General features: G+C 41.4%; 20 protein-coding genes across 28 annotated transcripts; 9 read left to right on the top strand and 11 right to left on the bottom strand.

Moving 5' to 3' along the window:
* Positions 1-7948: 7948 nt before the first annotated feature.
* On the bottom strand, positions 7949-25217 carry dok2 (docking protein 2). Its single transcript, XM_074670550.1, has 8 exons — positions 24477-25217; positions 24028-24165; positions 23731-23898; positions 20239-20350; positions 9881-10050; positions 9440-9727; positions 9252-9362; positions 7949-9049 (listed from the first exon to the last, which is right to left on the bottom strand). The coding sequence occupies exons 1-8, from the start codon at positions 24534-24536 to the stop codon at positions 8291-8293; spliced, it is 1806 nt and encodes a 601-aa protein (XP_074526651.1). The 5' UTR covers positions 24537-25217; the 3' UTR covers positions 7949-8290.
* A 2188-nt stretch (positions 25218-27405) lies between these two features.
* Positions 27406-34024, bottom strand: LOC141790679 (bile salt-activated lipase-like). Its single transcript, XM_074670705.1, has 12 exons — positions 33959-34024; positions 32328-32475; positions 31839-31958; positions 31549-31746; positions 31050-31180; positions 30854-30961; positions 30422-30545; positions 30124-30307; positions 29775-29978; positions 27794-27991; positions 27593-27700; positions 27406-27507 (listed from the first exon to the last, which is right to left on the bottom strand). The coding sequence occupies exons 1-12, from the start codon at positions 34016-34018 to the stop codon at positions 27426-27428; spliced, it is 1665 nt and encodes a 554-aa protein (XP_074526806.1). The 5' UTR covers positions 34019-34024; the 3' UTR covers positions 27406-27425.
* Positions 34025-36181: 2157 nt separating this feature from the next.
* Positions 36182-50155, top strand: tsc1a (TSC complex subunit 1a). Its single transcript, XM_074670704.1, has 22 exons — positions 36182-36267; positions 38197-38314; positions 38560-38663; positions 38778-38930; positions 40438-40582; positions 40699-40853; positions 42319-42392; positions 42468-42658; positions 42760-42815; positions 42892-43003; positions 43087-43151; positions 43266-43362; positions 43446-43735; positions 43811-43962; positions 45530-45600; positions 46074-46240; positions 46323-46505; positions 47035-47145; positions 47276-47398; positions 48128-48315; positions 48446-48580; positions 48673-50155. The coding sequence occupies exons 2-22, from the start codon at positions 38203-38205 to the stop codon at positions 49172-49174; spliced, it is 3186 nt and encodes a 1061-aa protein (XP_074526805.1). The 5' UTR covers positions 36182-36267; positions 38197-38202; the 3' UTR covers positions 49175-50155.
* A 2182-nt stretch (positions 50156-52337) lies between these two features.
* ak8 (adenylate kinase 8) lies at positions 52338-66783 on the top strand. Its single transcript, XM_074670812.1, has 14 exons — positions 52338-52561; positions 52875-53004; positions 53080-53164; positions 54770-54819; positions 54957-55055; positions 55741-55809; positions 61907-61988; positions 62082-62354; positions 62830-62952; positions 63047-63136; positions 64060-64201; positions 64705-64785; positions 65830-65959; positions 66063-66783. Exons 2-14 carry the CDS (start codon positions 52921-52923, stop codon positions 66150-66152), a joined length of 1398 nt encoding a protein of 465 aa, XP_074526913.1. The 5' UTR covers positions 52338-52561; positions 52875-52920; the 3' UTR covers positions 66153-66783.
* A 2947-nt stretch (positions 66784-69730) lies between these two features.
* On the top strand, positions 69731-80617 carry ddx31 (DEAD (Asp-Glu-Ala-Asp) box polypeptide 31). Its single transcript, XM_074671365.1, has 21 exons — positions 69731-69880; positions 70478-70593; positions 70689-70829; positions 70917-71062; positions 71191-71266; positions 71371-71414; positions 71559-71629; positions 71713-71822; positions 71899-71940; positions 72029-72093; positions 73408-73527; positions 73723-73829; positions 73910-74127; positions 74216-74368; positions 76191-76250; positions 76350-76400; positions 76767-76906; positions 77030-77114; positions 79010-79121; positions 79207-79459; positions 79961-80617. The coding sequence occupies exons 2-21, from the start codon at positions 70486-70488 to the stop codon at positions 80085-80087; spliced, it is 2229 nt and encodes a 742-aa protein (XP_074527466.1). The 5' UTR covers positions 69731-69880; positions 70478-70485; the 3' UTR covers positions 80088-80617.
* Positions 80618-83095: 2478 nt separating this feature from the next.
* Positions 83096-85738, bottom strand: barhl1a (BarH-like homeobox 1a). The gene is made up of 3 exons (XM_074670927.1): positions 85284-85738; positions 83840-84041; positions 83096-83415 (listed from the first exon to the last, which is right to left on the bottom strand). Exons 1-3 carry the CDS (start codon positions 85702-85704, stop codon positions 83208-83210), a joined length of 831 nt encoding a protein of 276 aa, XP_074527028.1. The 5' UTR covers positions 85705-85738; the 3' UTR covers positions 83096-83207.
* A 520-nt stretch (positions 85739-86258) lies between these two features.
* On the bottom strand, positions 86259-91773 carry cfap77 (cilia and flagella associated protein 77). Of its 2 annotated transcripts, none has more exons than XM_074670846.1 (8): positions 91413-91773; positions 90988-91058; positions 90135-90248; positions 89705-89807; positions 88055-88298; positions 87637-87742; positions 87460-87561; positions 86259-86665 (listed from the first exon to the last, which is right to left on the bottom strand). In XM_074670846.1, exons 3-8 carry the CDS (start codon positions 90216-90218, stop codon positions 86543-86545), a joined length of 762 nt encoding a protein of 253 aa, XP_074526947.1. In that variant the 5' UTR covers positions 90219-90248; positions 90988-91058; positions 91413-91773; the 3' UTR covers positions 86259-86542. The 2 variants fall into 2 exon arrangements, with proteins under 2 accessions (XP_074526947.1, XP_074526948.1); XM_074670847.1 differs by having other exon boundaries at positions 90988-91024.
* Positions 91772-107365, top strand: qsox2 (quiescin Q6 sulfhydryl oxidase 2). Its single transcript, XM_074670845.1, has 12 exons — positions 91772-92143; positions 96192-96292; positions 96410-96458; positions 99144-99249; positions 99609-99699; positions 99773-99918; positions 100613-100768; positions 100844-100973; positions 101749-101871; positions 102002-102152; positions 102233-102421; positions 104226-107365. The coding sequence occupies exons 1-12, from the start codon at positions 91909-91911 to the stop codon at positions 104771-104773; spliced, it is 2025 nt and encodes a 674-aa protein (XP_074526946.1). The 5' UTR covers positions 91772-91908; the 3' UTR covers positions 104774-107365.
* A 3813-nt stretch (positions 107366-111178) lies between these two features.
* On the top strand, positions 111179-129979 carry LOC141790903 (nucleus accumbens-associated protein 2-like). Of its 2 annotated transcripts, none has more exons than XM_074671056.1 (8): positions 111179-111341; positions 119579-120351; positions 120602-120813; positions 121356-121615; positions 124009-124185; positions 124475-124580; positions 127502-127599; positions 128391-129979. In XM_074671056.1, the coding sequence occupies exons 2-8, from the start codon at positions 119896-119898 to the stop codon at positions 129035-129037; spliced, it is 1956 nt and encodes a 651-aa protein (XP_074527157.1). In that variant the 5' UTR covers positions 111179-111341; positions 119579-119895; the 3' UTR covers positions 129038-129979. The 2 variants fall into 2 exon arrangements, with proteins under 2 accessions (XP_074527157.1, XP_074527159.1); XM_074671058.1 differs by having other exon boundaries at positions 111184-111341; positions 119594-120351.
* A 2155-nt stretch (positions 129980-132134) lies between these two features.
* On the top strand, positions 132135-150149 carry brd3b (bromodomain containing 3b). Of its 2 annotated transcripts, none has more exons than XM_074669922.1 (12): positions 132135-132264; positions 140781-141082; positions 141174-141285; positions 141371-141508; positions 143740-143887; positions 144053-144222; positions 144319-144714; positions 146913-147041; positions 147119-147301; positions 147540-147772; positions 149558-149856; positions 149955-150149. In XM_074669922.1, exons 2-12 carry the CDS (start codon positions 140994-140996, stop codon positions 150071-150073), a joined length of 2016 nt encoding a protein of 671 aa, XP_074526023.1. In that variant the 5' UTR covers positions 132135-132264; positions 140781-140993; the 3' UTR covers positions 150074-150149. The 2 variants fall into 2 exon arrangements, with proteins under 2 accessions (XP_074526023.1, XP_074526022.1); XM_074669921.1 differs by having other exon boundaries at positions 147119-147325.
* A 4701-nt stretch (positions 150150-154850) lies between these two features.
* brd3os (BRD3 opposite strand) lies at positions 154851-156732 on the bottom strand. Its single transcript, XM_074670799.1, has 2 exons — positions 156586-156732; positions 154851-156006 (listed from the first exon to the last, which is right to left on the bottom strand). Exon 2 carries the CDS (start codon positions 155878-155880, stop codon positions 155575-155577), a length of 306 nt encoding a protein of 101 aa, XP_074526900.1. The 5' UTR covers positions 155881-156006; positions 156586-156732; the 3' UTR covers positions 154851-155574.
* Positions 156733-158248: 1516 nt separating this feature from the next.
* LOC141790852 (inactive phospholipid phosphatase 7-like) lies at positions 158249-166098 on the top strand. Its single transcript, XM_074670963.1, has 5 exons — positions 158249-158555; positions 161119-161490; positions 162406-162707; positions 162843-163024; positions 163113-166098. Exons 2-5 carry the CDS (start codon positions 161309-161311, stop codon positions 163317-163319), a joined length of 873 nt encoding a protein of 290 aa, XP_074527064.1. The 5' UTR covers positions 158249-158555; positions 161119-161308; the 3' UTR covers positions 163320-166098.
* Positions 166099-166360: 262 nt separating this feature from the next.
* On the bottom strand, positions 166361-171753 carry LOC141790851 (WD repeat-containing protein 5-like). Its single transcript, XM_074670961.1, has 13 exons — positions 171411-171753; positions 170534-170642; positions 170092-170165; positions 169910-169999; positions 169699-169788; positions 169519-169602; positions 169364-169419; positions 169232-169278; positions 169017-169092; positions 167506-167539; positions 167334-167408; positions 167168-167255; positions 166361-167042 (listed from the first exon to the last, which is right to left on the bottom strand). Exons 1-13 carry the CDS (start codon positions 171483-171485, stop codon positions 166942-166944), a joined length of 999 nt encoding a protein of 332 aa, XP_074527062.1. The 5' UTR covers positions 171486-171753; the 3' UTR covers positions 166361-166941.
* A 6354-nt stretch (positions 171754-178107) lies between these two features.
* On the bottom strand, positions 178108-182339 carry LOC141789910 (uncharacterized). Its single transcript, XM_074669446.1, has 4 exons — positions 182182-182339; positions 181007-181119; positions 179454-179512; positions 178108-179215 (listed from the first exon to the last, which is right to left on the bottom strand). Exons 3-4 carry the CDS (start codon positions 179509-179511, stop codon positions 178371-178373), a joined length of 903 nt encoding a protein of 300 aa, XP_074525547.1. The 5' UTR covers position 179512; positions 181007-181119; positions 182182-182339; the 3' UTR covers positions 178108-178370.
* A 3053-nt stretch (positions 182340-185392) lies between these two features.
* gstt2 (glutathione S-transferase theta 2) lies at positions 185393-186952 on the top strand. The gene is made up of 5 exons (XM_074670727.1): positions 185393-185525; positions 185992-186079; positions 186157-186307; positions 186430-186606; positions 186806-186952. The coding sequence occupies exons 1-5, from the start codon at positions 185402-185404 to the stop codon at positions 186950-186952; spliced, it is 687 nt and encodes a 228-aa protein (XP_074526828.1). The 5' UTR covers positions 185393-185401.
* Positions 186953-189513: 2561 nt separating this feature from the next.
* chek2 (checkpoint kinase 2) lies at positions 189514-198772 on the bottom strand. Of its 5 annotated transcripts, XM_074670726.1 has the most exons (16): positions 198642-198772; positions 197708-197946; positions 197177-197510; positions 196977-197101; positions 195792-195924; positions 195624-195714; positions 195448-195544; positions 195285-195338; positions 195135-195199; positions 194912-195011; positions 192669-192755; positions 192420-192583; positions 190290-190405; positions 190025-190110; positions 189865-189954; positions 189517-189759 (listed from the first exon to the last, which is right to left on the bottom strand). In XM_074670726.1, exons 3-16 carry the CDS (start codon positions 197499-197501, stop codon positions 189643-189645), a joined length of 1650 nt encoding a protein of 549 aa, XP_074526827.1. In that variant the 5' UTR covers positions 197502-197510; positions 197708-197946; positions 198642-198772; the 3' UTR covers positions 189517-189642. The 5 variants fall into 5 exon arrangements, with proteins under 5 accessions (XP_074526824.1, XP_074526823.1, XP_074526825.1 ...); XM_074670723.1 differs by having other exon boundaries at positions 189514-189954; positions 197708-198014; XM_074670722.1 differs by having other exon boundaries at positions 189514-189954.
* A 57-nt stretch (positions 198773-198829) lies between these two features.
* Positions 198830-204131, top strand: entr1 (endosome associated trafficking regulator 1). The gene is made up of 10 exons (XM_074671062.1): positions 198830-198996; positions 201124-201245; positions 201321-201416; positions 201575-201672; positions 202191-202329; positions 202591-202664; positions 202754-202865; positions 202947-203009; positions 203085-203224; positions 203325-204131. Exons 1-10 carry the CDS (start codon positions 198951-198953, stop codon positions 203413-203415), a joined length of 981 nt encoding a protein of 326 aa, XP_074527163.1. The 5' UTR covers positions 198830-198950; the 3' UTR covers positions 203416-204131.
* A 30623-nt stretch (positions 204132-234754) lies between these two features.
* Positions 234755-246873, bottom strand: olfm1a (olfactomedin 1a). Its single transcript, XM_074670242.1, has 6 exons — positions 246570-246873; positions 241575-241724; positions 239943-240098; positions 239641-239860; positions 239290-239396; positions 234755-236207 (listed from the first exon to the last, which is right to left on the bottom strand). Exons 1-6 carry the CDS (start codon positions 246633-246635, stop codon positions 235545-235547), a joined length of 1362 nt encoding a protein of 453 aa, XP_074526343.1. The 5' UTR covers positions 246636-246873; the 3' UTR covers positions 234755-235544.
* Positions 246874-254936: 8063 nt separating this feature from the next.
* On the bottom strand, positions 254937-257711 carry pierce1 (piercer of microtubule wall 1). The gene is made up of 3 exons (XM_074671090.1): positions 257583-257711; positions 255313-255391; positions 254937-255206 (listed from the first exon to the last, which is right to left on the bottom strand). The coding sequence occupies exons 1-3, from the start codon at positions 257675-257677 to the stop codon at positions 255024-255026; spliced, it is 357 nt and encodes a 118-aa protein (XP_074527191.1). The 5' UTR covers positions 257678-257711; the 3' UTR covers positions 254937-255023.
* A 2679-nt stretch (positions 257712-260390) lies between these two features.
* LOC141790606 (formin-binding protein 1-like) lies at positions 260391-277978 on the bottom strand. 2 transcript variants are annotated; one of them, XM_074670602.1, is made up of 18 exons: positions 277642-277978; positions 275869-275984; positions 274152-274202; positions 273639-273786; positions 271889-271951; positions 271673-271768; positions 271518-271532; positions 271292-271420; positions 271066-271212; positions 270729-270905; positions 270451-270642; positions 270313-270327; positions 268399-268508; positions 267784-267916; positions 266288-266433; positions 264895-265031; positions 264659-264817; positions 260391-261210 (listed from the first exon to the last, which is right to left on the bottom strand). In XM_074670602.1, the coding sequence occupies exons 1-18, from the start codon at positions 277669-277671 to the stop codon at positions 261182-261184; spliced, it is 1893 nt and encodes a 630-aa protein (XP_074526703.1). In that variant the 5' UTR covers positions 277672-277978; the 3' UTR covers positions 260391-261181. The 2 variants fall into 2 exon arrangements, with proteins under 2 accessions (XP_074526703.1, XP_074526704.1); XM_074670603.1 differs by having other exon boundaries at positions 270451-270612.
* Positions 277979-278210: the final 232 nt, after the last annotated feature.

Raw genomic sequence — 278210 nt, 5'->3', positions numbered from 1 at the left:
TATAGAGTGGACAATAATTATTTTTTTGTATTTTGAGAGTCTAATCACTTCCTGACTCTACCTCCCGACATATTTTACAATCCCCGAAAAAAATACAGGCGAACAGCAGCTGTCAATCATTGTTAAACGTTACATAAAACCTCACTTTTAACCTCTTATAACTAATGAAAACGAAACTTTTTTGAAAAAAGAGGACTTGAATATAAGACAGCCAAATGATATCTTCAAATCACCGCAACAATCGAACATGAGAAACATTTCTGGGAGTATTCATTTTTTAAAGTTTGACCACAGCCCATCTGGAATGACTGGAAAGCCAGATTTTTAAACCTATACTGCAGCGAGCCACCAGGGGGAGCAGTTTTTGTGGAGACCTCACTTTGAGCCGAGCAAGCGGACGTCAATTTTTTTTTACAGTCTATGACGGTACCTTGCACAAGGGCACCCTGACAGTTAGGGATGGGTACCCAATTAGGTTATTTTATAGGTACTGACTAAATTCTGTCTGTAGTACCGAGAACAGATTCAGGTAAAATCAAACAGTGCCATGTTTAGGTACCTCAATGCATCCTTGTGGCTGTGAGGAAGTGGAAGAGTAGGCGATTTTCCATACTGGACATGAACACATCATTGCGGGTTTATACACTGAGAAATAAATATGTTAAATTGAAAAACTTTGAGATTTTATTATTAGACAAATTAATGTTTATCACCACATAAACACATAAAAGTACCCAAAATTGGTTTTGTGAGTATCAATACCGATTTCCAGGTACTGGACATTGGTACCATGTTGTTTTAAATGTAAACCCATCCCTACTGACAGTGCTCAGGAAATTATGCTAACACCTCTCCAGCTCTCAGCCAAAATCCCAATCTTGGTCCAAGAGACTCAAAGCTGTGACCCTCTGGTTACAAAGCCAAGTCCCTATGGACCGAGATCCTTGTTAGTTTCACCTGTGTATGGTTGTCAGTGCCCTTTTAGGCCATGTCTTGTAGCCGGGTATTTGGGAAACCGCACATATTTTTATACGTTTATGCCAGTTTTACGTCACCGAAAACGATGTTTTCTAAAAACTCCGGCCAAAGTGAAGATTTTGGAAAACTCTGGTCTCATGGTTTCGTGTTGACGCTGGTAAACGGGGTTTTTCATTTCTTAAACGTCACAGTTGAATGACGGGGGCTCTTTCTGATTGGCTGGCATGGGTTTTACGTCAGGAAAACACTGCCCATTATGGGTTTGGCGTGCTTGGAGTCGGATTTACCCGCTGAGTGCTGACAAAAGTATTTTCTAAAGCGAACGAGGGGGGATACTCGTTTTTGAAAATACCTGGCAATGTGTGGACATGGCCGTAGTCATTTGAAAATGTTTTTCTTACCCATGTTTTGAATTTGTTTTTGGTTTAGATGTATCTCAAGCTGGCTCCTTTCTTACTGGATCATATCTTGACCCATTTTTATAGGATTTTCTTCTTGAAGCCATTTTTATTTTTGTAGTTTATATCAGTCTTACTTAATCCAACCCAAAGTCTCAACCTATGGTTTCAGTAATGATCCTAAGATCATACAAACATGCCTGCTTACATATTTACATGTACAACCACACGTGTCCCATCTGTTGAAAAAGTAGGTTAAAACAACAACAACAACAACAACGACGCTCAGGTCAAAGGCTTAATGGTTTAGGTAGATGTCTGTAATTTCTGTGATTTTTATCATTTGTGATGACTAATTTTTAGTGTTGCACACCTTTTCTGGGATTATGGCGCCCCCTGGGAAATCAGGAAGTGGTGCAGCAGTCATGTTTGAATGTACTGAAACAGTGTTTAAACTATGAAACAATACATTCAGGTCAATGTACCCATTAGGTTTTGCATGTTGAGCTGGAGTTTTTTTTTTTTTTTAATTTATTTTTTTTAGTTTTTTAGCAAAAACTACCCCTGGGATTATTCTGGAAATCTTTCTTTAGAAAGCAGGCACATTTTCCACTTTGATGGAGACAAGAGAAAAAAAACTTTGTTTAAAATATCAATTTAAAGTCAATTTAGAGGAGAATGCATCAATTAATTTATTAATTTCCAATTACTGGATAAAGATAGGGCTCCATATACCCCCCTCCCTCTGATTGGCTAGGCCTCTGGATGCTCTTCAGGGGGCGGGGTTATGAGTAGACGCTGCTGTTGGAGGCCCACCCCTTTTGACGTGACATGAACCAGTTAGGAGATCCTCATGTGATGACATCATCACTTCAGTGCTATTTTTAGAGCCGAGTGTTTGATCGGTTTAGGGATTCAGACAGATTCAGGGATTTCTCCAACATATGGAAACATAGAGGTTTGAAAATCTGCACATGCTCAATCTGAACATCCAAGATTGTTGCTTTATATCCATGTTTACAGCATGGGGAAGCAGAATACCCCCTCTTTAAGTATGCACTCAAATAAAACACTAATTTTTTTTTGCATTATTTTCTTCTCACTTTCCACATTCTCAGTCAATAATAAGCCCTCCCTTCTAATTACTACTGAATACTTTCCATCTGGAGCATCCCTACTGTGACGCTCTGATCAATAATCAATACGTCAAAGTCCTGCTGAGATGTGACTCAGCCTACTTAGAGCAGCAGCAGCAGAAGAAGAAGAAATCCATCATTCAGACTCCTCTGTGTTTTTTTTCCTCTGTTTAAATCACATTCATCATACCATCCACTGCCAGCATGCATGGTTGCCGCAGCAACAGGGCTCCAGCTCAAGACCCTCACGGTGGTTGCCAGGGAAACAAGCATCCCCACCCCCCAAGCCCCCTCTGCCTCCGACATATAACTCACAATTAACACACGCATTGTAAAACGGCTCTTAAGGTCTGAGCCCAAACATATGCTAATAACCTCAACAAGTGCGGGGTCAGGATCTGAGGGACGTTCAGGTTTTAATCAGCGCAGATAAACTCAGGAAACCTGTTTCTGGGTCTGAGCTGGAGCATTTCTCTCTGTTTAAGTTCATATTTAATTTCTTTCTTTAGATTCATAAGATTACCAACACACCTCTGTCTATAAGCAGCTTCTGTTACCTGTCAGTCAGATAAAGTCTGTATTTTCTCTTTCTCTTCTTATTTACTTATCTAATTTACTTATTTTTTATTTATCTATTTATCTATTTTTTTCAAATAAGTATACTATTACTTTTATTATTTTGAACTGTTAATATTTCCTCTAGATACTTTTTGCTATTATTTATTTATGTAATACTGTCTATATTATTGTTACATTTTTTGTTTTTTTCTTCCATCATGTTCATGTTGTTTAAAAGAAAATGTTTGTTCCTTTTTCTCGTGTATTATTATTGTTTGTCTGTTAAAAACTAATAAAACATTGTTTAAAAAAAACAGTATTTTCTTTTTTGGTTTTAAAGAGGGGGTATTAGGTTTTTTTCATTAGTTGTCATTCTGCTTCTCCTGTGTCCCTGTAGTATCTTTAAATGAAATGAAAAAAAAAAAAAATCTACTTGTCTTTCTTTGCTTATTTAGAAAACTCTCTTTCCAGCCATCATTTTAGGTACTGTCTCTTTAAGGCTCCGTCTACTGGAAACCCCCTTCTCTCTGATTGGCCAGCCTTCTGGAGGCCTGCTGGGGACAGATAAAGACATATATGCGGCACAAAGACACAAGGGATAGACAGAGATATCCCAAGATGATGGAAAATTGATAACAGGTGAGCATGGATTTAAATAAAGTTTGTATTGTGATACACTTTTTTAACTGTAGAGGGCGCTATCTTATCACCAATGTGGGGATGTGCTGGAACGGCGGTTTGGAGATTGAACACTAGCTTGAACAGTTGTGTTCGACATAATGCCTTTGAAATTGAAACCCAGAAAAATGTTGATTTCTTTTCCGATTCAATTTCTATTCTGAGATATTATTCTTACTTCAAGAAACTTAAGAGATTTTTTTATTTTGTTTTTTTTTCTTTGAAATCTTGAAATAACACATTATTCTGGACAAATAGTGGACATTTTTCTCACTTCATCGCAGAGCACGGAGAGTTTAATGAGTCTTGTAAAAGTTTTTATTTTCTCTTTCCAGTCTGGTGAACACTGAATCTGTCAATCATCTTTTTTTTTCCCATCAAAAAACAAAAACAAACTTGTCAAAAAATAAACATTACTTTTTTAGATTTGACTAGTCTTGTGTCTGTTTAATTAAAAGGGAAGGTGTTTACTGCTGCTTTACTGCAGCCAGCCACCAGGGGGAGCTCGAAGCACCCTGGTTCCGCTCAACATTGCGGTTGTCTGGTTTTATGCTTTTTTTATAAAGCATAAAATATAATTACTTTTATTTCTACACACATAGATTTTGCTTAAAAATACTTAATTTTTCGTTCAATAATGAATAAAGTCGTGTTTACGAATCTGCCTGAAGTTTCACCCAGCTGCCACCAGGGGGAGTCTCTAGTCTTCAATGTTGGAGTCAGTTTCTCTTTCTTATCAGGTTTCATCCTTTCACTTTCATCTCTGCCCTCAGGAATCAGTTTGTTAGCTTTAAGTTAGCATGGTAGCTTCCTCTCTTTTTTTTTAGCATGTTAGCGCTATTTAGCCTGCTAGCTTGTCTCCCATTAGCGCTCACCTGATGTCATCATCACGGTCTCATCATCTCCTGAGCTCAGCTGTGAGCGTGAAGTAGGACACAGTATGACATCAGTGTTTTATTTCTCTGGTGTCATGAGTAGAAGGTTTCCTTCAGCTTCCAGGCCAGTGAGTCTGCACACACACACACACACACACACACACACACACACTCACACACACACATCCGTGCGTTCTCTCACACACGCGAAATGATGCTCTTTTTGTTTCCAGCTGAGTGTGTTGTGGAGCGAACAGAGAAATGCATGCTGGGACGCCTTTGTACCCTGCTGAGTACCTTGGGGGGCAGTGTCAGTGTGTGTGCGTGCGTGTGTGTGTGTGCCTGTGTGTGTGAGTGTGTGTGTGTGTAGCTGGTTGCTCTGTCAGAAGTGTCGGACGGTATCACAGTCATACAGCAGCCCGGAGCCATCGGAGAACCACGCAGTTCACATGTAGAGAGATATCTGCACCAGTTTGGTGAGGAACAGCAGCTGAGGCCGCCGCTCTTCTTCTTCTCTGGTTTGTTTACAGGTAGAGCCCGCTCAGCCGACAGGTAGGGACATCACTGGTGCTAACAGCTGCGTGTGTGAAGCATGTCTGAGAATCCTGCAGTAGATGCTCAAACATTCAGACCTCTCACATTCAGATCAGTTCGTCCAACTTAAACGTTTTTTAATCTCTGTTTTTGAACCTTTTCTTGTTTCTAACTGTAAGCTTGGGGGTTTGAAATCTTTAGGGGGTTATTAGGTCTCCTTACTTTTTTGGAACAAGTCCATTTAAAGCTATAAAACTGATATAAAAAAAACTTAAAGAGGGAGTATTCTGTTTTCTCTATAGTGTACATGGATGTTCAGACTGAGCACGTGCAGATTTTCAAACCTCTACATACTCATATGCTGTAGAACCTGACCTCCAAAGGGCTGGCCAATCAGAGGGAAGGGGGAGCCTTAAAGAGACAGCAGCTAAAATGAAGACTGAAATGAGAGTTTTATAAATCAGCAGTGAAAGAGATATAAGGATTTTTTAAACTGTAAATTATGTAGAGATACATTGGGGATAATAGGAGGACAGAATAGAGACTTTAAAAAAAACACACTACCCCCTCTTTAAAAACAGACTTTAGGACAGGAGCAAAAGCTGCTGAAAAAGCTGAAAAATAGGAATATCATTATAGCTGTAAATCATATTAAGATACTACACACAGAGTATGAGGTCTAAAAGAGGATGACACCCCCTCTTTAAGTTCTCTAGCACCCTCACGCTGCAGCTTGTTGTTGTTGTTTTGTGATGCTGACGAAGCATCTCGTGCTCAAAGAGTTAAATACTGGCTCCTGATTGGTCGGCTCTGAAAGTTTCCCTGTGGGTTTACTGAACGCACACGTCTGTTTAATTATGATTGTCCCAGTAATTGAGTAAATGTGAGTAAGTAAGTGTGTGTGTGTGTGTGTGTGTGTGTGTGTGTGTGTGTGTGTGTGTGTGTGTGTGTGTTAATGGACGACCGGAGGCTTACTGTTTAACCCAGAAACTTAGCATAATTAAACAGACACACAGACACACACACACACACACACACACACACACACACACACACACACACACACACACACACAGAGTTGGATGGTCATAAAATAAACATGTAGTCACATGTCGTCGTGTATCTGTTGAGTTAAACTCTTTAATATCTGATCCTGGATCTGCTCCTTTGTGACACCTGCCGAACCAGCAACACTAACGACCTCTAATAACCTCTGACTCCTCTGCTGTTCGTGGGTCGACCCAGATTTCGTGTTTACACCCTGAATTTAAGCAGTTTCTTTGTTTGCACGCTACAGTGTTTGTCTCTGGGTGAAACTTTTCACTAAGGAAGCAGCTCTGGAGCCGAGGTTCAGTCCTGGGTTAAAGGAGGACGGTGGTCACATTAAATAAACAGTAGTTGTTTGTATTTCTTGCTTATTCTTATGGTGGCCCTAAAATGCAAAACACATCCTAAAAAGAAAATAAAAGAAAGACAGAAAACAATAACAAGTTTCTCTGCCTTTTTGCATTTTTTTTTTTAATTTTGCACTGTCTTTTTACTTTCTTGTTGTTGGGTCATTTCATTTGTTCTATATTATCATTGCAATCTCTTATTTTGCTTTTCAATTTTCTGTTTTGTGCATTTTCATTTTGTCGCCTGTTTTCTACTCGTTTTTTTTTTTTTTGCTTCTTTCTTTCAAATATTTTTCTCCTTTTGTTTTTGCAGTTCTTTGTTTTATTTATTCTTTATGCATATTTTTCAGCCTTTTTTTTGCTTTGTTCTTTTTAATTGTTGATTTTTTGTAGTGTTATTATTTTTTAATTTTTTGTTGATTTGTTCTTGTTTAATCATTGAGTTCTCTTATTTATTTTACATTTCTTTTTTTATTCCTTTTCACTTCTTTTATGCAATTCCTTTTTGTTTCTCTCTCTTTTTTGTTGTCTTGTTTTCTTCTTTGCATTGTTTAGTTTAGTTTTTTTTTCTTCTTTTCAGTGGTCTTTTTTATTTTGGGTGTTTTTGTTGCTATGTCATTTTTCTTTGTGACATTTTTTTTGTCTTTTTCTTTTTTTTCTTTTTTTTTAAATGTACTGTTTGGTATCGTTTGGCCATCGTAAAATATGCTAAATTTTTGGTCAACTTTTCTGGAGTGGTTTTTGTCCTTTCTATTTTGTTTTATTTTGTTTCTTTCTTTCTTTTTAGCTTGCAATTTGTTTTGATGTTTTATGTTGGTTCATCTCTCTTTTTTGTTTACTGGATTTTTTTTTTTTTTTGACATCCATCTTACATATTTGAAGTTGCCTTATTAGCTGCTTTGTGTTTTCTGCATTCACTCCTATTGTAGATTTTTTTCCACCTTTTTGATTACTCCTTGTGTGTGTTTTTGTTTTGCTTTGTTTTGTTTTTCTCTTGTTTCCTGTTTTATTCTGTAGTTCTTACTTCCTGTTTGTGTTGTGTTTATCAAACCTTCCTGTATCTGCCTTTGGGTCCTCCATCTTTGATTTGAATCCTCTCTGTTGAGAAAATTTGGTGAAGTTTTTGTTCCTGATTTGATGTTTTTTCCAACACAGAAAGTCCAGGAGATTCATATCAGTGTTTGAACAGGTTAGTGTTTCAGTTTCCAACTAAATTCATGTGTTACATGAACACTACTGAACGTTCTCTGTCCTTCAGCTCATGTTAGGTTAACTTTCTACTGATATGGACAAAAATCTTGCTTGTGAAAGGAAAGTTAGGATTAAACAATGCTGTGCACATTTTACACAGAAGTTTATTCATAAAATATCTGCACACACACTCTGGACGTCACACACAGAAAATAACTCTGAAAATTTACATTTATCAAATATTTCATTAAAGTTTGAGCCTAAAACTGCACAAATACACAAAGAGAGAAAGTTTAGTTTGAACAGTCTGATGTTGTTCACAGGATTCTGACGCCTCTGCTGCCCCCTGCAGGATGTTTCCTCTCACTGCAGCAGACCTGAGATCAGATCCATGAAGATCAGTTGTGATGTCAGACGCTGAAGATGGAGTCTTGACCCCCAGCTGTTGTTTTGTCTTTATAAATTATGAGGAGCTTTGACTCTGGGATTTCCGGGTGCATTTGAACGCATCATCAGGAGCTGAGCTGAGACAAACACCTGACCCTCCCCTACGCCATCTTTAAGTTCACGTTGTTATACGGTGAATCCCCCCGAGCCTCACTCTTCTCCCCCTCCTCCTCAGGCTCCTCCTCCCCCTCCTCTTCTTCTTCTGTGGTGCTTTGAGAAACAGGACACACCCTCTGTGGGCGTTTGGGCACAGCGTAGTCATCCACCCGGGGGTTGTACGGGTACTCGTGACCTTTGGGGTCAGCAGGTGTGCCCATAACCCTCCAGGCGTCTCCTCTCATCTCCTCGGGGTCGTCGTAGACGGAGGTTGGAGGTTTCTGCACGGCAGGGACGGTGGGGATGGCGCAGCCTTCGGGCTCGTCGTAGATGTGCTCCACTTTGCTGTACGTCGGCCCGGGAGGGTCGCTCACGAAGATGTTTCTGATCTTCATCTCGTCGATGCTGTCGTAGAGGGGGTCGGCGCCGGGCTGAGCCTGGGAGGTCAGGAGGTTGCTCATGACGTTGACGGCGATGGTGTCGAAGGGGAGAGAGTACTCGGGCTCCGGGGTGATGAGCGTCTCTCTGCTGCCGCCTCTCTTCTCCCTCTTCGCGCCTCGCTCTGCGGCGGGCACCGTGATCTTAGAGTACATCTGCTCCTGGGTGGAGCTCAGGGGGGCGGGCAGGCTGGGGTCTGACTCAGGAAGGGGGCAGCTGGAGATCATCTTGACCTGGTTCTTCCGGGGCATGGGGAGACCTCGAGAGTCCAGATTCAAACTCTTCACTCCAGTCAGAGTTTTGTCGACCGGAGGCTCCAGACGAGTCTGAGGAGAGAACAGTGAAAAAACGACCAATGAGAGAGCAGCGATCAAACCTTAGCCCCTCCCCCAACTGCTGATCCAAACAGCTGACAAGGTCGTCATCAAAATCTGTGCAACAATTCACTTTTACTGCAGCTCAGCCTTTCTCAAAGATCTGACCGTAATCTGTTAAAGCACTAATATGATTGCAGTGTGGCTGTCCTACCAGCGGGGGGCGGTGTTGAGACTGAGGAGACCCGGAGCTCTCTTTGTCTTTATGATGACTCATCTGAAGAGTCGAAGGGTCGGCCACCATGCTGTACACGCCGTCAGGTGCCTGCACACAGGAAACACACGGATTAATAACATGAGCCGTGCTTTTATTTTGAAAAGCCACGTAGAAGAACAGCTGACCTGAGCAGCACCAGAGGATTGTGGGATATGGCTGCGAGGCTGAGGCAGCGGTGGCGTCCTGCTTTGAAAATGAGGAGGGTTTTGAGGTAAAGGGGGCGGGTTCAGGTCTTGGGGCGTCTCTGGAGCCGCCTGCCCCCCTCCTGAGGCCTGTCTGTGGGGGAGCGAGATCCGCTGCAGGTTGATGGCGGCCTCCACGGCCAGGAACAGGAGGTTCCCCTGTTTGGTGTCGAACTCAAAGTTCCCCTCGCCGGAGTCACATCTGCGTCCGGCCTCGAAGGAGAAGGTGGCCTGAGGGGGAAAACACGGTCAGGGTCGACCCCTGCGCCCTCTACTGGCTGACTGCAGTAGTGCATTAACGTTTTATTTGTCAGGTGAACAGTTTAGCTTCAGTTTTATAAAACAGGAGAAGATAGAGTGTGTGTGTTGGTGTGTGTGTGTCACCTTGTCTCGTCCAAAGCGGCGCAGGAACCTGTACGGCCAGGAGTACACCACATCTCCAGATTTATCCAGCAGAAGAAGAGCGTCGACGTCCGCTCTGAGGGTGACGTCTCCTTTCAGTCTGCAGCGATCAGACGCTTCTGTTCTCCGGACACACACTCTGAAGTCACGCACTGAAACACACACACATACAAAATTCACTTCTTCATTTTTTTCCATTAACAGCCTGTGAGGTCAAACTATTGAAGTTAGTTTGAGGTATGGAGGAAGGTCTTTAGCCTCTTTGCAGAAAGCCACAGGGTGACCACCTGTCAGTCAAAGTTGTCATGCCCTTATATGGGCAAAAAAACAGAACTGGAATAACATAATTAATAATCATTTTTGGAAAAAAAAAAAAAAAAGGCACTGAAAAAAAAATCATCCCTGAAACATGTTCAATCTTGCCATAAAAATAATCTTTTGTGGTTTGGTTTATATGTGATCTCCAGTATTTCTGCAGCCAGCCTCTAGTGGACACTTGAGGAACAGCAGTTTTAGCCCTCAGTATCCAAAACACGCCGGCGGGCCAGACTGCACTTGTTTACAAACTGTTTTTCTTATTCAAAAGCTGAAAGAAGTGGCGTTATCGTCAGATTCTCAAGTTTCCGACGGTCCCTGAATGTATCACACGTGACGTCAGCAACATACTGAGAACCGGCGGGAAAGAACGATGATTTATTCACACGTCCTCTTTGAAAATCTGCAGAAAATCAACCGTTTGCGCTAGCTTAATTCTGTAAAAAACAAATAATTTTCCACTCTTTACTGCTTTAAACAAGTTCTGAATGTTCGATATATGTTCTGTATTTAAATCTGAAGAATCCTTTGAAATTTGCCTTTTATCTTCCTGGTGTCATGTTTCAGCTTGGAGCTGCTCTGCACGAATGAGCAACAGTTTGTGTGTTCAGAGCATGTAAAAATGAAAATACTTCACTTTTCTTTCATTGTTTTAGAGCAAATACTCAGAAAATGTCATTGCCTGCCTGTCTTTTTTGAATAGTTTCTTGCATTCTGGTTCTGTTTCGTTGCTGAGACGTTGTTGTGTCACATCGTCCTTTAGCCCTGGTTCTCCTGACCTTGTAGAAGGGCAGAGCTTCATGTTGCAGTGAAAAATGAGACCACAGTGAGTAAAAATATTGCAGAAGCAAAAAACGCTAAAAAAAAAGTGCTTGGGATTATGAGGGTTAAGCACTTCGGCACAGGCTTCAAAGTTTTAGACGTATGGTTATGGCTGAAGGTTGACCCAAAGTTTGCAGGACGGATGTAAGAATATAAGAGTCTGTTTCTTGACTTGGGCAGTATTGGGAATAGCAGCCTTAAAATTAATAAAGTTGTTACTTTTGCCAGTAATGGGCAATCTAATTAATTACTTTTAAATGTTATAACGATGCTACTGTTACCAACAGTGAAATTAGGCGCAAGGAGCTACAAATAAAATGTGGGTAAAAGCTTCAGACACACAAGTAATGATGAGAACAATCATGTTGACACGTCTTTAACAAAGAGCTGATGCTAAAATCAACTTTTCATCAACAAATCTCACACAGCTACCTGTGTGTGTCTGTGTAACCTCAGTCAGAGAGGATCTCATGCAGCGTCTTTGGATCAAACCAACTCCAGGGATAGGGAGGGAAGCTTTTTGAGGTTTGAATGTGAGGCACAAGTAGCCGACTTGTTTTGACTTGAAAATCTACCAGAGACGATAGGACCAGACTAAAAAATAAAGGGTAAATCGGGAGAAATTACAAGTCGGGAGTGGAGCTGCAGACGGTGTTGGCGGGTCCATCTGACATGGATTGCTCAGTTAGACATGTGACAGAAGCTAAAGATTTAATATGTGTGAGTCCGGAGGGGTCTCTGGGGTTAAAACTGGCCTTTTCAGGATGGAAGTAAACAGACACCACTTCAACGTCATAGATGGAAAAGGCAAAAACAGGCATGAACATGATGTCCCAGAGCAAAACCTGCTCAAAAACTTAAATTTTAGCAAAATTAAAGTTTTTTTCAAAAAATCATCATTTTCCCTGGTAACTAATTACATTTATGAAGGAGTAATTCAGTAACTTTTTTTTTTTTAGAAAGTAACGGGTAACTATAACTTATTACTTCTTTAAAGTAATTTGGCCAAAACTGTTGGGCACACACATCCAGATATTTGTCATACTCTTCCCTTGTCCTGTTGATTCAAACATCTACCCATGATGTCTCTATAAAAAACAATCAGTTAATTATGTTTGTATAATGAATTTCTTTCAAAATTAAAGGTGCATTTTTTGCATTTTGTTAAAGTTGTGTAGAATCGATACAGTAATACAGGAGAGTATCGTCAGCATAGAGCCACAGTGGGAAAACAGTAAAAAACAAAAAATGTATAAATATAAAAGTTTGTATTAAGATAATGTTTTAAAATATTCACTCTTATTTGGCAGACTTTTTTTTCCCTCAAAGTTTCTGCAGTGAAACCAAACAACGCTTCATCTTTGTGGTCACTTCAGACCTGTTTGAACAGGAACCTCAAAGAGCCCTCAGATGTCATGAGAACGTGCGTTACGTAAAGCCGTTTGCTGCTCTTGTGTCGCGCTGAGGAAACCACACACGAGCACACACACACACAAAGAAAGGAGCAGGTGTGTGTGCTGCAGGTGTTGGAGGATGTGGGAAAACAGTAGCAGCTTCAGGAGCTTCACTTTATGGCCTCGATCAAACGTTTAACGTCACTGCTTTAGAGCTGCAGCACAGACAGAGGGACTTATACACATGTGCTTATCAAAACCCTTACAGTCTAAAAACCTGGAGTCCAGGACGGTTCGTCCAGATCTTCTTTGAACAACACTCCGTAAATGCAAACTCAGGAGATTAGAGTCTCACTCTTTCCTAAAAGAGCATTTCAGCTGCTCAACAGTTCAGGGTCTGCTTTGTCAGGTCAGGACAGGATGTGGACCCTTCTACTACAGAGCCATGCTGTTGTGATCCTGCAGAATGTGGTTTGTGGTTGTCTCTCTGAAACCTGTGAGCTCTTTGTTTGGATGGCAGCGCGTGTTGGCCAACCTGCGGCTTGCGAGCCACATGCAGCTCTTTCCCTTTCGGTGTGTGGCTCTTTGATCCATTTATTATTGTTATGAGCAGTGGTGTACCAATCAATCTAAAGTTTTGATACATTGATGTTGTGATCAGTATCGATCAATACTTGGGTGATGAGATTGATACTTAAGTTTCAGTTTCTTTTCTCAACTTGCACATGTGCTCATAGCTATCTAGGTAGATAGATAGATAGATAGATAGATAGATAGATAGATAGATAGATAGATAGATAGATAGATAGATAGATAGATAGATAGATAGATAGATGGAACTTTGTATCTACTGCAATAAAAACAGAAACTTGTCTTTGACATGGCTCTAAGTGCGAATTGCACGCTTACAAACGCAATAAATGTCACTTTAAAATTTGGAAGTGTATTGTTTTTCATCTTATGTCCTTTCGTTAAAATGCGAGAGGAAGTGTGTTTTTGATGTGGCTCTCTGTAGTACAACAGTAACTTTTGTTGCTCTTGGTCTCTGACTGGTTGGCCACCCCTGATGTAGTTTGACAGTTCTGTTGGGTCTGTTTTGTAGTATACTACTCTGGTTTTAAGTTTCGGAAGGCTACAGCTGATGGTCTATTTTTTTTTTTTTTTTTTAATTATTTTCACCTGAATTAAAAATGTACAAAACAAACAGATAGATTGTGAAATCTTAAACCGCGTTTCCACCAAGCAGACCGGTTTGGTTCGTCTTGGTATGGTGCACATTTTGCAGCGTTTCCACTGACTTATCCCTGGACAGATCCCTAAAAAGACTGACTGAACCGATCCACTCTAGGAAGGTGGAGCAACACACTGCAGACGGTTGATTGGTCGAAAGAATCGTCACTTACCCCAACAGCGGCTGCATTTCTCCTGGCAGCACACAGACTTCTCTGAAACGAAGCTTGATTGTTCTTTGTATCAAAGAGCTACATGCTAATCACAGAGAGGACGAAATGCTGCATGTCTTCCATCTGTGCTCTTTGTTTACTGTGTTGCGTTTTTCTTCTTCGTTGGATTTATTAGCGGGGGTAAACTGTGTCATGTTGCTACGGCGTCACGCTACTGTTTAACAGCTGAAGCTTTCGGCATCCGGCTTACACGCCTCCTACCACGAGAGGGCACAGTTTGCTGTGGAAACGCAAACAGGATCAGACTTCACTGTACCAGACCGTGCCAAACCGTGCTGAACCGAACCAGACTGCTTGGTGGAAACGCGGCTTTAGTTATTTTGTTGATCATACCACTGCAGAAACATCATATTACACCAAGAGTTATATTGTTTATTTTAAAAATTCTGGACTGAATTTTTATTTTTAAAGCAGATGGAAAAACCACTTCTATATAATCTGTGTATGGTCAAAAAAAAGTATTTAATGGTTTATATGGGCTTTTAATTAAGTAAAAAACTCTCTTACAACTAAAACTGACAATATTTAACAGTGTTTCTTTCTGATCACTTTACTTATATCTCACAGAAACAACAACACTAATGTTAGACAATCTGTCTAATGTTAGTGTTGTTGTATTGTAGTTGTAATGCCAACTCATTCCAGTAGATGGCAGTAATTTACTGAAACCTGCCACCTGCATTGGCAAACAGTGTATGCACTGTGCATTGTGGGAAACAGTATGCCAGGTAGACTGGTCCGTTGCATACTGAGGAATTTTCCTGGATCAGTAGGACATCCAGGGATTTTTGGCATACTGCAGATTTTGCAAGTTTTCACTTACTGACTACTACAGACTGAATTTCAGCCAAAATAATAGGCACTGCTCGTGTAGGAGGCGGTTTGGAAAACAGCCAAAGTTTCTTTCAAAAAGTGCCACCGTTGTTTTTTCTTCTTCGTGTCTAAATAGAGCTACATAACAGGTGGTAAGAGCAACACTGCCCCCATGGTTTACGGTGGTACTGCTCCGTTTCTTGCAAAGCATGGACAGAAAGCTCCATCTGTATCTAAATTCATAAATGGGCCTTGAGCCCCCCATGCTGTGGGCTGTTCTGATCCCCCAGACCATCAGGGATTCTGGTTTTGAGCTCTGAGAGCTGAGAGCACAGTGTCCAGGATTTCCAAAAAGAATGTCAGATCTAGATTCATTGGACCACAAGACAGTTTTTCACTTCAAATGGGCTCAGGTACAGAGATGTCTCTGTATTTCTGTCTCAGGTTTATATCTGGTTTGCAGGTATCAGTTTAAACCTGACTTTGTGGATTTGGTGATAAACAATGGATCTGAGTCCATGCAGCGACTTCCACTCCAGAGTCATGTCTGTTCTTGAGATGGGAGATATTCCTCAGGATGTTTTTTTTCTCTCAACTTTTCCAGTTTTGATGTCTCTGAACCAACTTTTCTTAAACTTGATTGACATCAAATTTATTTTTTTTGCACTATTTGTGTTAAAAATTGGTTTTGATGGATTTAAGAATTCAGCTAAAGCAACGTCCGCCATCTTTAACAACAAAAAACAGCATTTCTCATTCTCATTTATCAGTTTATAGACTCAGTAAGTCATAGTTGTGGTTGTTTTGAACTCAGAATGTGTTGTATGTGTTTCTGTCGGCGCCCTCTAGTGGACAGACTATGTAATGGACATCAGAAAGCTCAGGCCGTTGAACTGTGAACCTGCAGTCAGAGTTTCACTGAGTCACTGAGCGCGTCTATTTCAGTTTTCAGCTCTAAAAAGAACAGAAGAGCTCTGGTTCACCTCATTACTTCACAGTCACCACTGGCTGAGTATAAAAAGACAAATCAGAGCAACAAACCAGCATGAAGACTCCACTGGAACCACAGCAGGTTTTCAAACTGTCTGAACACGAGACTGAAGTCTGACTGAGGCTCACACATCAGCTCTGAAATCTCATTTTGGTGATGATCTATAATTACTTCATGCTTTTTGTTGTCTTCATGCTTTCAGTGAAAGGAAAGTCTCAGCCGACGCGTGTTATCTCATTTCAAACCGAAGCTGCAAACATCTCCTGCTCTGAACTCAAGTTTAAAATGTGACTATTTTTGTTTAAGAGCAGCTTCCTGTAAAGAAAGAGGAAGTTTTGTCCTGCGAAGATAAAAATTTGAGGTCGTCCTGCAGCTGCCGGTCACTGCGGTGCTGCAACACCCTGCGACAGGCTGCGACACACACTCACCACAGCAGGAACTTACTAAGACACACAAGTTTCCACTCCACGTTGTTCTCACTGAGAGCTGGCGCTGAGAGTGTGTAGAAAGGATGACGTCGGTGTCAGGACGATGGTGGGACGGAAACACTCTGGGTTAGATGTTAAACTGACGAAGGTGCTAAAACCGTCAGGAAAGAGGATCCAGCTGTCTGCACGAAGACAGACACCCTCTGAAACACAGCGGCTTTGTTCTTTTGAGCTCCTGAAAAGGTTGCTGTCCTTTTTAACTACTGCTACTAACTGCTGTCCTTTATGAAGTCCCGTTTGTTCAGATAATTTTGGTTTGTATTATAAAAAAAAGATAAAAGAAGCAATAAACCAAGAGCTGGAATCAACATTAGCACAAACAGTTTAGCCCTTCTAGCTTTTAGCTTGTGTTTTAGCCTTTAGCCCATGTTAAACCTGTAGCTTGTGTTTTCTGTCTTCAGGAGTAATTTTACCTTTTAGCCCCTGTTTTAGCTTTTAGCCTATGTTTACACCTGTAGCTTGTGTTTAAGCCTTTAGCCCTTGTTTAAGCCTTTAGCTCATGTTTTAGCCTTTAGCCAATGTGTTAGCCTTTAGCTTGTGTTCTTGCCTTCAGCACATGTTTTATCCTATAGCCAGTGTGTAAGCCAATGTGTTAGCTTTTAGCTTGTGTTTTTGCCTTTAGCAGACGTTTTACCTTTTAGCCCCTGTTTTAGCTTTCATCCCATGTTTTTGCCTTTAGCTTGTGTTTAAGACTTTTACTTCAGTTTGAGCCTTTGGTTCATGTTTTAGCTTTTAGCCGATGTGTGAGCCTTTAGCTTGTGGTCTTGCCTTCAACACATGTATTACCTTTTAGCCAGTGTTTTAGCTTTTATCCCATTTTTTAGCCTTTAGCTTGTGTTTATGCCTTTGGCACTTTTTTTAAACGTTTGCTTCTGTTTCAGCCTTTGGCTCATGTTTTAGCCTTTAGCTTGTGTTTTAGCATTTAGCTCTTGTTCAAGTATTTAGCACACGTTTGGCCTTAAGCCCATTTGTTAGCCTTTATCTTGTAATCTTGATTTAAGCACCTGTGTTACCCATCAGCGTGTGTTTCAGCTTTTGGCCAATTTTTAAGCTTTGAGCCTATGTTTTAGCCTGTAGCTTGTGTTTTTAGCATTTAGCTTTTGGTCTAATGTGTTCTTGCCTCATGCGCATGTTTCAGCCTTTAACCCATTTGTTAGCCTTTAGCTTGTGTTCTTGCTTCCAGCACGTGTTACCTTTAAGCCAGTGTTTTACCTTTTAGCACGTGGTTAGCCTTCAGTTCATGTTTTAGCCTGTAGCTTGTGTTTTAGCATTTAGCTCTTGTTCAAACCTTTCGCACATGTTTTAGCCTTTAGCCCATTTGTTAGCCTTCAGCTTGTGTTCTTGCCTTTAGCATATTTTACCCTTTAGCTTGTGTTCTTGCCTTTAGCACATGTTTCACCTTTGAGCCAGTGTTTTAGCTTTTAGCTCATGTTTTAGTCTGTAGCTTGAGTTTTAGCCATCGGCCCTTGTTTAACCCTTAAGCACATGTTTCAGCCTTTAGTCAGTGTGTTAGCCTTTTGTTTGTGTTTTTGCCTTCAGCACATGTATTAACTTTTAGCCATTGTTTTACCTTTTAGCCCATGTTTAGCTTCTAGCTTATGTTCTAGGACTTGGCTTGTGTTTCAGCCTTTAACCGTTCTTTAAACCTTCGACCCATGTTTTAGCCATGAGCTTGTGCTCTATCTCTCTCCTGTTTTGCTTCCTTCTGCTCTTCTGTCCTTTCTCTGTCTGACTGTTAGGCTCCAGTGTCCACCATCACTACAAAATTAATCACAGAAATCATTTTCAGCAGAGAAAAACACAGATCTATGGTCATAAACCGGACTTCTGGTCTAAGTGGATTTATGTTCTCATGAGAAAGTTCAACCTGACCTCAGAGAAATATTGTTTAGAAATAACCCTTTTCGGAAATTTCACAAACACTTATCACGTCCTCATTGGACCTTGATGTCCTGTAAAGATCTTTCTGGAAGTTCCTGAACGCTCTCGTCTGGTCGGTTCCTCTGAATCTTTGTTGTGGACCTGCCAGACTCCAGCTGCTGCGTCTGTTACGTCTCAACGGACGTCTGGTTTCTACCTGTTGAAGGACGTTTGTTTTCTTTTCTATCACTGCTTCTCTTCCTCTCTTTATGTGTCTTTCTTATTTTTCTTTCCTAACCCGTCTGCTGCTTTAAACCAAACAGTTCCCTCTTTGCGTGCACGCGTGTCTTTGTGTACATGTGTGTGAAGCAATGTGATGCATCATCGCAGCCACAAGCTGCCAAATTTAGCAGCGCTGGGAAAAAAGCAAGAGAGGAAGTGAGGTTTGGTTGGAGGTGCGACAGGAAATTGTGACTGAAAAGGTTGAGTTAAAAAACTGCTGCTAAAACACAACAACACCAGGAGGTTAGGAGGAAATCTTTAAGACTGAGTCTGATAGAGATGAAGAGTTTCGTGTCTGACTCCTGAAGAGAAACAGAAACATAAAGGACAGAATCATCTGCAAAGAGTTTGAGCTGTTTCTGCTCAGAAAGGGAAGATCTGCGCCTGACAGACACGAGAACTAGACAAAAATATCCTTTACGCCACAAATACACTATCTGAGTCTTCAACCAGCTGATGCTTGTTTTTATCTGGGTGTAAAATCATCGTGATGACCGCAGTGGAAAGTTCTAAATATATATACTCAAGATCTGTGTTAAGATCAAATATGAGGAAGTAAAACATGATGTTTTTAGCTAAGTTTGCTGACGGAGCGTTAGATACCGAGTCTGGTGCTGAGTGGACTTGTTAGACTGAGGCCTGGGTGTGATATCACATTTAACCCAGAGTTTAGCAAACAGACGCTCTGTTTGTAACTTTTCATTACGCCTTTGAAGATAAAAACACAGTGGACTTATAGCGCCAAACTCTTTCGCTCAATTTTAATGTTTTAAGGTAACGTGAACAAGCTCTTAAAGGTCCCATATTATGCAAAAATCACTTTATTAAGTCTTTTAGTGAAATTTGTGGGTCTTTGGATTTCCTCCCAGCCCACAAAATGTAATATTAAATGACAAAACCTGTACTTAGCAGAGCTTGTGAATGTAAAATCCTGACCTAAAACGAGCTGTTTGGATTTTGGGGATTTGCTGACGTCAGCGATTCCCTGTTTTGACCAATCAGGAGCAAGTCTGACCTGATTTCCCTTCAGCAGCAGGGAGGAGAATGCCTAAGTTGAAGAGCCATCACTGCTCTGTTTTTGGCTGTAAACAGCCACATAGTTCCATGCACAAGCTTCCCATCTCAGAAGAAGACAAGACTAAGTGTCTAGAGTTCATTTATCAAGGAAATGTTCCAGCTACACTCAGTTAAACTGTGCATGTGTGTGCTCGTCACTTCACGGCCGACTGCTTTTCCAACTTTGGACAGTCCAACAGAGGGCTAGCCAATAGACTGGTCCTGAATCCAGGCGCATTACCAACCATCCTCCAACAAACCTGGGACCCTGGAAATGTGAGTATTTTAAATGCTGTGTGCTGTGGAGCAGATGGAAGAGCTTTTCCTCAGTGTCCCCCCTGTCTCTGTGTTAGCTTCAGGATGCTAACTTTAGCTGCGGTTAGCCTGTTGTTTTAGCCTGTAATGTTACGGTAAACGAGCTTCTCTGTTTTCTAAACATTGTGCACTCAGAGCTCGTGACGCCGCTCTCAGTGACGCTGAAGAGCGGGGCGGTATCAGCGGTGGCTCATTTACATATGAAGGCCACGCCCACTAAATCAGAGCGTTCTGAACAGAGGGGCTATGAGAGCCTGGAAACCATGCTGCTGTGCTTGATTTATTGGCTTTTTGGACCAAAACATGTTACTACCATTTCATGAAGACATCAATGATCCAGATTAAACTGCAGAGAAGGAGCAGAATATGGAACCTTTAACTGAGACTGGTCTGAATTTGTCAAAACACACATCACACCTGGCTGCTAAAAAGCATCCTGTGTGTGGACAGACCTTTGTTGTGCGGTACTTTTAGAAATCTAAATGGAAAAACTGCAGTGGCTCTTCAACAAACCCTGCTGAGGTACGACAGGTAGACTCACCTGTCTCTCTGCCGCTGTACAGCGAGTTGTCCTCCATCCCTTCGTCTTCATCCACCACTCTGTTTCCTCTGTGAAGGCTTCCTCTCTTCATGTTGGGCTCTGTCCAGCTCATCTGCACACACACACAAACACACAAATACACATTTTCAGCCCTTCAGGGGACGTATTTTAATCCACGAACATCACCGGGACACTTTAAATATTTATGAAATACTTTGTTTTTTGGCAGTTTTGTATCTTTAATATAAAGAAAGAACCTGAACTTACAGGCTTTAGTGGAGTTAACTTTTAAGCATACCACAAACTGAGTCTTTACCGTTAAATTTAACGGTTTTATTAAATTACGGTCAGAAATACGGGCAACAAAGTAAAGATATGAATGCAGGCTTTACATCAGGCTCATGTTAGTTGTTTTAAGCAGGTGAGCAGGGGGAGAAAAGGTAAATACAGGTCTGAGAACAGAATTAGGGATGTAAAATGGGGTAAAAAAATACAAATGCCCCTAGAGGAGAGCAGGAGAACTGCAGGCAAAACCTTAAATTAGATTTTAAAACTTTTATTTTCCCATCAAGGTTGTTCTTTAAAAATCTGACCCCTGCAAAAACTGAAATCTAATCAAGTGTTTGTTTTATTTTCAGCAACATTTGTCTTATTAGACTTAAAATGAGTCACAGCCACCCAAAAAGTCAGGTGAAATGTCTCATTTTAAGATACTCAAAGACTAAAATGACACCATTAAATTGTCCACACACATATCTGATTAGCTTTTATGTGTGTAAGGTTGGCCCGTCACCCTAACTGAAACAGGAAGTGGAGTTGTGACTAAGGACTGTCAGCTGTTCGTCATTTTGCTGCTATTTTTAACCACACACAGAATCTGACGGTTTCCTCCTCAACCGCTCAGCCTCCAGTTTCATCTTTGTCTCTTTTCCTTTTATCCAACGTCATTAATCAAAGTTTTTATTGTCTCTTAAAAACTCTGGTATCATTTCTACAAAAAAAAAGACAGAAAAGTTAGTTTCATTTTCAGACTGTTTCCAGGCTGTTCTGTCATTTCAGAAGGGTTGAAAATTAGGTTTAAGCTGAACAAGATGAGACACTGCACTGATCTGTGAAACAGTTGAGTCTGTTGACGTGTCTACCTCAGTGTTGCACTTTAACCAGACACATGACAAATGCTGGCACAGTGTTGATTATTTTTCCCACACTTAACTTTAGCTATTCGAGTCGGGGCATGACACAAGAAAACCACACAGAAAAATAACGACAGCGGATCATGTCAAAGCCACCAGAAAAAACATCAACTTTTTGAGAATTAAGTCGTAATGTACAGATTCAAAGTCAGAATAAAGTCGAAAAACTGCAGATTTAAGTTGAGTTCGAGTCAAAATGTGTCATTAAAGAGATTAGAAATCTTAACTAATAAGATTATAGTTGAAATAAAGTCTTAATGTACAGAATTTATTTAAAGTGACGCTAAATTGTTAAATTAAAGATAAATTAAAGTCAGGATAAAGCCATAAAGTATAAGATTTAAGTTAGAATAAAGTTTTAGTGTCTGAGGTTATCACTGGCGATTGCTCTAAGACTGCAAAGGAAGCTCAGCTTCCCCTAAAATGTCCCTAAAAAGTGTTGATATGTTCTGCTGTGTGAACATTTCATTGATAAAATCTGAGCTAGAATTCCTTCATCTTTAGTTCAGAATCAGCTCCTATCACAGGTAACTGGCTCCACCTCCTTCTCATTCATCCCCACAGCGTCTCAGCGCTTTAACACAGTCGGACGCTGAGCGTCCTCTGACTTCAGCGGGGAAGTGTAGAGTGGATTGTTCCACTGTGGAAACTGGACGGTCATTGGATAAACACTGGGCTTTGTCCCGCCCATCGGACGCTCAGCGTCTCTGGGGGTCTATGAGGCAGTGGGCTGGCCTGGACGCTGGGCTTCTGCATGATGATTGGATGATCTGTCTGAGGCCGAATCCCTTTTTGATTGACAGTGAAATGAGCCAGTCAGAGATCTTGAAGTATAACCCTCCACTGGAGCATCTTCTCAGTTGTTCTGGACTGATCTGGAGGTTTTATCAATCCGCAGTGAGTTTACCTTTCTTAAAAACAACGAGCGTTGTGTTTAAAGATTCTCTCTCTTTTCACCAATAAGCAGCTACAGCTACAGCTGTGGAGCTTCTCCCCCTGTCACTCACACTTACAGCCTGTCGTAGTCTCACGTAGCAGCTCCAGCTTCTAACAAGCTGACACAGAGGGTAGAATTTACGTTTGAAGAAATAAACAAATTTATGATGTAGGCCGGAAAAAAATGAGCTTCCCCTCCTTGACTGACCAGCAGCCGCCACTGGTGGGCGGGAGTGTGAATTTGCATGTTAGCTAAATATTTAGAAATTGTACCTCAATATTTAGAAATCTTGGCTTAAGATTTGTAAATCTTTGCTAATATTCATAAATCTATTTATTTTAAATCTCATTTAGACCAAAAATTCAATATATTTCACAAATATTTCTCTAAATCTGCAGAAAAAGTGATGTTTTAGAGCTAAATGTGGACAAATGTTGTTATTTGCAGTGTGTGCAACTTTACAATCAGCCCCCCATATAGTTTGGTGGTCGATGGGAAATTCAAAAATAATTGTAAAAGCATGCATGATATGACTGTGTGTCCTTTACTTCATGGTGCACAACAATAGAAATGAAGTGCACAGAACAAAAACACCTTGGAGTCAACATTTTCTAAAAGTTTACAAAACAAATTACTTGAAAAGTGTGAATTTAGCCTAATTCTTTCATTGCAAAGTGCAACGTAGTTCATTATCACACAGTATTGATATTATGCGAATGAGGGGGTCCTTAGAAAAATGTCCCGCCTGAAATGGGTCTGTGGTCTAAAAAAGTTAAAGAACCCCTGATGTATGAGATCAAAGACGAAGTTAAGTCCTTACGTGTGATATTAAAGTCAGAATAACGTCTGTATTTACCAGATTTAGGTGGGAATAATGTTGCAATTCAGTGGCGTGCACAGACTTTTTGAAGGATGGGGCAAAAAGGAAAAACAAAGGCAACTACAGCGCATGTTTTTGCCACCAAAGACAGCAATGAGCTGTTGAATAAAGACTTATTACGCTTGATGCTTTTATATGAGGAAGGACTGTCACAGTGAACATCACGCAGCGGCCGTCACAATGAATACAGGAAGTAATTGCATGAAGGAGCGAAATGGATTTGATCAAGTTATTCAAGACCTGGAGACTTTTTAAAACCTAAAACTTTGAAATTAGCTCAGGTACATTCACAAAACATAATGTCCAAAGAGCAACCTGCACACAGACCAACAAACTGTTCAACCACCAACACTTTGACAACCTGACATCACACCTTCATTCAGAGAAACATCACGAGACGTTTTTCACTTATGACCATTTCAAAACTGAAAGCTATCAGTGTGTGTGTGTGTGTGTGTGTGTGTGTGTGTGTGTGTACCCACAGGGAAGGCGATCTCACACAGCTTGTGCGTCCAGTCGTCCAGGTGGTGCCTCTCTGAAGCGAACACGTAGATCTTCTCGGTGGTCTCGATCAGGAAAGGTCCCGTGTCTCGGGGGCAGCCGTCCATCTCCACCTCAGACACCCGGATACAGTCGGCCATACGGATCACCTGAGAGACACACACACACACACACACACACCGGCTCTCAGCAACAGGAACACAGTGTGTGGCTCTGTAGTAGGAGACTCCAGTCAAGCTGAGTGTTTGACAAACGGAGTCCAGCAGAGGTCAGTCTACCTTTTTGTGCTCCTGCTGTTTGCGTAGAGTCCTGTCGTTCTTCTCGGCGCTTCCTCCATCTTTACACTCGAAGAACTCCAGCCGGGAAATGGAGCAGGAGCTTTCTCTGTACAGGACGCACCACACACGCTTCCACTTCTGCAAACACACACATATGGATTGATTTGTGTCAGTAGGAGTAAAAGGAAAACCACTAACGGTTCCTGAGCTGCATCTTTGATAGTTGAGGAACTGACAGATTAGCATTGAGGAAGTAGCTAGCATGCATATTTTGAGTCTGTAGCTTCATTTTCTAGCTCTGCCAGTCTCAGTGTTGATACACAGACCTGTGTTTCTGACTCCTGAACCGTCTGATCGTGACCCCTGCCCTCCCTGTGCACCCCACTCTACAAAGACATGCCCACATGTTGAGTTAGCGTTAGCTTTAGATCTGCTGGTGGGTGTTGTACCTTTCCAAACCGCTGCTGCTGCAGGTAGAGCATCCCCTGTTTCCTGATGTCCTCCTCCATCGTGACACGCAGGGCCTCCTCTCCTCTCCTCACCTCGTCTCCTCCTGTGACTCTTCGAGCTCCGCTTTAAGTTTTCTCTGATGCTGTTTCCTCTTCTGCTCACAGTCTTAAACTTCTTCTCCACTTCTCTTCTGACTCCTTCTCTGCTCCTTTTCTCCTCTTCTTCCTGGCTTTGTCTTTCTTTTTGACTATTTCAGTTTCTCTCCTCCTCAGGAGCTGCTCTCCTTTCACCACATTTCTGCCTCTCGCTCTTTCTCAGTTTCCTTTCCTCCTCCTCTTCTTCTTCTTCCCCTCCTTCTCTCTGTCTCTGTCTGTGGGGTGTGAGTGTGTCATCTCTGTTTCCTGCCTCACGCTCTTTTGCAACATGCATGTGATGCAGAACATGGACCTCCTCTTTCACTGTGACTCCTTCCTCTTCGTCTAATCATGTTTTTATTCATCCTCTCTCGTGTCTTCCTCTCTTCTTCTCTTTGCTCTGTGGAAACTTTTCCTCCTTTTTACCTTCATCAGTATTTCCTCTCACCACCTGTTCTTCCATAAAGGGACTGAATACCTCTCAGAGACATTATTTGGAGTCCTGTCGCCATCTAGTGGCCAAGATGTAGCGCTGCAGCTGATTCTGTCTTCCTGACTGAACCTCCAGAGTACCACTGTTTTCAGATCATTTAACTGCAGGGACTTTATGAGGAACTATGAGTGGATTTCAGCCTCATGGTTGAGCGTTCCTGTGGCCCATCGTCTGTCTGAGTTTCAACCGTTGGGCTGAAGACCTGGGTAAGTTAGGGAGGAAAACATGGAGGTGTTTCAGCAAAAAAGACATCATAGAAGAAGACAGATGAGCCGTGTAGCACTACAGTTAGCATGTTAGCATGGAGGATTTTCAGCCTGTGCTGGTTTTAAAGGAGCTTTATTTCACTGCAGATGGATTTGTTGCCTCTTAAAGGAGACAAGCTCCAGAGCAGGGGTTCTTAACCTTTATGACCCAGGGGCCCAACCTTTCCAGCATGGAGGGGCCCGGGGCCCATTTAGATATGTACACTGAACTGGTAACTTACTCTTGATTTGATTTGTATTTAATAACTATATTTAGTGTTTTTCAAACTTTGTTTAATGATATGAAGCACATAAAACAATGTGCTGAAAAGGCTATCAATTTATGGATCTGGTCTAGCTGCCAGAAATACCTCTCAAATTTACAAAAACAAAATAGAGGAGAATCATAAAAAAAAATAATTAAAAAAAAAAAAAAAAAAAAAAAAAAAAAGTGGTTATGTGAAAAAAGAAATTTTGAGGTGATAAAAAAAATATATTAAAATATTCTTTTCCTAAATTAATAAACTGTCAATAAAGTCAAAGTAACGTGCAAATGAAATTACAGCTTTATAACCTGTAAATTAATTTAAAAAATGCTTCAGCAGTTCGTTTTTGTGTGACAAGAAAAACAAGTTGATCTTCAACTTTGTGACAAATGAACAGTAACAAATGAACAAACAGAGTCACAACAGGTCTGACTACAAGGTAGCTAGCTTTCAAATCACCTTTCAAGTTGCCAGTTGGTGAGACAACTGACCTTTTTTGTATCTGTAGCCCATTTTCCTTTGTCCTGAAAAATTCCACCCGCTTTCCCACAAGCGTTGGATGTTTGGTTTCTAGATGGCGCCTCAGTTTTGATGGCTTCAGTCCTTCATTTGATAGCGTTAGCCCACACTCAACACACTGAGTCCCCGGCTCTGCTTTGTTGCCTCAGTTCACAAAGCCGTACTTTAAAGTCAGGATTGTACTTCTGGCGGGGGTTTGCATCCGTTTCGTCATTATTTTTTGCTTCAAAAACTTGTCTTTAACTCCTTCTCCAAACTATTGGCTTTCTTTTTCTTCTTTTAACTTTTGGTCAACTGACTAACTGACGCATTCCCGCCCCCAAGTGGCGGGAAAATGTACTACAACTCAGAGTCTTGTGGCCCTTACATCCCAACAGTGCAAAGAAGATCTTTTTGGGCAGCCCACTAGAGGGCGCATGCGGCCCAACCATGAGCTACGGTCCCATGGTTAAGAATCAATGCTCTAGAGACAAAGCTGTTTAAAGCTGCTTTTTTAATTCAAAACACCGACCAATCTCTGCCGTCTTCATGCCCGGGTTTGTCACAAGCTCTTGTCTCCTCTCAACTGTCAACAAATCCATCTGCAGTGAAATAAAGCTCCATTAAAACCAGCAGAGGCTGAAGATCCTCCATGCTAACAGGCTAACTGCAGTGTTGAACACAACAATGGTCTCCATAACTGTCTTACTGCCCTCCACTGACCTAAAGTTGTTTTGCAACACTTCACACCAGCATGTCATCATTCAAAAAAGACACTCACCTAAAAAAAACTATAGGCCCATGTGGCACAGCCTAAGCTTGAGACCTTAATGGTACTTTTCCCTCTTAAGTTACTTTTACTTATAACCTTAAAATAGTTTTGAAACCAGCACTTTTACACTTTTATTTCAGTAAAAAGCTTGAGTTGATACTTCAACTTTAGGTCGGCTCAACTCTACTTCAGTGGAGATCTACCTAAAGCTGCTTCTGGACATGACAGTTTTATCGCCACCCGCAGGCCTGGCACGCTTACTACAGTGTTTTTAGTCTCAGCTTTTTTGTATAAATGCAGATTTTCTTCACAGTGTTTTTTTGTCAAAGACATTTGTTGTATCCATTTTTCATTTTCTATCTTTTTTTAACTTTGTTATGATTGTGAAACATCCATAAACAGAACTCGTGCAGTTCGTAACAAACCACGTAGATGGATGGTAGAAAAACAGGAGCATCTTCCACTTTAGTCAACCATATTTTATTTCACAGACAGTGAAACCACTTCTTCTTCTCTCCTGTCTTCATCCCTCCATACTTGTCATTGTTCCTCCCTCCTGATGGTCGGGAAGGTGGTGTAGGTTTGGGTCCAGTACTTGACGTACTCTGATCTCAGGTTGTATCTGCAGAGACGACACAGAAACATTAGGATCAAACTGTCAGTGGAAAAACTGGACGCAGAGATTTAACGGAGCAGAGGCGTGTTACCCGACTGAGGACTTGCTCATCTTGTGGTTGATGGTCAGGTAGGGTTGGTGGTGCTTGGTGAAGGGGGGCCAGGCTACAGGGACTCTGTTCTCACCCGTGTTAGGGTTACTGTCAGGAAGAAAGGTGAGAGATCACACCATTCAGATCTTTTGTACTTCACTGCGTCAACCTGTATGCCCGCAGTGCATGTTGGGAGCTTACCCAGTTTTGGCGAAGTTGGTCCAGTAAGCGATCATGTACTTGGCCAGGTCTCTGTGCCGAGGGAAGTAGAGCAGGGAGTAGGTGAAGGGTTTACCGAACAGGTACTGAAGGTCCTCAGCGTGCTCTGCTTCTACCCACTTAGGGAATCCTGGGATACGAGTCTTCATGTTGAACAGGTAGGAGTAAGTACTGGCTCCACTGAGGGACGAACAACAGACAAGTTACTATTTTTAGCCTCGTTTCCACTAAGTGGTTCAGTTCAGTTCAGTTCAGTTCAGTTGGTCTTGGCACAACACGCATTTTACAGCGTTTCCACAGACTAATCCCAGGACAGATCCCCAAATAACCGAGACGGGCCATCCCGCTTTTTGGGACCCTTCCGTAGGACTGCCGGACTAACCGATCCAATCTCAGAAGGTGGAGCTACAACACAGCAGACCGTTGATTTGTCAAAAGAATCATCACTAGATTTGTTGGCGGGGTCCACTGTGTCGTCCTGCTATAGCGTCACACTATTCTGTTACTGATGCGGTTGTAGGCACCCAGCTTACACGGCGCCTACCACAAAGGGGCACAGTTGGCTGTGGAAACGGAAACAGGACCAAGCTCAACCGAGCCAACCTGTACCAAACTGTACTGATCTGAACTGGACTACTTTGTGGGAACAGGGCTTTAGAATTACGCGTCAAGCTCCCTATACCCAGGTGTTTGAAATGTTTGTTTAAATGCTGAGGAATGATATATAAAAGACTCTGAATGAACATATTCAGGACTAGATAAAGGTTTAATATCAAGACTTACATTCACTCAAGTTAGGAAAGGGACTTGGAGGTTTTCAGCAATGAGGGCCCTTAAGAAGCTAATGCTACGTGGGGATTAGTTTGTGGTGTTTTTAAACTGTTAGAGCTCTGAGAAGACATCTTTGTCAGAGGTCTTAGTTGTATACTTTTGTAAAATGGCATTTGCAACCTCACTGTACACCTGTATTTTTTCAGGAGGCCCAGAAGAATCAGAATATTTGAACTGAAGACAAGTTTTAACACCATGAATACAAAACAAATTCCCGACAAAATTAAAATTTTACAAATATATATTGAAATAAATGTAAAACTGAAAAATATTTGAAGGATCCGACATCCTGGATTGGTTCATCTTCGACTTGGAGAAATGGGGAGAAGTGAAATGAAGCCTGAAGGTATCACCAGGGGGCGCCCTTTGATCATGGTGGGGGTTTCTGAGCAGAAATTCATTCAGCAGCTGTCTTTTGGAGTCAGCTGGTCCAACTACAGCCACTGAATGGTTGACTGACCAAAACAAAGATGGCAGCCTGATATTATGATGAGTTCCATTTCTGCTCGGAAATCGGAATTTCGGAGTTCCGAGTGGAAACGCCTAGCTAGAACACCCCCATGAGGTTGGAATTTCCAAATTGTAAGTTTTAGAATTTCTGACTAGTGTTTGTCACAATGAATCAACCATATTTATAATATTATTCGATGCTTAAATACAGAAATACTGCTGTTATGGCTAGCTTTTCTGACTTGGCAACTGGGACACTGATCTTGGAAATGATGCCACTCCCGCTCCTAACTTCCCAGTTCCGAGTACAAATGCAACATTAGCACTCTCAGCTAACAGGAATAATTTCACCCAATTTTATCAATAAATCACCACTGATTGCAAATTATCACCAGAGCGACTGGTTTTAAAGGCAAGACCCTAAAACTTTCAATATTCCAGAGGGAAACCCTGTGACCCCCTGACTTTAGCTTGCTTTGGGCTCCCCTGCAACCCAGTTAGCACCAAAGTCTTTCTGCTTTTTTCCTTCTGTGCATTGAGAAGCCTTTTCTTCTGTAAACTTCATCTCATAAAAGTGTCTCTGAGCCGTTACTCGTGACATGTAACTCACACAATCCCACTACTAAAAGACTGAAATGTCCCTTTATTAAGAAAACCTTTCTGCACTGGTGTGAGAGCTGACCTGGTGTTGTTGGCGTGGAGCTGGAGAGCAATCTGAGTGGGAACCAGAAACAGGAAGTCGGTCTCAATGTCGGCCACTGTCTTCTTCACCATACCTGGCTCAGGAGTCGAACCCCAGTGAGCCGTGTACGTGCTGTAGGCCGAGGTGACGGCAGCGTTGCCTTTCTCTTTGGTCAGACCAACCAGGACGCTCTTCACCTGCTCGCTGAGGGAACACAGGAGGATAAAAATGATTTCTCATAAAGAGAAATGGGCTGAGATATGAGCCTTGAGGAACCTCAAAAGTGACGTAAATCTCAGTGGTGAAAGTTCAGCCTTGCAGGACTCTCTGCATTCGATGCAGTACTCACACAGTGGTGGCGTTTCTTCCGTTGATCGAAGGCACATCCACTCCAGCAAAGATGTGCCCATCCATGCTGTTGACCCCAGCCAGGTAATCAAACTGACCGGCGTTGTGGAACAGCTCACTGGGCTCATCTGGGATGAAATCACCATCAATCACCGGAGCCAGTTCAAGGAGATCCATGACCACACCTGCGGGAAGGAGAGAGATACTCAGGTTGATCGTTTCAGGAGGTACTGGGGACTTACGATGTGGTGTCAATGACTGTGGAAAGGTGCAAGAGATGTGTCCATTGATGCTCAGACCTTTTCCCAGGATGAGCAGGACATCAATTTTTCCAGCCATGGTGAGACCGACTGGGTCCGTCATCTTCAGACAGGCAATCATCTCGTCTTCGTTGCTCCTCCAGCAGCCGACCTTTCGAGCAATCTGCAGAAACAAAGACACGAGATCTTCACGTGATCTTCTCAAGACTTGCTATAACAATGAGGTCATCACTTGAGGATCCCCTAATTGGTTCATGCAACTTTGGAGGGGTGTGACTCCAAAACCAAGGTCTACCCATGGCTCCATCCATGACAGGCCTCAAGAGGCCTCGCCAATCAAAGAGAAGGGGGTTTGGGAAGTTGGGGGTCTTAAAGAGACAGTAGCTAAAACAAAGTGGGCTACCAGAGGGACAGAAAAGACTGAAGCACAAAGCAGCCTCTTTGAAGTGAGATAACAGAGTGAGTGTTGACCTTCTTGGTGAGACCCATGGGGTTCCTCTGGATGGCCCAGGGACTGAGGGCCACACCACCCTGAGTGATTGCTCTACGGAACATCCCTTTATTGTAGGGAGACAGCATCTGAAGGGGAAAAGGACACATGTAGATCAACATGGTGACACTCCTGGCAGGGATGGGATCTGGACTCCTTTCAGCTCCATCACCTGACCTGGTAGCTGACGCTGGCGGCTCCAGCTGATTGGCCAAAGATGGTGATGTTGTCGGGGTTTCCTCCAAATGCCTCGATGTTCCTGCGGACCCAGGCAATGGCGGCGTGCTGATCCCACAGACCGTAGTTACCTGAGAGGTGAGGAGATAGCGTTTGAAAGTTTCCTGTTGATGACCTGGGAAATTTTGGCACTTAGGCCCAGAAGTGACCAGACCCAAGGAACTGGATTGAGTTCAGGGGAAGTAAACTTGTACAGAGCCTCTGACACAGCCCAAACACTAAAACACAGGATAAGAACTTCACTTTTTTAACATTTGAACAGCTGAGCTAACCATTTCCCTTCACATGCATGCTGGGAATCCACCAGCAGGTACTGGTGACTGAACCAGATTAGCATTGGCAAGCTCCCAAAGACTGGGAATGAAGGTTAACTTGGATCCACACAGCCTAACACCATCAGCCCACTGAGAAACAGCGAAAGAGGAGTGTTCAGTCAGACCTGGCAGTCTAGAGTCTCCGCTGCTGAGGAATCCCATCGTTCCAACTCTGTAGTTCACCGTGACGATGATGACCTTCCCCCTGTCGGCCATCTGCTTCCCGTCGTACAGGGAGTTACCGAGGATCTCCACATCGTTGGATGCCCCCAACAGGAAGGCGCCTCCGAACATGTACACCATCACAGGGAGGCTGACAGACACTGGTGGAGCAGTACGTATGCAGACGATTCACTTCTTTATCCTCCGACAATCAATCTAACGCCACTTGTTGTGATGAGTGTGTGTCACCTACGTCTGGTTCCCTGTGGGACGAAGATGTTGAGGAAAAGACAGTCCTCGCTGCCCTGGGTGTCTCTCTGCAGCAGCGTAACTTGCAAGCAGCGGTCCCGATATTTGGTCGCCTTCATGACTCCTGAAAACAGAAACTCACAAAGTCAAACAAAGCAGATTTTCAAACCTAATTCATTTGTTGTATGGGTGCACCAGAGGGACAGAATAAAGACGAAAAGGCACAACAGCCCTTCTTTAAACAAACCCTGGTTAAATATATCTTTATCTTAGGCCTTGCATTTGGTGTTTTGTTTCTGTTTGTAAAGTAATTTCAGGGAACAGTCTGCATGGAAAGATAAACACCTTACAGCCCCAAAAAGCTGATTGTTTATCTCTTAATGCCCTTGAGTATAAAACTAATGTCTGGTTTAGAGAGTGTTTAACCACCTGCCCTACGTCTCATCTCGTCACAGAGTTTTGAGGAACAACTGAAAGTAGTGAGTTTGATTACCATCCCATCCTGGATGAGGTTTTGGTTTCTCCCACTTTCCCGGGGTGTCAGCGAAGGGGATTCCTTTGAAGACATCGACGGAGCTGAAGAGTCCCATCTTGTGGTTCTTCCCCTGCACCAGACCTCCCTCTGTCTTCACCACACCCAGCTACACACACACGTCACACACACACATATTCTGTTTAGAGATCCTCAGTCTGATTCTTTGACATAAAAATATCGTTCTTGATTAGCACACTTAGCTTACTGTTTTTTTTTTGTTTTTTTTTTACTCTTTTCAAGCAATTTAGGCATTAAATTTGTCATAATTTTTTTAAAATTTAACATCAGACATTTTTTCTGGGCTTGCTTTGTCTTCAAATTTTCCAGTGCTGCAAGTACATTTTTAGCTCAAATGTTTGCATCCAACAAATCAAGCCATAGAGCCTCTTTTTAAATTTGATTGCAACAATTCTGTCTTTCTTTTTTATGTATTTATTGTAGAGTTTTCCTTTAAATTGTCTTCAAGCTCAAGACAAAAATGGTTTCAAACTTCTTTCAATTTTACTATTTTTTTCTTAATTTACATGGAATGAAAATTTAACTGAAATAAATGGAATTTAACAAAGTTTTACTCAGGTGTACGGCACCAAATTAACCGAACCAAACTAAATACATCCCATTTTAACCAAATCAAAGCAAAGTAATTCAAACAAAAATAGAAGAAACAAAACCAAAATCATTCAAACTGCAAAAACTGGAACTTCAACAAATGTTAAAACTTCCTTATTTGACAAAATATGAGCAACATTCACCTGACAAGTCCAGAAAAATGTCTTATTTTATAATATTGAAAGACAAGCAATAATGAAAGAAGTGGTAATAAAAAACTAAAAGAAACTGTTGGGTAAGCAAAAGTGTCTTGATATAATTTGATTAACTGTTTTTCAAACTTTTGTTTATTTTTGTGCAATTAGAGCAAGACTGAAATGTTCTTTATCCAACCAATACCCATTGAACCAAACTAAACCTGGGTAATGAAAACAACCAAAGACAGATTTTCCAAACTAATCATTAAAATAAAGAAATACAAAAATTTTAAAAAAAGTTGTTTTATTAAACAAATTCAACTCAACTGGAACAAAAAACAGTTAAACCAAAGCTGATGTGAACTTAACCAAACTAAAACAGGGCTGAACGGTTTTGGAAAATAATAAAATTGTGATTTTTTTGAGCAATATTGTGATCACGATTTAGCATGCAATTGTATTTATTTATTTTTATTTTTATTTATTTATTTATTTTCATTTTTATTTATTTATTTATTTATTTATTTTTTTGGGGGGGGTATCTTTTGCATTATTTACTAAAACAATACATAAAATCATTCTATATTATTCTATAGTATAAAGGCTAGGCCTACATGTTGTGATGAAATGAAATAGACTTAAGGTTTGTAAACTTTTTAAAAATTTTATTTTTATAAATTGCAGACTCTGTGATTTGAAAATTGCACTCTGTTACATTGTGATGTCGGTTTAAATGCGATTAACTGTTTAGCCCTTCTTACCAAGATGTCTATTTGAATGACTTTTTTCCTGACTTTGTCAAAATTTTATCAAAAGTGATCAATAACAGAAGTCTGAACTCACCTTAGCAGCCGAGCTGGAGTTCAGCCAGACGCCGAACAAAAGCACCAAAAACATCATCATCCTCCTCACCTGTCCCTCTGTAGTCACTCTGCTGACACACTCACCTGATATTTATACTCTGCTCAGGGCAACACATCTTATCTCTGACCTGGCTTTAAAGGAACAGTCCAACGTTTCTGGCCACTGTTTCTGTCATATGTGTGGGTGAAAGGTGGGAAGTGGTTAGCTTAGCTTAGCTCCCACATGCTGAGATACAGAGAGCAGCTGCAGGTCAGTAAACTTCAGATCAAGGTTTGGATTTGAGAGAAGAATGAAAAGCAAAAGGGCTGGACTTTTTGTTTCAGTTTGTGTCTCCTGAGCTCATTAAAAGTTCTGCTTCCTCTATTTTTATGATTTTGGGTTGAACTCTGACTTTAAGGTAAAAGTTTTCAACCCACTGCAGCGTGAGAACACACACACCTGCTGCTCACTCAGCAAACAGACTATAATTCATGCTTAAAGAGCGTCTCATTACAAACCTGCTATTTTTTGACTCATAATAAAACTCTTTAGACAGACTGTAACAGATGAATTCAGATTTGACGTGATTGATTTCTTATGTGTAAAAGTCACATACTACTGACATGCTTGCTCGACTTTTTTTGCATGTTATTAAAATGATCCACCCTGATACTCAAGGTCTTTTTATACCTTTACAGGTTTTTTTTGTCATATACCAGGAAGCACCTGTAGCTCTGTTTTTCGATAGTCAGCATTTTTTTTTCTGCAGCTGATATCAATATGAGGAGTTTCCCGTACTTATCTTCTCTTTGAAGTTTCTCTGTGATGTGTGCTGTGAAAACTGGAGGCACCTCAGGTGGATGATCACAGTTTAAGGTATAATTAGTCGTTATTTGACTGTTATACACTTTATCTATTAAAAAAGAGAAAAAAAACATACAGTAAAACAGATTACTATCACAGTAACCAGCTTAATGCTTGTTTTCTACATATGTTATTATAAAAATAAGAGGGTTGACACGCACATCCTATGTAGGGTGCTGGATCCAAAAGATTCTGTTGGTATGTTGGTATTCCCAAACAACATTTGTATCCATACATGTAATGTTTCGTATGTTATTTATATTTTTGTATTGGTATATAGGTTTGCAAGTGGATTTAAATTCATTTTATGTTATATATGGGCTTGTATGTATGTTTATGGATATGTGTTTATGCACATTTGCTTATGTATGAGTAGGTGTATGTGTAACTATATTTATTTAGGCACAACATTTATATATATTTGATGTATTGAATGTAGGTTAATTTATGGGGATACATGTATATATGGGTGTATATTTTCATGGTGTGTGGAGATATAAATATATGAGATAATGTGACAACTTAAAACAGTTTTCCTTCCTTCTGGGGGGTATCTTGTTTTATTGTTAATTACCGATGAGTTTCAGCTGATTTGTGTCACGTGTACTTGCTTCTGTTCAAATGGCTTCTCACTGATCATTCTGTAAAGTCTGAGGAAGAGCGACTCTGCTGTAAACGTCACTTAGTTACCTCTATTAAACTATTGTCTTGGGAGCAACTTTTTGGTGTGTGGATCTCTTTACTCATTTTTCATGTCTTGATATATTGTTATGAAATCATGATACATGTAGTTCCTTATAATGTGAAAAGACAGTCAATTATTCCAAGATAAGAGAAAAATAATTACACCCATATTAAATAATTAAATTCATATTAAACATATTACATTGAGATGTCTAGAAAATTATATTACACAAGAAAATTTTATGTACCTTGAGATGTATGTCTGCTTAGGGCTTCCATACAAAACAGATTAAATACACATTTAAATAAAAAAAATAATGTGAAAAGGGCAAGAAAACAAATAGGAAGTACATATAAAGTAACTGTCTTGTGATACAACAGTCGAATAATAAAAAAAAACTTTTATCGAAGTATTTATGTAGGAGCTGTTTTATTGTTTATTATTTTTCTAAGATAGCATTACTAGTGACCTTTCACTTGGTAACTTTATCGACAACTTTGGACTTTCACAGACCTAAAATTGTAAAACCTGCTGATATTTATCTTCTTTTTTTCCACTGCCTTATAAAAATGAATAAGTATACGGTAATTCATGTCAAAATGGTCAAAAAAGCTCTAAAACTCGTTGTTTTCACTTTTCTTCCCGCCTCGAACGTCTCGTGAGGATGATTGACAGCTGCGGGGTGTCGGGTAACGGCGGTGGGCGGGGCTTCCTATTTATTCAATATGGCTGCGCCCTGCACGGATCAACAGGTCTGAAGGTAACCGAGTTCTCTCGAGTTAAACTCACTTTTTAATCTTTGTTTATATGTCGAATAAACTCCTAATGTTTATAACTGAGCACCGAAAGTTACGTAAATGCTGCTCACAGTGTGCTAACGCAGGCAGCGTCGCCGTTAGCCCGCATGCTAAACTCCAAAACACACATCAGAGTGACAGATCAGCTGTTAGCAGGTTAGCACAACAGGTTGCCAACTGGGAGGAAAGTTAGTCCGAGAGCAGAGCAGAAGCAGGAATGAAGTATCAGAACAGCTGTTAGCTTTCACTGTTTGGGTAAAATACGCCTGATTGTGATGTCATGATAGCGGGTTTGAGAAAACTGGTGAGATCAGTGAGAGGGGAAGGGAGGGAGAGGTATTACGCAACATGAAATCAGCAAAGCAAACTTGCAGAGTACACGGCTGCAGCAGCCAGGTGTCAAGGTACATGTAGTTTTACCTCAGTGCAACCAAAAAAAGAAAGAAAAGAAAAGAAAAAACTCCTCAGCAGATGCAGTGTTTTACCCAGAGTGTGTTTTTTACGGTAAAGTGTATCATACGTAAGTGGGCTGAGAGTATAACAACACCAATGTAAGCAACCTGACAGGTTAAGAGAGATAATTAAGTCAGTGTGTTACCTGCACAGGTGTCAGTGAGCAAAAATATCAACATGAAATGAATTCATTCAATTAAAGTGTCAAAAAGTTGTTTAAAAAAGGATGTTTTGTTATTTTTTAAAACTTTATTCAGTCCTTCTGGTGCACTCATAGTAGCTTTACATGATTTTCAGCAAGTTCGTTTAGCTGCCGTCTCTTTAAGGCTTCCTGCTCCCTAAACCCATCTTCCCTCTGATTGGACAGTACTTTGGAGGCAGACCTTGGTGTTTGAGGCCAGCTTCCCATGAACTAGTTTGGAGACCCTTTGTGATGACCTCATGATTACAGCCAATCATGAAGATCTCAGGGAGATCTCTTGCTGTTTCTTTCTAACAGAGTGTTTTGATCAGTTTACAGACAGATTCATTGATTTCAACAACATATGATTATTAACCTGTTTGAAAATTTTCATGTTTAGTCTGAACATCCAGAATTGTTGCTGTTTAAATTTATAATGCATGGATTCAGACTGAAAAGTCAAAATTATGAGAGTTAATTTTAATCTTAATTACGAGAGTCAAACTTTAGAAAAATATCCGATATTATATTTTTTCTTTATAGGCCTAAATTCTGAAAATTATTTTGAATTGGCCTTTTTTTTGTTGTTGTTGTTGTTTTGTTTCCGCTGCTACTGGAGCAGCTGAAAATCTCTACTGCTGCCTTAATATGACCTAAAAAGACTATTGGTGATGAGACCGGTTCTTTGTCTTATGTTGTCTTAAACTGTCAATCAGGGCTGCATGGTTATGAGACATTTCATTCTAGCTGATGTGTTGTCAACTCCATTGCTTTAATTAACAACCCTTAATATTTCATCTGTGCATGTTTATTTCAACAAATTGTCCCAAAATTACAGAACAAACTGAGTTGAGAGCAAGATAGTTGTGGATTGACTGCATTTAAAAAAAAAAAAAAACATTAATCATGATTTTGATTTTTGCCATAATTGCCCAGTCCTACTGTCAACCCTGTCAGAAGGTTGGTGTAACAAACCAGCTTCCCCCAACTTAAAGCATACTTCCATAAACAGTTGTTTATAGTTTTGATAGGTACATTCAGGAAGAAGAGGATCAGATTATTTTGTTAGGAAAAACTGAAACAGGACGAGGGTACAGAGATGGATTTGTCCATAAATTGACACACTCTACTGTCGGTGCAAAAGTTGACACTACTCAAAAGTTGATCACAGAAATTTAAACATTAAAAAACTGCTGTCAAATCATATTTTTCTGACTTTTTGGGGTCTCATCTTCGACAAACCCATGTGTGTGTGCAGGTGTTCATGATGTCCAGGGAGCAGGTGAGTATCAGTGAGCTCCTGCTCTCATTGGACAGTTCAGAGCTGCAGGAGGCGGAGCAAGTCAGAGCAGCAGTCAACCAGCAGCTGAGCACAGGTGAGTCCACCAGTCTTCACCTGTCACGCGGAGATTTATAGGTGTAAAAATCAGTCCCTACGATTCCTAACAGGTCTTTTCTTAACCGCCTGTCTCTACCTGCCTCCACACGTACCCAGATGTGGTTTTTGTTGAGCTGGGTCTTCATGTGCTCACTGGTCTCCACACGTCTCTCTGTGTCTCTAGTTGTCCTCATCTGTCTCTTTGGTCCAGACCCTGTATGTGACTTGTGTTTCTCCTGTCAGACAAAGGAGGTGCTGTCCTCTCCTCCCTGGTGGAGCACTACCTGGACTCATCCTCCTCTCAGGCGGTTCTCCTGCTGTCCTCCATCAGAGAGCCTCATCATAAGGTCAGCAGACTCTCTCTCACACACACACACACACACACACACACTCTGTGCTGTGTTTTATTCACCAGTTCATGGTGTGTTTGTTGTTGTAAACACTGTGAACTCACCCAACAGCACCTGCTGGAGAAGCTCAATGAGTCTCTGAGTAGACCAGGGACCAGACTGGCAGGTCTGACCCTGCTGGGTCACCTGGTCAGGAAACAGCCTCCGTGGGTTCATCACATCAGCCGCTCGACGCTGCTGCCCTCCCTGCTGCGCTGCCTCAAGGTGAATCTCAGAGTCATGTTCACACTTAATACAGCTGGTCCTCTTTCCTCTTTTATCATAAAATATTAAACTCCAATCCTGGATGTTAAAACTGAGCATGTGCAGATTTTCAGACCTCTACATATTCATATGTTGGAGAAATCCCTGAATCTTTCTATGAGCTGGTCAAAACACGCTTCACGGTGTCTTCAGGAAGTTCTAATGAGACCTTAACGAGAGTTGCTGAAGTTATGAAGTCATCACATAAGGATCTCCTAACTGATTAATCTGAGAAGTGTTGGAAAGGTGTGCCTCAAACACCAAGATCCACCTTTGACAGGTTTTCATAAAGCTGGCCAATCAGAGAGACAGAGGCTTCTTAAAGCGGGGAGGCTTAAAGTGACAGCAGCTCAGATGAAGTGTCTCAGACAGAGGCTGAAATAAGAGTTTTTTTAAAACACCAGTAAGATCATTTTTATTAACTGTAAATCATGTGAAGATACTACAGGGTGCCAGACGGACAAAATAAAGACTTTTAAAAAAGCACAATACCCCCTCTTTAAACAAATGAACCGTGGTTTGTTTCCTCAGATACTCCAGTATCAATAGAATTGAAGTCACAGCAGCAATCAAGAAAACAAAAGTAAGAAAGTGTGTAGAAAGTGCAAAAAGCTCCATAAGAAAATAGATGCTGACAGCTTGTCCATCATTGTCCAGTCAGCCAGCCTCCACCTCCACAGGGTCCAGGACTGAGCTTCTTCAGCAGTCTGTTCAGTCTCTGTCTCCTGGATCCTGTCTGCTCACAGCAGGTGAAGCTCTTCACATGTGGCGTTGGTGTCTGCTGTTAGCTCTGTTAGCCATGTCTGTGAACAGCATGATGCTACTCTGCCCTCTGGTATTTCCTCTGTTGCTGGGTTAGCATCAGCACGTCCTCCTCACCTTCGTTTCCTCACCTTGTGGGAAACATCAGGCCTAGCACCAGTTAGCATTGACGTGCTACAGGCTGCTAACAGCTGAGTCCACATGTAAACAATGCAGCCATGGTTACATGTAGGATCTCCAGAAAAACACAGGAGCAAAAATAGTAAAAATATCACTGAAGACACAAAAAGTTTGCTGTCCATGACCAACAAATGAGCTGCACAAAGTAATGACCCACTCCAAATACAAATATTATGAAAAAGAAACGAAAAAAATTACAAGAAACGGACAAAAAAGAGAGAGCTGCTGCAAAAGGCAGCCATACCCAACAGGGCGGTGCCTAGCAACAAGTAGCAAAGAAGCTAACTCTGGTCAGCTTCAAAAACAAGGTTCCCAGTTGGCCTCTGAACACACTCTAAAATGGTTTGGGATGGAAAGCAAACCAGACTAACTAATAAAAATGATTTATTAACATATTGTGATTTAAAATGTTCAAATCCACACACACGACTTCTTCCTTCTAAGCATGTTTATAAAATCCAGCCTAGTTCCTACTTCTAACCTGTCGTCTTGTAAAGATACTCACTCCTCTGTCTTCCTCCCTCAGACTGACACTGATGTCGTAGTCCTGATCACTGGAGTCCTGGTCCTCATCACTCTGCTGCCCATGATCCCTCAGGCAGGGAAACAGCACATCTACGACTTCTTTGACGTGTTCGGACGCCTCGCCTCCTGGAGCTTCAAAAACCCTGGTAACACACACACATACCTGTAAACACACAGCTGTAAACACCTTTAATGTGTTTTTAAAAACTGTATGTACTCAAAGTCTGAGCAGGATTAAAAAGGTTTTGGTTTCCTCCTGCAGGTCATGTCCCTGTGGTCCACCTGGTCCACCTGCATGCAGGTGTGTACTCTCTGTTCCACCGGCTGTACGGGATGTTCCCATGTAACTTCATCTCCTACCTGAGGCTGCACTACAGCATGAAGGAGAATCTGGACACCTTCCAGGAGGTTGTCAAGGTGGGTACAGTCTGACAGAGACAGCAGAGACCAGCAGGAACCACTTCAGACAAACAAAGACCACTTTAAAAAGGGCAAATCCACTTGAGGCTGGGTGGCTCCTTTATACATCTCTACACGCTGCAGTTCAAGAGCCTCCTCAAGTCCATTTCTTTGCCTTTTTCTCAGTAAGAGGGTCATCTCAGGATTTCCAATACATGGCGCCATCCTTGACTTCAGAGATGCGTTTTAGTCACCACCAGGTGGCGACACTGAGTCTCTGAGCATGTTTTTTTTTTAACTCTATTAAGTTGCATTTGAGGCTTTGTGCCTTCATTCAGAGAGGATATGACAGAGACCAGACAAAGCCGGCAAGACCACAATTTAAAAGATATTAAAGCTCCTTTAAAGAGGGAGTATTGTGCTTTTTTCCGTCTTTATTTTGACCCTCTGGTGCCCCCGTTGTAGCTTTACATGATTTTTATTCTTCACACGCTGGTGTTTAAAAAAAAAATCAGCTTCTATTTGGAACGCTTTGTTTGGGCGCTGTCTTTTTAAGGCTCCCTGTTCCATAAACCCCCTTCCTTCTGATTGGCCAGCCCAATGTGTCAGGAATACAAAGATACAAATGTGATGACATCATCAATTCAGGAAGATCTAGTGAATATCTGATGCTGGTGTTTTGTTCAACAAATAGATTTGTAGACTTCTGAAAATGTGCATCTACAAAATCTAGTGCACTGGAAGCAAAATACCCCCTCTTTAAAGTGAAGCCATTCACTGACTGTAGTGGAGCTTTAAACCCCATCAGTTCCCCAGCTCCACCAGCTGTTCATTTCAGTGCATGGTTGGATACAAAAGCTATTCCCCAGGAAAAATATCAGCCTCAATCATGGTGACATTTTGGCTTCACTTTTGAGGAGCTGAAGGCATGTCATCCATCTTTACATACAGTCCAGGTATGATGAGGACTGGTAGGATGTTACAGACCAGCACAGGCAGTATGAGCCAAAACAAACACTGGTTAAAATTGTTGCTCACAGCTATCTCACTTCCTGTTTACATCCTGCAAAGCAGTGTTCAGATGTCAGTCCAGTAACTGATCCTGAACTGGTTTTCAGTGCCGCTGCCAGACTGTCAGTCTGACACAGAAATAGCTGCTGTCAATACCAGCTGCTGGGTTTCTCAGATAACTCGAGCTGGAGCTGAAAATACATACCAGGAGCAGATCCAGGAGCTGTACGGTGGTGGAAACCACATTTCCCATGAGCCTCAGCTACAGCAAGTACAAAGAAGGAGAGAATGTGCAGAAGTAGAAAGCTGGTTTTTTTAATGTTATCGGTGCAACCTTAGTGTTTTGATGATTGGTGAAATGCACCCTGGGAGTTGGAGTTCATATCCTGCCTCGTGTTTGTTGGTGTCAGGCTTCTTGTGGTTTTGACTTTTTGTCACAGATGTCGTGAGGAAACTTTTCTGTCTCTTTCAGCCGATGTTGGAACATGTCAGGGTTCACCCAGAGCTGGTCACAGGGACTCAGGACTACGAGCTGGACCCCTCAAGGTGAGTGCTCAGGCTAAGCTGCTTAAATTCTCCTGTAACATTAACATGCTGTAACTCACTTCCTGTCCGACTCAGGTGGAGGTGTTATGAAGTCCACGACATCGTGATCGAGTGCTCCAGAGTGTCTCTGGATCCTCTGGAGTCTTCCTGTGAGGAGGACATTTACACCACCCTCAGGGACCCTCCCCCCTCCTCACCCAGGCCTCCTCCGCTCTCCTCCCCCCTGCCTCACCTGAACCTCAGCCCAGAGACCGTCAGCAGCTCAGGTGAGTGTTTCCTGTCTGGTGTCGTTAGTAGATCTGTTGTGATCTTTTGTTTTGTGCATTAGAGTTTCCTCATGTCTAACGGATCGTGTTTGGTTTGACAGGAGGATCTGGCGCCCAGGCTTTGGCTCCACTAGCGCTCAACATCTCATACAACCAGGTACTTTCATTCTTCCTCCTTTTCCTTCTTCCTTACCTCCTTTATCCCTCTGCTTACATTTCTATCCCTCTTCTAGGCTGATGATGTCACATGGAGCCCCTCCTCTCAGTGCGGTTTGTCGACGCCCCCTCCTGAACCTGCTGCTGCAGGCTCCGCCTCCTTATTGAGCAGGACTACATCCCTGTCAGGTGATACGTCAGACTGAGGCAGTCAATGTCATAAACATCTATTTGTATCCTGTAACAGCTTCTCTTTATCTGTGTGTCCTCAGGTGTGAAATGTGCCTTATCAGCCACCGTCCCAGTTACACCGCTGACTGAAGAGACGTCAGACTGTGTAAGGGACAAAAGTTGCTATTGCAACTTTCTGATCTTCATTTTTCACCATTTAAATTCTAACAAGACCCACCACGTTCATGTGCTTTAGTTTCCTTTCCTCTTGTGCTCACAGGTGAAGCAGATCACAGAGGTGAAGAGGTCATCCACTCAGCCAATCACAGAAAAGGAGAGGCAGGGACAGAGTGATGTCATCAACAACAACACTGAAGGTGAACTTAAAAAATCAAAGCTGATAAAAAGAATGAACTTTTTTTTAAAACACAGTTTTTTAAGTCTCTGTTTCTGTCTCCAGACGTCAGATCAAAGACACCGCAGCCTCCATCCTCCTCCTCCTCTTCGTCTCAGCCGGGCCGCCTCACCTCCACCCCCAGCCTGGATGAGTCCTCCTCAGGTTCAGCCCTCCTCTCTCCTCCCTGCTCTGTCTCCTTGTGCCTCACTCCCACTCCTGCCTCCACAGAGGGGAGAGGCTCTGCTTTCTTTGACTCCGCCCACAGGGAGCAGAGCCCCGCCCCTCCGTATGAAGCCCTGTTCGAGCTGGCTATCCCACGAGCTGCCACGCTGTTCATCGGGAAGAAGACTCAGGTAAAGGAGGAAGGACAGTTTAAAACCACTTCTAATCGAAGGGAGTACAGCGGTTAATGATGATTTTTTTTGTAGGAGGTGCTTGAGAAAGCAGCGGGGGAGGCTGAGAAAAAAGAGGGAAGGGAGGGGGAGGACAAGGAGGAGGATCAGACCTCCATCTCTCCTCTGGAAGTTTTAGACCAGCTGATCATCCACGGACATGACGCCCACGAACACCTCAGCAGGAGGTAAGAAACCAGCATGAGGAGAATGAGCGTTGAAAATAAACAGCAGGGGACCAAAAAGAGAGCCCTGAGGTACTCCAGCTGTTCTATCTTTGTATACGTTAGTTAACTTGTGAACAGTTTTTTCCCGTTTTCATTCTTCAAATGAATAAGTGAGGTTTAGGGAGTGTGTATGTGACAGCCAGCTGAATCAAAAGTATGTCTTTGCTGCATATTACCCCAAACTGGTAACGTGAACACAAAAGTGTAGAATCTCTGCATTTAACAAACATAGACTGTATATAGAGTGGACAGCGTGGCTTCGCCATTTACCATTGTACAGTTTTGAAGCCAAAATACCCCCGTCACAGGCACCGCCATTGGCAACTGTTTTGCAGCCAGAGTCTGTGCAGTAGAGGAAAATCTAAGTGGAGCCAGGTGACAAGAATAATGTATTTTTTTCGTTGAAGAGTCTAATCACTCCTTGGCTCTTCCTCCCAACATATTTTACAGCCCCCTGAAAAAAAATACTCAAGAACGTTGGCTGTCAACCATCTTTAAATGTGACATAAAGCCAGGTTTTAACCTCAAATAACTAATTTAAACAAAACTTCAATACTTGAATACAAGGCAGCCAAAAAATATCTTTAAATCGCCCCAACAATTGGATGTGAGAAACATTTCTAGCAGGTGTGTTAATTTTTCAAAGTTTGACAACAGCTCACAGCTCAGGGGTGCTTACCTATACTGCAGCCAGCCACTAGGGGGAGCAGTTTTTGTGGTGGCCTCACTTCAAGCTGAACAAGATGACGTCCATTTTTTTACAGTCTACTTAAACTGTTGAAGTAGAATCATAAAGGTATTTTTCCTCTCCTCCCAGTATGAGTAATATCGACCAATCAGGAGTCAGCAATAGTGACATAGGCGAGTGACATCAGGTAGAGACATAGCAGGAGTTCTAGAACTCTGAGATCAAAGATGGAATTCAGCCCGTGATATCTCAGAATTCTAAAACACCGCTTTTGTAGGCTCAGCTCATATATATATATATATATATATATATATATATATATATATATATATATATATATATATATATATATATATATATATATATATATATATATATATATATATATACACATATATATATATATATATATATATATATATATATATATCCCCCACACCATTACACCAGCAGCAGCAGCCTGAACCGTTGATACAAGGCAGGATGGATCCATGCTTTCATGTTGTTGAGGCCAAATTCTGACCCTACCATCTGAATGTGGAGCAGAAATCCAGACTCATCAGACCAGGCAACGTTTTTCCAAACTTCTATTGTCCAGTTTTGGTGTTGCTGTGTGAATTGTAGCCTCAGTTTCCTGTTCTTAGCTGACAGGAGGGTCACCTGGTGTGGTCTTCTGCTGCTGTAGCCCATCTGCCTCAAGGTTGGACGTGTTGTGTGTTCAGAGACCTCGGTTGTAACCAGTGGTTATTTGAGTTACTGTTGCCTTTCTATCAGCTCCAACCAGTCTGTCCATTCTCCTCTGACCTCTGGCATCAGTAATCAATTTTGTGTCATTTTCAGGTTGTCAGGAGTAAATAAGTCGCTGGATCGGAGTCATTTTGGAGGTAAACAGCAGAGCATGAAAACCAAAGGTACCAGAAACTAACACTCATTAACATAATTAACATCACTCATTGAAATAAATTGACTGATTTATTGACATCTTTGATTTTTGAAAGTGTGGTGTCGAGGGTCAAAGAGCAAAATATCAAAAGTTTCTGACCCCTTAAAGACAGAAAACAGTTCTGGTTTGGTTCAAAAGTTTTATATTGGGTGCACAGGCTTGTGGTTTGCATCAGCATGATCATGAATGAGACTGGGATTGTCTTAACTGTCAGACTTGAAGTAACCAGACTAATCTGAGCCCTCACACATCCCGTTTGTCTTGGGTGTGGTCCAGACTGAAATAAGCTAAACAAATCTACAGTAAAGTGACAAAACTGATACTCACAGTTTTGATGTGAATGTCTGCATTTCTCAAACGCATTGTCATTAAAAATCACTGAAATAATAATCACCTGAAAGTTTTTAAAGAGTGTGATGTGTGTGTTTGTTTGTGTGTCAGGTCCCACCCAGGGGGAGGAGCTTCAGTCCCTGAGGAGTCAGCTGTTGCTGGTTCATGGTCAGCTGCAGTACGAACGTTTCAAACGTCAGCAGCACGCCATGAGAAACCGCCGTCTGCTGCGGAGAGTCATCAACGCCACCACGCTGGAGGAGCAGAGCGTTGCTATGGTAACACATGTGAAGAACACACATGACTTCACGTGTCCTAACCCCGCTGACTTTGTCATTTCTGACGCTGTGTGCGTTACAGAAGGGTCAGCTGAGCGTGCAGGACGAGGAGATCCGCTCGCTGAAATCCAGTCTGGAGCAGGAACAGCGGCGGTACACGCAGCTGCAGCAGGACACGTGCACACAGACCAACCAGCTGCACGCACACATCCAACAGCTGCTGCTGCAGCACCAGGACGAGCAGAGGGACAACCAGAGGCTGAAGGTAATGATTAACACTCACACACTGCACATACACACACTGATACCAGAGAGTTAGCAGAACACACTTCATACACACAGGACACACACTTTTATATTCTCCTACATTTAGCTCAATGTTACACTTCAAAGTCTGCAGAAGCAAAAACTGAATCTCTGTGTTTATACTGAGAAAAGTCCAGACAAAAGGTACTTTTTAACTTTATGAAGGACTTTCTCCAGGAACCAGGAACTTCATGAGGAACTAGGGCCTGCAAACAGGCTTGCCAAGAAGTTGAACTTTCCACGGACTTTGGGAGTGGTGTTGTTTCTGCTAAATTGCCTTTCTTACTGCCCTCTACTGGTCTGGTGGTGTAATGCAGTTTTTTTTATTTTTTCCTCAAATGCTGCCGCCCTGATTTACATGATCTTTAGGCCTCGGTGGAAACACAGAGAACAGTGAAACCAACTCTAGATAACGAGTAGTGTTCACTCTTTCTTAAACCATGCCATGTTTGTGTGTTTGTAAGCTGTGCTGTGATTGGCTGTTTCAGAGCGAGCTTCAGGAGTGTCAAAGCCGGCTGAGGGACGTGGAGGCGGAGCTTCAAAAGGCCAATAACAAAGCTAATAATGCAGAACACCAGCTGACCCAGCTGTCACTCAAGGTGAGAAGAAGTTAAAAGACTGTTTTTACGTCTGAATGAGAAACATGAGCAGATTTATTCCATCGTTAGAGCCCGTGTTGATGATATTTCAGTTGTTACACATTCATGGTGTCACCGTCTGTGTCCCCAGCTGTGCAGCAGTGAGCAGCTGCAGCAGCAGATCTTCCTGTTGAACCAGCAGCTCGTCCTGCTGAGGGAAACAAACAGAGGTCTGAGCGAGCAGCTGGAGGGAGGAGAGACACACCACTGGACCGTGAGCACACACACACCCACGCACACAGAAAACAAACACACACAACACATGCTGGAGTGATACTGGGAAGGATGCTTAACCTCTAAACTGCCTGTAGTGTGTGAATCTGTTGAGTCAGCAGCCTTACCCATCTGTGTCCAATCCCAATCCTGTCCTGTTCCTTACTTGTTACCTGCAAAATGGATATTAATGATGTTCAAGATTGGTTTAAAGCGGGGTATTGTGCTTTTTTTAGGATTTATTCTGTCCCTCTGGGGCCCCCTGATGATTTAAAGCTCACTATTTTTCTCTCTCCGGTAATGTAGAGAACTCTTGTTGCAGCTGTCTCTTTAAAGCTCTCTGCTCCACGAACCCCCTTCATTCTGATTGGCTAGCTGCAGATGGTTTCAGACACTTTCAGATTCAAGGATTTCTACAACATATGAATAAGCAGAGGTTTTAAAAAAATCTGCACACGTTGCCCGAGCATCCAGCATTGTTACTTTGTATTTATGTTTACAGTACGGGAGAGCAAAATACCCCCTCTTTAATGTTTTTTTTTTGTGCTTTACAGTAGGTGATGCATGATGCATTCAAGTACGAAAAAAAATTCACAATCTTGTCTCATTATGCTGAATACAGCCATGTTAACCAAAAAAATCCATAACTTATCTTATATCAGGAAACTTTTCAAGAAAACCAAAGCTCTCAGTTTGAGTTTGAGTGTTTTCTCTGATGTGTGCTGAACAGGAGATGTCCATGCTGCAGTGCAGTGTGGGTAAGGAGTACCAGCGTCTGAAGGACAGCGACGTCCAGCACAGACAGAAGCTGGAAGCAGCCAATCACAGGATTTCAGAGCTTGAGAACCAGCTGGCTAAGAGAGACCAGCTGATCCTGGATCAGAAGAAACTCCTGGACGAGACTAAAGCTCAGAGCAGGTCAGAGGCCTCAGAGGCTGAAGTGTAAATGTCGCTTGTTTAATCAAAAATAAGGAGGTTTGGAAACTTGTGTCTTGAATGTTTTTTTTTTAATGTTCTGGGTGTTTCTGAAATCTTGTGTGTGTGTCAGAGCCGAGCTGTCAGCCTGCCAGAGTCGCTGCCTCGCTCTGAGGAGAGTCACCCAGACTCTGCAGACTGAGATGCTTCACCTGTACAGCCAGCTCCACCTGGACGCTCACAACCAAGCTCAGGACGCCTCCAGCAGGTAAACCGCTCTGGATGATGTCACAAAGATCCAACCAATCAGGATAAAGACACAGCTGATGATGTCATGTGATGTTACCCTCTTACTTTCAGGCCAAACGGCGGCAGTGTTGCTTTACCAGCTCCTCTGGGCGGCCACAAGCTCCGCCCCTCCTCTTCTTCTGTTGGTATATTAAACGGAGGCATTGAGACCCTCTCCACCTCCCCGCTCCACCTCCCGTCCTGCTCCTCCTCCCCCCTCTCACTCTCCCCCATCGAGTCCCCGCTTGCCGTCGGCTCCTTCCTGGAGCAGCGTGCGCGGGAGCTGTTCAGACCGACCAATCACAGCCAGGAGGAGGAGGAACAACAGGAGGAGGAAGAGGAGGAAGCAGAAGAGGAGGTTGAGGATGCTCAACGAGGGAGTCCTCCTCTGGGACATGAGGTGGAGGAGGCCAACCTCCTGGCAGGAAGTCCCCAGACGCAGCCACCACCAGACCCAGCTCAAGCCCAGACCTCTGGACCTCCAGCGCCCCCTGCAGACCTGACACTCGCTGTCCGACAGCGCAGACATGAACTGAGTATCATGGACTACGACGAGACACTGCCGGAATACTGACGGAGCGATGATGAGGATAGAGTCAGAGAAATGAGCTGCTTTATGAGCTAGCAGGCTAAAGCTAACTGGCTAGTTAGCTGTCAGTCTAGAATCACTGTTCTCCAGCACCACCCACTGCAAAACTGAAATCTGGGCAAGTGTTTATGTCTTATTTTTAGTCCAACTTGTCTAACTTGACCTTATAAGAGCCACATTCAGGTAACAAATCCAGTAAAATGTCTTGTTGTAAGATATGAAAAAGACAAAAACATCATTTTTCCCTTTTTGAATTTTAAACTAAGGCAATTTCTTGTGACGCGTGGCTCATAATAAGTCTAGTAAAAGTAAGATGTAAACATTTTTTTGAATTTCAATTTTTGCAGGATTTTCAGTCGCACTTATAAAGAAACTAATCAAACATTTTGAATGTAAAGCAGTGGCTAACAACATGCTATCTTAAAACATGCTATGCTAAATGCTTTATTTAAAGGATCAAATTTTTGTCCCGTGGATGTAAAAACTAAAAAGTTGTTCTCCAAAGTCAAGAATCCCCAACCAGTCATTCTGTAATTCAAGTTTTTGTAGTTGTTTTGCTAATTTCTCACATTTAGAATACTTTGGCTCAAGAGCTAATGTTTGTTAGCAGGCTAACTCAACACTCAAAACACAACAGAATAAATGAAAATTAAACATAAAGCAGCTAGGGCTCCAGATTCAAGTTAGCCTGTCAGAGCCAGTTGTGCCTTATAAAGGGAAGTTACACTGTTTCATTACCTGAATTCAGAGTTGCTGCTAACATGCTAATACTAAGGTGATAAGCTAGCATTTTAGTTAAACAAAAAGGAAAATATGCATTGAAATATAATTACTGATTTTGCAAAACTACCAGAGGAGAAATTAGATAATCAGACCAAGATCAGCTGTTTTGAATGGGTGTGGATGTGGTTTCTGGTGCTCCTGGAGCAAGCCTCTAGTGGTTACTTAAGGAACTGCAGGCTGTAGCTTGGTTAAGACAACTTAGTAGTTTAAATACCAGTCTATAATTTAAAGGCTGTGTTAAAACAACAAAAGCTTCGCTAAAAAGTCAAAGTGAGATGAGTTAATTGCATAAAAAGAAATATCTGAATACATAAAAGTTCCAGCCCTGCGACAGAAGCTCCTTGGCATAGGATGTCTCTGATTTATTTCAACATGGACTACTTAAAAAGTCTCAAACTGAAAAAAAAACAGCGTCTCCACTTCTTTCTCCTCTTCAGCTAGCTTTATGTCAAAACCCATCTGCATCATCACAACACTACATGAGATTTGAATGTGCAATAACTCAATCTGTTCATCAGTGACTACTGCTTTGATTATCCAGCAGCAGCTTTCCTGTTCTAGTTTTACAGAGTCCAGGAGACGGAGATCAAAACGATCATCCTGGAGCGATGGTAGCAGCTGGTTGTGGGGTTCCTCAGGGTTCCATTCTTGGTCCTCAATATTTTTGATTAACAGCCAAATATTTTGTTATTGAGCCATTAGACCTCTTCCTTTGCATTAACCTGCAGACAGCTGAATATAATCTCTGACATGGATTTTTAAAAGACAAGTTTTTTTGTGTAATTTCAACAGATCAGAGCTTGATGATGTTTGTAACTGAGGGCTGTAAACCAGAATGAATGTATGACTGTATGAAATGATGCATGACATTTTTTCACCTCCTCCTGTTGTACAAAATTGATGCCAAAATATCCTGATGAGTTATAATGAATGTACAGCCAGAGTCTGTCCAGAGACTTTCCACTAACCAAAACTAGACGGATGTAACGTCAGAGCGTGAGGGCTTTGGACACAGCATGCACTCTGCACTGACAGCTCAGGTCCATGGATTCAAACATCTAATCTTTGCATTTCCTGTGTTTGTAAATCACCTCTGATAAAAACCAACCAGCCTTTGGTCTCACTCGTCTTGGTCTCAAAGTTTCCCAGCTCTACTTTTCAGCCAAAACCCACAGACACAGAGTTTGAGTCCAGAATGTAAACTTGAGTTTACAGTGACAACACACAGACCAAAGACGTCTTCTTGAATCTGTCGGACTGAATCCAGCTGAATGAATTAATCTATCTCTGAACAGACGACCCTCTCCTGATTTTTCTCCTTCCAGTGCTTCAGCAGCAGCTCAATACAGCGACTTCTCTGCAGCAGGGTTGCTGTTATTCAGATCGCTGTGTGTGACAAGCCTGAGGAGACCATGACTGATAAACTGTGAACACTAGAAATAAAGACTTCTTAAATCTCTGCCTCTCTGTCTGATGCTTGTGTCTGGTTTATTTCCAGATGGAAGATGACACTAAAAGCTGTCTTCTCAGAGAGTTTCTCCTGTTTTATTCAGACACTGTTCTCACATGCCTGTCTCCCATACACCTTTATTGAAAGAATAAATTCACTTCTATCAGAATATTCAGAATGAAAAAAAAAAATCATTTTCATTTTTTAAAATCTATTTATTCATTTTATTTGTTTATTTATTTATTTATTTTTGGAGTATGAAACTGATATTATGGACTGAATTTCTCTGAATAAACAGTCTGGACAGGATTTTGTCTATATTCTCAGAAGTATGGGGGGGGGCTGTCATAATTGTAGAAATAGTCAGAAATTGTGCATTAAAATCTGAATTCTGATGGAAAACATGAGAATTTTTAATTTGTTTACAGAAATATGGAGGTGAAAGAAAATATTTTGACACTATAGTCAACTATAGTCAAAACTCTTTAAGAAAAAAAGAAATTAAAAATCAGATTTAGAATTCTGAAAGATAAAAAAAAAGAATTTTGACTATTTTTCATTTAGGATAATTAGAGAAAAGTCCGTTTTTTGACGATATCTTGAGGGAAAAGTCACAACTCTACAACTCAAGACAGGATTTTGTTGAAAAAAGGGCAGAGCTCGACTTTAATTTCAGAATTTTGGGGGAGAATGAATAAAGAATTTTTTAAATGGAGCCAGAATTTTTGGTTTTAAGTTTGTCATGGCTTAAAGTTTTACTCTTTTCATCGAAAAAATTCTCAACGCATTTTTAATCCCTGAAATCTGCTGTTATTTTTTCCTAGAAGCTTCATTTTCTCTCTTTCTTTCCCGCTCAACGCAGGTACTACTACTGCGCACGCGCGTCGATGACGTTCACCCCTGACAACAAACAAACGCTCCTTGACAACCGCTCCGGTAAAGCTGTTCAGGAGGTTTTTGTAACTGTATCTATCAAAATTCGTTGATAACAGACGGCTTGGATAAATTGTTTGTCCATTCGGTATCTGCTGAGACATTTAACGGTTATTAAATGTGAAAAGTCTGAGCGGAAAAGCAGCGCAGGCGCAGTTTGACAGACTGAAAAAGCTAACGTTGATGCTAAAGTTGATAACAGGAAGGTAAGTTACTAGATAAAGCATTAGTAATCTTAGTCCAATATCCTCTTCTTCTCCAAGTACATTTTGATGCTAATACAATGATTATCATATAATGATAAAGAACAATTAAACAGCTCAGAACAACAATATTCTGAGAAAAAAAAGCACAACTTACTAATTTAACAAAATATCTCTTTGGAGTGGGTCTAAATCAGAGGGTTTATTTACATTAAATGGTCTAGATTCATGCAAAAAGAGAAAAAAACAACAACTCACAACTGAGGCGTTTTTGTTGAAATAAATTCATCTAATATGATGCGTTCATGGTCCTCAGGTAAAAAAACTGTCAGGACTGTGTCCCTCACCCCATCCTGTTGGTGATGGATGAGACGGTGAAACCTCTGAGGATTCCTCCACAGATGTCCGTCTACGCAGACAAGCACAACATCTACCACCTGATGCAGGTATTTATCAGTCAGTCTCAGAGCTGTGGCTGTGACCCAGGACAACAACACTAAGTCTGTGTGTGTGTGTTTCAGAGCATGCTGTCCAGTCTGGTGATCGATCAGCCTGTAGATCCAATCAGTTACCTGATCAATCTGCTGCAGAGGAACAGTGTGGACAGTAAGTCACACACACACACACGTACACGTACTGACAAACACCGACTATTTCAAACTACAAAGTAACATTTTTAGCCCCAAATTTTAGTTTCTCGCCATGCATTCCGAACTATTCTGCTGCACCATTTCATAACTTTTCTTGTGTCCTCTGATTTTTGAACACTCAAAGTTTCACATCCTGATAAATCCCATTGTTTATAGACATTAGCTTGAAGAGTTGTTGAGTTTCTGCAGAATGTTCAGAGCTTTTAGCTTTATAAAAGTTGCACAGTCCAAATGTAGTTTCATGAGACCTCACATATAGACTTTGGTTTGGGTTGTACATAATTTAGAAAAAAATGAAAATAGATTAATGTATTTAAGGTAACCAAGCTCTCACCCTAATCCAAAGTGTTGCAACATGATAAGACTTCCATAGATGTGTTCCTGGAGATACACAATATTTTATATAGCCACTAGATGGAGCTCTCACTCTGTAGCCGCTCAGTCCTCAACTCAGGTACACCAACAGGAAATTAGTCTGAAACGTCTCGGACATATCCACTGAAATTTGTGTCTTTCATTCAGTCAATGTAATGTTTTATGTAGTTAAAGTTGTTCAAAAATAAATCATACAAAGAAATCAGGATAGAAACATTTACACAAAAGTTGAGAGGAGACACAAATAATGAAATTAAGGAATTACATAAAGAACACAGTTTAACCAAATTAAAGATACAAGAATTAACCGTTATCGAATGTTGATGTATCTCAGCTCTGAGTTTGGGTTCACTAAAACAACTTCAGCAGCATCCAAATTTCCTGTTAAAGCTGAAATTGTTTGAGCTACAGCCTAAAGTTTCTGTTCATCCTCATGTTTAGCAGTGAAATCATCTCTTGTAACATGGTGCCTAAGATCTTTAAGAGGTGAAAAAATTATTTAAAAATCATGTTTTTGTCCGTTCACTCAGGTGATGATGTGAGGCTGCAGAAATGTTAGGGATGGGTACTTTTCACATTTGCCTGGTACCTGGTAATCCGTACCGGTACTCACTGGTACCAATTTTCAGTACTTTTTTGTGTTTATCTTATTTTTTTGTTCAGATTAACATATCTATACTTTAATAAATAATTTGAAATGCTGTGTTCATGTCCAGTTTGGAAAATTGCCTACTCTTCCACTCCCTCACAGTCACAAGAATGAATTTAAGTACCTAAACATGCTACCTTTAGGTTTTGTGTGAATTGGTTCTTGACAGAATTCAGTCTGAACCTTTAAAAGTGCCTAATTTGGTACCCATCCCCTAGAAATGTTAGATATTTCAATACAAGCCCACTAATATGTTTTTACCTCCTCAAAGAACAAATAGTTATTTTAAAAGTTAAACACAAGCTTCTGTTTGACTCTGTGTGATAAATTCAGGAGACTCAAAATTCAAGATTTCCTGTTCCTCATATGTCAGAAACAGCTCTGGTTTATCAGCTTGTTAGTTATATTTTATATTTCATCAATATGTTTTGCTTTCTGAGTATTTTTTCAGCCCTTAAGTGAGTCATTGAAAATCAGTATTTATACTTGTTGTCAGTCTTCTCCAAACCAAACTATCTGTCTGTCTCTCTGTGTCAGTTCCCAGGATCATGGTGCTCGGCCCTCCAGCTGTCGGGAAGCAAACAGTGGTGTGTTTTTTCTCTGCTCAGATGATCTCTGTGTTAAAGTTTCTCCAGTAGATCAACGTTCTCACTGCAGGGAGTCTGTTCCTCTCATCACTTCTTCTTCTTCTTCTTCTTCTATGGTGGTTGTTGTCGTTCTTCAGGCCAGAAAGCTGAGTGCAGAGCTGGGAGCTGTTCATGTGACCATAGACCGTCTCCTGCAGGACCCTGTACTGGCAGACCAATGCACAGGCAGAGAGCAGGTGAGTGACTCTATAATTAGGGGTACATTTCAAGTCCATGGGATATACTTATCATTTTTACTAAGTATTATTTTCAAGCACTGACCAAGTTTACAGTGGGTGATATTTCACTTTCATTTAATACAGAAAGTTACAGGTTCATCATTTATTTAGCTAAAAAATGCAAATCATGTGTTGGAATTTTCAGTTTTTGTGCTGTCCAAGATCTCAGTTGTCAAGTTGTCAACTGTCAAATGTCGACTGTGTTACTGAGATTTTTGTGCCATAATTCTTTAAATTTAGTCTAAACTGTGATATAAATGATGAGGGATATTTCTAGGGAGCGTAGTCTGACAGAGAAAAGTTGAATAACTCTAAATTCAGTATAATATGGATTTTATGTTGAAAAATTAGTCACAGCTTTTGTCCATAACACAAGTGACAAAATTATGCTCCAAAATTTTCTGTTACTTAAATATTTAAAAATTCATTAGAGCTTTAGCTTGCTAACTAATGAATAAAGTACATCTCAGGTGTTTAATTTGCAATCAAATAGAACATGAAATAAAAAAAGAAAATATTTTTTCACTTTTAACCAACTTTTCACTAACACACACACAGCTAAAAAAACACATCACATGCATGATGAAATGTAATGGAGGATGATGAACAGTGTTTGACCTGTTGTGTGTGTGTGTGTTTGAAGGAACTTTCTACTGAGCAGCTGGTCCATCTGATTCAGCAGAGACTGGATAAAGTGGACTGCTTCAACAAGGTAAGATCCCCACCAGCAGGAACACTGTGTCGTCAACCCTCCCCCCAGCTCACCTTGACCTCTGGTATAGCTCTGACCAGCGTCAGGGGGAGGAACCCAGCCCAGGAACTTTCTGGTGCGTGGTGTGAGTGAGTCCACCAAACCATGTGGAATGATCTGTTTCCAGCTCAGATCTGACCGAGACGAGCTGCCTCCCTCTCTGTCTCTGCCTCTCTTTGTCTCCCGCTCTGATGTGCCTCTGTGATGATAATAATTAGCGCTCTGGTCGCCGCTGTGTCGTACTACGAATCCCAGCAGGCCGAGCAGCGTGTTGGCGTGTTTCCCTGGGGATCAGCTGATCAAACAGACGTGCTGCTGTCACATCACGGCTGTTATTTTCACTCGGGCTCGTCCTCTCTGCTGCTCCTCATTAGCATCACGTCCTGTTTCCTGTCAGCGTTCATCAGGACACCGGGCGCCGCTTTCTGATCAGTTTAAGGGAATTAAAGAAAGCGAAGCTGCTGTCAGCAGCACTCACACAAAAACAACAACAACAACACAAACCGAAGCTCACAACTGCACTTATCTGTGTGATTGAACGTCTGGCCTTTGTTCAGAAGCTGTACACTGAGAGAGAGGCGTTAAAACACACACACACACACACACACACACACACACACACACACACACACACACACACACACACACACACACACACAGACACACACACACACACACACACACACACACACACACACACACACACACACACACACACACACACACACACACACACACACACGATGAGATGCAGCGAGAGCCAACCAGAGTCTGAGCCTGGGTTTATGATGGTTCCTCTAAAAGTTCAGTTAAAGAGCTCATAGACCTACAGTGAGCTTTTTGCTGCTTTCAGAGAGGAAATGAGTTTCTTAAAGTCTTTTAAATAGTTGTGGATTCTGCTGAGGAGAGCCTGGTGGTTTTTGAGATCTGGTTCTTTGCTTCTTTGAGAGGTTCTACAAGATCAGTCAGCTAGGAGGTGGTTTAACTGTTTCTTCTCACACTTTGAAGCAGTGAAGCATTTTCAAGAGATTCATGTAGAATCTATGTTTCTCTACTACTTAAGCTCTGTTTTTTCTACTTTTGTAATTCTATTCACAACATTTGTACTGTACTGAGAGAGTGCAGTTTAAACCGGAGTCAAGTTCCTTGTATTCTTGAAAATACTTATCGAATAAAGGCGATTCTGATTCTGATTCTGATTCTGAAGTTTTGTGACCTATCAGGTTCTTGAAAGAAGATCAAAAACACTCTTTAAGGTTTGTGGGCAGATTTATGTATTTCTAGCAGTGACTGAAGAGGTCCTACACCACAAAAACTGAAGTCTACCTACCTAAATATCTTATTTTAAGATATCAAAAGACAAAAAAATAGATGCCTGAGTTGCTTTAACCGTACCTTGTTGTACTGTACCGTACTGTACCTTATTGTACTATACCTTACCGTATTGTACTGTACTGTGCCATACTGTACCGTACCGTACTGTACTGTACTGTACCGTACCGTACCATACCGTACTGTATTATACCGTACCGTACTGTATTGTACCGCACCATACTGTGTTGTACCGTACTGTACTGTACTGTACCGTACCGTACCATACCGTACTGTATTATACCGTACCGTACTGTATTGTACCGCACCATACTGTGTTGTACTGTACTGTACTGTACTGTACCTTACCGTACTGTACTGTACTGTACCTTACCGTACCGTACTGTACCGTACTGTACCGTACCGTACCGTATTGTACCTTACTATACTGTATTGTACCGTACCGTACCGTACTGTGTTGTACTGTACCGTACTGTACTGTACTGTACTGTACTGTACCGTACCGTACCCTACCGTACCCTACTGTACTGTGCTTAAGCACACGTCAACCCTAAAGCCCTGATCGTTTTGACCAAGCGTGCCGTACTTAATCACGATTCACTTCTCTGCTTTGGCACGCTTTGAAGAGGAGGGCTTCAGCATGATTCACTTCATACTCAAGCACACAGACATGAGGTATGAACGCTTTCCACTCCTTTCAATTTTGATTTTAAACAATAGCGGGGTGTTAGAGGGCTGTGTCTGACTAAAACAACTGAACATTACTCAAAAAGTCTCTAAATCTGTAGCAGTGCTCTCTGTGTCTCATTGTGCTGACTGATGAGATTGCGCTGTGAGTTTAAAGATGTTTCACAATGACGGCAATGTGCGTGTGATACCCGCCAAAGTCTGGTTCATATTGGAGTAGTGTGACCACTGGCCGTGGGGGAACTGTGCTGCAAGGGGGCAATCATACTTGAGTACAGCGTGAAAAAAAAACAGAACTTGTTAAGTTTCCTGTATCAAGAATGTCTTGATATTAGGTACTAAAAATCACTTTATCAGCTGTTCACTGTTCACTTTCACCTGACAAGTACAGAAAAAAGTCTTATTTCAAGGCTTTAGAGACAAAATGATGCCTGAATTCCTTGTAAAGAGTAAAAAAATCAATCTTCCAATGAGAAGTAGAAGTGAAAAGTACTTGTTTAGCTGTCTTGATATAAGGAACTAAACAGCATCTTATACACTGCTGAGTTATGTAAAAGAAGAAAACAAGAGGACCCAACATGAAGCCTTGGGGAACTCCAGATAATGCTTTTTTTATTTTAACACATCATATTCACTGCAAAAACTGAAAAGTGAGTAAGTGTTAATGTTTTATTGTGGTATAATAGTCTTAAATGACTAAATATGAGTAACATTCACCTCAGACGACCAGAGGAATGCCTCATTATTCCAGGCGTCATTTTTGTTTTTAAAGTGTTGAAATAAGACCTCTTTATGTATTTTTAGGATCCTGTGATAGCTTTTTATCCTATCTTTTAGGTTCACGTGATCACTGAGGAGAGGCCTCTGCTCCTCTGGTCTGTGTGAGATTTTATTAAATTGGTTTAATTGTCTCGTGGAGGTTTTGTGGCTGTGGATCGCAATTTAGTGGATCTTTAGGTGGTTTTTGTGGTTTTGAAGAAGCCCAAGTGGCCCTGTGGGAAGCTCAGGAGGTCTCTTCCGTGACTCACTGGTAGAGAAAGGTCATCTTGGTAGTGAAAGCGGAGGGTGTAGAAGCTCTTTACGTAGTTTTTTGGATGATCATCTGGGCCCACGTGGCAGTCACCTGCTACAGGTGTGTCACAGCTCCCCTAGATCTCTGGAGAAGACTTGGTCCTGGTCTAGAGGAGCTGGTCTGAGTACAGCATGTGGCTCAGAGTGACAACGCTGAGATCTAACCAGAGTCTCATGAACCAGAAGTTAGTTTGATTACAGGAAGAAAACACATCCCACATCTCTTTGTCTGACACTTCTTCATCTCCCCCTGTTCCTCAGTTTGTCCTCAGTCAGCTGGAGTGTGTGTGTGTGTGTGTGTGCAGTCTGAACAGTGTGTGTGTGCTTAGCAGTAAACCAGCACCATCTCTCCTCTCCTCCTCTAAACACTACAAACAGCCTGCCTCTTTCAGCCTCCAGCGTTTAGCTTCAGCGTTTAGCATTTAGCATCAGAGTTTAGCGTGTGTGTGTTTGTGTGTGAGTGTGTGTGTGATTATCAGGTACTTTCATCTGCTAATGGCTGTTTTTGGCTGCAGGCTAAACTCATCAAACACACCTGGGACTGAGTGTGTGTATGTGTGTTTGTGTGTGATGTCTTTATTTTCTGACTGTCAGTGTGTGTGCAGCAGAGGAGGATGATTGACAGCTCACATCTGGGCCCCGCCTCCTGCTGTCAGATTAAATACTTTACCTGTCTCTCTGCCGTCCTGTCTCTGTCTCCTCTGGATCATCTCAACAGGGATGGAAACTCATCGACTCCACTTTGATCAAACAGTATTTATCTCATGTTTCATCAATCACTTAATGCATAGATTTTCATTAATTACGTCATGTTGTCAGGGAAATAAGGTAAGCTTTATTGTCTTGTTAATGCAAGTGAAACATACAAATCTCACATCACAACCTGTTTTATATAAGACGGTTTAGACATTATCCTCTCAAGGATTGATGTGTTTGTTTTTATGACATTTGTAAAGTTTTTTATGTTGTTGAAACTAAATAATATCATCTAACAGTATATTAGCATTTTCTTTCAGCTTGCCCTAAAAGAATTATGGGATATGTGTGCTGAGAAGGATGCTCCTGTTTATTCTCAGCAGCCGGGAAACGAAGGACACATTTATCAGATGCTGCTGTGACACATTCAGTCTTTAAAGGCTGCAGTCTCTGAGTTAAAAGCCTTTAGCCTCCTTGCTAACAGCTACAGTGCACTTACCTCTCAAATTTGTGGAACTCACAAGTTTAATGTCTTAAAAAATAATTTCACCTCCTGCACAGAGAGCACTTACAGCGAAATTATCAATTCAAACTGAAACTGCATTTTGAACCAGGCTGTAAACATTTTCATTTTTGCTGTAAAAGTTAGCTTTTTTGAATAAGTGTGTGTGTGGTTTCTGGTAGTTTTGGAGCCAGCCTCTAGTGGATGCTTGATGAACTGCAGTTTTTTTTTCTATTTTTACAGTTTTTTTCTAGCTTTTTCTGCCTTTAACTGCCATTTGTGACCTTTAACTGCAGTTTTTAACATTTAAGTCCTCGTTTCATATTTTAAGACTGGAAGTCACAGCAGCAATCAAGAAAACCAAAGTAAGAAAGTGTATAGAAAGTGCAAAAAGCTCCATAAGAAATTAGATGGTGACAGCTTGTCCATCATTGTCCAGTCAGCCAGCCTCCACCTCCACAGGGTCCAGGACTGAGCTTCTTCAGCAGTCTGTTCAGTCTCTGTCTCCTGGATCCTGTCTGCTCACAGCAGGTGAAGCTCCTCCAATGTGGCCTTGGTGTCTGGTGTTAGCTCTGTTAGCCATGTCTGTGAATAGAATGATGCTACTCTGCCTTCTGGTATTCCCTCTGTTGCTGGGTTAGCACAGCTAGCTCGTCTGTCTTATTGGAGATAGATCTTACGTTCCCAATAACGATGGATGGAAGGACAGGTCCATGTCGTCACTGCTTAGCTCACACCTGAGAACCAGCACGTCGTCCTCACCTCCTTCTCCTCACCTTGTGGGGAAACATCAGGCATTGCACCAGTTAGCATTGGCATGCTACAGGCTGCTAACAGCTGGTTTTACATGTAAACAATGCAGCCTCTAAGTAAGCTTACAGGAGCTAACATTATCATTAGCCAGCTGAAGAATCTGGAAACAGTGTTAGCTTTTTAGGAAAACTATATTTGTTCTTTTACTTGTCAAAGATAATTCATATTTGAATGCAATGAGTTAAATTTGTTGGTTTTGAGAGTTCCTTGCCTCTCCATGTACGTATGTGGAATGCCAAAGCCTAAAGTAGGGAGAGCAGACCTCCTAAGGTCACCTGAAGCCTGAAATCATTTTATAAAACAGCCAGGTCTTAAATTTCTGTAACATTATAACTGTTCATTTGTTAAGTCTTTAAAACCTGCAGCACACATGCAGCCTGTCACACACGTGTGTGTATGTCAGTGCTGCTGTCAGTCCTCTTTATTCAGCCTGGCAGGCAGCACTGAGGGATTAACGCTCCTGAGCAGTCGTAGTGAGAACGAAGAGGCTCTCTGCATTAAACAGTCGGGTTTTATTTAGATTTCATGCGACTGTCAGACAGCAGAGAGCGGAGGAAACAGCTGCTGTCAAACTCTTCAGTTTCTCACAAAAACACGAGACGGAGTTTAATGAGCAGCTTTTAGTTCAGGTCTCATATATGAACAACTTTTAAACTGTTAATACAGCGAGAGATGTTCACAACAGCAGCTCCAGGACGTTTCAGCAGCAGAGAGTTTTACTCTGCAAGTCCACTCAGTGTGAAACAAACACGATCTGCTCTCTGCTTTTGACCAGAAAACTAGAGAAGGGCCACATGAGGCTCATCCTATGGGGGGCAGGAACCAGATCAGGGTCTGTGTAAGCATCTATGTGTGTGTGTGTGTGTGTGTGTGTGTGTGTGTGTGTGTGTGTGTGTGTGTGTGTGTGTGTGTGTGTGTGTGTGTGTGTGTGTGTGTGTGTGTGTGTGTGTGTGACAGGGCTGGCTGTTGGAAGGAATCCCTCAAACCAGACTACAGGCTCTCAGTCTCCAACAGGCCGGCATCATCCCCGAACACGTTGGTAAGAACGAAATACCACTCATGAGTAAAACTACTAACATATGTGCATCCTGACACTGAAAAGTACTCCGTGTGTGTATATGTGTGTGGTAAGTGATGCTGGAGGCTCCTGATGACGTTCTGTTGGAGAGGAGTCGAGGGAAACTGGTGGACCCAATAACAGGAGAGGTTTACCACGAGACTTTCATCTGGCCGCTTGAAGACAGCATCACCCAGCGCCTGCAGAAAGAGCGCAGTCGCTCAGAAGAGCAACGATTGGCTGAGCTGCGACGCTATCGCTGTGAGGTCACAGGCCTGAGCTCGGCCTATCAGCAAGTCCTGAAGATCATCAACAGTGATCAGCCTCATGTTGACGTCCACCAGCAAGGTCAGTCAATCCTTAGTCATATGATTCTTTGACAGTCATTTGAGGTGATATAAAATCCTAATTTATCAGAAGCTTACCAAAAATACCTGAGGATATTCAAGTTTGATAACTTGGCGTCCCTCAGGGCTCAGTTTTAGATCCTCTCTGGTTCTCTCTGCAAGTCTATAACACACTAGAAATATTTTGAAAGTCTTGGCACCCTTTGACCAAAAAACAACTTATTTTGCAAAAAAAAATGAAATTCTTGATTTCACACACCTTGTTCTGACACCAAACAAGCAAGATTTTAGTCTCACATGGGAAAATTTCCTGCAAAAGTGGCGTTGCTGCTCAAGTTGTTCAGAGTAGCCCAAAGCCAATGGACAGCTTCTTATTCTTGTAAACTTCCTCTGATATGCCGACGATTCACTGCTTTGTATTAACGCCTTCACTTTCCTTCAGTAATAAAGTTAAGGTGTCATAATCTGTGTGTTAGTGTTAGCTTTTGTTCGGACACGCCACCGCCCCAGAACCCCCAGAATCCTCCTGCTGGGTCCGCCCGGATCAGGGAAGAGTCATCAGGCCAGGCTGCTGTCGGAGAAATACAAGATGGTGGATGGTAAACACACTGCACAGTGGTTTGAGTAAAAAATTAAGATCACACTACAAAACTGGCTCTAAAGCTGTTGGCTTCTCCTGCTTTTCCTCCTCAGTGTGCTGCGGTCGTCTGCTGAGGTCTGTGGCTGCTGACGGGTCGGCTCTGGGCGGGAAAATTAAACCGTACCTGGATCAGGGAAGGCCAGGTGACTCAGTCGCTCAGTGTGCTCAAACCTCCTTGTTCCATCATCACAGTCTTTTGATACCAGATGATGAGTGGTTTTGAAAATTTCTCCACTAGGGGGCGATATGAGGAAAATATTTCTGGATGTTTTTATGGCAGGATCAGGATCTGGATTGTCTTCTCTGCTTCATTTCATCACTTTAATCTGGTCTCGTGTTCTCTGATGTGTTTTTTGAACCCTCACATTTTCACATCCTGAAGAATCTGTTCCTTTAAAGACGTCGGCTGTGAGAGTTGATGAGTTTCTGCAGAACGTACAGAGCTTTAGCTCCATACCAGCAGCCGATGCTCGGTCCAGATGTAGCAGGGAATTGATCAGATCAGAGACGCCACCAGAAATAAGATCTGTTTGATTCCTGTCTGTTTCCCAGCATCCCCTGGGGTTTTTAAGTCCTTGTTAACTGTGCACTCGTAATCACACTCACTTCTCCCCCACTTCTCTTTCATTCATCAACACACAGATACATATTAGTGCATGTGTGTGTGAGTGTGTGTGTGTGTTTGATCACAGCTGGATCACAGCAGCTGTGTTTAATAATCAGCAGCTGTCAGAGAGAGTCCGTGTCCACGCTGCAGACACACACACTGATCCGTATCGGTGTCTCTACACCTGACAACAGATCAGAGTCCAGGATTTATCAGCAGACTGGACCAGAACCATCAACAAATCAGCTCACATGATGCATTCTGATATTTTTATAAGTTTTATTCATATTCCTCTGATCTGTGGTTGTTTCTGGTTTTATTGGCGTCATTTTCTTTTGGATATTTTTTTTTCTTGCACCCCACGGACTCTGTTAAAGTAAGTCTTTGTGTGTGCACTCATAAACATCACCGTCTGGATCTGGGTGCCCCCCCTAACGTGGCTTAAACCTGTGGGTGCAGTTTCAGACTCGTTGGTGCTTCAGGTCCTGGAGGAGCGTCTGAGCCGAGTGGACTGCAGCTGCAGAGGCTGGATCCTGCACGGCTTCCCGTGTGACATGCAGCAAGCCATGAGCCTGCAGGAGTCAGAGCACCAGCCCAACAGGTACGACACCCTACAACAGCTACCACCTCTGGGTGGAGAGGAACAAAAGGAGAGCCTTGGAGACTCATATATAACCACAATACGACCACACAAGGAGTCCTGCCTCTTGTGCAACGAGCTGAGAGTCTACAGGAGTCCTGACCCCAATCCAAAATGCCCCTGACAATTTATGCTACTATTAAGAGCATGCAGGGGTCCCAAAAACCAGTCACACACACACACACACACACACACACACACACACACACACACACACACACACACACACACACACACACACACACACACACGCTGTATGTTGAGTGCTGATGAATATTTGATGCTTCAGTATAAATATTCACTCTAATGGATCTGCAGCTTCACATTAACTGTTTAAAATACAAACACTCCTTAAATATTAAGGAGGCTCTTTGTCTGTGAGACCGTTAAACAGCTTATTTATGATGCTGCACGATGACCTTTGACCTCCTAATGACCTGTGTATGGCGTCCCCTCCCTCACAGAGTTTTCCTCCTGGAGTTGACGGACGATGTTTGTCTGGAGAGAATCACCCTCAGAGCCACAGATCCAGTCAGCGGGGCGCGGTAACGTTTATGATTAATGTCATAAAAACATGTGAAACAACTGTGATGGGGTTAAACGCGGAAACAAAATGTGTTGATATGGAAAAAATCTGCACTGAAAACAGTATAAAGTCTCAGCTTCACTGTTAATGGGACGATAAAGAGAGGCTTCCTTCAGGTTTAGTTGAGTGGCATACATTGTCAGATACACAGATGCTTTCCCTCAGCTTGCTTCACCTGGATGAAGTCTCTGTTTTACAGTTAACAGTCAGTTACATCAAGTCTCCTGTGTCCTTCTGCAATGATATCAAGTCTCTTTTTCAGTTTCACTGTTAGTTTACATATCACAAAGGATTCCCTGAAGCATGCTTTGAAAGTATCAAGTCTCAGTTTTACTGTTTAAAATATGTTACCTAGAGGCTTCCTATTTGCTTGTGTTAGAGGAAATAAGTCTTATTTTCACTGTTAATGAGGTCAAAGAGGCTTGCTTCAATGGCAAGAAGTGTCAGTTTCACTGTAAATTGTCAGATACAGATTCTCTCCCATGGCGTGCTTTAACTGTACGAAGTCTCAGTTTAACTGTTAATGGTGAGTCACAACAAAGCTCCCCTGTGGCTTTCTGTAATGATGTCAAGTCTTAGCTTTACTGTTAAGAGTCTCTCACACAGATGCCTCCCAGTGGCTCTCTTTAATGGTATAAAGTCTCAGTTTCATTAATTACGTTACGCTGCAGAGGCTTTTCTGTGGCTTGTTTTCACATTATTGAGTCTCAGTTTCATTGTAAATACATTGTTACATACATTGGCGTGTTTAATTGTGATGAAGTCTCAGTTTTACTGTAAACTGTGTTACACAGAGGCTTCCCTGTTGCTTGTGTTAGTGGTATAAAGTCTCAGTTTCACTGTTAATAGGATGTTATACAGCTTGCTTTCTCAGTCTGAGCCTGAAAGAAGCTGATTTCCTTGTGAGTCTAACTCTAATAGATGAAATTGTCATTAAATATGATGTGAAGTTACTCATGTGATGTATGGATGTTTGCACCTGTGATGTCACTTCCTTCTGCAGATACCACGCTCTCACCCGCCCTGCTCCGAGCGCTGAAGTCCAGGATCGACTTAAAACCAGACCTGAGGACAGCACAGAGGCTGTGACACACAGACTGAGACAGTACAGGATGAACATCATTGGCCTGCAGGTACAGACACACATCAACACCTCAAAGTCACTACACGACCAAATGTGGATTCATCCGCGGCAGAAAATAGTCCTTACCTGATGTTTTGTTTTATACCCTCCAGACTTTATTTCCAGAAGCAATTCCTATTAACGCTGATCAGGATCCTCACTCTGTGTTTGAGGCTCTGGAGAGCAGGCTGATGACGGACTGACACCTGAACTCAGGAGTAGAAGTACAGACAACTACTTCTCACATTCATTTAAAGCTTTTAATAATACTGAAGAAGAAATCAAACCCTCTTTAAAGGTCAGTTAGCAACAGATCGTCAAAGAGAGTGATGTAATAAGCTTATATCACTTGTTTTGATTATTCTATTAAAAGAAATTTATCTTCAAGGAATCCTTTTGGTATAAATCAGCCACTAAGACTTAAGTTTGGTACTTTTAAGAAACTCAGGCTTCAAAAAATGTAAAAATCAAGCTGCTTTAATGTTTAAGAAAATTCAGCAAATATTTCCTGGTACATATCCTTGAGAGCCCACTTGAAGCTGGCCCCAAAAGTGAGTCATTCCCCTCAGAGCCTTGTTTATTTACTCTCATAATTAAAAATTACAGCCACTTGGGGGCTGGTCACGACACACTCAAACATAGCAAGCAGCTCAGGTTCGTCTTCAGCCTGTGGCATCTTTCCGTTATATAATAATCCCCTTTTTCTCCTATATAATCCATTATAAAAGTAAAGGTTTAACAATCTAAAAAATATAACTTATTAAAAAGAAAATTTAATCCATTGTGTTCAAATCTTGTCTGAACACCAGGTGATGTTAGCTTGTATGCTGCAAAAAATGAAATTTTATTCAGTGTTTTTGTCTAATTTTCAGTAGAAAATGTCTTTTTAGACTTAATCTGAGCCACATTCACCTGAGCAGTCCAGAAACGTATCTTATTTCAAGTTAATTGAAGACAAAAATGAGGTCTGAATTGCTTTAACAAGTACAAAAAATCTGCTAATGTTACAAGAGAAAAGTTACTTGTATTAAGACATTATTCTAGTTTTAAGCAAATTTTTCTTGATCCATTGGCTGATTTTTTTTTCACTTGTTTAAAGCAATTCAAGCCTCATTTTTGTCTTTAAGTAAATTAAAATAAGACATTTTTCTGTACTGATCAGTTGAATGTGGCTCATATTGAGTATAACAGGACAATTTTTACTTAAAATATGACAAAAAACACTTGATAAGATTCTCAGTTTTTAGTTTTCCAGATTGCTGATACTTTGAATTTTAACAAGGATGTGAGATTTTATAGACGCAACTGTTGGACCGGAAAACAGAGACAGTAATAAGTGTGTATGTCAGCTTTGGGCTTCCGTATCATAAACCTACACCCGCAATCTGGAACAAGGCTCCTCATCCTCACTCACACACACACACACACACACACACACACACACACACACACACACACAAACACACACTCTCTCTAACTGATCAGTGTGCATGTCTGTGTGCGTGGCGTTGCCTCAGGCGAGCCTCCTCTTAACAAACCGTTCACGTCTCAGAGTTCAGATGTTTTCAGCCTTTAACACGTGTGAGAAAAAAACAGAGAAAATATTTTCACAAAATTATTCAGAAACATTTTTGGCACACGTCAGTTTCAGAAACATTTTTAGAGGGTTTTAGTGTCTGACTTTGTTGGACATTGATGAAAGTAGAAGCAAGAAAACACACCAGATTTAGTTTTAGTCTTACTCAGCTGGAAGTTTGGGTCCAGAAGTCTGTAATAAATGGGATACCTCAAACAGGTTTTGACTGAGGTCAGAGGGGGTGACGAGGGTCCGAGGGGCTCTGGAGAGACGGCAGATTGCAGCGAGTCACCTCCTTATCAGACAGACAGAGACAGTGTGTGTGTGTGTGTGTGTGTGTGTGTGTGTGTGTGTGTGTGTTAGGGTGTGAGGATGAGGCTAATAGGAAGTTGGTCACCTGTGTGTCTCTGGCTCGTGTGCGACAGATTGAAGGGATCAGAGTCTGATTTACTCAAACTGAACCAACAGAACCGTGTGTGTGTGTGTGTGAGTGTGTGTGTCTGTATGTGACTGACAGCCACTGATGTCTCTCCTCCTCTGATCTAAAAGCAGTTATCACAGTTTAGGACGTTTACTTCAATCCTTCATGTTAAAATATCTCCGTTTATTCACAACTCTCCGTCCTGCGGCGCAGACGAGCCGCTCATGATTGAAAACCAGATTTCACAACTCGCTCAATCACACGGACGATCTGTCGACGTTTCAAAGTGCTGATTTTGGTAAATGACTATAATTAATCCTCCTGAGCGCCGGTTTGAGTCCCAGCGGTGCCGGGCCCGCCGTCTGATTGACAGCTCTATTTTTAAGCCTTCTTGTCGACAACAGGAAGCGGAGCAGGAAGGAAATGGGACGTGACGGCTGCTGATGGGATGATGGACGGTTTGTCCCTGTCTCCTGCAGAGACTGAAAACACTGTCTGTTCTGCCAAGAAGCCTCTGAGCAAGGCAGCAAAACACAAAGACATCTCGTCCTGTAGCATTGAATGTATTGAATGTGGTTGCAGAGCAAAACTGTTCTATATTGTAACCTTCTCTTTTGTTTTGATATGTTTTTTCCCATTTCATCTTTCCTCTTTCACTGATGTTTTCTTTAAAATGTTTTTATGCTCCTTCCTGAGATTTTAAAGGTGGTGTAATAATGTTTTTCCTAAAATGATCAACTAAATGATGGCAAACGCTTAAACTGTGATGTCACACGAAAAAGTCACACAAGAGTTTCTTGAGTCACATAAGATTTGTTCAATTTGTGACATCACTAATTGTAAAGGTGCATCATAATCATAACACCCAATCAGAAAAGTGTAGATGTATGTAGTTTGTGTATAGGAGTATGTTTTGTTTGTGGGTATGAACACAAAAATGTATTTACATGTGTTTGTATACTAAATGTATTTGTGTATATGGGTTAGGTGTGTGAATACTCTCAATTATCTTAATAGATTTAATAGATATATGTACTTAGGCAGCAGGTCTGAATGTTATGGGAATTCGGAAACTCTAAAAAAAGAGATTTTTATTATTTAAGTCAGTATATAAAAAAGGAAGCTAAATAATTTTTATTTCTTAATTAAAACAGGAAAAAAGGTGTGACTTTTCCCTTTTTGAATATGTTATAGAAGTTGTGTCAGTGATTTAACAGTTTTCCTATTTTTGTTATTTGCAAAATTGTAAAGTTTTCTCTGTTTTGAGTTGCAGTTGTGTGTTGTTTTTGTTTATTCTTCCCCTTTGCATGCTCAAAGTTTTAAAACATTTAAAAATGATTGGTTATCAGGAAAGAGAAACACGATTTAGTAGCTTGGCAGCTGTGAGGAGAGGCTTCTAAAGTGCTATGTGCTTGTTTCAGACATAGGTTTAAGAAAACCAGCTGGATATAAATAAAACTGTCTGGTTAAGCTACTACAGCGCTATCAGACAATTTAATGTCTGCAAATGGGTATAAAACCCTCTCTTTAATGTAGTTTACGTGTAATTGAATTTCCTTAATAAATGTGTTTCTTAAAATGTATTTTAAGAAATAAAACAAAAACTCACTGAAAAAAAATTGAATATTCAAGCTGTAATGAGATTAATGGAAGATATTTATGCATTGAGAAGTCTCTGTCCTGTTTCTCCATAGTGACAGACCAACTTCCGGTTTTATTGTCTTAATAAAGTAGTTTTGTAAAAGAATTACTCATTTTTTTAGATTATTCAAAGTGAAATGCGAAATATGTGTGTGATTCAGAGCCTTTCCTCTGGTTGGAGCGTGAGTGTGGCTACTGCGCATGTGCGGTATAATCAGCTGTGAATGAGGCGGGGCTTCAGTGACGCACCAGGAAAAGTTTCCCACGCGTGTTGTGGCTTTGAGCGTGTAACGGTGAGTGTTTTTCTGTTATTCTCAAACTTTTTCTTTTTTCTTTTCTGTTTTTATTTACGGAATGCTGTTAGCATGATGCTAGCTTAATCGTTCACAAAAGAGCCTGTGCGACACACACACACACTCACTCATTACACACACCTCCACACGTGTTTCTGTGTGTTTCTGTCAGTAAACATATGTAGGATGTCTGGTCCTGGTATCATTTCGGTATATTTTGGTCGTAAGTGTTTCCTAACTGTGATTAAAGTCGAAGGTGAAGCTGCTAAACATGCTAACTGCAGCAGAGGTTGATCTTAAGACGAACCCCATTCAGAAATTTGTCAGTTTTTCTTTTCCTCTCATGCGTGGCGCTGAAACACCTGAATTAACTCTGACTTTTAACCCTGAACACGTCAACAGGGGTCTCTGTTTAATTCGGCTTAGGTTTGATGTATTTCTGTCATCGTTAAACAGCTCAAGATTTATGCTAAATCTTCAAAATAACCCACATTTGTCGTTCTGTGTTGTTTACACGTTGATAAATTATTTCAGAGCTTTTTCATGATGTTTGGCTTGAGTTCGTGTACAGTTATCTCTCTTACCTGTTTGTTTCAGGTGTGTTAATGATGTCAAAAGAAAAGCAGCTGTGTCTGAACATCAGGAGCAGTTTCCCCTCCTCCTCATTACCACAGAAAAAGAAACCTCTGACTGCTCAGCAGAGATGGGCCCTGGTGAGTACCACCAGTTTTTAGCGTTGGATCCGATGAAATGAATCAACTATCAACATGTTACAAAGCTGAGTTTGTGTCTCTGTTTGAACCTCCAGAAGAAGCAGCGGGCAGGGAAGAGGAGGTTCGCCCCCTCAGAGGGGGAGCAGAAGAAGAGCATCCCCTTCAAACAGAGAAAACTGCAGCTCAGTGACACCACAGAAGAAGAAAAAAGGGAGGAAGAGGATGCAGATACACAGGTGAACACACCTCACACCCAGTTATTCACTGTTTGCACTGCTGTGAAGAGAAACAACTGTCTCAATGAGGATCTCTGCATGTGTCAGTCATCACCAGAGCAGGCAGAGAGCTTAAAACCACAGAAGAAGAAAGAGTGGGAGAAGAAGAAGGATGGAGTGAAGGAGGCAGGATGGAGCAGCCTCAGGACTTCTTCTCTGTTCAAACACAACCCAGAGATCCCGGAGATCCACAGGTGCGCAGCAGATACTCTGATTGGCTGAGGATGTTACACCTCTGGCCGTGATTGGTTCATTTTACGATTTTTAATACTTTCTTCTCTTCCAAACTCTGTCTTCTTCTTTTCTTCTTCTCTTATTTCAGACCTGCTGTCTCTCAAGTCAAAGAAAAGATTTTCACCAGTGACTCATTTTCAGACTTGGATCTTCACCCTCACCTGGTAACACACAAACACACACAAACACACACTCTCACACACAGAGAGACTTTGTTTTAGGCTCAGTTATAATCCTAATTTTGTGATTTATGGTGTCTGTCCTCCAGGTGGCGACCCTGAATAAAGTCTTGAATGTTTCCACAGTGACCAGGTGAGTTAACCACACAAGATGAGGATTTGCTAAGACCAGAATGAGACCCCGAAAGCTCCTCAAGATCTGATCCATAAAGTGAAACCCATCATGTTTAAGCCCAAACACGCCCGTTCGTTTCTGACCCTGTGTGTTTGTGTCCAGTGTCCAGAAGCAGACTATTCCTGCTCTCCTGTCAGGACGAGACGCCGTGGTCCGGTCTCAGACGGGATCAGGTGAGACACATGACTATAAAGGTCGACTGTTGGCTAAAAGGAAACCGGATGATCTTCATTATTTCCTGATTCTGTCTTTGCAGGAAAGACCCTGTCCTACGCCGTCCCGGTGGTCCAGAGTCTTCAGGGGGTCCAGCCGAAGATCAGCAGGTCCGACGGTCCCCTGGCTCTCATCATCGTCCCCACCAGAGAGGTTCGATGGTCTCTTCTCTCTCACGCTGAAGTTGGGATTGAGTTTGTTTTTAAATGTTTGTTTCTTCTCCCCTCAGCTCGCCCAGCAGACGTTTCAGACCTTCCAGAAGCTTCTGAAGGTGAGAGGACAGAAAATCAGAGCTGAGGACTTCAGGGTTAAAGGTCATGTTGGTGTTTAACAGGATTATTGTCTTTTTTTCTCTGCAGCCGTTTACCTGGATTGTTCCAGGTGTGCTGATGGGAGGAGAGAAGAGGAAAGCAGAAAAAGCCAGGTACTGATCCCGCTACTCACCTCCTCTACGTCTTCACTTCTCCCCTTCTTATTTTCTCCTCCACGACTTCAGTTCATCCCTTCTCACCTGCACTTTTTCTTCTTCATCCTCTTCTTCCCCATCATCCTCTTCGCTGGCCTCTTCTTCCTCAGTTTTATCTTTTTGTCCACTTCTTCCCTCTCATACTCCTCTTCCTCCTCTTTTTCCTCTCCACACTCTTCTTTTTCCTCATTCTCTTCTTCTTCTGTCTTCCCTTTCCTCCTCTTTCTCCTTCTCTAGTCTTTTTTTACTCTCTTTCTTAATCTCTCCCATTTTTCTTATTCTTTGTCCACATCCTCTTCTCTGGCCTCCAATTCATCCCTCTCAAGTGATTTTCTTCTTGCTCTCCTTCCTCATCATACTCCCAATTCTCCTCTTCTCTGGCCTCTTCTTTCTCCTCATCATTGTTGACCCCTTCCTTCCTCCTCTTCTTTGTCCTTTTCTTCCTCATCTTTTTTCATCCACTTCATCTTTCTTATAGTCCTCTTCCTCCTCTTTTTCCTACTATTTCTCTTCTTCTTGTTCTTGTTTACTCTTCCTTTCCTCCTCCTTCTCCCTCTCCAGTCTTTTACACTCTTTCTTCATCTCTCCCCTTTTACTTATTCTTTGTCCTCTTTTTCGTCCACATCTTCTTCTCTGGCCTCTTCTTTTTCTCTTATCATTGTTGACCCCTTCCTTTCTTACTCCTTTCCTCCTCTTCTATATCCTTTTCCTCCTCATCATCTTATTTGTACCCTTCTTCTTTCTTATACTCCTGTTCCTCCTCTTTCCTACTCATTCTTTACTTCTTCTTCTTCTTGTTCACTTTTCCTTTCCTCCTCTTTATCCTTCTCCAGTCTTTTTTTTAAACTCTCTTTCTTTGTCTCTCCCCCTTTTTCTTATTCTTTGTCCTTTTCTTCATCCACATCCTCTTCTCTGGCCTCTTCTTTCTCCTAATCATTGTTCTCCCCTCCCTTCCTTCTTTCCTTGTCTTCCTGTTCCTCCTCTTCTATATCCTTTTCTTCCTCATCATCTTTTTTGTTCCCTTCTTCCTTCTTATACTCCATTTCCTCCTCTTTCCTACTCATTCTCTTCTTCTTCTCTACTCTTTCTTTCCTCCCTTTCTTCTTCTTGTTCATCTCTTTACAGTGATTTTTTTTCTTACTTTCCTGCATCATCATACTCCTCCTCCTCCTCTTCTCTGGCCTCTTCTTCCTCCTCGTCCTCGTCTCTTTTCGTGTGGATGAACGTTGCTGTAGGTCAAACTGTTTTGCCGACTGTCTGACGTGTCTCCAGGCTGCGTAAAGGTATCAACATCCTGGTCTCCACTCCTGGACGTCTGGTGGATCATATCAAAAACACGCTGAGCATCACCTTCAGCGCCGTCCGATGGCTGATCCTGGACGAGGCCGACCGGTAAACACCAGATTAAACACCAGATTAAAGTCATAAGTAGTTTTTCTTTGTTGTTTTTGTTGTTTTTGATGATTTGAGCCTGGGGGAAGCTTGCTGAATCAAAACCAAAGAGGATCGAGAAGGGAGCCCAGTGGAACCCCGTCTCTGTCCTGTTATTTCACGTTCCTCTGTGTGTTCTCGTGTGTGTGTCTTCAGGATTCTGGACCTGGGCTTTGAGAAGGATCTGACCGTCATATTAAACAGTCTGAACTCTACGGGGCCGAGCAGACAGAACGTGCTGCTGTCTGCGACGCTGACTAACGGTGAGTCCAGAAACAAACGTTTGAACCGAACACAGACGCCGGTCATAGCGTGAAACGTCAAAGCTTCCTCTGTGTTTCAGGTGTGACTCGACTGGCAGATGTTTGCTTAAACGATCCAGTCAGCATCCACGTTTCTGGCTCCGCCTCCTCTGACCTCACAGTCCCTACGTCTGACCTCAGCACAGCCAGCCAATCAGAGAGCTTCGCTGTACCAGAGGCTCTGAAGCAGTTTGTGGTGGTGGTTCCCAGTAAGATCAGACTGGTCTGTCTGGCTGCTTTCATACTGGACAAATGCAAGGTGCGCCGTCGAAACATGGAGGATGAAACAACGATCTGAAGGTGGAGGTAGAAGTTGGAGTCAGTCGTCTTTTTTTTTTGTCTTTCAGTTTTCCCAGAACAACAAACTCATCATCTTCGTCTCCAGCTGTGAAGCCGTCGAGTTCCTCCACTCCATCTTCAACTCCGTCCTCTCAGGGCCCTCGACGAATCAGAAGCCTCGGCTCAGCTTCATGCGTCTCCATGGAAACATGAAGCAGGAGGTGAGACTGATGTCAGACGTTAATGTTAGGAAGGGAAATGTCAGAGCGCTTTAACAGTTCAAACATTAAAGAAACACATCTCTGACGGATTTAAAACACATTTAATCAAATTTAAAAGACAAACAGTCGAATCAAAACAGGTTCAAAACACAATGAAAGAAAATTTAAAAGACATAATCAAATTGAAATCGCATACGAGACATCTAAAGCACTTTAAAAATGTACATTTGAAACTACATAAAAAAACATTAAACATGTTTTAAAAAAAACAGCAAAATTAAAAATGCATTTAAAAATGGTTAAAACACGTATCAGAACACCATTAAAACAACATTTTAACATCATTTAAGTGTATTAATGCACATCAGAGACTGTAAAAATTAGTTTTAATACATTAAAACTCCTTAGAAAATATTAAACACACATTAAAGACATTTTTAATTCACCTTAAACAAAACAGCTGAAAGAAAAAAGTTAAAACATTATAAAAGAAACACCATAAAGGCACATTAAACCACATAAAACAAAAAAAAATCACATAATAACAATATAAGATTCTAAAAACAATAATGATAAAAATAATAAAATATTACATAGAATAACTAAAAAATATTTAAAAAAATAACAGTTAAAACACATAAAAATGCATCTAAAAAACACAAATAAAACATATCATAACACTTTAATTACAAGAAGCTCAACAAAAACACATCAAATAAATTTAAAACACATCAGAAATACTTTTAAAGAACAAGTTAGTCACATTAAAACACAAAGAAGAGGCTCTTTAACACATTCAAACACACAAGAGCCATTTAAAAGACAAATTAAGCGGCTTGAAGTGCATTTTAAATACATGAAAAAAAACTTCTAATACATTTATAAATCAAATTAAATGTGATACAAAATGCTTTTAATCCACACATTGAACGTATAAAAGATGCTGTTCTGACAAAAAAATTACATTTAAAATACAGTATATAAGCACTTTAAAAATATAGAAGAAATATTTAAAAAACCATTAAAAATGAACACATTATAAAAAACAAAAAAATAAATATGCATTTAAAGACCATTAAAACATTTTAACATCATTTGAGCGCATTACTGCACATTAAAAACTGTAAAAATTAGTTCCTATACAGTCAAACTCATATTAATAACCTTTTAAATGCACATAAAAGACAGTGGAAACAGTTAAAACATATTTAAACACGATGAAACCACATATAAACAGTTAAAAAACATTATTTGATATAATTAAAATTCACATGAATATCAAACCATAAAATTATTATAAACATACACACAATTTTATTACATGAAAAAACTAAAACAGATGTAAAAAATAGTTAAAAAGCATAGAAGATACATTTAAAACACATAAAACACCAGTAAGACATTTAAAACACAAATAAAACAGACAAAATACATTTAAAAGACATCAAAAATGCTTTTAAAGAACAAGTCAGTCACATTTAAACACAAAGAGGCTCCTTAATACATTGAAACACGTAAGATGTATTTAAAAGACAAATTAAGCAGCTTAAAATGCATTTTAAAAACATACATTAAATCATATTTAATACATTACAAAATGGATTTAATCCACACATTAAGCATAGATGCTGTTTTGCCAGAAAAGACATTTAAAATACAATAAAAGGACTTAAAACACAGTATAAACATTTTTTATTTAAAAAAAAAACTAACTTATTAAATATTTCAAACCGTTAAAGAAACACGTATGAATAGTAATAACTTAGAGCCACGTTTGAGTATTTCTCTGACTTAATGTGTGTGTGTTTGTTTTCTCCTCTAGGAGCGCTCGGAGGTCTTTCAGAAGTTTTCAGCGTCTAAATCTGGAGTCCTCTTCTGCACGGTCAGTGTTTCTGTTTCACACTTAACTATGTGTGTGTGTGTGTGTGTTATGATTTATAAAGTTATGATAAAACCCTGTGTGTGTGTGTGTTTGTTTCAGGATGTGGCAGCCAGAGGTCTGGACCTTCCTCAGGTCACCTGGATCATACAGGTATTTATTCAAAGTTGATTGTGGTGCCCCCTGTTGAACAAGTTGAAATCTCTTTTCTGTCAGTCATAAAATGTTTTCATGCAAATATTTTCTTCATGATTTAATGATCACTGTGGATACTTGTGTTTTTTTCTGTTAAACATTTACAAAAGTAAATAAAAGGAACAAATAATAATTTAGTTTTGTACACGAGAAGATTTTATCTTGCTGTCAAAGAGGTCGCCCCCTGGTGGTGTCAAAAAGAAGAGCAGATTTAGGATACAACAAAACTGCAGTTAGCATTTTGTAACTTGTGTGTGTGTGTGTGTGTGTGTGTGTGTGTGTGTGTGTGTGTGTGTGTGTGTGTGTGTGTGTGTGTGTGTGTAGTACACCCCTCCAACAGCGGCAGCAGAGTACGTTCACCGCGTCGGCCGCACAGCTCGTATCGGAGGAAGCGGAAGCAGCCTCCTCTTCCTCACTCCTGCAGAGACCGCCTTCATCGCAGAGCTGGCCAATCACGACATCAGGTCTGCTGACTGACAACCTTAACAACCAATCAGAGCACAGAGCAGCCCCACATTGACAGTAGGGTACATGTTTATGTCTACTTCCTGATTCTGACCGTGTGGGCGGGTCTTGTTGTGTTCCAGCCTATCAGAGATGAAGCTGCTGGACATTCTCTCCTGTCTGATGCTGGACGACACGTATAAGGGGCGGGGCAAATACCACAGTAAGGTAAAGGAAGTTTCTGGTTGTTTCTGTGGTTAGAGGATAAAGAAAGGAAGGATTCCAGGTGTGTAAAAGTTTTCAGGAGCTTGTCGTTCCTGCGGCGTCTCTGATTGGAGGGTTTCCTCTGATGTGGCGCTGTTTGAGCTCCCAGGTGCTGTAGCGGGTCAGGATCTGCTCTGTGTTCCTGACAGTCTGAACCCGGAGCCTGCAGAGACTCAGACTGTGAAACCACCTGCTGTTCCTCTGATGATGATAAGGTTTATTTTTGATCCCGCGTTCCTGTCGAGTAAAGAGAGTGGTAGTGACGGCGAGAGCGGCGGGGGGGCGGCTCGGCGAGGGATGGGTGCAGACAGTCCCATTGAAGCGGGTGATGAAGAAAGTCCTGCTGCAGGTTCAAACAGCAGAAATCTGCAGGTTCAGCTTTCAGTCTGTGTTTGTGTTGATCTGATGTTTGTGTCCCGTCAGCTCCCATCTCGTCAGCTGACTCTGTGACATCATCACACGGCTTTGAATTAACCTTTATTTAAACAGGTCCATCTGTTGAGCATTAGACGTAAACACAAACAGCCGCAGACCGTGAACTTTCCCAGATTGAATCTCTTCCGTTTGTATTTTAAATCTTTCTCTTGTGATCCCTTTCTGTTTTTTCATTAAATTTGTTTCTTTTTGTGTTATTTCTTTCTCTTCCTTTCCCTCTATATTATCCTTTACTTCCCCTTTTTCTTTTATTTTTTTGTTTTTTTCTTTCCCCCTTCTTTTCATTTTTCCCTCATCTCCATCATTTTTATTTGATTCTGTTCTTTTCTTTCTTTTTGTTCTCTTCCCTCACCTTTCTCTCACTTACTTTTGCTTCTTTCCTTCTTTAACTATCTTCTTTTTTCTTTCCTTCCATCTATGTTGTTGTTTTTCCTTTCCTTTTTTCTTTTTTGTAACTTTTGGTTTCCTTCTCGACCTTTTTTTCTTGATTTTTTTCTGTCTTTCTTTCTTTCATTTATCTTTGCTTAATTTCTTTCTTCCTTTATCTGTCCTATCTGTCTTTTCTTTTTTTTTTTCTTTCTCTTTCCATCTGTATCTACTTTTTCTATTTTGTACCTTTTAACTTTCTCTTTTTGTTTTTTTTTCTCCTCTTTCTTCTTTCTTTTCTCTTGTTTTTTTTCAACATTCACCTCTTCTTTATTTGTTCTTTTTTCCTTTCTCTCCTTTTTCTTACTTCCATCTTGTTTCTTTCTTTTTTCTTGTTTATATTTTTCTTACTTTCTTTTTTCTTCTTTTTATCTGTAGTTACTTCCTTTTTCTTTCCTCTTTCTTCTTTTGTACTTTTATTTTTTTAATCACTTATTTTATTTCTACATTTATACCTTTCTTTTTTATTTTATTTGTTTTATTTCTTTTGGTTCCTTTTTTCTGTATTCTTTACTTTCTTTTTCTTTCTGTCTTTCCTCGGTTGATTTTCTGTCTTTCTCTTTTTCCTTTCAGTTCCTGATTTTTTTCCTCTTCTTTCCTTTTGGTCTTTCTCTTGTTTTCTGTCCTTCTTTGTCAGTCTTTTTTTGTTCCTTCCCTTACTTATTTCTGCATCTGTTTGTTTATTTTATTTTTTTATTTCAATAGTTATAGTTCACCTTTCTATATTTCTTTTTTGTTTCCCTCTTTGATTTTTTTCTATCATCTTCCTTTTTTTTAATCACTCCTTTTTTCTGTACTTTATTCCTGCTAATGTTCCAGTCAGCGACCATTAGTTTATTAAACGTTATAAAGAACTCCACTAAAAAGAGAGATCTCCTTTTTCCTAACACACCACGAGTAGTGACCTGTGCAGGGTTCAGCTGGTAACCATGGCGACATGAGGCGACTTCTGACAGACGTGGAGCAGATCCAGACTGATGTGGTTTCTCTCTCCTCAGAGTTCGTCCAAAGCTCTGGAGCAGGAGACGCGAGAGCGAGCGACGGTTCTTCAGACCGAGTTTGAAAACTTCGTTCACGCTGACGCTCAGTCGGTGAAGAGTGCCAAGAAAGGTGAGTGAAAGTCATGTTTGATGTTCATCATGGCGTTCTTTTAAACGCCGCTTCTTTTTGACGCCTGTCCCTGTGATGTCATCAGCGCTGCAGTCCTTCCTGCGAGCGTACACCGCCTACCCCGCACACCTCAAACACGTCTTCCACATCCGCTCCCTCCACCTGGGACACACCGCCAAGAGCTTCGGCCTCCGGGACGCCCCGCAGGGCCTGAGCGCCACCACGGGACTTGTGAAGGGGAACCAACACCAGAACAAGAACCAGAAGAAGAACCGGGCCAGAGAGCAGAACACGGCGCAGAGCCCGAAGAAAGCAGCGAGCAGAGCCGGAGAGAAGAGGTGAGACACACACCCTGAGCTTCAACATGAGGATACACACACCTGTGTGTCTGACACGTGTGTGTGTGCTCATTAACACACACCTCCTGCTGAGGCGTCTGACAGTAACACACACATTAAAACACACATTAAAACACACACACACTCCTATACATAATTAAAGCTGCTGCTCCCTGCAGTCACGCTCATGTTTACTCCCAGTGTGTGTGTGTGTGTGTGTGTGTGTGTGTGTGTGTGTGTGTGTGTGTGTGTGTGTGTGTGTGTGTGTTCTTGTTTGTTGTTGTTCACAGCTGCTCCTCACAGCAGGCGTGTCTGGACCTGGTCTTGTCACACACTCACACACACTCACACACACTCACACACAGCTTGTAGTGTGCACACATGGTCAGCAGAGACATAATTACAGGTGTGTGTTCAGTTTCCCAGCATCCTTTGGGGGCTGGTCAGTGGTGGTGCGTTCAGGTGATGCTGATCAGGTTCTGGGTCTGGCTCTGTCCTCAGGTTTTCCCCGGGTCAGCGGGAGCTCAGCCTCTTCCGCTCCGAGTTCTCCAGCGGGATGGAGGGAGCAGAGAGCAGGAGGAGGAAGAGGAAGAAGAAGGCTGAAGAGGAGGAGGAGGAGGAGAAATGAGGAGGTGAAGCAGCTGACTGATGGACGATGTGTTCAGGGAGGAGGACGGACTAGAGTCCTGGAAACTCCTGGAAACCTCCTGGAAACTTTGAACGTGCTCAGAAACTGTGCAGCTGTTAGAGAGGAGGTGTAAACTGAGGTAACGACACCAACAAGACGTGAAAATAAAGTTTGATCGACGTCTCTTTGTGCATCAGGAGGCGTTGGGTCAGTGTGAACACCAGAACCAGAACCAGATCCGTCTGTGATTTCAAACCTGCTGAAACAAGCTCACAAAAAAATAAACCTGGAAAAAAAGACGTCATGACTAACGAGATGAAAATTATCACAAAGAGATTCCTGTCAGGTAGAGCTGTGAGAGGACACAGCTTAAATTTATGAGAATGAAGTGAGAGCTTGGACAGAATATTTCTATGAGACAGAAGTGTGAGGAGGAAAAAACAGAAATTTAAGAAAAATTAGTTTGAATTTGAGTTTAGAAGATAGAGGTAGTAACTTTCTGAGACTGAAATTCACATTTTCGAAGTAAAGATGGAAAAAAAGGTCTTTGTCTTACTTGAATTTTTTTTGTTTCCTTTCTTTTTATTTTCTGTTTTAACTTCTTAGTTTTCCTTCTTTCTCTATACTTTCCCTTTCTTTCTGTTTTCTTTCCTCTTCCTACCTTTTAGACCTTTAAATTTTCTTTTTTTTCTCTTTTTATCTCCACCTTTCTATCTTTTCATCCCTCTCTCTTGTTTTTGCCTTTTTAACCTTTCTTTCCATTTCATTTTTCTCTCCCTTTGTTTCTTCTTTCTTCTCTTTCTTTTTTCATTTTATTTCATTATTCTTTCATTACCTCCTTTCTTTTGTTGTTTTGTTTTGTTTTTTTCCTTTATCTAATTTTTCATTATCTTTTTAGTTTCTTTCTTTTTCTCTCTTTCTTTTTCTTACTTTCTTTTTCTCTATCTTTCTTTATTTCCTTTTTTCTTTTTCTCTTTCCTTTCTTCTTTCTTTCCTTCTTTCCTTTTTTCTTTTGTTTTAGCCCCCCTTTCTGTTCCTCCTTTCTTTCTGTCTTTCTCTCTCTCTTTCTTTATTTCTTCCTTTCTTTCTTTACTCCTTTCTTTATTTCTTTTGTTTTTTTTCTTTCTTTTTTCTTTCTTTCTTTTGTTTGTTTTCTTTCTTTCTTTCTTTCTTTCTTTCTTTCTTTCTTTCTGTTTTTCCTTCTTTCCTTTCTTTCATTTGTTTTTTCCATCCTTTCTTTTCCTCCTTTCTTTCTTTCTTTCTTTCTTTCTTTCTTTCTTTCTTTCTTTCTTTCTTTCTTTCTTTCTTTATCTTTGAAACTTTTAATTTTCTGTTTCTAACTTTTCCTCCTTTCAATCTTTTTTTTCTTTTCAACTTCTCTATTTCCATTCTTTTTTGCTTTCTTTACTTTTTTTTTTTTTGTACCTTTTTTTACCTTTTTTCACAGAACAACGTCTTTCCCTCAGCAGAATGCAGTGGTGATTGTTGGAGCGACATAAAATAAGAATATTTTAATATACGGAAACTCACGAAGAACATTTTCTCACCTCGCTGGCAGATTTACTAACTCTATAGAAGCGGTTCAGTCCGTTTTTTGACCGTTTATGTCTTGAACTCAACATTTTTCTGGACTCCTCCGCTGAATGAGGCTCATATTGAGTCTAATAAGACCATAAAAAAATATAAGATGTAAACATTCGCAGAGATGTGTTTTTTTTCCCGTGTCCGTGCAGCTGCAGAGTTTCATGCTCTTCCTCTCTGACCTCGACTCACTCCGACCGTCGACACGTCAGCCTCAGAAAAACCGAACCTTCCTGTCCCCTGTGGACCGTGATCTTGGAAATATTTCCACTTTAAAGGGCGGTGCAGTCAAAAAGCATCAAAAATAAATAAAAAAGTGTAAATAATTAAATAAATGTGAGACGTGGAGGAGAAGTGGAAGTTTGAAAGTGGAGGTTTGAGGAATAAAAGCCTGTTTGTTTGTGCCGCTCTTATTCAGAGTGTTCTGGTCACTCTGATGTGTAATCGCTGCCTTTTAACTGCATCAATATTTCACCTGCTGCTTAATATTTCATCAGCTGATTGCTCTTATTCTGAATTAAATGTTCAGATGGAGGAAAACAGTCTGCGGACGAGAGGAATTCACCACGAACGACTCGGTGTGATCAGACGTCATAGACCCGTTTATGGTTTAACTGTTTTTAATTATTCACCGTGAAGATAAAGAAAGAAGAGCTGGAGAGTTACGAATCATTTTCATTTTATTTCAAAGTAAAAAACCTGAAACAGAAAAGCAGCAGACATTCAAATATTTTCTTGAAAACTTCACTGGTTCCACATTCAAACTGACACTGCCTCTCTCCACTTCTTCAAACAGTCTTTAAAGAGGGGGTATTGTGCTTTTTTAAGTCTTTATTCTGTCCCTCTGGTGACCCCGTAGTATCTTTACATGACTTACGGCTCAAAACGAATCCCTTTTCTTCCCTCCCTGGTGTCTTGGAAAACCTTTATTTCAGCCTGAGCTGCTGCCTCTTTAAAGCAGGCCCCCTTCACTCTGATTGGCCAGCCCGCTACAGCAAGTCTCATTTGATATTTCTCAGATTCAGGGATTTCTTCAACATCTGAATATCTGCACATGCTAAGTCTGAACATCCAGGATTGTTACTTTGAATCAATTTTTGACACATGGGAGAGCAGTATACCCCCTCTTTAAAAAAAAATAAAAAAAATCCTGACAGTCGTCAATGAGTTTGAAAAAGAAACTCAAGTAGAAGTCAGGAAATTTTCTGGAGTGAAAGTGTAAAATCTGTCTGTACAAACATCTCTTTAACCTTTCATTATTTAAAAAGTTTGTTTATTATTTTGTCCGGAGGAAAGAAAAGAGTCGGGTCCAAAGAGTTCCTGCTCTGTGTTCGTGTGCTGCAGTAATCTTCAGTGTCAGGTCTCAGAATCTGAGTTGACGAATCCGCCAACTAACCGTCCTCCCAGGCTCTCCTGTGTCCGTCTGATCTGTCGTATTTCACGCTAAGTGCTGTGGATAGGGTCTGGTACCATCTTTTAGTTCCAGGAACTTTGAACAAAGTCTTTCCTACATGTCATCACAGTAGGACCCAGGTCTCTTCAGTGAGGGTGCGGTTCAGTGTGGGTCAGGATGCGGGGCAGCAGGGGCGGAGCTGGGTGGTGGTGATGGTTGTGGGCGTGGTTTCTGTACAGGTACATGTCCAGTGTGGGCGGAGTTGGAGGGTACAGGAAGTGAGTGGGCAGGAACATCCGGCCGGCTTCAGCCAGGAACTCCAAGCCGACGGCTGACTGACGCTTCCACTTCGTCCTGAGGAAGGAAACATGAGAGGAGAGAGGAATGGCGTTTTTATTTTTTTCTACGTTTAAGGGAAAGAAAACAAAACAATAATCCAGACCACCAGCCAATCAGAGAGCAGGATTCTCTGCAGTCAGGGAACAATAAAAATAAATCAATAAATAAAAAATCAGCATCTCCTCCGCTCCGCGTCCTCTTTGAGATTCTGCACTAAAAGCTCCAGATTTGTTTCTGCATTAAATATTGATCATTAATTACCACACACACACTGCTGAATTATTGATCAGAGTGTGTTTAATATTAATCCAGAGATGTGTCACATGTGTCTGTCTGCAGTGATACTGGACACACACACACACACACACACACACACACACACACACAGGAACAGACAGACAGGTGTTAAGTGCTCCTGTGGTACCTGAACTGGTTTTACCTTCTGTTCTGGTACCAGGTCTTGACCTGGGTGTCGCTCAGCTGCAGTGAAGCAGCCAGCTCCATGCGGTCCTGGACGCTCAGGTACTTCTGTTTCTGGAAGCTTCTCTCCAGCCTGGACAGCTGCTGGTCGCTGAACGCGGTGCGAGCCTTCCGGGGTTTCTTCAGACGGCACGAGGCCGGGTCCGAGGCCCCGCCCACAGCTGCGTGATTGACAGGAAGACGTTCAGGCCCGGGAAAACACTGAAAACTGGATTCTGCTACAAAGTTTAGGTCTCAGTTTTTCATTTGAATGAAGCTTTTTTCTTATCTTTTTTCGATTCCTCAAACTGTAAAAATGCGTTTATTAATATTTTTTTTTTATCAGTTTTATGTTTTATCAAACTGACTGATTCATACATTGATATAAACCCACTTATTTTAAATGTAAAAAAATAAAATTAAACGCGATTTAACACACCTTAAACCTTAAACATTTTCACAAGATTCACCTTAAACATTTAAACCAGCTTTCTGAAGGCCTGTCCGAGTTAAATAAATTAATTAATCCATTTTTAAATCAAGACTACTGTATTTTTTTTTATCGTGTTTGGCACATTTGGGATTAATATGACGCTTAACTGACTCTGAAATAATCCATAAAAGCATCACCTCTCGATAATGACACTTTATGATTAATAATAAATGAGCAGCTCCGACATTAAAACCATCAAAGACAGCAGCAGCCGAGTGAATAAAGAAACGTCCTGTTAAGACTACATTAACATTACTGCGTTTACTGCTTTGTTGAGGTTTGAATGAAGAATAAATAAATATTTAAGGAGGTGTTAAAAATGTCTCTTGAAAAACAGAGGCTGGTTTGATCCGGAATAAAAACTATTAAAGAAAGTCATAATTTAGTGCCTATTATTATTATTATTATTATTATTATTATTATTATTATTATTATTATTATTATTATTATTATTATTAAGAGCTTGATTTAGTCTAAATAAAATCTGACCAGAGCTTTTTTTTTTTAAAATCGTAGCTACAGTTCTTTTTTTAAATACTTTTTTTATTCTTTCAAAGGGGGCGAGAGAAATATTTTTAAACTACAAAACGAAAAAAAAAAATCATTATTAAGGTTTTGATATTGTTCGAATTAACGAAATAAAAGTGTTCTCTTTAATTTTTCCTTTTTAAATATAATATACTTCATTAACAAAACAAAAAAGCTTTGGTTTTAAGTCTAAATAGTTTCGTGTTTTAACGAATATTTTGCTTCTTTTTGTTTATGAATTGTTGAAATACTAGTTACGATAATAAAGGATGAAAAAAAAGAGCTTCAGATTTTTTTTTTTACTTCTTAATCCAGATCAATTTGGACTTCAGAACTCTTCACAAAAGTAGGTTTTAATTTTTAGAGTCCGTATTTAATATTCTTTATTCATTTGCCCTCTTACCTCTGCACTCACTATCAGAAGACGAACTGCTGTGACTTTTATCCTGAAAGTCTTCTTCCGGTCCGGACTGGAACGGCGCGGGTTCAAGCTCAGGCTGTCCATTGTTATCAAAGAGCTGTCCCTGGTCAGAGTAGACCTGTCCCGGGTCCGAGTACGGCTGACAGTCCGCTAAGATGTCCCGGATCAGAAAAGAGGAGCTGACGCTGCGGGGCTGGAGCTGCTGCAGGTGACCGGACAGCAGAGCGGACTCTATCCGAGGGACATGCTCTCTGCGCGGGGAAGGAGGCGCAGAGCAGCCGCTGCTGCTGCCCGGGCTGAGCTCCGGGGGGTCTGTCCGGGTGAGGAGCGCGCCGGCCGGCCTGAGGGAGAGCAGTGAGTCGATGTGGAACCTGGAGGCTGCTCCGAAGGCAGAAACCTCCATCGCCGAGGGGATCAGGTGAGCTTCAGTCAGATGATGAGGATAAACATCACGGGAGGAAAACGAGGATATCCAGGTGTAGATGACAAGAAGTCAAACTTTAAATATTACTTTGATTATGACGTCATCTGAAAATAATGTTTTATGCATTTTCAAAAAGTGTGAAAGCAGCAAAAGTTATCAAGAGCAAATTATTGGTAAAGACTGAAAACTGAACCAAGATCCACAGAGAGGTTTACAAGGAGGTTGATATGAAGACATGAATATATTAAACAGCTCCTCCTCCAGCTGATACACTGTGTGTGTGAGAGTGTGTAAGAGAGAGTCTACAAATAAGAAACACTCCTCCCTCCTGCTTTTCTTTTTTTTATAGCTCAGGTTAAATTCATGTTCATGTCAAAATTGATTTTTAAGAAAGAGATCACAGTAAAAATAAATAACTCAGTTTTTACAGTTTATTAAACATCAGATTGATAGAAAAATCAAACACTGGTAGCCAAAATGTGACATGAAAACAAGAACATGTCTAAAACTACAACCAGGTGCAATTTACCCCAATGACTCAACCCATAAAGTAGTGCAAATTAACAACCAACAAAAGCATTATTCACATTTTTGCTTTTATAATACCTGTAATAAGGAGTCAAACAGTCATTATTCACAGATTTAGAGGAGTAGAGGTCCCAGTATAGAACCCTGAGGGACTCCCTTCCTCCAACATGTGTTTCAGACTGATTTAAAAAGTGATCTAGAGAGAAAATACTCATATCAGATTGATTAGGTTTTATTTCTGTTAATATTGACTCTTTTGAAGAGAGGCCCCGTCTGTTTCCACCCCAGGTTAGTCCAGATTGTATGTTCCCAGACCCTTAGCGCCCCTCCTGGACACAGAGTCAGACTGATGGGCCCTGAACGCTCGAAGACGAGCCTCCTGGTCCCTGAAGGTGTCCAGAGCAGGAGCGACCTGAGAGAGGAGAGGTAATCTGTGTTATCACCAGTAGAGGGCAGAGGACAGTGACACTTTTACAGTCCAGAGCCACACAAACCTGAACCCAGAGCTGTGTGTGTTCTGCTAAATCAGGGGTCTGCAACTTTTACTTTCATAAGAGCCGTTTTACTTCAGCTCACCTGGATCACAGTCATTTCGGAGCCACAAAATCTGATTTATCTTTACAATAAAGACAAAAAAGTGTAAAAAAAATTCTAAACATTGTTAAACTCTAGAAAATAATTAAACCCATAAAGTTGTACAGGTGGTGTCTTGTTTTTTAGTTTCAATAAATTTAAAATATTTTTAAAAAAATGAAAAATTTGTAATGTCATCAATTACATAAAACAATTTTTTGAAATTTCAATTAATTGCAAAATTTTCAAAACATTTGAAATTTCCAAATTTTGCTCATTTGATATTTCTTTTATTTAAAAAAATCAAAGCTAAAAATGACCAAAAAAATGCACAAAATTCCCAAAATTTTAAAATGTTGGGGCCGATTTTAGTCCCTGACCAGATTTCTTCCCCTGATTGTCGGGAGGACTGAATCTGGGTTAAATCGGGGCGAGAATCCTGTAGTGAAAGCCAGGCTTTAATTGTCTGTCTGTTACACTACATATGGAAAGGGTTGACTAAAAATATTAAGAGACATAAATAAACTATGATAACTCAGCTGACTTTAGCTGACAGATCCACAGAGAGAGGGAGATGAGGACAGTTTCGTGAGTTGATCAACAGTAGAAACCTCAGACAGTCATAGTGATCACCTGTGTGAAGCGAGGCAGAGTGAACGGAGCCTGAGTGACGGGCAGAGGCTGGCTCCTCCTCAGCAGGCTGGCCCGGGTGTCTTTGCCATTGCACGATTTGATCTAAACACACACACAAGCACGGTTATTAGACCCCATCCCAGTAATGAGTCCCCAGACCAGTACCTCATTTCTCACCCGTTGCATCTTCTGCTGGTTGCAGCTCTGACTCCTGCTCAGCTGCTTGTCCACCCATTGACGTCCATAGTGATGGGAGAGAATGTCTGCGAGAGGAGACGGTGGCCTGATGGAGAGATTAACATTCATATAACAACAACAATAATAGTAATACAAATAAAAAATAAAATAATTCTTAGTATAAAAATAAAAATAAAAATAATAAAAATAATACAAACAATTATTTAAAAAATATAATAAAAAATATATTAATAATAATAATAATAATAATAATAATAATAATAATAATAATAATAATAATATCACAATAAATAATAATAATAATAATCATAATAATAAACATTTTATTTAATAGTGCCTTTCCAGACACACCAGAAATCAATCAATCAATCCTCAGGTCCGTGAGTGAATTTCTGACCTGTTTGAGATTCCAAATGTGATGTCCGGCACCACGGGGCGCCGTGAGGCCACGCTGTCTCTAGGTTTAGGGGCGGAGGTTTGGCTCGTGGCCTCGCCCCTCTGAGCCCGGTACTGACTCAGCTCTTTGGATGTGACCACACCGGACTTCACCGCCTCCCGGTTCAGGGACACAAAGTCAGGAACGAGGGACTGATGAGGATCAGAGTCTCCACGGCTGGGCTGGACCCTCCAACCGGACAGAACTGAGGAAACGGAGGTTCAAAGTTGAAAGACTACAACTCCCAGAAGGCACCACTGCTGATGAGGAAGACAGTTGGTTTGAATTCTAATAATTCAAAATCAGAGGAGACAAATGGGAAACATGTAGGGGATAAGAAGAGCGTCACATGGCTCAGAAGAGCATCAAGAAAAGACAGGAAACAGATTCATTTAATGTGAAAAGACAACAATTTAAAAAGAGACTGAAGGAAAAGAGGATAAAAATAAGCAAAAATAATAAAAAGACAGAATCAACAGTTAATGAATTACAGTGCAGTGACAGGATTAAAAAAAAACATGACCCAGTAAAATCCAAACAAATCCAAAGCTCTGATTTAAAATAACTTCAGAACAAAGTCTCAGTTTGTCTCAGAGTGGAGGATCACAAAAACCAAAGACCTGATCTCAGACCATCAGAGAGTCTGAGCGCTTCAGAGCGAAGCCGCAGATCAGACAGAAACACTCAGTGATCCAGAAAACAACGAGAACCAAGACTCCACTGTCCTCGTGTGTGTGTGTGTGTGTGTGTGTGTATGTGTGTTTGTGTGTGTGTGTGTGTGTGTGTGTGTGTGTGTGTGTGAGGGAAAGAGTGACAGCAGTGATTTGTTGCCTGAAGGCATGTTTATTTCATGCAAACACACTGTGACAGCTGACCGCTGCCAAACCTCACTCACACACACTAACACACACACACACAAATGTTCGTGTGTATCATCCTGAGTCGTGTTGTGTGTTCTGCCTCATTTACAGACATCATTATAATAATGTCAGATGTCTGCAGGTCATACGTGACGAGAAACGAGCACGGTGAGGTCGGCTCGTGTTCGTCCTCTGTCATCGCTCAGTGAAGCTATGATCAGATGTTATGTATGACCTTTTTGGATTCATATCTTCTGTGTTTTAAATCTTAAAGATGTTTTTGGGAAACCAGCACAGAAATCATGAGGGAGGTTAAAGACATGAGGTCAGAAGAAAATGTGATCATGAAACAAACGCTGGCGGTGTTTAAAGGCTGCTTTGGTTAAACATCAGGTGCTACTAGCGTTAACTTTTGTGCATTAAAAATAAATAAAATTTGTATTATTATTTTTTCCATATTCTTGATACAAATTCCAAGCTTGAAGTCAGAGACTCTGAATGGTTTGTTCCAAAACTTGTGTGAGGACTCTGTGAGACTAACACGGAATTTGCTCCAACTCTGACATCACAAGTTGGTGCTTCTAGAATGCTGTGTTCTAGAATGCTGTGTTCTAGAATGCTGTGTTCTAGAATGCTGGGCTGTATCAGTATTAGGCATTAGGCTGAAACTAGGCTAAGTTTTCACAGTATCACAGTTTCATGCTGCCCTCATTTTATCTTTTTTCTCTCTCTACGAGTGGGCGGGGCTTACCTTCAGCCACGCCCCCATCTCTAAATGTCCCACTGCTGGTTCCATAAGTAAAGTCCGGACCAGGAACTGACAGACCTCTGGACCTGACCTGACCCAGAGGTGCCTGCACACATGAAAGAGATGTTAAAGTTCAGATATAAAGAATCAGATTACATGTTCAGAGTATCAGCTGGTAGATTTTAGGGGATTGTGTGAAAGAGAGGAAATCCTCCATGAGTGGTGACTGTTAAAGAATAACCCCCCCTACAGCTCCTTATTAGCCCCAGGGCTCCACAGCATCTTAATGAGGCCCTCTTCTGATGTTCGTCTGCTGCCATCTGGTGTCTATGATGTAATCTTACACTCATCAGGAGTCTACACTTTATCCACTGCACAGTTAGCCATTAGAATCATTTATGAATTAAATATGGAAGAATTATTTCCAACGAACCTTTATGAGGCGTGGATTGGTCAGCATGGAGTCTCTGACCACACCGATTCTTGGTGAGGACATGTGTTTCCTCTGAGCGATCATGTGAGCGACAGTTTTCTGATAGGACAGGTCCTGCAAGAGGAAGGAGACTATTTTCACTTCAATGTGGCTGAAAATAGGTTATAATTTTTCATGTTAGAATAACAACAATCAGAGCTGAACACTGAGATGACCTTTGACCTCCAACAGCTTGTTGGTTTGTGAAGCATTATATTTCATCTAACCTAAATGATCTTTTCTCTTTTTAAATACACTGAAATTTTAATTTATATAGTTAAAGCTAATAAGTAAACAGGATAGCAGTCATCAATGTTTAATTTTGATCCATTTCTAGTCTCAAAAAAAAAATCATTGTTTTTAGATATCCAGACAGTAAAATCACTGTTTTTTAAAATATCACAGGAATAAAGCCATAACAGAAATTTGTGATTAAAATAAAGTAACTTCTACCAAAATAAATGTAAAACAAACTTAAAAAGTAAAGAATTTCAGCCAACTCATTAAAAGACTATAATCATATAACCTGTTGCATTTTTTTTAGCTGTCTCAGAAGGCTTTTAGAGACTTAAATAATTCATTATGTAACTAAATTGACTTTCTTTGGTTGTAAAAAGGGTTTGAACAAACAAACAACTGGACTTTTGTGTTCAGAGGCAATAAATTGGACATCAGTTTTAGCGATATACGAACCAGTCTTCGTCAATTTCAACGACAGATATCTAAGACACGATAAAACTACTAAAAAGAGATGTTGGATAATACTTGAAAGCTCATAAAACCACAATTGTGTCGTTAAATAGCTTAAAACTACCTTTTTCAGTGTCCTCTGGCGTCGAACAGCTCTGTTACTATGGAGACAGGACGCTAACCGTTAGCATTCAACTATAAATAGAAAAAAAACGAATAAGAAACTTCAAATAATACCTTTAGTTTCTCTTGACCTATTATTTATGTATTTGTTTGTTACAAAACTGTGGAAAGTAATCATAACCCCTGGTAAGCACTCAAACAGTCGGCCTACAGAGGCAGTATAGTGAACGCTGTTACGTTCAGGACCGTGCAGGATACAAGAAAACTTCCGTAGTACATGACTCAGTATCAAGATACAGTTATATTATGCACGTGTGCCTTAAATTTGAATATGTTTTAACATTCAACAGTGGTTTTCAAAATTTGGCAACTTTAGCTTCAGTGAGACTTCTCATGAAGTTTTCCGTGTAGCTTTTTCTTGCTTACCTAACCGAACGAAGCTGTATTTTCCGAGACCACTGAATGCAGCGCGGCTTCTACGTCAGAAAGCGTTGAGCTCAAGTTGCCAAAGATCGTCCATTAAACATGTTGGTCACACTGACATTTAAGCAGAAGCTGAGTTCCAGCAGGAAAGTCGGGTGGTTACCATAGCAACCAAAACCGTGAATGGAAAAGGGTCGACGAAAGTGTGTTTGAATTCATCTTTTGGTTCTTGACAGCTATTCGATAAAAAACGTTCACAGCAAAGAAATGTTAAACCAGTTTCTCTGTGATGTGATTAACCCTTTCCTGTTCTGCGTGCCGCAGATATCTGGTAAGAGTGAGACGTCTGTAGGTGATGTGGATCTATGCTGTAAACACACGTAGCTGTTAGCGGAGCAGCTGCTCTCATGTCTCCTCTGATCCATCTGCATGTTTTCGGAAGAAACTCTCCTCATCTCTGACAGTCTGCTCTCGGTGTGTCTCTCCCTGGACGGCAGGGATGCTCCGATTTTGGTTCAAAGCGGCAGTCGTCCTCTGGCTCGTCCCCGGGTGTCTTGGAACCGCAGCCCGGTTGTACACGGAGCAGGACCCGCTGTTGATCCTCAGCAGCAGCAGCCTGAAGCCCACAGTCAGTAACTCATCCTCGGCGTGGCTGGTCCAGTTCTTCTCCTCCTGGTGTGGACACTGTATCCAGTACTCCAGCACATGGAAGGCCCTGGCACAAGACGTCAAAGGTACAACAGCCTTTACACTCGGTTGGAGTCCCTTTGTAAAAAGCAGTACCAAACCCCTTTCAAAAAACAGCGATTACTGCATTCCTGCTTTATTTGTGTCACAATGATAAGTGCTTCAGCATCACTCAGCATGTTTTCTCACCCTGACTATCTTCCACTTTAATTCGGCATTAACACAATCTAAAAATAGGCTTTGTGTTACTCTGAACTCTCACCTCTCCATCACGTGATTCCAGATTACAGAGTTACTTAAAATCAGTGCAGGCGCAGAAAATTAGCAGATTATTGAATGAAGTTCTGAATTCATCCGCTCAAGATTAGCTGATAGATTAGCTCTTATTTTAGAAATTGTAACTGATCACATTGGTGGTCTGGATTTACCATATGTTTGTCACTGAATGATGATGATGATATTGTAAGATGATTTGTTGGCTTGTTTAATGTTCCTGACTCGCATCACTGATTTTCCCTTCTTAGGTAAACAGAACTAAAACTACAAAACAGTCATATTAACCCACTTCCACTCAGAGCTGAGCTAACAGGTAGTGAAACAGGCCTATGGTCACACTGGTGATGTCTTTGTAAGGGAGCTTTAGCTGTAAACAGCAGGTATGTGAGGGACTTTTAATTGAAATGGATTTTCCCACACACTCTCTATTGATCTGTAACACAGTTTAGAGCTTGGTTTAGAGTTAGCAATCTGCACCATGTGATAGCTTTATAACCACATAAGGTTTTAAATGCCTGTATGGCGTGCAAAGGCCGGATCAAATCCTGCACAGTTGAGCATATTTTCCAACACTGGGAGTAGCTGAAGTATTGCCAATCCAAAACTGAATCCGTGCTGAAACGTTGGCCATGTTTTGTTACTCAAAGCAGCTTGTTACAGGTCATTCAAAGAGGAAAAAGTTAAAGGAAGTTATTTAATCATCTAAAGTCAAGTACAATGAGCTTTTGTTAGATTTCAGGAAACAAAATGGGATTTTTACCATCAGGAAGCAAGGGGACCTGAAAATTTGTTTATGCATTATTGTAAGTGAAATACTGATATTTGATGCTCGGAATACATTAGCATCTTTTTTCTGATTCGTAGACTTTTTACAATCTGTTGTTGCAAAAGGTGTTCAAGCAGGTTCAGTTTTAATAAAGTATCACTTTAAAGTACCTGCAGGGAGTTTTTAAGTGGCGCTGAGACAGACTGAATGACATCTAAACAACCCAGCTGAGGGATATGAGTTGCTACCCTGTCCACTTAAGGGGGCGCCAAAATCAACATAGAGAGCAGTTGTCTGAGCTTGGTCCTTTTGGTGCAGAATCCACTTCTTACTGTGGTTTTATTTGTTTAATAGTTGCTAAAATTCAAGAAATTTGAATCCAGGTCTCTCAAAACCCTGGATGTGCATCGCAGTCCTCGCTAGTTGGAGCTAGGGATGTCTCGATTTAACTTTTCTGGTCCCTTGGCTGTGGTCATCAACCGATATTGATAAAGTGTTTATTTGTTAAAAAGGTTATAATAGTTTTGGATCTGTCATTATAGTTTAGTTTTAGTTAGTTTTGAAATTTTTTTCCCATTACAGTTTAGTTTTAATTAGTTTTAGAGCGGGCATTCTAGTTTTTATTTGGTTTTGATGTTTGCAACAAGGCTTAGTTTTAGTTTAGTTTTAGTTTTTTCATACTTTATTTGCCAGGAGCAGGATTCAAAAAGGTCAGAGTAAATATTTTGTAGTACTGTTCATTTTCCAGTCCAACATAGTGCTCACTGCTCAGTTAATGCTGATTCTGACCTGGCTGCAACTGCCTTTAAAACAAAAAAAAAATATAAACTTAATGTAAAAAATATAAAAATAAATTATATAAAAATAATGTTAACCTAAATTACATAAAAATAATATAAACAAAAACTATATAAAACAATATAATAAGCACGACCCAGTACGTCGCTATGATGGTGCCATACGGCACTAACAACTGCCTAAAACTGTCGTAAAGTTGGTTTGGAAAATGTGTCGGATTGATTTAAATTCTAAAGGCTGTTAATGTTGTCAAAAACTAAAACTAAAGGCATTTTCTGTATAATTTTAGTTAGTTTGAGTTAGCTTTGTGAACACAAGATACAGTTTTAGTTTACTTATCGTTTTTGTTTTCTTTTCTAGTTTTTATTAGTTTGAGTTAACTGCAATGTATTTTAAATTTTAGTTTTCGTTGTTAGTTTCGTTTTAGTTAACTATTACAACCTTGTTTGTTAACCAGCAGTTTGGTAAGAAAAGTGTTTAAGGACTTCCAGAAATTACTATTTAATTGTTAGCTTTAATTCCCTGTAGACTTAATCATAATTTAGCCCCAGTGTCAAGTTCGTATCAGTCCTTTTGCACTGATACCAGATCCAGCTTTGAACCATGATCTGGATCGACACATCGCTAGTTGGCACCAGAAGCAGGAAAAGTTTAATCTGCTTACAATTTTTTCACTTTTGCAGGCCTGAAATGCCGCTCATATGTTGTGTCTTTGCTGCGATGCAGACACCTGCCAGTAGCTGGAGCTGTAAGGGAATTCTCTACTACCTGGATGTAAACAAGCACAGATGACAGATGTGGTTTTTGTAGCGTGGCATCGTTTGTCAGCGCGTTGATGCTGTGAATAGAAGTAAACTGTGCTCAGTTTACACTTTTAGAGGGAGTTGGTCAGAATTAAAGATCTGATGAAAGAGGAAGCTCGTTGCTTTTTAATTGTTATGATAGCTGATCACACAAAACTCAACTGTTTGCAGGGTAAAGGTGTGTTTCCATGAAGCAGGAGGAGTCGCAGCACATTGAGCAACACGTGGCCTTTTCTCTAAACTCTGAGAAACAAACAGCTGCGACGTCTAATAATTAATTTAGAAGGAGATAAGTCTGATTCCAGTCAGGCAGACTGATCTGGTTCCTCCTGTCTGCAGCATTTTAAGGAGAGTTTGTATCATTTGTTTATTTTTTCATCACATGCAAAAACCTGTACACACTCATACATACACACACAAAACAACAACAACCTGTGGGAACCGGTTTGCAGTGTTCAGACTCCATCTGCCCCGAAAACTCTCAGGGGAATCGTTCTCCTGAGACCAGCTGCTTCTGTAACACACACACACACACACACACACACACACACACACACACACACACAGACGCTCCCTCTTTGTTCGGACCTGCTGTCGGAGTCAAAGGACATCTGAGACAAAAAGACCCGGCTGCCCCCCTTAGAGACAGACAGCTGGGAGGCAACACTCACACACACACACTCTCACTCACACAACCCCAGCCCAGATACACACACACACACATTATTACAGACATAGAAACTGAAGCATCTATCAATCAAACTCTGATTTTTTATTGATGATCAAAGATTTAAGAGCCCAAAAAAAGAAAAACAATCAATCCTCAACACTGAAAACACTGAAAACACACTTAATGATTTTGTGAGACTGCCAGGTGTGAGATCTCACAGAATCTCACGGGATTAAACGTGACTTCGCAAGATAAACAAACAAAATCAGGCCAAGAACTTGACCAGTGTGTCCAGCTTGACTTGGTGTTTGCAGCCCCAATTGGACACAAGAGGAACTGCAGTTTTCTTTAAATACCCACTGGCTTCATTTTCTGAAACCAATTAGCGGAGATGTGCAGGATTTGTCAAAATATTGCGCTACAATGCTAATCTCTCCCCTCGATCCTCTTCCCCTAGCTTGGCGCAGAAGAGAAACGACTTAAAGGTTAATACACGCTCCTCCAGCTTTCATCTCTGTGTCCTGTAAACTGATCAAATGAGAGGCGGCTGTGTCACCCCTGTGTGGTAACACCAGGTTACAAAAGGTTCCTGTTGAGTCACCGCATGTTGCCTACGTGACCTCCACACACTCAGATGATTGTCTGATAATTTGTTTGCTTAAATCTGCTGCACAGGTGACGCTATGAAAGCAACGACAGAGTGTTTGGAGAGTGTGTTTACAAAGAGATGATTCATTATTTCTCCTCACCTGTCTCACTCTCTCTCTGTCTGTCTCTCTTAGACTGGCAGCAGGCGATCAGCGTGGCCGTGTTGGACTGCGCCCAGGAGGAAAACTTTGACGTGTGTAAAGAGTACGGCATCAAGTTCTACCCAACGTTCAAGGTGAGTGACATCACATAGAAGTTCCCTGTGCAGAGTACCGGTACTGTACCTGAGGGAACTTTATCCCTGTGGAGCTGCTTCTCAGTGTAATGACTCTGCTGATCTGTCTGTCTGCAGTATTTCCACGCTCACAGTCCAGATACAAACAGAGGCACCATTTACAGAGGTGAGACCCACTGACACCACCTGTCTCACACACCACCTGTCCATCAAACTACTACTACTGCCACCTGTCTTACATAAAACCCATACATCACTAGTATCATACCACCTGTCTCACAACATCTAACTTACACTACCTGTCTCACATTTCTGTCTCTTACCACATGTCTGAAACTGCCTGTCTCAAGCTATCTGATTCTACCTGTCTTACAACTTCTGTAGCAAAACACCTTTCGGAGACTCCCACACCAACTGTCTCACACCTGTCTGACAGAACCTGTCTCACACTGTGTGTCTCGCAAGACATCTATGACACTGCTTGTCTTACACCAATGTTGTGAAGACCTGTCTGACGAAACCTGTCTCACTCCTTGCATCCCACAAGTCATTAGTCACACTACCAGTTCCAACTATCTGACACCACCTGTCTCACATCTATAAGATTGTGTCTGTCTCAAACTAACTGTCTCACACATTCTGATGCAAACACCTGTCTAACCCTACCTGTCTCACACCCTCTGCCTCACAAAAACTTGTCACACAGGGTCTGTTACCTAGCTGTCCCATACCACCTGTCTCACACCCACTGTTGAATACACTAGCTGTCTCACATTTTTGATAACTTTGTTGAGCTTTACCTGTCTTACACCTTGTGTTGTAAACACCTTTCTCAGAGTACCTGTCTTACTCCTCCTGTCCCACATGTCATTTATTGCACTACCTGTTCTGCCTGTCTTATGCTACTGTCTCACACCTTCTGATGTGAAACACCTGTCTGACACCACCTGTCTCACATTTATCTGACTCTATATGTCTCAAACTAACTGTCTCACACCTATCTGACACTACCTGTCTAACACCTTCTGTTGGAAAACATCTATTTGATGGTGTCTGTCTCACACCTTGCGTGCCATAACACATTTATATCACTACCTGTCTAACACCTTCTGTTGCAAAACACCTTTCTGACACTCCCAGAACAATTGTCTCACACCTATCTGATACTTCCTGTCTCACATCTATTAGATTCTGTTTCAAACAAACTGTCTCACATTAACTGTCTGACACCTATCTGATATCTGATATCTGTCTTATGCTACCTGTCTCACACCTTCTCATGTATAACACCTATCTGACACCACCTGTCTCACATAAATCTGACTCTATATGTTTCAAACTAACTGTCTCACACCTATCTGATACTTTCTGTCTCACACTTCTATCTTACACCTATTTGATCAACTCACCTGTCTTAAACTACCTGTCTCACATCAAGCTTATATTACCTGTCTCACACATTCTGTTGCAAACACCTGTCTGCCTTCCTACCTACCTGTCTCCCACCCTCTGTCTCACAAAAACACCTCACACAGGGCCTGTTACCTAGCCGTCCCACACCACCTGTCTCACACCCTCTGTTGAATGCACTAGCTGTCTTACACCTCCTGCCAAACCTGTCTCACCCATAACTTTGTTGAGCACCACCTGTCTTAAACCTTCTGTCTAGCTTCACCTGTCTTACACCTTGTGTTGTAAACACCTATCTGAGAGTACCTGTCTTACTCCTCATGTCCCGCATGTCATTTATTGCGCTACCTGTTCTGCCTGTCTTATGCTACCTGTCTCACACCTTCTAATGTGAAACACTTGTCTCATATCTATGTGACTCTTTATGTCTCAAACTAACTGTCTTACACTACCTGTCAAACACCTTCTGATGCGAACACCTGTCTGACCCTACCTGTCTCACACCCTCTGTCTCACAAAAACACCTTACCCAAGGACTGTTACTGACCAAGTGTCTTACACATCACCTGTCTCATACCACCTGTCTCACTCCTTGCATCCCACAAGTCATTTAGTAACACCACCTGTTCTTCTATCTGACAACACCTGTCTCACATCTAATGGATTGAATCTGTCTCAAACTAACTGTCTCACACCTATTTGTTACTTCCTGTCTCACACTGCTGTCTTAAACCTACTTGATTCAAACCACCTGTCTTAATCTGCCTGTCTCACACCTACCTTGCATTGACTGTCTCACACATTCTCATGCAAACACCAGTCTGACCCTACCTGTCTCACACCCTCTGTCTCACAAAAACACCTCACACAGAGCGTGTTACCTAGCCGTCCCACACCACCTGTCTCACACCCTCTGTTGAATACACTAGCTGTCTCACTTTTTCTGATAACTTTGTTGAGCTTTACCTGTCTTGAACTGCCTGTCTAGCTTCACCTGTCTTACACCTTGTGTTGTGAACACCTATCTGAGAGTACCTGTCTTACTCCTCATATCCCACAAATCCTTCACAACACTGCCTGCTCTGCCTGTCTTACCCTACCTGTCTCACACCTTCTGATCTGAAACACCTGTCTCACATCGACATGACTCTTTGTCTCAGACTAACTGTCTCACACCCTCTGTCTCACAAAAACACCTCACACAGGGCCTGATACCTACCAACTGTCTTACACAACACCTGTCTCACACCCTCTGTTGAATACACTTGCTGTCACACATCACATTTCCTGCCAAACCTGTCTCACCCAAACTTTGTCTAGCTTCACCTGTCTTACTATGACAGTCTCTAACTCAACCTGTCTCACACATCATACACTTTCACCACCTGTCTCACACCTGCTGCTCCCTAATGACTCACTACCTGTCTCTCTCTCTGTTCAGGTGCAGACAGAGAGATCCAGTCAGTGAGACAGCTGATGGTGAACATCCTGCAGAATCACACCAAGCTGAACTGGCCTGATCACTGTCCCCCTCTGAAACCACACAGGTACCAGAACCAGAACCAGAACCAGGACCTCAGTGCTCTACTGCTTTAACGCTCAGAGAAGAAAAAAGTTAAAGTTAAAGTTAGAGAAAGTTTCCAGGGTGGGAAAAGTTTGGATTTATTCAAATAATTGATGACAGCGGGGTGTGCACTGTTCCTGCCGCGCGTTAACAGAAAATTAATCTTAAATTAGTGAAAAATAAATCTGTGCGATCATTTTTCAGGCAGACGCACAAACTGTTCCAGCTTATCAGAGAAATAAGAAGGACGCCAGAGAAATTATAAATCATATTCACTCATTAATGTGACTGAGTTTGTTAGAGACTAACTGCCTGTCTGTCTGCCTGTCTGCCTGTCTGTAGCTCTGTGGAGCTGCTGCCTCTCTTAGGTCAAAGGTCAGATCACTACACGGCCATCATCATCGAGGAGCCGGAGTCCTACGTTGGACGAGAGGTGAGACGATGTGTTCATGTGACGTCAGATTAAAGTGTCTCACCTATCTCACCTCTGCCTGTCTGACTCTCAGGTGATCCTGGACCTGCTGCAGTTCTCAGGTGTGGAGGTAAAGAGAGCTCTGAGCTCAGACCTCCCCCTGCTGGACGCTCTAAAGATCTCCAGCTTCCCCTCCGTCTACCTGCTGCACCCCAACGGGACACACACACACCTGCACGTGTGAGTACACACACACACACACACACACACACACACACACACACACACACACACACACACACACACACACACACACACACACACACAGATTAAGTCGTCAAATTAAATAAACACAATATATAAACAACCTGTCACCTCCTTCTCTCCTTTCCTCTTCCCTTTTCCTACTTCCTTTTTTCCTTAAATCTTTTTTTTGTCCCCCCTTTCCCTTTTTCTTCTCCTCTACCTTTTTTTCTCTCCTTCCTCTTCATCTCATGCCTCCTCTCCCTCTCTGATGTCTTCTTTCATCCTTCTTCTCTTCATCTTTGTTCTTCTTTTACTCATCCATCCTTCTTTCTTCCCCTTTTCTTTTTCTCTTCCTCCTTTTTCTTTTCCTCTGTTGACCATCTTTCCATATCCTTCTTCTCTTACATTTTCTTTCTTTTCCTCCTCCTCTCTACCTCTTTTATCACTCATTTTTCTCTTCCTCTCTGTTTTTCATGTTTCCTCTCCTTTCACTTGTCCCCCTCTTCTGCCTTTTCTTTCTCTGTCTGCCGTGCCGTTCCTTCTCCTCTACACTCTCCTTTTTCTGCTCTCCCTCCCCTTTTCTATCTCCTTTTTCTTTTCCTTCCATGTCTCCTTTCTTTTTTCTTTTTTACCCCTCCCTGCTTCCCCGCCTTTTCTCTTCCCCCTCTTCTCCTCTCCTCCCTCTCAGTGAGAAGCGCTTGCGTTTCTTCTTCTCCTCCCTCCTGAGGACGTTACCTGGAGTCCAGCGCAGGTTGAAGTCTGGCAGCAGCAGCAGTTCCATCGGAGGCCAGGCGGGGGCGCTGTCTGACAAACAGAGCAGCGAGCCGTGGAGAGACTTCGACAGGTCAGAGACTTGGAGCGGATCAGGTCGGTCCGGTCTGATGTGGGGCGGTTTGTAAACCTGTCTGTGTGTCTGCAGGTCTAAGGTGTACACAGCAGACCTGGAGTCTGCGCTGCACTACCTGCTGAGGGTGGAGCTGGCTACCCACAATTCTCTGGAGGGGGAGGAGCTTAAGATCTTTAAAGACTTTGTGACTTTAGTGGCAAAGGTATGAGAAAAAAAAGCATGTTTGATTTTTGAAAGTTGGTGGGGGAACACTGGCTAACTCTGTCCGTCTGTCTGTCTCTACCTGTCTGTCTGTCTGTCTGTCTGTCTGTCTGTCTGTCTATCAATCTGTCTGTCTGCCTGTCTCTCTGTTTCTTTGTCTGCTTGTTTGTCTGTCTCTCTGCCTACCTGTCTCTCTGTCTGCCTGTCTGTCTTTTTCTACCTGTCTGTCTGTCTGCCTGTCTGTCTGTGTGCCTGTCTCTCTGCCTGTCTCTCTGTCTGTCTGTCTCTCTACCTGTCTGTCTGCCTGTCTCTCTACCTGCCTGTCTGTCTGCCTGTCTCTCTGCCTGTCTGTCTACCTTTCTCTCTGTCTGTCTGCCTGTCTGCCTGTCTCTCTGCCTGTCTGTCTACCTTTCTCTCTGTCTGTCTGTCTGTCTGTCTGTCTCTACCTGTCTTTCTCTCTGCCTGTCTGTCTGTCTCTGTACCTGCCTGCTTGTCTGTCTGTCTGTCTGTCTCTCTGTCTGTCTGTCTGTCTCTACCTGTCTGTCTGTCTCTACCTGTCTTTCTCTCTGCCTGCCTGTGTGTCTGTCTGTCTGTCCCTAACTGTCTCTCTGCTTGCCTCTACTTGTCTGTCTCTACCTGTCTATCTACCTGTCTACCTGTCTGCCTGTCTGTCTCTACCTGTCTTTCTCTCTGCCTGTCTGTGTCTACCTGTCTGTCTACCTGTCTGTCTGCCTACCTGTCTGTCTCTAACTGCCTGTCTGTCTCTACCTGTGCAGCTGTATCCAGGTGGGGGTTCTGTGGTGAAGCTGATGGAGACGCTCTCTGATTGGCTGCTCAGCATGCCGCTGCAGAGGATCCCCTACCAGGCCGTCCTGGACCTGGTGGACAACAAGATGAGGGTGAGACACACACACACACACACACACACACACACGCACACACACACACGCACACACACACACACACACACACACACACACACACACACACACACACACACACACACTGACTCTGTGTTACCTGTCCCAGATCTCAGGTGTGTTTCTGGGGGCGGAGCTTCGCTGGGTTGGTTGTCAAGGCAGCCGTCCGGGGCTGCGTGGTTACCCGTGTTCCCTCTGGACTCTGTTCCACGTCCTGACCGTTCAATACGACGCCATGCCCGCCGTGCTGGAATACACAGGTACACACACTCTACATGAGGAGGCCAAACTGTCACATGTCTGCCTCCTGCTCCTCTGATTGGCTCATACTTGCGTACAGGTCTGCAGCGGGAGTCGGCCCCGGTGCTGCAGGTGATGCGTCGGTACATCCGGACGTTCTTCGGCTGTAAGGAGTGCGGCCGACACTTTGAGGCGGCGGCGGAGGCGAGCATGGACAAAGTGGAGAGCAAGGAGCAGCAGATCCTGTGGCTGTGGAACCAACACAACAACGTCAACAACAGACTGGCTGGTACACCCACCACACACACATCACACATGCACAAAGGATTGTGGGTAATGTAGTTTGATGAAAAGTAATGGAGTTTTTTTATGACTCTTATTTGTTATTTTAATTGATTTTATATCTTTAATTGATGTTCTTATTTGTTACTTTAACTGTGCAGCACTTTGGTAAACTTAAGTGATTTTTTTAAAATATTCTATATAAATAAAGTGGATTGAATTGGATTGGAGTAAGACTAGGATTTTATTTCCAGGAGTAAAAAAGTCATTTTTTAAGGGAGGCCAAGATCATCATCTTGTAGTGTGCTTACTATACATTTCATATACCGATGTGACTTCTAAACCGGTATATAAAAAGCTGAGCGAGGTGTTGAGTTGTGATGTGGTATTTAATCCAGGAGATAGCGCTCTAATCTAGTTAAAGCTATGTCGCAGTGATGTGCCACCACGTCAGTCAGTGTTGCTGCCATCCTAACAGTTACACTACTGAGCCTAGCTTGCGCTGTATAAACCATAGACTGTATATTAGAGTGGACAGTTTCTCTTTTGAGAGAAAGATTTCTTTATATCTTACTATTCCAGAAAAAAACTACACAATAATGTCAGCGGTCAATCATCGTTAAACGTGATGTAAAACCTTGTTTTTAACCTCGAATAACTAATGAAAACGAAATTTTTCAGAAAAAGAGGACCTGAACACAAGGCAGCAAAGTAATATCTTCATATCACCACAGCATACAGATCAGAGAAACATTTCTACCAGGTGTATTCATTTTTTAAAGTTCAACCACAGCCCATCTGGAATGGATGGGGAGATGGATTTTTTGACCTATACTGCAGCCAGCCACCAGGGGGAGCAGTTTTGGTGGTGACCTCACTTCGAGCTGAACGAGATGACGTATTTTTTTTTACAGTCTATGGTATAAAGTCTATTGTTTTGTTGGAGATCGGTAAAACAAGAAAGAGCTACACAACAGCACAGAAACTGCACATTGACATGATGGAAAAGACATTATGTACTGTTGGTTTTGCATATGTGCGTTCTTGGTGAATTCATTGAAAATTGAAATGATTAATTATTAATAAAATAGATTGGACACATTGATTTTTAAATAATAGGTAATGATATAGAAACCATTTTTCCTCTGACAGAGCTTTACCCGTGCAGCTTATATTCAATAACTCTTTAATTTAGTTAATTAATTAGTTGATTGAATTTATTCCCCCCTTTTTACTAATGTATTTTTTTTATTAATTAAATAATTAATTTATTAACCTATTTTATTTATTTATTTATTCATTTATTCACTCACCTTTTTTTTAATTATTTATTCATTTATTTCTAACTAGGCTGTAAACATGTTTATTTTTGCTGTTAGGATCGTCTTTTTTGAACCAGTGTGTATAGGTTTCTGATGCAGTCTCTAGTGGATGCTTAAGGAACTGTGTTTTTTTAAGCTTAATATTTTTAGTCCGTAGGTTGCTGCTTCTTCACATCATATTTTAGTGATTTTATCCCAGTGTTTGACTTCAATTTATGTGACACAGGATAAGTCCTACTGGAAAAAATCTGTCAGGATTGCGTCAGAATTTTTTTAAAATCTTAGAATTTTAGAAATAATGTTTGAAATATTGTTTTTTCTGCAGGTCTAACCCCTGTAAACAAATTCAGTAGCCCTGATTCTTCCCTGTAAATTTTTTCTAAATTTTCACGATTTGCTAAAGAAATGTTTAGAAGCAAAATGCCACGAACCGAGGGACCTACGTTGTTTTCTGTTGGGTATTGAGAACCGAATTTTTTCCTCTTCCAGGCTCCCTGAGCGATGACCCCCTCTTCCCCAAAGCTCCGTGGCCGAGCCCCTCCCTCTGCTCCTCCTGCCACGAGGAGAAAAACGGCGTCCACGTCTGGAACCAGGACAACGTCCTCCTCTTCCTCCGACAGCACTACGGAGCCGCCAACCTCTCCCCCAGATACTCTGTGACTCCCCCGAAACTCCCCCTACCTCCTCCAAATCCTCCGTCTGAGGCTGTGAAACACGTGGCTCAGCCTCAGGAGGAGCACAGAGCAGGAGGAGGAGAGAGGAAGGAGGTGGAGAGGAGAGCGGAGGAGAAACCAGAGCCTCAGGTTGTGGATAAAGCCGTGAGGGGGGAGGTCCCAGACCTGGGGGTGAGAGCTGGGAGAGACGGGGGGGAAGGAGGAAAAGGAGTCTGGATTCTGGGTCTGGGTTTCAACAGCGTGGACATGAGTCTGTGTGTGGTCCTCTACGTCTGCTCCTGCCTCTTCCTCATGCTCCTCTTCTTCTTCTTCAAAGTCCGGTCCAGGAGGTGGAAGCTCAGATACTCCCGCCTCCACGTCTGACCCTGAACAGACCAGATCAGACCAGTTTAAAAGGACCAGACTGCTTCAGGCTCACTTGTGTTTGCGTTAAAGGGCCAGTACGCCCAAAAGACTTCTTCTGTTGGACTTCAGAGGCCTGGGTGTGGGACCTGGTCTGGATCTGTCCTTTTTTTTTTAAAGAGCCCCTTTTAAATCTGACCAGACCGTAATCTCTGGATTAATTTATTTCACTTTTCTTACTCTGGACCAGACTGGTTTTTCTGCTCCCACTTTGTGCCAACCTGCTGACAGGCGACACACCTGTTCTCTCAGGCCCCGCCCCCTTCTACACTTCAAACACTGGTGTGTGTGTGTGTGTGTGATTTTCGGTGTGTGTGTTTCCTAACTGTGAATCCTGGAGCCGTCCTGATGGTGGATCTCTGCACAGGAACCAGTAATGAGTCAGATGTGTGTGTGTGTTTGGCGCCCTCTGGTGGTTCAGAGAGCAGTTTGATGGATTTGTAAAAATGTTTGATTAATGTTTGTAATCGACCAAAAACAACTCCAGCGTGGACCGTGTGAGGATGCTGAGGTTTGAGTTTAAAAACTGGATTTAAATTTTGTTTCTGGTTTGAAATCATAAAATCCGTCTTTGGCTCTTCTCTCAGATGCACATGTGGAAATTTCCAGAAAATTTCAGGACAGCCCCTCATTCTCCTTTTTTTTCATTCATCTGTTCACACAAAATATCATGTTTTCAGAAGTAACCCAATCTGGCTGGTGATTAAAGAGGGGGTATTGTGCCTTTTTGATTCTTTATTTTTTTCTGTCTGGTGCCCCTACTGGAAAAAAAAGAAAAAAAAAGAAGCAAATCCTCTATTTTTCTTTCTCTGGTGCTTAAGAAAACCCTTATTTCAGCCTCTATTTTCGCTGCACCCCACTCCACAAACCCCTTCCCTCTGATTGGCCAGCCTTCTGGGGGCGGAGCTATGGGCAGACCTTTATTGGAGTTCCTGATGTGCTGATATCATCATTTCAGCAACAGGTTTGAACATCCAGCATTGTTACATTACACCAATGTTTAATATGAGAAAGCAGAATACCCCCTCTTTAAACCTAAAATCTGTTCTTACAGACAGAGTAATATATTTGTTTTAAACATGTTATTGGCTCTAAAATCATCATCTTAAGAACTTTGAATTCTGTCAGAGGCCTGGGCCAACAAAACTGAATCAAAAACCCAAAGTGTTAGCTATTATGACTGAATGATTTAACCTTCTGTCGTTCAACATAGAAGGACGCTGCGTTAACCCCGTGCACTAACTGTGGTATCGATTCTTACCCCAATAAGAAAATGCTGCCTCATGAACAATCCCTGAAAAGACGTTGGTATAAGAGCATCTTGGCTCCTCAACATCAGTATTTTTATATCATGTTGTTAAACGTTGGCCAGACAGACGGATGAGTCCATCCCATTTGTCCTTCACACAATCACAATCTGATGCCCTTTGAGCTAATTCATGTAGCTGGAAGGGCTAGTCATCGTTTCTCAGCCTTCCTGGCTCATTCTGGAAAGTGAAGTTGAGAGGAAAAGACTTTCTTGCTCAGCTTGAACATTTCTGGAAATTTTCAGGATCTTAGAGCAGGTGTGAACACAGCTACAGAAGAGAGGAGATGTGATGTGATAATTGTTAATTTTCCTTGTTATGTTTGATTCTTTGCGTTCTGATTGGCTGTTTCTGTGACACACAGACGTGTACATGTGGGATAAAAAAAAAAGCACAAAAACATTCAGCCTGAGTTCCAACTTTGGAGTTTGAAGCTGTTTTAGCCGCACGAGAAGAGGAAACAGGACCGGGATCACCTGCAGCAGACAGAAATGCTCCTAATGCTTCATAAAGAAAGCGAAGGAGTCTGTTTGTTTTCTGTAAACATGAATCATTAGATCTGAGTCACTCGGAGGATGTGGTTCCTCAGAGCTCAAACGGGCTCGGTGTCTGGGAAAACGATTCAAACGCTGAGCATCAGAGGGCGTTTAATGCTGCGTTTGATGAGTTATCCAATCAGATGTGAGCTTCAGGTTCAACCCAAGACTATTTGAGATAAAAACGAAAACTTTCAGGATATGTTGATAATTTTTCAGTTTATCATCATAGTTAGATGTCAGAATAAGAAATGTCAGAAATCTGTTTTTATTTATTTTAATTTTTTTTGGTAATCATTTGTTCATTTGCAGAGCAGAGTGATGGAGTCTGTGTACCTGCGCTGTCAGGTGTACACAGTCTGCTGAGCTTCAGTTTTTATTTATTTATTAACGGGCTGTTTGTTTTGTCTCTGAAGGAGATGTTTGTGGTTTTAGTTTCTGGGTGACAGAGCTCTCCTGTGGACTCCCTGGAGGACCCTCCTGCTAAAAACTGATCAGTCTCTAAGGATGAAAAACCTGAAACCTGTCGGATGTTTTTCCTTTTTTTAATCTGCTGGTGTCTGAACACGTCGTCTGACTGTCTCACGGCTCCGCTGCAGAACAAAGCAAACAGGAAACAGACTTGCTCTCCTGCGTTTGTTCAGAGCTCCTTTATTTTCTGATCCTCTGTGTTAATGAGATGTAAATAATCTGACTTAATAAATCATGTTGCTGCAGCTTGCTCTGTCTGATCTTTGCTGCAGGTTGCTGGTTCACCATGAGGAGCTCTGCCTGCAGCCACTGAGCAGGACGCAGCTGGCTGTCAGACTGGAGATGCAGTTTGAGCTTCAGGTCTGAAACCAGCTGCTTGAAAAGAGGCTGTGGGGGTGAGGGTTTGAACTTTGACCTTTAAAGGCTGGTCTTTATCAAGCAGTAACCTCAGGTGCTGAAAAAGGAGAAGTACAAAAAGATATGCAGTTCTTCTAGTGTCCACCAGGGGCTGGCTGCAAAAGACTTTTTAACATGTTGCTGCCTCCAGAGGCTTGAAAACCTTGTAAATATTTATCATATCATCCCTTAAAGTGTGAAATCTGCTCTACAAACCACATTTTCTTAATACAAATGAACACTGAAAATTATGGACTTGCCCCCTTAATCAAATCCAAATTGGTCGAGTTACAAAATAAAGTGGACAGATCTATTTCTCTTTGAAAGCCTTAAGTTGCAGAAGCCATGGGATAATATCAGTGTTGAAGTTCTCAGGAAATATATTGACACTATGGAGGAGACGTGTACTGCTCTAACTGCTGCAGAAGGTGGGAAAACCAAATATTAAAGTTACAGTTCGATATGCATGTTTCATGAACATGAGGCAAAGACAGGTCAGGTTTTGTGATGATTTAAGCCACCACTTAAAGTTATACATTATAAAGAGAGAAATAATAGCTTAATTGTCATTACAAGATACGTTTCATGAAATAACTTAATAATTTACAATTAAAAAAAAAAGATCTTTTAAGGTATATAAAAAGCAAAAAAAAACAAAACCCTAAATTCTAAAATGTTTGGTTTTTGTTGTGGGCCTCGTAGACTTCTGTGGGTATAGAGTTGAACTGGTGCAGAACTGGCTGATACCAAGCAAATTCCAGTACAGAAATGAAGCAATGGGAAAGTGCAAAATCTGCAGTTTGTTGAGTGCCTGCTTGAGACTAACTGAGATTGACATTTATTTTATTTTAAGAATTATGAGAAAAAAAAGTTAAAATTCTGACAGAATATTGACTATAATCTCAAAATTTTGCCTTTTTTCTCTAAATAAATAAATAAAATAAAAATAATGATAAATATATATATATATATATATATATATATATATATATATATATATGTATATATATATATATATATATATATATATATATATATATATATATATATATATATATATATATATATATATATATATATATATATAAAGTAAAATAAATAAATTGATAAATTAGATTTTTTTTCAGTGGCCCTTCAAAGTAGGGATAAAAAAAAATACCATCAAAAATAAACATGTTTACGGCCTGGTACAAAAAAATGACTTCAGTCTTCAATGGTGATTTCTCTAACAACACACAGTAAGGAGGTAATGTATTTTAACTGGGCAGTTTACAAGATATCGATCTCATGAGTTTACCCAATCAGAGGCGCAGTTTAGCTGATTGACAGGTTGGCGCCCTATCACTGTTAGTGTTGACGCTCAAAGCCCGCCTCATTTCCAATGTGGCTCAAATATGACTTAAACGGTCCGTTTCAGCAACAGATAGGTGACGTCACATGGACTACGACCATTTATTACAGTCTGTGAGTAATACCGGTTATCTCCCGCTAAAGTACGTCACCTGTGACGTAGAATTACCAAAAGAACGTTCGGAACTGTTAACGGCCCGAATTAGCACGTCGATGCTAATTAGCATATTCATACTTCTGCTGCTCCAAGCGTCATTAAATGCTAATGTAAGTTATTTTAACCATGTAACACTAGCTTCTAGAGTAACCCTTAGCTCTTCCTGTTTTAAGAACAAGTTAAAATTCTTATGGTGAGCATACTAATGTTTATTATTAGTTAAGAGGGTAACACAGATGTGCTAACATAAGCCTGTTATGTATAAAACAAAGTGTTAAAGAGCAGTGCTAAAACCTGGTGCCACCAGGTAATGTCCACAGCTAAGTGCATTTTTATTATTTAAGGCATTTTAATTTGTCAGATAGACATTATTGGTGAAGTGAACTGGTAACTAAATGCTAATGTTAGCCTGTCAGTGTAGAAACAAACCAGATGAGATAAATTATAGATTGTTAGCCCTGTTATCAGCCTGCCAGGTGTTGGTATTTATCATAAAATTAGAATATCAAATGAAAGCTGTACTTTATTTTTGTTAAAAGAAGCTGAAAAATTCTGCTTCAGTATTTCACCTTGTTCTTACTAAAAAGGAGAGGCTGAACTCACTATTAAAGGTTACTCTGAGTGTGAAAGTTAAGTCACATACACTGAAAACTTCAGAGCCAGTATTTGGATCATTATTTACCGAACTCATTTAGCTGAGGGACAAACAGACCCCAGACAAAATGTTCTGACTGAAAAATGAAAAACAGACTCTTCAGCAGTCTGAAGGTTTAGATTAATGCTGGAAAAACACTTTTATTTTCTTATCTATGAACAGTTTGGGAGCAATTAGGTTCACAAAAACTCAGAACGTCCTTGCTTTATTGATTATTTTCAACGAAATAATAATAAATCATAATTTACCAAATTAACATCAGGCAGAAGTCAGAAGTTACTTATGTGGAAATGTTTCTGAGGCATTAAATCTTCTATGAGGTCGTTTTTTTCTTGTGTAATTCTAAGTGTTTTGTATTTTTTTTTAACTTTTAGAAGCTGAAGTCTCCCCCTGCTGGCTGTTCTGAAGAATGCAGCTTTGAGGCACTTCTGCACTGGCGTCTCTTTTCAAAGCCGCACCCTGCTCATTTGAATATAAACTTCTGATCTCAGTGCAGCAGTCTGATAAAACAGCCGTGGTTTCAGGTGTGGCTGCAAAGAACTGTGATCTGATGACACAGTGACACTAGGTGGAGCTCACAGGGGCCTACACACACACAAACGCACACACGCACACACACACACATTCACAGCAGCTACTGTATAAGTCCTTATTTAGCCTCAACATCCTCCCCCCCTCACCCGTCCTCCCACTCGTTTCTCTCTCCCTCTTTAATATTGGATGGAGAACTTTAAATACAGACACTCAACCTGTCTGTCTGTCTCTCTGGCTGCCTGTCTGTGTGTTTAGAAACAGTTACAGAGAGACAGACAGGCATGCAGGCAAAGAGTGGTGTGCCTGTCTCTCCACACAGAGCTGTCTGTCCCTATTTAACTGTCTCTCTTTCATGTTAGAAACTACTCTGAGCTGTGATGATGGAAGCTGAGGCTGCAAAAAGCTGCTGCTGCGTCTATGTGTGTGTGTGAGTGTGTGAGAGTGTGTGTGTGTGTGTCTCAGCCTGGCACACAGTCGCAGTATGCACGCTATGTACTCGGCATGCCAACTCAGCCTCGGCACTGCAATGCAGCGCTGTGCATTTGGCCAAGTCATGCCACACAAACTCACACACACACACACACACAGACACACACACTTTGGCACACACATTCAAAGAGTGTGTGCTCATACATGTAGAAGTGTGTGTGAGACAGTGTACATACACATGTGATGGTGTGTGTTTTGTGTCTTTAATTTTTAACCTTGCAGTTTGTTCTTCCCTATAGCGTTTGAGCAGTTTAATGTATGCTTGCTCGGCCCTCTCTCTCCTCACACTCTGTTTGTGTCTCTCCCCCTCTCTCTCTCTCCTCCCCCCTCCCTCTCTCTCTCGTCCTCTGCAGGGCAGTTAGCCGCATTAGCTCCCTCGCTGTCCTCAGATGACTCCTCCTCTTCCTCCCTCCTCCTCCTCCTCCTCGGCTGTCTGCTGTGTCTCTGCCTCCCCCCTCCTCCTCCTCCTCCTCCTCTTCCTCCCCCGTCCCCCCCTCGCCTCACCCCCCCCCCCTCCTGTGACACACCAGACGATGCGTTGACTGAGCGGAGGAGAAGAAGAAAACCTCTCCCAGCCAGCCGTCCTGCCTGCTGCATGGAGGAGAAGCAGAGGAGGAAGAGGAGCAGAGAAAAGGTAAGGAGCCGGAGCTGTCTGTCTGTCTGTCCACCCGTCTGTCTGCCTGTCTCACATCCATCCTCCTCCTGACTGTAACTGTACTGTCTGTCTGCCTGTCTCTCTCTCTGTCTGGACTCTTAAACTGTTTGTTTGTTTCTTTTCAAACAGCTGTCTGTCTGTTTGTCACCTGTCTGTCTGTCCACCTGAGACTCCCCTCTGTCTGTCTAACTGTCGGTCTGTCCCTCTGTCCCTCTGACTGTCTGTCCAACTGTCTGTCTGTCTGTCTGCTCAGACTGTCTGTCTCTCTGCTGCAGTCGCTCTGTAAACAATAATAAAACTCCTCTAAAACAGACCAAACTCACTTTGATTGGACTCTGACAGACTCTACTGTACCAGACTGGATTCTACTGTACCAGACTGGACTTGTCTAGACTAGACTCTGCTGCACTAGAATCCAAAGTGCAGGACTGGACTATGCAGGAATGAATTAGACAAGCCTGGACTCTTCAGGACTAAACTGGACTAGATTTTACTAAATGAGACTAAAAACCATTTGACCAATTAGATCTCTTCTGTACTGGACTACAGTGAACTGGACTAGACTCTACTGGGCTGGAGTTTACAGTAGAAGACTGGACTGAACTGAAATGAACTCCACTGTCTCAGGTGGACTGGACTGACCGGCTTCTTCCAAGCTTGACTTGAGTCAACACAGCTAGGTGGACTGGAATGGACCAGACCCCACTATACTAGACTGGACTGTACTTTGTTCTACACTGAGCGGGTTTGCAGTGTACTAGCCAACGCTTGGCTAAACCCTACAAGACTTAGCTACTGGAGTGGACCAGATCCTACTGTACTGAACTGGGATAGAGTAGACTTCTGCTAGACTTCAATGGACCTAAATTCTGAGACAGGACAAGCCTGTCGAACTAGTCTGTACCCAGTGGGACTAGACTTCTCGAGACTTTTCTGTACTTGTCCCCTGGACCTGAGACTCTAGGGGATAAACTGTTCTCATATGAATTTTATGGAACATGACTGGACTCTGCTGTACTAGACCAGACTGAACAAACAAAGACAAGAAGGAAGTGGACTAGACTCTGCTGGACACTTTTGTCCCTTTAAGACTTGATTTTGCTTCGGCAGACCAAGATCTACTGGACTCTGTAGAACTAGACTGATACAGACATGATTGGACTCTGCTGGGCTTGTCTGTACAGGTATTGACTGTACTAGACCACATTAGACTTTTGTAAACAGGACTCTGCTGTCCTACACCAGACTGGTCTAGACTGTGCTGTACTCTCCCAAATAAAATTTTTCTAGACCCTGGACTTTAGCAGCTAAATTATTCTAGACTGGACGTCATGGAACCTGACTAGCATTGAATAAGCAGATATCTACCCTACAAAACTGGACTGGAAAAAACTCAAGACTGGACTGAACTAGACTGGCCAAGACTTTACTGACATAGACAAGTCTAGAATAAAGTGGACTAGACTGTTCCAAACTGTTTCGTCCCTCTCAGACTTGATTTTGTTCTTGAAGACCAAGCTTGACTGGACTCTAAAAGACTTGGCTACACTGACCTGAACTGGGCTGGACTTGATTATAGTTTAAAGGACTGAACCTGAGCTTAGACCTCAGGGAGTTATTTGTTCTCAAATGGGTTAACCTGCACTTAACACAACACAAATGAACAGGGAGGAGTCTTCAGTACTCTTCCAGACTGGGCTAGTCTAGACTCACCTAGACCCTGCTGCATTAAACTACTTAAATGGACTAAACTAGATAGGACCAGAATGGAGTGGATTTGACTCCACCGGACTCAACTGGACCGGATTTGATGATACTGTTCGTTGACTTGACCCAACAAATTCAGCTGTACTGAACTCACATGGACTCTACAGTTCTAGACTGGGCTGGATACAGAATGGTACCATACTCTATGCTGTTCTGGACTCAACTTTACTAGACCCTTCATCACTGGACCAAATATTGGTTTGGGCAACAGGACAAGACTTGGTCTGACCTTTCAAACTATTACTGGGTAAAGGACTTAACTGGACTCCTCTAGACTAAAGGTGAGGGTGGGAAAAACTGAACTAAACTATTTGAAACTCCTCTGTCTGATCTGGATCTGACTAGTCCCAGCTCATTGTGAAACAACTCCAATCTTATTGGTGGACTCTTGTATCAGACTAGTCCCTTGAATGACCTTTCATGGCCAGAACAAAGTGGACTAGACTCTACTGGACTCTTTTGTGCCAGACCAGGCAGGTGTCCAATGCATCAGACCAAAATGGACCACATCAGATTGTTCCAGACTTATTTGTGCTAGGCCGGTCTACAGTTGTCGGCTAGACTTAGCAGCACCAGACGGACATCATCTCATCCATATGAGTCTAGAAGAGTCTTGACTGGATTCTTCAGTATCAGACTGCCCCATAGAAGACTTATATCTAAGACTCAAAACCAGACCGATCTAGACCTCACTGGATCCTGTTGTTATAGGACGGGCTGTACTCGATCTTTCTGGATCAGATGGACTGGCCTTGATGGTCTAGACCAGAGCAGGCTCAACGTGACTCTAAGGTTGTCTTTAGTTCAACCCAGCTGGACTGAACTCTGTGGTTGTAGACAGGACCAAACTGGGCTAGATCTACCCGTGCTGGTCTCAGATGCTCTGAACTAGATTAGGTTTGACTGAATTTTGCTGTGCTGTACCAGACTCTTCTGTACTGTTGCAGACTCGACTGGATCCTAATCGTTGGACTAATCTTCCCCTGTTGGACCAGACTCTGCTGGTCTATAGTATAAAGATAGTGGACCGTAGCGGGCTGTCCTCTGGTCCTGTTTCTGTGATGTGTGTCTTACAGAGAGACGGCAGCCCTGCAGGTCTCTACAGTCTCCTCTGCTCTCCATGTGTTTGAAGCAGGAAGTAAACAGCTGCCGTCACTGTGCCGTTATAAATAATTAATCTGATGATAAATAACTGAGTGTGTCAGTGAAAGACAACAACACGCTTATGTCACACAAACAGGAACTTTAAAAAACGCTGAATGACTGCGGTCATGCTGGTGCTGCTGAGGTCAAACTGGAAGTTTCCCAGTTCAGAGCTGGTGTGAGGATAAACATTCGGAGCGTGAACTTGTTGGACCTCTGCATCACAGCTTCTCCTCCTCTAATAACAGGGACTAAGTGATATTTTTATTAAGATCAAGTGATGAGAATAAGTCTGCTACTAATGACCTCTGACCTCCAACACTGATGAGTTATGTAAGAAGTTAATGATTGATAATCCAGTTTAGACAGCAGAGCTGATATAATTATAGAATAATGAAATGATTTATCATTCCAAAGATGAAACAAGCTTAGTCTTGTTATCAGAGGAATCAAATTATTGTTTCTTCTTCTTCTATATTCATGCATCCCTCCTCTGACTAATGTCAGCGTCAAGCTAAAAAAAAAAGTTTTTCAAGGAATGAGGCACAGGAGTGTTGTTGAGGTGAGCCTTTTACGTGTCAATCAAGTCAGCCACGCCCCTAATTGTGCAAAACCTCGTACATTAAATATCCTCAAAAACTACAGAGTCATTAAAAAAGTTCACCCTTGAAAATGACCCATTCAGGGGATGTTTCAAAACCAGGCTGTTTAATTTGCTATAGAGATCCTAGACCACACGAGGCAGGGTACAGACTTGTAGACACTGCTAACCTAGGCCAGACTGGACTAGACTGTACTGTACCCTTCCAAATCAGGTAACCCTGGACCCTAGACTCTGGCGGCTAAATTGCCTTAGATGAAGAGGTTTCTACCATACAAAACTGGACTGGACTTAATTTAGGATTACACTGGACTAGACCAGACAAAACTAGACGGGACCTGAATTAAGTGGACTAGGCTGTCCTAGGCTGTTTTGTCTCTTCTCGACTTGATTCTGATGTTGTGGTCTCAGCTTGTCTGGACTCAACAGGACTTGGCCAAACTGGGCAGATTTCATATAGACTCTACTGTACAAGACTAAAATCTATTCTGTACTAGACCCCCTTAGACTTTTTTTTTGGACTGGACTGGACCCTACTGTCCCAGGCTAGATTGAACTGGTCTTTGTTCTAGTTCTAAAGACAAGATCTGATCCCAAACCTCAAGGACAGGTCTAGATACGATCGGCCTTCTTAAATAAATGCGTGTGTGGTTTGGGGGGCTTTTGCAGCCAGCCTTAAGTGGACACAAGAGGAACTGCAGTGTTTAGCACTTTGAATTAAAAAAAAATGTTTCAATTAAAAATTCTTTAATAAAATGAATTTTCATCCGATTTCTAAGAATGTTTGCGAAGGGAAATGGAAAACTTTCAATGATGTTTTGACTTTGTCTCCAAAACCAAAAGGAAAAAGAAAAAAACAAACAAACAAACAAAACAGATCCATATCTGTTTTCTTTTAGAATAACATATTTTTTTATCCATTATTCTAGAAAAAAAGAGACAATAGAGACAATTGTTAAACCTAGAATACTTATAGAATTAAATCAATAACAAACATAAGTTTAGAATATTACAGAAAAAGTTTGTTATAAAAATATCCATGAAGATTCCTTTTCAAAGGCAGCTGTTGTTGTGTTTCCTCAGGTATAGCTGAGTGTGTAGCAGTTATCTAATTAAACAGGCACAAAGCCTGTTAGAAAAGTTTTACTAATCGATTCCAAATGTAACTTTATGCCAGTGTAGGAGTGTGAGGATGAGAGGAACTGGCAAAGACGACAGGATCTGCTGTCTAAACAAATTACTCATCATGTTGTTCTGCATTTTTTACATTTATAAAAAGACACATTCCCTGCTTTTGGAGTTCGGACGGAGCATTAAATTAATATGTAGTGTGGGCACCGGTACGGCCTGAGGTCAGGGATGCTTGCCCCATGAGGTTAACCTTTGAGCAGGTTAGCCGTGTTCAAATCCAACCCTCCCTGCTCCCACCCTGTTTCCTGCTCTGTCCACCGCCCTGTCCTCTCTGGACTCTGGTCAGAAAAAATAAAACAGTAAAAAACAAACATATACATTGAAAATAATACAAAGTGAAGTTCATCAAGAACTCTTTGACGTCAAACACTACACATGCACTCTATAATATTATCAGCTCTGGAAACAGACACAGCATTTCTGTCAACTTCAGGGCTGATATTTTAAATGGTTCAATCAGATTTGATATAAATTTATGTCATCTGTGATCAAGGAATCAAATTTACTTTGTCCTGATTTCTCACAGAAAGACAGAACTGCAACATCTTTATCCAGATACAGGCTTTTCGAGATCGGAAATAAAGTTAATTGGTGCTGTAGCTTGTTAAAAGATCCTTCATTTTATCAAACACTAAGGATAATGGTTTATTGCTGTATGAAGATAAAGTCTGGGTCTTAAGGGATACATGGCAGGTCTGATAAGTGAAAGAGCCAATGAAAAAGTTGAGGAGAAAAAAAGAACAATTCTGACTTTTTAAAAACAAATCTGACTTGAAAAGTTGGAATCCAGAGATCTGGGACAGATCTTTGACTGTTATCTCGGAATTCTGACACTTTTCTTGGAATTCTAAATTCAGATTGAAGTTCTTAAAAGTCCAAATTTTGACTTAAATTCCTGAATTTAGTCAATTTATTCTGGGAATTCTAAGATAAAGATCAGAACTCCAAGAAAGAAGTCAAATTTCTTAATTTTTTTCTTCAGAATTTTTGCATTTTTTTTGGAATTTAAAGGGGACAGTCAGGATTCTTAGTTCAGCTTCAGTCTTATGCCAGTTGTGGATAAATATTTTCTTTATCAGAGTCCTAACAACAAAGTCTTAGTTCAAGGAGTTTTGACATCTTTGAAAGTTTCTTAAGGTGACAGTCAAAATGTTTCCCTCAATTCCAGAATTCCAACATTTTTTACAGACCTCCAAAATTAATTTAGAATTCTGAGAATGTCAGCATTCTAACTTAGGTTCCAGAACTGTTACATTTTTCTTGTATATTTCTTTTTTGAATTTTTACTTTGATTCTGGATTTAACAAAAAAAAACTTAAATTAGTAAACTTTAATTCTAGAATTCTAGAATTTTTTCTTGAATTCTAAGACAAAAGTATAGAATTCTTACCCCAATTCTAGTTGTCTAAGATCAAAGTCAGAATTCCAAGGAAGAAACTACAGTTCTTACTTCAATTCCAAAATTCTTGCTTTTTTTCTTTTTTTTTGTAGTTCTAAGATTAAACTCAGAGTTCTGATTAAAGTCATAACTTACAAAAAAAATTTAATTGTTGGTAATTTTTTTTCCTACATGTCTGACTTTGAAAAGAAAAATGTAAGTGACCCTTACCTTCCTCCTTAAAGTGATACCCCGGGATGGAACAAGTTGGGTCCTATCACAAGGTTTAGGGCAGAAATTACCCCTACAGCAGTGTTTTTGTGCAGCAGAAGCCCAGGGCGCTCGCACCTAACACCCCCTCCCTGCTCCTCTACCGGTTTCCTCTGCACTCAGACGGGCCATATTTTACTTGACCAAAAACACAAATAAACGGACTCCCACAAAAAAATCTGATATTGGTCTGCATTCACGCTTTATTTAGAGAATTTTCAGCGCGTTACTTTCACACAAAACACCGCTAAATAAGCCTCTAGTTCTCATCGTGTCGTAAAACGGTGCTACCTCCACTGCAGAGCCACAGCTGGCTACGAGGCGCTCGCCGCTTAGTGTATCAGTCTGCGCTCGTGCGGCGTGCCAGATATAAACAAACGCAGGTAGTCTGCCAGGACGAAGAGACACGATGAGAACTAGAGGCTTATTTAGCGGTGTTTTGTGTGGAAGTAACGCGCTGAAAATTCTCTAAATAAAGCGTGAATGCAGACCCATATCAGATTTTTTTGGCGGGAGTCCGTTTATTTGTATTATTCGTCAAGTAAAATATGGCCCCGTGTGAGTGCAGAGGAAACCGGCAGAGGAGCAGGGAGGGGGTATTTGGTGTGAGCGCTCTGGGCTTCTGCTGCACAAAAACACTGCTGTAGGGGTAATTTCTGCCCTAAACCTTGTGACTAAAGGGTCAAGATCAGAGTTGTCAGATCAATATTTTTTCAATGAAAAGTTTCAGAACACAAACTCAGCGTTTTATCAGTACAATAACCTGGATGGCATAACTCAAACCAATCAGATTTAATAATCCTGTTTTCTTTCAAACAGTTACTCTTTAATGTTATATTTAACCCAGTCTGAGTTAATCCATTCAGTTTAATATTTTTGTAGAGTTGATCTGATGTTCTGATTCTTGTAAGACACCATCAGCTATCAGGTATCCACTATCTGAAATCCTACATCAGGATAGAGCAGGAGAACATTATCCTTCCTAACTCCAGGAACTAGTCTCTAAACGGCCTTGTCTTGATGGTTCCCTGAACCTGAACCAACTTTCTGTTCCAGTGACTGGAGAGCGTGCTCAGTTGTGCTGCAGATCCAGATCTTGTAAACATATTAAAAGCTATCAGCAGACCTGCTTTTACAGCCTCGCCCCGTGTGCTCAGGATCACCTCCGCTGGTCACAGGTGCAACTCTTCTCACTAAAAGTTTTAATGGAGAGGATTGAAAAGGTTCACAGGAGTCGTCTTCCTCACTGCGGTATGGAAGCGAAACACAGAGAGGGAGCAGCAGAGGTGTTTGTGTTGATTACGGTGTATAGATGAAGGTCGTCTGTGGGAAGTTATTCAGTCTCTAAACGCTCGTCTGGTATTAATGACTGCACAGAGCTCCTTCTCTTTGTGATGAGGCGCTGCAGCACAATGACAGTCTCATTACTTCCCCCAAACTCACTCTGGATCGGAGACGTTGGGTTTTATCGCTGTAAAGACTTGAAATCTGAGCGCAGACAGGATTCTCTGCAGTGATGGAGGTCTGTTTTCATGCAGCTCAAATCCATCTGGTAGATTTTTGGTACAGACCTCATATAGATTCAGTGAAGAAGAAAAGCAACTGAGTCAGCAACAGTGATGTCATAGAGGGGAGGAGTTCGAAAGATCCAGACTGAGGAGAAAGTCTGTTCGTTTGGTAGTTTTTGATGTGTTTGTAGCGTTTTGCTGAGTGGGGTATAAACAGAACGTGTTAATTTATATAAAGACAGACAGAGAGATGGAAAGCGAGGCGTCAGATGTGTTTTTTCAGTTTGTTCTGAGCAAAGACGAAAAGGTGTGAAGCTGTCGTTGTGTAAAACTCTTCCTCCTCCTCCTCATGTTCTAGCTGTCCCTCTGTTAGGAGCTGACCTCCATCCTGATGAGCCTCAGCCTCCACCTCCTGCACGCCCAGCTCAGACTCCACACCTCGAAGCAGCACGCCGACCTCCTCCTCGTCTCCCTCAGGCCTGACATCTGACCTCTGACCTCAACGTTTCCTCTGCAGCAGCATGGATCTGAACCGTTCTGGAGGTAACCTCTTCAGGATCCCTGACACCTAAACGCTCCGACCTCTGGCTGGGCAGGACCGTCTCCTCCTCCTCGCCACCAGCTCGTCCGAACCCTCAGTCTCTTTCTGTCCCGTCCTCCTCCTCGCCCTCCGTCATGTCCGAGGGGCTGCTGCAGGTGGAGATCCCAGACTTCGGCAGCAGCGTGCTGGGCAGCCTGAACGAGCAGCGCCTGCTGGGGCACTACTGCGACGTCTCCATCCTGGTGCAGGGTCAGGCCTTCAAGGCGCACCGGGCCGTCCTCGCCGCCTCCTCGCTCTACTTTAGAGACCTATTCAGCTCCGCAGCCGACTCCTCTTCCTCGTCCTCTTCGTCATCCTCCTCCTCCTCTTCTCAGGCGGTGTTCGAGCTGCCGTCTTCGGTCACGCCGACATGTTTTCAGCAGATTTTGTCGTTCTGCTACACCGGGCGCCTCAGCATGGCTGCGAGCGAGCAGCTGGTTCTCATGTACACCGCCGGGTATCTGCAGATCCAGAACATCGTGGAGCGAGGCATGGAGCTGATGATGATGAAGGCCTCCTCCTCTTCCTCACCTCTCTGCTGTGACTCACAGGTAGGTTAAGCCACGCCCACAGAGGTTTTTAGCATCACCTAGAGTTAACCAAAGGTAGAATCTATGAGCTAGACCAGCACTCACACTCCTTATCGTCAGCCACCGTCTCAGCCAATCAGAGGGAAGGGGGTTTATGGAGCAGGGAGTCTTAAAGAGACAGTAGCGTTTTTTACAAAAACAAGTGTGAGAAAGATTAGGATAGGGATGTGTGAATAAACCGCCCCTTTTTAACTATAACAACGTTTTACAGACGACCTCAGCAGACGAACTCGGGGGCTTCGACACCCAAATGGTTCAGCAGCAGAACAGCGCCCCCCAGCTACAGGAGGCCAGTCCAGACCAGCCGGCCCTGAGCCCGGAGGAGCTGCTGCTGGCCGTCAGCAGGATCAAACAGGAAAGAGCCGACACTCCTCCTGCTGAGGAGAACGGAGGAGGTGGAGGTGGAGGAGGAGATGAGGGAAGGTGAGGACAAACTGCTGCTCAGGTCAGATTTGGAGCATCTTGAAGGCCGAGAGCAGTATTTAAAACTTTATGACCCTGTGAACTTTTGTGTTTCCGCCAGGCTTAACCAGTTCTAGCAAAGACAGATTGTTTTCTTCTGTTTTATTTGACAGCATCTTTAAGCTAAATGCTCCAAAATCCTCCAGTAAATAATGAGAAAAACAGGAGGGACGAGAGGAGAGGCTGAAACATTCTTCAGGGAAGCAAAAATGTGCTCTCAGTTTCCCTGCTTTGCTCTTTAGTTGATATCTGAGACAGGAAACCGTGGCTGTGAAGTTCGCTTCGCAGCAGCTGGTTTCAGCTCATATTTAGGTTTATATTGTGAGGCAGCACCATGAAGTGTTTCTGTAATATTTGACCAGTTTTAGTTCCAAATCCAACCAATCACTGAGCATTTCAGCACTAGGAGCTGAAAGGACTCCTCAAGACCTGAAAACAAAAAGCTGTGATCGTGTGTTGTTGGAAAGTATTCCTGCATCTCCTCATGGTCCGTCTCTCCTCAGAGTGGACATTGCTGGAGACCTCCAGTCCTCCAGGAGCAGCGCTCTGTGTTACCTGGGTGCAAGTGGAGGTTTGGTTCCGGGGCTGCAGTCTTACCTGCTGGCAGGAGGGGGGCGCTCCAGTCCAGGAGGCTCCAGCCTCCCCACAGACTCCCCTCCCTCACACCCAGCCACTGAAGAGGAGCTGGAGGAGGATTACTATGGGAGCAGCGTCCACCCGGGACTGTACCAACACATCTACGGACATGCTGGGAACCCCTACAGTGAGTCACATCATGGTACAGTCCAATCAAACGGCCCCCGTCATAGAGAGGAGCTATCCAAAAACTCTCCAGGAAGCAACAGAAGTTAACTCAGTGACTCCTTAGTTAGTCATTAAATTAGTTTCAAATCTTGCCCTAGATTCTAATAGTTTGCTTAATGAATCTCCTGCTAGCTTCAAATACATTTGACAGTAAAGCTGGCTAATGTAGCATTTGACCATAAAAGTATGTAGGATTGTCAAATAATAGACAAACACGTTAAATTATGACACAATTTAATACGTTTTGTTATATTATGTCGCAGTTGGATTAAGACATGATTTGTCAAGATAATATTTACTAAATACGTTAAGTTACAATAGAATTCATTTTTATGAGATTAGTTGCGATATGAATCATTACAAAATATCATAAAACACTTTGTTGATTTGTTACTACCCGATACATTTTGTTATGTCACGATATTTTTCGTTATGATACGTAATGTTGCATACAATGCTATGTTACAATTTTACATTAGGATAGATTTTGTTACGTTTCATTATGATGTGATATGTTGTGGTCCCGATATGATTAGTTACGACACGATTCGTTACAATAACATTGGTTACGATATGACTCATTACGAAATGCTTTGATACATTTCACAATGTTACGGTATTTTAATTCATGATACTGTATGTTATATACCACAGCATATGTTATGTTGAGATACATTACATTACGCCATGTTACGTAACATTCATCATGTTACATGTTACATACTGATAAGATTTGTTAGGAAATGATTTGTTGCAGTGACATTGGTTACGATATGAATCATTATTGTGAAACAGTTTATTATGTTACGATATTTTAAGTCATGATACGCTGTTATGTACGATATCTTATGTTACGATAAATTACCTCACATTACGTTACATTCATTATGTTATGTTACATACGGATACGATTAGTTTCAGTAACATTGGTTACAATATGAATCATTACAAAATTTGATAGAATTTGTCACGCTACGATACATTATTTCATGTTGCATTATGATGCTTTAAGTAACGTTAGGTTGAAATGTTTTACGTTCTGATATGACTTATGAAATAATTCATTACAATATGAATGGGTATGAAAAGTTAAGACATGAATCGTTATCTTGCTTCAAGTTATGTTTCGGTACAGTTTTTGTGTTCCCATATAATTTTTTACCTTGTGATTCATTATATCACAATACGATATGTTGCATAATATTGCAATACTTTTAAGATTAGTTACAATACAATCTGTTGTGATTTGTAACGATGTGATTTGTTACATTGCGATACATTTTGTTTCATTATGCTTAGGGATGTTCGATACCACTTTCCATGTAGACCGATACCAGTACGAGCACTCCTTCTTGAGTACTCACCAATACTAAGTACCGATACTACTAGCACTTTTGATACATAAAATTTCAATTAACAGTGACTTTGATCAAAGACAGCACGGTCACTCTGCCATTAAGATCAAATAAAACACAAACAACTCTCTGAGTTTAGAAATTTTTTGATAAATATTAAAAAAATTATATTAAAAGTGCACAATAAAAGTAACAACTGTCAGAGTTTAAGTATTTTCAAAGTAAACTAAAGTGCAAAATATAAAAGTTTAACTGTTAACTCTTCCTGGTTCATTCATATTGTCTGAAAAGGACCTGGCGCATATTTGCAGTGGTGTTAAACTGCAGCAATTAGCAGCATCTAGTGGCGAGAAGGACTTGCTCAACGTAAGATTTTTTTGCCTATTGTATCTGCAGCCTTCTAGGGTACCGATACCTTGAAAAAAGGCTGGTATTGGCCTGATACCAATACCTGGTATTGGTATCGGGACATCCCTAATTATGCTGGCTTATGTTATGTAACATTATGATGTGATACCATATTTTACTTTTACTTTATGGTACGATCCACTACATTTTGATGCGATATATCACATTATTTCAAGATACCTCAAAATATACTATAGTTTGTAATAAAATATCAAAATTTGACATGATATAATTCGGTATGTTACATCAAGTTACAATACAAGGCCCTACAGTTTGATGTGGTGTGCTGAGTAACATTGTGTATAGACTACATTGTTTTGTACATTGGCATAGTAAGATACTACACAATATCACACCATACAGACATTGCACAAAATAATAACATAAAGCAAAATATAACTGCTTTATTGACGTTTCTAATAAACCTCTTGAGCCAAAGTGCAGATTTATTTAACAGACATTTAACAAAGCTACATCGTCATTAACAACAATCCATTCTCACACAAGTCACACTTCTTTGTTTTGTTTTTTTTTTTTTTTTATCTCTGCCTGGCTAATTCTGTCCTCCTCCTGTTTTTCATTGACCCAGTCCAAGAGAAGATGGAGATGCTGTCCCTCCCATTGGCCAACGAGCGTCGGCCCTGCGTGCTGGTTGGTCGAGACAACATGGCCCTGCCTGCCAGTCTGATCAGTCAGATCGGGTATCGCTGCCACCCATCGCTCTACACCGAGGGAGACCCCGGGGAGAAGGTGGAGCTGGTGGCTGGTAGGAGAAGTGTTGACATATTGATGTTAAAGCAGCCTGTTGCAGCATTGAAACAGTCCAGACAATTTTACTAGAAATACAAATCAAACACTTAGATGCTTAACGCTTAGATTTCAGTGTCTGAAGAGTACTAACATGACTTTTATTTATGTTATTCATATTAAGGGGTTGGAAGCTGTCAGCCCCGGAACATGTATAGAAAACAGCAGATCTTGAAGATTTACAGAAACTATTTTGATCAAAATCCTGGTTTATATTCTGATGTGAGTTTGTACATGTGTTTGTTCAGGCTCAGGTGTGTTCATGACACGGGGCCAGCTGATGAACTGTCACCTGTGTGCTGGAGTCAAACACAAGGTGCTGCTCAGGAGACTGCTGGCTACATTCTTCGACAGGTAAGCGACTTTATACTTAATCTTTTTTTAACTTTAAAAACTTGTTTGAAAATACATGTTAGCTTGTGTTTCCCTGGAGTTTAGTCTGTGTATGTAAATCTGTAGTTTTCCAGTATTGATGCTTCTGTCAAATACATGTCCTTCTATTTATACGGACACAAATTATTTTAGGCAATTGAATTTCCTGTTACACACTTAGGCTTGTAAAAATGTGCATGTGACAGTTTGTTGGCGGCTCAAAAGAACACAGAGTCCAAGTGGTCATAAATCTGCAGCATCCTGGTAATCGGTAACAGCTGTGATTGATTTGTGCTGTCTGTGTGCAGAGAGTGACTCGTCAATAAACTGTTACCTTACTGGAGGAAGAATTAAACCCAATCCCTGATAGACATGTTAAGACTGTGGGCATTGGGCAGCAGCAACAGGATGTGAAAGACATCATGCCACATCATTAGTCATAATGAGAAAGAAATAGATATCAAACCATGTCATGTTTCATCCTTTAGCAGCCGTCAGTATAGACTTTGGAATTATAAAACGTAATCACAAGATAGCATGTGACATCATCAACACACGGTGTGACATCATCAGAAATCTGGTTAAACATTGTTAAAACATCATGTGACATCATTAAATTGAAAAAAAAATATATGACACAATGAAACTATGTGACATCATTAAAGCGTCTTATGACATCATTAGAACCATTTGCCATTGACTAAGCATCATGTGGCAAATCATCTGAGACTATTAGAAATCATGTGATATAAGATATACAATGATATCAAAATATGTTACATCATTAAAAAAATCATGGGACATCATGAAGGAACCACATGACATCATTAAAACATAATCTGACATGTAACATTAAAAAGAAATAATGTGACAAGACCTCATGTCTGCTGATGTCAAGTCGTTAGCTGATGTATGATCATGTGTACAGCGTTTTAACATTTAAACACTAGACTGGATATGCGATGTAAATATCTATAATTCAGTTTTGCCTTGACAAAAAATTCAAAACATTTCAAATATCGGTCAATACTTATGTCTATCCCCAATTGCCATTTTAGATATCTACATTGTCATTTTGACTTCGTGAAATACGTCACTTTTCGCCATTCATGTGTACTGGGTTTCTCATTCAAGATATCTACCATGTGATTAGAATAGAATAGAGTAGAATAGAATAGAACTGTATTTTCATTGTAACAAGTACAACAAAATTGAAGTCACAGCAGCAATCATGAAAACATATATATAAGAAAACATGTATAGAAAGTGCAAAAAGGTCCATAAGAAAATAGATGCTGACAGTTTGTCCATCATTGTCCAGTCAGCCAGCCTCCACCTCCACAGGGTCCAGGACTGAGCTTCTTCAGCAGTCTGTTCAGTCTCTGTCTCCTGGATCCTGTCTGCTCACAGCAGGTGAAGCTCTTCCAATATGGCGTTGGTGTCTGCTGTTAGCTCTGTTAGCCATGTCTGTGAAAAGCATGATGCTACTCTGCCTTCTGGTATTCCCTCTGTTGCTGGGTTAGCACGGCTAGCTTGTCCATCCTATTGGAGATAGATCTTACATTCCCAAAATCGCTGGATGGAAGGACAGGTCCATGTCACTTCCTAGCTCACACCTGAGAACCAGCACGTCGTCCTCTCCTCCTTCTCCTCACCTTGTGGGAAACATCAGGCCATGCACCAGTTAGCATTGCCATGCTGCAGGCTGCAGAAAGACAAAACCAGTTTGGTGTCCATGACCAACAAATGAGCCATACAAAGTAATGACCCACTCCAAATACAAAGATGACAAAAAAAGATGAAAAACTCACAAGAAACAGACAAAGAAGAGAGAGCTGCTGCAACAGGCAGGCACAACCAACAGGGCGGCTCTAGCAACAATGAGACTTGCATTTACTGGGAATTTTAAGATATCGCTAAACACATTTTGACTAGACAGAATTATAATTACTTTTTAAAAAATTAAAGTTATCTGTAATTCTAATTCTGTCTATTCAAAATGTTTTAGAGACATCTTTTTTTAATAACTTTATTTATTAAAAGTTTTTCAATAACAGGGAAAAAATAAGAAAAGATTACGCAAAAAAAGGCTCTGTATAACATGAAACAGGAAAAAGAAGGAATAATTTTAATAATAACAACATAAGGCAAAACAAAAGAAAACTTAAATATACAACAAATAAGCTTCAACACCATTAGGGGAAAAAAACAGGAGCAACCAAATAAAATGAGAATAATAATAATTATAATAATGATAATGACTGTTTTAATTGTAACTACAAGCAGGGTCTCCCAATGCATAAAAGATCATAAGATATAAAGTATGGAGGATAGATAGATAGATAAAAAAATTAAAAGTGACGTATTTTGCCGAGTCAAAATGATATGATGTAGATATTTAAAATGACAAATGTGGATAGACATAATGTATTGTAATGTATTGAATTATAGATATCAGCATCGCATATCTAGTCCAGTGATTAAATGTTAAAATGGCTCGCCATATCATGTGACATTATTTGACATTGTGGTGACATCATCTGACATCCTGTGACGACATCATACGTAATGCGACATCATTAGACATGATGTGACTGAGTCAGACATCTCTAATTTCATGATACATTCCCAGTGATGGCATAAATGTACTTGTATGTGACATCATCAGACGTTTCATGACTTCATCAGACAGGGTGTGACATCATCAGACATCGAACGACACGATCAGACTGTACGAGAATCCAAAGAACGCTCTGACACTGAGCCTCCTTCAGGATCCAGCTGCTGCTTTACATAACAGCTCTGTCACATTGTCTCAGAGGGAGGGGGGAGGAGGGAGGGGGAGGAGGGGGGTAATCTAAAGCTTGGTATAGGTGCTGATTGGGTTTTTATGGTATCCATAGAAACACTCTGGCCAATAGCTGTGGGACAGGAATCCGCTCCTCCACCAATGATCCGAGCCGAAAACCTCTGGACAACCGAGTGTTAAACACCGTCAAACGTGAGACACACACACACACACACACACACACACACACACATGCATATGGACACACATGATTATATATAGACACACACACACACACACACACACACACAGTCTGACTCATTGATTTATATCTTTTTACTGTATTTTGAAAATACTTTTTTTTCTCTCATATTGTTCTTCCTCCTCTCCCTCCTCCTCCTCTCTCCTCCTACACCTTTCCCTCATTTTCTTCTAACTCCTACTTCTGCTCTTCCTCTCTTTCATCCTCCTCCACCTCTCTGTTTTACCTTCTCCCTCCTCTTTCTCCACATATTTATCCTCCTTTATCCCCACCTTTTTTTTACCCCTCCTCCACACCCTGCGTTTTTCTTTAACCTCCTCAACTTTGCTCTCTTCTCCCTCCTCTTTATCATCCTCCTCTTCTATCTTTCCTTTGGCCCTCCCTTTCTCCCTCATCCTCTTATTCCTCCCTTCTTTTCTCCCACTTTGACTCGTGTTTGTCCCTCCTTTCTGTCTCAACGCTACAATGCTTTTCATCTTTTCTGACCCCCTTTTTTCCTACTTCCTTTTTTTTATCACTTTTTCTTGTCCTCATTTAAATCCTCATCTTTCTCTTCCTTTTTTCCTCCCTCCTTGTTTCCTCCTCCTTCTTCTTCAACTCCATCCTCCTTTGCCCCCTCATCCTTTTCCCCCCTCCTTCCTTGAACTTATCTCCCTTTTTTTCTTCCTCCATGCCCTCTTTCTCCTCTCCTTTTTTTTTACATTTTTTCCTCCCTTCCTCCTTCATACCTCCTCCTCCTCAGTCTACTGTCAAAACTTTGCTCCTAACTTTAAGGAGAGTGAGATGAACGTCATCGCCGCAGACATGTGCACCAACGCCCGCAGAGTCCGTAAACGTTGGCTCCCCAAGATTCAGTCTCTCCTCCCCGACAGCCTCCCCGCCTCCAACTCCCCTCACCCCCGCAAGGCGAAGAGGGGAGCAGCAGGAGCAGGTCAGGGGGGAGAGGCAGGAGTCCAGCCCAGCGGCAGCCCCTTCGAGCTGGACCTGCGGCAGCTCAGCGCCTCCTACCTCGGCCTGGAGGCTCCGCTGTACACGGAGCGAAGAGAGAGGGAGGCAGCTGGGGAGAGGGAGAGGGAGAAGGAGGCCCCGGCGTCCCTCCTTCCTCACCTGCAGTTTGCCGGGTCTCGTGGGGGTGGAGGAGGAGGAGGAGGAGGCACAGGTGGGGCTCAGTCGGAGGAGGTGCTGAATGGAGGTGAGGTGGATGGGGGAGGGAGATCACAGACTGAACAGCCCCCAGATATCCCCCTCTCCCTGTCTTCCTCTGCCTCCTCTTCCTCCTCCTCATCCTCCGCACACCCCTCCCCTCAGCCCGCAGAGCCCGCCCCTCCTCAAAGGGGGTTGGCCGACACGGAGGAGAGAGGGGCGGAGCCTCTGGAAGACAGCCAATAAGCTTTCTATCGCATCTGCCTACCTGTATGTAAATAACACAATAGCTACCTGTCCCCAACTACCTGTCTGACCTCCCACTACCTGTCTATCCTTCAGCCTACCTGTCTTTCCTCCAACATCCTGTCTGTCCCTAAATTATCTATCAGTTCCTCAACCTACCTGTCTGTCCCTTTCGTCCTGTCTGTCCATTAACCCACCTGTCTATCCTTCAACCAACAGTCTGTACTCCAACATACCCATCTGTCTTTCCCCAATGACCTGTCTGTCCTCCAACAACCTGTCTCTCCAACTATGTCCGTTTCGTTACAGCCTTTCTGACCTCCAACTTCCTGTCTGTGTCCATCAACCTTTGTATCCCCCAACTACCTGTCCTTGACTACCTTTTTACTACCTGTCTGCCCACCTGTCTGTCTCCTTGTTTACCCTTTACTACCTGTCTGCCCTAACTACCTGTCTGTCTTTCCCAGCCTTCCTGTCTACCCCTCTGTCTGCCATCTCCACCTTACTGACATACTCGACCTGTCTACCTTTCCACATCATTCGTCCTCCTGTTGTCTTCTCTACCTCTCCCCCCCTGCCTGTCTGTCTGACTCTCAACCTGTCTTCCCTCTTGTCTCTTTGTCTTACAGTTCGTCTGTCTACCTCTCTACCTGTCTGTCTGTGTGTCTCTCTGTTCCCCTACCTCACTACCTAACCACCCGTCTACCTCTGGCCCCTCAGTCTGTCTACCTTTCTGTCCGACCTACCTCTGTCCGTCCGTCTGTCTGTCTCCTCCTCTACCTGTCTGTCCTCCAGTCTGTCTGTCTGTCTGCTCGGCTCTGCTGCATGTTAACAGCCTCCTGCAGTCCAGCACACAGGCCCATAGCAACAGGACAAATGATGATGATGATGATGATGATGATGATAATATTCACTCTGATAACAACAATAAAGCTTCTTGATAATCAGAGTCATGTCTCCGTCTTCTCTGTTTGATCTACACTGACACATTCAAAAGTTGATGTATTAATGTAAGCCTGATCTTTTCCTGCAGCGCCCCCTTCAGGATGAACGCCATACATTCAGCTCATCAGACTGCTGTTGGTTTCAGACCATGATGGTAGCAATTTATGCATTCATGTCGCTAACACAACTTTGGAAATTTGTCTTACTACTCCACCTGTGGACCCAAATACACGAAAAAAAAATGCTGCTTTAAAAGACACAGGTATTAAAAAACACAGGTAGATAAAATTTGAGAGAACAGAAGCAGTGTTTTTTTACTGTAGGGGAGAGCGGGTTAAACTGAGCCACTTTTTACATTGTTTGACCTGTAGGCAAGTGGAAATGAAATTGAAGTGAAATCAACACATGTACATTAATTTCACAATGTCTCACATCAATCAACTTGCTTCTTTGAAGTTGATTAACCTTAAAGAATAGAGACATTATTAAGAATCTGTTTAGCTACAAGACCAACTGTTTACCTGAGTTGAATTGTGATCTCCTCTACACTACCTGCTGAACCGTTAGCTTTCCAGCTCTTGGGGACAGGGATATTGTTTTTCTCTGCCATTTCGTCAGCTAGATCTCAGGATTTCTTTGCCGTGAGGCCATGGAACTGGTCAGCCAGTTTTTTCACATGGTTTGCAAGGTCTTCCTCCATTTCCTCTGTGAAGACCCTCTTTGCGTTTGCTGTCCCTGTGTAGCCTGCCACTGTCACTTCCCCTCCCTCTTTATTTTTTAAGAATCTGCGTAAGGTTGACCTGTCAATATTTCTCTCTGTGGCCACTTTTCTTATGGATTTTCCACCCTGGACTTCGGTTGCGGCTCTCTGCATCTCCTCAAGGGGTGTTGAGCCCCAGTTTGTCTTCCTGCTGTATTTCCTCGGTATTCTAGCTTGTCGACAATGTTGCACATGTTTAAAAAAACAAAAACAAAAAACATAAATCATTATGTATTACTACACTTAAACACATTTTACCTCTGACACTTTAGTGCCTCATTGTGGGGAAAGTTAAATCACTGGGTTTCACACGGTTTTATACATTGATAGTTCAGCAACACATTTGATGCATGTTTTTAAATATAGTTAAAATTATTTTGAGTTTATATTCATTATTCATGATGTGTTGAAAATTTACTTCGACATGCAAAAAATGATTTTTGGAGAATAAAAGTTACTTAACACTTCAGCTTGTGTTTTTGTTCAACACAGAGAGCTTGAAATGAAGCGGGCTAACTAAATCCAGAGTCATGTGACCATTGATTCGTACCGTTTCCCAGAGACAGGGGGTGGGTCAATTTACCCACAGGCTCAACTTACCCCGTTCTCCCCTACTTTGTTTTTATTTTGCACTTTGTAGACACTCCCTACATCAAGAGTTTGCTATGAAGTGTCTGGATTGCAGGACGGACTGTTCTGATCAAAATCAGCTTCAGGCTCACACTTGACCTGACTGTAGTTGAAAGGAAGTGTCAGATTTAGGAAATCTGTTTTGCTGAGTAATTGACCTTAAGATCCAGCCTGTCTGCGATCAAACTTCACAATATCAGCACTGCTACCTGATGCTCACACCTGTTATTCAAAAAACTTAGTCATTTGCACAACTTCTTCATATTCATTGTTGTTCCTACTCTTTTAGGTATTTTTTTCTCTGGAGGTGTAAATTTCTAAATATCTAAGTTCTTATTTTTTATTACTACTGTGCTGTTTGTTTGGTGTTTGTCCTATTTAGGGATTGTCTAATCAAAATATTTGTGACTAAATGTGATTTTCTAACACATCTTCTTGTCAGAGAGTTAATTATAGTTTTGAATCTCTAAATTTGTCACAAATTGAATAAAGAGGACCGACCTTTTGCTCTCCAAGTCAGCTCAGCATGTTGGGTAACGTAGTTCAATTCACTGCACCATTCTGACAACTTAAACCTCCTCAGCCAATCACAGCCGCCTGTTGAGTACCTCAGCCAATCACTGCACTTCAACTAACTAACCGGCAAATCCCGGCGGTTCGTATCCCCCAGCAACAAATCATAGCCACGCGTACACAGAGTAGCCAATCACAGCGCTTTGAACTGCCGTGCAGCCAATCGGATCACAACAACATCCATGATGCTGCTTGCCACTGCGCCTGCGCTGAAGGTAGACAGCTGATAACTCATCTATTATGCTACTTCGCTAAATAAAAATCCACCTGAAATCTGACGGAGTGCACCGCTGGAGCCGCCGGAGGACCGAAACACAAAGTAAAGCCTTCTCTCTGCCTGGTAGTGATGTTAGCTGGAGGTTAATGAAGCTGAGGGTTTCTCTGTGAGTGAATGTGTCGGTGGGTCGGAGCCTGGCTGTCCGCTCGGCGCCTTCAGACAAAGCTCAGCTAACAGGCTAACGGCTTATTAGCTGTATCTGCAAAAAAATGATTCAGAGCACCATAGTGTGATCGCTTTTTGCTCCGTTGGCGAGTAAAAGTGGATGATCCAACTTCAGCATGCACTAAAACATCACTACAATCGATAGAAATCAGATTAATTTCACTTTACGTCCTCGCTAAGTAGCCTAGCTCTGTTAGTTAGCCACCTAGCTCATATTTTGCATTTGCTTGCCCGCCATCTTTTTAAAGCAAGATAAATGGGATGTTTCGTTAGCCTGCAAAACACTCACACCTGGACAGTGACATCGCTTAGCGCGGGTTTTTGGCTACAAATAAGCGGTAAATGGGTAAAAGAGCGTGTCTGTGTGTGGATGGTGGTGCTGTTGACGGTATTTGAGGAGTTTGTTGGTCGCAGCGATGTCTGTTAGCCGTTAGCTTCACCGTTAGCCGCCGAACCGCAGCAGCATGCAGCCGGACTCCCAACATCTGTTGATCCGTGTGATCCGGAATGGATAAGAGAAAACACACTGTGTTAATCCCGAGGGGAAACTGTTGAGCCAGGGTACAAAACTGGTAAAAAAATACAAAGTGTTTACAAGTAAATAACTAATAAAATTCAAAGTACTTAAGCAAGTTACTGATTAAATAATGTCAAGTGCCAAAAGGTGAAAGCTGAAATGCAAAGTTTAAGTCAAACAAATGCAGAAAATAGTCTTTAAACTAACAAAATGAATAAGAGATTGATCAGATAAGTAAAATTTAGTTACACATTGGTGAAACTATTGCACATTATAAACTCTGAAACCACAGGATAGTCCACATGAATGAGCAATGATGATATTGCACCAGGTTTGTGGAGTCTGTCTGTCTGTTTGTGATGTGTCCCTCCTGCAGAGGGGGGTAGGGGCTTTGTAGAGTCTGGTTTTCACATGTAGGAGTTGTGTTGTGTACTTCAGGAGTCTCAAGTGTGCCACTGACTGCTCTGACAGGAGGTCAGTGTGGCATGCAGGGGATTAAGATGTGTTTACTGTCAGATAGGCAGGTAGGACGCTTGGTGTTCTGATACTGTCACTTTGCTGTTTGTAAACACTGAAATGAGCTGTTACTCACAGTTTGTGATCCTGGTGTAAAGTTGTCTGCGTGAACTTGGAGATGACATGTTTACACGCACTTTGAGTAGTCATTTAGACCTACAGTCCACCAGGAATCAATACTGGGAAAAAAGTATTATTTTTTTTATTTTGGAAATTCTTTTGAGGGCTTTCATGTTTACAGTGTCTCTGAGGGGTTTTTAGCTAGCTAAAATGAACACAAATGACTTTAATGTGCCTTTAATAGGAAATGAAGTTATTAAAGGACATATCATGCTGATCCCTGATTTAATACTTACATATAATAGAATAAATTTGAAAACAAGACCTTACACCCCCTGAATTTCCAAAAAAATGAGATGTTGTATTTTTTCTGATATCCTAGAACGAGATTTGATGCCTCTGAAAATAGGTCATTGCCAGTTGGCTGCGAAATTTCGACCTTCGTGACGACACGAGGATCCTTTCTTTTTATTGGAGTAATCTGATAAAGCAGCTCCTCCTCTGTGATGTCAGTTAGTCACACAACCGCCACCGAGGGATACACCCATCAAGAGCCGAGTATCCCCCTCAGATACTGGATGCAGGGACTCTGCTCTGCTGAGCAGCTCGGCTTTACATGGTGAATTAGCAGTTAAAACACTGTAGTTTTAACAGACGTCGTAATACTTGTGAGACTGTGATATTTGCGTGCTTGTTCTGACATGCACTGTGAACCTGGACCACAATAATGCTGCGGTAATAACATAGCGATGAACATGATGGATAAAACAGACAGAGAAAAGTGAAGGAGCAGGATGGAGCCCTGTTATAGAAATAGTTTATTGGTGAGTCTGCCTATATTTCCACGTATAAACTATACATGTTACAGTACCGGTTTGACTCACCACACTGAAGCGTCCTGAGATGATCTGTGTCCAGGTGGATTTTCTTCCTCCTGAGCTGCAGAACCGTCCGGGTCTGACTCGGGGTCCAATACAAAAGGACGTATCCTACACTCTGCCATTTTATTAGTGCTATCAATGCCTTACGGTGAAGTTTTGGCAAACAGCAAACTCGCTCAGTCTGCCCCATCCTGTATGGCGATTTTGTAAATACTGCCATGCTGCAAAAACCGCCCCCTGGCTCTACCCCCTCCGCCCCTCTGATAGAACTGACCAATCAGAGCACAAAGGGCTGTGACGTTGCGAGGTTACTGGAGGTCATCCTGGAAACGGAGCGTTTCAACGAAATCTTCAGAATGGCCTAAAATGAGGATATTGAGAACGCTATTGTGGGGCAATGAAGGAACCAAATGACTTGTACTGAGGGCAGAAATGCTTTACAGGCATCCTAGTCTGGCATAGTGAAAAGGAGAAACAAGCATGATATGTCCCCTTTAAGAGAAGTTATGGGGGCTGTTGTCATTATTCACTTGTAATATTTACAGATCTAATGAGTTAGAAAAATCCACCCCACATGTTTCCGTCAGACTAATGGGCTCCCAGTGACTGATGAAATGAATACTGAGTCAAAGTAGGGTGAGACTTTTTTATGTAAAGGTAATGTTTACGTGTGGGGGGAACAAAATCAGTAGCGTTTTTAGACACGGCAACTTGTCAACAGTTGCCATAAAAATCAGAACACACAATAAGAACAAAGTAGTGGCTCCAGTTCCTCTTGCTGTGATTTATTTCCACATATATGAGCTCCTTTTTGGAATCACTAAAGTCATCATAATTTTGACACTGCTGTGAACACAGAGCGATAATTCAACTGTGTTTTTTTCTCTTTTTTTATTTCACCATTTTTGATTGTTTATCGCTTAATATATGCAGATGTGTTTGGTGTTTTTTCTGATGGTTGAACACTTTGGTGGTGTTGCTTTGCAGAAGAGATTATGGTTTCTTGCTCTTTTCTGTCTGAATGTCAGCCGACTTGTACTCAAAATGCCAATACCAATGATTTCAAGGGTCGACTTTGTGTTGTGTCTCTGTGTGTGACTTTGACTTTTAACCTCAGTGTTTGATATGTCTGTGCTGAATGATCTCTGGCAGAGAATAAGTGGATCAGTCTGTCTCTTTAATGGAGATCTGAACCTGTTTGGTGAGTGGTTTGTGGGGATTTCATGGTAATCTTTATTGCACAATCAAAAGATCAAAAATCATTTTGTTAGCCTCACAGACTGAAAAAGAAAACAGCACTGACTGTAGAGTTAGGGAAGAGTCTTTTCTTCTTCTGGTTTTAGCCGCATAACTTGATGATAAATCAAGTTACAGACTCTGAATCATTTCCTCAGGCTCGTAAATGATGTGTTAATGTCTTTATTAAAGACTTGTACCAAGGTTAAATTAAGTGAGATGCTCCTGAAGTCTGCTTTACTCTTCTATGTTGACTCTACGTCCTGCAGTACTCACCTTAAACACTAGAAGGCAGTATGATTCCTCTGCTATCAGTTTCTGGTTTTGCTGTCTGCTTGATTGTGCACAAGATAGGAGACTGAGTCAGAGCTGTGTTAGTCTGAGCTGGTGAATGTTGATCAGACTGTGATGGTTGTAAAGAAGAAGAGAGAAGTGATGTCAGAGGAAATAGGATGTATGGCCACATGGTAAAAGTTCTTCTCACAGTGGTGTTAAAACATTACGGCTGAAATACACCAGATGAGTCTGCAGTGCGTCTCTGCTTCGTAACTGCAAACAGATCAGATAGATTTCTTTTCAATTCAATGTGTCGACTTACACTGGATCTGTCATGTTGTAGGTAATACACAGACATCCAGGGCAGCAGCGATTAATCGACGTAATCGACTAGTCGACGATAAAAATTCATCGACGCAAATTTTAATAGCCGACTCGTTGTATTATTGTTTTTATTGTGGTTGTCACATCGTGAAATCAAACACCAGGGGGTAATACTCATTTGTAACTTCAGTTCACAGCATGAGGCGCTGTGTTATTGTTGCCCAGTTTGAAGACCTGCTATCCAGGGCTGGTGCCAGGATCTCCTGCCTGGATACCAACTACAGGCGCTCCATTCCAGCTGCAGAGCGCCTGTCCATCGGTGACGATCTCCACGTTGATAGGCTGTCCTGGCGCGTCAAGATGCTCGCTCGCTCGAAAAGTGCAATTATTTCAACTGGAGCGTCAAGCGGTGAGCAGCGAGCATTTTTCGCTGGGAGTTCTCACCACTTGAACACTTGATGCCGCTCTATGCTCGCCCTGATGCAGCGTCAATTCACGGTTTTAAATTGACTTTATCAACGCGTGAAAAATTTGCGACGCTTTTGGTGGGTACACACTTTAAGTTCATATGTGAGGAATATTGATGAGGAAAGATCTCCACTCCCAGAGAGCGCTGTGCGCTGACGGAGGCTCTGCATCTCCGGCTTGAACAGTCTGACAGCTCCCGGAGTTTAGCGTCTGATAACGTGATTTAGAGAGTCTCCTTCACTTTCTGTTACCGACAGTTTTTCAGGATCTGAGTCACAAACTAGTGTCAAAACTCCCCTAACTTTAGAAAAGAGAGGACATTTATCTGAAGGAGCTCTCACTCTCAAGCTCACACTGCACCGGTAACACTCAGCGGGGAGGAGGAGGGGCGGAGTGCGCTTGAGCTAAATAGCGCATGTAGAGAAACAAAACTAAACGCGTTGTCAAGGAGAGCTGGGAGAGAGTCAGACGGGATCATACAGAGAGAGATTTATTTATTTTTTTGTATAGTACCTATATTTTTTTATGTCATAAATGAAATAAACATAAACAAACAAACAAACATGACACAGGGCTGACCAATCAGAGGAGAGAACCTAACTCTGGGTAAATGCAGTGAAAATGCAATACACAGGTTGAATTATAAAGGTCTGCACATTTTTAAGGCTAAATTAGGTTGAAACACAAAATAACTGTGATTAATTGACTAATCGATAAAATAATCGATAGATTAGTCGACTTTAAAAATAATCGTTAGTTGCAGCCCTATTGGACTGTAAGAGTGAACAGACTGGCCTTTTTATTTTTTATAATTTTATTCTATATTTTGCATTTTGCTGTCATTTTGTCATTTATTTGGGATACATTATGGTTTTGAAATAATTGACAGAAAAATAATCGTTAGACTAATCGTCCAATTAATCGTTAGATTAGTCGACTAATCGATAAATTAATCGCCTGATTAATCGATTTAAAAATAATCGTTTACCCCCAGCCCTACCGTGGAGCTTTGACGCATAAATTCAGTTTAGAGAAGGGACAGGAAGTTGTGACCAGGAGCCTCCTAAAACACTCAGTGACTTTCAAAATAAAAAAAAAAACATCTTAAAATCAGTTTGTATATATCTTGATTACGACAGTAAAGAGACATAATGAGCAGAGCCAGACCAGGAGTCACCAGGTTTGAGGTTTTACAGCCCAACATGAATGAAGAGAGACTTTTTAATGGAGTGGGAAGCGCGGGAACTCCTCAGTCGGTGACTCCAGCTGACTGCAGCTGGTGTGAGTTGACGGACTGCAGACGTATCTGGTGTATCTGAGCCATTAGACACCTTTCAGATCATCTCACTGTGGAGACAAAGAAATGAAGAGGTTTGTTGAGACGGTGTGAAGACCTCCTGTGAAGGTTGTCTGAGCTCTGATAGCTCTAAAGTCGGTTATCACAAAATGAAACTGTAGAGTCAGTCTGTTGGGGTCAGGCGTGTCTGAAACTTCAGTGTTTCCCAAACAAGGAAGATACAAGGGCACACTGCCCAACTATTGGCTGACTATCACTGGGTTTTGCACGAGCACCTCCTGTTTGATGCAAGAGTTGCTGACATAAGTTCAGTACTTCAGGTTTTAAAGAGACACTGACCCACAGGAACGACGTTAAAGCTTGATTTATGTCACTCCACGTCCAGCTGTGAGTGGAGTTTGAGATGTTTCTTTCACACATTTTATTTGTCAACGAGGGCTGTAACTAATGATTATTTTAGTAATCGATTACTCTGATGATTATATTTACGATTAATAAATGAATCGGGAAAGAAGGATAAGAATGCATAATAGTGAAATTCACAAAACCAAACGTGTTGTTGTTTTAGTTGATGACTTTTGTTTGCTTGATGATGTATACAAAGAAAAAAGCATATTTGAACATAACAAACTGACCAGACACTACATTTATAAAGTTTAACAAATGACATGAATGTATTGTCACTTGAAGAATCAACAATAAGAACTTAGTTAGCCAAAAAAATGAAGATGTGTCCTCAATCTTTTCACCTGCAGCTCAAACAGTTCACCCCCTCTGCCCTACCGCTATCTGTAGCAGCTAACGCTAATGCTAACGCTGGTTTAATGAACTCCTCATGGTTTTCAAACAGGGTGACGATTTAATAAAAAGACTAAACGAGTCCTAAAAGACAAACCATGCATTTCACAACATATGAAGGAGTGTTTGTGGGATTTTGTAACTCCTCACCTCGCTGTGAGCTCCCCAAGTCGTCATTGATGAGCCCAATATGTTTGTGTTTTATCATTGCAGTCGTACTGCCGTGCCATCCGAATTATTTTTGCAAATGTTGCAAGTAGCACGCTGTGTGCTTTAACTCAGCTTGAAATTCTCCCAAACTCTGGAGTTTTTTGGACTAACGGCTTCTCCAGCTCTGCCATTATTCACGTGTTTACTTGTTTCCCTCACCTGCCGGCTCAGCTTCTCCTCCGCCACGCTGATCTGTTTACATGTGATGCATACAGCTAGAGCTGAAACAATTCCTTGAATGATTCGAGGTACTCGATTACAAAAATTACTCGAGTGATTTTCTCCACCTCAAGGAATCATTTAATTTTAAAAAAGATCAAAGAGTGGTATTTCAAATAGAGCTGAGGCCATATTAAGAGAGTTTTCAGACCCCTCAAGCTACCTCTTATACAAAATAGCAACTAGCAGCAAGTAGCTTCTTTTCTGGAGTTTGGAGACTAATGGGTCATTCTACGAAACAGGTGCCATTTGGGTCTGCAACATTTGATGAGATGTACAAGGCACAAAAAATGTGTCAAAGTGTGTTTACAAATTTTGAAGCTACCAAAGCAAGTGCTCTTACTGACATGCTGTATCAGCAAATTCTATTTCTTAAAGAGAAAAATTTTCAATTGAAAACTAACTGCTCTTTAACTAAACAAAAATGTATTTTATCCGATTACTCGATTAATCGATGAGATTTTCAGTAGAATACTCGAATACTAAAATATGCGATAGCTGCAGCCCAACATACAGCCCCGCAGCCCAGGTAATCTACACTCCAGTCCAGTAGGGGGCAGTAATGCACCTTTAACTGGTTGCCAACCAGTAAATTATCCGACAAAAATGAAGAAAACAAATAAATGAAGTGCATCGATTATGGAAAAACGTTGTCGGGGCTTTTACTAATCGATTTTATCCATTCATTGTTGCAGCCCTATTGTCTACTTCTTTAGATGATAAAAAGTTAAGTTTTGGCTGTGATGAGCAGCAGAGGGGGCGTGTCTGTTGTAAAATTCGTCATAACCGACCTCCATCGTGGCGGCTGTCTCGGTGTGCTTCACCATGTTTGTTTTTTAAGACGTTAAAGCTCCTGTGAGGAACTTTTGGTTCCTTCTGCGACTGATGAGGAACATTTCAGCTCTTTGCTGATGTTGATTGTCACAGGTTTTGGTGGTAATTAGTTTCAAAACCTCACTCTGTTTCTCTTAACATGGAAATTTGCCAGTTTCTGTGAAGTTTTGTTCTTAGAAACACTTAAAATGAGGTGTTTCTTCAGTGTGTGGTGACTCGCCTCTTTAACCTTCCTCACAGCAGCAGCTGCTGACGTAAAATGAAGATTTCTCGCCGAGTCGTCCCTCGCTTCTCGTCTTGTTTACGTCTTTCAGCATTTGGAGGCATCAGAAACTGTTTTGGTCTTGTCAAAAACTCCTCACAGGAGCTTTAAATCAGAGTTTGTTTGCGTGCGTTGAGTTGACGTCTGCGGCTCAGACGGGGGGCCTCAGGGTCTGATGATTGACAGGTGACCATGACATGTTGGGATAAACCAGAGGAACACGTTTAACATGTTTGAATGAACACATGTTGGTAACTGCATGGGAACTGACTCTGAGAGGATTAGTGTACGCACACACACACACACACGTAGACACACACGTGTCACCTGGTTTCTGTCGTTTCTTCAGAAAACTCTCAAAGTGATCAAACTTTTTGTTTGAGCTGAAGAGAGTGTGAAGTTGAGTGTGTCGTCCTCAAACCTTTTCATGATGGTGTGTGTTATTGTGATGATGATGATGATGATCCTGACGTCATGTTTCTCTTCGTCCCTCAGGTCGTGCGATGGGAGTTTGTCTCCTCGGGGGAACCATCGAGCTGCAGGATCAACACCATCAGCACCTGAACTGAACACACCCTAACAAACACCTGTGTGCCCTCACACACACACACACACACACCCACCCTCAGACCACGGGGGAGTTGTTTTTTCATCTTCAGGTTAAACACTGCTGTCCCACGGTGCATTGCTGCGCCACCGTCGTCCACCATGTCGGACGCCCCCGAGGCTGCGCCCCCCAGCCCCCCTCTCACCAACCCGGCCCCCCCTGAGGTCACAAACCCCACCAAGCCTGGCAGGTAGGAGCAGGGGTCTGAGCGCTCCGAGGAGCAGAGCAGAGAGAGGAGAGCAGACGTTTGTTGATGTTTGCTTCGTGTGTTTGCTCCTCAGGAAGACCAACCAGCTGCAGTACATGCAGAACGTGGTGGTGAAGACCCTGTGGAAGCATCAGTTCGCCTGGCCGTTCTACCAGCCCGTCGATGCCATCAAGCTCTGCTTGGCGGTGAGTCTCCCTCCTCCTCTCTCTGGTTTTTATCAACCACAGACTTCACGCTGAGCTAACGGCGTCCGCCTGTTCATGCTTCCAGGATTACCACAAGGTGATCAAGAACCCGATGGACATGGGAACGATCAAGAAACGTCTGGAGAACAATTATTATTGGAGCGCCAGCGAGGCCATGCAGGACTTTAACACCATGTTCACCAACTGTTATATCTACAACAAGGTACGAGCGCTCACAGGTTACTGCGGGTCACAAGGTCCAAGACTTTGCTGCTGTTTTCATGAAACTTTAGCTGATTTTTAGCCAGATTTAGGGCAGAATTTGTCTCTTCTAGTGATCGGGGGTGTGGCCTGACTCAGGGCTCATCGTAACTGATTATTCATCTGAATAATCCTCAAGTGTCTGGAGATAATGTGGCTATTTTTCTGCTCATGGACACATCAAACTCTCTCCTGAGTTGCGGTTATCAAACATAGGGGTGGAACAACAAATCAACATACAAATATACTGTCGCTCTAAACTGTGTGATAAGTGTATCAATAAGTGAGGACCAACCAGCGATATTTTAATGGAATAGAGGACCTTCTCTAAACAGCTTTCTCAACTAATCTGACTTAGCTCATCATTTCTTAATAAGTCAACAAGATAGCCTGATAGATGGAGGACACACTCAGCCGGCTGTAGTTCCTGACATCTGGGCCTGTCACGATAATCAATAAATTGATTAACCGAATAAATAGAAACGTCCTCGGTAAGTTTGCCAGCCTGGCTGAATGAGAAGATGGCTCACTATGTCTATCTTTCCTAACATCGGGGTGCATAGGTTCTATAGCGGATTTAGCAGATTTAGAGCGGAGTGAGCATCTGTCAAAAATGCGATCTTTGGGGTGAAGACGGGGCTGCTCGCGCGTACACACGGAGAGAGCTGAAGCGAGCGTCCTGAGGGGTAAGGAGGAAACACACGCTAATATGAGTGATGGCACCAAAGATACGGTTCTTAAGCCGCCTGCCACAGTCCCAGTGTGGGAATATTTTGTTTTTTATCAGAATGAACAAAGTGTGAGCTCATGAACACCAACGAGCTGATATGTCGCATTTGTTTGAAAATAGTGGCGACGAAGAAGAAGAAGAAGGGGAGGTGCAGCGGAGCCTTGTTCTCTGACAATCCGCTCTTACTGAGGCTTTTGGTCTGCAAAGTAAATAGAAATAAAAGCACCAAATGGTGGCGCCTAAAGACAGATACATTACCAAAGAAATGCAGCCCTTCAATACGGTTGGAAGCCAGAAATGTTAAAAATGTTTGACAGACAGTACGGATTGACTGGGAAAAAGGACATGTTACAAACAGTTCAGGAACTGTATACACTCCCTTTTATTTAGGCTGTAGTTTTTATTGTTGTTGTTTTTTTTTTGTTTTGTTTTTTTTTGGAGTTTTGTTTTTTCTTTAGAGACAGGGTCTATGTTGTATTGTTTTTTATTCTTTTTTTTTTTATTTTTTTATTTTTTTATTTTTTATTTTTTTCTTGTTTGTTAAATTTATTATATTTTTTGTTTAATTTATTTTATTTAAAAGATCCTGACCTTTTAATCACAGTTAAATACTTTTAAGAAATTAAAATTTCTTGCTTTTGATATGGTGTACTCACTTTATTATCCCATTTATCATAATTACATCAATGAAAAAATGGAAAAAAAATCAAAATAATATTGAGAATAATATCGTTTATCTGCAATAATATTTTGGAAAATTATCGTCTAGCAAAATTTGTTAACGTGACAGGCCTACTGACATCCATCAAATATGACTCAAACGTTCACAGGTTGACATCGGAACAGGTTGTTTTCAAGTTTAAGTAGAAACATGAAAAGGGGTTGGATGCAAAATAGGGGTGGGAAAAAAAATCACACATAAATATTGGGACTTTTTTGTTTCACAATTTTTAAAATCAAGGCTTTTTTTAATGGTTCATTTCAGTTTTTGTTTACAAGCTGGGTTGGGAAAAAGTTACTGCTCAAGCAGAGGGCGGGTCTTTTTTTCTTTCTCACTTGATGTGCATTTTTGGGGGAAAATATGACTCCTAATATAGTCTGTAGACATCATCATTGAACTTTTTTACATGATCTGGTGTCAAAAAAGAAGTAAACAAAAAATTAGAAATACCAAAGACTCGCCATTTAAATCCAATCCCCAAAAATTATAAAATAATTGAATTGGCACATAACGGAAAAGTGTAACGCGTAAGCTAGTTTTGTTGTTTGCACATAAAAATGTGTACGTTTTTTTGAATGCTAAATGAAAAATAAAGTATAAAGATGTACATTTTAAAATAAAGGTATAGTTGCAGGAGTGTGAAGTTCAGGTGTTAGCTGTTGTAGTGCTGTCGTGGCTCTTACAGTCGGGTTTCCCTCGTTTCATTCAGAGCGTTTTAAGAACGTGATGTTTGTGTCTCCAGCCCACAGATGACATCGTCCTGATGGCTCAGGCTCTGGAGAAAATCTTCTTGCAGAAAGTCGCTCAGATGCCTCAAGAAGAAGTGGCTCTGCTGCCTCCAGCTCCCAAAGGAAAGAACAAGAGCAAAACGCCCGCTGCTGCCACCACAGGTCGGTCTCAGTGTCCTGGTTTCATGTTGGAACATTTCAGACTTTCTGATTCGCTGATTAAGTTTTTTTGGTGTCGTTGGTGATGTTGTTGAGTCAGTCGTGTCGTAGAAAACAGATCGTAGAGTCATTTGCGCTCTAACCGACCTCTCTGTGTCTCTGTCTCAGTGAGTCAGCAGGCGGAGTCTTCAGCCTCCTCTCCCCCCTCCTACCCGTCCCCCTCCCCCTCTCAAACACCTGTCATCTCGACCACACCCACACCTGTGCAGACCACACCCCCTGTTTCTGCTCCACAGCCCCCCACAGCCATGATGCCCTCTGCACAACCTGTTGTCAAGGTGAGTGTGTGTGGCGTGGAGCAGCATCACGTGGCTCAAACGTCATGTCAAACGCACGCTCATCCGTACTTTCCCGCCTGTTTGTCGCTCCAACAGAAGAAAGGTGTGAAGAGGAAAGCCGACACCACCACTCCCACCACGTCGGCCATCTCTGCGGGACGCGCCGACTCCCCGTCCGCTCAGGACAACAAACCGGCGAAGCTCGGCTCGTCGCGGCGCGAGGCCTCCGCCCGCCCCGCAAAGACCCGCAGGGAGACGGTGGAGGAGCTGGCGGGGGGTGATGTGGGCGCCGGCGGAGGCGCGGTCGGCGGGAGGAAGGGCGGGAAGCTGGGCGAGCAGATGAAGCACTGCGACGCCATCCTGAAGGAGATGCTCTCCAAGAAACACGCAGCCTACGCCTGGCCGTTCTACAAGCCGGTGGACGCTGAGGCGCTGGAGCTGCACGACTACCATGACATCATCAAACACCCCATGGACCTCAGCACCGTCCGGGTAAGTAACGCTCAGTCACAGCCAAACATCATGACCTCCAATCAAACCACAAAGCTATGACCTGTCAGGTGTTTTAGTGTAGTAAAACAAGTTTTAACATTGTGAACGCAAAATTTTTTAAAGAAATTGAAATTAGTCAAATCTAGATCACGATTTTACCAGATGCTCAATTCTGAGCTACTCACCGTAAATATCAAAGATAAAATAAATGGTCTAAGTAAAGGGTAACATCATAAAGGACGTCATCATCTCAGACACAGGCAGCAAGCGGCGACGGGGTGATGACGTAGCAGGAATCAAGTGGCGTCTTGTCTCTTTAGTCTGTGTTTTCACCCCTCCCACTTGGTCCCTAAAACAGGGGGCCAAGGGGAGGGTTAAGACGAAGAGGAATGGTCAATGAGTACAATCAGGATTGGCCCTTGAAGCCCCGTTTCCACCAAGTGGTTCGGTTCAGTTCGTCTTGGCACGGCACGCATTGTACAGCGCTTTCTTTGACTAACCCTGCGACAGATCCTCAAATAATCGAGACGAGCCGTCCCACTTTTTGGTTTCCTTCTGTTGGGGTGCCAGACTAAACCGATCCGCTCTCAGAAAGTGGAGCTACAACACTGCAGACTTTTGATTGGTGGAAAGAACCGTCACTTCCTGTGTGTCAATGGCAGCTTGATTTCTCCTGGCGGCACACAGACTTCTCTGAAATCACAAAGACGACGAATTGCTGGATGTCTGGATCGTTGCTCTTTGTTTACTGTGTCGCGTTTTTCTTCTTTGTTGGATTTATCAGCAGGGTTCAATTTGTCGCGCTGCTATGGCGTCATGCTATTATGTTACTGATGCAGCTGTCGGCATCAAGCTTACACGCCCCCTACCACAAGGGGGCACAGTTTGCTGTGGAAACGCAAACAGGACCAAGCTTAACCCATACCAAACCGGACTGCTTGGTGGAAACGGGGCTCAAAACCAGAGCCTCTGTGGTAGCGTCATGTTCGTTCTGAGAAATGTAACGTTGACTGTTACACTTTACAAAAACATTCACAGGTCGAGACCCATAAATGTTAATAAAATTTTATTAGCAGAAACCCAACATCTAGACAAGATAAGGAGTCTTATCTTATCTTAATCCACCATGAGTACAGGACTTTGAAGCATTTAGCAAGTTACAATGGAGAGGAAAAACTTCCCTTTAACGGGCAGAAACCTCGGACAGAACCAGACTCATGTTAGACAGACATCTGAGGAGACTGTGATGGGTTAGAGAGACAGATAGAGGAGAGAGAGTGGAAGAGAGAAGTGAGGGAGTGAGGATCCAATGGGAATAAAATGTTTTTTCAAGGAAATGCAAAAACTGCAGTGGTGTTGTGAAGTATTTGGTTTGAAAAAACTGGCATTTCTGCATCTTTTATAAATCTATATGAGATATCTGACATTCTGGTTTGGTTCTCCTTTGATTGTGGCACAGGGAGAAGTGAAATAAAGCCAAAAAACGTGTTGCAATAATTTATTTTAGCCACCAGGGGAGCCTTTGGACCATTGACTGTATGAAACATGGATGTAGTCTCCACCCTTCTGTTTCTGAAACAGAAATTGAAGCAGATCGGCTTTCGCGGCTGTATTGGTAGTGGCAAGGGCTTTGCGTACAGCTATACGGTCATGTGACCTGAGCTGTGCCTCTGATTGGGCGAGCTCACAATCTTAATATCCTCTAAACAGCTGAGTACAGTGTGTGCCGATTGTAAAATTAGCAACTTAGACTGGAGACGTCTTTTTTGGCTTAGTGTGTTTGTGACTTCCTGTCCGCCTGGAGCCAGCCTCAAGGGGGCACTGGAGAAACGGCAGATTTTAGCACTTCAGCACTGTCTCATATTCTTAGACCGGAGGTTGCCGCTTGCTTTGGACCTTTGAAATGCATTTTTTTGGGGGGGTTAGTTGGTCCAAATTCAGCCTATCTGTTGACTGACCAAATCAGAGATGGCAGCCTCCAATTAGCGCTGCTAGCTATCAGGAAAAAACATTGTTCACTCAGATTCATTGATTAATCCTCTCACATTGCCTTTGTGTTTGGACAGAGACTTCACTAGAACACCGTTGAACTCACAATCTGTTTATTTCGAGCTGCTTTTTCACATATTTTCCAGACGCAGCATTTATAAGAGTGCTAATTTGTCCCATAACAGCTGAACTCTGGTCTCTCCTCACAGAAAAAGATGGACAAAGGAGAGTACAACGACCCCCAAAGCTTCTCGACTGACGTCAGGTTAATGTTCTCCAACTGTTACAAGTACAACCCTCCAGACCACGAGGTGGTGGCCATGGCCCGCAAGCTACAGGTACTGGCCTCATCCTGAAGCTTTCCAGCAGCTGATTGGCTCCCTGCTCTAACCCTGATCTCTGAAACGCTCCTCAGGACGTGTTCGAGATGCGTTTTGCCAAAATCCCGGATGAGGGCTTGGAGGCATCAGTCCCATCCACGACCCCACTGGTCAGTAAAAGCACTGCCTCCTCCGACAGCAGCAACAACTCCTCCTCCGACGAATCTTCTGACTCAGAGGAGGAGCGAGCCACACGGTTGGCTGAGCTACAGGAGCAGGTTGGTGCTGCCGACCAATCACAGGTCAAGAACATCCTGGTTTTCTTCTTTTTTAAAATCATTGTAGATTCATTCCAAGTTTATAATTCTGTTGATTTATTAGTTTTTCATGTGTTGATGTAGCGTTTAAAGTCTGACTCATGATGTTTAGCTTCCATTCTGGTGTATTTGGCTTGCTAAAGGAGTTTCCGGGTGTGTGTGAGAGGGGGAGGTGTTGATAAGCAGTTTATTTCACCAGTTGAAGGCAGTGCACGAGCAGCTGGCCGTCCTGTCCCAGGCTCCCGTCAGCAAGCCAAAGAAGAAGAAAGAGAAGAAAGACAAGGAGAAGAAGAAAGACAAGGACAAAGACAAAGGGAACAAAGGCAAGCTGGAGGAAGAGAAGAAGCCCAAGGCGGCCGCTCAGCAGCCCAAACCAGCCAATCAGAAGAAAGCGCCAGCCAGGAAAGCCAACAGCACGGTGACCGCCACGAGGTACGAAGCAGATAACCATCATCTTCAATTTTTTACGAATAGAAGTGGAAATCCAGGACGAGATAGTTTAGGGGTGGGAGAAAAAATTGTTATACAATATATCAGGAATTTTTAGTTCGACAATATCAAAGTCGTGATTCTTTGTCAAAAAACTGTTTGTTTGTTTTTTTAATTTCAAATTCTTCATTTCAGTCTTTGTTTATAAACTAGATTGGAAAAAGTTACCACTTTTCTCCAGCAGAGGGCGAAATGTTTTTCTCTGACTCACATGATGTGAGTTTTATAGGAAAATACGCTCCTGATATAGTCTGTAGACATCATCATTTAACTTTTTCACATGGTCTGGTGTTAAGGATTCTATGAGGAGGATCTGTTTTGATTGCACTGTGTCGCCATCTTGTGGCCCGGAGTCTCTGCACACTATCGTAAATTCCTTTTAGTGAGGCGTGTGTGGAATTAAATGGAGATCAGATCACAAATCAGAAAACAAATTTTATCAGTACAGTTACGTAGGGCTACAATTTGAAACGTGACATCAAGCTCACATTGTAGTAGCCGGCTATTTGAGCGCTATCGGCAGCCCGGTGCTCTGACGTATCTGGAGGCTAACATGACAACAAGTAAGCTCTGAGACATGTCTGTAATGTGTAACGTTAGTGAATCCTGGTTATGTCCTGCCAGTCATCCACCAATCAGAGCTAACGTAACCTCACTCTTCTTTTTATTGATAGACTCTCAAGTTTGAACAGACCACTGCAGAATAACTGCTGACTGTGGTTTGGAGTCAACATTAGCACAAACAGATTAGCCCTTTTAGCCTTTAGCTCGTGCTCTATCTCTCTCCTGTTTATCTTTCTTCTGCTCTTCTGTCCTTTTTCTGTCTGACAGTTGGACTCCAGTGTCCACCATCACTACAAAATTAATCACAGAAATCATTTTTAGCAGAGAAAAACACAGATCTCTCTTCTCTCTACTAAACTTCATCAGCCGGTGTGGTGTTTTGTAGGAGAGACTTAGACGTGCTGTAGATTAATCAGATCCTGGACGACCTGATCTGGAAGCTAAGAAGTAGCAGTTTAGAATAACCTGTTACTAGTAATATTGGTGCTCATAAAAATTTTAATTTTAAAGTGTGGATTACGATTTTTTCAAGGTCACTTTCAGGTCTCCTTGACATGACGTTTCATCTGAAAAAAAACCAGCTAAAACGCAGCAAAAAAAAATCTGCGTTTACACAGAAACGCCGAGGCACTGAAAACGCTGTTGTAAGCATGCCAGGCCTGCAGGTGGTGCTATAACTGTCTTTTCCAGAGGCATCTTCGGGGAGATCTCCACTGAAGTAGAGTTGAGCTGATCATCTGGTGAATTGGGGAATAGGACGTTAAAAAGTGGAGCAACAGATGCTCATTTTGTTAAAGATTCAGCAGATTCAGCAGCACAAGCACAACACGGTAGTTCGTGACAATCATAACAAATGTACCGTTTTCCTGTTGTATGGGCTCGAGTGAGGTGGAGTGTGACGTCAGCGTTTCCAAAATCCAACTTTGGAGGCTGTTTTCAAGAGTTTGCGTTTTAGGTCGACTGACACCGTGTAAACGCGAGGCTGAAATGCAACAAAACTTTTGCATTTCACCCTGAAACCGTTGTTGTGTAAACGGCCCCTCAAACTCCTCACAGCCTCTTTAAAAAAGCAAACTAAAAATTGAATCGGCACCCCAAAACTCGTAGAATCAAATCGTGAAAATGGCACATCATTCCAGCCCTAAGAGACTTTTGTGTTTACAGGCAACCCAAGAAAGGCAGTAAAGCCTCGGGCGGCGGCTCGGCCAACGGAGAAGACGGCGAAGAGTCGTCCCTGCCGATGACGTACGACGAGAAACGCCAGCTGAGTCTGGATATAAACCGACTCCCGGGGGAGAAGCTGGGTCGCGTGGTCCACATCATCCAGTCGAGAGAGCCGTCGCTGAGGGACTCCAACCCCGACGAGATCGAGATTGACTTTGAAACCCTAAAACCCTCCACGCTCAGAGAGCTAGAACGTTACGTCAAATCCTGCCTGCAGAAGAAGCAGAAGAAGCTACTGCGTGAGTTCAGCTCCCCGTTCAGTTTCTCTTCTTTAAAGATTCAAAATCACTCCACACGTCCGTTAACTCCTCCTCTTTCTTTCTGTCCCTCCATTCAGAGAAGGCAGCGGGAGGCGGGGCCTCTGGGGGCGGGGCTAGCCGCTTGAGTGGCAGCTCCTCTTCCTCCTCTGATGACAGCTCCTCAACAGGAACCTCCTCTTCCTCCGACACAGACTGAACACACACATTAAAACACACACGTTACTGAACACACACACACACACACACTCACACACACACAGAGGTTTATCCACTCTTTACACAAACACACACACACACACACCGATGCAGTTAAGACATGCAGTCAGAGACTAACACACACATCCATGTAAACTTCCATCCTGAACAAACACACATGCAAACCAAGACGGAGATACACACTCTGAACTTCACACACATCTATATATAAACCCAACACACACACATACACACACACACACACACCCAGACTTGGAGACTGTATGTAAATAGGCTGACCTGTTTTTTAGCTCCTAGTGTTGTTTTTATTTTTTTCTTTTTGGAGGAATGCAAAACGAAAGAAGAGAAGAAGAAGAAGAGACGAGGAGGGGAGGGAGACGTGTGGTGGAGAGACAGACAGACGGATAGACCACCTGTCAGTCTGTCTGTCAGTCAGTCTGTCTGTCTGTGAGGCGTGTCGATCTTCTCTGAACACTTCAAACGTCGCTATCACGAGAGCTTTCTTCTTCTCCTTTTTCCCCCCTGGATGGCCGGCTGTGACCCCTGACCTCTGACAACATTCCAGAAGCATCTTCACAGCATCATGAGAGAGGAGGAGGAGCAGGAGGAGCAGGAGGCGAGGATCTCAGTGGGGTTTTTACTCAGATCTTTCCTGAGCATCGTGGGAAGCTGGAGGTCGTCGAGCGTTTCCGTGACGACTCGACTCACTCTCATCCCGGTCTGTTTTCAGTGAAGCAGCGAACTCTGAATCATCCACGTTAAATGATGAAGTTCAACATCCACAGTTTATAAGAAAAGGAAGAAAAAGTGTTTGTAGAAGCAGAAAAAGTCACGAAATCCAAACTTGAGGAGCTGAAACTTGCTGCAGAGAGATTCACAGGAAAGATCCGTCAGCTGATGGGGTCAGATCATCTACAGCCGACAAACTGAGCTGTGAAGTTTCAGCTTTTAGAAAAACTTCTGGAGTTTCATCCTGATCAGCACCAAAAGAAAACCTTTCTGTTTCCTTTTTCTTTCATCTAGCATCAGAGAAACCTGCAAAAAAAAGTCCAGTTAAAAATTGTTTTGCGATGACGAATTCTTAAAAAGACGTCTAAAACCAAAACAGGAAGTCCCTCAGCTCATCGTGCATTAGTTTCAGGACTCTCCTCAGCATCAAGTTTCTGCTCCTGAGATCATGAAACCCTCTGAGACCAAACCTGTCCTCTGCTGGTCCCACACCACAAACCCACAATCTGTCTGTCCTTGGGGGTCAACAGTGAGGGAGGGAAGCGGGGCCAGGCCCCCCTGACCCCCCTTGCTCAGCTGAGACTGAGACAGACTTTTATTTTTATTTTTTTAACACTACATTTGTTTCAGTTTTATGAGTTTTTTCAGGTTGTGTGCTGAACTTGTGTCTTATAAGGTTCTCGATATAAGAAAACGTCTTTGTACCGCTGTCCTGCTCCAGCCACCTCCCTCTGACACACCCCGCCAAAATAAAACTCACAAACTTTAAAAACTAAAGTGGGAGAGGAAAGAACGCCTCAAGAGAGAAATATGAACTCACCTGTGTTAAAACATCAGAGAAAAGCAGCTGATTTATTTTTCTAACGATGGGTTAAATCTTTCAAATGTCCAAATTAAAGACAGGAGGACACGAGGAGGCGGAGATCACTTCAGATTCTTCATTTCTAAAACTCTTCAGCTGCAGCGCCAACATTTTAAACATTGGATTTTAACAAATTAAGGGAAGACATTTTATTTAAAGTTATTTTCCCAGACTTGGTGATAAACTGATTTTATTTGAGGTTTTATTTTAATCCTAAACTGACAGCGAGGACGTGGTGTCGCAGCTGGTTGGAGAGTCTTCTGGAAGCTTCTCTGTGGCGACTGACTCTTGATTTCTTTTCTTTTCCGTGAGAACAGCAGAAGGCGCTGATGTGAGTGATTTTCCCGTCTTGCGTTGCAGCCGATGTCGAGACGGCGGGCTGTGAAATCAGACTTTTCAAACATTTAATCTGCAGCTCGTTTGAAGTTTCTAGTTTCCCACGTTTTTGAAGGCATCACACTCAGACACTTCAGGTGTTTGGGGCGGGGGGGCGTTTGCAGCAGTTTGATTTTCTTTTCGTTGTGTTTCTGCGTCGATCAGATCAAACAATCCAACCAATCAGATTTAAGGATGTGACTCCTCTCCTTCATTCAGCTCACCTGTCCACCTGTCTGTCTCTCTCTGTCTGAGTCACTGCAGGTTTGATCAAAGCAGAGGCTTCTGGTTAAGGCTTTTCTTTGACCTTTGACCTCTGCTTACAGAGAAACATGCAGTGACGTGTAACATACACAAACAATCAGTCAGAGAGGAGTTTATTCCTCCCTGAGTTTTGCCTCTCAGGCTTCATTTCATCCTTCCTCCTCCTCCTCGGCATCACCTTCAAACTCCAAAAACAGACTTTTCACAGCTTTCAACCAAACTCATCATGTGTTTGATTAAAGATGGTTTCGTTGTGTTATCGAGATCCACGTCAGACTGAAAAGGCATGCCTTTATTTTGGACATTTCAAAGCCCAGACTGTTTCCTCCAGGTGTGACTGACAGAGACAGACAGAGAGACGGACAGTCGGACAGCTCGTTGCCACAGTAACCCTCCTCTGTTTGTTTTTTAGTTGATGGTCGAGCTTTGATGCTAATAGTTAATTTTTGTATTTTAATAAGAAAAAGGAAAAAAGTGATTTTATGTATTTGCATGCACTCCGGCCGTACGTTCTTTCTTCCGTATGTTTGAGCACTGTATAGTAGCTGTATAGTAGCTGTCTGAGGTTTAGATCGAAACTCCGCTCGATAGAGTAGAGACTCAAAGAGAGAAAGCGTGAGAGAGGACGAACCGACGAAAAACCAACAAGTGAATTATTTGATGTAATTACTGATATGGGATCCTTATTTTCTGAGTTCCTTTGTTTTCATAAATAAACACATAAACTGAAAACCACGAGTCCACTCTTTGTTCACACAACACAACCTGTGCTAGAGCAGGAAAAGTAATTTTAAAGAGGGGTGTTTTTCTTTGGTCCGGTGTGAATCAGTACAGATTGGAACGGATCGGTATGTATGACACACCAACAGAAGGGCACCATGAAGTGGGACGGTACGGGTCAGTAATTTGGTTAAAAGAAACACCACAAAATTCATACCGTACCAAGACTATTCCAGCCGAATCGCTTGGTGGGAACAGGGCTTATTGTGCCCCTCTAGTGCCCCCTGCAGTCTCTCCACATCAGCTCACCTGGATGAAAGTCATTCGTGAGCTGCAACATTTACTTTATCTTCACATTGAGACAAAAAAAGTGTATAGTCAGGTGAATAATTATCTAAACCAGATATTTTTGTGTTTATAAATTTGTACATGTGATTTCTTAGTTTTTCACTTTTATTAATTTTTTAATTTATTTTTTAAGAAATTTGCAAATTTAAGAAAAAAAGAAATTTGTAGCGTCAGATTTAATACATTTTGCAAAATTTGGAAATTGGAAAAAAGATCAAAAATTTACTAAATAAAAAATGAATTTAAAAAAATGTGCAAAATGTCAAAGAAATTGATGAAATGTCATAAATTTGAAAAAAAAAAAAAAAAAAAAAAACTAAATAATGCAATTTTAAATTTTTGCTTAATTTCCAAAAATTCAAAAAACTTTCTAAAATTGCAAAAAAGAGAGATTTATATAAAAAAAATTCAAAAATTTGCAAAATCTTTAAGAAATGAGGAATTCTTTTTTTTATTTGCAAAAATGTCAAAAAATGGAAATAAGAAATAATAATAAAAAATAAATACAAAAAAATTAAAGCTTAGTTTCAAGAGGTGATGCATTTTTAGTCCAAATTTTATATTATGATTTTACTTAGTGTCTGTGTTGTTATCATTTAAATATTAAAAGTCCTTTATTTTAATAATATTTTTAAAGCTACAAGGAGCCACTGCAAAGGAGTCAAAGAGCCGCATGAGGCTCCAGAACCACAGGTTGAAGACCCCTGCTCCACGATTCACAGCACTCTATTTTTCTCATACTAGCATTTAAGAAAACTCTCTTTTTAGTCTTATTTTAGCTGCTGTCTCTTTAAGGCTTCCAGCTCGACAAACCCCCTCCATTCTGATTGGCCAGCCCTCTTCGGGGAGGAGCTATGTGCAGCCCTTGGTGTTTGAGGCCCCAACCCTTAATCTTGTTATGATCTAGTTCAGAGATCCTTAAGTGATCACATCATCATTTCAGCAAGTTATAGAGTAGAGGTTTAAAAACCTGCACATGCTCAGTCTGAACATCCAGCATTGGTACCGTATAATGTTTAAGATATGAGACAGAAGAATACCTCCTCTTTAAGTTTAATTAGTCAGTACCTAAAAATGAATCTCATAGCTCTTTTAACTGATTTTGTAGAGTGGTAGTTTAACTTCTACCTAAAGAATAACCAATATTAAAGTACCTTTTCCACTCATGTTAGAAGCATGAAGCTGTTTGGATGATTGCCAATCACATGACTATCGATGTTTTTCAGATTTTCCTGGCAGGACGTTGGTAAAAGTAGCATTTTTTTTAGGAGATCTGGACTTGATGACAATAAGCATGGCTCTGTGAACATCAGTTTCAGACCTCAGCAGTGATGCGCTTTGATTAGTACTTTATAGACTTTGAATTTATTCACAGGGTTGGAAAAAATGTTAAAAATTGTTTCAGTGATACAAAAAATGGCAACAATCCTCAGAAGAATAAAAAACTTTTATTGTCTCATTAAAAAAGATGATATGAAGTCAGCTCTTTATATCACACATCAGGATCCCTTTGTGGCTCCTACATTTCCCATGATGCTCATGGAACAAACCCCAAGCCTCAGTTAAGACTTGTAACTTAAAATATCTGTCATCAGAACAGTAAAAGAAAAAAACTGAATAACAGCAAATTTGGATTCAAGCAGGAGAGTCTGATGACAGTAACACTGAAATCCTGATCAAATCACAGACACTCCTCATGGGGAACTGTGGTTAAAATTTAGGGAAAAGTTCAAATTATTTCTCTTCAAATATTCAATTTAAAGTCTTACTTCTGATTTCTAGTTCTTGTTCCTTAATTTTGTATATTTTTTTCTTTTTACTCTGACTGCTGGAGTCTAAATTAGCTTTCATTTGACTTTTCTTCTCAGAAAATTTTGATGGCATTCATCTTTTTCTTCTGCGTTCCCTCACACTCAGACACATTTGGACTTTTCCTGAAAGAAGCTGCACGTAGAAGTCTAAACTTGGCAAACAAATCAACACTTTTGTCAAGATAAAAACAAAATTAATTAAAAAAATACAGTAAAGTGTGGTTTTTGGTGGGCTCTACGTCTGTTTGACTTTAAAAGTTGGTGTTTTTTTCTTCATCAAACTGAATACTTTCTCTACAAATCAACCAAATGAAGTCTTTTTAAACTGAGCACTTCCACTCAGTGAGTCTGAGTCAGGTTTCTGGTCTCTGGCTACATGACGCTGCAGATCCTGGACCGTCCATCTGCGTCCCCCAGGCTCCTCTTGTCCCGCACCAGCACGGCCTGGTTTCCGAAGCTGCTGTACCAGGCCGACTGGCTGCGGCTCAGGTACGTGGAGGGAGCGGCCGTCTCTAACTCCTGCTGCTGCTGCTGCCAGATCAACAGGGACGTGTCCCGGAACCGAAGCCGACCGTAGGCCTCTGACAGAGCCTGCTCTGCCAGGGGGGGTCGACTGGGACCAGGAGACCTCAGCGCTGCTGTCTTATCTTCTACAGGAGCTGGAGCAGGGTCCGACATGATGGAGGGTTCTGGGAACCAAAACCAAGCATGGTGATATGAGATCTGTCAGGATGGAGACAGAGGCAGGGTCTAGACAGGTCCAGATCCAGGTCCATGTCAGTCATGCGGGTTGAACCCGAATACCTGTAAAACAAGCGGACAGAAAGCAAACTGTCAGCTGGGAATCTGTAACATTTTCTTGTTTCAGCAGAATATTTTCAGGCAATCTTTGAAACAAACAGAGACTTGAGGCTTGAAAGTGGTTTTAAACCAGGATGTTGTTTGTTTTGTGCAACTAATGAGTGTAAATAATAGAATATTATATACGTGTGCCAGCTCACGGCTTCCGTACCTTTTAGCAATTATATATTTTTAAGCCCCTGGTGCTAATGTCTTGCTTTTGCGACTTGTTACTTTCTAATTACATCATATTTAATCAATCACGACTTCCTGCTGAGTGAGCGAATTTCAGATTCACGCTGTTTGATCCCTGTCAGCCCCCGTACATTCACGCCTCTTAAAACGGATTGTGTTAACGGTTTCTTGCCTTTAATTTACCGGAGACTCAACGTTCATGAAACGGACGCTTTACTTCACAGCCGTTAGCCGCCTAGCAGCTAACTGCTAAACCTCTGGACCACCACTCACTTTACAAGCCTAATCCTGCCAGTTAGCTCCGTTAGCTCTGTTAGCTCCTGACGTAACAACGTAACGGTTACTGACCTCAGTGGTGACGTCTACACACCGACCTGTTGTATCGTCAGTGTATAAAAAGTGACGTTTGACGTCTCATCATGGGTTTAATTGTTGTTAGCATTGTTAGCATACCACCGAAGCTGTTGCTGCATCCAATGGCAACGGTGCGTTCGGTAAGCGGTCCGGACAGGAATTCACACAAGTACAAAAGTTCCTCTCAAGTTTCTTCACTAACTTTATTATGGGGCTGTTGTTGTATGGACGGACATCGCTGATAAAATAGTATGTAAATTTTGTATTTATTAATTTTTTTATTTTTATTTTTTTTAGCTCAAGTGTTGTTTTTTGATAGTCCGGTCCACCCTCTATACCAGTAGGTGGCGGGAAGGCGCAGTTTCATCGTTTGCGAACCGACATATAACACTCAAAACAGAAGAAGAAAGTTTAAATGACACGGTGGAAACAAGTGGCAACCTCCGGTCTAAGAATATGAGAAAATGCTGAAGTTTTTAAATCTGCTGTTTCTTAAGTGTCCACTTGAGGCTGGCTCTGGAAGTAGCAGAAGTCACACACACACCAAGCCAAAAAAGCTGTTTTCAAAGCAGAAATTAACCTATTCACAACCTGGTTCAAAAAACGTCTTCTGTCTGACTCACTAATTCTACTATCAGCACCCACTGTATGGGGGGGAGCTGAGGGTCATGTGACGGCTGGAGCCCTATGGCTGTAGGCAAAGCCCTTGCCACAACCAATATGGCCGCTATAGCCGATCTGCTTCATTTTCTGTTTCAGTAACAGACGGGTGACGTCGGCGAGACTACGTCCATGTTTTTATACAGTCTATGGGTGGAAAGAGGTGGCCTACTGCTGATGACTGCACTTTAAGGGGTCGTTCACACAAAAACAGTTTCAGGGTAAAGCACAAAAAGTTTTGTTGCGTTACAGCCTTGCGTTTACATGGAAACGGCGTTTGTGCTGTTGAATCTGCTGACTGTCTTTCAACAGCATCTGTTGCTCCACTTTTGAACTTAGGATTCTCCAATACACCAGATGATAAGCTCAACTCTCCTTCAGTGGCAATCTCCCAAAAGCATCTTCTGGACAAGACAGTTATAGCGCCAACTACAGGCCTGGCATGATTACTACAGTGTTTTCAGTCCCTCAGCGTTGCCGTGTAAATGTAGATTTCTTTTACGCTACATTTTATTGTTTTCAGATGAAACGTGTAAACAGGGCCTATGTTGGCTTTTTGCGTTGATCATTTTGCTCTATCTGCTTCGTTTTCATGATGACACTGTGTGGCTTTTAGCTTTTGGATGTGGCAACAAGAAACTAAAGCAGGAAACGAAACCCGATGGATTTTACTCATTCTCCGTTGTGCGTGGGCAAGCTTCCCTCCTCTTGATGACAGTTTGGGGTTGGAGTGTCGCCCTACAGCAGTGCCACCAATTCTCTGCTGGTATGTAACCCATATTATGTTGTGTTTGTGGTTTGTTGGAAACACAGTTCATAGGGGGTTATGGCCGCCGGCCAACCTATGTATTTCAGGCCTGTAGCTAGTTGCTGCAGTGGTTGTTTAGAGCTGGATGTGTTTGCGGCCTAGGAGGCTGCTGCGCGCGCTTCGCGTATTGGAAACAGTTTGTGTTAAATGTGCATTTTCATTCATTCATTCATTGCTGTGGATGTTGTTTTTGCCAAAATTGCGTTGGATTTTGCTCTGATGGGGATTTATTTGTGTGTGAAAAATAAGGGGAACAAAAGCTTGGGGAAAACCGAAAACTTGGAAAATGACTGTTGTTCCTACGTGAAAAAGTACACCACAAAAAGACTGTTAAAAGAATCTGGATAAAATGAAGCTCTCAAAGAGTTAATTAAAGATGATACAAATGTTCCGGAAGGGAAATCACCTTTCAATGTACTGTCAATGCCTGGTGACAAAACAAAGGCAACAGAATCAGATACTACCATCCATCTCTGGCCATGATCACAAGCTGCAGGTAAGAACCACACGTTTTTTATTCCAATTTGATTATTTATTCTACCACTACAGCCAGATGAGTCTTTAATTCTGATGTATCCCTGGTTCTTAATAAGCATATCAGCTCACAGCAGGGAAATTAAAGACTTCTGAGCATATCAAAAAGCATATTCATTTACATCAGAAAGGCAGCACTGCCACCTGCTGGACATAACTTACAGAAAATACCAGACTTACTGCCACATACAGTGGGGAAAACAAGTATTGAACGCGTGAACTTTTTTCTCATCACATTTATTTCCAAAGCTGCAATTCAAATGAAATTTCTACCAGACATTGGTTTTAATTTAAATAATCCACACATGAAAAGAAATCACGACGTTCAGGTCCATAAATAATGATTATGGTGAATTAAGTACGATAACACAGGAAAAAAGTATTGAACACGCTAACTGAGACTCATCTAATACTTAGTGGAGAAGTCTTTGTTTGCAATGACAGCTTCCAGAAGCTTCTTGTATGTTTGAACTAATGGCCCACACTGCTCAGGTGTGATTTTGGCCCATTCCTCTGCACAGATTGTCTTTAAATCTGGAATATTCTTTGGTGCCCTCTGGTGAACCCTTTTCTTGACTTCTTTCCACAAATGTTCAATTGGATTGAAGTCAGGTGATTGACTAGGCCATTCTAACAGATTGATTTTCTTTTTCTGAAACCATTTGAGAGTCAACTTTGCTGTGTGCTTTGGATGGTTGTCCTGCTGGAAGGTCCAGCCACGTCTCATCTTCATCATCCTGGTGGATGGCAGCAGATTCAGATCAAGAATTTCCCCATACATGGCTCCATTCATTGCTCCGTCAGTTATATGAAGTTTGCCAACACCATGAGATGAGAAACAACCCCATGCCATGATGCTTCCACCTCCAAACTTCTCTGTTGGTGTAGTGTTTTTTGGCTGATGTGCAGAGCCATTTCTCCTCCAAACATGGTCTGTAGTATGACAGCCCAAAAGTTCAGTTTTGGTCTCATCTGACCAGACAACATTCTCCCAGTATTCTACAGGCTTGTCAAGATGCTGTTTAGCAAACTTTAAACCAGCTTCAACATGCCTTTTCTTGAGGAATGGAGTCTTGTGGGCTGAGCGTCCATAGAGGCCATGGAGGTGGAGTGCATTGCCTGTTGTTTTCTCTGTAACAATTGTACCTGCTGCCTCCAAGTCTTTCTGGAGCACTTTCAGGGTGGTCCTTGGCTGGTTGAGTACTCTTCTGACTATCTTTCTGACTCCCTGGTCAGAAATCTTCAAGGAGCTCCTGTGCGTGGCCTGTTGATGGTAAGGTGGTGCTTCTTCCACTTGTGAATAATGGCCCCAACGGTGCTGACTGGAATATTCAGGTGCTTTGATATAAGTCTGTAACCAGTTCCATTCTGATGCTGAGCAACATTTAGGTTGTGAATGTCTTCAGAGAGCTCTTTGCCTTTACCCATCATGAGGTGTGTGGTATTTAACTGCTTGGTGAAAAAACAACCTTTTTTATAGGACCATCAATTTGCTCTAGCCCAGCTGATGTTGGTTTGCACTAATTGGAAGTTCAAGTAATAATTACCGACAGATTTCAGGTGGTATGGTGCATTTCCTTGCCAAAGTATACAGCCTTTTTCCTGTGTTATCGTACTTAATTCAACATAATCATTATTTATGGACCTGAACGTTGTGATTTCTTTTCATGTGTGGATTATTTGAGTTAATACCAATGTCTGGGAGAAATTTTGTTTGAATTGCAGCTTTGGAAATAAATGTGATGAGAAGAAAGTTGATGCTTTCAATACTTATTTCCCCCACTTTACATGTCTTGCTATTCATGATTATTGGGACCGCTGGTGAATGGTGAGTTATCGTGTTAAATAGTGTATCTTAGTAAATTGTAGTGAATTATTGTGAATGGTAGTTTTTTATAGTGAGTTTAAGTGAATTATAGTGTAATATAGTATATTAAAGTGTTCTATAGTGTTTAACATTGAATTATATTGTATCATAGTGAAATATAGTGTTTTACAGTGAATTGTGGTGAATTATAGAGAATGATATTATATCATGGTGAATAATAGTGTTTTATCGTGTATTATAGTGAGTTATATTGTATTAAAGTAATTTGTTGTGTATTATTGTAAATTATATTGAACTATAGTGTTTGATAATAAATTATGTTTTATTGTGTATCATAGTAAGTTTTAGTGAGTCATAGAGTTTTAGAGTGTATTTCAGTGTTTTTTTGTTTCATAGCAGTTTATAGATTAATATAGTAAATTATTGTGTATTTTTGTGTAGTATATTGTATAATAGTGTATAGTAGTGAATGACACTGTATTATAGTGTATACCTTGAACTTCTGGTCAAAAATCCTGTTACAGACTTGTTTCTGTCTTGAAGCTGGTTTTTACGATAACTGTGACGTGCCCTGAACACATCGTGACTAAGAGTGGTTTGCTGCCCTTTGACATGTGAAACTGGTGGAGTGTTCCTTTAATATGACAGCACACTCTGCTGGCCTGTATTGTACGATGTGTGTGTGTGAGTGTGTGAGTGTGTGTGAGAGAGTGTGTGTTTGCAGTGTTTTTCCAGCCTCCCTCGCTCTGAACAGCTGACAGCAGAAGAAGAAGGCCAGCTGGTCTATTTATAGCAGAGTCCCTCAGAGTCTCAGACCTGATCTGTCACAGTCCTGCAGCCCGTTCTGAACGCCGTTATACCTCCGACACCCCGGACCGTCCGCCGTCATGCCCGGCAGTCAGGCTCGGAGCCGGGCCAGGGACCGGAACAACGTCCTGAACCGACCTGAGTTTATGTCCCTGAACCAGCCCCCCCGCAGGGAGCCGGGGCCGGGGGAGGGGAGGGGAGGCGGGGGTCCGAGGAGACCCGTGTTCAGACAGCAGAGTCAGCAGGAGGACCCAGGAGTGAGGTAAGACTGAAATCACAGCTCAGATTTAGAGTACAGACACGTTCAGAGGTCCCAGAGCTTTATTTAAAGTCAGAGTCCTGCAGGGACCGACCCAGAGTACCGGGTCGGTCTCAGTCCACTGAACTCTGACCAAAAACTTTCTGTAGACCTGAGTCTACCTGAGTCTACCTGAACTTTATGTTATGATTACATTCCCAGCTCAGTTTTTATCCACTTTAGACTTTTATTTATTCATTCACACAGAGCGGTCTTCCTGCTTCTACATTAAGATATTTGAGGGTAAAAATATTCAGAGGCGCAAAATAGTTCCCGAATGAACGGCCTCAGGAGTCTGCAGCTTTAAAACAGCCTACAGTCGATGGATTGAATCCTTCAGGGCAAAGAAGCAAAGCGTAAACTGCTTTCCTCAGCCTCCAGATGGAACCCACACCCCTCAGTTTCAGACAATCAGTGAGTTTTTAATCCTCTGTCTTCACCATCAGTCGATTTGTCTGTGTCATAAAATAACTGAACGACACGCTTCACTCTCCTCCCGCTGTGAGAAGTGAAACCAAAACACTGACGCCAAGACAAGCACAAGAACAGGAATCATTATGTTTCCTCTGCTTTGATCATCCCGTGCATACAGGCGCCTGATTGGTCGACAGAGCTGTCAATCAATCATCACTTTGAAATAGAAGAAAAAATGCACTAAATCTAAATTCTCAGATTAGTTGACACTTGCACATAAATCAGCATGAGAGTAAAAGAAAACAAGTTTAAGAAAAGTTTGATGTGTGTTTTAATCAACTAGTTTGTCACATGACTCATCTGTTAAAATGGAGGCGGAGCTAAAGTTTTGGCTTCACTTAGGACACCTGTTTTTCTGTGTATGATGTGCCTGAAACTGTTTCCACCTCTGTGTCTGGTCCTCAGGGGGTCGAGGGACTCCTCAGAGGGGGGCTCAGGACCTGATGCGGTGGTGAAGGAGGACTGCATGCAGCTGAATCCGTCCTTCAGAGGCATCGCCATCAACTCCCTGCTGGCCATCGACATCAGCCTGTCCAAGCGTCTGGGGATATGCGCAGGGGTCCGCGGCCCGGGGGCCCCGCTGCGGTCTATGGTGACCCTTCTAGCCCTCACGGGACACGCCCTCCCATGGTTCTTTGGGACTCTGATCTGCCTGTGGAAGAGCAACACGTTGGCGGGGCAGGAGGTTCTGGTCAACCTGCTGCTGGGTGAGAGACTCAGGGTTCAAATCTGAACGGAGGGAGAAAATAATCTCGTTAAACTCTGACGGAGACGTTTAGAGACTCAGTCAATCCAGAAAATTAAAACTAAAGCCACCATGTCACCTGTTTCTCTCCTTGCAGCTCTGGTCCTGGATCTGATGACCGTCGCTGGCATGCAGAAGCTGGTCAAACGCAAAGGACCATGGGATTTACCTCCAGGGTTTATGGACTACATCGCCATGGACATGTATTCCTTCCCAGCAGCCCACGCCAGTCGAGCCGTCATGGTGTCCAAGTTCCTCCTCAACCACCTGGTGCTGGCGGTCAGTCACTTTATCATTGTTATGTTTGAGGTCATACCCTTTGACCTTTGACCTTCACTGGGGTAATACAGTCCACTGTGTCCTCCAGGTGCCCCTCAGGATCCTGCTCTACCTGTGGGCCGTCCTGGTCGGCGTGTCCCGTGTGCTGCTGGGTAAACACCACCTGTCGGACGTGGGCTGTGGCTTCGCTCTGGGCTTCCTGCACTTTAACCTGGTGGAGTCGGTTTGGTTGGACTCTGCGACCTGCCAGACCCTCATCTCCATCGGCACGCTGCAGTGGACTCCACTGCTCTGAACTGGTTTGTACTGGTGCAGCTGGCTTCAAAACTGGTCAGTCTGGACGCTCGTGTGTGATGCTGCACATGGGACAAATTATTTTTTTAACTGGTCTGAAATGTAGTTTTTTAAGAATTTGGACTCTTCTTCCTGGACTTTACTCTCTCCTAAGAAGACTTATGCTGGAAACTGGATTTTTTAGACCAGTCTGGTCTGGTTTTAATGGTTCTGATGATTCTTTTACCTGACAGACTTGTTACATGTTAAGGCTGATTTGGGAAATGCTGCAGAGCTCCTTACGTTTTTATCGTTTTTATGTAGAACGCTTTCGGTCTGAGGTACTATTGGTTTGTGTTGATTTTGGCGCCCCCTGAGGACAAACAGTACATCTCATCACTTTGCTGATTTTGTTTCGTACATAAATTAAAAAATTATTTGTAATTGTTTGATGTTTTGTATTTTGAGGCAAAATTTCTTCTCAAAAAAGGAAAAAAGAATCTCGCCCCGTAACACTTAGCAAACAGTTAGCTTACTGTTTAACCAATTTGATTCGTTAAACAAACGTAAAATTAATCTAGCCACTGTAACAAAAAAGCCGTTGTTACTACTTGTTAAAATGCTATTACAGAGAGCTAACAGTTATCTGTTGATGATGTCCTGAGCCTACTAAAGTCATCGAAAGGAACAGCTAACTGCTGAAACAGTTACCTGCCAGTTTTTAAAAGCTAACAGTTAGCTGACTTTTTTTTTTAACTTAATACCAAAGTTAGCTCATCCCTTTAACATCAATCTGTCTGCTCTTATCCAAATGTTGAGCTAATAGATAGAAAACCAAGGCTAACCTGTCAGTTATTGCAACTCTCCAACAGTTAGCTGGTTATTATCAGAATTTTAATTCCTGTAATACTTAGCTAATCGTTGGCTAAGTATTTTTGTTACATTTGCTTTTTTCTTTTTTTAATTAATTTAGTTTCACCTTTCAAGTTAGCTTACCCCTGTACCATTAATCTGACTGCTGAGAGCTAACAGTTAGCTGCTTTATATGATGCTTAGCTAACTGCTCTGACAGTTTGCCAAAGTCATAAAAATGAACAGTTTATGCTGAAAATTAGGCTAACCTGTCAGAAACCCCTGTACTATTATGCTAAGCTAACAAGCTGACTGTCCTTTCTCTTTAAAAAAATCTGTTAGTTAGTTAAATGTACATTTGGCTAAACCCTCAACATTAATCTAAGTGCTGTACCTGAGGACTAGCACTTCTGATTTATGTGGTGCTTAGCCTGCTGCTGTGACTGTTAGCTTACAGGTGAGACAGCAACATGCAACAGTAAGCTAACGCCTTATTTGATGCTATTACAGAGGGCTAACATTTATCTAATTGATGAAACCCTTAGCTTACTGCTGTAACAATTTGCCAACGTCAAAAGTGACGCAATTGCTGAAACAGGTACTTGTCAGTTATTTTACCCATGTAAGCTAACAGTTAGCTGACTTATTTTCTCTTCTTTTCTTTGTTTACTTTACTCCAAAGTTAGCTCATCCCTTTAACATTAATCTGTCTGCTGTATCTGAGAGATAACCGTTGGCTAACTGATGTTAGGCTAACCTGTCAGTTATTGAAGCTTTTTAACAGTCAGCTGGTTATTTTAAGAAATTTAAATTCCTTTAATACTTAGCTGATCGTTAGCTAAGTGCCATGTTTATGTATTTTACTTAATTCAATTAAAATTTCAAGTTAGTTTACTCCTGTAACGTTAATATGACTGCTGTACCTGAGAGCTTTTTTCTTTTCTTTTTTTTCTTCTTTTACCAAAGTTAGCTCATCCCTTCAACATTATTCTGTCTGCTTTACCTGAAAGCTAACAGTTGGCTAATTGATGTGATACTAACCTTACTGCTGTAACAATTGGCTAAAGTTTTCAAAATGTTCAGCTAACAGTTAAAACACCAAGGCTAACCTGTCAGTTATTGCAACTCTCGAACAGTTAGCTGATTATTATCAGAAATTTAAATTTCTGTAATACTTAGCTGATCGTTAGCTAATTGTTACATTTATTATTTTTTTTTTTTTACTTAATTTTAATACAATTTCAAGTTAGCTAACCCACGTTACTATGACTGCTGTACCTGAGAGCTAACAGTTAGCTGGCTGATGTGACTTTTTATGACTTCTCTTACAGTTAGCTTACTGCATTATGCAGTTAGCCTTAAGCTGTTACAGCGAGCTAACAGTTAGCGACTGTCTGCTAAAAGATTAATAAGCTTTGTAAAACTACAGGTGTTTTTCTGCTGCTGCTGTTTGTGTCTCAGGGTTTATAAGCGTCGTCTACGAGCAGCTGCAGAAAACAAAGCGCACAAATGTCTGTTTCAGACTCAGTGTGAGAGGTTTTGGATGGAGATTGTAACATCAGGTTTTTATTTTGGTGCAGTTTGTGCTACATGGACAGAAGTTTCAGATTTATCCTGAGAGTGTGAGAGGTATGTGGAAATTAGGAACAGGAAGTTGATCTGGCTGAAAGAGCAAATGAATGTCGAGTTAAGTTTTGAACTTTTGATTGATGATAAGTTAAAGAGAGATCCCAGAAAGCTACTGCAAAAATGAATTATCCTACATCATTAAAATCTCAAATTTTGTCTTCAGCGACTTGCATCAAGACAGACACAAACTCTGTCCCCAGGTTTGAATCTCAGGAACTGTTGGAAAAAAATGAACTTGTTTTCTAAAATCCCGACCATGGGAGGAAAAATCAGGACAGGAGTCTGATATTTCCCGTGGATCTGTGGAGGAGGAAAAACTGCAAGAGAAAGATGTTTCACCTCTGGAAAAGTTGAATAAATCTTTTTTCATGTCTGTACCTCTTGGTCTCCAGTCTATTCTTGGTCTTTTAATTCACACATCTGTAACCTGTTATCACAAACACCTGCCAGGTGTGGCAGAAACATGTGCACACATAACTAAAAAGCTCACAGGCTCTGAATAAAAATGCAAAAATACACTTTCACTAATTAATACTTTATGAGAAAGTTACACACAGACACGCCACAGCTCATATTCAAAAATCTTTATTTACAAATGACTGAAAAAAATTCCCTCCGCTCATTATTCATCTTTTTTTCCCGCTCTGCTGACCGAAGTTTGGTGGAGACAGTATGAAGAACGTGCTGATGGTTACGATGGAGAGCTGCTGCTTTGTGTCCAATCAGATGGTCACACAGGAGAGAGCCAGAAACACACACACACACACACACCAACGTAGCAACAGATGCTACAGTCGAACAATTAACCAGCATCGCTAATTTTGTGTCAAAGATGCTGTTACTGATAAAGTTTTGTTTGGATGAATTAATCCGAGATGCTTTTTAAACTAAAGGAAGATTTCCTTTAATGATTACATTAACGAACAAATATAAAACCGCATAAATAGATTTAAAATAAAACAAATTCTTTGATTGGGAATATTTTTTCAACCCGTTTGTGGCACCAAATGTCTTTTATTTTGAAAGGGAGGAAGTGCATAAAGCAGGAGTTAGTCTGAGTGTGTGTTGGTGGCTCTCTGCGTGTGTTCACATCACGTGAGATTAAACTGTGCGTTTGTGGATTGTTGGTAATAACCTGTTCATACAGGTGAGGACAGCTCAGTCTAACAGTCGCTCTTCCACAGTTTGATGGTTTTGTCGTTTTCCAGAGCGGCTGAAGCGATGATGTTTTCTGTTGGATGGCAGGCGGTGGAGATCACCACGTCTGCACAAAACGACACAAAAATCAGAGTTTATAAACGTTAAAGACACTAACTCTTCTTCTGCTGCTTCCTGGTTTAAACACGTGAGATCTGATCAGACCAGGAGACAAAAAGACCAAGGTCATACCTGTGTGTCCTTGTAGCTTCTGTACGATCTCTTTGGTCTGGAGGTTCCAGATGTAAACCATGCTGTCCTCAGAGCCTGACACGATCCACTGAAAGACAGAGGTCAAAGGTTAAACCCTCTGACCCTCACAGGGCTGCTTGTTTGGTCAGAGAGCAGAAACGCTCACCTTCCCTCCTGTGACTGAGAAGTTGGCGAAGATGCAGTATTTCTCGTTTTTATGTCCGGTGTACGTCTTCAAACACTGAGCAGACAAAGAGAGGAGAGACGGGGTGTTATATGTCAGAGGACACACAGGCAGAGAGACGGATCACCAAACAGATGAGACAGCCCGTCTGTACCTTTCCTTTGCTGTAGTCCCAAAGCTTCAACGTGCTGCAAACCAGAGGAAACACACGTTATTCAATGCAACAGGAAAAAACATGAGTGCCAAGGTCTTTACACACTGAGTCAGTTTTTTTAAGATGCGTTTTTTGGATGTGTAGAGAAAATATGTCAGAAAATGTGATTATCTTTTCTATCTTTTTTTTTGGTTACATTTCAGAATCTCTTATTTTTTATTTTCCTTAGTATTTCTTTTATGTGTTCCAGAGTCTGTTTATGTTTCAAGTATAAAGGGATTGTCAGTCTACGCCATCATAAAGACGCATCTTGACCGCAGAAGCAAAGTTTAGCTCCATTCATTCAGACGAGTTAGCGTTTTTTAAATACCCAATTCAACCTGTTATCTGCATAAAATGTGCAGTTGTTCTGTGGTCAGTTTTTAGAAACGATACTATACAACAGAGGAAACGTCTATCAAGTTTGGACTGTTACAGAGCAACCGGTGTTTTGGAGTTAATAGCGACCATGCTAACTGGTGACTCTCAACCGACAGCATCAGTGATTAACGGCTGAGAGTCACCAGTTAACAGGGTCACACTTTACACCAGCGACGTTCGCGGGTAAATAATTAACTCTGGACGTAGTTTTCTGGTTCTTTTATTATGAACCTGGTCTTAGACTCAGCAGTCTGTGTGTTTTTTTTGGTCTGGGAGGGTTTCTGATTTATTGACACATGGTTACGTCCTGGTCCGTCACAGTCTGGTAAGTGTCCACGGATAATGCAGTCATGAGCATCGAGTGATGCTGGATTTCTCCTCTAAAAACGTCTGTCCACCTAATATCTGTCCACTTGTTGATCTCTTCTGTCCACTCACTGCTATTTCACAAACCTGGGAGCCGTTTACCATCTGTATAAGTGATGATATTTAGTTAAAAATGTGTTTTTTGGTGGTTAACTCCTCCATGTCTGTTGACAAACCGTTATACTCCACAGTGCGTATCCAGCATTGTTGATAAACAAATAATTCCTCTTTACTCTCACTTATAATGTCACAAATCATTCTGTCCTCACATTCTAGAATCTCTTTATGTTTACATTCTGGAATCTCTATCTCCACATTCCGGAATGTTTCTTTTCTTACGCTCTGCGGAATTTCTTTATCTCAACATTCCTGAATGTCTTTGTTTTTACAAACTGAAATCTCTTTACTTTTGCTTTCCTGAATATCTCTTTATCTACATTTCAGTTTCTCGTTATTTTCACTTCTTGAATTTCTATTTTTTTGTATTACAGAATCTTTCTCTGTCGCTTTCCAGAAACTATCAGCTGTTTCCAACATAAGAGCTAAATTAGAAGTGAGACCACCGCGACAGAGAAAGAGTCAGCAAAGTTTTAAGTTCCACTTTCACAAACAACTCCCGCTACATTGAGCCGGAGAAGGAAGGTGGTGGATGACAAATGATGCCTAAAAAGAAGAGATGGGATGAAGTATGAGGACAAACCAGGGTGATAACAGGGGATACTGACTTGTCCAGTGTGGCGGCGAGGATGTATTTCCCATTCGGAGAAAACTTGACAAAAGACACTGGAGGATTGTCGTCATCTGAGGAGAGAGAAACAGAAATCTGATCACAGGTCGAAGAAGCAAAAAGTCTGGATTTTGTCTTTTTTGTAACTAAAACATCTTTTTTCTCTTTTCCCTGTTCAGTAGGGAGCAGATGTCTTTAGTGTGTTAAACTCACCAATCAGAGTCTTCAGACACTGTCCTGATGCTGTGTCCCAGATACGACTGAAGAGAAAGACAGAATCAGCATCCATCCTCATGTCTCTCCTGTATGAAAGTGTGTGTGTGTTTAATGTGTGTATGGACGTACCAGAGGCCGTCGTAGCTGCTGGACACGATGAGCGAGCCGTCTCTGTTGAAGTGAACCTGGAGGGTCAGAGGTCAGAGGCACAATCATCATCATCATCATCACTGTGTGTCATGTTTATAAACACGTCAGGCTGAAGGTCAGAGGTCAGGACTCACAGCAGAGACAGGGTCAGAGTGAGCGGGCAGAGTCTTCAGACACTTCCCCGTCTTGACGTCCCAGATACGAACGCTCTCATCAAACTGTGACACACACACACAGAAACACACACACACTCAGAGTCAGATTTGGTTTTCTTTAGAAACAGGATTCAGGAGGAACGGGGTGATGCAGCGTACCGATCCAGACACCACCAGGTTGGACTGAGGGTTGAAGTTGCAGCAGAAGACGTAATTACTGTGACCCTTCAGCGTCTTCAGACACTTCCCCTGAGGAGACAAAGAGACAAAGAGACAGAGAGGAGTCACATGGCAGGTCTAAACATCAAACTGAGCTTGTCTGACTTTCTGTTACATGTGACAAAGACACTTTAAAGTGTGGGTTTCTCACCGAGTTGTTGTCCCAGATCTTCAGCGTTTTGTCGTCAGAGGCAGAAACCAGCAGGTTAGAGTCTGAAGACCAGGAGACGTCAGAGATCCCCTAAACACACACACACACACACACAGGGTCAGAAACAGACCTGGTACTGATCCAGACCGTGTCTCTAACAGCATCAGGACTGAGTGTCTCACCAGTTTGTGTCCAACGATGGATTTCTCAAACTTTCCGTCAAACGCTCCCCAAATCTTTATCAACTTGTCGGCAGCTGCACAAAGACATTACCATGGTTACAACAAGCTTACAGTCAGTCGACAATCTTATATGAAATAATGTGGTTAGAGGATTGTTTTAAAGATACAAATATTACTTCTTTCACCTGTCATCATCTTTCATGGCTCAAGTATTCAGTTTTCAAATGTCAGACTGTCCCTGAACGCACCATGAGGAAGACAGATTCAGCTGCAGCTCGATCAATTGCTTATTTGTTTTCCTTTTCATCACTGTGTTTTTGTCTTTTGAGTTTTGTCATATTCTCCTTTCCTAACCTGAATGTATCACCTTCCACTGACAGGAGGAGGTCAAACTTAGGGAAAAGTGTGTGTGAGTGTGTGTGTGTGTTTGGTTGGTCCTCACAGGAGCTGGCGAGCCACTCTCCATTGGGGCTGAACTTGACAGAGGAGACGGCCTTTGTGTGTCCTGCCAACGTGAACTTGACCGTGTAGTTTGGTTTGGCTGGGTTCGACTGAAAACACACAGGAAGACGTCACCAGAGACACATCATCATCATCGACTTACATACACAGGATTTCTAGGAAAGCAAAGTCTGAAAGTTGTAAAAATACACAAATGTTGAGTAGTAAGATGGGACTAAAAGTCATATTTCACATCTCTGGTGAATTATTTTCAGATTTACTGTTGAATGAAGCAGAAAGGAATCCAATATAATAGCATTTGCTCAGAGAATAGATGTTAGAATGATTATAAGCAGGCAGAGATGAGTCTGCTGCATCTTAAATGCTCCTCTGGTAGAAAAACTACCATTAAAGTGTCATATTTCTTAATACATGCATCATTCTCAGTAATCTGCTGACTGCAATAAGCTTAAATAATCTAGTTTCATCTATTTATGTGGTATCAAAATTTCAATGAAGACTAACACAAAAAGTTTTAACTATGTACCCTTTGGATCTGTGATGATTTCACGTAATAATTACATAAAAAACAATCATAAGCAACATGATTTGTTGGTTAGTAAACCATTTCAACCCCAAATTTGACTAAAAATGAAACAAAGACAACCTTTCACATAAAACAGCCTTAAACTGTTTGTTTACAACGAGTATTTACTGATTTGATTGAATATAAATCCCGAACAGGGCAGGGAGCTCTCCTTGAGTACAGTCAGGTCTGTTTACAGCCCGTTAGCTCGCTGTTAGCTCCCTGATCGCTAACCGGACTACCCGGACCAGCCTTCCCGGAGCCTGGACCACCGTCAGCCGCTCACACTCACCTTACTGCCGGACCCTGAGGACGACGAAGGCTGTTTGATGCTCTCCGTCTCTGGTTTCTTCTCCTCTGTCGCCATGTCGGCCAGTTAGCTTCAGTTAGCTTCTGCTAGCTCTGTTTTGATTCTGTCGCCGAGCTAAAGCTAACTGCTGATGCTAACACGGCTAACTGGTTCCTCTGCAGGCGACTCAGATTCTCCCTCAGAACCAGTACTGGGTGAACCGTTTTGTCTGGGTCAGATTGGGATGAACCTGGTCCTGGATCGGACCTTCGGATCTGCAGACAGAAGCTAGCCTGTTAGCTTCAACCAGAATGTGCTGCTGAGAGCACGTAGCTGTTTCTGCGCATGCGTTACAGACAGTGTATACCCATACGGCTCGTTAGTTAGGCCAAAATTCAGATGAAAAAAAAAACGAAAAACACGAAAATCGGTTGTTTTGAGTTTAATGAGCCATCAAAGACTGTTTACATCTGAACACAGACACAGAATACTCAACGCATAATGAATGTTTTATAAAGAAAATGTTTTTTATCAATGTAAACAGGATCTGACTGCTTCTCTTCCTTTTAATCTCCTCTGACAAACTTTTGGTTTTTTATCAATTTGACCCTGAGAATGCAATGCCTTTCAGATCCTCGCCAGTATTGTCCCGTATATATAAAAGCAGTTTTTGCCTGTTAAAAAAAAGCTTTTAACAGTAAAGCATGACATTGTTTTATTTATGTGTCAAAAAGGTCTGTTTCTGCAAATGACTGTAACTTCATCTAACAAATTAGAACAACTAACTATCCCTGATGGTCTGGTATGCTTTTTAGGTCACTTTAAGGCCTCATTACTTTGAACTAAAACAAAACCTTACAGGAGCTCTCAGGCCTTGTCCACATGTAAGAGAGACATGCATGAAAATGTTAACTTCAGAAAATGTTGGGGGTAGAGCTCCTGAAACTTTCCAGGGAAGGTCAGGAGCGTAAATGTGAAAGACATTAAAGAAACGTCCGCACATGCTCAGTGTGTTCTGCTCCAGTTTGTGGTTCAGAACAGATTTAATGTCAGTGTGCTCCGACGAAAAACCAGCTGGTGATGAAGCTGACGAGGAAAGCACCAACTGATCCTGAACACTGCCACCCAACGTTACACAGCGACCAATCACAGCAAGCCACAGCAACACCAGGAAGCTCCATCTGATGACAGTGACGAGACGTAGCACAGCCTCGAGACAGAACCAGGTCCAGAGACTCTGCAGACACATAAAGAGAGGAAGGATGGGTACCTTTCACATTTGAATTGAAATTTTTGGTACTTTTTGTGTTTATGTGGTAAAAAAAATATTAATTTGTTTAATAATAAAATCTCATTTTATTCAATCTAACATATTTATTCTTCATTGTATAACCTTATAATGCTGTGTTCATGTACAGTAGGAAAATCACCTACTCTTTCACTCCCTCAGAGTCACAAGGATGCGTTTAGGTACTTAAACATGGTACCTTTTGATTTTAAGTGAATTGGTACCCGGTACTTTGGACTGAATTCTTTTTACTTAAAAATCAAATGGAGACAACAAATCGAATCATTAAACATGAGTCATTTTGATTAGGGATGCACGATATATTGGTATCAATTAGAGCTGAAACGATTCCTTGAATAATTCGAGGTACTCGATTACAAAAAATGATCGAGGAATTTTCTTCGCCTCGAGGAATCATTTAATTTTTAAAAAGATCAAAGAGTGGCATTTCAAATAGAGCTGACGCCAAATAAAGAGATTTCAGACCCCTCAAGACGCCTCTTCTTCAAAATAGCAGCTAGCAACAAATCTAGCTTCTTTTCTGGAGTTTGGAGACAGATATGAAAGCATGTATTGATCTGCATTAGCTGCTTGTATCTCATATCTCATCAGATCGCACGGAACTTGGAATTTATCACCCAAAGTCACTTGATTTTACACTTGCTTGAAACAAATTTTCATTTAAAAAATAACTGCTCTTTAACTTTACAAAAATGTGTTTTATCCAATTACTCGATTAATCAATGGAATTTTCAGTAGAATACTCAAATACTAAAATATTCAATAGCTGCAGCCCTAGTCTCAATATCGGTATCAGCCAATGTTGGACAAATTTTTAACATTTCAGTATCGGCTGATATTTACTCATTAGCTGCTGGCATTTTCAGAGCATCTTGAACGATCTCTCAAGACCCAAATAATCTTTATTTCTCTGACTATGTAAACACCAGCAACAACACCAACCCCGTAAGAGTCGTGTAAGGCTAAAAAAGCATCAGCTGGAGGAACTTCCGAAACCAAAAGAGGGACACTTCATTCTCCAAACTGAAGAAAATGAACTGTCTTCTTCCGAAGGAACGGTAAATAGAAAACGGCTCAACTGTTTTTGGTAGGGATGCACGATATTATCGGCACAATATCGGTATCGGCTGATAAAAGCTTAAAAACACGTTTATCGGTATCTGCAGATATGAAAATTTCTGCCGATATGCACAGCCAATAAGGTGCTATTCAGTTAGGATTATTATTATTTTCCATCTGAAAAATAAGCTCCTTAAATAAAATGTAGCACTTCATTTATTTGCACTGCAGAGCTCTGTGTCTGTCACCAGGTTGTTACAGTAGGTCTAAAATAATCAAATGCAACTTGGTTATGTTTAAAAATGCATTGTACATTTAAAGTTCATGTGATCTAAAGAAATTATTTTTCAGTATTTCAATACTGAATGTCTTGAGTTTGAAAAAATAATACAGTTCTTATTTATGGTAAAATCAAATGTTTTTTTGTCTTGTTTTATGTGTTTCTTAAACAGATAAGACCGTCACAATTAGAGTTACATATAAATTCCAGTACAGGATAGACTTAGCTTTCTTTACTGTGAAAATAACAAACAAACTTGTGATTATCGGTATCGGCCAAAAGGGGTTCCGATATATCGGCATATCGGATATCGGCAAAAATCCAATATCGTGCATCCCTAGTTTTTGGATTCTGTTCCACTGATCTAAAAAAAAAACTTTAAAATGATTTGTCGTCAAACACAAAAATCTGCTTTTAGACACATTTTACACAACCAAACCTTTTTTTTTAGATGGGGTTCACTGAAATACTCAGTTATAGGAATAGACAGACCAACGGAGGGAGACAGAGACGGACGAGAAACAGAAACTGGACTAAAGACAGGCTGCAGGCAGACAGAAAGAAGACACATAAAAAAAAGGCAGGAAGACAGAAAAAACAGACAAAAAAGGCAGAATGACAGACAGACAGAATGATAGACAGACAGACAGGTACTGACTGCTGTACGTTGTGATGCAGAACCTGAGTTTGAATCCTCTCTCTGTCCGACTGCAGTTCATCACCTCTGGTTGGCTGCAGCCCAGCTCCACGTAGCCCCGCCCCCTACCTCGCCCTCCACCTACATTACAACCAAAACACTGGAGACAGCATCCTGACACACACACACACACACACACACACACACACACACACACACACACACACACACACACACACACACACACACACACAGAGTCTGGTTTAAGCATCTGAAAACATTCAAACATGAAGAATAAACTTAACGATCGTGTCGAGCTCGCTGAGGGTTTTCTTGTCACACACAGGTCTGTAAAGGTCAAAGGTCGGCTCCAGAAGCTGCTTCATCTGCTCGCGCTCACACTGCATCAAATTAACATTTAGACTGAGAACAGCTGCAGGTCACAGAGTAAAAATAAACAGCAACAAACATCAGAGTTACAGTCACACAGCTGAGCAGCGTCTCTTCATTCACTCTCATCTGATCAAAACTGAGACTGAAGATCAACGACCAGCTGGAGCATCATTTAATACTACTGTACTCATATCAAACACACACTGATCTCACACACACACACACACTTATCATTCACATTACTGTTGGAGAGTCTGAGCCCTGAAGCTTTCTCATGTTTGAAACAACAAACTGGATTAAAATCGGATTACCTGACCGGGTTCAAGGTGTGCAGCACAGGAAGAATGAACCTGTCTTACCTCGTAGAGAGATGAGAGACAGAGCAGCGAGACAGCAGCCAAGCAGCCGAGAGAGACGCATGATGAGAGACGGACTGAACGCCAGCCTCTCGCTAACATCCTCAACCTGAGCACAGAGCCTGATTGGTGGAGCCTGCAGACGCCGCTCAGGGTTTGTGGAGCTCATGTCAGGCTGTGAGTGAACTCAGCAGGATACAAACATTTAAACAACGGGTTGAGCTTACAGGACAGGGTTTGTCCAGGAACAGACACTGATTGGTTGTAAAAACAAAATCAGCCTGAACTGAAAACAGAGATTTAAGAATGGATTGTTCAGACTGGGCGAGGAAAAATGTACTTTTTATGAATTAACCTCAACAGTTTAAATTGATGTGTTTTCATTGGGACTTTTAGACATACTCAAAAATAACATTTAGAAATAACAGATTTAGGTTCTGATAATCTGATTTTCAATCTTAAATTACCTACAGGAGAATAAATTAAAAAATATATTTTTTTTCCAGCCCCCATAGGTGACCTGTGATAGGCTGGAGTCTTGATCCAGAAACTGTTGAACTTGATCTTCTCTGAGCGTGGAGGTGTCAGTGTGAGCAGGTTTAGTTTCTGCTCAGGGATCTGAAACGGTTTAGTTTTGATTCTGGTTCTTTCACAGACGGCAGCAGCACTGCACCTCCCACCTCCTCTTCTTCCTCCTCTTCCTGTCGCAGTCCATCCAGGTCGACGTTATGCAAGAGGAAGACTATAAGAGAAAGACCAGAGACATGGTGCTACGATGATGGTACGACGGGCGCTTTGGAGGAAGAGGAGGAAGAATGGGCCAGGATTCAGGAGGAGGAAATACAAGCTCGGATGGAGGAGGTGGAGGAAAGAAGATTGTAGCTGGAGCAGGCAGAAAGAAGAGTGCAGGCGGAGGAGGAGGACGTGAGAGCCAAGATTGAGGAGAAGCAGGTGGAGGAAAGAAGTGAGTGGCTGGAGGAGGTGGAAAGATAACTGTGGATGGAGGAGGAGGAAATGAGAACTAGTATGGAGGAGGAACAGGAGAGAAGAGCTTGGATGCTGGAGGAAGAGGAGGAGGAGGAGGAAAGGAGAGAGTGGCTGAAGGAAGAGGAGGAGAGAAGAGTGCAGATGGTTGAGGAAGGAATAAGAGACAGGATGGAGGAGGAAGAGGAGAGGAGAGCTGGGATAGAGGAAATGAGAGCATGGGTAAAGGAGGAGGAGGAGAGGAGAGCTTCGATGGAGGAGGAGGAAGAAAGAAGAGCTCGGCTGCAGAGCTCTTTCCTGTCCTTACTGTAAACATTGAAAATCTCTTAGGATCAAAACGTTTTTAAGGATTATGTTTTTAGTTTTAACATTTTTACACTGTGTGTCATCATCAGTCACAATCTTCCTGAAACTTCCTGTTTGGTGCAAAGTTAACAAAATCAAAGTGTGTGAGAAAAGTTTTACGAGTTTGATTACTGGTTAAAAAAATGTGAAAATAAAGTTTTTGATACCTTTAATCCAGAGTGACGCCTCCTTTGATCCGATGAAGTCTCCATGCTTTGGGGTCAGAGGTCACTGCAGAAACACACACAGAGAAGATAAGTCGTATAATTAAGCGCCTCACCGCAGAAACTTACTGTTAAGAAACAGAAAGACAGGTGTGAAAACAGACAGAAAAAAGAAGACACACAGGAAGACAGACAAAAGGGAAACAGATAAACAGATACACTTTCCTGCTCTCAGTTGAAGTTTAAACAGCCCTCAATCCTTGGTGGCATAGATTCAACAAGGTCCTGGAAACATTCCTCAGAGAGTTTGCTCCATATTGACATGATAGCATCACACAGTTGCTGCAGATTTGTCGTCTGAACATCCATGATGAGAATCTCACAGCACCACCCTCACCTGTCGGGCTTACATTACTTTTAAACACACGTAAACCAAAACCTCACATTTAAAACAGGATGTTTTTACAATTTTTTAACTTTGCGTTATTATTATTATAATTATTTTCTTTATTGATAGAGTATAGAACCACCATTTACATGAGAGTAAGGCAACAACATACATTTTCAACATTTGAACAAGTGCAGGGGGGGATGATAGATAAAAAAAAGTACGAAATAAAAGCTGCTGAAATGATTTCATGTCTTTTTTGAATTCCCTGTAAAAAAGATAATAAAAAAAAACACCAAGAATGTTTCTTTCCCAAGAGAATTTACATTTATGAACATATTTTTATATGATAATGAGAAGATTTATAAAGAACTGTTTTTCCTCAGTATGTTACAGTAAAAAAGCCCAAACACATTTTTACACAGAAAAACAAAATATTCTTTGATGTTTTAGAAATAGCATCACACAGTTGTTGCCAGAAATCCTTCATATCTGGATAAAACAGGACTCCTTTTGGAGTTCTGCCGTGTCCATCCTGTTCGACGTTCATGCGCAATGAATCTTGGGATATGTGAGGCTATGAAGGATTCACCGAACCCGTCCTTCGCAGCCCCCGAAACGGAGGACGGATTTGTGGTGAACCCGTTTCCCTTTTGTTTGTCTTTTCTGTGTGTTTCTTATCAGTTAGTTTCTGCGATGAAGAGCTTAAGCATATAACTTATCTTCTGTGTGTGTGTTTCTGCAGGGACCCCTGACCCCAAAGCGTGCAAACTTTGTCAGATCAAAGGAGGCGTCAGTCTGGATCAATCGTATCAAAAACTTTATTTTTCAAACTTTTTTTAACCAGTTATCAAACTTTTCTCACACACTTTGATTTTGTTAACTTTGAACCAAACAGGAAGTTTCAGGAAAATTGTCCCTGAGTGATAGAGGTAGATGGAGAACAACGCAGGTCGAAGAGATGCGACGCTTTCATGATGGTGACGAACACAAGCTCAGAAACTTTAGAACTGTTTCTCAACAAACAGGAGGTGAGAGATCTTAACGTTTACAGCAAGGACAGAACAGAAGTCTGCAGGTAAAATCTTCTTTGTATCTCCTCCTCCAACACCCTCACTCTCAGTTCCTCCTGCTCCAGCACCACTCTTCGCTGCTCCTCCAACCTTGCTCTTCCGTCCTCCTCCTCCTCCATGTGAACCGGCCCTTCATCTTCCTCGTCCTCCAAAGCTTGCACCATACCTCCCTTGTACCACCAAGTCTCCAGTTTTTCCTTTATAGACTCCTCCTCGTCCAGTAGCCCCAGCGTCTCCTCCCACTGCCCGGTTCTTATCTCAGCCAGCCACCGTTCAGCACTCTTCCCCTGATGCAGAGCACAGAAGGAGACTTTCTTGTCCCCCATCTTGTGTTGACTGTGGCCGAAATCCTTCTGTCGTGGGAACCCACACTTGGCACAGATCTTTGGCTTACAGGCTCTCTTGGTCTTTTTCCCCACAGGTTGTTTGTTTGCTTCCTGCTGCTCCTCCAGCCACCCCTCCAGAGTCTGTCCAGGCCCCGCCTTGGCCCAGCAGTAGAACTGTCCCCTGAAGTACCCGTGCTTGCTCCGACGGTGTCTGGCCTGGCCACAGAAATGACAGAAACCTACTGGATTCACAGAGGGTCCCCAGTCCTCCACCTTCTGGAGCACCTCCATGTCTTTCTCCGCCCTCTTCCTCCTCTTGTATAATGTCGACTTGGATGGACTGCGACCAGTAGAGGAGGAGGAGGAGGTGGATGATGCAGTGGAGTTAGCTGAGGAGCTGGTGGTGGAGGTGAAGCTGCTCTCCCCCTCCTCCACCTTGCATCCCGGGGCAACATCAGAGGCATCGTACCAAGACTCCTGAGAGCTGCTGCTGTCTGTGGAAGAACTAGACGTTCACTGAAACTAAACCTGCTCACACCGACACCTCCACGCTCAGAGTAGATCAAGTTCAACAGTTTCTGGATCAAGACTCCAGCCTATCACAGGTCACCTATGGGGGCTGGAGTTTATCAAAGCACCTGTTTATCAGGATTTATGGATCAGATTCTTACATGTAAAGATCATGTTGATGTTATTTATTTATTTTAATTGTCTGCAGACGGCTGCACACACCTGACTGTTGGTCCTCCTCCAGATGTTTCCTTTTCTGTGCGGCCTTCCTGTGATCCATCCTGCAGAGGGCGACACAAACACCAGAGGAGACGGAGATCAGATTCAGACAGAGGACACGTTTCTGCTTTTAAAAACACTAAAATTAGATTTGCAAAATAAAGAAACTAGAAATTAAAGTTATTTTTTGTTTTTGCATTCTTTTTTTTCTCATTGAATTCGCTTTAGCATTATTATTTTGTTTTGTTTGAAAATTTTCTTTTCAGTTTTTGCTTTTCCGCGTTTATGTATTTTTTGTTTTAATGTGACGGCTTTTCTTTTTAACCTCTTCAGCAGTTTCTCTTTTTTCATTTGCAGTTTTTTCTTTGCTTTCTCTTCTTTTACTATTTTTCTATTTTGCTCTTTATTTTTACACTTTTCCCTTTCTTTTTGCATTGCATTTTGTTTTTGTGTTTTCTCTGATTTTTTTTTTGTTTTCTCAGTTTCCTTTATGTATCACTTAATATGTCAATTTGTTTTTGTGATTCTTTTTGTCTTTTTTAGTTTTTTTTTTCTGTTTGTAGTTTTTGTGGGGTTTTTGAATCCCCTACTTTGTTTTTACATTTTCCCCATTTTAATTGCCTTTTTTAATTTTTGTTTTTCTGTCTTTTTTGTATTGTTTTCTTGTTTGATTTTGTGCTGTTTTTTTCTTTGTTGTGATTTGCACCTTAGGGCCACCGTAGTGTTTAGTTAGACATAATAAAGATGTCGTAAAACTTTTTGCAATCAAACTAAATAAACAAATAGAATCTGTGATATGTTAGAGTCATGTTGACGCATTTACTTCTTACTTTACCTGATGAAACAGTTTCTCTGTATAATATAAATGGTTCAAAACACTTCTTGAGTATTATATTTTTGTGTTCTTTTGTCAGTTATAGATTTCCTTTTTTGTTTTTCCCCCATATTTTTTTCTCTTTGCATTTTCTTTATCTCGTACTTAAATTCATTTTTGGTTTTATTTTTCTCTTTTTGTTTTCTTTTTCTTTTTGTATTTTATCCTTTCTATTAGCAACTACTCTTTTTTTCATTTTAAGTTTTCTACTTTTTAGGTTTTGGAATTTCCTACCTTCAAATTTTTGTACCATTTTTTTCTTTTTTATGCATCCTCTTTTTGTGATTTTGTTCTTTATATGTTTTTTTTAATGTTTTCATGTCTGCTCCTTTTTGTCTTACATTTCTTTCTTTTTGCATTTTCTGTTTTATTCTTTTCTTATTTTCTCTTTTTCCTTTACACTTTTCTTTAAGTGTTTTTTCTGTTGTTGTCTTTTCTTTTTTTCTTGTTGTGTTTTGCACTTCAGGTCCATCATAGCTAGATATCAGATACAGTGAAGTGCAGTTGAATGTTGTGCAATCAAACTGAATTGAGCAAATAAAATTAACGAGTCTCTTCAGTGTATGAAACAGTTTCTCTGTAACATATGAAAATCTCTGTTTCCCTGCCGTACTTTATTTTCCTGTACACATCTGTAGGAGGATCTTGCCTACATGATCCTTCACATCATCAAACCACTCACCTGGGGAAGTCCAATCAGATTGCAAAACGCCAACAAATCCAGCAGCAGATGAAGGAGAAGAGATGGTCACCCGTGCACGCCGTGGACACGTGCTCTGCTCAGACCATGAACACCTGTAGGAAGAAATGACACAGGTAACCATTTTTAGAATCTGTCCTGTTAAAGTCTTCCCTGTTTGAGACCCAGGTGAGTGGAAACACAGACTGTTTGTAGATCGAATCAAATTTTATCTATACAACACTTTTCTTATATATTAAAATGCAACTCAAAGTGCTTCACAAGATAAAACAGTAAAATAATGAAAAATGAAAGCCCGTTCCTCACACACGCACACAGTAAATAGATGGACCATGGGTGTCCATCCACACCGAGAGGCCCCGTAGTCCACAGCCACAGGGAGCGCTGCCACAGAGACCTCCCCCCACAGCCCGGACAGACCAGGGCAGACTCCACACCTGGTGCAGAGCCTCCACCAGTCCCCCAGGTCTGAGGGATCTCCTGGACAACATCCCCGTGGGCAGACCAGACACAACTCTCAGTGTGGAGGGCCCCCATGAGGAAACACTGGAGCTAAAAACTAAAAGATTGAGACAGACAATAATGATAAAATGTCTAGAAATGTGAGGGTTTGGATAATGTAAAAGCAATAAAATGCACAACACTTCAAATAAAAATAATAATAATAAAAAATAAAGGTAAAAAAAGTAAATTAAGAGAAATAAGATAGTAAACGAAATCAGTTAAAAGCCAAATTAAAAAGGTGACTTTTAAGCTGCCTTGAAAAAAATACCAAGCCTCCACAGATAAGAGCCATGATGGCTGAAGGCAGCCTCACTGACATTTAAAAACTAATAAGAGAACCTTAAAATTGTAGAGTCTGTAGAGAGGACATCTGATGTTTAAAGTTAGATTCTATTTATAAAGAAATAAAGCGAGTTTCTTCAAATGTTAACTGCTATAACTGCCGTTTTGAAGACCGCTAATGCTAACAGGGACGCTAACCGCCAACTGACGTAATCGAACGCTGACGCTAACGGCTACGTCAACTGGAGGGATCATTTTGGCCGTTTTCAGACATTTAAGCGACTTTAGTTTAGAGATGTAAAGTTAGTGAATAGTTTGAATAATTCAGTTTCCGTAGAACTATTTATTTCCTTTGAAATAAAAAAAGTTACCGGCGCTGCGACGTCTTCCCGGGAGCTGCAGCGTTTTTGGGGGAGAAGGACTGCGTTTCCCATGAGCTTTATCACCAACTGACGTAAACACGTAACTCCTGCCGAGGCGTCCGTTTGTTTTAAAGGCGAACGTATGGAGATGATGGAGAGCAGTAACCCCTCACGCATGCGTGTTGATGATTCTTCAAAAGTAGACGAAACACAACTGATTATTAAATAAAGCACTTTAATTTATCCCTTTTATTTGAACATTTCTGGCCACTTATTCTTTTTAACTCAAATTAAACAGAAATAATATTTCGCCTTGAAACTTAATCATATTTATAAATTCATATACCCAAAATCAAAATTATGAAACTGCCTCTATTATATACAACTCTTGTAACATTTGCCAGGATATAAATGTCGCTCCACTGAATAATTCCCCTTAGAACAGGCATTTAAACCTTAAAAATCAGGAACATAATCATAATCTTGTCTCAGTACTTCCAAGTTGGAAATAATTCATTAGTCTAATCATTGGTCTTAGAAATCCAGAAATAGTCTCACTTTAATTCTAGTTTAATTTCAATCCATGATTTAAACTTAAATTATCAGCACCAAACTCTGTTGTTTCTGAGTTATTCAAGAGTATATCGGGCAGGTCCAGACCAGAAAGACGTGGAGGCTGTGTTGGACTCTGCCATGGAGGATGTCCAGTTTGCAAAATTCATCTGAACACCAGTTTAGAGCAAAAACAGAAACACACTACCTGGGAAGAAGGGCTTGGATCAGCAAGAGTCAAATCTAAGTAGTTAAAGCATTTATTGTTGAGAGTTACTGCACACACCACGATGGAACAAAGCTCTTTAGATCCAAACTTGAGGAAGATTTATAGAGTTTTAGTTCCTGTAGGAATTTATGAGAAATATAAAATTTAAATCAAAGCTCACCTGTTCATCAGGTGTCTCTGATCCCAGATGATCAGTTTTCTGCAGTGTTTCGTGCTGCGTAAATATCAGCAAACTCTGCTTCAGACCAAGGAACATGTTCTCCATATGGGGGCAATATGTGGAAAATGTGTCAGGATTTTTTTGTGGATCTAGAACTCTTCTGTTGTCATGGTGATGACTGAAATATAAAATGTTTGCAGGCTGTTATACACACCTGTGCCCTCCTCCTCCTTCTCCTCCTCCAGGTGTTCCCTCCTCCTGAGGGCCTTCCTGTGGTCCATGCTGCACAGATTGAGTGAAACATCCTGACTGTGACTAGAATCTGGATGGATAAAAAAAAAGATAAGTTAAACTTAAAGCTGTTCAAATAAATCAAAGCATTAAAGCAGCTGCTGACTCACCACACTCTGACAAACTGAGAGGTCACCTGTTCAGTATTTAAGGTGAATGAGCTCCAGCTGCTGTGCATTAACCCCTCCTCAGCTGACCTTAGGTGGGCCCACCTTTAAGGAGGACTGGCTCTGCCTGATCCTAAAGACCTCAGACTCTTTCCCAAACAGGGTGATTCTGAAATCCTCAGCTTTAGGTTTCATTGTTTTCTTTTGGGCTGGAGATCTCTGGATTGATGGTCAACTGCATGGCTGGCCCGACATTATACCATCTTTTGATCAGCTCCTTTTTGTTTCCTTTAGTTTGTTTTTTATGTTCTGAACTTGGTTTAGAATTTTTTCGCCATTACCTTGTTGCTTTGCATCCTGGGAAAATTCACTTCAATCAATCAATCAATCAATCAATCAATCAATCAATCAATCAATCAATCAATCACGTTTTTTTTATATAGCCCATTTAAAACAACAATGGCTGACCAAAGTGCTGCACAGTCTTAGAACACGATCAAATAAAAGCAAGTTTTTTTTAAAAAATCACTTCTTGAACAAAGAAGTGTTAATAAAGAAAATCAAATGCACACATTGGCAAGAGTCAAGTCAATCAATCAATCAATCAATCAATCTTTATTTATATAGCGCCAAATCATAACAAATGTTATTTCAAGACACTTTACAAAAACATTTACAGGTCTAGACCCGTAAATGTTAATAAAATTTTATTAGCAGAAACCCAACATCAAGACAAGATAAGGAGTCTTATCTTATCTTAATCCACCATGAGTACAGGACTTTGCAGCATTTAGCAAGTTACAATGGCAAGGAAAAACTTCCCTTTAACGGGCAGAAACCTCGGACAGAACCAGACTCATGTTAGACAGACATCTGTCTCGACTGTGTTGGGGTTAGAGAGAGACAGATAGAGGAGAGAGAGTGGGAGAGAGGGGGGGGGGGGGGGGGGAAGGAGGGGGGGGGTAGGGATACACACACACGCACACAGACACACACACAGACACACATACACACACACACACACACACACACAGAAAGGGAGAGAGAGAGAAACAGACGCAGTCTGAAGTTTGGCGCTGTGGCGACAGTTAAGGTGAAACCAGCAGGCCAAATCCAAAGCTGTAGTAGCTGGTGTCGGACAGGAGCACAGCAGCAGGCCGTCTTCTTCACCGATCCCCAGGAACCTACAAGACAAACTCAGACCCTCCCAGAGAGGTGTATGGTCAGTAACTATAACAGGACAGTAAGACTAGAAGTTAGACTGACAGAAAAAGAGGGAAACAGGAGCCCTGTGTGTCAGTTCCCCCCAGCAGTCTAAACCTATAGCAGCATAACTAAGAGCTGGTTCAGATCTGATCCAGCTCTAACTGTAAGCTTTATCAAAAAGGAAAGTTTTAAGTCTACTCTTAAAGGTTGAGACCGTGTCTGCTCCCCAAGTCAAGTCAAGTCAAACTTTATTTATATAGCACATTTTGAAACAACTGCAGTTGACCAAAGCGCTGTACAGGCTTAAAATCAAGATCAATAAAAAACACAATCAGTAAAAACACAATCAGTTAAAACGAATGTTGATAAAAATAATTTAAAACAGCAGATAGGTAAAGGACACAACACATGGTATAATAAAAAAAGCAACAATAAATAAAAGCATCTGAATCTCGGTGCTCACCTTGCTCACTTGCAGTTTGTCTCACCTGTGTTATCTCGACAGTAACTTCTGCAGATGCCCTCACTGTGGGCATTAGTTGATGTAGTACCCTGATCGGCCTGTGGGGGCGCAGCACAGCCAACTCAGGCAGTGACAGGCAGCAAACAGACAGAGGAAGAAGGCCAGCTGTGTTCGTGTCGTTTTTTTCAGAGTTTTCACCTGTAAATAAAAACCTGGTCTCCATGGCATCCCGTCGGTTGGTGGAGGTGTATCTGGACCTCTTATCCCAGCCCTGCCGAGCCATTCACATCCTGCTCAACTGCAACAAAGTCCCGCACACGGTGCGCACCGTGGCTCTGAGGAGAGGTGAGCTGCCAGCTATGTACACCACTAACTAACCTGTCAACTAGCTGCACATTAACTAGTCGTTGTTGTGGTTAGTAAGTCATTAGATATGAGTTTAAAGTTTGGTTACCTTCTGAAGCTCTTCATTCATGACCTCTACCCTGAAGAACTTTGACCCAGTTAACGATTGGTTCCTGCTGCCACAAAACCCCATTTAAAATATCTCAGTTTTAACGTTTTCTCTTCAATTTAACAACTGTGTGCTAATCCAATAAAAAATGTCACAAAATTATGACTTAACATGGTCTTCTTGTGAATTCGGCACAAAAATAAGTGTCCTGTTTTTATGTTTTACATGAATTTATTACAGAAATATAGCGCCTTCGTGCGGCCGCTCTGCATGGTACCCACTATACAGGCAACACAAAATTTGTAAATATTTGAATGGAGTTTGGTTGAGCATTTTTTTCCATTTCCTTGTGCGCAGGAGAACAGAGGACTCCAGAGTTCACCAAGTTGAATCCCATGCAAAAAGTTCCTGTTATGGATGACAACGGCTTTATCCTCACAGAGAGGTAAGTGCACAAGAATATTTTTAGTCACACTAATCCTGCATATCTTTCTGATGAGTCTAGTGTTTTGTGTGCTGTAGTGATGCAATTTTGAAATACCTGGCCACCAAATATGACATCCCTGAGCACTGGTATCCACTGCAACCAGAGAGACGAGCAAGAGTGGACGAATACACAGCCTGGCATCACACCAACACACGACCACATGCTGCCAAAGTCTTTATAATGGAGGTACAGACACACACATGCATGCAAAGCTGTTAAGAGTTATGTTTATGCCAAAAGACACTCAAACATATAAGACAAACTCAGAGAAAGCCTGATGAGTTGTTATCTACCTGTTCTGGTCTCAGGTGCTCCTCCCGGCTCAGACGGGCTCTAAGGTGGACGAGTCCAGTTTGAATCGAGCTCTCTCTCAGCTTGACGACACTCTGGACAAACTGGAGTCCATGTTTTTGCGCCGACAGCCTTTCCTCTGTGGTGATGACATCACTTTGGCTGATCTGCTCGCCATCTGTGAGCTCATGCAGGTGAGAAGCTCTGATATGTTTGTTTTCTCCAAACACTGGAGAGGAAGTAACTGATGTAGAAGCTATGGTTTGAAAGCATTATTACCCACACTGCAGCCATTCAGAAGGAAGTAGCTTCAAATGTTTTGGCTGCAGCTGGGAGCTGCTGTTCTTTTCTCGATGGTCGTCATTACTGAGCATGCTCAATGTGTCTCCGCAGCCGCTCGGAGGAGGCAGAGACGTCTTGAAGCAGCGTCCTCAGCTCCTGCGCTGGAGGAGCAGAGTTCAGTCTGCTGTGGGGGAGTCCTTCGACAAGGCGCATGCTACGCTGTACGGTGTCAGAGACCGCCGCAAAGCCAAGCTGTGACATCATCAGAGAGAGGCGTGGAGGGGTTTGAAACTCTAACAAGCTGTGTGGACTCACCTATGTGTGATTTAACCTGAAATTAATAATCCTGATACATGCTTCTTATGTGATCAGAACATGAGCAGAAGTGTGATTTTTTAAAAGGAGTTTAACTCGTGATTCAGCGGTTAAAGGTGTGCCACATCATAGTTTTGTGATGCACTGTAAAACGTACAGAGCTGATCCTATAAACTAAATGCTCTTCCAGGTGTAACTGGATTGTGGGGACAGGACACAGACCTGATCAGAGACTGTTTGAGGGGTCTGGATGCCTCAGAAAAAGTCACTCGTTTTGTAACTGAAGGATCTTAAAGTTGAAGATCTAAGATCTAGACTAATGTGGTCTCATTTCTCAGTCCTGGTTCTGAACTAACACGTTAAATCATCAGCAGGTCTCAGATCTGTGCATAATGCTTCCAGAAAATCACTGTTGTAATAAGAAAAATAAAGAATATAAGATTTATTTTCACACAGCTTTCACTCGTCTGTCTGATCTTTTAAGGAGCCACTCTTTTCCGGAGCCCAGGTTATGTTTTTAGACGGAGCAAAAGTTTACAGATTAAGGTAGTGCCAAGTTAATATTTATGTGGTTCGTTTTTCAAACCATGAGCCTTAAGTACTGCAAGTTGAACAAAAACTAAAGGGGAAATCATTCAATGAGCTGATTCCTGCCGAAAAAAATACACAAAAACAATAATAACAATAATAATAATATTAATAAACAATTATATAAAATAGTATATTATGATTATAATAATCATTAAATAATATATGTTAATATAGTAATATAATAAAAAAATATTACAAATGTTAATATATATATATATATATATATATATATATATATATATATATATATATATATATATATATATATATATATATATATATGTGTGTGTAATATATTAATTAATATAACATAATAAATAATTATCTATTTAAATAATATATTATATTATAATAATTATATCATTATGTAATAATATTAATATTTTTCCACATGGTCTTTGAACGCTTACTAGACCCCCTGAACATGCTCAAAAACTCACCAAAATTGACACACAACCCACAATCGCGAAAAATTTTAATATGATACCAAACATGACCCCCAACAACCCATAATATGCTCTCTAGCGCCACCTAGGCACACGGAAAACGACCCTAGTGGCCAGTGGGAATGTGGCACAGAGATCAAACTAACGTCAAAATGTTCGTCCCATTCAGACGCAAAAATCATACACTGACACTCTTGACCTATCTCCAACAGGAAGCCAGCAATTTGCCTTTCAAAATAAGATTTTACCACATTTTTACCCGTTCTGCAAAAATGATCTCCTCCGAAACCATAAATGGTATTGGCTTGAAATTTGCTTGCATAACAGACAAGACCCTACTTTACAAAGAAGTTGTTATTTCGGACCCAGTTTTCGAATGACGAGCCCTTAAATATGGAGAAGCCCACAGAAGCCCTCTCAGCTTCTTGCATTTAAATATATGGGATATTCGAATCCAGCCCGCGCAGCCTGCCGCATTTGGGCCTCCAGACAAAAAAGTAAAAGTGACATGGATGGATTCCTCACAAAATTTCCTACAACAATGTATTATTTCTTCAGAGATTTGGTCAAAATTATAGCATCTTTGAGGAGTTGTTTGGAAAACTTACTCTTACTCACTCTTCACTCAGGGCACCAGTTGTGTGATGATGTCACACTCTGATTCCATGCAGCTGGTCACATGACTCACTAAGGGAGGGAAAATGCCTTTTTTTTTCTCAAACACACATCCAGTGGCACAGCCAAATTCAGAGTTTTTTTGCCAATAAAAATGAAAGTATTGAAACACAAGTCAAACGAAGTGAAAAATACAAAAAACTTTAATAGAAACTGTATTTACAACCCTTCAGTAGTGAAAAGTACAGGAGCTGATGGAAAAAATGGATCAGTGACATGTTCAAGCCTCAAAACGTGAAAGAAGATACTCCAACATAAATCTGAGTGATTCTCGAGAAAGAAAAATCGTTTCTATTTTTACGAGGAGACTCTTTTTGGTCCAACAGCACGCAGTGTTAAAGGTTTCGTCTTGTGCACACACTCAGTGTGCAGCTATTTGACTGTACAGCAACAAAGATCCAAGATGTCTCACTCTTAAAAACTTTGGGCACCATGAAAAATATTTATCTAATATTTTCTTTTTTTACCCGTTTCTTGGTGATGTCACTAGGCTTACAAATCAGAGAGGGTAAAATGAAGTAAAATCAGTGATTATCAACCTGTTTATCTGTACATGCTAAAATTCAACAGTGTGTTACTGATAAACATCTTTGTAAGACATTCACCATATACTGAGTTATTCTTTCTTGTGTCTGGAAACATTGATGATTAGCTCAAAGTGAGACATCTTGCTTTTCTCCTATCTCTGTTAAGACGTAGTCCAGAATAAAGGGTTTGCAATCAAAAATGTAAAGAAGAAAAAAAAAATCTGAATTTATCTTTGTGTAATAATCAATAAAATGTGTGACTGTTTTATTTAAAATAATTAGCCTGATGATGAAATAAAAAATTATAAAACAAGCTAACGTGATGACATGAAACTGACCCACTTTAATTGATCCGCAGCAAAAATTCAAGTTTAAGCATCTTATTGGTCCTCGCCTATAGAGATGCAGGGGGCGGAGCCTGTTTTCGTTTCGCCGGCTGCCCCTCCCCTTCCTCGTCTCCTTTTTCTCTGCCTCGTTTCCTCCCCTTGCCTCCTGACGCTGACTCCGCCTCCTGCTCAGGGGGAGGAGTCAGGGTTACATACTCATCAGCTGTGAGAGGGTGAATGTTTGCGATGAGGAAAACAGGAAGTGAATGAATGTGTGAGGACGTAGTTACCATAGCAACAGCAGCAGGAGCAGCGGGAGCAGCAGAAGCCTCATCAGGGGGGTACATGAGCGACTGAGCTGTCTTCAGCATCTCATCATCCTAAACATAAACAACCCATCAACCTGGGACTACATCTCCCATCATGCACCAGTGTGTGAGGTGTTCTGACCTGTAACCACGGGTGCTGCAGAGCCTCCTCTATCGTCATCCTCTTAGACGGATCAACCACTAGAAGCTTCCTCACTACGTCCTTTGCTGTATACACACACACACACACACACACACACACACACACACACACACACACACACACACACACACACACACACACACACACACACACACACACACACACACACACACACACACACACACACACAGTGTTGTAGACGGTGTAGCAGTAACAGCAGTAACAGGTGTTTCTGCTTCTGTACCTTGGTCTGAGATGTTTCTCCACTTGGACGCGACCATGGTGAACTCTCCTCCAATGATCTGCTCCGTTATCGTCTTTGGGCTGAAACTCTCGTGGAACGGAGGATAACCCCCCAGGCTGTAAGACAGGTAGTGAGGGACAGACAGGTAGGCAGGTAGTGAATAATAATAACAATAATACATTTTATTTCTTTTATAAAAAGTTAGTAAGAGGTTAGTGAGAGGTCATTTCAAAGAGACAAAATTTAGGATTTAAGAAGTTTGCTCTTCTTCAAGATTGCTCAGAAAAGTTGACGTGTTACGGGCTGAAAGGAAAAGCTACAAACAGTCGGCGCCAGCGTCCTCCCCAGCGTTTTCTGAGACTTTAGAGTGAGATGGGAGAGAGACACTTAAAGACACAGACAGGTAGACAGAGGTAGAAGAGAAAGACAGATAGATAAGAAAGGTAAAGACAGACAGGTAGAGGGACGAACAAGTAGAAGAGAGACAGACAGGTACAAGCAAACAGGTAGCTGGAAGACAAGTAGAGACATTAAGGAAGAAGAGAGACAGACAGGCACAGAAAAAAAGGAAAAGAGAGGTAGACAGGTAGAAAAAAACAAGTAGCAGAAAGACACCCAGGTAGATATTCAAATAGAAAGCAGAGAGACAGACAGGTAGATAGACACACAGGTACAAGGGAGACAGACACATTCAGACAAAGAGGTAGAAGAGAGACAGACAGGTAGGAACAAAAAAGAAGAAGAGAAACAGACTGGTAGATAGACAAACAGGAAGAAGAGAGATAGACAGGTAGAGAGACAAATATGTAAAAGAGAGACAGACAGGTACAAACAAACAGGAGGCAGAAAGACAGGTAGAAGGGAGAAAGACAGGTTGATAGACACAAGTAAAGAGAGACAGACAGGTTCAGGCAAAGAAAAGAGGAGAGACAGACAGGTAAACACAAACAAGTAGCAGATAGACAGCTGAAAGACAAAAAGGAAGGAAAGAGACAGACAGGTACAGAAAAAAGTAGAAGAGACAGACAGGTAGAAATTCAAACACAAAGAAGAGAGACAGACAGGCAGAGGGACAAACAGGTAGGAGGCAAAAAGACAAGGACATAGACAGACATGTGGAAGAGAGAGAGACAGGTACATGGGTAGAAAGACAGGCAGAGGGACTAACAGGTAAAAGGAAGACAGACAGGTAGAAGCAAGCAGGTAGAAAAGAGACAGACAGGTACATAAACAGGAAGCAGAGAGACAAAAATGTTAAAGAGAGACAGACAGGCTGAAAGAAAAACATGTAGTAGATTGACAGACAGGTAGAGTCAAACATGTAAAAGAGAGACAGACAGGTACAAACAAACAGGGGGCAGAAAGACGGGCAGAAGGGTGAAAGACAGGTCAATAGACACAAGTAAGAGAGACAGACAGGTTCAGACAAAGAGGCAGAGGAGAGACAGACAGGTACAAACAAACAGGTAGCAGATAGACAGCTAGAGACAAAAAGGAAGAAGAGAGACAGATAGGTACAGAAAAAAGTAGAAGAGACAGACAGGTAGGAAAAAACAAGAGGCAAAGAGACAGACAGGTAGAAATTTAAACAGGTAGAAGGCAAAAAGACAGGTAGGTAGACACAGACACAGGTGAGGAGAGACAGACAGGTTCAGACAAAGAGGTAGAAGAGAGATAGACAGGTAGGAACAAAAAAGTAGTGGAGAAACAGACAGGTAGATAGACAAACAGGTAATAGGGAGACAGACAGGTAAAAGGACAAAGAGGTAGAAGAAAGATAGACAGAGACAACAGGTAGAAGAGAGATAGACAGGTAGAAACAAAAGGTAGAAGAAAGATAGACAGATAGAAACAACAGGTAGAAGAGAGATAGACAGGTAGTAATAACAGGTAACAGAGAGACAGACAAGTAGAGAGACAGGTAGAAGAGGGAGTTAGAGACAGGTAGAGACACAAACAGGTCAAAGGGGAGACAGATTGGGAGAGACAGGTGGAAGAGAGAGACAGACAGACTGACACTTGGAGAGACAGACAGGTGGGGGGGTGGACCAGAGGTGAAGACAAAGACAGGTCCTGACATGTCAGCCACAGAGAGAGGGTGAGACAGGTTCTCTGGATCAGCATGCCTACCAGACGAAGAGCAGGACGCCGAGGCTCCACGCGTCCACGTCCAGACCGTACCCCGTGGTGGAGGCCTGGGTGAAGACCTCAGGGGCCAGGTAGGAGGGGGTCCCACACAGAGTCCTCATCAACATGGCCTCTTCCAGGATCCTGGACTGGTTAAAGTCCGTCACCTGACACACACATATAAACACACATGAACACACACAGACTGGGGTTCCATACAGGTGAGGGTGATGATGATGAAGGCGTATGTACCTTTATGAGACAGATGTCATCGTTTGAGGACAGGAGGATGTTCTCTGGTTTCAGGTCTCTGTGGATGATCCCGTTACTGTGAAGATACTGTACACACACACACACACACACACACACACACACACACACACACACACACACACACACACACACACACACACACACACACACACACACACACACACACACACACACACACACACACACACAGCAGATTAACACATGCAGCAGCAGGGGCGGAGTGGGACTCATTTCCAGCCCTGGAGTTTCATACCTCAGACCGGCCCACTTTATATCATGATCTATTGTATTAAGATAATGTAATTATAACTTTACATGTTAAGAGCGCTGATTAGAAAAAAAAAAGTATATCCTGTGACTGAGGGTGAGCAAAGTAGTCAAAACTATCCACAGACTCATCTCCAAGCTGCATTTTATCCAACATCTTGCCTTGCCAGTTTAATCGCCACCCTCTGCTGTTTCAAACTGCGAGCCCGTTTACGTTTTATTTTTTTAAAAAAGATGCTATTTTTGCGCATTTGAAGCGCCATTTTCCAGCGCTTTCCTATTTTTATTTCTAAGCTTCTCCGCGTCACCCTTGCTCTTTTGATCCATCTGGCTGCCAGTAGCTATAAGCTGGCTCATTGCACAGACTCCAACAGGCAGAGCTAATTGTTTTAAGCCTGCACGGACGTGCTGTTACGTACGGAAGCGTATTGCATTCACTTGAAGAAAAAAAAAACAAGTCAGGTTTTTCAGAGTAATTTATTCTTCGGTTTGTTTTTTGTGGTAATTCATTTTGTTTTTCTGATTAATATTTTTTATTGGTTTGTTTTTTGTTATATTTTTTTCTGTTTTTATGAATAATTTTTTTTTGGTTATTAATTTTGTTTTTCTGATTAATATTTTTTTATTGGTTTGTTTTTTGTTATATTTTTTTCTGTTTTTATGAATAATTTTTTTTTGGTTATTAATTTTGTTTTTCTGATTAATATTTTTTTATTGGTTTGTTTTCTTATAATTTTTTCTGTTTTTCGTGGTAATTTTTTCCTCCTGGTTTTAGGATTAATTTTTTTTCCTGAAGTATCAAGCTGCTTCGAAATCCCGCGAGAACCTCTAACCTGAAAAGGCGACTCCTGTGGATGTGTGGTGGCTCCTGTGTCCCGCACATAGGCTATATGCCTTATCCTTAGTTTTCTACCGGTCCGTACCGGGTCAATAAAAGTAAGGTATTAGCCACACACAGGGTATGAAACCCTTGTTATGTTTTCGACTTTATCCTTATATTTTATATAAGCCTATTGTTCAATGTAATACTTAAGGAATAGACAAAGATAGGGCATTGAAAAATGCATTGCTTCTGCACTGGAAAGCCGGTACAAAGTTAAGGATAAGGCATATATGTGCCGGACAGGATCTCTGATCCGTGCAGGACACAGGAGCCACCACACATCCACGGGAGTCGTCTGCAGGTTGGAGGTTCTCACGGGATTTCGAAGTAGCTCGATACCTCAGGAAAAAAAATTACTCCTAAAAACAGGAGGAAAAAAATTACTTATAAAAACAGAAAAAAATACAACAAAAAACAAACCAATAAAAAAATATTAATCAGAAAAACAAAATTAATTACCACAAAAAAAATTACTCATAAAAACAGAAATAATTATAACAAAAAACAAACCAATAAAAAAATATTAATCAGAAAAACAAAACTTATTACCACAAAAAAAATTACTCATAAAAACAGAAATAATTATAACAAAAAACAAACCAATAAAAAAATATTAATCAGAAAAACAAAACTTATTACCACAAAAAATTACTCATAAAAACAGAAATAATTATAACAAAAAACAAACCAATCAAAAATATTAATCAGAAAAACAAAATTAATTAAACAAACTGAAGAATAAATTACTCTGAAAAACCTGAGTTGTTTTTTTTTCTTCAAGTGAATGCAATACGCCTCCGTAGTTACGTCAGGATGCATCTGAGAAAAAAAAAAAAAAGCTGCCGATGGAGACGGCCCACAGGGACAGCGGTAATAGCATGTAGGTAATACTCATCCAGGGCCACGAATGAACACCAAACTAAAAAAATTGTAAAAATATTAAAAAATGTTTATTTCTACCGGCCCTCGCGGCCCAAACTTCAGGCCGGCCCACCGGGAATTGTCCCGGTCCTCCCGCTTAGCCACTCCGGGTATGTGCAGCAGCCTCTACAGCAGTCGTGTCTCGTCTCACCTGGACGGCTTTCAGCATCTGGTAGAAGTAGAGTTTGGCCACCGGCTCTTTGAGCTGCTGCTGAGATTTGACTCTCTGAAATAACTCCCCCCCTTCCATCCTAACACACAGACAGGTGGACAGGCAGACAGGTGAGGAGACAGACAGGTAGACGTATAAATGCTTTGGCTTATCTCTTTGCTTTCCAACCAGAACAATCTCCCTCTCTAAACCCTTCACTCACAGCTCCAACACGATGAAGTAACTGTCGTCGTTCTGGTAAAAGTCGACTGTTTTGATGAGGCACGGCTGCAGGAGACGACGTAAACACAGGTTACACTTCAAACACAGCCACAGAAGATCTTTGAAGATATTCCTCTTTGACGTCACTCACATGATCGACCCGCTGCAGAATCTCGATTTCTGTTTTTGCGTTTCGTGTCGCGGTCTGTCATTGGACAAAACACATCACATGATCACTCATGTACCCGTCATTAGCACCAGAAGCATCCATCATCAGCTCATCAACCAATCAGAGAGCAGATCGGATGACTCACCCCTTCTGACTGAAAGTTTTTCTTGTTGATTATTTTCACCGCATACTTTTTGCAGGTGGATCTCTCAAAGGCCAGTTTGACTTCACCACACACTCCTCTGAAACACACACAACCCGGGGTCAGACACTGGGACACAGGAAGTGACATCACAGCAGAGCAAACAGAGTCAAACTCACGTGCCGATCTGCCGCGTGAGCACGTATTTCTCCTGCAGCTCCTGTGGTAAACTGGACTGGTTGTCGGACATCAGGTCGATGTAGACGAAGACTGCAGAGAGACAGACAGGTAAACACAGGTGAGACAGGTTAATCAGAGCTGAGGAGTGGTACCTGGCGTCCTCTCACCTCTGTTTCGCTGTTCGGACAGAGCCAGCACCGAGTTGTTGACCAGAGGAAGCTTCTTGTCTTTTCCAACCAGGATCCCGTCCACAAACGTCCCGTTGTTGCTGTAGTCCGTCACAAACACCTCTTTGCCGTCCTGAGACGCAGTCACACACAGACACACACAGACAACAGGCAGATGACACGCAGACACCACACAGACAACACGCAGAAACATATACAACATGCAGATACACACAGACAACAATCATACACACCAAAACACACAGACACAGGCAGAAAACAGAAAGATACAAGCAGACAACACGCGGAAACAGGCAGACAACGCAGACAACGCAGACAACAAACAGACAACACATAGACACACAGACAACAAACAGAAAACACACAGAAACAGGCAGAAAATATGCAGACACAAGCAGAAAACGCACAGAAACAGGCAGACAACACACAGACAACACACAGACACACACAGCCAACACACAAAAACAGGCAGACAACATGCAGACACACACAGAAACAGGCAGACAACAGGCAGATGACACGCAGACACCACACAGACAACATGCAGACACAAGCAGACAATATGCAGAAACAGGCAGACAACACACAGAAAAACAGGCAGAAAACATGCAGACACACACAGACAATACACAAAATCAGGCAGACATCATGCAGACACACAGAAACAGGCAGACAACACGCAGACAAATGCGGACAACACATAGAAAAACAGGCAGATAACATGCAAATGACACACAGACAACACACAGAAACAGGCAGACAACACACAGACACATGCAGACAACAAACAGAAAAACAGGCAGAAAACATGCAGACACACACAGACAACACACAAAAACAGTAAGACAACATCCAGACACATACAGAAACAGGCAGACAACACGCAGACACATACAGACAACACACAGACAACACACAGAAAAACAGGCAGACAATATGCAGAAACAGGCAGACAACACATAGAAACAGGCAGACAACATGTAGAAACAGGCAGACCACATATAGAAAAACAGGCAGAAAACATGCAGACAACATGCAGAAATGTATGTAGATACACGCAGAAACACGCAGACAACACACAGAAACAGGCAGACAACACGTTAAAACCCAAGATGGTCATAAATCTGTCATAAATCAGCTGATCAGGGAATCACGAGGTCTCACTCTGTAGATCCTAAAATGCTTTTTGCTGTAGATTCTGAACTTTTTGGATGTTAAGTCATTTGGATCTCCCAGAACATAGTCACACTTTGGGTCCCGTCCAAACAGGTACTGGTCCTCCACGCAGTCTGTAAACAAGCAAACAAACAACATGGAGCTGTTGTGGTAAAATGGAGACACTTGGAGGTCTTTAGTGGACTCACCTTGGCTCCTGAAGCCTCGGGCCATAGGCAGCAGGCGGCCCCAGGGTTGCAGTTCTGGCTCCTCCGGGACGGACGCCAGAGTAACAGGGATGGTGTCAAGGCTGCTCAGCGTCCCTGAGCCGCTGGACGACTGGCTACCAGAGGTAGGCCCGCTGGAGGAACTGGAACCAGTCTGGGACTGGGACTTGGATTGGGATGGGGACTGGGTTGACTGGGTTGACTGGGCCTGGGATGGGGACAGAGTGGACTGCGTGGCCTGGGCTTGGGACGGGGACAGGGAGGCAGACTGGGGCTGGTCTCCCTCAAGGGACATCTCTTTAGACATCGTCGAGCACTGAAAGATAAGATCAGACTGGTCTCACTGGGAACCTAAAGACATTTCATCATGAATGTGTATTTATTGTTTATTTTGGTGGATGAACTTTAAAACACAAATTTCAAAGTAGAAAAAAGAAGGTACACAAAATCCAAGTCTTTAAATTAATGAAATAATTCTAAATCATTTTCAACTTAGGAAATATCAAAACCCACCGGGAGGAGACCCCGGGGCAGACCCAGGACACTCTGGGGAGACTACGTCTCTCGGCTGGCCTGGGAACGTCTCGGGATCCCCCAGGAAGAGCTGGATGAAGTGGCAAGGGAGAGGGAAGTCTGGGCTTCCCTGCTCGGGCTGCTGTCCTGCGACCCGACTCTGGATAAGCGGCAGAAGATGGATGGATGGAAATATCAAAACCAAAGTGTAAACAGTACTCGAAATCACTCGTAATGTGCTAAATGAAGAAAAGAAAAATAATAATCAAAACAAAAATGAACCAACAAAGAGGATGTCTCTCCCAACCTATAAATAAATATCCAATAAAATCACACCTACCAGGAAAAAAATGACACAGACAAGGAAAACTTCCAGAGAGGTTGCCATAAAACAAATCTAAGCACTAGTTTTTATGTTCTTGCCTCACGTTCTGATACTTGCCCGCCAGAGGCTTGATATTAAGCTCCCCGCCAAAGTAGGTTTGGTAACTGTACAATTTAATACAACTTCATTTTTTTACATTTAATAACAAAACACAGAAGTAAAGGACACGTCTGTCAATTATCTTAACCGTGACTCTTTAATTCGGCATAAACAAAATTTACATTTGAGAGCAACTTTTCCTGAGAGATCAAAATAAATCACCAGTCTCCTCTTGAAGGGACCGTCTTAGCGGGCGGACGCAGCAACATCAATTCACCACTTTTTAAATGGAGTTTGGTGAATGAGGATGTTTGGTTTTAGGGTGACTTACAGAGTTAGAAACGGGTCAGAAACAGGTTCGGAATTGGGATTACAAATCCTGCCCTCCATCTAGTAAATCATGGTGATATTATGATTAGTGATGTGGACGTAAGAGATGCATATTGCAATAGTAATCCCGCCATAAAGGGGACTGAGAGTCATTTAGACCGTCCTGAAACAGACACTCACCGGAGCAGACCCTCTCCTGGTCCCTACACGGAAACAAACCGATCTGCAGCAGAAAAGTATGACACATGTGGTCCACTTTCACCGGGATCGCAGAGGAAACGTTTGCCGGATTTTTTCCGCCTGCGTCACCTGACCACACCAGCCAATGAGCGCGTAACAGACTGGTCACGTGCTTTTGTAGCTGTACGGAAGGCTTCCGGGTCTGCAGCAGAAACGGGACCCCCCTAAAGAGGACACGATGATCGATCGTGATCAATAACTGACTGATGACCGAGGATAACCTGTATACCCGTGTACCTGTGTGACGTCATGTCCAAACAGAAGAGTGCAGCGAAGACTCTGATCATCACAGACGGTCAGTCCAGGTTCAGCCTCAGTGTTTTTCTGGTTGTTTTTCTGTTTGGTCTGTTGTTTTTGGAGCTGTTGAGAATCACTGCCCCTCTTTTTACAGAGGCAGCTTCTTTTATTTCTTTATTTTCTCATTTTTTCATCATTTCTCCATCAAACTACCCCCTGTTTACCGTCTGACCACCATCAAACAACAGACTGAAGCTCTCTGTGATGTCCAAACTTCTGACTGAGGTGTCTCACTAAGGGGGGGCTGAAAAAGGCCTATGTGTGGTGGTGCTAACATTTCATGATGCAAAAAACTTTAAAGACACTTTGAAGGTGAAGACTCTACATCTGAAATAGTCTCACCTGTATGGAGACCCCTTTACAGCAACTGGTGTTCTGAAGTAAAGAGTGACCGTGTTAAATGGAGACCTCCAGCTGAGCGTCTCAGTGATTGGTGGCTGACAGTCTCCAGTTAACGGGGTCACACTTTACACTGAAACACCAACGGAATCTGCAGCTGTGTTATTAAATGAGTTTTCTTTGTCCACGATTCGATACGATTTCCGATACTGGCTTAACGATGCGATTTTTCTCATGTTTTTTTTTTTTAACAGGATGAGCTTGCAGACAAATATGATTGAGAAAAATTATTTACATTATTTCTACAACTGCAAAACACAAACCATGAAGTGAGTGCAAAAAAAAAAAAAAAAAAAAAAACCACACACACACACACACACACACACACACACACACACACACACACACACACACTTATTTTTTAATGTATAAAAACTACAAAATATATTTTCTGTTATTTTATAAAAAAATTAAAGAGAATTCTCTTTTTAATTATCTGAGGCAAAAAAGTGCCAGTGAAATTCTGTTTTATCTTGAATAACAAGAAATCAATTAAAAACATTTTAAGCAAATCTCACATCAAAATAACTAAATGGATAATACAAATAAATAAAATCGCCTCAAACAAACAATCTCAGGTTTGCAGCTCTCTCTTCTTTGTCTGTTTCTTGTAATTTTTTCGTCTCTTTTTTCGTAATCTTTGTATTTGGAGTGGATCATTACTTTGTTTGGCTCAGTTTTTGGTCATGGACAACTAACTGGTTTTGTCTTCAGTAATATTTTTACTAGTTTTGCTCCTGTGTTTGTCTGGAGATCCTACATGTAACCATGGCTGCATTGTTTACATGTGAAATCAGCTGTTAGCAGCCTGTAGCATGTCAATGCTAACTGGTGCAAGGCCGGATGTTTCCCCACAAGGTGAGGAGAAGGAGGTGAGGACAACGTGCTGGTTCTCAGGTGTGAGTTAAGAAGTGACGACATGGACCTGTCCTTCCATCCATCGTTATTGGGAACGTAAGATCTATCTCCAATACGATGGACGAGCTAGCTGTGCTAACCCAGCAACAGAGGGAATACCAGAGGGCAGAGTAGCATCATGCTATTTACAGACATGGCTAACAGAGCTAACATCAGACACCAAGGCCACATTGGAAGAACTTCACCTGCTGTGAGCAGACAGGATCCAGGAGACAGAGACTGAACAGACTGCTGAAGAAGCTCAGTCCTGGACCCTGTGGAGGTGGAGGCTGGCTGACTGGACAATGATGGACAAGCTGTCAGCATCTATTTTCTTATGGAGCTTTTTACACTTTGTATACACTTTCTTAATTGTTTTCTTGATTGCTGCTGTGACTTCAATTTCCTTGTACTTGTTACAATGACAATAAAGTTCTTTTCTATTCTATTCTATAGTCAACAGGAAGAGGTGAGACCATGAACTTTTTAAAGTGTTGGACTTTCTTCCAGTGGTTGATTTGTCGTGTGTGATCTAATCACAGTTAATCCTCTTTATTACGAGGTTTTGATCAGTCGGGTTCAGGTTTTAACACAGCTGAGTGACCAGAGAGAAAAATGTGAAACAGAGAGGAAGTTAGAGGCTCCATGGTGGAGATCTTCAGGTGAGCCTCAGAACAAAGACAGAATCTGTGACCGTCAGACCTTCAGGCGTCTCACGGAGCAACAACCACAGAGTTTAAAGCACCTCCTCTGTTTGCGCTGTCTGACCTGTGATATTACGACGCCCCCTGCTGTTCAACTCTGGTAACAGCTCCTCTTCTCTCAGCAGATGAGGAGGTGGATACAGAGGAGCTGAACCCATTCTCCTTCAAAGAGTTTCTTCGATGGAAGAACCAGGATCCAGATGAGGACCAGAACCAACACCTGGACAACGAGCGGACGCAGAGCAAGGTGCTAAACCTGCTGAGTCTGAAACCACAGAAGAAAAAAAAGAAGAGACTCTGTTTTGACTCTCTTTGTCTTCAGTCCACAGGCTACGAGAGGCTGTTTGACGTGGGGAACGTGACCTTCGACCCCGAGGTCAGGAGCTGTTTCTTCTCAGAGCCCTCCCTGGTCCCTCGGGTACGGTGACATCACCTTTCAGACGCTTTTCTTTGACCATAAATAATCTCAAGTTTCAAACCATCATGTCGCTGTGAAAGACACTGGTGTGTGATGTTTTTTTCTCTTTTTATCCTCACACATGTGAGAAATCGTCAACTGTCTCTTTGTCCAATCAGGATGAGGAGGAGGAATGGGGGCGGAGCTTCCAGTCTGGTATAGACAGCACCTCCTCACTCTGCACAGAGGAGGAGGAAGACGATGAGGAGGAGACAAGGTGAGTGATGGCTGCAGGGCCTGGGGTTAGGAGTTTGTCCTTTGACTAACAGCTTCCTTTGACGATTTTAAAGAGGGGGTGTCCTGCTTTAAAGAGGGGGTACTTTGCTTTCCCATATTTTAATTGTGGATATTAAGTAGGAATGCTTGATGTTTATACTGAGCGTGTGCAGATCCATTAGAGTGGTGGTATATGGGCCCATAATTGTGCCCCCTCACAGGCCTCCAGAGGGCTGACCAATCAGAGGGAAGGGGGAAATCTTAAAGAGACAGCGGCAAATCAAAGTGTCTCAGACAAGGGTTTTCTTAAACACCAGCTGGACAAAAAAAAAGGATTTATTTGGGCTGTTAATGATGTTAAGATACTACAGAGAGACAAAAATAAGTCTTTCAAAAAGGCTCAATACCCCCTCTTTAAAGCACTTTTCACATTTGAAAACATTTGCTTTAACTATACTGCTGCAGGAAAAAGACCTTGGATAGAGTAAATAAATTAATCAACTGTAATGAATGAACCAGGTTCTCCTCCAAACCTGACGTCCAGCAGAAAGGAGGAGGAGGAGGAGGAGAGAACTACGAAGGAGACGATGAGACCTCCATTGCTGAGCCGGCGACCTCCTGCAGGAGGAAGAGCGGGAGGCTGAGCCAGATACAGCAGGTAACAGTCACATTTCATGGGTTTATTTGGTTTTTCTCTTTCTGTTGTTTCTTCTTCTGCTGAGAGTCGAGGGTGAGTTTTAAATCATTTTCTAGTGTTGACCAGCAGATGGCAGCACAGCGCGTTCTGCAAAACAACAGGAGAGAAACTAAACTTACACTAGAGCTAAAATATACCCTCAGACCAGGACTGGACTGGTCCTGGGTCGTGTTAAAGCCAGTCCTCTGAAGTACCCTAAACCAGCCTCTCTGTGTGTCTCAGCTGAAGGAGGAGAACCTGTCCCTGAGGAGGACCATCAAGGAGCTCCAGAAGAAATCTGAGGCCAACGACCGCAGGTGAGAAGCAGCCAATCACACGACAGCACAGACCGTGCTCATCAGAGAGTTTACCCATCATGCCTCTGTGCCGCTGTCCTCTCTGTCAGGGTGCTGGAGCTGTCGGAGGAGCTGCTCCAGAGGAGGCGACGGGAGGAGCGGGAGGCTCAGGATCTGGAGAGCATGGTTCACTCTGTGGAGCAGAACCTGCATCTGATGACGGTACCGTTCACAGAGACAGAGGCGTGTGTGTGTGTTAAAGCCTGGGCTGATGCAGTGTGTGTGTGTGTGTGTGTGTTGCAGAAGCGAGCAGTGAAAGCAGAGAGCAGTGTTTCCAAACTGAAGGCCGAGCTGCAGCAGCTGCAGGTGAAACACACTCGAGGATTGAAGCTCCTCTCAGACAGACGGGCAGAAATAACCACGTCTCTCTGGTTGTTTCAGGCCGAGGCTGAGTCTCTGCGCTCAGAGAACGACAGTCTGAAGGCGGCAGAGTCAGAGGTCGTCATGACGATGAGACACAACGCACAGGTGGCGTCTGAGTACCTGAACAAGACGGCGACCCACGCCCACTCCTCCATCCGGTCAGTATCTGTGTGAACACATCCAGCAGTCACAGTCTGAATGTGTGTGTGTGTGTGTGTGTGTTCTGACTTCTCTCTCCATCTGTGTGTGTGCGTGCAGTCAGCTGCTGGGCGAAGCAGAGACCCTCCACCTGGTCTCTCAGCTGCTCCAGTCCATCGATAAGATCTCCCACATCCAGTCAGAGTCCTGAAGAGGATCCCCTCAGACCTCCTGGTTTTTAGAGACATGAGAACAAACTGTGAGGTCAGTCCTCAGCCTCCTCCATTCCTTTCCTCGTCTCCTCTCATGGCATCCTCCCACCTCCTAGGAAGTGAGGAGGAGACCTGAGGAGAGAGGAGACCAACAGACGTCAGTGCTTCCTGCTCAGTTTAAACAGCTGTAAATGAAACGCGAGGTTTGGCTCATCTGCTTCTTCGGCCCGTCGTTATATTTTTGTACACGTGAGTTTGAAGATGAAGAGGTGAAAGTGGGAGAAGAGCAGCAGCTCACATGTTGTGTTTTCTAACAGCTTCTTTTCTATCATGTCAGATCCTTTGAGGAGGTTTTCCTTGTTAAATATTTTTGTGGATATATTCTAGCTGCCAAAGTTTGTGATCTACGTCATCTCATTGAGCTCTCAGACGTCTGCAGCAGTCTCTGCTTTTTGCTCCAGCTCTGAATCTCACAGTGGTCCTCATTCACAATAAACCAAGAATATATCAGAGTGAGTATGAATAAGTATGGGTGTTTAATACCCCCTTTTTTCAGACTGATACCAGTGTGAGTACTCCTCCTTGAGCCCTCACGGATGGCGACTACCAATACCACTAGTCCTTTTGACACATAAAATTTCAATTAACAGTGACAGATTATTTCTAATAAGGACAGCGCTGTCACTCTGCTGTTAAGTTCAAAATGAAACACATTTTTAAAAAAAATCTCTGAATTGAGAATTTGTTTTTGATAAATCAACAAAAGTGCACAAAAATTTAAGAAAAAACAACCAAAAACTGGCAGAGTTTTAGTAATTTTTTAAATAAACTGAAGTGCAAAATAAAACATTTTAACTGTTAACTCTCCCTGGTTCATTCATGTTGTCTGAACAGGACCTGGTGTGGTGCACATTTGCCGTGGTGTCGAACTGCAGCAGTGTAGCACCAACTAGTGGCGAGGAGGACTTACTCAAAGATTATTTTGCTTTTAATCGGCTGCTGGTATCGATACTTGGCCCACCCCTAAAGAATACCAGGGGTGTTCGATACCCCCTTTTTTCAGACCGTTACCAGTAAAAGTACTCCTTCTTGAGCACTCATCAATACCAAGTACCGATACGACTAATACTTTTGATTCATAAAAATTTAAATTCAGATTATCTTGACCAGACATCACAGTCACTCTGACATTAAGTCCAAAATAAAACAGATTAACTGTTGACTCTCCCTGGTTCATTCATGTAGTCTGAACAGGGCCTAACGCACATTTACTGTGATGTCGAACCCCAGTAGTGTAGCGCCAACCAGTGGCGGGGAGGACTTAATGTAACATTTTTTTGTGCCTTGAGTATCGGCTGCTCGTATCGGCGGCCTTCACGTGTACCAGATACCTTGAAACAAGGCTGGTATTGGCTCAATACCTTATACCTAATACTGGTACTCAACCATCCCTAAAAAATTACTAAATATAATAAAATACCTAAAAAGCAGAATAGATGGAATATTCTTGGATTCCCTAAAGCTCTGATCTTGGTGTAATCCCATGTGTCCTTTTTGAAGGACACACCATACTACGTTTCTCAAATCCATCGAAACCCCGAAACAGGAAAAACCTGAAATCTTATCAAGTGTTTTTTGTCTTATTTTCAGTAGAAAATGTCGTTTTGTACTTAATCTGAGCCACATTCACCTGATCGGTCCAGAAAAATGTCTTACTTCAAGTTTATTTAAAGACAAAATGAGGTCTGAATTGCTTTTACAAGTTCAAAAAAAATCTGCCAATTGAACAAAAGAAAGTTACTTGTATTAAGACATTATGCTTGTTGCGAGAAAATTTCCAAGCAAGTTTCTCCTAGTCCATTAGCAGTTTTTATTTACTTGTTACAGAAATTCAGACCTCATTTTGTCTTTAAAAAAATTAACAAGAATTTTCCTGGACTGAAAAGTTAAATGTGGCTCATGTCAAGTATAACAATTTAATATAATTTAAATTATTATTAATTAAAATATATAAAATAAAAGAATAATTTTGATAAATAAAAATATTTTTAAAAATAATAATTATAAATAAATTACTAATTAATTAAATTATTATTTAATTAATTAATTATTTTAATATTATTTAATATACAATTTTTGTATATAAAAATTTGCAATTTCGTTGTTTGCAGTTTGGTTTTACTTGTTGCAATGACAAATAAAGTTCAATTATATTCTAACAAGACAATTTTTACTTAAAATAAGACAAAAACACCAGGTAAGATTTCAGTTTTTTTGCAGTGTGGCTAGTCTTGTTAGCTCCTTCATCTTATTTAGCTTGTATCTCCTCTCCCGGAGCCTCCATGGTTTTACTCCAGCTTTCTTCTCCTTCTAGTTTTTTTCCTCCTCCACATTCCTGTTTAAAAACCAACAGCTCGTCTAACTAAGTGAGAAAAGTCAGATGAAAAAAGCAACAGGAAGTTAGAGAAAAAAGAAGAAAGAGGACATTCATTTGATTTAAGTGTTTTGGTTGGATTTTACAGTTGGACCCATCCAGCCACTAGGGGGAGCTTTGAATGTTTTGGCTTCTTGTCTTAGAAGTTGTCGAGTCATTTAGTTTTTCTAATCTTAACACTAATGAATCAACAGCTGCTGTGGAAAAGGTAAACAAAGGCTTTTTGACACGTGCTCAGTGAATAGTTCAGAGCGACGGACCAAGCGTCAGCCTCAGGACGCGTTTAAAGCCTGGCTCACTCTGCAGGATCTTAAAAACCTGAAAACTTTCTGAAATCAGGTTGAATCACATCCTTAAAGAGAATCTTCACACACACACACACACACACACACACACACACACACTACAAGATACAAGAGAAAAGGAAAAAGAAGACTAGACACATCTGGATCAGGAAGTGGTTATAGAGACACGGAGACATGTGTTGTCTTTTGTCCAGTCCCTCATCAGCGGCTGTCTCTGATTGGCTGTTGTCATCCTCAGTGTAATCAGGATGATTTCTCCCTGATAACTAATGTGAAGAAAATTTGGGAAGACTTTTGGTGTGAGCCAGGCTTCAGATAACATACAGACGTTAGCGTTAGCTTGTTTCTGTTGAAAAACACTACAAAAGCAAAGCAGACCATCAGAAAGACAATTCACTTTTACTTCACAGTCATCTTTAATGTTTGGACCCTTTGAAACCAGACTGAAAATATTAACAGTGTGTGGTACATGTGATGTTTAAAGAGGGGGTATTCTGCTTTTTTTGGGCACCTCTGGAGTATCTTTCTTTAAAGCTTTAAAAAAATCTCTGTTCTTCTTTCTCTGGTGTTTCAGTAAAGTCTTATTTCAGCCTCTGTCTGCCAACAAACCACAATTAATTGCGGCAACAATATACTTCAACCTTCCCTGAACAGATGAGTCTTCAGACGTCTCTTAAAGTAGAAAGGGACTCTGTGGATCATATAGAGTTAGGGAATTCATTCACCATTTGGGAACAACAGAGGAGAAGAGTCTGGCTAGTGATTTGGAGCCGCGCTGGGCTGGAGCAAGCAGAGCATAGAGGACCAGAAGGCGTGTAGACCTGGATGAGGGACCCCAGGTAGGCAGGAACTGTTCTTGTCAATGTTTGTAAGCCAGAAGAAGAGCTTTGAATCTGATTGGAGCTGCCACTGGAAGCCAGTGAAGAGAGATTAACAGCTGGGTGACATGTGCTGTTTTGGGCTGGTTAAAGACCAGAAATGTTGCTGAATTCTGGGGAATCTGCAGTAGACGTTGCGTGATATCACAAGGGCCTGTACCAGAAGCTGTGTGGCCTGTTGTGTCAGGTAGGGTCTGATTCTCCTGATGTTATTGAGGGCAGATCCACAAGGTCGAGCAATCGTAGCTACATGAGCCCTAAAAGTCAGCTGGTCATCAATCAGGACACCCAGATTTCTGGCAGAGTTTGTGGCACAAGTTGACTGGAATCAAGCAGGACACTGATCTGTGGTTGAACCGAGGGCCAAGAAGGAAGGACGATTAGCTCAGTTGGGACAGATTCAGCTGAAAGTGACGTTCACTGTAAACATTAGACCAAGCTCATATTCCAGCTTTTAAAAACCCAAAAGTGGCTTCCTCCTTTTCTAGCCTTTAAGGTCCCACATTATGCAAAATCACTTTATTAAGTCTTTTAGTGAAATTTGTGGGCCACACAATGGGATATTTAATGACAAAACCTGTACTTAGTAGAGCTTGTGAATGTAAAATCCTGACATAAAACGAGCTGTTTGGATTTTGGGGATTTGCCGATGTCAGTGATTCCCTTTTTTGACCAATCAGGAGCAAGTCTGACCTGATTGGTCCAGCAGAGCAGATACCCCCGAACCTTTTCCCCACCCACTCCTCTCCATGGGGAGGAGAATGCCAAAGTTGAAGAGCCATCACTGCTCTGTTTTTGGCTGTAAACAGCCTCATAGTTCCATGCACAAGCTTCCCATCTCTGAAGAAGACAGACTAAGTGTCTAGAGTTCATTTATCAGGAAATGTTCCAGCTACACTCAGTAAAACTGTGCATGTGTGTGCTCGTCACTTCACGGCTGACTGCTTTTCCAACTTTGGACAGTACAACAGAGGGCTAGCCAATAGACTGGTCTTGAATCCAGGCGCATTACCAACCATCCTCCAACAAACCTGGGACCCTGGAAATGTGAGTATTTTAAATGCTGTGGAGCAGATGGAAGAGCTTTTCCTCAGTGTCCCCCCTGTCTCTGTGTTAGCTTCAGGATGCTAACTGTAGCTGCGGTTAGCCTGTTGTTTTAGCCTGTAATGTTACAGTAAACGAGCTTCGCTGTTTTCTAAACATTGTGCACTCAGAGCTCGCGGCGCCGCTCTAAGTGAGGCTGAAGAGCGGGGCGGTATCAGCGGTGGCTCATTTACATATGAAGGCCACGCCCACTAAATCAGAGCGTTCTGAACAGAGGGGCTATGAGAGCCTGGAAACAATGCTGCTGTGCTTGATTTATTGGCTTTTTGGACCAAAACATGTTACTACCATTTCATGAAGACATCAATGATCCAGATTAAACTGCAGAAAAGGAGCAGGACATGGGACCTTTGATATATGGTCATGTACACGCCTATCAGGATATTTCCATCCAAAGGAACATTAATCTGTGTCTACACATGCTCTGTTCGCAAGGAATCTTGGTCTTTTGAGTACAGGAAGTCTGCCGTTCTGCTGCAGTTGCTGTTGTTGTTGTTGTTGCTATGGATACAGGAAGACGAAGCAGAGATGACGCCAGTTCAGTGCATCGAGATTTTGTCTGTGCGTCTGTTTGCTCACGCCTGTAAATGGGTTATTCAGAACGTTCCAGAAACCTGAATATTGACTGCATGTTAACGTAGCCAGTGTTTTGATCACTTTACAGACAGATTGAGGGATTTCTTCAACATCTGTAAACGTAGAGGTTTGAAAATCTGCACATGCTCAGTCTGAACATCCAGCACAGAATACCCTCTCTTTAAAAATGTCAAAAAAATTTTGGGTTTTAGTCACATTTTCTTTCATTTTCTTTTAAATCAGTTGATGTAGCTGATCACACATTAGCACCAGGGTTTCACCAAGGGTTTAAATCGTCAACATTTCACTTTTTTCACACTTTTTCTTGTGTAATATCTTAGTTTATAATTTAGCCTAGACACTGTCTAACGCAGAACCAACCAGTGTGAAGATCTTGTGCTGATCTCGTGCTGATCTCATGTTATTTATAAGGTAGAGTATTAAAGTAGGAGCTCTGCTGCTGTCTGAGCTCCGTCAGTGACGGAGGAAGCAGGAAAGGGAGAACAGGAGCAGGCTAATGAAGTCTATTTGGAGCCTTCATTAATCACCCAGAGAGCCTGAGATGAAAAGGAGCGATGATGAACCTCTCACCCATGAGAGGCCTTTCTGGAGCTTTGTACCTCACATGTGCCAAAAACATCCTTAGAAGAAGAAACGAACTCTGCGTCTGTCAGTGTGAGCCTCCACAGACGAGCAGAGTCTACAGAAACACCAGGAAAAACATTTTCTGGTCTCTGTGGAGGCTTTTATTTTGAAGGTGTTTCTTTGAGAGACTGAAGGACTTCCAGCTGCTGATTGGTTGATGTGGTTTTATTTTGTGACTGACATTAGACTGACTATGACTGTAAACACTTTATCAGCTGTATTGTTGAGTTTTCATTGACTTTGTCGCTGATTTAAAGCTGAGTTACGATAAATAAAGCAGCTTGTTGTCATTTTAAATCATGTGGTGTGTTTTTTCTTGAAATTAAATTCATACATTCTCCAAAAAACAAATATCACATCTTTGTATTTGTAGTGGATCATCACTTTGTATGGCTCGTTTGTTGGTCGTAGACACCAAACTGGTTTTGTCTTCAGTGATAGTTTTACTAGTTTTGCTCCTGTGTTTGTCTGGAGATCCTACATATAACCATGGCTGCATTGTTTACATGTGAAATCAGCTGTTAGCATGTCAATGCTAACTGGCGCAAGGCCAGATGTTTCCTCACAAGGTGAGGAGAAGGAGGTGAGGACGATGTGCTGGTTCTCAGGTGTGAGCTAAGAAGTGACGACATGGACCTGTCCTTCCATCCATCGTTATTGGGAACGTAAGATCTATCTCCAATAAGATGGACGAGCTAGCTGTGCTAACCCAGCAACAGAGGGAATACCAGAAGGCAGAGTAGCATCATGCTAATCACAGACATGGCTAACAGAGCTAACACCAGACACCAACGCTACATTTGAAGAGCTTCACCTGCTGTGAGCAGACAGGATCCAGGAGACAGAGACTGAACAGACTGCTGAAGAAGCTCAGTCCTGGACCCTGTGGAGGTGGAGGCTGGCTGACTGGACAATGATGGACAAGCTGTCAGCATCTATTTTCTTATGGAGCTTTTTACACTTTCTATACACTTTCTTACTTTGGTTTTCTTGATTGCTGCTGTGACTCCTCCTAATTCCCCCTCAGGGATAAACTCCGTCAGTGAAGTTTGGCTGTTATTAAAAAGTGAGACAAACAAAAAGAGTCAAAGCTCATGTTACTGATCTTTATTCATTTTTATTTTCTCACTGTGTCAGATAAACTCTTGAATGACCTGATTTAGAGAAGAGGAAATCACCACACTGATTAAACATGGTTTAACTCTCAGTGCTCCTCTGCAGTGAGCGCGCTCAGATCTGTTAAAATGGAGAATCAGGCACATCATAAGAGATACTCAGTCTAACATTAGCTGAACCCCCCCCAAGACATTCAGGTCTCGACCCGGACCCGAAACTGTCGCCCTCTACACAGTCATCAGAGGCCTCAATCTCTCTCCTCATCCACAGGTAAACTTTCGGCCCTGTGGGCTTTCTGCTCAGTTCATAGCCCATCCTCTCCCAGCCAGAGCTCCTCTTTTTAGCCTCATCGTCTGGGTCAGCTGTGACATCCAGCTCCACAATGTAATCGCCTGATACCATGTGACCTTTGTAGTAACACAGATAAATGGGGTCCCCGCTGCTGTCAGGGTTGAGGTTTTTCTCAATCAGGGTGTAGCCTGAAGACTTCAGGTAATCCGACCTCTCTAGACTGTATGACAGCTGAATGTGACAGATCCCCTCTGTGCCTCTTTTAAACCAGATGAAGGTTTTGTTGTCTCTGCTCCCTTGGTTCAAGTCCACGTTAATTTTGCTGAAGCCTTTTTCTTCCAACACGGCCTCTTCATCTGGATTGAGAGAAACTTGGAGCTCTGAGATGTACTTTGCCATTTTCAGATCCTGCAAAAAAACCCTCCAAATTATAATCCAGTTTTAACGATCTCAAAGAGTGACGATAAAGGCAGAGAACAGGAGCCGTAATACTCACAGGTGTGCAGACGCTGTATCAGAGTCAGGTAAGCTGCTGAATGTCGTGCTCTTCCTCTGGATCAGTCGCCTTTATATGGAGAAAGGTGGTGCTTGGGGTTGTTGTTATCAGGAAACAGGTAACAGGTTTTCCCAGGTAAGCTGCTGAATGTGTTGGTTCTTGCCTTTACATGGAGAAAACTTTGCTCTGCTTTGTTTTCAGACCTCCTCCTCTGAGCTGTGGTTTCCAAAGAAGCTCATATGTCTTTCTGATAACAGGGCGTGACTTTTTTTGGCTGTAAATCAGGTGTTGGTGTTCTTTATCTGGACAGAGCGTCTGTGATTCTTCCTAATATTTACTCTAAAACAATGAAAACACTTTATTTGAGTCTCTTGATCAAAGAAGAGTGAAGTATTTTCATTTTTACAAACTCTGAACACACAAACTGTTGCTGATTGGTTCAGAGCAGCCCCAAGCTGAAACATGACACCAGGAAGATGGAAGGCAATTTTCAAAGAATTTTATAGATTTAAATACGAGACATATATCGATCATTCAGAGCTTGTTTAAAGCAAGATAAAATGTAGAATTATTTGTTTTTTACAGAATTAAGCTAGAGCAAAAAGTTTAATTTCTGCAGATTTTTAAAGAATTTTGAGAAAAAACGTTGACAGCAGTCTCGCAGACACAAAAAATCGTTGTTTCCCGCTATCACGCCTCACATGTGATACATTCAGGGACCGTGGGAAACTTGAGAATCTGACGATAATGACACTTTTACAGCTTTTGAATAGGCAAATGTCCCAAATTCACAACAACAGACATCAAGGGGATAAAGTGTGTAATCTGGGACTTAATCAGTCTATGATTCTGGATTTGAAAACAGTACTTCATGATCCTCTATTAAGATTCTGAGAGAAAACTTACAAAAAGTTGAATCCAGACAGAAAGGGGTTAAGATTAAACTTTAATTCTTTCAGGGGTTTAAACCGGCAGCATCACGATGATACAACATCCAGTGTGAAACGATCCCCTCACTCTTGTTATCATGAGTTTTTCTTTTAACTTAAAAAAGCAACTTATTGCTGCAACCTTTAATTCCTAGAACGTGATTTTAATCCATAATCTTGGGTTTGGTTGACTGTGCTTTGCATTTACCCCAAACTGAATCAGAGACTCCAAACACTGCTCATCTCTAAGCCCCGCCCCCTGACCAATCATAGTCAAAGAAACTTGATATCCCTCCATAAGGACCTGTTAGAGACAGGACACTGTGATGGGTGATGTTCTTAAAGTGACAGCGCATTATTTCAGTAACAGGAGGTTTTATTTGAACAACACACGACTGACCTCATTGTTCATGCTTGTTTGTTGAGCAGGTTTTTGCTCTGGGATAAAACTTTAAAATGTGAAACCAAACTTATTCAGATTTCAGTGAAGTTTGGTTGTTATTAAAAAGTGAGACAAAGAAAAAGAGTTAAAGCTCATGTTACTGATCTTCATTAGTTTTTATTTTCTCATTCTGTCAGATAAACTCTTGAATGACCTGATTTAGAGAAGAGGAAATCACCACACTGATTAAACATGGTTTAACTCTCAGTGCTTCTCTGCAGGGAGCGCGCTCAGATCTGGTGAAATTGGAGAATCAGGCACATCAGAGATACTCAGTCTAAGAGAAGTTGCAGACGAGGTTGTACAACATCCTCTTCCATATCTAGAGTAGTCTTCATCAAAACTGAACATTTCTCCCCCCACATTGAAATCTTCCCAATCTGGCCCTGGATATCGAGCTGGTGGAGGCAATGGTCTTCTGTTGGTCATTTCATACACACCGTTGAAGCCACTTTCAGAGGAAATCACACCCGTTCTGGAGTTAAGAAATGTGGGGACACCACAGACAGAGGCCTCAATCTCTCTCCTCATCCACAGGTAAACTTTCGGCCCTGTGGGCTTTCTGCTCAGTTCACTGCCCATCCTCTCCCAGCCAGAGCTCATCTTGTCGTCCTCATCGTCTGGGTCAGCTGTGACATCCAGCTCCACGATGTAACCGCCTGATACGAAGTGACCTGCGTAGTAACACAGATAAATGGGGTCCCCGCTGCTGTCAGGGTTGAGGTTTTTCTCAATCAGGGCGTAGCCCAAAGACCTCAGGTAATCCGACCTCTCTGGACTGTATGACGGCTGAATGTCAGTGATCCTCTCAGTGCCTCTTTTAAACCAGATGAAGGTTTGGTTGTCTCTGCTCCCTTGGTTCAAGTCCACTTTAATTCTTCTGAAGCCTTTCTCTTTCAACACGGCCTCTTCATCTGGATTGAGAGAAACTTGGAGCTCTGAGATGTACTTTGCCATTTTCAGATCCTGCATCAAACAAAATGAGTAGTTACTAGATTTAACCAGTGTGTTTAGGAAAACTTCAAATTATAATCCAGTTTTAACAATCTCAAAGAGTGACGATAAAGGCAAAGGAAAGGAGCTGAAATACTCACAGGTGTGCAGACGCTGTATCAGAGTCAGGTAAGCTGCTGAATGTCGTGCTCTTCCTCTGGATCAGTCGCCTTTATATGGAGAAAGGTGGTGTTTGGGGTTGTTGTTATCAGGAAACACAGCAGGGATTTTTCCCAGGTAAGCTGCTCAATGTGTCCGTTCTTGCCTTAACATGGAGAAAACTTTTGCTCGGCTTTGTTTTCAGCCCTCCTCCTCTGAGCTGATATGTCACTCTGATAACAGGGCGTGACTTTTTTTGGCTGTAAATCAGGTGTCTGTGTTCTTATCAGGAAAGAGCGTCAGTGATTCTTCCTAACATGTGTCACACTCTGAACCACTTTTTGGTTTCAGGAAGCTCTTTAAAGGTTTCCTTTTTACAGTAACAGTCGACTTTGTTCATTTTCTTGCTAAACACTTTTTTTTAAAATTTCTCTTTTTAATTTCACAGTAGAGACTCTTGTGCTTCAAACACAGTTCCTTAACCCTCAGCATCCCAAACACTTTCTTAGCGTTTTTTTGCTTCTATTATATTTTTACTCACTGTGATGTCTTTTTTTTCTGTAAAGTAAACCCAGCACCTCTATAGATTCAGGAAAACCATGGCTGTAGCCTGATGTATTTACTTCTGTCTTTATGTAGTGTAAAAAAATCAAAGGTCCCATATTATGCAAAAATCACTTTATTAAGTCTTTTACTGAAATTTGTGGGTCTTTGTCTTTCCTCCCAGCTCACAAAATGTGATATTTAATGACCAAACCTGTACTTAGTAGAGCATGTGAATGTAAAATTCTGACCTAAAACAAGCTGTTTGGATTTTGGGGATTTGCCGACGTCAGCAATTCCCTTTTTTGACCAATCAGAAGCAAGTCTGACCTGATTGGTCCACCACAGCAGATACCCCAAACCCCCTCCCCACCCACTCCTGTCCCCGGAAGGGGAATGCCAAAGTTGAAGAGCCATCACTGCTCTGTTTCTGGCTGTAAACAGCCACATAGTTCCATGCTCAAGCTTCCCATCTCAGAAGAAGACAGACTAAGTGTCTAGAGTTCATTTATCAAGGAAATGTTCCAGCTACACTCAGTAAAACTGTGCATGTGTGTGCTAGTCACTTCACGGCCAATTGCTTTTCCAACTTTGGACAGTCCAACAGAGGGCTAGCCAATAGACTGGTCCTGAATCCAGGCGCATTACCAACCGTCCTCCAACAAACCTGGGACCCTGGAAATGTGAGTATTTTAAATGCTGTGTGCTGTGGAGCAGATGGAAGAGCTTTTCCTCAGTGTCCCCCCTGTCTCTGTGTTAGCTTCAGGATGCTAACTTCAGCTGCGGTTAGCCTGTTGTTTTAGCCTATAATGTTATGGTAAGCGAGTTTCGCTGTTTTCTAAACATTGTGCACTCAGAGCTCGTGGCGCTGCTCTCAGTGATGTGGAAGAGTGGGGCGGTATCAGCGGTGGCTCATTTACATATGAAGGCCACGCCCACTAAATCAGAGCGTTCTGAACAGAGGGGCTATGAGAGCCTGGAAACAATGCTGCTGTGCTTGATTTATTGGCTTTTTGGGACCAAAACATGTGACTACCATTTCATGAAGACATCAGTGATCCAGATTAAACTGCAGAAAAGGAGCAGAATATGGGACCTTTAAAAGCTGTAGGTGGGAGTACAAACAATACACTTTGAAGTACCCTGAGGCATAAGGAACACAGTAAAAAAGTGTTGTGGTTCTCTCTTCAGAGAATCTACAGATTCCTCCACCTAAAATAAGCTGGTTGGAATTTTAGGTTGGTTTTTGCTTCTATGAGGTGGGAACAACCAGGGCTAAAACCAGATGTAACCAAGCGGCAACCCCTGGTCTGGAAATATGAGACAAGTGCTAAAATCTGCTGTTTCTCGAGTGTCCACTTGAGGCTGGCTCTGGAAGTACCGGAAGTCACATACACACCAAACCTAAAAAAAAACGTTTTCAAAGCAGAAATTAACCTATTTACAGCCTGGTTCAACAAACGTCTCCTGTCTGAGTCGCTAATTTTACTACTGGCACCTACTGTAGGGGGGGGGGGGTTTCTAACTTGATCGTACAGATGATATTAAGATCGCAAGCCCCCCTTAATAAGAGGCCCACCTAAGGGTCACATGACCAACAGGCGTCCTATGGCTGTAGGTGAAGCCCTTGCCACTACCAATATGGCCGCTATAGCCGATCTGCTTCAATTTCCCTTTCAAAAACAGACGAGTGACATTGGTGACACTACGTCCATGTTTTATACAGTCTATGTTTTGAAAAGGCAAATGTTTTTAAATGCCAGTTATTTGAAAAAAAGTGTGTTCTGGGTCCGTCAGCAGGCCTGGGATCATGAAGTACTGTTTTTCAAATCCAGAATCATAGACCGATAAAGACCCAGATTACAGACTTTATCCCCTTGGTGTCTGTTGTTGTGAATTTTGGACATTCCTACTAACGCCTTTTGATTCATTTTTTACACAAACCAAGGATCATATCAAACACAGTATTTCCGAATATATTAATCAGAGGGTGAACTTCTTCTTAAAGCTTTATCTGTCATATTACTTATTCATAACTTTTGTATGTGATTTGCTTATATTTACAATATCCACTCAATTTAACACCTGTAAGAATGAAAAACTTACAAAAAACATTTTTTTCTTATGTAACTGTAAATGAATCCAGGAAGAAAGGGGTTAAGATAAATGTTTTATTCTTTCAGGAGTTTAAATCGGCAGCATCACGATGATACAACATCCAGTGTGAAACGATCCCCTCACTCTTGTTATCATGAGTTTTTCTTTTAAAGTAAAAAAACGACTTATTGCTGCAACCTTTAATTCCTAGAACATGATTTTAATCCATAATCTTGTGTTTGGTTGACTGTGCTTTGCATTTACCCCAAACTGAATCAGAGACTCCAAACACTGCTCATCTCTAAGCCCCGCCCCCTGACCAATCATAGTCAAAGAAACTTGATATCCCTCCATAACGACCTGTTAGAGACAGGAAACTGTGATGGTTGATGTTCTTAAAGTGACAGCGCATTATTTCAGTAACAGGAGGTTTTCTTTGAACAACACACGACTGACCTCATTGTTCATGCTTGTTTGTTGAGCAGGTTTTGGCTCTGGGATAAAACTTTAAAATGTGAAACCAAACTTATTCAGATTTCAGTGAAGTTTGGTTGTTATTAAAAAGTGAGACAAAGAAAAAGAGTCAAAGCGCATGTTACTGATCTTCATTCATTTTTATTTTTTCATTCTGTCAGATTTACTCCTGAATGACCTCATTTAGAGGAGAGGAAATCACCACACTGATTAAACATGGTTTAACTCTCAGTGCTCCTCTGCAGTGAGCGCGCTCAGATCTGTTATAAAGGAGAATCAGGCACATCAGAGATATTCAGTCTAAGAGGAGCTGAACCTGACTTAGGAGGAACAGGTTGGATCTCTCGCTTGATCCACAGGTAAACCATCGGCCTGTTTCTGATCAGTTCATAGCCAATCCCTCCCCAGCCAGAGCTCATATTGTGGTCCTCATCTGGGCCAGCTGTGACATCCAGCTCCACGATGTAACGGCCTAAACCCGAAATCCCTCCGCAGTACCACAGGTTGATGGGGTTCCTGCTGCTGTCAGGGTTGAGGTTTTTCTCAATCTGGGTGTAACCTTCAGACCTCAGGACGTCATGCACTGCTGGACCGAATGACAGGTATATGTCAGAGATCCCCTCTGTGCCTCTTTTAAACCAGATGAAGGTTTTGTTGTCTCTGCTCCCTTGGTTCAAGTCCACGTTAATTTTGCTGAAGCCTTTTTCTTCCAACACGGCCTCTTCATCTGGATTGAGAGAAACTTGGAGCTCTGAGATGTACTTTGCCATTTTCAGATCCTGCATCAAACAAAATGAGTAGTTAGTAGATTTCACCAGTGTGTCTAGGAAAACTCCAAAATATAATCCAGTCTCAACAATCTCAAAGAATGACAGTAAAAGCAGAGAAAAGGAGCTGAAATACTCACAGATGTGCAAACTCAGTGTTTGGTGTCAGAGTCAGGTAAGCTGCTGAATGTTGTGCTCTTCCTCTGGATCAGTCGCCTTTATATGGAGAAATCTGGTGCTTGGGGTTGTTGTTATCAGGAAACACCGTCAGGGATTTTTCCCAGGTAAGCTGCCGAATGTGTCCGTTCTTGCCTTAACATGGAGAAACTTTTGCTCTGCTTTGTTTTCAGACCTCCTCCTCTGAGCTGATATGTCTCTCTGATAACAGGGCGTGACTTTTTTTGGCTGTAAATCAGGTGTTGGTGTTCTTATCAGGAAAGAGCGTCAGTGATTCTTCCTAACATGTGTCACACTCTGAAACCACTTTTCAGTGTCAGGAAGATCTTTAAATGTGTCCTTTTTACAGTAACAGTCGACTTTGTTCATTTTCTTGCTGAACACTTTTTTTTTAAATTTCTCTTTTTAATTTCACAGTAGAGACTCTTGTGCTTCAACCACAGTTCCTTAACCCTCAGCATCCCAAACCCTTTCTGAGCGTTTTTTTGCTTCTATTATATTTTTACTCACTGTGATGTCTTTTTTTTCTGTAAAGTAAACCCAGCACCTCTATAGATTTAGGTCAACCATGGCTGTAGCCTGATGTATTTACTTCTGTCTTTATGTAGTGTAAAAAAATTAAAGGTCCCATATTATGCAAAAATCACTTTATTAAGTCTCTTAGTGAAATTTGTGGGTCTTTGTCTTTCCTCCCAGCCCACAAAATGTGATATTTAATGACCAAACCTGTACTTAGTAGAGCATGTGAATGTAAAATTCTGACCTAAAACAAGCTGTTTGGATTTTGGGGATTTGCCGACGTCAGCAATTCCCTTTTTTGACCAATCAGAAGCAAGTCTGACCTGATTGGTCCACCACAGCAGATACCCCAAACCCCCTCCCCACCCACTCCTGTCCTCGGAAGGGGAATGCCAAAGTTGAAGAGCCATCACTGCTCTGTTTCTGGCTGTAAACAGCCACATAGTTCCATGCTCAAGCTTCCCATCTCAGAAGAAGACAGACTAAGTGTCTAGAGTTCATTTATCAAGGAAATGTTCCAGCTACACTCAGTAAAACTGTGCATGTGTGCGCTAGTCACTTCACGGCCGACTGCTTTTCCAACTTTGGACAGTCCAACAGAGGGCTAGCCAATAGACTGGTCCTGAATCCAGGCGCATTACCAACCATCCTCCAACAAACCTGGGACCCTGGAAATGTGAGTATTTTAAATGCTGTGTGCTGTGGAGCAGATGGAAGAGCTTTTCCTCAGTGTCCCCCCTGTCTCTGTGTTAGCTTCAGGATGCTAACTTTAGCTGCAGTTAGCCTGTTGTTTTAGCCTGTAATGTTACGGTAAACAAGCTTCTCTGTTTTCTAAACATTGTGCACTCGGAGCTCGTGGCGTCGCTCTCAGTGACCCTGAAGAGCGGGGCGGTATCAGCGGTGGCTCATTTACATATGAAGGCCACGCCCACTAAATCAGAGCGTTCTGAACAGAGGGGCTATGAGAGCCTGGAAACAATGCTGCTGTGCTTGATTTATTGGCTTTTTGGGACCAAAACATGTTACTACCATTTCATGAGGACATCAATGATCCATATTAAACTGCAGGAAAGAAGCAGAATATGGGACCTTTAAAAGCTGTGGTTTATTACAAAAAAAGAAACAAAAATTGAATTTTTTAATTTTCTGATTTTTTTATTTTTTATTTTTTTAAATGAGGTGGGAATACAAACAACACACTTTGAAGTACCCCGAGGCATAAGGAACACAGTAAAAAAGTGTTGTGGTTCTATCTTTAGAGAATCTACAGATTCCTCCACCTAAAATAAGCTGGTTGGAATTTTAGGTTGGTTTTTGCTTCTATGAGGTGGGAACAACCAGGGCTAAAACCAGATGTAACCAAGCGGCAATCTCCTTTCTGGAAATATGAGACAAGTGCTAAAATCTGCTGTTTCTCGAGTGTTTGCTTGAGGCTGGCTCTGGAAGTACAGGAAGTCACAAACACACCAAGCCAAAAAAACAATTTCAAAGCAGAAATTAACCTATTTACAGCCTGGTTCAACAAACGTCTCCTGTCTGAGTCACTAATTTTACTAATGGCACCCACTGTAGGGGGGGGGGATTTTTTTTCTAACTTGGCCGTACAGATGATATTAAGATCACAAGCCCCCCTTAATAAGGGGCACACCTGAGGGTCACATGACCAACAGGCGTCCTATGGCTGTAGGCGAAGCCCTTGCCACTACCAACATGGCCGCTTTAGCTGATCTGCTTCAATTTCCATTTCAGAAACAGACGAGTGACATTGGTGAGACTACGTCCATGTTTTATACTGTCTATGTTTTAAATAGGCAAATGTTTTTAAATGCCAGTTATTTGAAAAAAAGTGTGTTCTGGGTCCGTCAGCAGCCCTGGGATCATGAAGTACTGTTTTTCAAATCTAGAATCATAGACCGATAAAGACCCAGATTACAGACTTTATCCCCTTGGTGTCTGTTGTTGTGAATTTTGGACGTTCCTACTAACACCTTTTGATTCATTTTTTACACAAACCAAGGATCATATCAAACGCAGTATTTCCAAATATATTAATCAGAGGGTGAACGACTTCTTAAAGCTATATTTGTCATATTACTTATTCATAACTTTTGTATGTGATTTGCTTATATTTACAAAATCCACTCAATTTCGCACCTGTAAGGATAGAAAAACTTACAAAGAACATTTTTTCTTATGTAACTGTAAATGAATCCAGGAAGAAAGGGGTTAAGATTAAACTTTAATTCTTTCAGGGGTTTAAACCGGCAGCATCACGATGATACAACATCCAGTGTGAAACAATCCCCTCACTCTTGTATTCATGAGTTTTTCTTTTAAAGTAAAAAAGCGACTTATTGCTGCAAACTTTAATTCCTAGAAGGTGGTTTTTATCCATAGTCTTGTGTTTGGTTGACTGTGCTTTGCATTTACCCCAAACTGAATCAGAGACTCCAAACACTGCTCATCTCTAAGCCCCGCCCCCTGACCAATCATAGTCAAAGAAACTTACTATCCCTCCATAACGACCTGTTAGAGACAGGAAACTGTGATGGGTGATATTTTAAAGTGACAGCGCATTATTTCAGTAACAGGAGGTTTTATTTGAACAACACACGACTGACCTCATTGTTCATGCTTGTTTGTTGAGCAGGTTTTGGCTCTGGGATAAAACTTTAAAATGTGAAACCAAACTTATTCAGATTTCAGTGAAGTTTGGTTGTTATTAAAAAGTGAGACAAAGAAAAAGAGTTAAAGCTCATGTTACTGATCTTTATTAGTTTTTATTTTCTCATTCTGTCAGATAAACTCTTGAATGACCTGATTTAGAGAAGAGGAAATCACCACACTGATTAAACATGGTTTGACTCTCAGTGCTCCTCTGCAGGGAGCACGCTCAGATCTGGTGAAATTGGAGAATCAGGCACATCAGAGATACTCAGTCTAAGAGAAGTTGCAGACGAGGTTGTACAACATCCTCTTCCATATCTAGAGTAGTCTTCATCAAAACTGAACATTTCTCCCCCCACATTAAAATCTTCCCAATCTGGCCCTGGATATCGAGCTGGTGGAGGCAATGGTCTTCTGTTGGTCATTTCATACACACCGTTGAAGCCACTTTCAGAGGAAATCACACCCGTTCTGGAGTTAAGAAATGTGGGGACACCACAGACAGAGGCCTCAATCTCTCTCCTCATCCACAGGTAAACTTTCGGCCCTGTGGGTTTTCTGCTCAGTTCATAGCCCATCCTCTCCCAGCCAGAGCTCATCTTGTCGTCCTCATCGTCTGGGTCAGCTGTGACATCCAGCTCCACGATGTAACCGCCTGATACGAAGTGACCTGCGTAGTAACACAGATAAATGGGGTCCCCACTGCTGTCAGGGTTGAGGTTTTTCTCAATCAGGGTGTAGCCTAAAGACCTCAGGTAATCCGACCTCTCTGGACTGTATGACGGCTGAATGTCAGTGATCCTCTCGGTGCCTCTTTTAAACCAGATGAAGGTTTGGTTGTCTCTGCTCCCTTGGTTCAAGTCCACTTTAATTCTTCTGAAGCCTTTTTCTTTCAACACGGCCTCTTCATCCTGATTGAGAGAAACTTGGAGCTCTGAGATGTACTTTGCCATTTTCAGCTCCTGCATCAAAAATAATGAGGTAAATCACAAATTAAAATCCAGTTTTAACAATCTCAAAAAGTGACAGTAAAAGCAGAGAAAAGGAGCTGAAATACTCACAGGTGTGCAGACGCTCGGTGTTTGGTGTCAGAGTCAGGTAAGCTGCTGAATGTCGTGCTCTTCCTCTGGATCAGTCGCCTTTATATGGAGAAATCTGGTGCTTGGGGTTGGTGTTATCAGGAAACACCGTCAGGGATTTTTCCCAGGTAAGCTGCTGAATGTGTCCGTTCTTGCCTTAACATGGAGAAAACTCTTGCTCTGCTTTGTTTTCAGACCTCCTCCTCTGAGCTGATATGTCTCTCTGATAACAGGGTGTGACTTTTTTTGGCTGTAAACCAGGTGTTGGTGTTCTTATCAGGAAAGAGCGTCTGTGATTCTTCCTAACATGTGTCACACTTTGAACCACTTTTTGGTTTCAGGAAGTTCTTTAAATGTTTCCTTTTTAAAGTAACAGTCGACTTAGTTCATTTTCTTGCTGAACACTTTTTTTTTTAATTTCTCTTTTTAATTTCACAGTAGAGACTCTTGTGCTTCAAACACAGTTCCTTAACCCTCAGCATCCCAAACCCTTTCTGAGCGTTTTTTTGCTTCTATTATATTTTTACTCACTGTGATGTCTTTTTTCTCTGCAAAGTGAACAGCAGCACCTCTATAGATTTAGGAAAACCATGGCTATGGGCTGATGTGACTCACTTATATCTTTACAGTGGGGAAAAGAAGTATTGAACGCGTCAACTTTTTTATCATTACATTTATTTTCAAAGCTGCAATTCAAACCAAATTTTTCCCAGACATTGGTATTAACTCAAATAATCCACACAGGAAAAGAAATCACAACGTTTAGGTCCATAAATGATGATTATGGTGAATTAAGTACGATAACACAGAAAAAAGTATTGAACACGCTAACTGAGAGCACTAACTTGGAGTGGACCATGATGGAATATTGGTGAAAAACACAAGTTTTTGGACGATTAATTCAGTTTTAGGAGCGGCGCTGTCTCTGCCCCGATGGATCCCAATATATGGACGTCCGCTGAACGATTTTGGATCTAAATATCTCCCGAAGCACTGCTTGGATCAGGAAAACCTTCTGGGTGAGTATTCTGTTCTACTTCATTCTATAAATAATGTAAAAGCGGTATAAACCGAACTTATCCTTTAAAAGGGGCATTTACAGCAGGAGGGAGCACATATTGTCTGTGGGGCACAGATTTATATAAAGCAACTGATTTTACTGTGACGGTTCCATCAGCCCTGACCCAGAAGAGATAGCGAGTAGTTGCTTGTATGGCCACCGTTCAATCGACTGGTGGTGATAAAAGAACTCAGCTTAAATAGTAATATTTTGGTTGCTCTGTTTGCAGTCATTGTAAAAGTAAGGATCGTGGCGTTTCATTTGTAACTCTAGTTTAACTACTAATCTAGGAGGAGTAGTGCCGTTACACTACTCGTTCCTATCAAAAGTAATTTAACTACTTGTAACGTTCGTTACTTGTAGTTATATACCCAACTCTGCCAATCATAGTCAAAGAAACTTGATATCCCTCCATAACGACCTGTTAGAGACAGGAAACTGTGATGGGTGATGTTCTTAAAGTGACAGCGCATTATTTCAGCAACAGGAGGTTTTATTTGAACTACACTCGACTGACCTCATTGTTCATGCTTGTTTGTTGAGCAGGTTTTGGCTCTGGGATAAAACTTTAAAATGTGAAACCAAACTTATTCAGATTTCAGTGAAGTTTGGTTGTTATTAAAAAGTGAGACAAAGAAAAAGAGTCAAACCTCATGTTACTGATCTTCATTCATTTTTATTTTACATTCTGACAGATAAACTCTTGAATGACCTGATTTAGAGAAGAGGAAATCACCACACTGATTAAACATGGTTTAACTCTCAGAGCTCCTCTGCAGTGAGCGCGCTCAGATCTGTTATCATGGAGAATCAGGCACATCAGAGATAATCAGTTTAAGAGGAGCTGCACTATAAGTTTTATATCCAGAATAGTTTGCTGAACCAGTACCGTACAGTTCTCCCCTTATATAAGGTCTTTCTGAATCTTGCCTTAAATATGGGAGTCTCTCTAAAGGTCTTGGCCTTAACCGTGCTGATCTTCTGTTGGTCATTTCATACACACCGTTGAAGCCACATTCAGAGGAAATCACACCCGTTCTGGAGTTAAGAAATGTGGGGACATCACAGACGGAGGCCTTGATCTCTCTCCTCATCCACAGGTAAACCTTCGGCCCCGTGGTCTTCCTGGTCAGGTCACAGCCCATCCTCATCCAGCCAGAGCTAAACTTTGGGGCCCTATTAAATATGTCAGTGATGACAGCGAGCTCCACGATGCAAAAGTCCGTCAATAAGTTCCCTTTGTAGTACCACAGGTTGATGGGGACCCCGCTGCTGTCAGGGTTGAGGTTTTTCCCAATCTGGGTGTAGCCTTCAGACCTCAGGAAATCTGGCATCACTGGATGGTATGACAGCTGAATGTCAGTGATCCCCTCGGTGCCTCTTTTAAACCAGATGAAGGTTTTGTTGTCTCTGCTCCCTTGGTTCAAGTCCACATTAATTCTTCTGTAGCCTCTTTGTCTCAGCATGGCCTCTTCATCTGGATTGAGAGAAACTTGGAGCTCTGAGATGTACTTGGCCATTTTCAGCTCCTGCATCAAAGATAGTGGGGTAAATAACAAAATAAAATCCAGTCTAAATAGTCTTGAAGAGTGACGGTAAAAGCAGAGAAAAGGAGCTGAAATACTCACAGGTGTGCCGATGCTCGGTGTTTGGTGTCAGAGTCAGGTAAGCTGCTGAATGTGTTGGTTCTTGCCTTTATATGGAGAAACTGGTGCTTGGCTTTGTTTTCAGACCTCCTCCTCTGAGCTGTGGTTTTTAAAGGGCGTGACTTTATCTGGCTGTTTTTCTTTTTCTTGCATGGTGTCACACCCCTTTAACCTCTTTTCAATGCCACGTGGTTATTCTCTGTTTTTGAAGGTGTTATTGTCAACAGCAGGAGTTGACTTGTTTCTTTCTACTCCTACAGGAACGCAACTATTACATCTCAGGCTTTATCCACTGCAGGTCATTGTTACACATCGACCTCTAACAAACCTCTTATGCTTTGTTCCCCCGCCCTCAGTCACAGTCCCTTAACTAAATAAACCGCTTCAACCGAATCATAAAATTATAAATATTCTTATTAGACTTGATATGATCCACACTCCACTCAGACTAACAGTGAACTTTCAGTGGCAGATGTTTTTTGACAGAAATATCACACATCATCTTGAAGTCACCAAAAGGCTCTGAGCTAGACAACTAAAGGAAGTTTTAATCATATTATTGTCATAGACTGTTCAAAACATGGGCGGTGTCTCGCCGACGTCACCCACATGTTTCTGAAACGGAAAATGAAGCAGATCGGCTATAGCGGCCATATTGGCAGTTTCCGTCGAGAACTTGAGAATCTGACGCTAACGCCACTTTTAACAGCTTTTGAATAGGTAAATGTTTTTTAAATGCCAGTCATTTGAAAAAAAAAAGTTTGTTCTGTCATGAAGTACTGTTTTCAAATCCAGAATCATAGACCGATAAAGACCCAGATTACAGACTTTATCCCCTTGGTGTCTGTTGTTGAATTTTGGACGTTCCTACTAACACCTTTTGATTCATATTCAACACAAACCAAGGATCATATCAAACGCAGTATTTCCAAATATATTAATCAGAGGGTGAACTTCTTAAAGCTATATCTGTCATATTACTTAATTATAACTTTTGTATGTGATTTGTTTATATTTACAATATCCACTCGATTTAACACCTGTGAGAATGAAAAACTTACAAAAAGTTGAATCCAGGAAGAAAGGGGTTAAGATTAATGTTTTATTCTTTCAGGAGTTTAAACCGGCAGCATCACGATGATACAACATCCAGTGTGAAACGATCTCCTCACTCTTGTTATCATGAGTTTTTCTTTTAAAGTAAAAAAGCGACTTATTGCTGCAAACTTTAATTCCCAGAAGGTGATTTTAATCCATAGTCTTGTGTTTGGTTGACTGTGCTTTGCATTTACCCCAAACTGAATCAGAGACTCCAAACACTGCTCATCTCTAAGCCCCACCCCCTGACCAATCATAGTCAAAGAAACTTGATATCCCTCCATAACGACCTGTTAGAGACAGGAAACTGTGATAGGCGATGTTCTTAAAGTGAGAGCGCATTATTTCAGTAACAGGAGGTTTTATTTGAACTACACACGACTGACCTCATTGTTCATGCTTGTTTGTTGAGCAGGTTTTGGCTCTGGGATAAAACTTTAAAATGTGAAACCAAACTTATTCAGATTTCAGTGAAGTTTGGTTGTTATTAAAAAGCGAGACAAACAAGAAGAGTCAAAGCTCATGTTACTGATCTTCATTCATTTTTATTTTCTCACTCTGTCAGATAAACTCTTGAATGACCTGATTTAGAGAAGAGGAAATCACCACACTGATTAAACATGGTTTAACTCTCAGAGCTCCTCTGCAGTGAGCGCGCTCAGATCTGTTAAAATGGAGAATCAGGCACATCAGAGATATTCAGTTTAAGAGGTGGTGGTGCTGCACCCGCCACAGGAAGAACAGGTTGGATCTCTCGCTTCGTCAGCAGGGAAAACTTCGGCCCCTTTTCGCCAACATAGCCAATCCCTCCCCAGCCAGAGCGCAACATGTCGTCCCCATCGTCTGAACCAGCTGTGACATCCAGGTCCACAATGCCAAGGCCTAAAAACAAGCACCTACTGTACCACAGGTTGAAGGGGTCCTCACTGCTGTCAGGGTTGAGGTTTTTCTCAATCATGGTGTAGCCTTTAGATCTCAGGGCGTCCTGCTCTGCTGGACTTAATGACAGCTGGATGTCAGTGATCCCCTCTGTGCCTCTTTTAAACCAGATGAAGGTTTTGTTGTCTCTGCTCCCTTGGTTCAAGTCCACGTTAATTTTGCTGAAGCCTTTTTCTTCCAACACAGCCTCTTCATCTGGATTGAGAGAAACTTGGAGCTCTGAGATGTACTTTGCCATTATCAGATCCTGCATCAAAGACAGTGACAGAACAAGTAGATTTAACGTGTGTGTTTAGGTAAATTACAAATATTATCCAGTTTTAACAATCTCAAAGAGTGACTGTAGAAGCAGAGAAAAGGAGCTGAAATACTCACAGGTGTGCAGACGCTCGGTGTGTGGTGTCAGAGTCAGGTAAGCTGCTGAATGATTTGTCTTCCTCTTGATCAGTCGCCTTTATAAGGAGAAAGCTGGTGTTTGGCTTTGTTTTCAGACCTCCTCTGAGCTGCGGTTTTTAAAGAAGCTCAAACGTCTCTCTAATAACGGGGCGTGACTTTATTTGGCTGTTAATCAGATAAATTCTGGTTGTGGTTTTTTTTTCAAACATGTGTCACACCCCTTTAACCTCTTTTCAATGTTATGTAACAATACTGAGCCCAAAACATAACAACATGTTATATCTTGGGTCATTTATTACATTACAGGTCTAGCGCAGGTCGTTGTTACGTACCAGCCTCGAACCAGCCTCTTATGCTTTGATCCCCCGCCCTCAGTCAAAGTCGTATAACTGATCAAAAAAGCAGTCAAAGAGCGAAAACCTCCATCAAGCATATTGTGATTGTTGCCAACACTTAAGTCCTACTTTAATGTTATACTTCCTTTCAGCAGACTGTCTGCTACAATTTGGTGTTAGTTGCAGGTTTGTATGATAATTTTTTTCCTGACAGTGTTGAAAGTGATGATGACCCAGTACATATCATATTTCATATTCTGAATTTTAGAATATGAAATATGAATTTTAGTATCCCATAAAGAATGGTCCCAAAAAGAGGAAATATCCAGTGAGCAGCAGTTCTGTGGGACAAAATGCCTTGTTGATGCCAGAGGTCAGAGGAGAATGGACAGACTGGTTGGAGCTGATAGAAAGGCAACAGTAACTCAAATAACCACTGGTTACAACTGAGGTCTGCAGAAGAGCATCTCTGAACACACAACACGTCCAACCTTGAGGCAGATGGGCTACAGCAGCAGAAGACCACACCGGGTGACCCTCCTGTCAGCTAAGAACAGGAAACTGAGGCTACAATTCACACAGCAACACCAAAACTGGACAATAGAAGATTGGAAAAACATTGCCTGGTCTGATGAGTCTGGATTTCTGCTCCACATTCAGATGGTAGGGTCAGAATTTGGCCTCAACAACATGAAAGCATGGATCCATCCTGCCTTGTATCAACGGTTCAGGCTGCTGCTGCTGGTGTAATGGTGTGGGGGAGATTTTCTTGGCTCACTTTGGGCCCCTTAGTACCAACTGAGCATGGTTTAAAGTCCACAGCCTACCTGAGTATTGTTGCTGACCATGTGCATCCCTTTATGAGCACAGTGTACCCATCTTCTGATGGCTACTTCCAGCAGGATAACGCTCCATGTCATAAAGCTGGAATCATCTCAGACTGCTTTCTTCAACATGACAATGAGTTCCCTGTACTCAAATGTCCTCCACAGTCCCCAGATCTCAATCCAATAGAGCACCTTTGGGATGTGGTGGAACTGGAGATTCTCATCATGGATGTTCAGACGACAAATCTGCAGCAACTGTGTGATGCTATCATGTCAATATGGAGCAAACTCTCTGAGGAATGTTTCCAGGACCTTGTTGAATTTATGCCACCAAGGATTAAGGCAGTTCTGAAGGAAAAGGGGGTTAGTAGAATGAAGTTCAGGTCACTTGTGATGATGGTATTCTCTCACACTCGTTAAAACTTCAGTCAGGAATGTGGTTATGCTAGGGCGTGGACAGCACAAATAGTGTCACAACATCTGCGCCAAAAGCTCCATCTGTTTGGTAAAACCAAAACAACAATTAACTCCAGCTTCTGGCACAGACACTGAGGAGGTTGGAGTACACCCAAAGGAATTTTTACACACCTACTGGCAACTTTACTGTAAGTGTTAGCCCTGTGGTTGGCTGGTTCAGGTGAGTCGGATGTTGCGCCCAATGAATAGGCTGAGCTCCAGCATCCTGTGACCCCTAAAGGGGTCAGAGATGATTGATGTTGACGTTTTCTTTAATTAGATAATTTCATCCATGGTTCGTTAAAACAGCTGAAAAGGTTTATGTAGTTTGGCAACCACACCTGACAGGTGAAGACTCTTCACCAGAAACTAGGTTAGGGTTGGATTTTCTCTAACGCTCTTTAAGGCTTCTACCAGGCATCTGATTATACAACGGTTAACGACCCATGGACTGAATTACCTGATATTAAAAACCCAACATCCATTGTCTTTAACCGCTTTCTCCCTCTAGGGCTCATTAGGGCCTGGAGCTTACCCAGCATTCAGCAGGTGCATGGCCTGGTTCACCTGAGCAGGTCGGCAGCAATTTAAGGGCTGTTCACATTCCAATGGTTTAAGGATGAAACATTAGGTACTTTAGCATTTTGGCTTCTTGTTTACATGGAAACAGTATTTCAGCCGACCTAAAACAGAAACTTTTGAAATCTGCTCCCAGAGTTGAAATTTTTTCAAACTGCATCTGTTGCGCCACTTCTGCAATAAGCAAAGACGCATTCACTACCATAGATATATATAAAAACGCTAGATGTCTTAAGGCGGAGTCGGCAGCTCCATCACCAGTGGCCATCTAGCATAATGTAGTTAGAAGTAAGCTGAATTCTTGACAGATTTACAAACAATGTGGCTGCCTGCTACAACTCTCACCTTTCTTTGTCCGTTTCTTTCATCTCTTTTTCGTCATCTTTGAATTTGGAGTGGATCGTTACTTTGTATGGCTCATTTGTTGGTCCTAGACAACAAACTGGTTTTGTCTTCAGTGATATTTTTACTAGTTTTGCTCCTGTGTTTGTCTGGAGATCCTACATGTAACCATGGCTGCATTGTTTACATGTGAAATCAGCTGTTAGCAGCCTGTAGCATGTCAATGCTAACTGGTGCAAGGCCAGATGTTTCCCCACAAAGTGAGGAGAAGGAGGTGAGGACGACGTGCTGGTTCTCAGGTGTGAGCTAAGAAGTGACGACATGGACCTGTCCTTCCATCCATCGTTATTGGGAACGTAAGATCTATCTCCCATAAGATGGACGAGCTAGCCGTGCTAACCCAGAAACCGAGGGAATACCAGAAGGCAGAGTAGCATCATGTTATTCACAGACATGGCTAACAGAGCTAACACCAGACACCAAGGCCACATGGGAAGAGCTTCACCTGCTGTGAGCAGACAGGATCCAGGAGACAGAGACTGAACAGACTGCTGAAGAAGCTCAGTCCTGGACCCTGTGGAGGTGGAGGCTGGCTGACTGGACAATGATGGACAAGCTGTCAGCATCTTTTTTCTTGTGAAGCTATTTGCACTTTCTATACACTTTCTTACTTTGGTTTGCTGTGAGGACATCGCTACTAACTGCACCACCGTGCAACCAGGTGGACGTTAAAATCCATTTTCAGTGTCACCCTGAGAGAGACAGACCACATCTGGTGGCTTAGTGCAGCAGGAAGACTTTCAAAGGTGTGATCGTACTTCATCTCAAAGAGACACAGCAGGCTGACGGTTTATTTATCAAGTGGAGCCTCTTTATTTGACTTTTGTAGAAAAAAAAGAACAAACACAAACCTTCAACATCATGGTTTAGGGTGATGCAATCCAAAACACATCAGCTGTTAAGGCCAGTGGTTACCAAAACGAAAAAAAAAATCCTTTACAAATATTTATCATGCAGTCTTTATTCCTCTTTAGATTCTGAATCTTCAATGCTGTGTCCATCAGATTATAACATTTCAGTGCTCCACTTTAAAATTAGAGGCAAACGTCTGACATCAAATCTGAAGAATCTGGTAAAATACAAAACACAAGAAGGAGCCAAAGGAAATCTCAGATCGTTGTTAAAATGGAGTCAAACACCCTCATAACTCGTTTCCTGTCGTCGCATATGGATTAACAAATGTTTAAAGAAAACAACAGTAACAGGACGATGAAAAAGGTGGAGACTATCATTTGAATCAGACAGAGCCGTTCTGCTCCGGTTCTTACATTCTTTCATGTTTACATGCATTTCACATGGACAGAGTTAATACTGGACTCATTCTTCCTAAAGTCCAAAAACAAAACCAGGCGAAGCCCAAAAGACCCACCAGTAGAAAGAAAACACCTGGACAGACTTTGACCTGTCAGGGGATCAACAGCAGTGAACGGAGAGCATCCCAAACTGCCCGGTGATCGACACTGTCCCCCCGCAAACGACACTAACAGACCTTTTCATGGACACACTGATCTAACATCTACTGTTTGACACCAGCAGACTGATGATGGTTTAATACTGACCACTGGAAAAACTGAAATCTAATCAAGTGTTTATGTCTCATTTTTTTTTGTAAAAATGTCTTATTAGACTTAAAATGATCCACATCCACCCAACAAACCAAAAAAACAGAGTTATTTCAAGATATTAAAGGACAAAAATGGCGCCTAAGTTGCTTGAAGAAAGCCTAAAAAGGATCTGCCGAAGGGGAAAGAAAAATATTCTTGTTTATTTTCTTGTTTTAAGACATTATTCTCACCTAACAAACTAAACATGCATCGTTTCAATTTTTTCAGAGTCTCTCTATATGCAGACGATTTGATGATTTACGTGACTGACCCCATAATTTGTTTTCAGTGTTTTTACAAAATATATTTTCAAAGATTTAATGAAACATTCAGCTCTATTAAAAGCAGTAGTTTCTATAGTGGAACTGCATATTCATTCTTCTCAGGGCACTACAGAATAAATGTTTTCAATTATTTTTTCAAAATAAAAGGTTTAATATATCAATTCACAGACATGGATCAGAGGGTTAAATAGTTAATTAGCTATAAATATAAAAGGTTAAACTGTGTGAAAAAATGTTCATATATTTTTCAAAGTATGAAATGGAAATAAATATTCACGGAATGACTAGAAAACAAAATGTAATTCTTTTTTTATATGAATTTCATACTGTTTGATGTTGAAAAGAAACATAAAAGTAAAAAAAAAAAGGAAAATCAGTAAAACAGAAAAAAATATGAAAACATTTTTTTTCATGTCCTAAGGAAAAAAAAAAGTAAATTAAATTAATTATTTTTAAAAATAAATAAAAAAATATGAAAAAATCTTCACACAGGCTTATTTACAGTTCCACACTGGAGAACACTGAATTAAGGAGAAAATGCCTTTTAAAAAGCCGTCCACCGCAGAGACTGCTACGCACTAGAGGTTTTAAGTTCTGTATGTTTCATTAAATCTTAGAATATCCAAAAAAATAATCCTGAAAAAAACACAAAAATATTTACAACATAGAATACAAATTATGGGGTCAGTCACATAAACCAACATATCGTCTGCGTATAGAGAGACTTGAAAAGGGTTAAGTCGCAATTTAATGCGTATATTAGATTGATTAATTATACAAATTAATTCATTTTAAAAATAATAAATGTATGCAAGATTAATCTTCAGCGCATCTTGAATGATCTGTCAAGACCCAAATAATATTGTTTTCTCTCACTATGCAATCACCAAAACTGCCTAAGAAGAGTGGACCCTCTTCTTTTATGTCTCTTCCTGTTTTTGATCCAAAAAACAGACAAAACATACTTTTCTGATCGCGTTCATCTCTTCATTCTCTCTGAACTACCGCGACACATCCTCAGTTGGAGCGTGAGCTGCCTGAACTTTTCTGACTCGCAGCGTCTCGCTTTGTCTCTGTCATCTCACATCTTCTCCTCATATCCATGCTGAGCTCTCATCCAAAGAGCGCACCGCTCTCACCCACAGTAGTTTACGAGCAGGATTTTGAATGACAAGCTCCACCAGAAGAGGGTTTTACAAATCTCCTCTTCTTCACGTATTCATTTGATTAGTCATGCTCTATAGTTTTGTAATGTCCTGGAATTCAGATTCTTAATTTGGGGACCTTAAACAGGTATGAGATTAAATTGCAATTAATTAATTAATTAATTAATTACAAATCCTGTAATTAATTAATTAGATCATTTTTTTTTAATCCCCTGACAACGCTAGTTTAAATGCAAGATATTAAACAATAACATGTTTCTTACCCCTGTGTCAGATTTTTTCTGTTGTACTGGAAGCAATTCAGACACTAATTTTGTCCTTCAGTATCTAAGGATAAGACCTTGTTTCTTCTAATCTACTAATCAGGTGTTTGTGGCTCATTTTAAGTTTGATCACATGTTTCTTTTAGAAATAAGACAAAAACAACAGCATCTAAATGCAAACTTCTCAAAATACACCAGATGCGTCCCCACTCCATCAGGACACCGTCATGCGCATCAGTTTGCTTTATTGGGTTCCGGCTGCTTCCCTGCTCCAGCAGGTTGCAGCGGATACGCAAACCTCCTACTTTTGACGGTGGAGTGATGCGTCAATTTACAAAAAGAAGATTGAGTAAAGCAGGAAGTTGTGCATGGAAACTACCTAAAAACTCTCAGTGACTTTTAAAATGAAACGAAGTGTGTCTTATCTCAACTACAACAACAAACGGACACAAAGAGCGGAGCCAGACCAGGGGATTGGGGTGGGACTCCTGGGTCTGTGACTCCAGCTCTCTGGAAGTCTTGATACGACTGAACACTCAATTGGAGACGCATCTAATGTATTCTGGCGTAACACAAACTGCCAAATCGTCCAGTAGACAAACAGTGTCCTCCTTGTATACACCTCTGAAGTTGAACAGTATTCAACCTGCTGGGGGACCGCGGTGATGATGGAGGCTCCTGAGCTGAAGAAGCAGGAGCCTTTGGAGCTCCTACTTCAGTTTAAAAACACCAAAACAACCAGAAGAGTTCCGTAACGCTGCGAAAGATTGCTTTAATACCAACACACGTCCAAATTTAAAGATTAAACACACACAAACGTTTTGGCCTTCGCTCCGTGATCTGACAGGTTTCCGAACCCGATGGGAGGATGTGATCGAGGCTGCTGAGCGTCTCTCAGACAACCAGATGGAGAGAAAGGTGTCGGGGTAGCCCTGCTAAACCTACGACAACTGATCCAAACACTTAAGAAATGTTGAAAAAGAGAGACCCTAGTGAGCTTTTTCTATAATGCACAACAGTCATAAGAAACGTATTAATATTATTACTCCAGAGTAAGAACAGTACGTCTGATTTGCGTGTCAAAAGATATCGCTGAAATAAAAACATCTTTGTAAACGTGTGTAGCATTCGTCTGTGTGCATCGTTGGAACATCGCAGTGTCTCTTATCGTGATGGATATAGAAGTTTTATCGCTGTGATTGTTTTTTTTATTTATATTTCAAGTGCTGTCGTGTGTTTAACACTTTGGTCATACCCAAACAAAAACGGTGCTTTAATAGTAACTTTACAGTAACGTCATTCAAGCGCTCAGATATCTAAACGAACAAAACGCTTCAGGACAGAGAGTGACGAGGTTTGTTCAGCCCAGTTTAGCTAGGGGGCGCCGATTGTAAAGTTGCCCACACCACACATAATGTTTCTCCACATTTAGCCCCAAAACATCACTTTTTCTGCAGATTTAGAGAAAAATTTATGAAATATATTTGTCAAATATTATATAAAATTGTTGAATGTTATTAATAAATTTCATAAATAAATTTCCTGATTCTAAATATTTAGCTACGTTTCTAAACATTTAGTTTTCTAAGACTAAATATTTTTTTAAAGATTCATAAATCCTAAGGAAAGATTTCTAAATATTTAGCTAACATGCAATTCACACTTCCGCCCACAGGAAGTACCAAATAAAAATTGGAGGAAGCGATCCAGCCAAGTGGATTTTGAGAAAGTCAAAGACATTCGGCTAAATCACCCGTTAGAAAATAATCGAACCAAGTGCTGTAATGGCACTGTTGAAGATCCTGTGGTCGACATCAGAGAAGCAGAGCTTAACTTTCTCAAAATCGCTTCCTACAACTCAAGCTCTCACTCCGGACATACAGAGACTGAACAGCCCGTAACAACGAGCTATTGACTGGGCAAACTCCCATGCCTCCTCTAGCACCCTTGCAAGGGTATTGAGCTGGTCCAGTGCCCCGGTTACATTTATATAAAATATTTGATAAACAAATTTCACAAATAATTCTCTAAATCTGCAGAAAAAGTGATATTTTAGAGCTAAATGTGGAGAAACGTTGTTTGCAGTGTATGAAACTTTACAATTGGTGCCCCATACTTAGCAAGACCAGTAGAAGCTCGCTAATAGTTGAGATTATTGAGTTTATATGGCATTGATATCGAAGACCGTCTTGAGGATTGGCGGTTAAATGGACGAGCTGAGACTGGAGCAGCTCTATTGGAAGCTAAGCTAGGCTAACAAACCTCTCTCTGTGCTAAAGAAGACCTGAAAACCACTTGCTTCTCTGACTCCGCTGTGTTTGTTCAGGATAGAAATATCACGGTATTTTATTTGTCATGTTTTAGTCGTAACAGTGCAGGGGCGTAACCGTAAGTCTTACCTAATGGACCTAAATGTGGATCAAACGGGGACCTGTGTTTGTGTTACTGTATGATGTGATACAGTGTGACGTTGTACAGGACTTGGTGTCCGTTGTTCCAGGCGTACAGCGCTCTGTCTCGAGGGTTGTAGTCGAGCATGGACAGGTGGCCGTATTTGTTGGTCAGAGGGATGTCGATGTACTCGTAGGTGGAGGAGTTGGTGGAGTAGGCGTAGTACACCTTGGTGCCCCCAGAGTACCCGTTGGTAACATACATGGTCCCACAGATCATGAAGGCCTCTCCGGCGCTGCGCTTCGGGTGGTTGGTGGTCCAGCTGCGGATGATCTGCAGAGTGTTGGGGTTCAGCTGACTGAGGACGATGTTCCCGGCGTTCTGGTTGGTGGCGTAGACGGCCCACAGCCCCCCTTCGTCCACCATGAGGTCTATATCGGAGTGGCCGCCCCAGGAGTAGTGGTACATGTTGTTGTAGCCGGCAAAGTCGAGCTGCCGGGAGCGGCTGATGGTGGACGAGCTGAAGTCGAACTTGATGATGGTGTGACTCTGGAACTTGTTGAAGTAAATTGATCCGTTGTAGACCACTTGGCCCGTGCCGGACCAGGGGTGAGGCAGGCGATGAGAGGTGAAGTTATCCGTAGTCATGAAGTCGTACATGGACTGGTACTCCCTGACAAAGCGGTTGTTGTGGTAACCATCCATGTACCATACCTGTGAAAGAGAAAACAAAGAAGAATGAGGAAATCAGAGATTCAAACTTTCCCGTTTACACTCTCTTCTTTTGTTTGCAAATGTTTGAGTTATTTCTTTTAGAAATTGTCTTGATAGACTCTACAATCCAAGTTTTACCCCTTAGCCCTCGGTTTTGCATGTTAAGGGTTAAGGCTATGAAGACAAAGTGGGACCTCACTTAAAAAGGAAGGGGTATGAGAATTTTCCCTTGGCATAAAACCGTGCACCAAGGGGCAGGGGTAAACAACGCGGTAACACAAAGGGAAGGGTCCAATTGGGACTGGGCCTAAATGTGAAACAAATCCACCTGAAAGATCCAGAAAAATGTCTTTTTTAAAGGTATTCAAAGACAAAAATAACTCCTGATTTTCTCATAAAGAGTAACAACAGAAAGTCTGACTGTTTATGGTTTGACTTTATGTATGAGCCGCGTGAAGACAGACCCTTAAAGGGAATGGGTCAGCAACAATTCACATATTTTCAAATCCATCTTTAGACACTTTAAACTACTGTATGTATCATCTACTCCTTGAAAATATAGTTTGTGAAAACACCTGAAAAATACCCAGATATCCACAACACAGAATACAAATTATGGGGTCATCTGTGTAAATCATCACATCGTCTGCGTACATAGAGACTCTTTGTGACATTTGTGTTGGCGGCTTCTTGAGACGTTTAAAGTAAAGTAAAAAAAAAAAAGTCTTCACTGCAAAAAACTGAAATCTTATTATCGTATTTATCAGTCCAGAAAAAGGTATTTTTTCAAGTTATTAAAAGAAAAAAATGAGGTCTGAATTGCTGTTACATGTAAAAAACGATACCTGCCAATGGTCTTGATACAAACACCTTTTTTCTTATTCCTTTGGCAGATTTTTTTTTACTTTGTTACAAGCAATTCAGACCTCATTTTTTTTCTTTAAATAATGTGCAACGAAACATTTTTCTGGACTAATAAGTTAAATGTGGCTCATATTGAGTACATCAATAGATTTTTTACTCAAAATGAGACAAAAACACTTGATAATATTTCTTGAAACTAAACAAGTAAATTGTTTTTGACCTCACTGCCAGATTTTGTTACTTTTATGTGCAGTTTAGGTGACATTCATGTGTAATGTGTAATATTATTTTATTTGATTTTTCCCCCTAAATTAAGTGATAACACTTGAGTTTCCGACCTCATAAACTGCAAGCTCAGCTGAACGACCTCCTGCAGTGGATAATCGAGGGACACACTGAGCCAACTGAAATCAAACTGATAGGACATTGTGTTTTGCAAAGAGTGGATTTGATGCTCGAAGCACCAGAGTCAGAGCGTTCCTCTTTCTCTGTCATGAGGGGATCCATTTTAGGACTACAGTGGTACAATGCTGAGTCACCACTGGCTCCTCAATCCCAGACCAGCAGGGCTAAGTGGGCTCAGTGGGTCCACTTTGGAGCCCTAACACCACATCTTTCAGAGTAGATGTGTGTAATAAGATTATCTTCAGCCCAACGAGGAGCAAACAATCACTTAAAGAGCTATTAACGCAGGTGTTATGGTGCATTCTTCCATTTGTACTCGGAAGTCGGGATTTACGAGTTCTGAGTGGGGAATTTCAACTGGAATGCTCCCTGAGATCAGAATTTCCTACACCAAGATGGCAGACCCCCCCACCAAGTTAACAATCAAAGATGGCTGCCCCGGGGTGTAACTAAGCTACTGATATATTCCGATTATTTTAGCATTTTTGACGAGTGTTTTTCGCAATATATCAGCTGTATAAAAAGTATCATTTGATGTTTACATATAGAAATATTGCTGTTATGGCAAGTTTCCCAGACTTGGTAACTGGAACACTTTGGAACTCGGAGATGATGGAAAGATTTAAACTTGGAGAAAACGGATCGCTTTTAACTCAGATATAATGGAACACTTTTAACTTGAAGGACACTGAATACTTAAACTTTGAGATGATTGAACACTTTTAACTCAGATATAATGGAACACTTTTAACTTGAAGGACACTGAATACTTAAACTTTGAGATGATTGAACACTTTTAACTCAGATATAATGGAACACTTTTAACTTGAGGGACACTGAATACTTTAAACTTTGAGATGATTGAACACTTTTAACTCAGTTATGATGGAACACTTTTAACTCGTAGATGACAGAACACTTTTAACTCAGAGATCACCTAACGCTTTTAACTCAAAGATGACGGAATGCTTTTAACTCAGATATGATGGAGGTGATGAAATACTCCTAACTCTGGGATGATGGAACACTTTTAATTCGCAGATGACGAAACGCTTTCAACTCAGATATGATGGTACACTTTTAACTTGAAGGACAAAGAACAGTTTTAACTCAGATATGATGGAAGACGTTTAACTTGGAGATGACAGAACACTTTTAACTCTGAGATGTTGGGATGCTTTTAACTTGAAGATGACAGAACACTTTTGACCCTGAGATGATGGAACACTTTAAACTCAAAGATGAAAGAACACTTTTAACTCAGACATGATGGAACGCTTTTGACTCGGATATGATGGAACCCTTTTAAGCTAGAGATGACGGAACACTTTTAAGCTAGAGATGACGGAACCCTTTTAAGCTAGAGATGACGGAACACTTTTAAGCTAGAGATGACGGAACCCTTTTAAGCTAGAGATGACGGAACACTTTTAAGCTAGAGATGACGGAACACTTTTAAGCTAGAGATGACGGAACCCTTTTAAGCTAGAGATGACGGAATCCTTTCAAGCTAGAGATGACGGAACACTTTTAAGCTAGAGATGACGGAACACTTTTAAGCTAGAGATGACGGAAAGTTTCAAACTCGGAGATGAAGGAGCACTTTTAACTTGGAGATCACAGAATGCTTTTAATGAAGAGATAACGCTTTTAACACGGAGATTATGTCATTCCCACTTCACACTTCCTAGTTCTGTTCTATTAGTTAGATCATTATCTATCACTTAAAGCATTCTTAGCTGTAGTGTTGTTAGAGGTTCAGGAAGTTTAAGTAGCTGTGTTTGTAGGAGGAGATGTTTTAATCTAGACTTACTCTGTTGTCTCCAACTGGAGCGACCGGGTCGGTCATCCATGATCCAAATCTGGATCCAGACGTCTTGATGGTGATTGGCTCAGCGATTCCTGTCAGTTTCCCACATGCTGAGACACAAACATAAAGACATGAAGGTAAGACTAAAAACCACACTGGTGTGAGACGTTTACTGGTCTGAATTTATGGATTTTCTGATGTTTGTTTGTTTACAGTTGTTTTTTTTCCAAATAACCCTCATCTCTCATCTGGTTCATTTATTTCTGTGTAATGACCTTTAACTTTTCATCACTGATACCGTCATCATATTTTTCTGAGGTAGTTTCTGTTGCTGCATCATGTGTTTGTACCCACCCAGCCTCTGCATGCAGGCCCTCAGCCGGTCCTCCAGGCTCATCACCCGGCCGTGGAGCTCCTGATAGTCCAGACCTCCGAGCTGTTCCTGCAGATTCCCCAGCATCTCCGTCACATTCGCCGCCTCCTCTTTGAACTGCCGGACCAGCAGAGCGTCGGCCTTGTAGGCCTCCAGGACGGGGATGAGAGGACGTAGCTCCTCCATCTTTTCTTTGATGGACTGACAGAGACAGCGCAGAGGTTAAACTCCATCCTGACCACACATTTCACCTCAAAGCGTGGCGTCCTGACATCAGACTTACCCTGTACTGCCGGGCGATGTTGTTCTCATGTCCGTCCTCCACCTGTTTGAATTTGTTCTCCAGGCCCTTCAGCTGGACTTCCATCTTCTCCACAAACTGCAGGTCTCTCTGAGTCCTCTGGTCCAGAACCTCGATGGACTGGCTCATGTTCTGGACCTGGAACACACAGACACACTCACTGTGTTAGAATCACTGCTCTGACCGCCTCTGAACATCTGATGCTTCATTATAAAGCTAATGAGGTAAGTCGTCCTTTATGATTGCTCTTTTTTTCCTTAAGTGTCCACATGAGGTTGGCTTCAAATACCAAAAAGCTTTTCATAATTTCACTTTAAAACAGAATTAGAGAAAGTTTCCTTTATAGCGCATCTCTTTTAAAGTATTGTTACAGCAAAGAGTTGTTCATAAATTTATATAATCAGGGGCACAGCGGAGCTGTTTGTGCAGAACAGTGTAGTTATTCTTTAGTTATCTCCATAAGATCTTCACGAGACTTGATGATGTCATCACATAAGGATCACCTAGCTGGTTCATAACACATTGGAGGGGTGAGCTGCCCAAGCTCCGCCCTCCACGGGCCTTCAGAGGGCGGAGTGGGGACGAGTTCTCTTAAAGAGACAGAAGCTAAAAAGAAGTGTTTCAAACAGAAATAAGTGTTTTCTAGAGCACAAGAGAAAAGTAAATACATATTTTTAAAAGCTGTAAATCAAGTAACGAAACTACAGGGGGCACCAGAAAGACAAGAAAAGACTACAAAACACAGAATAACCCCTCTTTAAGTGATGCCACAGAAAAGTTTCAGGTGCAGGTCAACACCTTAGCTGAGTCTCATATTAATTTGAACCCATCCTTTCAGAGCCTCACATTATGCCTCCCTTGGTCTCAACCTTTTTAAAATACTCCTTTCATCCTATACCGAGGGCTCTAAAAGGGGTCAGGGATTAGTTAAATCTTGCTAACAGGGAAGTTAATTATCTCCGCCAAGCAGGTTATGTTTTTGGAGAGTTTGTCTGTGAAAACATAACTCAAAAACTAACAAACAGATCTTGATGAAATTTTCAGAAATTGTCAAAAATGGGATAAGAAAGAAGTGATTAAATTTTGGAGGTGATCCGGATCACCGTCTGGATCTAGGATCTATCATTGTGAGACAGGGCTGTTTTCACTACATGTGTATATAACTCCACCATAAATGGTCGGATTGCTTTGCAAAACAATACAAGACAAGGTCACCATCATTTCTGACAGATGTTAAAGTACGACTCAGATCCTGGCAATATTCTGGATACTAAGATCCAGAATATGAAATATGTTCTGGGTCATCATCATTTTCAACACTGTCAGGAAACAGGAAACAAATTATCGTACAAACCTGCAACTAACACCAAATTGTAGCAGACAGTCTGCTGAAGGGAGTATAACATTAAAGTAGGACTTCAGTGTCACACAGAGGTCTAGATGTGGAGCTGTAGAGTTCAGGATAACCAAATGAAAAGTCATTTTTTTTTGTATCTGGATAAAAACGAGCATTTTATATCTCATAATTGGTTTCAGATTAGTTTCAAATGATGTGAGTTCACGCCTGGATCAGAGCAGGTCGATAATAATCAGTTGTTTTGAAAGATTTCCTACCCTCTCCAGCAGCTGTCTGAGCTGCTTTGTCCGGGCGTCTCTGGAGCAGACGGTCTGCTGCGGTGCGACCACCGTACAAACACATCGACCCTCGGCGTCCTGAGCCGAGCTGTACACCTGCCAGCCCTCCTCAGGGGTCGAAGGCCCCACCTGTGAGACAGGCAGAGGACAGACACAGAGAATAAGACGACTGGGGAGCCAAGCGCAGCTCAGTTACCGAGCATCGATCAGTCACTTAAAAAAAATGGAGAACCTGTCAGTCCTGCTCAGGGGCAAACAGACCAAAATAATCCTCTGCATGAATCTGTGAATAATTAAAAGCGTCTCAGGGACGTTCTGTGGCTGCAGCCGGTGCTCTGTCACTTCGTGTGTTTGCAGTTTCATAACACACACATGCACAGAATGCAGGGTGATCCAGATAAACAATACCAGGCGTCTGAACTTTAACGTTTGTGGAAGAGGAGCTGCTGAGGAGGAGGATTGTTAAAATAACCAAATGCAGCAAAAATGTGTGAAAATGACAAAATGTGATTAAAATGTGTGAAAACCAGAGAAACTGTTAAATATTAAAATTCACTGTCCTCACTCTGTGCTCAATCCTTCTGCTCAAAATGAAGAGTTTGAACACGTTAGTGTGGTTTGTGATGCAGAGATGAGCTCAAACAGTGTTTTCACACAAATTTATCAACTTTAAAAGTGTCTCCACAAAAACAAGTCTTTAGATTAAACTGACAAAACGTTTACAGAGTTTGAAAGACTTTTTCAAATGTGTTTGGAACTTTTACAGGTTTAGGTTTCTGAAGGAATCAAGATAAATCACCAGCCTCTGAATAACTCCAGTTACCTGACCCCATGCCATCAGGAAGTCAAGGGAAAGGGTTAGCATAGCTTAGCTTGGATGCTTAGAGATACTTTGTGCACAGTTAAACTCAAAGACTTATATTTATCGACCATTCCAGAGTAACACTTTTTTCATAGATACTTGTGTCTTAGAGTTTGTTTAATAAATATGTGTAAATTTAAATCTACACACTTATTCAGTTTATCTAACCCCTACCTGTACATGTGGCTTTTAAAGTCTTAAAAAACTCCGGTACAGTTTTTTCTTTTTTTCTTCTAAAAAATGTCTTATCTCTAATTATATCTCTAATCTAATTATTTATTTTTCCATTTTTTTCGATATTTTTTCCATATTTTTTAATTTCATTATATATTTTGCCATATTTTTGACATCTTAATTTTATAATCTAATAATATATTTTGCCCTTTTTCACATTTCAATTTTATAATTCAATAATATATTTAGGCTTTATTTTTTCACATTTTTATTTTATAATTATATATTATATTTTGCCTTTTTTCAGATTTTAGTTTTAGATTTTAATAATATATTTTGAGAAATTTTTCATACTTTTTAATGTTATCTTTTTTATCTACTTTTTCTTTGTTTTGTCTTTTATCTTTATTTTTTTACCTTCAATGTTCATTGTGTTTCCTACATAAAAATTCACAAGTGCAATTAATGGTATTGTGTATATTTAAAATTTCAACAAAATAAATGAATAAATTATAATAATAAAAATTAAAATAAAAATAGTATTAATAATAATTATAATAAAAACAAAGACTCTGCAGGGTGCTCACCTGTCAGTCAAACCAGCCATGCCCTTATATGGGCAAAACTTGTAAGCTTAATAACTATGAAAAGAATGAGTTATGAAAAATTCCACCTCCTGTTTGGTATGTGTGGTCACAAAAATTATTCAGACCCAAAATGTTTTTGAACCAGACTTTAAACATGTTGATTTCTGCTGTTAAGACTGGCTTTTTGAATAGGTGTGTATGTGGTTTCTGCTTTTTCTGCAGCAAGCTCCCAGTGGACACTCAAGGAACTGCGGTTCAAACTGTTCTGCATGGGCTTCATGTTTTTAGACTGAATGCTTCTGCTTGGTTTCTGCACATTGTTATGACCACGGAGGTGGTTAGGGGGTGAAGGAATAGAAAAGAATGTACATTATTAATCCCTGAAGGGAAATTCAGGAATAAATTTATGAAAAAAAGAGGAAAAGAATAACAGCTTAAAACAAGTTTCTATCCAAAAGGAATCTAACGAAGCAGAAGCTGAACCAACAAACAAAAACAATCCCTCAACAAAATAATGTTGATAAACTTTAGCACTTCTGCACAGGGAGTCTTCAACAAAGAAAAACACTTTGAATCAAAAACCTAAGACACAGCTCCTCCTCAGACGAACAAAAGTGAACAGAAGTCCGTCTGACGCTCTAATATTCTCCTTTACGCTCCGTTTCCTCTGATAAATTTTTACACGTTGAGCTTTCTAACACCGGGTTTTGGGTCTAAATGATAAATGGACTGAATATTTATAGCGCCTCTCTAGTCATCAGACCACTCAAAGCACTTAGCTCGACATGCCATTCAGCCCGTTCACACACACTCATACACACACACACTCATTCACACTCACACACACTGAAGCCTCAGCCTTCTGGGGCCGTTTGTTTAGTATCTCGTCCAAGTACATCCAAGTGGATCCAAGGACTGAGCCGCAGACTCTTCAGTCGGTGGATTTCATCCTCATATATCATCTTCTTCCAGTATCACTGCTAACAGTGAGCCTCTGCTGAGGAACTAATGTGGTTTAAAACCTTTACGTCCACTCTCTGTGCTCTGTCTGACTGAAATATAACACCAGGGAGTGAAAAATATCTCTAAAATCATCGCTATTAGTCCCATTTCACTGTTTGTGAGTGAAAAACTTCATCAAAAAACAAACAAAACCTCCAAACAAAGCTTATTTCTGTCTGTTATAAACTAACTAGTGTGATAGCTTTGACTCTCCAGCTTTAAGAAAATTAAAAACATTATAAAACAAAACATGTGAATTAAACTAGACAGACATATTTCACAACAGTTTCACAACAGCTAGCTACTTGCACTCTCTCTGTTCAGAAAATGCTAACAGTTTCCCTGTATTAGCCTCTATGCTAAGAGATGCTAACATTTTTCTAATCTCTTACAGAGATATTTCTCTTATTATATTCATAGAATTCTAAGTCAAATCATTCTCAGACTCTTTAGTTCATGAGGAGTAACTGAGCAAGAAAACAACAACCCTTGCTTCAAAAATACGCAGACCATGCTAAAGTGCTAAAAACTGCAGTTCCTCGAGCATCCACATGAGGCTGGCTCCAGATTGGTCAAAATGAGCCTTGTTTCTACTTTGAAGGTCATGTATGATTATTTTCGGACTGTTTTGAAAACCAATAAAAACACTTCACAGGGGCTTTAAATTTTCAATGTCATATTAACAAAATATGAAACTTGCATTCTAATCTGTTGTAATCTGATAACTGTCAACACATTTAGTGACAACTGATAATCCAGATTATCAACATGATTATAGACATCTGACAATCCAGATTATCAGCGAATCTATTTACATAATGATCCAGATTATCAACACATTTGGTGACATTGGATAATCTGGATCATTGTCACATTAATTAACATCTGATAATCCAGTTTATTAACATCTGACAGTCCAGATTATTTGAACATTAGGTGACATCTGATAATCCATATAATCAACACATTTGATTACATTTTTAAATCCAAATGATCAGCAGAGTTTTTGAAACTCTGGTAATCCAGATTGTCAAAATAAAATTTTAAACATCTGATAATCCAGATTATCAACACAATCATTGACATAAGGCAATTTACATTATCAAAGCGTATTTTCACATTTGATTATCCGGATTATCATCAAATTGGGTGGCATCTGATAATCCAGATTTTCAATACATCAATTAACATCTGATAGTCTAGATTATCAACACATTTAGTGACATCTGATGATCCGGATTATCAACACATTTAGTAACATCTGATAATCCAGATTATCAACACAATTCTTGACATTTGGCAATTTACATTATTAACTCATATTTTAACCTTTGATAATCCAGATTATCAACACATTTAGTAACATCTGATAATCCAGATTATCAACTCATTTGGTGACATTTGATAATCCAGATAATTAACAATTTCATTTTAAGATCTGATAATCCAGATTATCAACACATTTGGTGACATCTGATAATCTAGATTATCAACATATTTGGTGACATCTGATAATCCAGATTATCAACACAATCATTGACATAAGGTAATTTACATTATCAACGCATATTTTCACATTTGATTATCCAGATTATCATCAAATTTGGTGGCAATTGATAATCCAGATTATCAATACATTAATGTCTGATAATTTAGATTATCAACACATTAATTAACATTTTATAATCCAGATTATCAACTCATTTAGTAACATCTGAACATCCAGATTATTAACACATTTAGTAACATCCGATAATCCAGATTACCAACACAATAATTGACATTTGGTTACTCTCATTACTAATGCATATTTTAACCTTTGATAATCCAGATTATCGACACTGGTTTCGACATTTGATTTAACACCTTGATATATTTGTGTAAAAAACCACAGGTTAGCTTCCTCTGAGCCTCTGAGCAGGCACAGTGACTGATACAGAGGTGCATCATGGGAATGAACTGACACTTATATTAATAGAAATATGATATGGAATAAAATAATAAAATCAATCTAACATGAACTCTTAGAGGATTAGAGAATCCTGGAGAGGAGATCATTTTGACTCTACATCCTGTCCTGTTGCCTGATATCAGCATGATTATCTGTATCATCATTTAAACGGCACAAATCTGTAAATATTTCCAGTCAGATACGATAAACATGGTCAGAGGACGAGGTCTCAGGTCAGGTTTGTTTGTGAAATACAGCAGAGCAGGATGGAAACAGAGTGAAGGAGCGTTATTAGCATGGTTAGACAGAGACAGAGACGTTAAAAAACGAGCGTGGATAACAGAGATGATCAGATAATAGAGCCCGGTAGATTATAAATAGAAACATTATATATTTACCACAGTGAAGACTGCACTGAAGAGCAGCAGCAGGAAAATGTTCACCAGGTTCTCGTCAGACTCCATCTGTGTGAAAAACACTCAGACACGCTGCCAGAATCTGCTTCACCTGCCTGCTAACCGGCTTCTCTCCCTGCTAACCCGGTTATCTACCTGCTAACCTGGTTATCTCTCTGCTAACCTGGTTATCTGGTTATCTCTGAGCTCCTCTATCTGCTTATTTCCTATCAGCCCCTCTGCTTCTGTCTCCAGCCTCTCCTTCCCTTCCCTGCTCTTCCGTCTTCCTCCCACCTCTCTCTGGTCCCTCCATCCCTGCTCTTACAGCTCCCTCCCTCCCTCCTCCCCTCCTCTCCCCTCCACCCCTCCCTCTCATCTCCCGTACCCGCTCTTCCTGCTCCCTCCCTCCTCTCCTCCCTCACCCTTTCTTCTCGCTCTGTTCCGGCTCTTCCAGCAGCCTCCCTCCTCTCTAACACATCCTTCATCTTTCCCTCCTCCCCCTCATTCTTCTTCTCTCATCCGATGCTCGAAAGCAGCCTAGTGGAAATGAGATCCTCCACTTCACAGTGTGTGCTTCTGTGTGTATGTGTGTGTGTGTGACAGACTGTGTGTGTAGATGCATGGTTTTGCATGCTTGTTTTTTGCTCCCTCCATGGATCTGTCTGTACCTCTTGATCCCATTTTGCTTTTATCACAGTTATCTCATTATATCTCATAAAGCTTTGTAAGAGGATTAATTCAGGTGTTCCACAAGGCTCAGTTGTGGGCCCAGTGTTCGTGTCTCTTCACGTTAACAACATTCTGTCCTCTCTGAATGCCTCTCATCCTCATCATTATGCAGACGATGTTTGAGTTGCCTGTAGACTCTTAGGTTAGAGATTTAAGAAATATGAGAAGTTTCACAACAAACACCTCAGATCCCACGGTTCAGTTTTGTGCAGGTCGTGAACACAGAAAGTCTGAGTATAAACCACGAAGCCTGAGGGAGGCTTCATGTTGTAAAAGAAACTGGTGCACACACCTCCCAGCTGACTCATTCGCAGCATGTGAAGTCGTATCTATGCATTACAGCGGGCTGGTCTTTACTGGAGGTGTTGCATCATCCACACCAGCCGGTGAAACTGCCTCCTCCTGCTGCTCTGTGTGTTTCCTTTTTGTTGTACCTAGTGTGTAATGGTCGGCTAAACTTAACCGTGAGGCAACATCTGGCTCCTGTGGTGCAATGTGTAAATGTAGCCGCTCTGTGCTTGCTTTTGTGCAAAAGGTGTCTCCATATGCCAAGGGGGTACATGTGTGTTCATATGTGTGTTATATTTTCCATGATCTGCATGATGATCTGGAATGTTTCAGAATTCTGGTAACATTCTTTAAATTGAGAAACATTCTGTTATTCAGGTAACGTTGTAGAATTTTGAAATGGTTCCACAATTCTGGTGCCATTCAAGAATAACGCTGATGTTCAAGAAATCTAGTGACATTAAAAAAAAACTTAGAAATGTTCTAGAAATGTTCTAGAATTCTAGGGGCATTTTTTGAATTTTGGGGTGATGCTATTCTGGAAATTGAGCAACAGTCTAGAATTCTGGCCATTATTAAGGATCCTGGTGAGATTCTAGAATTCTTGTGTCATTTGAGAATAAAATCGCCATTCTGGAATTTTGGTGACATTCTAGAATATTGCCAAAATTCTAGAACAGCATTCTAGAATTCTGGCCATTATTAAAGATCCTGGCAAGATCCTAGAGTTATGGTGTCATTTGAGGATAAAACCAAAATTTTAGAATTTTGGTGACATTCTAGAAAGTCACCAAAATTCTAATACAACATTTTAGAATTCTGGTTATTATTAAGGATCCTGGTGAGATTCTAGAACTCTTGTGTCATTTGAGAATAATATTCACATTCGAAAAATTTTGGTGTCATTCTAGATTATTGCCAACATTCTAGACTTCTGGCCATTATTAAAGATCCTGGTGAGATTCTAGAATTATGGTGTTATTCAAGAATAAAAATCAACAATTTAGAATTTTAGTGACATTCTCAAATGTTGCCAAAATTCTAAAACAACATTCTAGAATTCCGGCCATTAATAAGGACTGTGGCAAGATTCTAGAACTCTGGTGTCATTTGAGAATAAAACCAAAGATTTTAGAATTTTGGTGACATTTTAGAATTTTGGCCACATTCTAGAATGTGGCCAAAATTCTAGAATAACCTTTTAGGATTTTGGCTTTTATTAAAGATCCTGGTGAGATTCTAGAACTCTCGCGTCATTTGAGAATAAAACCAAAATTTTAGAATTTTGATGAAATTCCAGAATTTGGCATCATTCTTGAATTTGGTGACATTCTACCTCTTCAAAAATCAAGAAGAGGTCTGGCAGAGCCAAGGCCGAACCAGGACCAGAAGACCACTTCCTGAGAGCTTACAGCTCCAAGCTTCACAGCTTCAAAGAGGTGGTAGTGTCACAGTATCAGTTTCAGTTACTGTGAAGAGGAGACTTTGAGCTGCAGCTTTGACAGGTTAGCCTGTAAAAAAACAGACATCCATCACTGAGACAGAGGCAGAAGAAGAACCAGAGGCTGAACCAGCAGACTCCACCAACGGACTACTGAAGACAGGAAGATGGAGCTATGGACTGATGAACCAAAGTCTGAACTCTTTGCTTCATCATCAGGATTTCTGTTCTCTGTATGTGGAGGAGCATAAGGAAAGGATGGTTCCTCAGGGTGGAACATCAGATGGAAACATGAAGGAGGAAGCTGGATGGTCTGGGCCTGTTTTGATGGATCCAGGGTCTGGGATTTGTACAGAGAGGCCCCCTGAGCCAACAATCCTTTAGGCCCTGTGGAGCTGGTCTGGGATGAACTGGAACAAAGCTGGGGAACTTCCTGAAGAAAATCTGATTTCCATTGGAGTGTGCAGATTGGAGGTTTTCAGAGGAAACGCGTCTGGACTGGTTTCTCAGAGATCCTGTTCAGTCATGATTTTCCAATGTTCTCTCCTGGACGACAAATATAGTCGTGTGAGCTGACATTTCACCGGCTGTTGGGGGGGGCGGTGCTGGAGGCTCGCTTCATGAGCCGATCTGAAATCTGACATATGGACTGCCAGACGAGGAGGAGGTGTCAGCTGATGAGTGTGACACACTTCTCACCAAACATGTTCTTACTTAGAGATATCAGGACCACGGACAGCGCCTGGGGCCGAGGAGGGAGAGCAGGCTGCTGTTCCTGACTCTGATCACCTTCACCCCCAAACACAAACATAAAGATGTTCATCACTCACTCAGAGTGTTATCCTAATGTAGCTGCTCTGATTTAAACACTTCTCTGTGCTTCAGAAGCAGCAGCCCTGTGAGGATTGAGCGTGGAGCAGCTCTGCACCTTGCCAAAGCTTCTGAGGCAGAGAGAAAACACTGCATGAGCACAAAGCCTTGGCATCACGTCTGCCAGTCCTTTGGAGGCTTTTGCACGGTTTAATAAAATGTTATTCTAATGGAGGAAATGATCCAATGATCCTCTCCTCTCTGTCTGTGTGAGCTCCTTCCAGATTTACTCACAGCTCTTTTCTTTTCAAAGAACAGAACATGGATAAGACACATAAATCCTACACCCCCCACTTCACCTACTTAACGATCTGTTCGCTAACCTCCAGTGTGGTAACAGTGTGCAACATTAACAGTGCAGTTATGTAATGTGCAATAAAGAGTGTGCAAAACATCCATGTGCAGCCACAGGGTGAGAGAGATAAATTAGATAATCAACAAAACTCAAATATGAAGAACAGATGCAATTTGTTAGAGCTGCAAAATGTTCATGTGCAACATGAGCAAAAAACTTGTTTTGTTAATATATAATGTTAAATTGTTTTCATGCAGTTTATAGTCTGATTATTGTCAGGGGCAATCCAGGAGGAGTCAAAGCAACAACCAAGAAAACCAAAGTAAGAAAGTGTATAGAAAGTGCAAAAAGCTCCATAAGAAAATAGATGCTGACAGCTTGTCCATCATTGTCCAGTCAGCCAGCCTCCACCTCCACAGGGTCCAGGACTGAGCTTCTTCAGCAGTCTGTTCAGTCTCTGTCTCCTGGATCCTGTCTGCTCACAGCAGGTGAAGCTCTTCCAATGTGGTGTTGGTGTCTGGTGTTAGCTCTGTTAGCCATGTCTGTGAATAGCATGATGCTACTCTGCCTTCTGGTATTCCCTCTGTTGCTGGGTTAGCACAGCTAGCTCGTCCATCTTATTGGAGATAGATCTTACGTTGCCAATAACGATGGATGTGGGGAAACATCCGGCCTTGCACCAGTTAGCATTGACATGCTACAGGCTGCTAACAGCTGATTTCATATGTAAACAATGCAGCCATGGTTACATGTAGGATCTCCAGACAAACACAGGAGGAAAAGTAGTAAAAAATATCACTGAGGACAAAAAAGTTTGGTGTGCATGACCAACAAATGAACCATGCAGCCACAACAGGGCAGAGCCTCGTTTATGGAGCAGTTTGTGGGCAGGTAGGAGGGGTAAGAAAAATTGTAGATTGTTATGTGCAAGAACTCATGTGAGGGGCCGAGGATTGATCCAGCAGAGCAATGAGGACTGTAAGGCCTCTCTGTACAAGGGGCGCCTGATCTAATGACTGAGCCAAACCTGGGTTAGCATGGCTACATGTGCTACCCCTGCCCCCACTGATCATACATGTGCAAAATGTTGATGTAGGATGAAATCAACAAAAATCTACGATCTAAAGATTCACAGGCAAGAAAAATATAATCAGATAATAAACATGCAGAATCTGAAGAGAGATTACAGATGTGCAAACACTTTTTTTGCAGCAACATTAGGGCTGGGGGATATGCTTTTCTCCTGATTTGATTCTTGTATGATTTTTTTGGGGGTCCAGTTTAGATTTGAATTTGAGATTCTTCAATATTTTTGTGATATTTAGTTTGTTTTTTTTAAGCGCAAGACCAAGTGAAAAAGATGTATGATGATAAAGATGATGTCTACAGACTTTATCAGGAGCCATATTTTCTCAAAGAATGCACATCATGTGTGAGTCAGTTTTTAGGATTTATTCAGGGGATCTGACATCTCAACTTTTTTTTCCAACCTTGCTTGTAAACAAAGACTAAAACTGAGAAATTAAATTAAGAAAAAAAAAGAAGAAAAAGATTGTTGAACTAAAAATCCTGATACTCCGACACTGATTTTTCTCCCACCTCTAAGCAACATAAAGAAAAATGTTCAATGAAAACATAAATGCACAGTTTTTCAGTTTCAATGATTCTTGTGAAAAAATTATGAAGAGCTTGATAAACAAGGGGAAAGACGTGCACCAGATTATATGTGAACGACTATCCATCTTCCATGCTGCACAAAACTGGACTCTTATCAAGTGTTTTTGTCTTTTTTTAAGTAAAAATTGTCTTACTACACTTGGTATGAGCCACATTTAACTGATCAGGCAGGAAAAATGTCTAGTTTCAAGTTATTTAAAGACAATATGAGGTCTGACTCACTTGTAACAAGTAAAAAAAATCTGCCAATGAATCAAGAAAGCAGATTTTTTAAAACTTGTTTCAAGCAATTCATTGAAAATGACATTTTTCTGGACTTGTCTGGTGAATGTGGCTCAGATTCAGTCTAAAAAGACATTTTCTACTGAAAACAAGACAAAATCACTTGATAAGATTTCAGTTTTTGCAGTGGGCCTTTGTGCATGGGGCGCCTCTGACTGAGCCAAACCTGAGCTCAGAGAAAAAGGAACCAAAGATGGATCCCAAACTCTGAATACCAGCACTTTGTTGTTTAATCATCTGCTCTGTTCCCTCCCCACCTTCCTTCGCTCGTCTTAAAAATCTCTGAGCTTCTCTAAAAGCCTGAATCTCCATGTTTACAGCTTTAATCTCCTTCTTCTCTGAGCTCCTCTCCCTCGTGTCTCTCAGAGCGGCGATGAGACGTGAATAACAGATGCCCACATGACCTCAGCCCTCTCTGCCCACTCTCAGCTCTCCCTGGACCCTGCTGTCCGAGGCCTTCTGCTGCCTCCTCCGTGCCAGAGATCCTGAACTCCTGCAGACCGCGGACTCCTCTCTTGGAGCTGGTCTGAACCTCATCCTGGCAGCTGATGGATGCTGAGTCATTTCTGAGGATGAGGAGGGAAAGCTGAGCCTGGTCGTGACCTGACACCTGATTCAGTCAGGTTCAGGGAAACTCGAAAACCTCACGTTTAAAAGTAAAGTGATGAGCAGGGATCAGATCTTTTTAAGAGGTTTTTGGTTCAGATCCTGACTCCAGATCCTTCTTGAAACTGGTCCCAGGGGAAACACAGACTCGTGTCTGAGCAGCTTCCTGTCCGGAGGAGGTCCCCGGGGTCAGGCGGGTGAAAGTGTTTCACTCTGAGCGAGACACAAAGACAAGAAGAGGACACAGATGGAGGGAAAAAACTCTCTAAATTAATCATCATTTCCCTCATTCAGTCGTCATGGAAACAACATCACCATCTGCTGGCGCATCAGAGAGAAAGAGTGTGTGTGTGTGTGTGTGTGTGTGTGAGAGGTGTCGTGCGTGTGTGTGTGTGTGTGTGTGTAAAAACCTGCTGAGGACCATCTGACACTCACACAAACTCACACTCTCTCGCAGCGCGATGTTGGACAGGAATCAACATTTCAGTGAAAGAAGAAGAAAAAAAGAGACGCTTCATTTTTTTTTTCAGCAGGACAAAAAAGATGAAAAAACCCAGAAAGAAATAAATTAACAACAGAAAATAAGATTAGATTAGGCATTAGTTTTCTTTTAAAGCTCCTGCAAGTAACTTTTTCTTTGGGTCAAATTTGGCGCCCCCCTGTGGACAAATCTGAACATGTTTCTACTTGCTGATCTTGTGGAAGCCATGCTTTTAAAGTGAAATATCTCATCCTACAGTCCTCTAAGAGACAAACAAATCTCTCATCAGAAGCTTTTCAACCAGAAGTATCAGGAACTTTTCGTCCCAGGAACTTTCTATGAGGAACTAAGGCCCAAAATGCAAAAATCTGCGTTCACACGGAAACGACCTGTAATTGGCGATGTAACTGTAGAGACATAGGAGTGTCGTTTGTTAGCCAACTGCTGAAATAGGGGCGGGATTAACAGTCTACGTCTACGGCAAGCAGCGTGTAGCTCCAATCCCTGAAAAAAATACACGAGAACGGCAGCTTTCAATCATCGCTAAACGTGACGTAAAACCTCGTTTTCAACCTCTTATAACTAATGAAAACGAAACTTTTCAGAAAAAAAGAGGACTTGAATACAAGGCAGACAAATGATATATTCAAATCACCACAAAGTTTGTGGGTTTTTTTACTAAGTTTGACCACAGTCCATCTGGAATGACTGGAGAGGTGGATTTTTTTTTACCTATACTGCAGCCAGCCACCAGGGGGAGCAGTTTTTGTAGAGACCTCACTTTGAGCTAAATGATGAGGTCATCACATAAGGACCGCCTAACTGGTTCATGATATGTTGGAGGGGCAAAACTTGGACACCACGGTCTACCCATCACTCCAACCCCAACAAGCCTTTTACCAAAGAGCTGACCAATCAGAGTGAAGGAGGTTTGTGGAGTGGGGAGCCTTAAAGAGACAGCAGCTGAATCAAAGTGTGTTCAGACAGAGGCTAAAAATCAGGGTTTACTACGGGTGTATCATGTTAAGATCATAGACTGTAAAAAAAAAAAATGGACGTCATCTTGCTTGGTTGAAGTGAGATCGCACCAAAAACTGCTCCCCCTGGTGGCTGGCTGCAGTATAGGTCAAAAAATCCATCTCCCCAGTCATTCCAGATGGGCTGTGGTCAAACTTGAAAAAAATTATTACACCTGGTAGAAATGTTTCTCACGTCTGATTGTTGTGGTGATTTGAAGATATCATTTGGCTGTCTTGTTTTCAACTCCTCTTTTTTTCAGAAAAGTTTTGTTTTCATTAGTTGTACGAGGTTAAAAATGAGGCTTTACGTTACGTTTAATGATGATTGACAGCTGCTGTTCTTGTGTATTTTTTTCGGTGATTGTGAAATATGTCAGGAGGTAGAATCAAGAAGAGATTAGACTCTTGAAAGAAAAAAAAAAATTGTATTATTGTCAAGGTGGTAAGGAAGAGATGGGGGAGGGGCCTTAAAGAGACAGTAGCTGCTGATGGTTTCAGACAGAGGCTGCACTCAGAGACAACAGGCTGAATGAATAATGAATGTCTGAGCTGTAACATGAAAAGCTGCTGCACAGAGACTTTTGTTCTGGGACCTGAAGTGTTTTCTCGTTAACTCTTCCCTGACTTTAGGGGATATGTGTGAAGATGTGATCAATCCCAAACTCTCATCAGATAAAAAGAGACTCCTGTGTCAATGATCTTTAATCCATGTGTTTATTTTTATTTATAAAGGTGAAAAGCTCTTTTGTTCATTCACACAGCTCTTCCATCACTTCTCCCCATCCTGCTTCATGAGCTGATTGAAGTAACGCTTCTCGTTTCTGTTTCTCAGGGTTTCTGTAGAAACCGTCACCACGCTCTTGTCCAGCGCCGTGTTGAGGCCGTTGTCCCTGTACATCCCCGTCTGCAGCATGGCTTCAGAAAACTGACGAGAGGTCCCTGCAAACTTGGTCTGAAACACACAGGGACATAAAATCACAGATTACCCCTTAAATACCCCTGTCATTTTTAAGCATACAGAGTTTCATACACATTCAGGGGCTGTGTCTGTTTCTCACCTGCATCTCGTGCACCGTTGGTTTCTTGCTGCCGTACGTCTGGTTGGATGTTCGATAAAGCGGGTTACTCTTTTTCTGACTGGAAACGCAGAAAACCAGAAGATCTGGATTAATTATCAGCTAATAAGCAAATTCACTGTCCCGCCCATCAGGTAGCACCAAAATAAAAGTTTGAGGAAAGGATTTTGAGAAAGTCAAGCTCTACTTCTTTGATGTCGGCCTTAGGATCTTCAACAGCGCCATCACAGCACTTTGTACCTTTATTTTCTAACGGCTGATTTAGCCGACTGTGTTTAACTTTCTCAAAATCCACTTGGCTGGATCGCTTCATCAAACTTTTATTTTGGTACTTCCTGTGAGCGGGAGTGTGAATTTGCATGTGTGCTAAATATTTATAATACGTACCCCAAGATTCAAAAACCTTGACTAAATGTTTGGAAATTTTAGTAAATATTTAGAAAACTTTGTAAAAGATTTATGAATCTTTGATGAATATTAAGTCTCAGCCTAATGTTTAGAAATGTTGCTAAATATTCAAAAATCAGGACATTCATTTATAACATTTATAAATAACATTTAACATTTAGATAAAACATTCAACATTTATATTTAATATTTGACAAATATATTTCACAAATTTTTCTCTAAATCTGCAGAAAAAGTGATGTTTTGGGGCTAAATGTGGAAAAATGTTGTTATTTGTAGTGTGTGCAACTTTTCAATTGATGCCCCATTTGAGTATCAGTACTCAACGGTACCAATTTTCTGTACTTTAGTGTCTTTATGTGGTAATAAATATTAATTTCTTCAATAACAAAATCTTAAACCTTTTTCAATTTAATATATTTTTTCCTCAATATATAACCCTGCAATGCTGTGTTCATGTCCAGCAAGGAAAATCGCCTACTCTTCTACTCCCCCACAGTCACAAGGATGCGTTTAGGTACCCTTGCGAAAGAAAAATATATGTACCAATATATTTTTTTAAATGTGTTGTAATATATTATTGAAAGATTATTGATATACAGGGAAAAATATATTGAGGGCATATATACAATATGTTTTATATTCATGAAATATATTGCAATATATTGCAAAATATACAAATGATTGCTGCTTTCCATATATTGCAATATATTGGAAAATATAAATACTTAATCTCTTAATTAAATACTTAATACTTAATTACCTAATATATGACATGATATTTTCCAATATGCTGCAATATATTTTTCTTTTGTAAGGGTACCTCAACACACAACAGATGGAATTTGGTTGGTACCATTAATAGTACCTGATTCTGTACCCATCCCTATAAAGGATCTTTTACAAGATTAGTTTACAAAGTGTTTAAAGGCAGAACAAAATAACATGAAAAAAAAAAGATAAAAGCCAGCAAGTAGAAATGAAATAGCCTCAGAAATGACAACAAGTCCTATAACAGGATGATTTCCCTATTTTCAAGAGACAGTTAAGACAAAATTATATTCTGTCTGTTATATTGTAGTCCATTTCAGTGGTGTGATATATTTATTTTTCCTTTGTTTCTCCTCTTTCTCATTCTGTAGGTCAAGGGTTGTTTTTTATTTTTTATTTCTTTTTTAGGCCCCTACATCAGTTTGGTTTAGTACCAATGTCAGTAAGGCCTGTTTTTTCCATTTTCTTTATAATAATTTTAAACCTTTTATTGTGGGACTTGTATTAATACAGAAAGGATTCTCAACTGTTTGTGTTCAAAGTTATTTTTGTCTTCATATAATCTGTACAAATAAATAACACTAAAGTCAACCAGCAAATGCAATGACTACAGTTGTAAGATTTGGGTGCAGGATGATTAAATGATGTAGTGTGTAGAAAAAGCATGGAGATGCTGTAAACCATGATCATTTCTTAGATTACAGAGAGCAGAGCCAGAGCAGGATTAATCTGATCCTGGTAGTTAGCCTGGTCTGCAGCAGGCTAGCTGCAGAGAATAAATCACCATGGTAACTAGTCTGGGATAAACTTGACCAGCTTTTGTTCAACTGACTTGATTAGATTAGATTAGATTAGACATACTTTATTAATCATCCAGGATAACCAATGTTTGCCAGATTAATCCCTTATCCTGGTTTTGTGCAATACCCCCCTGGACCCATGGACGCCGGGTACCAGCAACGAGCCAAGTAAAGAAACCTAAACCAGCTCTCCCTACCACGGTTTGGAGATAGTCTGTCTAAATCTGTCCTCCCGAACTCTTTTAACTGTCATATAATGACGTCATATCGTACCTGTAGCCTTTAAAAGAGTCCGGGTTGTTGAACCTGTGCGGCAGGTTCGGGTCCGTTCGGTAAAAGTCGCAGGTCTTGACTCCGTGATCCTCCATGACTGACCAACTGAAACAACTCCACTCACCAACAACACAGCGGTTACCATGGAGACTCGCGGTTACCGTACTCCACCTAAAAGTGGCACCTCACGCATTCTACCGTATCACACGGAGGTTACCAGTCGGTTTTTTTTTAGCTGATTTTAAAACATTTTCAGATCAAACTATTAATAAATGTTCAAAATCATCACATATCACACCTACATGAGCATGTGCTACTTCCTTACTTTATGTTAATTTGTAAATTCATTATTAGTTACGGTAATTTCACCATCTGTTACTATTTTCTTAAATCAACAAGTTGGTTTTTTTGATAGTTTTTTTTTTCAATTTGATATGACATACTTTTATAAAAAAGTTTTATTCTATTCTTAAATATTTTTTGGCTATTTTTCCTGTAGTTCTGACATTAACATAGCACAAATATTGATACATCTATATTAAAGATAACGATAAGATAAAATATACTTTATTCATCCCCGAAGGGAAATTCCTATTATTATATTATATGATATTATCAACCATGAAAACAATCATAAAGTGAAACTATTATAGATATAGATGAAATGAAGAAAATAACTGATATAAAACTTCCATAAATTAATATATAAGTGTTTATTCTTACATCTAAAATAACTGTTATAATCTTAGATTTTACCTCCTGTTTTCAACCTGTGCCAGAGACACCCTATAAACCTGAAAGGTGAATTAAATTAACATTATAACTATAAATGAAAATAAAAACAATTTCAAAGTAGCTCAATTTATTTTATTAGGATATGTAACAAAGCAAAACATCTTTATAGTTGAGGCAAATTCTAAATAATCTGTGTTTGTTGTGCAGCGTCGAGGGAAAGCTCGACTTCCTGTTTCTCTGCTGTGGTTTGGTTATTTCAGACATCTCACTGCTAAGAAGCTACTAAATATCTCAGCAAAAAATAATGTCAGGGGGTGAAAACTGTTGATGTAAGCAAAGAAGTGTGAATAAACATCTCACTGACCCAGTGATTGATTCAGAGTGTAGTTTATTTTGAAAGTCCAACATACAGGAAATCGAAAAAACGAGCGTGATCAGCAGTTTCACGTCTCCATAAAAAAATCAATAACTAATGATCCACTATCAAATAAAAAAGTTTCACATTTCACACAATCAATCAAAAGCATGATCATCGATCAACAAGCAGGGGGCGGGGCCAGGGGAGGGGGCAGGGCTAATACAGTCTGGGAAAGCTGGGGGCGGGGCCAATGTCAACAAGTATACAAGGAGGCGGGGCTACACCTGTGCAGCTACGGTTTATTTACACACAGTCAACTCTTTAGGATTAACTTCAGACTGTTTGGACTCAGAGAGCACCCTTAGATGTGATGTCAGAGCGTACTGACACACCCTGGTACAGTGTGACATCACCGCTCAGTGGTAATCAGGACGGATCGTCTTCTCCACCATTTCACATTTTTCTTTTCAACAAACATTTTTTTTCCAGATCAATTATATTCAGTGGATTTAATCCTTCAGGTCAGATCTTTTAAAATGTTTTCACATCAAAACAAATGTTTAAAGATGGATTAAATCTTTTTATGTTAGACTCAAACATTTATTTAATATTCAAACCTCAGCATTTAGAGGATTCTCTTCTTCTGTTTCTATAAAACTCTAAAGTGGATTTCTCTGTTAATAAAGGAAAAACCATCTGACTTTATGATGAGTAATGATTTTTTTGGAGCTGGACTAAATACAGATGGTATGGATCTGAGTGTTTAGGACCTGTCTGATATCTTTACTCTGATGTTTCCTGAGTGCACCACCAGGGTGTACACTGTGTCTGTGTTTGGAGCTGGAATCCCAGGTATCAAACAAAACAGGAAGTAAAGTCAGGCTGGAAGAACGTCTCACCGAGCAGATGATTTATGATGAGACCCACTCTGAAAGTTTAGACTGGACTGTTTAGACCAAGGGTCTTCAACCTGTGGCTCTGGAGCCTCATACAGCTCTTTTGCAGTGGCTCCCTGTAACTTAAAAAAATATTGTTAAATAAAGAATTGTTATTTCTCTTCCAGAGGGTATTGATGATTAAAGACACTGACACTAAATAAAATCCTGTGTTAACATTTAGTTGAACTAAATCTTCATCCCATCTGTCAATAAAGCCTGCCACCGCTCTACTTCACCTCCTACAACATCAACAGCCCACCAACTTTCCATGCACCTGTGGCTAACCTCAAGTTTTACAGCCCTGGGAAGATAACTACATCTACAAAAAGACTAATCTGGGAGAAAATACAGATTTTAATTCTATTTGAATGGATTCATGTGCCAGATCAATATACATGCTTGATATTTGGCAAAACATTAGCAAACAATGAAAAACGATAGGTTAAGCAATATTATTAGTGTATATTTTAAAATTCAGGAATTCTTTCAATTTTTTTTTTTTTTAATTTTTGCAAAAAATTTGAATTGCAAATTTAAAAAAAATTGAAATATTTGCAAAATTTGCATTTTTTTTTCAATTTTAGCGTTTTTTTTTTTTTGCAATTTTTTAAATTTAATTTTTTTGCAAATGTTCAAATTTTTCTTTTTTTGCAAATTTATGCTAATTTTTTCAAATTCAACATTTTTAGAATTTTTTGCAAATTTTTTAAATTTAAGTTTTTAAAAATGTCTGCATATTTTAAAAATTGAAACCTTAGACATCACATGCAATTTCATTATTTCAAAAACTCTTCTCATTTACATAATTATTCACTGGATTTTAACCATAATTTTTATACTCTATATTTTCTTTATTGTGAAGATAAATTAGACTTTGTGGCTCTTGAATGACTTTAATCCAGGTGAGCTGAGTACAGGTTGCAGACCCCGGGTCTAGACTGTGTGTGGATGGGTAAGCCCTGTTTGATGAAGTTTTCTCTGACAAAGCACGCCAAGCTGTAGGAGTGGTGTGAGAATTTAAAGAGGGGGTATTGTGCTTTTTTTGGTTCTCATTTTGTCCCTCTGGTGCCCCTGTAGCATCCTAACATGGTTTACAGCTCATAAAAAAAAAACATTTTTTTTCTCTTTTGTGTTTAGAAAACCCTTATTTCAACACTCTGTTTTTGCTGCTGTCACTTTAAGGCCCCCTGCTCCGCAAGCCCTTTCCTTTAAAGACAATTCAAGGGATTTCTATGACATATGAAGATGTAGAGGTTTGAAAATCTGCGCACGCTCGGTCTGAACATCCAGCATTGTCACTTTAAATTTGTGTTTGAATATGAAAAAGCAGAGTACCCCCTCTTTAAGATGGACAGACATGTTGCCGTAGCATCAGTGGACGCAGCCTCTCTAACGGATTAACAATGTCTGATTGATTTGATCTGTGATCGATTTCTCAGCCACCAGCAGAAGTTTTCCTCCATCACGCAGTTTAACTGTCCAATGCAAAGCTGCCAGCCGACCTCCTCACAGCTCTACCCTTTACATCACTTCCTGTGGAGAGACGTCCTCACTGGTCGCTTACTGCGCTAGACTAGCCGACTACTCTGCACAAAGCCTACAAGATAGACACAGACAGACAGACGGACAGGAAGAGAGGGAGACAGGCAGACGGAGAAACAGACAAGGAGAGAGACAGGAGGACAGACAGGTAGATATGTTAGAGCAGGTAGAGTGAGACAGGAGGTCAGAGTGCTGCCGCCTGCAGCCAAACACTGGAAAGCTCTCAGAAACTACCCTCAGTGAGCTCACACACCGCTGCTTCTGACACAGCCAATCACAGCCCGTACGAGGTCACCAAACTGAAAACAAACAAAACTCATTGATTAATGAGAAATGAATCAGCAGGTGAGTGAATAATGGAAGAAATTGTTTGTTATAGTTTGGAGAATCATGAAAAGATGATTTTAGAAGCTGAACAAATCAATAAAGAGCTGGTTATCTTATTAATAAACTCCTGTTAGCGCTACAAGCCTCAGTCAGAGAAGCATCTCATGCACCTGAGATAAAATGACACCATCCAATATTAAAAAGCACACAGAGTGAGATGCACTCTGAAAAAAACAAGTGGACAGATCTGAGCTCGAAGTGCAGACGCAAAAGCAAGAGAAAACTGCGCAGAGCTGAAAACTGCAGCTTTAGCATATTAGCGTGTGTTTACCTGGATCCCTGTTCTTTAAATAACTTTTATCATTATCTTATATTTATTTCTATAATCTTAAAGCGTCAGGTGTCCACAGATTGGCCAGGAGTTGCTTTTCTCTATATCAGTCGTTTGTCCTTTGAGTGAAAACACTTCCATCATCTCAGGATTTGAAACGTTGGTGTCATGGTGGACGAGCCGATCTGTCGCTGATTCAACAGACATTTCAGATCATTTCACTGTTTTCATCTTGTTTCATGTGTTTGATTTGTCTGGACGCTGATTATGAAGTTGATAAAACGACAAACAGCAGCGTTTAAACAATCCTCCATTAGAAATCAACTAGAAATCAACTCCTCATTTTGCACGCTGAAGGAGTAAAACGAGATTCAGGGTCATGAAGAAATAACGTGTCTGATTGGATCTCTGTCAACACTCAACGATTTCCCTCATATCTCAAATTTCTGAACATATTCCACATCTCTAACACATCTCTAACATCTCTTGTTGTCCTAAAATGTCTAACATCTTTAAAGAATCTCTTATCTTGAAGGTCAAACAACCCCAACATTTCTCATATCTTAAAAAGAATCTCTAAAATATCTTTCTTACATTTTGTATTTCCAACATTGTTGACATTTCCCCTTTCTCAAATATTTCCTCTGATCCAAAAATATGAACTTTTTCTCAGAACTGCTCATCTCTTACATTTCTCGAATGTGTTTTGAATTTCTATATTTCTCTCATCTTCTTTATCTTGCAATTAACTTCTTCTTCTTCTTCTTCTTCAAAAAAAACCCATCTCGAACTCTTCAGCAACAAACTCTACAAAGTCCAGTATCTCTAGGGTCAATATCTCGTTTGAAGGTAAACACTTGACACTAAAGTCTCAAAAACATCTCTGAAATCTTTCAATTTCCTCTTATCTCTATTAACTCTTACAAGTTTGAAAAATCTCAACATTTTGACCATTGCTATCAAAAAATGTAAGAGATGTTGGAGATATTGGGGATACGTGCTATTAAAACACATGATTCACAACCCCAACATCTCTAAAATCTCCAAATTGCCTCAAATTTCTAAGATATATTGCATAATTCTGATATTTTCAGCACTCAACATCTCTAGAGTTCCTGCCATCTCTTTCAACCTACACATCTCTATATCTCTTAAATTTTGAACATTTCCTCTTTCATGTTCTAAAAGGGTACAGTTTGAAACATCTCAAAAATCCAGCATCTTTTTTTCCCTTTACATCTCTAAAGCTTTCAAATGTCCAAAATCTCTTCAATCTTAAAAACTAAACCCCAACACATCTCACTTCTTTCAAAATTGCCCAAAACATCTTCTCCCCTACAACATCAAATACCTCTCTTGCATTTCTGACATCTTTTATTTCCTGTGGCATCTCTGAGTCATCTCTTAAATCTCACTTTTCTAATTTCTCTAGTATGTTTGGCATCCATAAAATCTTCTACATCTCTATTTACTGACATTCTTTAATACTAAACATATTCTGCAAGTTACTCATCTCTAATATCTGACACATTTCTTTCATCTCTTATATCTTGTACAGTTTTCAACATATACACACCTCCAACCCATCAGACATCTCAACTCTCTGCTCTCAAACATCTCTCATTCTTGTGGCATCTCTGAATCATCTCTGAAATCTCTTCCACTTCTACCCTCTCTGACATGTTTGTCATCTCTTAAATCTCACTTATCTCTGTTGCATCAACATTTCTTAAACCTTAACAAATCCTGTATCTCTTGCATCTCACCTTGAACAGTTTCAATCCATCAACACTCTGACTTCAACATCTCTTATGTATCTCTAATATCTTGTTTCCCTTTCTTTTAATCTCAAAAATCTCTTAAATCTTTGAAACACATACAAAACTGAAACATCTTGAATGCCTCCCAACGTTCTCTGACACATCTCATCATCAGCGTCTCTAACAGCTTCCGTATTGAATTGATCCGTCTCGGTCATGTCAGATCTCTAACATCTCTGATTAATGTCTCAGGTGATTGAGACAGGTGTGTCACACAGGCGTGAACTCCCCAAAGAGGACCACAGCAGCAGAAAAATAACAGGTAGAGTTCTAGTTCGGCACATAGACAGGCAGAGCACAGGTAGACACAGGTAGACAGGCTGCTGTTACCACAGCAACCACAGTGTCGACATTTACAGGTAAAAGGTCAAAGGTTGATGAAGGTTGTCAGGTGAAAACGGGAGCAGGGTGACTTCAGGTTACAAAAAAAAATGCTCAATTCTTCCAAAGACCCACATCTGTACACCATCAACAAGAGGTCACTTAATGTCAGGCGGAGGTCACTTCAAGGTCATGTGTTGAGGTCAAATGCAGCTCGGTAAACGTTAAAAGCGTGTCGTATAAAGGTCGTTGTTAGGTCATGTGAGTCAGAAACTATTATGGGATGTTGTGTTGTGCCCTTAAATTCAGTCATTTCTTTTACTTCATTAAAATCACAGTTAATTTGTTTCTGGAGAGTCTCAGCTTCACTGTAAATAATAAGTTACACAGAGACTTCACAGGGTTTATAATGTTTTAAACCTAGGGCCAATTATCTGTACTACACAGATTTTCTGATTCATTTCTCCTGCTTTTGCTCTCCATACCTGTCGTTTTCCTCCTCATACTAAAGCCTGCTGATGTGTGATTGGTTAATACTACTTTGACTACACTGTACTACAAATGGAAACTACAACACCCCCCTTCCTACAGAGTCTCTACGTGTGTCAGTCATGTTGAGGTCGTAGGTAGATCATTTCCGTCATGTCAACGTCATATAAAGGTCATATGTGGTTAGCATGTAGGTTATATGTAGGTCATGGCACCTTTGGCACTGCTGTCTAGGAAGACTTTGATGTAAGAGGTGGGAACGTATCCCTCCTCCTCCAGGTTCCTCCGTACTCGGGTCCAACCGTCACCTTTGTCCTCTTCCACCACAGAAAGTAGTTCCCCCTCCACCATGGACAGAGTGCCTTCATTCTGACCTGAGGAGCATCAAACGCAGCGTGTTAGCATCAGGGAGAACCAGGCAACATCAACGAGGTGAAGTCAGACCCAGTACCTTGGAAGGGGTAGAGAGACTTGCAGGTGCCGATACTGGGGAGCGGTTCTTCATCATCAAAGTCGTCGTCAAACTCTGAACTACGGGACTTGAAGTGGAGCTCTGCGCTGTTGTCTTCAGTGTAGCTGCCGTCAGGACTGAGGAGAGACAGGTAAAAGAAGCCAAGGTGTCATTCAGTTTGCCTGCTTTTGCTCTCCATACAGACTGTTCTTTGTGTTTTACACCAAAACAGGCTGAACCAGCACTCTTCATGGAGAAACTACGGATTCATTAAGTATCCTGAACTCTGTTTGAGTCTCAGAGAACATTTTGTCTAACTTTTGTTTTAAGTCTTTCAACATCTGCCTTCATCTGCTGGTTTTATAATCTCACTTTAAAATAAAAAGAACCGCCTGAGCTCTGTTGTTGTTAAGACCTGATCCAAAATGATCAGAATCTTTCTACGCCCCAGGAAATAACAATGTCTTTTCAGAGACTACCTGTCAAAAACAAAGGTAATCTGTGACAATTGAAGTTAAGAATAATTTTTTCCTGTTAGCTTAGAGCGCTAATGGGAGGCTGCCATCTTTGTTTTGGTCAGTCAAACAATCAGTGGCTGTATCTGGACCAGCTGACCCCCACTACTTTGAAAAGCTTGACAACATCTTTTTAATGGACCAAGGGCTCCTGTAGTGGTAGAAATAAGTTACTGCAACTTTTTTTTTTCATTCTTTGGGTTTGTTCAGTCATTTATTTCAGATGTAATGTCATTTATCATTTACAGGCAGGCTAGAAAATCCAAAAAGTGCCTGACTTCTGTTTCTAAAAATGACTTTATTTCTGGATCGGTGTTGTCTTTATTTAAAGTAGAAAATGTGTCTTTTTAGTTTTTTAAAGAATCATTTTTGCAGTTTTTTTTTTTTGTTCTTCTGTGTCAAGCTCCCCTTCACTGATCTGTTGAATGTTGTGTCTGATAGAGTTTGTCTGTTGTTTGAGTGTTTGACGAGTAGGTAGACATGCACCGATCCTTTGGTCAGCTGATCGATCAGTGATGATTTCCTTAATTTTGGGGGATCGGTGCTCGGTGACCGTCCTTACATATGAAACTGGTCTTATATTCCTCCAGGAAGGTCTGACAGACAACCATTCTTACTTTTTGCTCTGAGACCTAAAACTCAGGACACTTTATGGGTTTTTTGAGTTAAACATAAATATTTTATTGTTCACTGGAATTGTTCAATGATTTTCAATAAAACAAGATTGGGACATCGGAGGTATATGCTGTCAGTTAAAAAACATAACAATCGGTATCAGCCCAAGATAGAGATTGGTGATCGGTGATTGGACAGAAAATTGTGATCGGTGCACCCGTACTAGTAGGCTCCCCGATAGGGAAGGGTCTGATCCTGGTTACCTCTCTCTGCTCGCTGGGCTGCGGTTGTCCAGCTGTTTTAGGCTGCTGCTGCCCGGTGTCGTGGCTTGGGAATTTACCCCACAACCTCCACTCTGTCTCCTGCCGCTGTGATCAGACAGTCTGCTGTCTGCCTCTGCCAGCCACGCCTGAAAACACACACACACACACACACACACACAAACACACACAAAATTAATAACCAGAAGTGTCAAGTAACAAAGTCAAAATACAAAAAAAAAAGAATTTTTTGTCTGACACTATGAAAATTGTGATTCTTTGTCAAAAACTCATTTTTTTCAAATTTAAATTCTTTATTTCAGTCTTTTTTTCTAAACTGGATTGGAAAAAAAATCCCACTTTTCTCCAGCAGGGGGCAAAATGTTTCTCTCTGACTCATGTGATGTGGATTTTTGGGGAAAAAAGGCTCCTGATATACTCTCTAGACCTTATCATCATCAGTTAAATTTTTCTCATGATCTGGTGTTAAAAAATAAACTAAAAATTGTTAATATCAAAGAATCAGAATTTAAATCAAACTGGCATCCCTAAGAAGATCCAGCGCTGAGCTCTGCTGGCACAAAATAGGAAATAGCACCTACTAAGTACGGTGGCTCTTATAGGAAAAACATGACAATTATTCAGAAAATTATCCAAAGTGACCTTAAACTACTCAAGCTTTGGTCTGGCACTTTTATGCGTATATCTTAAAATCTGTTTTAACCGTCTTTCTTTTATTTTATTTTTTTAATTCATTTTGTTTTATTGTACCTTATCTCACATCTTGTTATTTTTTATCTGCTTTTTAATTGAATTTCAATTTTCTTTTCATATGTTTTCTCTGTAAAGCACTTTGAATTGTCTTGCTGAAATGTGCTATAGAAATAAACTTCCTTTGCCTTTTACTTTAAGTAGTTTTGAGACCAGTACTTTTATACTTTTACTTAAGTAAAAAGCTTAAGTTGGTACTTCAACTTCTACAAGTCTTTTTAAACCCCACCATCTGTACTTCTACTTGAGTAACAAATGTGAATAATTGACACCTTTGATTATAATATTGGTTAATATCAATATATCACATCATCACTTTATAAACTGTTCTGTTGAAAAATAAAAAACATGATCATAAATCTGTGCTGCTTCTGTTACAAGATATGTCACATATTAATCTGTTCAGTTGTATCTTGTAGGGTGCAAAAACAGAAATCTGATCCAGTTTTTAAGTCTTATTTTACAGACTTCATATGAGCCACATTCAGCTGACAAGTCCAATAAAAAGTGTCTGATTTTGACGTATTAAAAGACAAAAATGAGGCCCAAAGTGCTCTAAGCAAATCTGCCAATGAGGTCAGGAAAATCTACTTGTTTGGTTTCTTGAAAAAAAAAAAAAAAAGAAATCAGACAGGAAGCGAATGAGAAACTGCATCAGGTGTGTGTAAACGTTTGGATCCAGTACAGTATGAGTGGGCTGCGCTGTGTGTGTGTGATGTGTTTATAACCTGGTTCTTCCTCAGCTCGTCCTCCAGTTTCTGCAGACTCTGCTTCACCTCGTCCAGTCGAGGCTCCAGACTCCCAGCGTCGCCCATCTGAGGACTCCGCTCGTACACCTCCCTCATCTTCAACAGAGCATCTCTAGAAACACACACACAGAATTCAAAGTTAATTTAAGGCTGTTTTTTGTTTTGTCTGACATGTTAACATTAGTGAGTCCAAAACATAATTTAAAAAAAATTAGGAGTGAAGCTGACTTTTTCTTAGACACTGGCAAACAAAGAACTAAGTTGAAGAAGAAGAAAAAGAAAAAAAAAAAATAGCGAGTTAACATCAAAGTACAAAAACAACCTGGAAGCTTTCTGTTCATGTTAAATATAAATTTGAAGGTTTAAAATAAAAAACTTAATTTTTGTCTCCTCTGCAACTGATCATTAAGTGTCTGACGTTACCCTCATGACCAGCAGGTGGCAGCAGAGTCTCAAAGAATCAAAACCTGTTTGAGTACTGACTGAAATTACTCAGCATCTGCACTCCAAAACCTCCAAAAACTCCTGCTGAATGTTTCCCAGGAGTGTGTGTGTGTGTGTGTGTGTGTGTGTGTGTGTGTGTGTATGTGTGACCTCTGCTCTCGCTCTCTCTGGATCTCCTGGTTGATGTTGTTGATCCTCGTCTGAAGTTTCTTTCTTCTTTGTTCAGGAGGGAGATGACTGCAGTCTGCAGGACCCGAGCCCTGCAACAAGCACACCACACACACATGAAAATCACACACATGGAAAACACACGGTATTTTGTTTGATTCCTTTCCCTCCCACTCCCTGATAAATACAAGCTCACATTTGGGAAAAAGAAGCAGCGTTTAGCTCCACTCTAATTTTCTTTAAACTCTGAATTCAAACTGTTAGCAGCATGAAATGTCTGGTTGTTCTGAGGTTGGTTGCCAGAAATGATACTACACCGCGGAGTCAACTTCTAACAAGTTCTGACCGTTACAGATCAACCGATGTCCTCTGTGAAGAGTGAACATGCTAACTGGAGACTTTCAGCTGAACGTGTCAGTGATTGTGTCCCAACTCAGGGTCTGCAGCCTACAAGGCTGAATTTAAAGACTGGTTACGTCACAGCGGTGCATCAAAGCCTGCCCCATTTTGAAGGCTCCTCCAAATGCAGCCAACGACTTTTTAAGGTGCCATAAAATACAGATTCAGTGAGTCCTTCGTAGCCTCACATATCCCAAGATCCATTGCGCGTAAACGCTGAAGATGCTGGACACGGCCGAACTCCAGAGGGAGTCCTGTTTGATCCAGATGTGAAGGATTTCAGGCAACAACAATGTGACTGTGTTTCTATAACATTAAAGAAGATTTTGTTTAACTGTGAAAATATGTTTGGCCTCTTTTTAAATATACTGATGAAAATCAGTTCTTTTTTATAAATCTTCTCATTATTAAAACAATATGTTAATGAATGTAAATTCTCTGGGCAAAAAACTAACTTGGGCAATTTTTATACATCTTTTTTACAGGGAATTCAAAAAATACATTAAATCATTTCAGCAGCTTTTATTTTTTACTTTTTTTATCAACCATCCCCCAGCACTTGACCTAATGTTGCCTTACTCTCATGTAAATGGTGGTTCTATACTCTATTAATAATAATAATAATAATAAATAAAGAATAATAATAATAATAATAATAATAATAATAATAATAATAATAATAATAATAATAATAATAAAAATAATAAATAAATAATAATAATAATAATAATAATAATAATAATAATAAATAAAAAAATAAAGAATAATAATAATAATTATAATGCAAAGTAAAAAAAAAATAGTAAAAAATATCCTGTTTTAAATGTGAGGTTTTGGTTTAAGTGTGTTTAAAAAGTAATGAAAGTAAAGTAAATAAAGGGGCGGCGCCGTGTGACGTCGAAGGTGACAAACAGGAAATGCTTCGTATACCAGACCGTCTCAATTCAGTTCGGCCTTTGCGGTGTACATAGGCTACGAAGGCCAGGTCCTCTTTAGGCTGCAGACCCTGAATTGAGACACAGTCAGTGAGTGTGGGCTGAGAGTCTCCAGTTAACGCTGAAACACCAGAGCTGGTCTGACTGTGAATCAGTCTCATTAACTGATCAAACTCTGAGTCCAGGTTTTTCTTTGTGGGGTTGATAACAAAAGTTGGTTTGGAGCTGAGGTAAGGACCAAATACGACTCTCAGGACTCAACATGGAGAGTAAATACTGAGAGTAGGTTTAGATGATGAAGAGAAACAGATTTCATGTTCACAGACAAACTGCAGTAAATGATCAAACTGTTAACTCTGATAATGATCAATCCTAAAAATCTAAATCAGTTTTATTCTGAGGGATCTGGAGCAGGTCTCTGTCTGGACGAGGTTTCTAGATTCTTTATCATGACCCAGGACTCAGACTAAGTGGTCTGAGTGCTGGTCTTTGGTTATGAGAGTTACTGGTTTATCAACACATCACAGTACATTAGTTTGTTTCAGGTTTCTGTGATACTGACCAGTTTGAGTGACAGCTGTCCAATCAGAGGCAGGCGTGTGAAGGAGAGAAGAACACGTCAAATCAGTCACGCTTCATGTGAATATCATACGAGTGTGTGTGAAAGTGTGTGTGAATGTGTGTGTGTGTGTGTTCTCACCCCTCTCTTGAGGCTGCGCAGACACTGCTTCCTGGTTCTGGACCCAGACGTCATGAGGTCATTCAGCCGCTGTGTGATTGGTTCTCTAGAGGCAGGGGGCGGGGACTGGGGGCTGTCCGTCACAGCACCAGGTGAGGGGGAGGTTGGGGGAGGAGGGGGAGGCTGCCGAGGGGAGGAGAGGAGGGTCAACAGCTGGAGAGAGAGAGGTGTGTCAGTACGGAGACAGGTGAGGGGAAGTGTGTGTTCACAGGTGTGTGTGTGTGTGTGTGTGTGAGCACCTTGTTTTTTCGTATAAAGGGCCAAAGCTTCCTGCTGTGTCTCCGCCCCTCAGTCCGGTTGTCGAGGTAACTGGATTCAGAGATGCTCCTCCTCATGGAGGCGCTGTAGTCCTCAAACTCTACATCACCTGGAGGGTCGAAGCCGGATTTATACACCTCCACCACCTGCCGGGTGTCCTACACACACACACACACACACACACACACACACACACACACACACACACACACACACACACACACACACACACACACACACACACACACAGAAACACACACAGGCTCAGAGACTTAACAACACCCTGAACATGACCCCTCAGGTCTCTCTGAGACTCACCATCCTGGGCTGGATCCCCTCGCTGGCGTCCATCATGGCGTCCAGACAACGACTAACGACAGGAAGAACTTTCCTCTCCGCCTCCGCTGACAGACGCATGGCCTCACAGATCCTCTCAATGCGCCGCTCCTCCATGTCCTGGATACGCTGCGAACACACACACACACGGAGCAGTGAGGCTCAGGTCTTCGTCAGCAGTCTCAGGTGGTCTGCGTTTGAGGTGTACCTGGTAGATAACTGGGACCAGCGTGTGGTAGTGCTGGTGCTGGTCTTGGTTAAACTGGTTTAAACAGGTCACGTAGTCCTTCCTGGCGTCTTCTGCTGCTTCTTTCTTCTGCTGAGCCGTCTGACGAGCCTGCGACCAGCGAGCAGAAAAAACACAGATAGATCGACCAACGTCCTGCAGCTCAGGGAAGTTTGAGACGAGGTCTAAAAAAAATAAGGGGTCTTACCTTCAGGGAGCAGCGCTGTGAGACAGGCAGACACAAAGACAGACAGGAGGTCAGATAATTCAATCCAAACTGAACCATTTTAAAGAAAAATCATCAAAAAATCTTGGAAATATTCCTTTATATCAGAAAAAACACAGAGGATAAGCCCCGCCCACCTTTTCTCCGTCCGTCTTGTTGTCGAGGTCGATTCTGTCCGACACTTGTTGAGCGCGCTCGGCTTCTTTACAGTCACGCTCGAACCGACGTTTGCTCTGAAATTCACAAACATCATCAAAGAGGAAAGCAGAGTAAGAAAAAGTGGGTGTTTTTTTTTTTTTTTTTTTTATGTTTTTGAATCAAACGGTTGCTGAACTGAGCCAGATGTGACTCACAGACTCCAGCTGCTTCCAGGAGCTCTCGATGTGCTGCTGGGCACGGCGCCCATCTTGGAAATGCTGCAACAAAAACACAAGCTCTAAAGATGGTTGGCAACTTTTTAACAGGAAGATGAAAGATTATTAGTCAGAGTTTTTTTACACTGCTGGTCAAAGTAGGTGTTGAAGTGTCAGAGGTGAAGAAAAAAGATAGGGTTACTCAACACTGGAGAATAATGAACATTTCATAATTCTACAGAATGACCCTTTAACAGCTTAAAGTTGCAAAATTGGAGCTGCTAATTCCTCCAGGTGTCCAAAGTTTTCTTGACTCATTCGACCATCTCTGTGTGTTAAGTCGAGCTTCTGCAGGAAGTCGTGTAACGCTCTAAAACGAGCAGGAAAAGACGATTCATGCAGAAAGAGACAGAGCATCAGAACTTTTCCAGAAAGAGGTTTTTGCTCCAGAGAAATGAAGTCAGAGTAAGTCAAGGTGAGCTCAGTGAGGAGAGTTTAAAGTCGTTCGAGAATTATGTCATAATTCTAGAATCCTGACATGATTCTAGAACTTTGGTGACATTTTAGAATTCTGGGGTCATTGGAGAATAATGAAACCATACCAGTGATCAAGCAGCATTCTAGATTCATATTAATATATATGGATCCTGAAATCATTTGAAAACTAGAAAAGCAATCAGACAGCGCAGACATCTGCTAAGCACATTGTGATTGTCACCAATCACAATCGTTCGTACGATAATTTGTTTCTTGACCGTTTTGAAAATTATGATGACCCAGAACATATTCTGTATTCCAGATCTCAGTATCCAGAATATTGTCAGGATCTGGATCGTACTTGAACATCTGTCAGAAATTATGGTGACCTTGTCTTGTGTTGTTTTGTAAAGCAATCCGACCATTTATGGTGGAGTTATATACACATATGGTGAAAACAGCCCTATCTCACAATGATAACGAGTCCTTAAAAAAAGTACTGGATCCAGACGGTGATCTGGATCACCTGAACATTTCATCAAGATCCTTTTGTTAGTTTTTGAGTTATGTTGTAAACAGGCAAACTCTCCCAAAAAGATAACCTCCTTGGTGGAGGTAATTACGGAAATGTTCCACAATTTTGGTGTCATTTGAGACTAATACTGCTAATGATTGCTTTCATTCTAGAACTCCAGCGAGATTCTAGAATTTTTATATCGGCATTTATAAAATTCTAAGAATGTTTTAGAATTCTGATGATTTGAGAAATTGAGCAACATTCTATTAGCTGGTCGTCATTTAAGAATTCTAAAACAGTTCCACAGTTCTGGTGCCATTCAAGGATACCATTGACATTCTAGAATTTTGATTACATTCTAGAATTCTTGTATCATTCTAGAACTCTGTTGAAGAAGAAGAAGAAAAAGAAGGAGGAAAAGAAGAAGAAGAGGTCAGACAGAGCCAAAGCCAAACCCAGTCTCAGTTTCAGTTACAGTGAAGAGAAGACTTTGAGCTGCAGCTTTGACAGGTCAGACTGCAGAAAGAAAGACATCCATCACTGATACAGAGGCAGGAGAAGAACCAGAGGCTGGACCATCAGACCCCACCACCGGCCTACTGACGACAGGAAGATGGAGCTATGGACTGATGAACCAACCAACCATACTTTCATTCCAAGTGGAAAAACAGGGCTGTTTGTAGACTTCTGATCAGTAGTGTACACTTTTTGTTGGAGTGTGTGTGTCTTTGTATTTGTGTGTGTGTGTATACTCACTGTCTTCCTCTCGGTCTTCAGCTCCTGCGTGTACCGTGACAGCTCACAGACGATCTGCGAGTTCAAGTTTTCAGCCAGCTCTTCTCTCTGGATGGAGAGTTCGTTCAGCTGACGGAGCGTCGCTGCAAACGCCAAACACCAGGTGTACCTGTGACGACCACACAGCAGGTGAGCTTTCAACAGCCAATCAGAAAGACCACAAAGATGTGTGCTCAGGCTTCAGTTAGCATTATGTTCACTGACTCCTCCTAACCTCCAGCTAATCTGGAAACTGAAGAACAGATGGAGGCTTTAGTCCATTTGCAAAGTTACAGTGCACACACCTGTCAATCAAATAAGCCACACCTCTAATTTTTCCATCCTCCTCCTCCTTCCGTTCCTCAGTGGTACAGATACCCCTGGATCTGATCAAACTGAGCTGAAACTGCACATGGCAACGACTGAAATCACTAAGAATTTATCAATTTGTGTTACAGATAAACTGTCCCTCTGAGGACGTTAAAGGTCACTGACCTGCTCTCGTCCTCTCTGCTTCTCTTTGGGTGATACTTCTTGGACAGGCTCCTGGAAACACAGGTAGAGACGCACACAGGTGATGCACAGCTGAGGTTTGTAGCAGAGAGATAAATTAGGTTTTCATGTTAAGCTGCATTAACAGGTGTTAAAACTTCTGGAAACACAACGCTACATGAGCAGTAGGAAGCAGTGTGTCAGAGAGGATAGCTTAACTTCAACCTTTTAATATAAAAATGAGGTTCCACAAGGGTCAATACTAGGCCCTATTCTTTTTGTGATTTACAGTAATAGTTTATTTTAAAGCGTTGTTCAGGCAAAGTTCCATTTTTATGTGGATGACACCGTCCTTTACAAGGCCCTGCCTAAAGACACTTTCCAAAGATGTTTGTTTTTTGTCCATTTTGCTAGCTTGAGGGTTTGGCGTAAAGAATGAGTCACAGACGGGGATGACAGAGAGAATCCAGTCATTTTTCAAAATAAAACGTCATTCAGAATCATATAGTAAATAAATCTGAAACAATGTAAGTAGAGTTTTTTTTTGTGCCACCCGATACCAATTGACCCACGGAACGGTACCGGTCCAAGGCCTGGGGGTTAGGGACCACTGCTTTACGCCTCAGGATCTTCTCTTCTGAGTGCTCTTAACACTCTGTAAGTGTCTTTTAACGCTGTCCAAAGTAGACATGCTCAGATCGATGGGTTAGTCGATCGATCAGTGCCGCTTTCCTTAATTTTGGGGGATCGTTGATCAGTGATCGTCCCATCCTTACATATGAAACTGATCTTATATTCCTCCAGGAAGGTCTGACAGCCAGCTATTGTTGCTTTTTGCTCTCAGACCTAAAACTCAGGACACTTTATCGATTGTTTAATTTAAAGCATAAAGATTTTATTGTTTCACAGGTATAGTTCAGGGATTTTCAATAAAATGAGATTGGAACATTGAAGGTATATGCTGTCAGTTATAAAAAACAAAAAATAAAAATCGGTATCGGCAGGTCAGGCTTTTTAAAGATCGGTGATCAGTGCACCTTTAGTCCAAAGAAATCTTAGTGAACTGAAGCTGGTTCTATATACTGATAAAACTAAAGCAACATACTTCCCTGGGTTTAACACGACAGTGGAAGATAAATGTCAGGTTTTTACTCTAGAGATCTTATTCCTTATGAAAGAGATCTCAACAGGAGCATTCCTGGTAAAATATAGGTTGAATTAATAAAATAACTAAATAATAATAAAACATTTTATTCAAAAAGGCTTTTCTACTCAAGGATACTTGACAGAGTGATTAACAACATGACGAATAGAATAGGCAATGAAATAAATAAAAACAACAAGCAAAAGTAACACCAAATTAAAATGGAAAAGTGAAATTACGGAGAATGCAGCTTGGGACAGACGGGGTTTAAGAGTGAGCTACATGTGTGAATGTAAAAACTTTTTCTACTGATGAGGAAACACTCCTGAACTTGTTACGTGCTGGAGGGTGGAGGAGGTAACATTCATATTAAACAGCTGGAACCACAAAAACAAACATTTAAGATCGAAGACCAAGAGTGAGTTTGAAGAAGAGAAGAAGTTACTGCACATCCAGAACCTGGTATTAGCATGAAATCTGGACCAGGTTTAAGCTCCTGATGATGTTCTGTAAATATCTGATGGTCAGTGTTTACTTCACGGTGATGAAGAGGTGACTATGAGGTGTCTCTCGTACCTGATCTGCTTGGCGTAGCTCAGCTCGATGTCCGCTCTCTCCTTCACAAACTTGGTGTATCTCTCCAGGAAGTCGATCCCCCAGCTGGTGTGTTTCTCCAGGTTATCAAACTGATCCTGGACCACGAAGAGAGACAAACACCTCAGATCCAGCCAAACCAGTCTGTTAACACTCACATGAACAACTTTTAATGTGTGTTGAGTTTGGCGCCCCCTGTGGCCAACGTGAGTGATGTTTTCTATCTTTGAGTTTGCGTTCGGGCTTTTAAGGTTTTGGAAGACAGAGTAGGCACAACATGTTGGACACAAATAAAAACTGACATCTTAGGAAGAGTGAAAATTTTACTTAAGCAAAAAGTTTTTTTTTTTTTTTACTGTTTACGAACAATTCAGGTGTCATTTTTGTCTTTGTTATTTCTTGAAATCAGACATAAACACTCAATTTGGTTTCAGTTTTTGCAGTGCATTTGAATTGATAATAAAATAAACATAAATTTATTCATTTTACACATTTAATTTTATTAAATAAATTTATTAAATTTATTATATATAAATAAATTCAAAAAATAAATATATAAATAAAAATAAATAATATATAAATAAATTTTCCCATTTTACACATTTTATGCACTGCAAAAAAAAGACTTGTACTCAAGTTTTTCCTGAATTTCTTTTTTTTGGATAAATCAAGTATTTTTCATTTCATTTTTATGTCTTTGTTCTAGCAAAAAAAAAAAATATTTTTAAAGAAAATCACAAGTAATGTATGTCTTTTAGTATCATGACACAAGACATTTTCTGAGATGGATGGATGAGTTTGGCGCCCCCTGTGGCCAAAGGGGCACTATGCGTCTGAGTGGCTTTGTAAAGGATGCACTTATTTACCGATCAGATGGAGGATGGAGTAGGACACTGCAGGTCTAAGTCAAACCTGGCGTCATTTATGTCTTTAAATATCTTGAAATAAAACATTTTTCTGGACTTGTCAGGTGAATGTGACAAGAACACTTGTTAGGATTTCAGTTTTTGCAGTGTAATGCCATCCCTGGTGTCATATCAGGATAAAACAGTTGCTTGATTAAGGAAATGTTAATTTATAATTAAATGTGTATGTAAACCTCTCTGTCAGTGAAACAAACAGCTCACACTCTGATGCTGGTTCATGTGAGGTTTACATGAAGCTCTGGAGACTGACTCTGGGTCAGCTCTCTGAAATATTACACATGGATTAAAAAAATCTGTCTGAAAGAGAGATGAGTGAATGAAATGAAGTCCCTCCCCCTACACATCTATGTCAAGCATACATGGAGGCACTCACACACACACACACACACACACACACACACAGTGCAAACACACACACACTCCTCCAGTGGGCCTGCACACAGCAGCTCCCCTGCATCAGTGATGCTTCATGAGGCTGGGATCCATGATGCTGTGGAGATGTTAGCAGTGATAGTGAGGCCGGGTCAGGGGTGGGCTGAGGGGGGGTCTGTGTCTCTGTCCGCGCGCTGCAGCATCATGGAGGACGCAGAGCGCGAGCCGTTGTCGTCATTCACCGTGTTGCTATGGCAGAGCAGACAGAAGCACGAGGGCCTTAGACACACTCACACACTCACACACACACACACACACATGCACGAAGAGGCCGCCCGGTTACCGGCTCGTCACGGACAGGTTACCGGTGCAGCGGCTGCAGCAGACGGTGAAGCGGTTTTCAGAGACAGATACAGGAGGGTGTCAGGGTGCAGCAGGTGTGGACAGGTGTACCTACCCACAGCTCGGTGCCCCAGTTGCAGCTCATGGTGTCCGGTTTGCTCCTCGCGCTCCGCTGCAGCTGCTCCGCCTCTTGGTACCGATCCGACAATCACCGCGCGCTGCTGCTGCTGCACGCCGCGCGCATCCTCACCGACACAACGGCAGCCTGTCTGTCTGTCCTCCCCTCGGTCTGCCTGTCTGTCAGTCTCACCTTCTGTCTGTCTGTCTGTCTGTCTGTCTGTCTGTCTGGGGCTGCAGCAGCACGAGAGCAGAGGACGCGGTCACGCGCGGCGCGCTTCCCCGGAGGACCCTTTGTCATCAGTGAAGAGATGCTGAGATTGTGTTTGTGTGTTTGTGCGTGTACTGAGCATGCTCAGTCGCTGCCCCGCCCTGCTGTCTCACACACACACACACACACACACACACACACACACACACACACACACACACACACACACATTATAACAGAACATCCCAGGTTTGTCTGGAGCAGAAACGAGGATTAAACGATGACGTAAAAAATAAATCAATAATTCATTTTTATTCCACCTTTATTAATCTAAAATAATCTGTGTGATCAGTAAT

The sequence above is a fragment of the Halichoeres trimaculatus genome, unplaced genomic scaffold, assembly GCF_033239565.1.
Source record: "Halichoeres trimaculatus isolate MK-OKI-2021-1 unplaced genomic scaffold, fHalTri1.1 fHalTri1_scaffold_5, whole genome shotgun sequence".
NCBI classification, from domain to species: domain Eukaryota; kingdom Metazoa; phylum Chordata; class Actinopteri; order Labriformes; family Labridae; genus Halichoeres; species Halichoeres trimaculatus.
The sequence above is the reverse complement of the archived record's forward strand: the minus strand, read 5'-3'. Positions and strand labels throughout refer to the sequence as shown.

What these genes read in the sequence shown, in the direction of transcription:
- gstt2 (XM_074670727.1), top strand. Translation starts at nt 185,402, where the DNA reads ATGGCATCCCGTCGGTTGGTGGAGGTGTATCTGGACCTCTTATCCCAG. An exon ending in GGCTTTATCCTCACAGAGAG is followed by an intron (nt 186,080 to 186,156) that starts GTAAGTGCACAA and finishes TGTGTGCTGTAG; the next exon opens with TGATGCAATTTTGAAATACC. An exon ending in CCAAAGTCTTTATAATGGAG is followed by an intron (nt 186,308 to 186,429) that starts GTACAGACACAC and finishes TTCTGGTCTCAG; the next exon opens with GTGCTCCTCCCGGCTCAGAC.
- ddx31 (XM_074671365.1), top strand. Translation starts at nt 70,486, where the DNA reads ATGATGTCAAAAGAAAAGCAGCTGTGTCTGAACATCAGGAGCAGTTTC. An exon ending in TGGATCTTCACCCTCACCTG is followed by an intron (nt 71,267 to 71,370) that starts GTAACACACAAA and finishes TCTGTCCTCCAG; the next exon opens with GTGGCGACCCTGAATAAAGT. An exon ending in CTGGAGTCCTCTTCTGCACG is followed by an intron (nt 76,251 to 76,349) that starts GTCAGTGTTTCT and finishes TGTTTGTTTCAG; the next exon opens with GATGTGGCAGCCAGAGGTCT.
- ak8 (XM_074670812.1), top strand. Translation starts at nt 52,921, where the DNA reads ATGGATGAGACGGTGAAACCTCTGAGGATTCCTCCACAGATGTCCGTC. An exon ending in GAAATACAAGATGGTGGATG is followed by an intron (nt 62,953 to 63,046) that starts GTAAACACACTG and finishes TTTCCTCCTCAG; the next exon opens with TGTGCTGCGGTCGTCTGCTG. An exon ending in GATCCAGTCAGCGGGGCGCG is followed by an intron (nt 64,786 to 65,829) that starts GTAACGTTTATG and finishes TTCCTTCTGCAG; the next exon opens with ATACCACGCTCTCACCCGCC.
- tsc1a (XM_074670704.1), top strand. Translation starts at nt 38,203, where the DNA reads ATGATGTCCAGGGAGCAGGTGAGTATCAGTGAGCTCCTGCTCTCATTG. An exon ending in TACGAGCTGGACCCCTCAAG is followed by an intron (nt 42,393 to 42,467) that starts GTGAGTGCTCAG and finishes TGTCCGACTCAG; the next exon opens with GTGGAGGTGTTATGAAGTCC. An exon ending in CATCAACAACAACACTGAAG is followed by an intron (nt 43,363 to 43,445) that starts GTGAACTTAAAA and finishes TTCTGTCTCCAG; the next exon opens with ACGTCAGATCAAAGACACCG.
- LOC141790903 (XM_074671056.1), top strand. Translation starts at nt 119,896, where the DNA reads ATGTCCGAGGGGCTGCTGCAGGTGGAGATCCCAGACTTCGGCAGCAGC. An exon ending in CTGGCTACATTCTTCGACAG is followed by an intron (nt 124,581 to 127,501) that starts GTAAGCGACTTT and finishes TGGTATCCATAG; the next exon opens with AAACACTCTGGCCAATAGCT. An exon ending in AGTGTTAAACACCGTCAAAC is followed by an intron (nt 127,600 to 128,390) that starts GTGAGACACACA and finishes CCTCCTCCTCAG; the next exon opens with TCTACTGTCAAAACTTTGCT.
- cfap77 (XM_074670846.1), bottom strand. Translation starts at nt 90,218, where the DNA reads ATGATCGCTCAGAGGAAACACATGTCCTCACCAAGAATCGGTGTGGTC. An exon ending in ACATTTGGAATCTCAAACAG is followed by an intron (nt 87,743 to 88,054) that starts GTCAGAAATTCA and finishes TCTCTCCATCAG; the next exon opens with GCCACCGTCTCCTCTCGCAG. An exon ending in ACCAGCAGAAGATGCAACGG is followed by an intron (nt 87,562 to 87,636) that starts GTGAGAAATGAG and finishes GTGTGTGTTTAG; the next exon opens with ATCAAATCGTGCAATGGCAA.
- dok2 (XM_074670550.1), bottom strand. Translation starts at nt 24,536, where the DNA reads ATGGAGGAGGACATCAGGAAACAGGGGATGCTCTACCTGCAGCAGCAG. An exon ending in AACAGCAGGAGCACAAAAAG is followed by an intron (nt 23,899 to 24,027) that starts GTAGACTGACCT and finishes TGTGTCTCTCAG; the next exon opens with GTGATCCGTATGGCCGACTG. An exon ending in AATCCTCTGGTGCTGCTCAG is followed by an intron (nt 9,363 to 9,439) that starts GTCAGCTGTTCT and finishes TCCTGTGTGCAG; the next exon opens with GCACCTGACGGCGTGTACAG.
- chek2 (XM_074670723.1), bottom strand. Translation starts at nt 197,501, where the DNA reads ATGTCTAAAGAGATGTCCCTTGAGGGAGACCAGCCCCAGTCTGCCTCC. An exon ending in CTCACGCGGCAGATCGGCAC is followed by an intron (nt 195,545 to 195,623) that starts GTGAGTTTGACT and finishes TGTGTGTTTCAG; the next exon opens with AGGAGTGTGTGGTGAAGTCA. An exon ending in ATGACATCTGTCTCATAAAG is followed by an intron (nt 192,584 to 192,668) that starts GTACATACGCCT and finishes TGTGTGTGTCAG; the next exon opens with GTGACGGACTTTAACCAGTC.
- brd3os (XM_074670799.1), bottom strand. Translation starts at nt 155,880, where the DNA reads ATGTCGGACCCTGCTCCAGCTCCTGTAGAAGATAAGACAGCAGCGCTG.
- olfm1a (XM_074670242.1), bottom strand. Translation starts at nt 246,635, where the DNA reads ATGGAGTCTGACGAGAACCTGGTGAACATTTTCCTGCTGCTGCTCTTC. An exon ending in TCAGTGCAGTCTTCACTGTG is followed by an intron (nt 241,725 to 246,569) that starts GTAAATATATAA and finishes CCTGTCTCACAG; the next exon opens with GTGGGGCCTTCGACCCCTGA. An exon ending in CTCCAGTTGGAGACAACAGA is followed by an intron (nt 236,208 to 239,289) that starts GTAAGTCTAGAT and finishes TCTCTTTCACAG; the next exon opens with GTATGGTACATGGATGGTTA.
- qsox2 (XM_074670845.1), top strand. Translation starts at nt 91,909, where the DNA reads ATGCTCCGATTTTGGTTCAAAGCGGCAGTCGTCCTCTGGCTCGTCCCC. An exon ending in CCTGGCACAAGACGTCAAAG is followed by an intron (nt 92,144 to 96,191) that starts GTACAACAGCCT and finishes TGTCTCTCTTAG; the next exon opens with ACTGGCAGCAGGCGATCAGC. An exon ending in CAGAGGCACCATTTACAGAG is followed by an intron (nt 96,459 to 99,143) that starts GTGAGACCCACT and finishes CTCTCTGTTCAG; the next exon opens with GTGCAGACAGAGAGATCCAG.
- pierce1 (XM_074671090.1), bottom strand. Translation starts at nt 257,677, where the DNA reads ATGGAGGATCACGGAGTCAAGACCTGCGACTTTTACCGAACGGACCCG. An exon ending in GACTCTTTTAAAGGCTACAG is followed by an intron (nt 255,392 to 257,582) that starts GTACGATATGAC and finishes CTGCGTTTCCAG; the next exon opens with TCAGAAAAAGAGTAACCCGC. An exon ending in CAACGGTGCACGAGATGCAG is followed by an intron (nt 255,207 to 255,312) that starts GTGAGAAACAGA and finishes TGTGTGTTTCAG; the next exon opens with ACCAAGTTTGCAGGGACCTC.
- entr1 (XM_074671062.1), top strand. Translation starts at nt 198,951, where the DNA reads ATGTCCAAACAGAAGAGTGCAGCGAAGACTCTGATCATCACAGACG. An exon ending in TCTGAGGCCAACGACCGCAG is followed by an intron (nt 202,665 to 202,753) that starts GTGAGAAGCAGC and finishes CCTCTCTGTCAG; the next exon opens with GGTGCTGGAGCTGTCGGAGG. An exon ending in CACGCCCACTCCTCCATCCG is followed by an intron (nt 203,225 to 203,324) that starts GTCAGTATCTGT and finishes GTGTGCGTGCAG; the next exon opens with TCAGCTGCTGGGCGAAGCAG.
- LOC141790606 (XM_074670602.1), bottom strand. Translation starts at nt 277,671, where the DNA reads ATGAGCTGCAACTGGGGCACCGAGCTGTGG. An exon ending in TGAAGACCGAGAGGAAGACA is followed by an intron (nt 271,952 to 273,638) that starts GTGAGTATACAC and finishes TTTTTGTTGCAG; the next exon opens with CATTTCCAAGATGGGCGCCG. An exon ending in CAGAGAGAGCGAGAGCAGAG is followed by an intron (nt 267,917 to 268,398) that starts GTCACACATACA and finishes GTGTGTTTCTAG; the next exon opens with AGATGCTCTGTTGAAGATGA.
- barhl1a (XM_074670927.1), bottom strand. Translation starts at nt 85,704, where the DNA reads ATGGAGGTTTCTGCCTTCGGAGCAGCCTCCAGGTTCCACATCGACTCA. An exon ending in TTCTGATAGTGAGTGCAGAG is followed by an intron (nt 84,042 to 85,283) that starts GTAAGAGGGCAA and finishes TCAATCACGCAG; the next exon opens with CTGTGGGCGGGGCCTCGGAC. An exon ending in ACCTGGTACCAGAACAGAAG is followed by an intron (nt 83,416 to 83,839) that starts GTAAAACCAGTT and finishes TTCCTTCCTCAG; the next exon opens with GACGAAGTGGAAGCGTCAGT.
- LOC141790852 (XM_074670963.1), top strand. Translation starts at nt 161,309, where the DNA reads ATGCCCGGCAGTCAGGCTCGGAGCCGGGCCAGGGACCGGAACAACGTC. An exon ending in TCTGGTCAACCTGCTGCTGG is followed by an intron (nt 162,708 to 162,842) that starts GTGAGAGACTCA and finishes CTCTCCTTGCAG; the next exon opens with CTCTGGTCCTGGATCTGATG. An exon ending in TCAACCACCTGGTGCTGGCG is followed by an intron (nt 163,025 to 163,112) that starts GTCAGTCACTTT and finishes TGTGTCCTCCAG; the next exon opens with GTGCCCCTCAGGATCCTGCT.
- LOC141790851 (XM_074670961.1), bottom strand. Translation starts at nt 171,485, where the DNA reads ATGGCGACAGAGGAGAAGAAACCAGAGACGGAGAGCATCAAACAGCCT. An exon ending in CCATCGTTGGACACAAACTG is followed by an intron (nt 170,000 to 170,091) that starts GTGAGACACTCA and finishes GTGTGTGTTTAG; the next exon opens with GGGATCTCTGACGTCTCCTG. An exon ending in CTCGCCGCCACACTGGACAA is followed by an intron (nt 167,540 to 169,016) that starts GTCAGTATCCCC and finishes TCTGGTTTGCAG; the next exon opens with CACGTTGAAGCTTTGGGACT.
- brd3b (XM_074669921.1), top strand. Translation starts at nt 140,994, where the DNA reads ATGTCGGACGCCCCCGAGGCTGCGCCCCCCAGCCCCCCTCTCACCAAC. An exon ending in CCATGGCCCGCAAGCTACAG is followed by an intron (nt 147,042 to 147,118) that starts GTACTGGCCTCA and finishes AACGCTCCTCAG; the next exon opens with GACGTGTTCGAGATGCGTTT. An exon ending in GTGCTGCCGACCAATCACAG is followed by an intron (nt 147,326 to 147,539) that starts GTCAAGAACATC and finishes TTATTTCACCAG; the next exon opens with TTGAAGGCAGTGCACGAGCA.
- LOC141789910 (XM_074669446.1), bottom strand. Translation starts at nt 179,511, where the DNA reads ATGGATCACAGGAAGGCCGCACAGAAAAGGAAACATCTGGAGGAGGAC. An exon ending in GGAGGAGGACCAACAGTCAG is followed by an intron (nt 179,216 to 179,453) that starts GTGTGTGCAGCC and finishes GTTCTTCCACAG; the next exon opens with ACAGCAGCAGCTCTCAGGAG.
- LOC141790679 (XM_074670705.1), bottom strand. Translation starts at nt 34,018, where the DNA reads ATGATGATGTTTTTGGTGCTTTTGTTCGGCGTCTGGCTGAACTCCAGC. An exon ending in CCGCCAGCGTCAGCTACCAG is followed by an intron (nt 30,962 to 31,049) that starts GTCAGGTGATGG and finishes TTTCCCCTTCAG; the next exon opens with ATGCTGTCTCCCTACAATAA. An exon ending in CCATGGGTCTCACCAAGAAG is followed by an intron (nt 30,546 to 30,853) that starts GTCAACACTCAC and finishes TTGTTTCTGCAG; the next exon opens with ATTGCTCGAAAGGTCGGCTG.